The 237,673-nt window shown below is 39.7% G+C and overlaps 1 protein-coding gene and 1 long non-coding RNA gene across 11 annotated transcripts; one reads left to right on the forward strand and one right to left on the reverse strand.

The window, feature by feature from the left end:
* On the forward strand, nt 19,543-220,391 carry LYST (lysosomal trafficking regulator). Of its 9 annotated transcripts, none has more exons than XM_021073151.1 (54): nt 19,543-20,078; nt 61,815-61,904; nt 66,415-66,613; nt 79,219-79,309; nt 81,292-83,371; nt 85,392-86,412; nt 88,110-88,271; nt 89,816-89,972; nt 92,463-92,689; nt 93,168-93,234; nt 99,413-99,522; nt 101,170-101,596; nt 104,435-104,579; nt 105,531-105,704; nt 107,975-108,135; nt 109,149-109,339; nt 112,301-112,546; nt 114,831-115,004; nt 116,170-116,319; nt 120,725-120,862; nt 126,022-126,220; nt 128,766-128,897; nt 134,245-134,872; nt 135,851-136,028; nt 139,291-139,460; nt 140,950-141,180; nt 142,982-143,148; nt 143,994-144,143; nt 149,578-149,739; nt 150,381-150,572; nt 152,353-152,531; nt 155,910-156,116; nt 160,525-160,701; nt 161,453-161,529; nt 161,671-161,859; nt 164,408-164,553; nt 164,643-164,739; nt 165,952-166,013; nt 167,439-167,494; nt 170,176-170,328; nt 174,475-174,719; nt 179,463-179,529; nt 180,907-181,063; nt 183,428-183,568; nt 186,145-186,362; nt 193,452-193,682; nt 195,484-195,673; nt 199,390-199,526; nt 202,728-202,826; nt 209,372-209,511; nt 209,781-209,878; nt 215,797-215,953; nt 217,352-217,423; nt 218,337-220,184. In XM_021073151.1, exons 3-54 carry the CDS (start codon nt 66,422-66,424, stop codon nt 218,473-218,475), a joined length of 11,556 nt encoding a protein of 3,851 aa, XP_020928810.1. In that variant the 5' UTR covers nt 19,543-20,078; nt 61,815-61,904; nt 66,415-66,421; the 3' UTR covers nt 218,476-220,184. The 9 variants fall into 9 exon arrangements, 7 of the variants coding, with proteins under 7 accessions (XP_020928810.1, XP_020928811.1, XP_020928813.1 ...); XM_021073152.1 differs by lacking the exon at nt 19,543-20,078 and adding an exon at nt 36,833-37,030 and having other exon boundaries at nt 218,337-220,391; XM_021073154.1 differs by lacking the exon at nt 19,543-20,078 and adding an exon at nt 36,833-37,030 and having other exon boundaries at nt 134,248-134,872.
* Nucleotides 23,386-27,129, reverse strand: LOC110256723. Of its 2 annotated transcripts, XR_002338625.1 has the most exons (3): nt 27,006-27,129; nt 24,787-24,997; nt 23,386-23,650 (listed from the first exon to the last, which is right to left on the reverse strand). It is a non-coding gene; the product is annotated as an uncharacterized LOC110256723 (long non-coding RNA). The 2 variants fall into 2 exon arrangements; XR_002338624.1 differs by lacking the exon at nt 27,006-27,129 and having other exon boundaries at nt 24,787-26,048.

Raw genomic sequence — 237,673 nt, forward strand, 5'->3', positions numbered from 1 at the left:
AGGCCCTGCCTCTGGAGGAAGGAATTCTGGGAGTTCTGTGGCAGCATGACATCACCTCTTACTAGCTATTGACCTTTGGCCAATGGCATCATCATTGAATGAACACTTGCTATGTGGCAGGCACTGAGCTGAGTGCTTCAAGTATATAATCTCACTTACTCCCTATATAGATGTATGACGTATACATGATTAACCTTCCTCATTTAACTAAAATGGAATCTGAGTCTCAGGGTGATTAAGTCCTAGGAACTTTGATCGAGGTGAGCTCTGAAGCTAGTCTGTCTCCAGACGCCGCATTTAATTCTTAAACTCTGTGAGCCTCAGTTTCCTCTTCATAACATGGAACTAAAGACACCTCCCACACAGGAGTGTCCCACAGATTATGTGACATAATGCATAAAGTGGACAGTCAACAAAGTTAGCTATGATTAGTAGATTCAGGCTATTATCACCACACCGGAAGTGTTGACATTTTAATAAAGGACTATGCAGAAAGAATGTGTGTTTGTGTGAGTGTTTCTACGCTTGTGTGTGAGAAAGAAAACAATAATAATCATAAAGTCATAAATTAGGGTTGGTCGATTTTGAATGTTGGTAGGAGAGATTTGAGGGGGGCATGTTTTCCCTCAATGCCTCAAGTCATACAAATTCCTCAAGATGGTTTTAATTTTCAGGGCTGGGACTAGGTGAGGTGAATGAGGAGCTGGCCCTGGTGTAACTTTTAAAGGGACTCAAAAAAATTCAGTTATAAAGATACACTGGAGTTCCCTGGTGGCTCAGCAGGTTAAGGATCTGGCATTGTTACTGCTGTGGCGTGAGTTTGATCCCTGGCCCAGGAACTTCCAAATGTCATCGGTATAGCCGAAAAAACCCTCAAAGATACATTGTGTGTGTGTGTGTGTATAAATACACACATATTTTTTAACACCTCTCAAGGCGCTAGTTCTATGAAAGCATGTGCTTGTTTTTTGTCTTTTGTCTTTTTAGGGCCTCACCCACGGCATATGGAGGTTCCCAGGCTAGGGGTCAAATCGGAGCTTACAGCTGCCACCCTACACTACAGCTACAGCAATGCCAGATCCAAGCTCCATCTATGAACTACACCACAGCTCATGGCAACACCAGATCCGTAACCCACTGAGCAAGGCCAGAAACCGAACCCGCAACCTCATGGTTTCTAGTCAGATTCGTTTCTGCTGCACCACAGGAACTCCTTGTTCCACAACATTTTAAGATGGATTTTCAGTATTTTAGCTTTTAACCAATGGGCAAAATCAATGATTTCTCCTTTTTGCCTTAGTTTGTGACTCATTTGGAAACATCTAAATTCTGTAGGTCTTTACTTCTGCCCAAAGAGGAGTTTGAAATTCTTTGGGTTTTGTTTTCAAGATATACTTAACCTATAGCATTAATTAGTTTCAGGTATACCATATAGTGATTTGATATTTGTATATATTGTCAAAATGATCATCTCAATAGGTCTAATTAACATCCATCCCCACACATAGCTGCTATTTTCCTTCCTTCCTTCCTTCCTTCCTTCCTTCCTTCCTTCCTTCCTTCCTTCCTTCCTTTTCTTTCTTTCTTTCTTTCTTTCTTTCTTTCTTTCTTTCTTTCTTTCTTTCTTTCTTTCTTTCTTTCTTTCTTTCTTTCTTTCTTTCTTTCTTTGTCACACCTGTGGCTTATGGAAGTTCCCAGGCCAGGGATCAAATCTAAGCCGCAGCTACAACCTATACCACAGCTTCAGCAACACCAGATTCTTAACCCACTGCACCTGCCTGGAGATCAAACCCAAGCCATCAGAGAGACAACACTGATTTTTAACCTGCTGCACCACAGTGGGAACCCTGCAATTTAATTTTCCTGTGATGAGAATTTTTAAGATCTATTAGCAACTCTTAGGTTTATAATATTCTTAATTTAGTCACCATGCTGTGCTTCACATCCCCAGGACATTTTCTTTTTTTTTTTTTTTTTTGGTCTTTTTAGGGCCAGACCTGTGGCACATGGAAGTCCATAGACTAGCGGTCGAATTGGAGCTGCAGCTGCCAGCCTATGTCACAGCCACAGCAATGCCAGACCTAAGTCACTTCCGTGACCTACACCAAAGCTCACAGCAACACCAGACCTCAACCCACTGAGCAAGGCCAGGGATCAAATCCACATCCTCATGTCAGGTTTGCTGAGCCACAAGGGGAACTCCCTTGTTTTTTTTAAATATCTCCTTTGCTCACATTCTGTTAGGTTATTAAGGGCACAAGAAATTGAATTACACATCAGCCTCTCTCCCCGTCACTCTCAGCCTTTCTCCTTGTTATCCAGAATGGAGGGCCATCCCTTCTGAGAGGACTCTAGTTTTCTCAAGGACGTCCCACCTTCAATCATCTCCTTTTTCCACATCATCAGTTTCTTCCTCTGTCTAGCAGTCTTTTTTTTTTTTTTTTTTCCTCTTTTTACAGCCTTACCGGGGGCATATGGAGGTTCCCAGGTTAGGGGTCGAATTAGAGCTGCAGCTGCTGACTTGCATCACTGCCACAGCAATGCCAGATCTGAGCTGCATCTGTGACCTATGCCGAAACTCACGGCAACTCAAGATCCTCGATCTACTGAGTGAGGCCAGGGATCAAGCCCTTGTCCTCATGGATACTAGTCAGGTTCTTCATTACTGCTGAGACACAATGCGAACGCCTCCAGGACTTATTTCATAACTTGAGGTTTGTACTTTTTGACTTCCCTCACCCATTTTGCCTACCCCATCCGCTACTTCTGTATCAGTGACTTGTTTGTTTTTTTTTTTTTTTTTTCAGGTTCCTCATATGAGTGAGATCCTATGGTCTTTCTCTAACTTATTTCATTTAACATAATGCCCATGAAGTCTATCTATGCTGCCTCAAAATGGCAGAATTTCCTTCTTTTTTATGGCTCACATTCCACTGTGTGTGTGTGTGTGTGTGTAATATTTCCTTTATCCATTCATCCATCAATGGGCACCTAATTTACTTCCATGTCTTGGCTATTGAAAATAATGCTGTAATGAACATGGGGATACAGCTATCTTTTCAAGTTAGTACTTTTGTTTCCTTTGGGTAAATTCCCTGAAGTGGAATTGCTGGGTCATATGGCAATTCTATTTTTAATTTTTTGAGGAAACCCCACACTGTTTTCCATAGTGGCTGCACCAATTTACATTTCCACAAACAGTGCACAAGAGTTCCCTCTTCTCCACATTCTTGCCAAAACTTGTTATTTCTTGCTTTTTTTAAAATAATAACCATTTTAACAAGTATGCATTATCTCATTGTGGTTTTGATTTACATTTCCCTGATGTCAGCGATCTTGAGCACATTTTCATATACCTGTTGGCCATCTGTATGTCTTCTTAGGAAAAATACCAATTTGTTCCATTTTTATTGGATTTTTTTTTTTTTTTTGTCTTTTGTCTTTTGTCTTTTTAGGGCCGCACCCATGGCATATGGAGGTTCCCAGGCTAGGGGTCTAATTGGAGCTATTACTGCCAGCCTATACCACAGCCACAGCAACACAGGATCCAAGCCACATCTGCAACCTACACCACAGCTCACGGCAACACTGGATCCTTAACCCACTGCGTGAGGCTGGGATCGAACCTGCAACCTCATGTTTCCTAGTCGGATTTGTTTCCGTTTTGCCAAGACGGGAACTGCGACTTCCTGGCTTTTGCTATTAAGTCATATGAGTTCTTTATGTATTTTGGATATTAACCCTATATAGGATATCTGACTTGTAACTATTTTCTCCCATTCAGTAGGTTTCCTTTTTATTTTGTTGATAGTTTCCTTTGCTATGCAAAACTTTTGAGTTTGATGTCATCCCAATTGTTTATTTTTGCTTCTATTGCCTTTGCTTTTGGTGCCCAATCCAAAAAAATCATCGCCAAGACTGATATCAAGGAGCTCACCACCTATGTTTTCTTCCTGGAGTTTTATAGTTTTAGATCTAATGTTGAGGTCTTTAATTCATCTTTGAGTTGATTTTGGGGTATGGCTAAGTTAGTGATCCGGTTTCATTCTTTTGCATGTGGCTCTCTGGTTTTCCCAACACTGTTTATTGGAGAGACTATGCTTTCCCTGTTGCATATTCTCTAGAATATTGCCCTACCTTCACTTATCTATCAATAAAATGTTCAGGTTCCTAGCGTGGTATATTTTTTCTTTGAATGCTTTATAACAGCTCATCATTATCTAGTTTTGGATAGAAGGTCAAAAAATATCTGGAGTTCCCTTTGAGGCTCAATAGGCTAAGAACCCGACACAGTGTCTGTAAAGATGTGGTTTGATCCCTGGCCTTGCTCAGTGGGTTAAGGATCCTGTGTTGCTGCAAGCTGGGGTGTAGGTTGAAGGTGTGGCTCAGATCCCATCTTGCTGTGGCTGTGGTGTAGGCCGGCAGCTGTAGCTCTGATTCGACCCCTAGCCGGGGAACTTCCATATGCTGTTGGTGTGGCCGTAAAAAGAAAAGAAAAGAAAAGAAAATATAACATTACCGAAAATTTACAGAAAATCTCTCTGAGATGACTAGCTCATCAAGTAAGTCTTGGATCCATCCCCCAAACGACACAAGGATACTACATAATAAACTATATAATAAAGTTTTTTAGACACAAAGTGTTTTACGATATACTATTCAATCTTAGAAATCAGAAGGGAGTACAGGGGAGGCCCATTCAACCATGGAGTTGCTATAACATTGTGTGAGAGCTCTGTCCTTATTCACAGGATCTGTGTCTCTCCTCACTTACATACACATTCTTTTTTTTTTTTTTTTTTTTTTTTTTTCTAATGGTGCACCCATGGCATATGGAAGTTCCCAGACTAGGGGTCAAATTGCAGCTGCAGCTGCTGGCCTATGCCACAGCCACAGGATCTGAGCTGCATCTGTGACCTACACCACAGCCTGTGGCAATGTTGGATCCTTAAATTGAACCTGCAGCCTCAGGGATACTAGTTGGGTTCTTAAGCTGCTGAGCCATAACAGGAACTCCTGCATGTGCATTCTAAAACAAAGGATATTTATAGGAATTGTGTTTACATTGGAATGAGGGCACCCTGCCCTACTTGGTAACATTTCTTTTTTCAGTTTTGAACCCTAGTACTTAAGAGAAAAACCAAAATCAATTTATGATAAGGCTAATTGGAATCTAAAGTTCATTAAAATGTTCTTTCTTGGTTTAGTAATTCCTTTGGGCTCAGGAATGTTAACAAGCAACACTGCAAGCTGCCTTTTTTGTCTTCAAGAGAAAGACAGAGAAAATGAAAGAGCTTAGCATCTGCTTTCTGAAGGATGAGCAGCCCCCCTCCCCAAGAGGGAATTGCACCCACAGGCAGTGGCTTCCCTTACTTGCCAACAGCCTGACCTTGGATGAGTCGCTGTCACCATCCTCCCAAAATGGGAGAGCACCTCATGGGGCTTTTGTGCAGAGCAAAGTAATTCATGCAGAAGTTCCCACTGACACAGTGGGTTGAGAATCTGACTGTAGCAGCTCAGGTCACTGCAGAGGTGCGGGGTGATCCCCAGCACGGTGCAGTGGGTTAAAGAATCTGGCGCTGCTGCAGCTGTCCTGCAGGCTGGCAGCTGTGGCTCCAATTCAATCCCTGGCCCGCGGAACTTTCATATGCGTGGTAATTAGAAAAGAAAAGAAGGGGAGGGAGGGAGGAAGGGAAGAAGGAAGGAATCGATGCAGGTAAAGCACTTACAATACTCATAGCACATAGTAGGTGTTCAGTACATGAGAGCTATTATTATCTCTTAGAGACTGGTCACTCAAGTCTCAGGGTGCTCTGAAGGCAGTGGGAATAAGACTAATGAGCATGGGAGGATGGGTAACTAGAGGCGATGCTACTCCACCTACCTTTTCTCACTCCCACTGAGGATTAATGTTGGATTTCCTTGGGTGCCATCCTAGGCCCACTGCTCCTTGCCCTTCACGTGCTCTCTAGGGAGTGCTGATCCCCAGGCCCCGAGTTCCAGCCCTCATCTCTGGGTCTCTTTCTCCCAGGTTCCTAAAAGCCTCTCAGGTTCAACACATCCCAAACCTGATGGGTCATCTCACTTTCCCCAGCTCGCCAAACCTGCTTCCCTGGGTGCCCTTGCTTGATGCCATCTCCCTTCATCTCTGCATCACCCACATGCTGGACGCTCCTCTTTCAGCAACCTTCAGCCAGCCTGCCCCTGCCCACACTTCAACCAAGCCCAACCAGTTTTACTTCTTCAACCTTCTTTTAACTGGTTCTCTCCTTCCCTCTCTCTCTCTCTCTGTGTGTGTCTGTCTTGTCTCTTTCTTTCCCAATCTCTCTCTCTCTGATACCTCTACCCAGGTCAGAGCCTCACCAAATTCACCTAGCCTCCCTGCCTCCCTGTGTTTGTAATACCTTCCTTCCTTTTATCTGGCTCAGATCTGATGACACGTTGTCCAGGAAGCTTCCAGACTCGTCCTTCTTAGATTGGATTAAATTTCCTTCCTCCTTCTGCCCCCCCCCCACCTCCGCTGCCCCAAGGCTGGCTTTGTTTTCTAGGCAGCACATCATTGTACCTGCTACATAATATTCCAGTTGTGTGCTTCCCTCCCTAGACTGTGAGGTCCTTGAAGTTAGGAAATGCTATATCTTATGCATCTTTGGATCCTGAGTGCTTAATACAGTGCCACTTAATAAATAAGGCACTTAACAGTCAATATGGAAGGCATTTCTTTTTATGGAACCATTCCCGACTACCTCTGAGAAAGAGCGCCATTTGAAGGAACTAGTTTAGTGTTAACATATGGTTCCCAGAGTTTCTATTATGGCATGGTGGAAAGAAATCCCACTAGTATCCATGAAGATGCAGGTTCGATCCCTGGCCTTGATCACTGGCTTAAGGATCTGGAGTTGCGGTGAGCTGTTGTGTAGGTCATAGAGGCAGCTCAGATCCCATGTTCCTGTGACTGTGGTGTAGGCCGGCAGCTCTAGCTCTGATTCCACCCCTAGCCTGGGAACTTCAATAAGCTGCGGGTGTGGCCCTAAAAAGCAAATATTTATATATTTATATATAAGGCGGGAGGAGGTAGGAGGAGACACTTCAAACACTGAATAAACACTACAAAATAGCCGATATTTCACTTTAGAGCTGCAGAAGGTGAAATAGAAAACAGGAACTCAGGGATGGGGGGGGTATGCAGAAATATCCAGCAGGATGCTCAGATGGGACAGAGAGCTGCCCAGGCAGACAGGTCACAAAGATTTGACAGCTACCTTGCATATCCCGGTGCTATGGGTTCACAAACTGCCACATGGGAGGAAAAATGAAATGGCTCATTCACGCATTCAACCAGTGTTTACTGAGCATCTATCAAGGAGGAAGGCACTGAGGATACAGCACTGAAACAAACAGGCCTTGTCTCTGTTGTCATGAGTTTATCAGGTGGTGTTGAAGCAGAAAATACCAAAGTAAGTCAAAGAATACATAATTGCACGTAGTAATACGCACCGTGAAGGGACAAACCGGATGCTGTGAGAGAAAACACAGGTCGGGCAGGGAAGGTCTCTCGAAGGACATGGTTGTTAAGCTGAAGGAGGCAAGGACAGGAAGGAGCTGGAGGAGGAGTGGTCCAGGAAACAGGCCTGGAACTAAAAGAGGGCAAATCAGCCTCAAAGCGGCACCAGGGAAAGCGAGACTGGCCAACATTCAGCATCTGCCAGGGAGGCAGGCAAGGCAGAGCAGGTGGACTCAGATCTGACTGGTTAAGGGGTTTAGATTTTGTTCTGTGTGCAATGGCCGAGGAAGAGTTTTAAGAAAGAGAGTGATGGGATGTGAGTTCCATTCACAGGGGAGCATCCAGGAGGCTAGGTGGAGACCAGGGCGGAAAGGAGGTTCAGAATCAGAAGTGGTGGTGACTAGTGTTGAGCTATTTAACTCTTCTCTTTAGGAAATATTTTCATGTATCTCAGTTTTTTGTTTGTTTTTGCTGTGTGTGTGTGTGTGTGTGTGTGTGTGTGCTGCACCTGAAGCATATGGAAGTTCCCGGGCTAGGGGTCAAATCAAAGCTGCAGCTGCCTGCCTGCATTGCAGGTGCAGTAACACAGGATCCAAGCCACATCTGCGACCTACACCACAGCTCAAAGCAATCCTTAACCCACTGAGCGGGTCAGGGAATGAACTTTCATCTTCATGGATACTAGTCAGGTTCGTTACCAGCTGAGCCACAATGGGAACTCCATGAATCTCATTTTTTTTTTTTTTTTTTGGTCTTTTTAGGGCCACACCTGCAGCAAATGGAGGTTCCCAAGCTAGGGGTCAAATCAGAGCTACAGCTGCCAGCCTACACCACAGCCATAACAATGCCAGATCTGAGCCAAGTCTGCGACCTACACCACAGCTCACAGCAATGCCAGATCCTTAACCCACTGAGTGAGGCCAGGGATTGAACCCACAACCTCATGGTTCCTAGTTGGATTCGTTTCCACTGTGCCATGATGGCAACTCTGTGAATCTCATTTTATAGCTGAGGAAACTGAGGTTCTGAGCTAGAAGGTGGACCCAAGTCTGTTCTATCCCAGAGTTGGAACTTAAACCCTCCTTGCCTCTTCTGGGGCCCTTGTGCTCTGTTATATGAAACTTCCAGATTGGCAATGATGAAAAAGGACAATATCCATTTTATGGCAAAGCGACAGGCGGAAGGTGAATTTTCATCCACAGTAGATGGGAATGTAAATCAGTACAGTCTTTCTTTTTTTTTTGGTCTTTTTGCTATTTCTTGGTCTTGGGCCGCTCCTGCGGCATATGGAGATTCCCAGACTAGGGGTCCAATCGGAGCTGTAGCCACCGGCCTACACCAGAGCCACAGCAACGCGGGATCCAAGCCGTGTCTGCAACCTACACCACAGCTCACGGCAACGCCGGATTGTTAACCCATTGAGCAAGGGCAGGGATCGAACCCGAAACCTCATGGTTCCTAGTCGGATTTGTTAACCACTGAGCCATGACAGGAACTCCAGTACAGTCTTTCTAGAAGAAAACCCACTGCCTTAAAGATGTGTGTCCTCCTAGAGTCCCCAGGTCCCAGTTTTAGAACCTTAAAAAAATAAACCAAATACTGAGCAAAGATGTGTGTTGTGTGAGCAAGTCTCATTTATCAGTATTTGTAATATCAAAATAGGGCATTGATGCAATAGGCTCCAGTACCGCACAGTCAATAGCTGATCATTTATTGCCATGGACTCTACCATGTATTGCCTGGTAATAAAATTCGGTTACCAAAGGAGGTTGAGTGTGATTTCATTTTTGCAAAATATGTATTTATATAGAGAGAACATTCTGAAAGGATATACATGCAAAAATTAAGAGTGGCTATCGTTAGGGAGGGAATATTTTTCCTTCTATTCTTTTAGGTTCGTTCACAAGTCGATAGAAAGAACAGATACTTGGTAATTAGATGTTTACCCTGCCATATAGTAAGTCTCTCAGATATAATGTTACTTCTGATACTAGCTCTCTTTCTGGGTCAGGTGCCCCATCCAAATTATTTTAGCCAGTTAAGAGGTGGGTTAATGTTTTTCTTTTCTTTCTTTCTTTCTTTCTTTTTTTTTTTTTTTTTTTTTTTGGGTCGTACCTGCGGCATATGGAAGATCTCAGGCTAGGGGTCAAATAGGAGCAAAGCTGCTAAGCCACAGCAATGCCAGATCCGAGCCTCGTCTGCAACCTACACCACAGCTCACAGCAACACCAGATCCTTAACCCACTGAGTGGGGCCAGGGATTGAACCCACGTCCTCATGGGTACTAGTTGGGTTTGTTACCACTGAGCCACAATGGGAACTCCTGAGCATTATTGTTATACTCCCTTAATAGACAAGAGAGCTGGGTACAGAGGGCAACTTACCTTCCTCCAGGTCACACACAAAGGCAGGAGGGGGGAAAAGCTAGGACAGGCTCACACCTACATCCATGCTCCTTTCCCCCCGCCTCCTAGGATTAAGAGCAAAGGTAGCAGTGGAGTCAAGGAGGGGAATAGCTTGCTCAGCATCAGGCTCTTTAGACATTGAGACAAGTACCTTAAGTTGTTTAAACTCCCTTTCTGAACAGTCATTGAGAATAGACTACACAGACCCTTCTAATTCAGAAGGTGAAGGTCCCATTAATATGCTACCAACTTCAAAATACATCATCTCTGGAGAGAATTTCTGTGGCTGGTAACCTGTGAGAGCAACATATCTTGTTTAACGTTATTGATCCCTGGGACTTCATCATCATGTGGTTGTGTGTGTCATCTCTATGTGCTTGCCGTGTGGATTTTGTATGTGCCTACGTCTGCTTTCCAACCTTATGAACGAGGTTGATCACAGCCTCTTGGCGATCACACACAGGCATTTCACTTTTCATGTACAGTCACAGGTCTGCTTACAGCAGGGCTGGGGTAGAACCCAAGTCTTCTGGCTCACAGGCCTTTCCACCATGTATCAGTGAGAACATCCATTTCTATTTGGAAACATAAACCATGATGGCTCTGATTAAACAAAAATTTGAATGTGTTGGGGTTTTTTTAATACCTAGAACTGCACAACTTAGCTCTATATATCAGACTATCATATTTCACTTTTAAATCCATAATGATCCTTCTTTAAAATCTTATCCCTCTGGGGTCTGTATTGTGCAACAAATTTCACAATCCAGGACACTCTGTAGAACTTTCCAAAGAAACGAGGTGGATTAGTAGAGGAAAGAAAAACACATCACCTCAAATATTTACTTGATCTCCAACACAAGCATCCATATCTTGCAGGTTAGGGTTGTCAGCCCTTAAAAGCTGACGTGACGTAACAGAGAGGCTCAGTCTGAATGCCTTTCCTTCTTCCCCATTCCTACTTCCCCTCCTGGGGGTGGTTTCTTTTTGTGTGTGAATTTAAGAAAAGTCATAAACAAGTACTGTCACTGTCTCTCAATCTAGCATCTAAGGCACTGCGTGTGGGAGAATTTAGGAAACACCCCCCAACTCCTTCCTGGGGTAACTTTCAGGAATCTCCAAACTGGATGTCTGCTTTTTCCTAACAAAAGATCAATATCTGTAGTCCAAGGGTAACTGATAAGCCTATTTACTTTCACAGAGACTTTGGCCTGGCACTTTTCCCTTCTGAACTCTCCTGGGCAGCCTGGCACAGCCTGGACCAGTCCTCCTTGGCTGGTTGTAGGTCTCTTCTTCAAGGAGGATGAGTCTCTCTCCATCTTCACAGTTACTTTTATTTTTTATAAACAGACGTGAAGGGGAATCTTTTTTTTTTTTTTTTTTTTTTTTGCGGGGGAGGTAGCTAGGGGGAGGAGCACCTGCGGTATATGGAGGTTTCCAGGCTAGGGGTCGCAACCGAACTTCAGCCGCCAGCTTGCATACACCACAGTCCTAGCAACGCAGGATCAGAGCTGCATCTGCAATCTACACCACAATTCATGGCAACACGGGGTCCTTAACCTACTGAGTGGGGCCAGGGATCGAACCTGCATCGTCATGGATACTGGTTGGTTTCGTTTCTGCTGAGCCACAACGGGAATGCCAGGAATCTTTAAATAAACAGATAAATGAGGTCTCAGAGCTATCATCCTTCCAATGACCTTTAGAAATCAGGGAAATACTTTGGCCTCAGAAGCAAGGAAATGGGCCCTGGACTTTCCCCCACCCCCCATCCCAGAGCAGGGCCCAGTGGGGGGGGTGAGGGGGTGGGGGAGGTCCCGGGACACAGCTCACATGCTGAGGAAAGAGCCTCCCAGGTTTTCAGTAGGAGTTCAGTAGGACAGGCCATGCGCCATGACTGTTGTCTCTCCTGCAGAAGCTGCAGGACTCTGGTCTGCCAGCCTGGACTGGGAACTCTCAGAGCTCTTTCTGTGTCTTCAACTCAGAGGAATTTTATGCATGTGTCAGGAAAAGGTTGAGGGCAAGGGGCTGCAGAGCAGGCAGGTGGTGGCCTACAGGTGGCCTCCTTGAGGTCTGTGATGGGACCAAGCCTGTGGGCTGGGTAGCTGGGCAGGATGAATGTGGGGTGGGGGAGGAACTCATAGACCTGAGCTACCCCAGGGAAGGGCAGGGTTTCTAGGAAGAGCCTCCCTCCTGACTTCTCACTTAAGTCCAAAGGCCTTAAGAAAACTAACTTTCTTTCCTTCCTTCCTTCTTTCTTTGCTTTTTAGGGCCACACACACAACATATGGAGGTTCCCAGGCTAGGGGTCCAATAGGAGCTGCAGCTGCTGACCCACACCACAGCCACAGCAACACTGGATCTGAGTCACATCTGCAACCTACACCACAGCTCATGGAAATGCCAGCTTCTTAACTCACTGAGTGAGGCTAGGGATCGAACCCACATCCTCATGGATACTGCTCAGGTTCTTAACCCACTGAACTACAGCAGGAACTCCAGGATCGGACTTCTGAAGAGACACCATCCCAGAGTTCCCGTCGTGGCCCAGCAGAAACGAATCCAGCTAGGAACCATGAGGTTGCAGGTTTGCTCCCTGGCCTCACTCAGTGGGTTAAGGATCCAGTGTTGCTGTGAGCTATGGTACAGGTCACAGACATAACTGCATCTGGTGTTGCTGTGACTGTGGCTTAGGCCAGCAGCTGCACCTCTGATTGAACCCCTGGCCTGGGAACCTCCATATGCTGCAGCTGTGGCCCTAAAAAGCAAAAAAAGAAAAGAAAACAAGACACCATCCCCTCAAGGACCACCCCATCCTTTCTCACTGAGTAGGGGACACCAGCAGGGACCCATCAGGTGGTTGTGAAGCAGAGAAGGTCATCTCTTTTTTAAAAAAATTTTTATTAACATATGGATGACTTACAATGTTGTGCCAATTCCTGCTGTACAGCAAGGTAATTCAGTTATACATATGTATACATTCTTTTTTTTTAATATATCATCTTCCATCACGGTCTAACCCAGGAGAATGGAGAGAGCTCCTTGTGCAGTACAGTAGGACCCTTGTTGTTTATCCAGGTCATCTTCTGAGTGTTGATCTTGAACCACAAAGCTCTGCTTGGACTGTGGAGGGAGTGGACTGCTTGCCTGGAGGCGGCGGAGACCAGGGCTGCGCTGGCTCAGCTGTGGAGGCTTCCCCTCCCCGAGGCTCTAAGGGAGCACATGTCCTTTGAGAAGCCTGCCACAGGCCACAAGCCCCTCACCCTGACTGTGAAGGCCTAGGCTGGGAGTCACAATGGCCTCTTCTCTTTTTAAATGCCACTGAAGTACAGTCGATGTGTTAATTTCTGCTCCACAGCAAAGTGATTCAGTTACGCATCTCTATACATTCTCATTCACAACTGTTTATCACAGGATATTAAATACAGTTCCCTGTGCCCCACAAGGACGTTGGTGTTCATCTATTCTTTATATAAGAGTTGTTGGCATTGGCTAACCCCAAACTCCCACTCCGTCCACCCCCACCACCCCCCACCTTGGCAACCACAAGTTTGTTCCCTGTGTCTGTGAGTCTGTTTCTGTTTTGTAGATGTGTTCCTTTGTGTCATAATTTAGATGCCACATATAATACAATGGCCTCTTTTTCTTTTTTTTTCCATCTTAGGGCCCCGCCTGCAGCATATAGAAGTTCCTGGGCTAGGGGTCTAATTGGAGCTGTAGCTGCCGGCTGACACCAGAGCTACAGCAACACTGGATCCTACACTACAGTTCATAGCAATGCTGGATCCTCCACCCATCAAACGAGGCCAGGGATCGAACCCACATCCTCATGGATATCAGTCAGATTTGTTCACTGCTGAGCCACGGCGGGAGCTCCCTTTTTATATAAATTTTATTGGCGTATAGAGATGACTTACGAAGTTGTGTTAGTTTGAGTTGCACAGCAGAGTGAGTCAGCCATACATATACCTATATCTCCATTCTTTTCCAGATTCTTTCCCCACATGCGCTCTCGCAGAGAACTGCATCCATTTCCCCGAGCCCGGCAGTAGGTCCTCTTTTCAAATAACCTCTCAGCTGAGATGCTGCAGCATCGGTAAATCCAGACCCTGAATTTGGGAATGGTCAGTGTTTGAGCTGAGCGCCCAGGAGCAGCGGGACACAGAGGTGGTCCGAGGCTTGGGAAGTAGTCATGGGTTACGGGCAATGTTGGGAGCCACGGCTGAAGCCCCCAGGAGACACCAGCCCCCAGCAGAGTGGTCCTGGAGGTGCAAGTCCAGGCCAGCAGCCAGGGTCAGTCATTCAGACAGCCCATGTGCGTCTGACTGGTGAGTACGGGAATTTTGCAGAGCCCCGTTCTCATCGTGAACTGGTTTTGTTATAGGTCAGTCATCCTTGCCTGAGCCCTTTATCCAGACTCATCTGAAAGGGACCCGACACAAGAGCTGCAAAGCTCTGCAGCAATGGCCTTGGACCAGAACCCTTCTGACAGCATCTCCTCTGTTGTCCAGCTCGAATCCTCACCAGGGTGCTTCATCAAAAGTCGAGACACTGAGGCCCCCCAAGCCACCTGGGAGACAGTCAAGAGGTGACCCCTTCCCATCAAAAACACCCATCTGCCAGGAGTCAATAGGGACGGTCCCCACTGTAACCTGCAGCAATGACCCCGAGACACTGGATGAGATGCTGGCCCAGTGACTAGATGTCAGGTGGACTATTTTGGCCCCTTGCCATTGTCAGAGGGACACAGATACACATTAACCTATGTTCCTACTGCTATGGGTCTCACACAAGCCTTTGCTAGTAAAAAAGCAAATCAGGCAGCCACTCTTAGGGACTCGACTGAGTTGGAAAGTATGTAGGGACCACCACTTGCACAGGGCCATAGATGTCAGAGCGGCTTGCATGGCTGGACCGTACTGACTCCGTTGTGTCAGCTCCATCTTATATGCCCGCAGTCCCGCCCTCTCCCCTTTCTGAGTGACTGAGCTTTAATGTTACTCAAGCAATGTAACCAAGCCAGACAAGTTCCTACCAACCTTCCCCCTGGCCTTCATCTGATAAGAAAACTGGAAGAGTGCCTTTTGCTGATGCAGAGGAAGAGAAGAAAAACCCCCAGTTCTCATTGGTGTGGACGTGCTTTTCCCTTACTAATTAGATTCCATCTTGGTCTTTGGCTCTTTTACATTCCCATGAACCCCTTTCAGTGGCGTGGAGTGCAACTACAGACGCTGCCTGATCCTGCCTTTGCAGAAGTTACTCACAATAAACTTCACAGTTGCACATTACGGAGTTGCCTGCTTTGTTTCTCAGTCTCCAAGTCCCTTCTCAGTTTGCTGAGCACCACCCTCAGTGACATTAAGTACATTCGCAAAGTTGTACAACCATCACCACCATCCATCCTCCCCATCGTCTTCCCAAATAGAAACTCTGTATACATGAAACAGTAACACCCCCTTCATCCTCCCCATCCCCTGGAAACTACCCTTCTACTTCCTATCTCTATGCATGTGTCTATTCTAGTGCATCGTATGAGTGGCATCCTACAGCATCGGTCCCTTGGTGTCTGACTTATTTCACTTAGGATCATGTTTTCAGATTCAACAGAATTTCCTATCTCATTATGGTTGAATAATATTCCGTTGTATGGATATACCACATTTTGTGTATCCGTTCATTCATCAGTGGGCACTTGAGTTGCTTCCACCTTTTGGCTTTGGGGAATAAGGCTGCTATGAACATGGGTGTATAATTATCTTCTTGAGTCCTTGCTTTCATTTCTTTGGGGCATATGCACAGAAGCAGAATTGCTGGATCATGTGATAATTCCATGTTTAACTTTTGGAGGAGGAGCCAAAGAGTCCTGCTTTATTTACTTATTTTTTAAAAATATTCAAGAAAAGATTCTAGGAGGTGGGAAGGTGGAGAGGAGGGTTTGGTAGTTCCAAGAAGCAAGAGACAGGATTCCTTAGTGAGGAGGTTAATTGGGTTTTCAGGTCCTCTCCACAAGGCAGGGCACTGCATGCCACCCAGTAGGGTGGTAACCCTTATGTCTTTCCTAGCCACTGCTCAGCCAACCCTTCCACACTGAGTGAACAGGTACTGAAGGCGTGTGAAAGATAGTAGATTGAATTTTCTCTCCACTCCACTCCTCATCATAACTCGACATACTTTTAATGTGCCATTCTCTCATCTTGAATAATAATAGTAGACAACCTATATATAGGAGAAATAATTAATGACTTTTATATTTTCCTCTTGATGTGTTTTAAAGAGTACAGTAACTCTTTCAGGATAAATGGTTTAATTCCCCCCTTGAATTTAATGCCAACTAATTTAACACCAGTTTAGGGCCATTTATCTTTATCATATAAAAGATTAAAGTGATTAAAACTTTTTGTTTTTTTGCTCTGACCTATAATAACCTCTGGTCCCTATTTTACTTCCTCTTGTGCATGGGTTACCAGAAATATAGGCCAAATTCAGAGCAACTATAATAATCACCCCATCTCATGTAACTGGTTATATTCACCCATTTACAGAGTCCCTATTGTATCTGCAATCTTAAGTTACCCTATTTTTCTATTGTTTATGTTTGGACAACTATCTTGTGCCATGTCAGAACTAGGCAGGATATAAATTCTAAATAAATGAAAGTACTACTGCACCTTTACAAAGTTAACTCCTTCGAAACTGCCTGAGTCTCCTTCAAAGCCTTATTGTAATAGGATAGTAAGAACTCCACAGACTCTTCAAGTTGGAAATATCTTCGAGGAAATCAAGTTCACTGTTTGGTTTTCCCTAATTGACCGGTTAATCTGGCAAAACCAGGACCCCTAAGAACCGATAAGGAGGATCACTGCTACCGAAAATGTATATAAGGCGTTTTGGAATCTGCCCCCAAGGTTTAAGCCATTTTTGATATGAGTCTGTATCCCAGAAAAGTGTTTAACTAAATGATTGAAACCTGTCTTCCAAATGAATCATTGGCACCCTGTTCATGAACAAGGGCCTCCAAATTCCTAATAGGCACAAGATTGTTTTGCTTCCAGAAAGCTTTCAGGAAGAAAACACTAATCCAGCACACCAAGCTGTGATAGGTGCTCATACAGCAGTAGAAGTAAAGGAGGCAGGAAGCATCAGGATAAATGCAAGCAAACACTTCCTTTAGTCTTCACAGGTATTCAAAATACTTTAGGACTTTTTTTGTGTGCTACAAGGTGAAACAAAGCTAACAAACCTTTCAAGGTAAAGAGAATTTTTTTTCCCCTAGGGACATACATTGGTGGTGACTTTATTATCTCTTAGCATTCAGACAGTTTTTGAGTTGGAAAGATAAAGAACTTTCTCTCAGTGCCTTTGACCCTTACGTCTCTGTTGGGTGTGTGTCACTGAGCTAAACTAGAACTGACCCAAGGATGGTAAATAAAGTCAAACTACCCTCGTTGCACTGAGTGTAGCTGGAGGAGTCCCAGACACGGCCCAAGCAGCAACAGACATTGCAAGCAGGGGTTGCAATCACGACTCATTGAAAAGATACTTATCAAGAGCCGAACACATACATGGCACATAAAATATTAAACTACATTTGCAACTATCTGTTTAGGAACCAATTATGAAGACTGTGCCAGGTACTTTAGTGTTTAGCCAGGCATGGAAATTGAGAACCGTAAGTAATCCGATAATACCTATTATAAATATTCACTTTAACAGCCATTGTTCCAAACTCCACCGTGATGTTATAATATGAATTTGTTTAACTGTAATTGGTGTCTGGAATATAACCTAATTAATATCAATTTCTAAGTACAGTAATAGCACTGAAAGTTCTGAGCAAATACATGTAATACATAATAGTAATTCAACAAATACTTATCGCACATCTGTATAGTCTATATATGTATCATACACACATGTGTGCGCGCGCACACACACACACACACACAGAGTAGCCTAGTAGGTAGTTAAGAGCTTGCAACTGCAAGTTAAACTGACCAGTGTTATCATTTAAAAGCAATATGACAAACAAACTGATGGTTACCAAAGGAGAAAGGATTGAGGGAGGGACAAATTAGGAATTTGGGATTAGCAGATACAAACTACTATCTATAAAATAAACAAAGTCCTACTGCACAGTGCCTGGAACTATATGCAATAGCTTGTAATAACCTATAATGGAAAAGAATTTGAAAAATAATAGATATACATGTATATGTATAACTGAATCACATTGCTGTGCACTAGAAACTAACACAACTTTGTAAATCAACTCTACTTCAATAAAATAGATTTTTTTTTCTTTTTTGGCCACACCCATGGCATATGGAAGTTCCTGAGCCAGGGATTGATTCTGAGCCACAGCTGTCACCTATGCCATAGCTGTGGCTATGCTCAATTCTTAACCTGCTGCACCACAATGGGAACTCCTAAAATAAAACTAAAAAAAAAAAAAAAAAAAATACATATATATATATAAATATATATATATATATATACACACACACACAAATAATTGAGAGGAATAAAGCAACTACTTGAGAACTTAAAAACTAATTGAAAAAATAAATAAATTTTTAAAAAATCAAAAATAAATATATGAAAGAAGTGCAGGGAGTTTCTGTCATGCCTCAGCAGAAAAGAATCTGACTAGCATTCATGAGGATGTGGGTTCGATCCCTGGCCTCGCTCAGTGAATTAAGGATCTGGCATCGCTGGGAGTTGTGGTGTAGGTCAAAGATACGGCTTGAATCTGATGTTGCTGTGGCTGTGGCGTAGGCCAGCAGCTGCAACTCAGACTCAACCCCTACCCTGGGAACCTCCATATGCTGCAGGTGGGGCCCTAAAAAGTAAAAAAAAAAAAAAAGTGTGGCATTGAACAAGTCTCAGATTTCTTATCTATAAAATAAACAAATGTTTTTTATTATTAATAATAAAATATTAATCCAGAAATCCATAATAGGCATGGGATTGAAAATATGAGAGTATTTGTAATCAAATTTTTATAAAAAATAATAGGAGTTCCTATTGTGGCTCAGCGGTAACAAATCTAACTAGTAGCCATGAGGATATGAGTTCAATCTCTGACCTCGCTCAGTGGTTAAGGATCTGTCATTGCTATGAGCTGTGGTGTAGGTCACAGATGCAGCTCGGATCCCTCATTGCTGTGGCTATGGTGTAGGCTGGCAGCTGCAGCTCTGATTTGACCTCTAGCCTAGGAACTTCCATATGCTGTGAGTGAGGACCTAAAAAGCAAAGATAGATAGATAGATAAATAAATAAATACAAAAAGAATAACAGCAGAAGAAAAAAAAAAAAAGAGAGAGGGAGAGGCAGATGTCAGCACAAAAGAAGGGCAGAAATACTACACTACGAGTTTGGTGAAAGTGGCAGTGGCTTGGTGTTTAGTTTGTTTCTATGTCCTCCAAGTGGCTGCAGAATTCTCAAAACAAGAGTGATGATGCTCCTTGCAAACATAGGCCCTCCCCCTCTGCCAGAGAATCAGAGCACTCTGACTCACAGAAGCCACCACAAAATCACTAACTGGAAAGCCCTGCTGCAGCTCCACTGCAAAGAAATTGAACTTGATTTGCCAGATACGCCACGTGATCCAAGCAGGGCCTCCTGCCAAAGAGCCAGAGGGAGAGGGCCACTTGCCTTCCTGGGAGCACAGACCGCCTAGCCTCATCACCAAACGGAGAGGCAGCAGAGGGCTTTACAAGAAGTCATTTCCAATGATGATTTGGCTTTGAAAAGGGTGGCTGCAGTGCCAGCGTGTTTGGTGCATTGCCTCTTTGGGCTGAGGATCCATTCTTCCCACGGAGAAGTTGTGTCATGAGGTTCTTGTGGTGCATAAAGCTACCCTTCCCCATCTGCTCCTGCAGCTTCCTCTGGTGACATCGGAAAGGCTGCAGGGTTCGCCATTGCCATCTAATGGGGCTTCAGGCTGTTCAACTCAACTGTGCATGCTCTGATAATGCCAGGAGAATGATGCAACCCTAAGTCAGCTGAACAGAAGCCGGAAGTTAACTGCAAACAAGTGACCCAGCTTGCATAACAACATGGTCCTCCAGTTTCACTGCAGCAAGAGTAGATGGCTGCTAATTAGCCGGCAGTGAAGATGCCTACAGAGTGATGACAACAAGGAAGAGTTCCTGGCTCCCTGGAAAAAGGTAATCACCTTACAGATAGGATTCAAGTGTTTCTGAGACACCCACCCTCCAGTGGCAGCCAAGTGTGTGGACAGCTTTGGTGGGCAGGCTAGGTAAAGGCTGAGAGCTGTAGGACCACCAGGGAAGGGGATAAGCAGATGAACTCCTGGCCACCCAGGTGCTCTCAGGAGCTGCTTCCTGCAGACTGCTTGCTCTGAGAGGAAGGAGAAGGAAGATACCTGTCTGGAATGGGCTGAGCCAATGACCCTCAATGGAGAGATTCCAGCTGTCATTCTTGGATGTCAGTACAGTGAGGTTGTTCATCCTGAGCACAGCACAGGTGTAAGGACTCACACAGTAAGTGGGTGCTGATGGGCTCCCCTGGGGTGTTATTAGACAAGGTGCATCAACCCAATACAGTCAAGAGGTACTTCCTCTCTCACCCCTCACTGCCAGCCCTATCTAACCCTTCAGCCTCTATCATATTCCTGCTCTATGATAAGAAGAGCTCAAGTGCTACTATTTAGGAGGCTTTAGACTGGTCTAGGAGGAGAAGGGAGACAGCATAGAGCTAAGGATGGAAGTGGCGAATTATGAAGGGATAAATAAGAAATTCTGTGGCTGGAGTGGTGGGGGAAGGGAAAGACTGTGAATGAGATTAGAGGGAAAGCTCGGAGAAACCAGAATGCCTGCCAGATGGAGAGAGGTGCTGAGCCTAGGATGGAAGTCAGGGGTTTAGAGATTGGGATGGAAGAACAAGCCCAAGTAGGGTTGAGCAATTGTTCTGAGCCAGGAGACTGGAAGAGCTTGGGAGTGGGTCAGCCTGGCTGGGGAGGTGGATGAAGAAGATGAAAAGAGAGAAGTGGATGAAAAGACAACTCCATCTACTCAGAAGCCCAGTAGCCTTGTCTGATTCTGCTCCATGAAGCTTCTCACCCCCCACTTCTGGCTGGTTCCCACATTCTGCTCAACAGCCCTCTCTGTTCCCATGACTTCTCCATTTGGGTCCTCATCATCTTTCTGAGACAACTTCCAGAGTCTCCCCACCAGGCTCCCTGCCTCTAGTCTCTCTCCCCTCCAATCCATCCCTCACACAACTTCCGAACCTTATCTTTTCAAAATGCAAGCTTGGTCACATCCCCAAACTTAAAGGACTCCAGTGGCTTCCCACTGCCTGCAGAAAAAAAACCCCAAACATCTCGCCTGGCATGTAGGAGGCTTCCAGATCCCCCCTCACCCTGTCATTGGAGCTTCAACTCTTGTAACTTACCTGCAAGTACCCAGTCCCCCAGATAATCTGTGGTTCTTGAATATTACCTTGTAATCGCCTTCCTACTTCCCAAAGTTACTCCCTCAGCCCAGAATACCCTTTCCTTCTGTCCCGCCTACCAAACCTCTTCTCATTTTTCAAGACAAAACCACCTCCTCCGAGAAGTCTTCCTCATACTCCTCCCTCTGGATTACAGTGAATTGTTCTGTCTCCTAGTCCCTGTGTGTGTTAAAATATATAAAGTCTAACATTTGCCACTATAACCATATTAAGTGTATAGTTCTGTGGCATTAAGTATATTCACATTCATTGTGCAACCATCATCACCATCCATTGCCCGAACTTTTTCATCCCCTCTCAAACTAATACTCTGTCCCTGTTAAACAATGACTCATTATTCCCCCCTCCAGGCTCTGAAAACCATCATTCTACTTTCTACCTATGCACTTAATTACTCTGTCTCATATAAGTGGAATCACATATTTCACTTTGTGCCTGGCTTCTTTCATTTAGCATAACACCTTCAAGGTTCATTCATGTTGTAGCAGGTGTTAGAATTTCCTTCCTTTTTAAGGCTGAATAATATTCCACACTATGGATAGACCACATTTTGCTGATCTAGTCATTCATCAAGGATGCTTGGGTTGCTTCCATCTTTTGATTATCGTGAACGAGGCTACTATGAACCTCAGAGTTCCAAGTATTTGTTCGAGTCCCGGCTTTCAATTCTTTAGGGAGAGAACATAGAAGTGGAATTGCTGGGTCGCGTGGTAATTCGCATTCCTTTTCCCTCGAAGGTAATTGTGCCTAGGAAGTGTGTGTCTTCAATAACATAATGTAGCCATATATAAATTCCCTGGAATAATGTTCAATTATTAAAGCACAGCAAAACCCCAGAAAGAGTATTTGACCCTCCCCTGCAGTTAAAGTATGTTTTCCACACAGAGAAGTTGCCAACCAGTTGAAACGTGACAATGTTGTTAACGCTGAAACTCTAAAATTAGACTCTGGCAAAACACTTCTGAAAAAAATCCTTTCAAGAAATCCAGTTGGTAAGTTTGGTAGTTAGGAGTCTGTCACGACTTGCTTGGGAATTTGGAATCAAGAAACCCAAGTTCCAGCCCTGGCCTGCCTGTTACTAACAGTAAGTTACCTAATTCTCTAGGCTCTGGTTTGACCATCAGCAAAATAACAACTGCCCCTGTACATTCATGGGAAAGGAGCAATCCAAATGAATGCATTCTGGTAATCTCAAAAAAAAAAAAAAAAAAAAAAAAAAAAAGGAGTTCCCATCATGGCTCAGCGGTATTGAACCCAACTAATATTCCTGAGGATGCCGGTTCAGTTCCTGGCCTCACCTAGTGGGTTAAGGATTTGGAGTTGCCCTGAGCTGTGGTGTAGGTTGCAGATGTGGCTCAGATCCAGTGTTGCTGTGGCTATAGTGTAGACCAGCAGCTGCAGCTCCAATTCAGCCCCTAGCCTGGGAACTTTCATATGCCATGGGTGTGGCCCTAAAAAGCAAAAAGCCAAAAAAAAAAAAAAAAAAAAAAAGGATAATTTGAATTATCACTTGCACCCCGTGCAACACTGGGGCATATTTAGCTGACTGGAACAGTGCTATGTTGGACCTAAGTTCTTTCTCAAAGGAAGATAAATGGAATTCTTTAAAGGATAAAAGTGCAGCCATACTTGATCATTCTCATTTGGATGAGAAAAATCTTTGAGTGAGAAGTGGAATTCCAGGGACATTTGAAGAGTGACAGGAAGGCTGCTGGGATTTTCACACCAGGCAGTTAAGGAGGCAGTTCTCCACAAAGAAGAGATAGGCACAGAGAAAGAAAGCCCCAGGCCAAGATTACTTAAAAAAATACTCTTGGTAAAAATAGATGCTAAGTCCTATATATACAGTGTGCATGCCTTCCAGCCAGACAGTAGCAATGCGAATTTTTATGAAAACCTGTAGGCAGAAAAAATACACGAACCTACTCCACATGGTAAATTCTCATCTATAGTACAAATTAGGTGCGGCAAAGACATGTTGAGAGTCGCTGTTGAGAGGTTGGTGCCAAATTATGAAACCTTTACTGAGTAGTAAATCAACATAGATTTCTTGCCTGAGAAGAACTGACTACTAAACTTACTTTTAGATCTTACAGCCTATATTCTTTTCTTCTGTGTTTTCAGAATGTCTGTGCTATTGATTCTCCAGAAGGGAAGGCAGGCTAAGGCAAGACCTCTGATCTTTTTTTTTTTCTGCATGGACTGGCAAATTAATATTGAATGCGATGTATTCTTCTTCCTCCATTTCCTCCCTCTTCATTCCCTGAAATTGGAAGAAGTGGCCCATAAATATAATACATGTTAGGAACAATTACAGAATTAGGGTGATATAAGTGATCACTTGCATATATAAGACAGAAGGCACAGTGCTCTATATGTCATAGCAAGGAAATCAAGGGGGAAATGAGACAGCAGTGCTTCTTCTGAAGATTAAGCTTCTTCTGAAGATTAAGATCCATTTTCAGGGCTCTCAGTTTATAGATGTGTAGTTTTCTATCCTAAAGAGTTCAGAAACAGCCTGGGAAATAGGAAGAATATTAGTATGGAATAAAGATGACATTTTTTTTTTTTTCGTCTTTTCTAGAGCTGCTTCCCGTGGCATGTGGAGGTTCCCAGGCTAGGGGTCTAATCAGAGCTGTAGCCACTGGCCTATGCCAGAGCTACAGCAACGCGGGATCTGAGCCGCGTCTGTGACCTAAACCAGAGCTCACAGCAATGCCGGATCCTTAACCCACTGAGAAAGGCCAGGGATTGAACCCGAAACCTCGTGGTTCCTAGTCGGATTCGTTAACCACTGAGCCACGACGGGAACTCTGAGATGACATTTTTAATTAGAGGGGAAAGACAAGCATAATGCATGGTATTAAAGCAAGAGATTTGTTTTAGAGGAAAATTCCTTCCCTGTTCTCTTTTCCTGTTTTTTTGTTTTGTTTTGTTTTAATTATTACTTTTAAGTTCTTTTTAAATTTTTGGCTGTGCCCACAGCATGCAGATGGTCCCACCTAGGCCAGGGAAAAAACCTGAGCCACAGCAGTGACAATTCTAGATCTTTAATGACTAGGCCACCAGGGAACTCTTCTCTTTCCCTTGAAATGGTTTAAAATGGCTTTAAATTTCACACTAATTCTCAGACATCTGCTTAGGGAACCCAGGAACAGAGGTAGCACTTGGGGTGAATATTGTTGGCCCTCAACCACTTCCCATCCTATGCTCCGCCTTGGCTAAACCAGTTCCCAGGGGCCAAGGATTTATCTCATTTTCAAAGACATCTATTATGTATCTGACTTGAATTTGTGCTATTTTAGGAAATTCCCATACTCCTGCAAGTGCATTCACCGCAGGGGCGAACATTCTAATTCCATCTCTTTCTTAGGAATCAGAGGGGGTTAGGATGCTTACCTGAGAGCTGCTTTCAGCATGGCTGAGCTGGCCTCACTAGGTTGCCAGAGTTGGGTGTGATGGAGAGCCAGCACAGGGTTAAAAGCCAGGTTTCCAACAATCAGCCGAGGCACAGCTGCCAGCAAATGCAGTGCTGTCTGCATCCCGTCAGGAAATCCTTGCTCTCTATTAGACCTAATTATCAGTCAGCAGCTGAGTTCCAGAAATGGTGCTGTAGGTTGGGCAGGAAACAAGTTAGGGGAGGTTATCCTGAGGGGTGAGTGGCCCTGTGACAGTGCTTCATAGTGCATTTCCTGGCCATCTCTTCCTTTGATTCCATGACTTAAAACTCTTGGCTGATGCATTTCATGTCTGGAGGAGAAACTCAAGCGGTACAAGCAGCAAAGCAGAAGCAGGGCTAGAATCATTCTATTTCAGGTGGCAGGTATATGATTCTTAGGGATGTTGGGGGTGGGGGGCTGGAATAGGGGAGCATCTTCCAGAAATCACATAGAATTCAGGAGAATCTGAGCCTGGTGGCAGCTTGCACACCAGCCGCAAAGACCGCCCAGAGGCTGAGTCACTTGCCACAAAGCAGCTTCCCCCTTGCCCAGGGAGGCAGTGCCTTTAGGTGAGACTTTCTCCCTGCCGGGGATCCTTACCCAGCTAAAGGCTGAACTTACCTGTCCTGGAATGTTGCCTGGGGGCTTTGCTGACTAAACTCCTGTGCACAGTGATACATGTGAAGTGACATGAGTTTTTTTAAAAATATGGATGGAAATCCAGAAGATTATGTTATTAAATAGAACCAAAGTCTTTTTTTTTTTTAAATACCTTGCTTATTTAAGGCCTTTTATACAGTTCACAGAGGTGCTTTAAAATATGTATTTCTCAGATTTCTAATATCTAGAACATCCTGTCTTCTTTATATTTTAGTGATTGATTTGACAACATAATGCCTGCATTTCCCCCACCATTATTGTGTGTTTTGGACAACTTTTACAGGTTAGATATTGTGCTTCCAAACAGAGTCTGGGTTTTCTTTTCAATAAGATGCCACACCTGGGCTGCAGTGATACAACTGTCTCAGAATTTTACTTGTAGAATAGTTGCGTTTAAAAGACAAAACTTGGGGAATAGTCGCGTTTAATGACAAAACGCGGCTCAGTGGTATTGAACCCGACAAGTATCCACAAGGAAGTGGGTTCGATCCCCGGCCTTGATCAGTGGGTTAAGAATCCTGTGTTGCTGTAAGCTGTGGTGTAGGTCACAGATGTGGCTCAGATCCAGTGCTGCTGTGGCTGTGGTGTGGGTCAGTAGCTGAAGCTCCTATTGCACCTCTAACCTGGGAACTTCCATATGCTGTGGGGGTGGCCCTAAAAAAAAGAGAGAGAAATGAAATTTGGCCATAGGTCAACTGTTTACAAAGTGAATTCTGTGTTCCTGGGGGATTCCTTGCATTGCTTTAATGTCTGCATAAGCTGGGCAGGGAGAAGGGTTTTTGCTTCAAGCCAAGGTCCAGGCAAGCGTCTAAGGAAGTGAGTGACCTCCCTCTGCTCTGGCTGGCACACTGCAGGCCCCTCCACGTGGAACAGTGGCGCTGCTCTTTTCTCTGGTGTGAGTACTTGGTTGCATGGATCTTAAGGCAGTTCTGCCTGGAAGTCTTCAGATATTTTTATGAAAGCAGGCCTTTCAGTTTTTAATCTCAGATACCTTTGAAATATCTTTAAAATCTCAGGACTAAGAATTATCTCGTAGGCTGGTGGGGAGCAAATTTGAAAACCAGGCACCAAACTGTACATCCATCCATCTCTTCCCTTCTGCAACTCAAGTTCCTTATTAGATGAGCTTGTGTCCCAGGGAAACTTAGCATGAGAGCGTCCCCAGAGTACACTTCACTCCCTTGTGTACATCTATTCCTGGGGAACCCCACTGAGATCCTTAAAACTCCTCCTCTCTGAATTCCACAGGTACACACAGCTAAAGGTGAGAGCACATTCCATTAATATTCAGTTCTGACTCCAAATATATGACAGGTCTATGCTGCTCACATTAGTTTCCCTTGTGAAGTGGGAAAAGGAATACTTAATTTTTACCAATATGATATCTCATTGCATAAAACCTCACTTTGCCAACAGGATGCTGCATCAGAATGCACACAGATGTGAAATGGTCTGATAACTCAGGCCCAGACATCCACAATTTAAATAAAAATCTCCCAAAGTATAACAGACACATACCCTGTAATGGCTGTTGACCCTGTGACAACAGGTCTTAGAGAATTCTTTCAGCCACTTGTATTCTTCTTCTTCTTCTTCTTCTTTTTTTTTTTTTTGTCTCTTTACCTTTTCTAGGGCCACTTCCGTGGCATATGGAGTGGGTTAAGCATTTGGCCTTGCCGTGAGCTGTGGTGTAGGTTGAGGACGAGGCTGAGATCCTGTGTTGCTGTGGCTGTGGCGTAGGCCAGCAGCAGCAGCTCCGACTCGACCTGGGACCTTCCTTCCCGATGCTGAGGGTGCAGCCCTAAAAAGACAAAGAAAAAAAAAGTCATCAAAGCAGTTGGGTGAGAGAGAGGCTCCTTCCATTTTTGTGATGGAGCAGCATCCTGGCGTAGGGTAAACTTTTATCCTGTGTTGTCTGGTCCTTATTCAAACAGACTCTGCCAGCTACTCGGGAGAGTTAGCACATATAGTGCTTATATGTTATATGATTATAGTTATGATATACTTTATCAGCATCCCACTAATTGCCACACAATAGGCCCAAGATAAGATATTTATTCACCCTACCAGAGTTTAACCTATGTTTTGAGGCTCTTCAACAAGTGGTTAGACATTGTAAGTGATATTAGAACATGGCTTAGTTAAAAATGACCAGGATGAAATATGGCCCAGCTATCTATCAGGCTACAGTTGGAGCAGAGGGAAATATTAATCATCTACACCACCTCACCGCCTATCTTCCTGTCAGCCTCAACCTCCCTGAAACATGACCTTGACTCTTTCTTCTTTAGAATCTTCAGGAGTTCCTGTTGTGGCTCAGTTGGTTAAGAACCTAACTAGTATTGCTGAGGATGCAAGTCCCATCCCTGGCCTTGCTCAGTGGGTTAACCATCCAGTGTTGGGGCAAGCTGCGGTGTAGCTCGCAGATGTGGCTCTGATCTGTGGCTGTGACATAGGCTGTCATCTGCAGCTCTGGTTCAACCCCTAGCCCGGGAACTTACGTATGCTGCAGGAGTGGCCCTAAAAATATATAAAATAAAATAATTAAAAAGAATCTTCAAGCCACCAAAATCTCTTTCACCCGTTTTTTAAAATTGAAGTATAGTTTGAGTTACCATGTTAATTTCTGCTGTACAGCACAGTGATTCAGTTATACATATATATACATACTCTTTTCCGTTACAGTTTATCACAGGATACTGAATATAGTTCCCTGTGCTCTACAGTAGTAGAGCCCTGTCGTTTATCCACCCTGTATATACTCGTTTGCACCTGCTAACTCCGAACTCCCAATCCATTCCTCACCCATTCTCTTCCACCTTGGCAACTAAAAGTCTATTCTCTTTGCCTGCTCTCTCACCAGTTTTTACACATGATCTTCCCTCTCCTGGGAGAATGCTTAGACTTTAGTGTGCATAGAAATCACCTGAGGCTCTTGATGAAATGCCAGGTATGACGCAGTAAGTCTGGGGCGTGTTCTGAGATTCAGGATTTATCACATGCTGATGCTGCTAGTCTGGAGGAGCGTGGCCAAGAACACCCCGCCTGGCCTGGCCTGGTTTCTGGACCCATGGATTTTACAGACTGCTACAAAGAAGTAAAAGTAATCATCACATCAACACCAAAAAGAAAACAATAAATTCTTTTTTTTTTTTTTTTCTTTTTGCCTTTTCTTGAGCTGCTCCCGGGGCATATGAAGGTTCCCAGGCTAGGGGTCTAATTGGAGTTGTAGCCACCGGCCTACACCACAGCCACAGCCATGCCAGATCTGAGCTGTGTCTGTAACCTACACCACAGCTCATGGCAACGCCAGATCGTTAACCCACCGAGCAAGGCCAGGGATCGAACCTGCAACCTCATGGTTCCTAGTCGGATTCGTTAACCACTGCACCATGACGGGAACTTCCAAAACAATAAACTCTTTTAGGGACCGATCGGCCTGCCAACATTTTATTGCCAAATTCATTGGTCAAGAAAGGCCATTAAACACATGTATGGCTCTGATTGCCTTATCATAAAGATAGCTTATTTAAATTCCAAGAAAAGTAGGAAGGGCATCATTTCAGATTCATCTTTCAAATTGAATAAACTTAATTTTGTGGAAACTCACAACATTCATCTCACTTTCAAAATGTTAGCCAGGACTGGGGGCACTTAAAGTGTTTCGGAAAAACTGACCTGCCTGAAGCTGATGGAGTCTTTTCAGTCTCAAGCCTAGTGTCGGCTTTTCCAAGAAGTCTTTTGTAATCCCACAGGTGGAGTTGGAGGTCCTTCCACAGTGCCCCAGAGGTCCCTGTGCATGACACTGTGAAAACACTCAACACCTTCCACTGTCGTCTTTGTTTACCTGGTCTGGACTGCCTAGAATGTCTTTTTGGTTTTTGTTTTTTGTTTTTTTAATTGCAGTATAGTTGCTTTACAATATTGTGTTAGTTTCTGGTATACGACAAAGCGATTCAGCTGTAAATATATATTATTCTTGACATTCTTTTCCATTATGGCTTATTATAGGCTATTGAATATAGTTCCCAGTGCTATACAGTCGGACCTTGTTCTTTATCTGTTTTCTATACGGCAGTTTGTACCTACTAGTCCCATACTCCCAATTTACCCTTTCCCCACCCTCTTTCCCCTTTGGTAACCATAAGTTTGTTTTGTATGTCGGTGAGTCTGTTTCTGTTTCATAAATAAGTTTACTTGTGTCATATTTTAGATACCACATATTAAATGATATCACATGGTATTTGTCTTTCTCTTTTTTTTCTTTTTTGTCTTTTTAGGGCCTCACCCACAGCATATGGAGGTTCCCAGGCTAGGGGTCGAATCAGAACTGTAGCCACTGGCCTATGCCATAGCCACAGCAATGTCAGGTCGAAGCTTGTCTGCAACCTACGCCACAGCTCACGGCAACACTAGATCCTTAACCCACTGAGTGAGGCCAGGGATTGAACCCGTGTCCTCATGGATAGCAGTTGGGTTCCTTAACCGATGAGCCATGATGGGAACACCTGTCTTCCTTACCTCACTTAGTGTTGATAATCTCTAGTTGCATCCATGTTGCTGCAAATGGCTTTATTTCATTCCTTTTTTATGGCTGAGTAGTATTCCCATTGTATATATGTTCTATACTTCTTTGTCTGTTCATCTGTCAATGGACATCTAGGTTGCTTCCATGTCTTGGCTATTGTAAATAGTGCTGCTGTGAACATTGGGGTGCATGTATCTTTTTGAATTAGAGTTTTCTCTGGATATGTGCCCAGGAGTGGGATCACAGGATCGTATGGTACCTCTATTTTTAGTTTTCTAAGGACAACTCCATAGTAGAATGTCTTTTATCTACCTTTGTATCCCAAAGCCTTGAACATTGCAAGTAAAAAACTCAGTACTAGAATGAAGGCCTGAAATAATGCATGCAACTCATAGTCTTACTAGTGGATTTTGTTTGTGATGTTAAGTAGCATTAGAGACATTTTTTGAAGTGGTCCAAACTAGTAGTGTGCATGAAATTATAAAGCGTACATTAAGAATCTCTTTATGTAGCACAGGAGTGTTTTTTGTTTTTGTCTTTGGCTTTTGAGTAGGCCGTGAAACACATATATATATTTACCTGTTCCTTACTTTGAACCTAACTGGCCCTCTCCAACTCTTACTTTGAACTGGTCGATAATATTCTGTTCTGTGAATGTAGTGATACCTTGAATGATTCCTTTGTTTTTCTGGTCTTCTGACTGAGATACCATGAGCTTTAGAGGATTTTTGTGAAATTTTGTGGGGTTTTTTTTTGTCTTTTTAGGGCCACACCCATGACATATGGAGGTTCCCAGGCTAGGAGTCTTGTGAATTTTTAATCTGTTTTGATCCCCCAGGCTCTCGGCTTTATAAAAGGGAACAGATAGCAAACACACATTTATGATAACATTTCTTAATTTCCTTCCATTTCTATTGTGTAGGACAGAGTTAGTTTTCTCTCCCAAAATAAACAGTACATACACCTGACAGCTCAAAGTTAATCAGAAACTTATGACCACAGGAATATGTTGGGAAGTAAGGCAGATAAATATCAACTATTAAAATAAAAAACAGCAAGTAAATCCCTTGGCTAAGAACTACACTCAACAGTGGACAAATATATAAATACACACACACAGACACACACACACACACTGATACATCTGTGGGCATGTATATCACTAACTAGTGATTATTTCTGGGATGACATCACAGAAGATTTTAAATTTTTATTTTGTAAATTTGTCTTAACATTGGACTTTAGTACTATAGCATATATTTTCTGCTCTAAGCAGAAAAATAATTCAGAATTTAACATGGAAAAGGAAACTTTTATGAGGGTTAATGACACTGAAAACGTAAGTATAGCCTTTTCTACATGAGAAAGTAGGCCACTAAGACACATTCAGCATGAAATTTTTGCAGCAAAGAAGGGAATTTGGTGGTTGTTTTAATACTTTTAGCTGATCAAAAAGATCATCTCATAATTTTTTTTTAAAGGCCACACCCTCAGCATATGGAGGTGGGGGGTAGAACTGGAGCTGCAGCTGCCAGCCTACACTACAGTCACAGCCATGCCAGACCTGAGCTACATCTGTGACCTTCATCACAGCTCACGCAACACCGTATCCTTAACCCACTGAGCGAGACCAGGGATTAAACCTGCAACTTCTTGGATCCTAGTCGAGTTTGTTACCACTGAGCCATGACAGGAACTCCCATAAAATATTTTTTGATGTTTTCCAAACTTTTAATGCAATGACATAAGAGTTTTTGAAGTAAAGTATACATACTTTGGGGGTTTTAAAATGCTAACAGTGGAGCTCCTGTTGTGGCGCAATAGAATCGGCAGTGTCTTGGGAGCCACTGGGACATGGGTTTGATCCCCGGTCCAGCACAGTGGTTAGGGATCCAATGTTGCCACAGCTGAGGCTTAGTTAGGTTGAGACTGTGGCTCTGTTCCCAGGCTTGAGAGCTCCATACCCCATGGGGCAGCCAAAAATGACCATAAAATAAAATAAAATAAAATAAAATAAAATAAAATAAAATAAAATAAAATAAAATAAAATACTAACAGTGATTTAGCAGAGAAAAGTATATGAAAGAATCTTATTAAAACCTACTCTGATAACCCTTGCAAAAAAGACTAGATATTGCTAACGACTTAATGGAGACATTAATTATGAATTGATCTCTTCAATATAGTTTCCAGGTACTTATGAAAAAGCATATTTTTAGGAAGTTCCTGTTGTGGATCAGTGGAAACAAATTTGACTAGTATCCATGAGGATGCAGGTTTGATCCCCGGACTCACTCAGTGGGTTAGGGATCCAGCATTGCTGTGAGCTGTGGTGTAGGTCACAGATGCGGCTCGGATCCAGCATTGCTGTGGGTCCAGTTCAACACCTAGCCTGGAAACCTCCATATGCCAATGTGTGGCCCTAAAAAAAAAAAAAAAAAAAAAAAAAAAAAAAAGAGCGTATTTTCAAAAGCTCCATATGCATCCTAAGAAAGTAAAGCACTCCAAAACTGATGGATTATACACCTATAATTTTTTAATGTAGCAATTACTTGGTCTATAGTCAAAAGTGGACTATCTGTAGGATTTTGACCATGTTATCACTCCTAAAATGAGAGCCCTGCATCCCCACTACCTCTTCTTCACAAATCCATTTCTACTCCAGTGCAACATGGTGGGCGTCAGAGCTGTCAAATTTTATCTGAAAATACAGACAATGTACCATTTGGATGTTTATTCGAATCTGAACAAAATTTTCTTTTTCTTTTCTTTTCTTTCTTTTTTTTTTTTTTTGTCTTTTTGCTATTTCTTTGGGCCGCTCCCTTGGCATATGGAGGTTCCCAGGCTAGGGGTCGAATCAGAGCTGTAGCCACCGGCCTACGCGCCAGAGCCACAGCAACGCAGGATCCGAGCCGCGTCTGCAACCTACACCACAGCTCACGGCAACGCCGGATCATTAACCCACTGAGCATGGGCAGGGACCGAACCCACAACCTCATTGTTCCTAGTTGGGTTCGTTAACCACTGCGCCACGACGGGAACTCCTGAACAAAATTTTCTTAATTAAACCATTCATTCAAAAAATATTTACTAAGTGATGAGTATGTGCCACATACTGTTCTGGTGCCTGGGTTACATCATAAACAGAACAAGGACAGCTGCCTTCATGGAGCTTATAGTCTAAATGCAGGAGACAATAAAAATAATCCCGGTAAATGGGTAGATTCTATAGTATGTTTAAAGCTGATAGGTGCAGTGAGAAAGATGATGACACAGTGCCAACCAGATCCCAAATGGATAGAGAACCTCTGTGTTCTTTTTTTTTCTTTTTACCACTGCACCTGCGGCATATGGAAGTTCCCAGGCTAAGAGCTGAATTGGAGCTGCAGCTGAGACCTATGCCACAGCCAAGCAGCATGAGATCTAAGCTGCATCTGCGACCTACACCACAGCTCACAGCAACCCCGATCCTTAACCGAGAGAGGCCAGGGATCAAACCCACATCCTCATGGACACTAAAGTGGGGTTCTTAACCCACTGAACCCCAGTGGGAACTCCTGTGTGTTCCTCAATAAAATTCTTTTAGTATAATTGTTAGTATGCTAATGTTGCCAACAAAATACTATAGTCTAGGTGGCTTAAACCCCAGAAATGTATTTTCTCATAGGTCTGGTAGGTGAAAGCCCCAGATACGGTGCCAGCAGGGTTGGTTTCTGGTAAGACCTCTCCCTGATTTGTGGCCAGCTGCAGCCTCACTGTGTCCTCACGTGGCCCTTCCTCTGTGCATGTGCGGAGAGCGCTGGCGACTCTTCCCCTTCTTATAAGGACACTAGTCCTATTGGATGACAGCCCCACCCTTATAATCTTATGTAACCTTAATTACATCCTTAAAGGCTCTATATCCAAATAGAGTCACAGATGGGTTAGGGCCTCAGCATATGGATTTGGTGAGAGGAGGGGGAGTCAGTTCCACCCATAACAAATGACACTTGTGACATGAAGGACACTTAAGTATGGGGCCCAAGGCAGAATACACTTTTGTGCAGGTTTAAGGGCAATGCTGAGATAAACTTCATTGAGAAGATGAAATCTGAGCCATGATAGGAAGGAAGGAAGGGAGTTATCTGTGCGGCTATCTGGAGAAAAAGCATTTCAAGCGGAGGGAACAGCTAGTGCAGAGGCCTTAGGACAGGAATGTATCTGGAATGTTTGGTAAACATGAAAGAGGCCAGTACATCTGTAGGATAGCAGAGTAGGAAGAGGTGAGGTTATGGGGAGCCAGTTGGCACAGAGCCATTGTAAGGACTTTGGTTTTACGTGAGTGAAATGGGGAGCCACTGCAGGGTTTTGGGCAGAGGTGCCATAAGGCCTGATTTACATATCCATGTAGTCAAGAAGATGATTATTTTAACATATTTAAAATATGAATTCAATGTGAAATTATGCACATTACATTAACTGAATCTTCTAAACCCTTGACTTTATAATCTCCTTTTTTATTTTTCATTTAATTTTTTTAAGGCTGAACCTGCAGCATATGTAAGTTTCCAGGCTAGGGGTCAAATAGAAGCTGTGGCTGAGGCCTACACTACAGCCACAGCAACATCAGATCCAAACATCTACGACCTACACTGTGGCTTGTGGCAATGCCATATCCTTAACCCACTGAATGAGGCCAGGGATCGAACCTGCATCCTCACAGACAGTATGTCGGGTTCTTAACCCACTGAGCCACAATGGGAACTCCTATAATCTCCTTTCAGAATCTAATTTTAGAGTCTAATTACCTGGAGAATTTCCCACTTATAAAGTTTCCTAGGAGGTGATAAATACATAAGTGGGACTTCCATCTAGCTATCTATCACTTTTCTTTATTCTTTCATTCTATTGCATATATTTGATTACACATTGTTTTGTGCATTCATTTGAAATATTTTAAACTAAGTTTTATTTAATATGTATACTTAATATCTGTTTTAAGATACTCGTACAAAGTCAATACTGTGGTAGCCTGGTTAAAATACTTTATAACTCATATAAAAAGAACAGTCACAAAAGAGATTACTTTGAGCCTTTTACCAAAAAAAAAAAAAAAATTAATACTTTGAGGACTGGTTGTGTACCGTTGTCATACAAAGTTCGTTTCATTCTTTCTGACTTGAACGAAATCATGATCATCTGCTATTTTACATTCAAGAGAAACAGAAACTGGCTTGTTATTTAACATTTCTAAGACTTCTTTTGTCCATTAAAAAAAAAGGTGTTTTTGAGATTAGTGTTTGAAAGTTGATGTGTAAATAAGTAGGTTTGGTTATAGGTAAAGCTGTGAAACATTTCAAGTTTGGCTTCCTCTTCCTCTTCAACTTCAGGGAAATTCCCCAAAGTTTCTTCAGCACTCAGCACACAGTACCCAACACATAGTAGGTACTCACTATATATTTGTTAAGTGAGTGACATCTTTTTTTATTATTTTAATTTTTTCCATTATGGATTTACAGAGGTGAGTGGTATCTCTTTCACTAACTTGCTGGGGACTCCATGTGCTGCCCATCCCTGGTGTGGAGTCTTTTAAAAGATTGCCAGAGGAAGTGCATATCCTCCACACAAAGGTATTAATGGCTAATGGTTGAACTTCAGATGTCAGTGGGGAGATATTTTAATCCTGGAGAGCCCCTTCAAACCCCATCACTGAGCACCTATTTACCAGGTCAGATAGAAGTTGCACTTGGTATATAGCCTTAGATATATAATATCCTTAATTATTTCTATTTCTTGATTTCTATGCAAAAATCACTGGAGTTGTTCGTTCTAAAGCAGTTCCTGTCAATTTGTAAAGCATCGCTGATAGAGCTGACCCTCGAATAATAGGTTTGAACCATACCAGTCCACTTGCATGTAAAATTTTTTCACTAAATCTGTATTACAGTACTACACCACCTGACGCTGGTTGAATCCATAGATGGAGGGCTGATTATAAAGCTCTATGTAGGACTTTTGACTAGCAGGTCTGTGCTCCTATCAACTCCCGGTCTTGTTCAAGAGTCAGCTATGTTAGGTAGGACTTGAACCTCAGATTCTCAGACCTCAAAGCTCAGGCTCTTTCCCAACACCGTTGACATTCCACCAGTCACAAGGACGGTATGATAAGGAGAGGGTGTCCTCTAAAATACCAAACTGGCGGCATCAGAAGCCTGTAATATGCTGGTCCCGATAGTCAATGATGCAGCTGAAATACCCTTACATTTAGCCGGTAGCTCCCGCCCTCTGGAGGCACTATTTTAAGGCACACGTTGACAGTGTGCGCTGCCTGCAATTGTGTTTGAAGAGGCTTATGCTGAAACATACACCTTGCGCTGCATTAATTCTAGGGTAGCTTCGTAAACATCTTTATGTTTTGAAAGAAGCCTACAGTAACCTTTGTAAAATGTTTTTTTCCAGACGCCAGAGGAAGGAAGGGTATCTCGCAAATAACCCTTTCTCCCTCTCCCGACCCTTTCCCGTATTTCTTCTACCTCCATCTTTCAGACCCGCAAGGGGAGCGTAATGAGTCTAAAAGGGAAAAGACGGTGCGCATGTGCTTGATGCTTTTCAAAGTGAGCTGGCTCTCTCCGGGGTGTGACGCAGCGAGCCGCGCAGCGACCAGGGAGAGTGAGGACGCGAGCAAGGTCCCCCCGCGCGGTGGAGGAACTCCACGGCCCCGCCCTTGGGCTCAGCCCTCCCTCCTCCCTCTCCATTGGCTCGCCGACTCCTTGCGTCACGCCTGCGACGCTGGCGTTGCCCTACTGGCGAGGGGCGGGGCTCGGGACGCTTGAGGCCAGCAAGCGCGCAGGCGCGGGCGAGCGGGTCTGGGGCCGGACGGGGGAGGGAGGGGGTGGTGTTCCCGGTTTCCTGGGTTACCTGAGGGGGCGGGGGTGGGGAGTTCGGTGCGGCTGTGGTGGCTGCAGCGGCGACGGCAGCGGCAACTGCCCGGGAGTCTTCTGGTGAGGGGCAGCGTGCGGCGGCGGCCAGAGAGCAGGTAAAGGCGACTGCCGGGCCCCGGCGATGCCAATAGAGGGCTTGGGGTCCCGAACCTTGTCGGTGGCCTGGAGGGAAGCGGTTTGGGGGGGTGGCAGTCCGCCGCGGCTAGGGGTCGCGGCGGCCGGGCTGAGGACTCGGGGAACTCGGCCCGACGCGCCAGCTCGGAGGTTCTCTCCGGTTCTGGCGCTCCCGGACTCTCCCCACCGCGCTGGCGCCGCCTTTGACAGCAGCTGAGCCTCAGGCAGGAGCGCCGCTCGGCCCCTCAGGACTTTTGCGGCGGCCACTGGCCACTAACTTTATTTCCTGGCGCTCGGGGAGCGGAGGTGAAGCCGGCTGGCGGCGATTTGCCCCGATCTTGACTGTATTTAATATCCTGTGTCGCGGCACTCGCTGCACCCCGGCCGGGCCCAGACGGGCAGGTCGAGGGCTGGAGCTGACAGTTTCCGCGCCACCTTCTGCGGGCGGATCCTTACGATCTCACCCCGCCGTTGCTCGCCCACCTGTCATCTCTCAGGTGCGCCTTGGTCTGTGCTTTTCTCTTACCTGTGACACCATTTGCCCGGGCCAGAGATTCTCCAGAGGATCCTCCGAGACATCTGCCGTCTGTCCCGGGCATCACTGGAGCCTTGGTTGAGATACCCCTTCACCTCTGGTGGGATTAAACTCTATGGGAAATAACCCAGGAAAACCCTGGCACCATACTGTGGCGGCCAGCCGGTTGCTTATTGGCAGAAGGGGTAAGCTCAGAGGCTTTAAAAAAGGACTCCTAGTCCTGATTCTTAACAGGTTAAGCAAAGCAAAACATTCCCTATATGTTCAGCAAACCATACATACCCAGTGACAGTGCTTAGTAGTTGAGGTTGTTTTAAATAGATAGAACATTTTAGGGAATCTTGTGTTGAATACTTTGGTGTTGAATTCAGACCAGTTCAGTTGGCATTTTCCTCCGGGTTTGTTTGGCAGATTGATAGGACAAACTGAATTGGGCTTTTCTTCCTGATGATCCTTGGCTCTTCTCCTCTGTTCCTTTAAACTTACACACCCAGAAACCTTATGCTAATAAAGATGTTGACCCTGAGCTTTCATTACATAAACATAGTTAATTAATGTGGGGTATCTGTTTTAAAGAGCTTTGTAAGTAGCCAGCAGCTTTTTTTTTTTTCCACTGATAGCTCTTTGCTGTCATCAACATTGTTACTGCAAACATTGGAGAATTTGGAGAAGCGGCATGAGGAGCAGATGAGTTACTATATAGTTTAATGTATATGAAAGCAATTTGTAAACTGTAAAATTGTATATAAATTTAGCTGATATTTATTGAGCACCTACTGTGTGCCAGTTTTCTAAACAGATAAATACTCCCTCCTACATGGAGCTTACATTCTAGTAGGGATCTCAGGTAAGAAACAAATAAAATATGTGCTATGTCAGATGGTGTTAAGGACTGTAGAGAAAAAGCAGGGAAGAGGGAGAGACTCAGTTTTAACTAGAGGTCACCAGGGAAGACTTCCTGGAGATGACATTTGAGCTCCAGACCAGATGGAAGTGAGGGGTGATCTGTGCACCTCTCTGGGGAAAGAGTGTTCAAGCAGAAGCAAAGGCACTTGCAGAAAGCTTGGAGGCAAGAGTGTACCGGGCATATTGAGAACAGCAGAGAGGCTGATTTGGCTGTGGTGGAGGGGGCAAAGTAAGAGTTGTAGAAATGAAGGCGAGAGGTAAGTGGGAATGGGAACTCAGATTGTGTACAGTCTTGCAGTCCTTTGTAAGGCCTTGAGCCTCTACTCAGAAGAGGGTTAATCCTTTTGAATAGAGAAGAAATATAATCAGGCTTACCTTTTAAAAGGGTCACTCTGGTGGCTGGATGGGGAATAGACTGGAGTGGGGTGAGATGTTGGGCGGAAGCAGAAATATCAGTTCCAGGACTCTTGCCATAATCCAGGCCACAGATGATGTTCCACCAGACCAGGGTGCAATTGGTAGAGTGGTTGCTTTCTGGATAAATTGGGGGTAGGGTCAACGGGAGACTTAAAGGACACCAAAATTTTTGTCCTGAGCAAATAGAAAGATGTAGACATATATGAGATGAGGTTATGAGAGGAGCAGTTTGGTGGGGAGAAGGTTAGGAAATGGTTAGAAAACAATGACATTAGACTCCAAGTGGAGATTAGTAGCGGTAAGAGACACTAGGGACTTTGTATTGAAGATGTTTTTACCTTAGCATCATTGACTGTAACAGGGGCTTAATATTTTTCAACCATGAACTTCCAATTTTTTTTTTCATACTGATTTTCTCTTTAGCCCCCTGGACCAACCAAATCATCTTTTGTATCAAATGTAGTTTTGTTTTTATTTGCTTGCTCTTAGAGCATCAGTTTGTTAGTTTCAGTTGTAGAGAAAGCCATATAATCCAGAATTTCAGAGTGCTTTTTTTGTTTGTTGCGGCATCTTATTTGAACACCCTTCATTTGATTCATCCTTTTCTGAATTATGTTTAAATACCTGGCTTAAGTTCAAGAATTTTTTTTGAGCGATTAGACAGATCTGTACTGATAGTTGGAGATTTTAACAGATTCTTCTCATATATTCCTTTGTATGCAGAAAACAAGCATATGAAAAAAACTCAGTAACGATACAGAGGATCTTAACCACATAACTAACAAATATGACTTAATTGATACATACAGAAGACTGGACCTGATGGCAACAGTATACATTTTGTTTTCAAGTTGCATGAAATATTTACCAAAATTTCTAAGAAAATAATGAATACATAAAGGTGTAAAATATACAATGCAAGTCTTCATTTCAAGAAGCTATGAAAAGAAGAGCAAAAGAAACTCAAATTAGAAGGAAAGGAGTAATTAAAAATAGAAATGATGAAATGGATATCAAATAAGGAATTTTTTTTAAGCCTCAGAAATCTTGCTATCAAATGTGGTTTAACTTGGCCATTTGTGAAATTACAATGGAAATGATCTGTATTTTTAATACTTTACTAATAGTAATATGGAGGGATTATCCTGATTCTTCTCTTTCATTAAAACAAATGGGCCGTCACATGTTAAATGGAGATCTTTTTCATCAAATTATGCAGTATTTGAAGCAATAGAATTTGACCTGTAAAATTTGTGTGAAGAATATATTAGGTTCTTAGAATGTAAGGTCCGCTCCTTACATTTTAAGAACCCCGGGTAATAAGCTAATATTTTTTAATGGATTTTTAACCTAAATTTTCATGGAAGTATATAGCTATAAACTGATCTTAGAGTTCATAGGGACTTTATTTTCTCTTTTGCTATTGCTTCTCACCAGTGTTTGCCCTTGTGCCTCTTAATTCTCCTGGCTTTGTTTTACAGTAATTGAGACATTTGGAAATTTTGAATGCTCTCCAAGTCTACTTCTGGGAAGAGGAAAAAAAAAAACAAACCCAACAAAAAGCTAGGAACGCTCTTATCTAATAATACGAAAGAATAATGCTTAAAGTGTAATCATCTTAATTAGTCAAGAAAGGAATCAAACACCTTTCCAAAAGGCTAGTCCTTATCCCATTCAAATGTGATTCTTTGAGGCTGAAACTCAAGATAGACCAGGAAATAAGAGAACTAGCCACTTTAGATGAGTGGAAGAAATAGATGAATGATGTGCTAGAGTACTAACATATACACCTACTCCCACTTGTCTTTAGAAGTAAAGAGATTTTTGCCAGAAACCTAAAGAGTTGCATATATTAAATTTAAAAAAATGTGTAGGGAGGTGAAGCCCAGAAACTATGCATTGAACATCTTGACACTGATTCCTAGAAAAATTATAGACCAGATTGCCAAACAGATGCTTTGTGATTTGTGATTATAAAAGAAAGCACTGATTACTAAGCTGCAGAATTGGGTTTTTAAGAACAAGTCATATTAAGCTAACCTTGTGCTCACTTTGTCAGAGATATAGTAATATTAAAAATCTTTGTAAGCACCTCACATCTTAATAGAGTGTCATCTCATTTAACCATCACATCATCCCTGTGAAGGATTGTCAGGTGAGGAGGGTTTCAGCAGTGGGAGTCCTGGGGAGACGCAAGGAGACAGATGTAGGAGATTTTAGAAGGGAGTTGCTTAGATATGGGGGAAAGAGATGGAGGAACCAATGTGGGGTTTAAGGATTCTGGATTGTCTAGATGAATGATGATGCTGGTACTTGATCGAAATCCTAAAAATACAAGTGGAGGAGTAGATAGGGAAATGTGAAATTCCTCAATTCACATCAGTTTGGTAGAAATAGCTGTTTTGCTTTCTTTGTTGGAACCAAATCTGGAATGAGTCACACAAAATTAAAAATTTTCAGATACTGTAGGTCTGGAGCTCAGAAGAGAAGTCTAAACCAAATAAAAAAAAAGTCTTCATTCATTCAGTAAATATATTCTTTCAAATACTTTTGTTAAAGGAGGGAGGACAGTGAGTGGGTGGAAGTTTGAGCAGGGAGATGAGATCAGGGAAGTTTGTTTATCTTTAAAGATGGAAAAGATAAGGATGCTTTAGTGGACTGAAAGGGACTATAGAAGAGGGGAGAAAATTGAAGTGACAGGAGAAAGAAGATAATCAGGAGTTCCCGTCGTGGCGCAGTGGTTAACGAATCCGACTAGGAACCATGAGGTTGCGGGTTCGGTCCCTGCCCTTGCTCAGTGGGTTAATGATCCGGCGTTGCTGTGAGCTGTGGTGTAGGTCGCAGATGCGGCTCGGATCCTGCGTTGCTGTGGCTCTGGCGTAGGCCGGTGGCTACAGCTCCGATTAGACCCCTAGCCTGGGAACCTCCATATGCCGCAGGAGCGGCCCAAGAAAAAGCAAAAAGACAAAAAAGAAAAAAAAAAAAGAAAGAAGATAATCAGACATAATCTCAGAGGAAATGGAAGGGTTTGGAACAGGAGCACATGTGAACATGGTATTCAGAAGAAGAGTAGTGAAGAAAAGGAAGTGGTAGATACAGATAGAGATAAGTATCTAGGATAGCATTATTTGTCTCTATAAAGCAAGGTTATCTGCTGAGATTAAGAAGGAAAAACATGGATTGGGGTATTTTTGAGGGAAAAAGAAGTTACCATTGTGATTAGAAAATGGATATGTGACCTAATTGCTGAATAGCACCTCTGCAGTCACAGATGTAGAAAGAGGCTATTAGAATGCTTAAGCAGTTTCCTCCAGCAGCTCCCATGACAGAGCAGAAGGCAAATGGGTTGAATCTGGATGAGGATTGGAAGGGAAGAGAACTTGGGTAGCGGGTGGTGTGAAATCAAAGAATTGCAAGTAGTAATGAGGTTATTAATTGAAGGGCAGAACCAGGTGTCCTGCTTGCTTAAGGAAGAAAGTCTTGGAGTTTGTCGTGGCTCAGTGGTTAACGAATCCGACTAGGAACCATGAGGTTGCGGGTTGGATCCCTGGCCTTGCTCAGTGGGTTAAGGATCCAGCATTGTCATGAGCTGTGGTGGAGGTCGCAGATGTGGCTGGGATCCCGTGTTGCAGTGGCTCTGGTGTAGGGCCGGCGGCTACAGCTCTGATTAGACCCCTAGCCTGGGAACCTCCATATGCCTCAGGTTCGGCCCTAGAAAAGACAAAAAGAAAAAAAAAAAAAAAAGATTTTGGAGTTGGAACAATTGCAGATGATGACAAGGGCCAAAGTATGACCCATAATGGTGGGTCTCCAAGATTAATAGTACTAATTACAGTAGTAAGATTAATAAAAGCTACTGTTTATTGAGTACTGCATACTAGTCACTACACTGAATGCTTCCCATAGGTTATCATACTTATTTTTCACAGCTGTCCTGTGAGGCACAAATTAGGAGCTCCATTTTATAAATGAGGAAACTGGGGCTCAGTGAGTCCTGTTAGGAAGTACCTGAGTACTTCAGCTAGGAAAGCACACAGCTAGTAAGTACCTGAGTCTTTCTAACCCCAAAGCCTTTATGCCCAACTACTAAACCATGCTGGCTTTCTGCAAAATAGGAGTCATTGAAGAAGTCGAAGGGCTTTAAATCTTAGTGTGTTGGCATTAATTTTTCTTAGGGATAGTGAAGCCCCCAGAATAAGAGATCTTGTGTGGAGAGGAAGACAGGAGTTGTATGACAAGATTCTCAGTAAATGGAGATGAATGACTCAAAGGTCAATAGGTGAAAACTACAAACATCGTTATAGCACAGCCTTAAAAGTGGCTGGAACGGAATAATAATAATGTACAAATCAGCATGGGAAATCAGAATAGTACTGACTTCTCTTCCTGGCCTGGGATCTTGGTGTAAATAGAGATTAATTAAGAGGAGGAGATGAAGTGACTCTCGTGTATGAAGGTAGAGGATATAGGGAGGTTTCTTAGCAAGCAGCAGAATTAGGGTTCCTAATGGTAGGGAGTAAAGAGTTCAGGGAGGGGAGTTCCCATTGTGGCTCAGAGGTTAACGAACCTGACTAGGATCCATGAGGATGTGGGTTCGATCTCTGGCCTCGCTCAGTGGGCTAAGGATACGGCGTTGCCATGAGCTGTGGTGTAGGTTACAGACACAGCTTGGATCCCATGTGGCTGTGGCTGTGGCTGTGGCTGGCAGTTACAGCTCAGATTCGTCTCAGCCCGGGAACTTCCACATGCTGCAGGTGTGGCCCTAAAAAGCAAAAAAAAAAAAAAAAAAAAAAAAAAAAAAAAATTCAGGGAGGGAAGAGGGTTCATCTGTCTGTGCAAAAACAATCAGAAAGGATGGTGGCAGGTGGAGTGATAATATAATGTATTGACCAAACAGGTATTACCTTGAAAATGAAAAGAATGTCTTTAACAGTTACCCTGGGACAAGCAAACAAGCATAAAGAAGGAGTGTTCTGGGCAATTTGAGATGTTTAGTCATTTCAGTGATTGGTAACCAGAGGACCTCTCACCCTGGAAAGGGGTTGTGGCTGTAGAGAATGAATGAATTGTGCCTTCAATTAGAGGGGCATGAATGGAGCTTGCTAGCTTAAAATTATTCTCTTACCCCGTAGTACTGCCCTGAAATGTTCTGAGTATGTCTCGTTCTCTTAATGGTCTGGAGATTTGAAGGAAGTTCTGAATTCATCTCTAGGTATAAATTGGAAGCCATTAACATATAGGTGATACTTAAACCTTAGAAGTAGATGAGGTTGTCAAAGGTAGGGAAGTGAGGAGTGGGGGAGAATGCAAGGGCTCACCAGCATGAAGGAGCTGGCGAAGAAGCATCCATCCAAGGAGACACGAAGAGTGGTCAGTTGCAGGAGGAAAACCAAAAGAGAGTTGGCATCTTCCAACTCAAGAGAGACCAGAGATTTAAGAAATGAGTGGCTGATACAGTCTCATGTGCCTCATGTTTCTCAGGTCAAATGATGTGAGGACTGGGACATGTCCATTGGCAATTATAAGGCTGTTGTTGGTCCTGACCTAAATAGGTTCGGTGGAGCAGTGTGGGCAAAAGCCAGACTGCAGGTCACAGAGGTGGGGGGGAAGTGACAAGACTACTCCTGTGCAGATTACCCTTGAGTCATCTTGAAAGAGGAAGGTGTCAACAGAATTTTTTTTTCTTTTTAAATGTCAACAGGGAAGAAGCCAATGGAGATGAAGGGTTAAAAACTGAGAAAGGGATCAAAGTCCAAGCAAAACCTCCTAATAATGTCTATTTAGTAATTTCATAGTAATCAAAAGAGTGAAAGAGGAAGATACATTTTATTTATTTATCTATTTATTTATTTAATTATTGTCTTTTTAGGGCTGCATCCGGGGCATATGGAAGTTTCCAGGCTAGGGGGTGAATCAGAGTTGCAGCTGCCAGCCTACCACCACAGCCACACCAATGAAAGATCTGAGCCTCGTCTGTGACCTACCCCACAGCTCAGGGCAGCACAGGATCTTTAACCTACTGAGCAAGGCCAGGGATGGAACAAGCATCCTCATGGATACTAGTTGGGTTCGTTACTGCTGAGCCATAACGGAAACTCCAAGGAAGATACAGTTTAAATCAAGTAAGACAAACTTCATAATAACTATGATTTGTCAGAAGCTGGAATGGATGGGGAGCATTTATTGAAATGATGGAGTTCCTAATTTGAGTAAATATTGGAAAGTGACATGTAGGTTATGGATTAGCTCTAGGATTCTGTTTTTCCTCTACGTCTAAGCCTCTTTTTTGGGAATGGTTAAACAAGTTCCACCCCTAAGATTGTTATTGGGATGAGTTTACTATTTTCTAGGGATTTGTTCTTATATTTCTCTCTTTTTTAAAGTTAACTGTGTCTTTGTACATTGGAAATATTTTCTGGTTAAGTATATTTAAATTTTCCGTTGTAGCATTTGAATATTGGCTGAATTCATTGCTTTTAGTAATTCTGTTTAGCAAAAGCAAAATCAGATCTGTATGCTTGTTTTATGTTATGAACTTTTAAAGAGCAGTAATAATATATTAATTTTTCTGGTTTCTTCCCTCTAAAATTGCTCTGATCAAAATGTAGTTTGCTGCAATGAAAGCCTTATTCGTTTTATAGTTTACTTCTTGTCTTAGTTCCTTAGATGAGAGTAATAGTCATCATTGCATACATATTATTTCTTTTCTTTTTTGTCTTTTCAGGGCTGAACCTATGGCATATGGAAGTTCCTAGGCTAGGGGTCTAATCGGAGCTGTAGCCACTGGCCTATGCCAGAGCCACAGCAATGCTAGATCCGAGCCACATCTGTGACCTACACCACAGCTCACAGCAACGCCAGATTCTTAACCCACTGAGTGAGGCCAGGGATCGAACTCATAACCTCATGGTTCCTTGTCAGATTCGTTTCCACTGTGCCATGACGGGAACTCTGCATACATGTTATTTCTACAGCATTTTATTATTATACTAAGTTTGGATGAATATACCATTAAAACACTGGTGGGAATGATTTCCTCCTTTATTATAACAATGTGCTTTATTTGAAAGGGCAACAAAACGTATTTATCATTTCATAAAGTGCATTCATTGTTATTGCTTCTGGGTGTTCATTCACTGAAGTGCAAAATTAAGTGTATCCTGGCCAGTGGTAAAGGAGGTTTTACTGGTGTGACTTGTAGGACAACTGTTTATAAACTAAACAGCTTAAGCTACCTAAACTACCTTTTTTTTTTTTTTTTTTTTTTTTTTTTTACTTTTTAGGGCCGTACTTGCGGCATATGGAAGTGCCCAGGCTAGGGGTCAGATCAGAACCGCACACCTATACCACAGCCATGGCAATACCAGATCCTTAACCCACTGCTTGAGGCCAGGGATCGAACTGTGTCCTCATAGATCCTAGTTGGGGTCATTACCACTGAGCCACAATGGGAACTCCCTTAAACTACTTTTTGATACTTGCTCATCTGGACCTTTAATCACTATGACTTTATTTTTATTTTAGTCTATTAAAGATTAAAATCCTTTGCCAATTTCTGGATTTCCTCTTAATGATGCTTCCAAAGACAGTAATGCTAATATGTGTTCTTGTTTTTCTCTGTTAGTTTTATTTAAGATTTTGGAGAATATTTCTAAAATTACATGTTCCACACTACTGAAATATATTTATTTTCTCTGCATTAAAAAATAAAATCCCAGTAGTTTTGACAAGTCCTGATTATGTATACTTTAAGGAAATACTTAGAATGTGTGATTTTAGTCTCGATGTTTACTATTACTATAAAACTATTACTATATTGCTATTTTCTGGCTGTTGTACTGTCAACAAAAATCTACAGCCCTAAAAAAATATTTAGACATCATCTACTTTTGCTTTTGTTCTTGATTTTTAAAAATACACGTAGGAAGAATGGGGATCCGAAGGGTTAAGCACTTTGCCTGAGTGGTTTTATGGCAAAACAGAAAACCAAAAGTCTCTTGACTTTTAGATTAGTATTCTTTCTGCTGTACCACTGACTTCTTGAACATTTCAGTGCATTTTAAGAAAGTAATCTCATAGCCCAAAGACGCCTTGTTCACCATGGAAAATGGTAGTGTTTAGTTTCTAGTACATAAATTGTTTATAATTTTAATGCTTTTTCTTTGCGCTAGTCTACATTTGGATCATTGTAATGATACCAGTGTGGTGGGAAAAAATATGAAGTGTAGGTTGAAACTGAAATGCATTTGCTCAGAAAGTATATGATATATATTCCTTTTTTATGTCTGTTCTCTATCACTCCCAACCCCTGTGCCCTTCTCTCCTACTACTGTGCATCTTCATGAATGTTTGTAGAACAGTAGACGAAGCAGCCAACCACAGTTTCATCTCACTGTTATTTTTCTTGACATGAAATGTTCTGTAACAGTAAAAACATAATTGCCTTAACTAAATTTTTTCTTTAGAAGGAAAGCTAATTTTCACTGTCTGTAAGAACTACAAAGAAATCAGGAAACTAGTACTGCCTACATTTGCAGGGTGTCTTTAAAGCTTGTGAATGTGTTTGCTATTTCTAAAACTTATTTTGGAGAATCTTTTACCTTATGCAAAATATATATTAAAAATTCTTGATCATTATGATGTTGCTATATAAATTATTATTTATTATTTTCAGTTCACATTTAGGATAAGGCTGCAAGATTTTTTTTTTTTTTTTTTTTTTTAGTGTTTCTTCAGGAGATACAGAAAACCATCATGTCTACCATTATTGACTTTAAAGAACTTTGAAACTGTGTACTCTGAATTATAATCTTTAATGTGGGAAGAATAAACATCCAAAATTTTATTGCTGAAGTTTTTTGTTTTTAATATAAAAAAATTTTGGTAAGGTTTTTAGTGTTTCTGTAGCACTTTCCTTAATACCTTAAATTCTTAGAGATAGGCTTTTTGTAAGTGTGCCTATTTATTTCTCTGTCCTTTAGCTCTGGGAATGTTTCCTAAAGGAATCTGAATAACAAGATATTTCCTATCAAAGTTAGTAAATGAATTGTTTTTAATTTATTGAGCTCTTACCATTTGTGGCATTGTGTTAGGAACAAATGATTTTTTTTTAAACAAATAAGATCTAATTTCCCTTCTTAAGGAAAGTAAAATCTGGCTTTAAAAGAAACAATATAATCTATAATACAGCATCATAAGTCCTAAGGTAAAAGCATATAAAAGAGTAATTGGGAATTAAAAGGAATTTCTATAGCAGCAGCAGCAGTAGCAACTGCTGCTTGAAACAACAACAGTGAAATGGTGTTCAGAAAATGTGTGCCTTTGGGAGGATTCTGGGGTAGTACAGTTTGTTTTGAGATGTGTTGAGAGATTAAAAAAGGCTAGATGGCAGAGGGAATGCCATAGCATGATAATAAGAAGTTGGGAACTTATTCCCTAGGAATTGGAGTGTCGTTTATGATTTTAAGGAATGTGGGTGACATTTTTAGCATTTGTAGAATTTGAACTGAATGGAAAATAGACCAGGCAGAGTGACCAGTTAAGAGCTTGTTGGTATTACAAGTGAGAGAGATGAGGGCCTGAGAATGATGAGGCATAAGGTTAGAGGAGAAGGACCAGATCAAGGACGATCATAATGGCTAATAATTATCAACCTTCCAACAATCTGCCAGGCACTATACTATCTCATATAGTGTTTTTTTTTTTTTTAATTTATTTATTTTTTGACCACACCCGTGGTACATGGAAGTTCCCGGGCCAGGGATCAAACCTATGTCACAGTATCGAACTGTGACACACCAGGTCCTTAACCTGCTGTGCCACAAGGGAACTTCCTCTCATTTAGTTTTAATAGTCACAGCAACTTGAGGAGCTTTTAGGGACTCGGTTTTATAGATAAGAAACTGAGGCTAAGAGAGAGGAAGTCAAGTTCCCAGGGTCATAGAGTTAGCAAGTAACAGATGCAGAGGTGAACCAGCAAGCTGTCAAGAGGAAGAACTGACTAGGCCCCAGATGAAGAGCTATTCTGGTTTCTCTCCTGAGAAACTGGGTAGAGGCCATTAACTGAAATAGGAATGAGGAAGGAAGAGCTGTTTTGTCGGAGGGAGGAGTCAGTATTTGTTTTGGAGAATAGAAATTTGCATACAGGGACATTGACTGGGTCAGAATCCTGCCTCTGACACTTAGAGCTCTGTGACCTTGAGCAGTTACCTAACCACACTGTGCTTCAGTTTCCAACATGTGACATGTAGGAATATATTTGTACTTAGGAGACTGTTAGGAGAATTAAACCAATCGCTATAGTAGCATGCTCACAGAAGTGCCTGATGTGTAGTAATTAATCATTGTAGATATTAGCTGTATCACCATAATTATCGTTCTGTCAAAATCTAGAGATCGATTATGAAGACGGATGAGCTGTTCAGAATAAAACTTCTAGTACAGTTCCTTCCGGTAGGAATGTAACAGGAGTTGATTTACCTGGAAGGGCCTTCACAGTCCCTTTTAGCGCAGCCTCACTATAACCACAATGTCTCAGAATTTCCGTTCTTTTTTGGTGCACAGGATCAAACACAGGTTCCTCTGAGATATCTGATTGCCCGATTTGTTATCTTAGAGAAAATAAACTGCTTACTGAAAGGCTTAAGTTTGATACATTTTGGTGTGACTTCCTTGGGATTTTTTTTTAAAGTTCTCCCTTCCTGCACTGTGCCTGGGTTTCCTTAATTTCCTAGCCAGCTTTGTCACACAAGGAGCCAGGATGACCACTCCTCTCAGGGCCAATCCTAGGTTTTAAGGCAGCTGTGAAGGAGACTGCTAGTCAAGACTTCACTGGCTTGGGGAGCAGGAGGGAAGCAGGAGGTGGTATTTGTTGGCTCCTTATAATGTGAAAAAAAGTAATACATACACTTTTTTGGAGCCATTGCTTTCTTAGATCTCTACCTTCCCTCCACCCCCAAACCACTGTGCTTTTTCATTTTATTGAGTTTCCTTTATTTGAACAGCCTGTACAATTCTACATAAATTGAAAATATTCTGTTCAACACATTTTTTGTACTTAGCCTAAATACATAATACAGAATAAAAGTAGGAACACTACAGCCATTTTTACCATGCATTTACTAGCTAAGGATTATTATAGTCCTGTGTTTTTGATATGGAACACCTAGGTCAGAGCCAACTTTGACCCTTCTTGTGTTGTAGTCTCAGAGCTGAAGGTACTACTTCTGGTTAAAATGTAAAGACTTCTTTCTAGGAGAGCAGAATTTCTTTAGGTCACTTATTTTTTGATGTAAAGAGAGACAGGGAAACATATGGAAGATATGAAGTTTGGGGTGACAGGATATAGCGCCTGGAGGACAGACAGGCAGGATTACAGGCCAATTGCAGTTACACTTAGTACCAGACCTAATCACTACAATGCTGTGACAGATAGCATTTGGAAAGACATAGTTTGGCTGTGAAAAGTCTCCCAAATATTGATGCAGTACTAGGAAGAACATTGGATAGGAATCTGAACACCTAGCTATGAAGCCCTATGACTTTTGGGAAATCTCATAACCTCCATCTGCCTTAGGGTTCTTAGCTATAAAATTTTGAGGGAGGTACTGAGATCACTTATCTCTCTGTGTATTGATTTTATAATAGATTTTCATTCTCAAATAATTTGTAACATGTAAACTCCATGGCAGTTTTCCTTTACTGGCAGTCAGCTTGTTATTTACGCCCATGTTAGCTAAAAAAACCAAAAAACTTAAGTGTGGCTGTTAAATCACTTAAGTGATTATATTCCAAAGGTTCATTTCTAAGCTGGTTATTCAGAATGTAAACGGTTTGTCTGTAATATTATATGAGGTGTTTGCATCCAGAAGGCTCTTCTCCAGGCTATTTCAATTGCACAGAATACCTGAATGTGGTGTTGTGAGAGGACCCCGGGAAGAAGGTTTGGGGAAGTGCTGAGATTACCTCATCAGGCTCACTGGCCTACTGTTTGCCTCACTTGCTTGCTGCTTCCCTACTTTTGAAGCACTTTCCCCACATCATCAAAGCCACCCCAAATGACTTAAAGGTGTGGGAATCCCTTCTCCCCTTGCCTGACAGGGTGCTGGAGGAGGGTGAGGCCAGACAGGTTGCTAGAAATCCAAATTGGAACTGTTGGTTGTTTCCTATGGGACTTGGATAGTTATTCAGACTCCATAGGGTCTGGGGGTCCAATCCTTGTGACATTTTCTCATGATATTGCATTTGTCTCTGAGGAGCTAGAGACCACAATCCAAACTTCATGAGGATGTGTGACATCCTAACTTCCAATCAGGTATTCTTTAATGTGGAATTCAGGAAAAAATTAGGTTCAGTGTTTTTCAAGAAGGGCCTGAGCCCTAAACAACTGCTATAATCTAAAACAACTGTTATAATTTCCGTTGAAGTCAACCGATTGAATGGAAGTTGAACATCCTCCTGAAGTATGGTGAAGTATCAGAAATTGTGGGACGGCGATTATCTTATGAAAGTTTTCAGTTTGTGAAACCACTTATCTTATTGAGAAAGTATTTTGTGTGGATTCTCTGATGCAGCTCTTTAATTTAGCACTTTGTTAAAGTGTCACATCCTTTCCTAAGTCTCATTTTAATTCCAAGAATTTTATAGAAACAAACCCATTAAAATATATTTTAATTTTTCTTATTCAGTGGCTGTCAGATTTTACTTCAAATTTTTTCTTTCTTTTTTTTTTTGTCTTCCTTTCTTTCTTAGAGCCGTACCTGTGGTATATGGAAGTTCCCAGGCTAGGAGTCCAATTGGTGCTGTAGCCACCAGCCTATGCCAGGGCTATAGCAACCCGGGATCTGAGCCACGTCTGCGACCTACACCATGGCTCATGGCAATGCCAGATCCTTAACCCACTGAGCAAGGCCAGGGATTGAACCTGTGTCCTCATGGATGCCAGTCAGGTTCATTAACTGTTGAGCCACAATGGGAACTCCCTTTTCAAGAAAATATTTATCATCCACTGTGACATAGGTTGTAAAGATGCTTATATTAATTAAAAATATACATAATAAAATAGGAGTTCCCATTGTGGTTCAGCAAGTTAAGAACTTGACACAGTGAGGTTGCAAGTTCAATCACTGGGCTCGCTTAGTGGGTTAAGGATCCTGCATTGTTGCAAGCTGTGGCATAGGTCATAGATTCGGTGTGGATCTGGTGTTGCTGTGGCTGTGGTGTAGGCCTGCACCTGCAGCTCGGATTTGACCCTTAGCCCTGGAACTTCTATATGCCGCAAGTGCGGCCATAAAGAGAAAAAATACATGCATAATAAAATAGATAAGCAACATTAATATATTGTATGGCATAAGGAAATGTAGCCATTATTTTGTAATAACTTTAAATGGAGTATAATCTGTGAAAATATTAAATCACTATGCTGTACACCTGAACTAATATAATATAATCAACTGTGCTTCAATTAAGAAAAAAGGAAACAAGCTACTTGCAAGAAGAAAATTTTTGGTATGTAAATAATATCCTAATAAACTTTTTGTCTTAAGGCAGTAGTTGGGAATCATTGTGATGGTTTTTGCTAAACACAAATCTAGTATGACCAAAAATATACAGGGTAAAGCTTAGATTAACAGATACTTGCTTGCCTAAATGTTGTTTAATTTAATTCCGTCGATGTGCCTTTACTAGCTTATTCCTTAAAGAGAATTCTGATAATCTGAACAAGGTAAGTTCATTGTATCTTCTCCCCTATCCAACCCAAATTTCCTGTATTTCAACTTGTGTGTTTTAGTTACAAAAGTGTGTAGAGAGAGAATTTAAAGTCCTGTTTCCAGGCGTACAGATTGCAAACTAGTGGACTTGAGCAAAGTTTCCAGATAACGTTTAGAGATAGTATTTGGTGTTAAGGAAATGTCTTTGCCCATTGTCTAATTTTTTTTTTCTTTTTTGGCTGCACCTATGGTATATGGCAACTCCCTGGCCAGGGATTGAACCCAAGCTGTAGCTTTAACCTATGCCACAGATGCAGCAATGCTGGATCTTTAACCCTCTCTGCCACAGAAGGAACTCCACCCATTGTCTAATTTTTAATTGACCTGACAGAAGAAGAAAAACTATGTCTTCTAAATTTAGTTATTTAGTTCTAGTTAACTAGCTCCAAAAATATCGTATAACTCCCAAGACAACTGTTATGGGACCTTGAACTTGTGGCTTCAGTTTTATCATCTACAGAATGTGGAGTTAGAGAATATGATGTCTAAAACTTCTGCAGATGTACAGTTCTAACTTATTCATGTTTATTCCTTTATTCATGTCATTAATGAAATGGTATAAATAGTGTTATCATTTTTTTCCTCCTAAGTATTTTTTTTTTTTTTGTCTTTTTACAGCCACATACATGGCATATGGAAGTTACCAGGCCAGGGGTCAAATTGGAGCTGTAGCCGCTGGCCTACACCACAGCCACAGCAACACCAGATCCAAGCCATGTCTGCAATCTACACCACAGCTCACGGCACACCAGATCCTTAACCCATTGAGGGAGGCCAGGGGTTGAACCCGCATCCTCATGGACGCTAGTGAAATTTGTTTCTACTGAGACAAAATGGGAACTCCTCCTCCTCAGTTTTTTTGATGTTTAGTGATGTGTCTCAGAGAATATGTGAGATCTTTGAGGAAATAATTAGTCCATGATCAATATTGAACTCTAAAGAGAAGGGATTTAGCATAGTTAAGAGTCCACATGAACAAACGCTTATTTTCATGAAGGCTACTTCAAATTGTAGCAATTCTAATTCAAGAGAACTTACTGATTACTTATTGTTTTGAACATTGTTTTGTTTAATCTTCATGATAATCCTTTGATTTGTACTAATTGCCTTCATTTTAGTACATAAAACATTTCTGAAAAAATATTTTTTTCCAGTAGTCATTTCTCTGATACTATTGCAATGAATAGATTTAGGCAAGTACGTAGTATTATTTAAAAGACAGTTTACCAGGATTTTTGACATTTGGTGAAAGATTAGGAGTTGAGTCCTTCAAGTGGTACTGTTTGATGAGGAAAAAAGTATGCTTTGTAATCAGGCCATAAGAATAAAGTTCATAACCTTTTTTCTTGTCGTTATCCTTTTACTTCTTGTTTTCTATAAAAGTCACAAAGCAGGGAAAAGACAGAAAAATGCAGGTGCCCTTTGCTTTTATTGTCATTGTTTTTCTTGGAAACTACATCATCATAAAGCAGAACATTAACATTTCCAGCAAGCTGGACTGTGAGGAAAGGTTGTAGTGATCTTTTCTTCCTCCAGATGGCACTCTCTGTTGTAACATAGTTGACTAGTGCCAAACATTCAAAATAGAACCTCTTATACCACTGAGCAAGTATGTTTACTGAGACCATATAATCTCTGAAGATCCACATAGCAACTCTGTGGCATAGATAGTTTACGGGAGAGGAAGCCAAACTTCACACAGCTCTGTGTGACTGCCTAGTAATTGCTTGATTCTGAATCTGCTGCCTTTGTTTTCACCACTGTCACCATGCTGACAATTTGGCTATTCAGAACAGATTCAGAAACTAGCAAAAAGACAATGACTAGTCAGTAAATATTTATTGAGTAAGTAATAAATATTGATTGATTGAATGAATGAACAAATTAGTGAAAAACTGAGCTATAGCACAATGAACTGAATCCTTCTCACCACGGCCACTTGTTACTTGATACTTCTTTTTTTTTTTTTTTTTTTTTTGGGCCGCTCCCGCGGCGTGTGGAGATTCCTGTAGCCACTGGCCTACACCAGAGCCACAGCAACGCAGGATCCGAGCCGTGTCTGCAACCTACACCACAGCTCATGGCAACGCCGGATCGTTAACCCACTGAGCAAGGGCAGGGACCGAACCCGCAACCTCATGGTTCCTAGTCGGATTCATTAACCACTGCGCCACGACGGGAACTCCTTGATACTTCTTAAAGAGGAAACTTGGTGACCTGTGGAGTACTTCTTGCCATATTGTTGAGCTTGATATTTTATCTTCAGTGGTAAATGTATTATCACTGGTAGCACTGATTAAAACAGAAATGACAAAATATTTTAAATATGCCTTAAAAAGTGAAGAATATTATGTAGTAATGACTTAGTATAGGGGCCAAGTGTAGTAGTTCTCTATGTCAAGAAGATAAATGTTTGAAAATCCACAAGACTGATGGTAATAGCTTAATTCTGTGATCTTTTGGATAAGGGTTGTGGAAATTAATCACAGAACAAGATTAGATCTAAAATATCCAGGTTAGCTATCTGAATGTCTGTGGAAGTCTCACTCAATACAAGTGAAACTGATATTATTGACCATTTCATTTCCAGAAGGTAAAGGAAATAATTTTGGCCCATGGTGAGCGCTTAGCTAGACAAGTGAACATAATGGGAATCCTGAGAGAAAAGTCATGTTATTCATCCAACAAATTCTGCAAATGATTAAATGCCTTCTCTGTACCTTGTACTATTCTAAATGCTGTAGCTTCAGCAGTAAATGAAACAGACAAATTCCCTTTCACTGAGGAGCTTTCATTTTAGGAGATGACAATGATCCGTTCATTGTCCAAAAAACTAACTTCGTGGTTACTTAACTACAGTGACCTTAATTTTCACTTCACTTCAGACACCTCCTTGCAGGGTCACATTGTGGATGTTGTCACTATCTGGACCTGCTTGCTTCAAAAATCTAAAAATTCCAGTAACTTCCTTACTGCACTTTCTATTCTTCTGTCTCATGGGGATTGGTTACCTGTATATCCTCTTTATGTTTCAACATTTGCCTGGCCTCTTTTTTTTCCATAATCAGCCTGTACCCCATTTTGACCATATGGATTGTTCTTGCACCTGACCTCTGATTCCCTTCCACTTAGGCTTCTGCTGCCTCCACCCACTAAAACGCTCACTTCTGTGTTTTCTACCATTAGATCCAAGCAACTGAATCCTGCTGGGGAATCTCAAATAGCTGAGGAAATTGACACCATCAGAAATTCACAGTTTTCAGTACATCAGTAAATCCTCTCATTTATCCTTGGTCACTACTTTCTCCATCCTTGTTTTCCTGTTTCTCACTTCCTTTTTGATATCAAACTTAACTGTAATTCTTCCGGGGACCTGGCTGGAGCCTCTCTTTGTGTTTGTAATACCATTCTTCTCCACTTTCCTCCCTTTACCTGTTCAACTTTTACTTGAAGATTATCTCCTTCATGACGCTTCCCTGACCACTCAAGTTGGGGTCAGTGCTCCTTATCAGCATACATGGTACCCAGTGTGTTAATTTGCCTTTGCCACTGTTATGTGATCTCCCTGGGGGCAGAGACTGGGATTTCCCTCACATTTCTTATTCTTAGTACCTGGCACAAAGAAGGTGTTTAGTAAATGTGGCTAAATGAATAAATAATAAAGAGAAAGAATAGAAGCAAAACTGGAAGCAAAACTGGGATATGAAGAATTAGAAATACAGCATTCCTTAATTTCAAACAAAAGATAGGTTAGGTGCCATGGATACAATTTCTAGAAGGGAAAGTGGTTGTAAGATGGCCACAGTGTCTTTATTGAACAATTAGAAATAATATGTGAAGAAAAAGTAGAGGTAAGATGGCCACATGAGCTAGATTTTAAAATAACAATTGCATAAAAAGGAAAGAAGGATATGAAACAATAACACTAACAAAATTTATATATGTGTAAAAAAGAGGAACACAACCCTCTGAGAATAATGAGCTGAGGTTTAAAAAAGGCTAGGGCTGACATTTTATATTATTTATATAGAAGACGAAAACAGCACGTAAATAATAGATTCTTCTTTTAAACAAACTGAGCCCATAATCAAATACAGAGAACAAATGAAACTTCTCAACTTCTGTTTTCTTTCTGTCTTTTCTGACGTGAGGAATGATCTACACATAGGCTAATATGGGTGAAGTAAGAAGGATAATAGAAAATTTAAGCCCAAGGTTAAGGAGGAGATTGTACCAAAATCTTTGGCTGCCCTAAATGAATTCACATCTCAGGTTCAGATTCTGAGAAAACGTGTTAATGTCATTGCTGAACTGGTCATCTTTGAGTTGTTGTGGTGAATTTGAAAACTTTTAGAAGATTGTGGAAGGAAAAAGTTGCAAAATTGTAAAAAAGAGTGTAGGTTCCATAGATTTTAGTTTGAAGTTATCCCCACAAAAGATTATAGAGATCATTTTAAAAGATTTGCAGACATTTTCAGGAATAGATGGGCAGTAAAGGTTAAGTGGGTTCTCTAAAACCAACTCATCCAGGCAACCCAGTTTCTCCTTTTGACGGGGATGTGCACGCACAGGTTAGGAGAATGCCGCAGCTGTAATATATGTGGCATCCCATGAGGTGTTTGACATCACCTCTTCTATCAGCCTGTCCTTGGGGCATCCACCACGGTGGAGGTGGACTGTAGTACTGGTACAGTTGTTGAACAACTGAACTTGATCTTAGTTACTAGCAGCTGTGTTGGAAGTCTCTCATGGCTGCTGTTTTTGACCCTGTTCCACTCATCAGTTGAACACCTCCCACTTCTCACTCTCAGCTGGTAACCTTGTGGTTTCTTTCACTGAGAAACTGGAAGCCTCCAAATCGTAGTCCTCCCACTGCCAGATACACGCATCTTCCTGCATCTGTGCTCCTGTGCTCTGTCATGCTTCTTATTCCATTGTCACTGTTCCTTCCACATGCGTGTTGGATCCGCTTCATTTTGCCTGTTCTGTTCCTGGCATTCTCTATGCTCACTCTAGTTTTTCATCTATTTTCCTTTCTCTGTTGGAGAAAGGAAACATGCTCTGAAAACATGGTATCTTAGCTTAAAAACGTGCTATAGTATTTCTTTTTTTCTAAAACACAAACAAACAAACAAAAAAAACCCCAAAAAACCTCCAATGTCCCCTTGAAGCTACCACCCATTTCCTTGCCACTCTTTTTAGTAGAACTTCTCCAAGAGTTTTCTAAACTCCTTGCCTCCATTTCTTCACCACTCTTTGCAGCTCCACTGAGACCAGGATTGTCAGTAACTTCTGTATAGTAAATCCAGTGGTCATTTCCCAGTTTCCATGTTATTCAGTCTCTCAGCAATGTTTCACACAGTTGGTCACTCTTTCTTCTTTCAAATTTTCCTCACCTGGTTTCTGGGAAACACCACTCTGCTGATTTTTTATCTCCTCACATGCTCTTCCTTTCTTAGTCTCCTATGCTGGAACCTCCTCTCCCTAACTCAGTGTCGTTAACCTCGGGGCTCAGCCCTAGAACCTCTTCTCTGCTCATCAAGTCCCCACTGTTCAGTACTCATCATTGCCAGAAAGTTCTGTCAGATAGCACTGCTCTGGGTTGTTTTATCCGTCGAGCCTCATTAAGGTGCATCTATATGCTGATAACTCCCAGTTGATTCACCAGTTCCAGTCTCCCCACCTGAACTCCACTTTGGTGTGTCCACCTGCCTGCTTGATATCTTTTACTTGGTTTCTCAGAGACCTGTCAAACCTGACATAGCTAAAAGGGAACTTTATTTTCCCTCCCAGCCAGTCTTACCTGGCAGTGAACAGTGTTCTTCCTCACAGAACCTTCAAAAACCTTGTAGTCTTTGGCAGGGGGAAAGGGGGGAGCGGGGAAAGGGCAAGAAGGAGACTTCCATTCTTAGGGAGAAAGAGTTCCAGAGGACCCCTCTTCCCTCTTAATACATCTTACTTAGTCCACGCAAAGTAGGAGTGAGTGACTTGTCTCATTTTCATGATCATTTTTAACTTCTCTTTTTTTCTTGCACTCAGTATCCAGTGGATCAGATGTACTCAGGACTCTGGAATCCTCTTTCCCCTGATAATCACATGGCCTGTTTTCTTACTTTATTTAATTTTTTGCTCAGATATCACCTCTTCAGATGTTCCCTGCTGACCCTATCTAGAGTAGCATTCCTGTCACTCTGTATCCTTATTCTGTTTCACTTTATTTTCATAGTACTTAGTACTACTGTGTGATATTACAATAGGTTTATTTCTTCTGCCTCTACTCCACTAGAATCCATGAGAGTAGGGATATTATTTTTGCTTTATACCCAGTGCCAAACATAGAAGCTGGCATATAGTAAATGTTCAGTAAACATTTGTTAAATTAAGTGGCATATTATTGAAATTTCTGATGACATAAAACTAGGAGGTATAGCTGATACATTGTCAGTTTTTATTTTCTGTTTTGGCCATTTATATTTTACACTTTACTAGTCATTGAATTAGAGAAAGTGAAACCTATTTTTCTGAGGTTGTTTATGTGATTACAGGCATTTTGTTATTGTGCTTTTCATTTATGGTAAATTTTAAGAATATAAAAATTCTAGTAATATTGTTGAGGGTGAGTGTTATTTATTATGACATTATAGTAATAGTTGTATTAGAAGTTGAAAATTATAAAATTTTGCATTATAGCTATAAAGTGCAAAAAGTAATGACAGGGTCCCTGGCCTTAAGGAATTTGTGACCCAAGAGGTAAGACAGTCCCATAGATAAGTAAGTACAAGGTGTTCATGTAGTTTGGAAATGGGCAAAAGTATGTAATGTCCTAAAGCACATCTTCAATTTAAAAAAACCCCTCTAATTCCAGACTTTATGGACACCCAGCATAATATAAGGTGATAAAAATTAGAATATAGCTGTGTGTGAAGAGTAACGGCGGAGTAAAGGAGAACACAGCTGATTGTGCTGGCAGATAGGATTATGATCTTGGATAGAGTGAAACTCCATGGATATCCAAGCTGGGCTGTGTAAAGTACCTAGATAAAGAAGCCATGTCAGTTTAAGAGCATTAGAAAAATCCCTCAACTGGGCCTAGAAATGTCCCTCTATAAGAGAGAGAAACAGATGGATCCAGTTGTCTGTCAGCTTTTACTTCTGATGGCCATGCTGAGTTGGCTGGAATTGTTTTAGTGTCATGAGGTAAATGACTCTGCCTTGGAGTCATCCAAGCTAGAAGGTGCCAGTAGTGAGAACACGTGATATGGTACCATCTTATGCCCATGATCAGATTGATAAGTTCCTCCATCTGTAATGATGCAGTAGGAGCAGGTTTGGATGATGGTGTTCGGTTTGGATGAGCAGTTATGTGCTGGCCCCTGTGCTTGACCAGTGGAGTGGGCAAGAAGGACTGAAATCTAGCCTCTGCTTTGATGGCTGTATGCTATGGGCTGCGCCAGCCTAGGAAGAAGTATTTTCTCCCTAATTCACACTAAGTCCTGTTAGTCTAACAGCAGTGCTGTCCTATTTCCTGCTTATCTTATTCTCCAGTGCCTAGAATAGTGTGTGGTACTTCTTATGTTTGTCAAGCACAGTTTTTCTGTTTGGCAAGCTGAAAGGAATTCAAGACAATTCTCTAGGTTTGAGCTTTTTAAAGCAATTAAAGATGGTTTTGACTTTAAAACTTGTGGTTCAAAATAAACCTTTAAGTTTGCTTTATAACTGTAATAAAAATTTTTTGCATGCCTCTGCCTGGTAAGAATTATAGAGAGGGAGAAAACTGCAGAGAAGCATCTTGTTGCTATCCCAGAAGTAGGAATTTATTCTTTAGTATGCTAGAAATAGCCTTCACTGTGTCATACACAAAAGATTAATTCATTTTTAAAAATTCAACAATGGTAGAAAATTTGGTGGTGGTTTATTCATTGTTTAGCTTTAGTTTTTTGTTTTTTTGTTTTTTGTTTTTTGTCTTTTTGCCTTTTCTAGGGCTGCTCTTGCGGCATATGGAAGTTCCCAGGCTAGGGGTCTAATCGGAGCTGTAGACACTGGCCTATGCCAGAGCCACAGCAACGCGGGATCCGAGCCACGTCTGTGACCTACACCACAGCTTATGGCAACGCCAGATTCTTAACCCACTGAGCAAGGGTAGGGACCGAACCCGCAATCGCATGGTTCCTAGTCAGATTCATTAACCACTGCACCACGACAGGAACTCCAAGCTGTAGTATTTTCTGAGTTCTCAAGTATCCTCAAATATCTTTCACTCTTACAGGAAAGTAATAACTTGGCTGTCCCTAGTATATCGATTATATTCCACTGCTTCCTGGCTTTTGTTAAGAAGATTGACATGGTCTGAGTCTCCTTCCTTTATATGATTTACCTGGAGGCTGTAAGTTGAGAGTTGAAAGAGGAGGCAAAAGGAGCTACAATCAGGTTGGCTTGTTCAGATCAAGAATGTTTCAAGACTCCCTCTCTCAAGTCGCCATTCTTGAAGCAACAGGCATTTATTTTATTTTATTTTATTTTGGTCCTTTTGCTATTTCTTGGGCTGCTCCTGCGGCATATGGAGGTTCCCAGGCTAGGGGTCGAATTGGAGCTGTAGCCACCGGCCTACGCCAGAGCCACAGCAACGCAGGATCCGAGCCGCGTCTGCGACCTACACCACAGCTCACGGCAACGCCGGATCATTAACCCACTGAGCAAGGGCAAGGACCGAACCCGCAACCTCATGGTTCCTAGTCGGATTCGTTAACTACTGCGCCATGACGGGAACTCCCAACAGGCATTTTTTAGTGTTCTCTTGGGATTCAAAAGATTTGTTGGCTGTTTCATACATCAAATATGAAGACTAGCCAGTGGTTTTTATGTTAGAACTTGAGTTGTTAAAATTATTTGTGTTTGGGTTCCTGCTGTGGTGCAATTGGTTAAGAGTCCCTGCAGTGTCCCTGTGGAGGTATGGGTTTGATCCCTGGCCTGACACAGTGGCTTAAAGGATCCAGCGTGCATGGCTGTGGCATAGGTTACAGCTGTGATTTGAATTCAGTCCCTGGCCTGGGAACTTCCATATGCCATGGGTGTGGCCTTAAAAAAATATTAGTGTTACTACTGCTGTTAATATGTTTGTCTTTTTTTTTTTTTTTGCAGGTGAAGCTTTGTTCTAAGAATATTTGTTTCGTCTAGTTCATAAGCTCGAATTATAAAGACCCTAAATGTTACAGAAGTGTTGAAAGATTGGTAAGTATTTAATGTAATATATATTGGCAGTCAAAATAATGGTTATGTCTAAGACTTTGAAACTACATAGCTATGTGACATTCGTTAAACCCCAAAGTGTAAACAAAACTTTCCAGATATGTAAATTGTGATGTATTCAAGTGATGGCATATGGCACAGTGGTTTAAATGAATGAACCTAATGGTGAGAAGGATAGGCAACATTATAAAAGGATGCATATAGTACACCATTTAAATACATTTTTTAAATAACTAAAACAATACTAAATATTTTTATGGCTATATCATGTTGAAATTATAAAAATATGTATGGAGGAGTTCCTGTTGTGGCTCAGCGGAAATGGGTCTGATTAGCATCCATGAGATGCAGGTTTGATTCCTGGCCTCGGTCAGTGGGTTAAGGATTCAGTGTTGCCGTGAGCTGTGGTGTATGACACAGACACAGCTTGGGTCTGGCATTGCTGTGTGCTGTGGCATAGGCCAGCGACTACAGTTCCAATTGGACCCCTGGCTGGGAACCTCCATATGCCACGGGTGTGGCCCTAAAAAGACAAAAAGAAAAATAAAAAAATTTTTAAAAATATGTGTGGAATTGATAAATAGCAACTAGGGAGATAGAAGAAGTATGGCTGGAGGGTGGCTTTCCTGTACTATAAGGTTTGATTTCTTTACACACATACATGCACAAGAACTGAACTGAACATAGTATAAGGTTACTACTTGCTAGATCTGAGGTCTGAGTATTGGTTATAACCTCATGTTAGAGATTCTTTGTAATTTTCTGGGTATTTAAAATATTCCGAAAAAATCTTAAAAAAAATACCATACATTCATCTTTTCTGTTGGCATTCAGAATGGCTGAAAGGCATTCAGTTAAATTCAGCATTCTTATTAGATGTATACGGAAGGAATGAGTATTTCTGTTTTTTAATTTACAGAAATATTTAATGAAATGAACGAATATGGTATGCACACACACAACCTTAAAAATTCAGTGATGTTTCTTTATATAATTTTTTCGCTTTTATTTTTTAACTTTTTAAATTATAGTTGAGTTACAGTGTGCCAACTTCTGCTGTATGACAAAGTGACTCAGTTATACCTCTATATACATTCTTTTTTTATATTCGTTTCCATCATCCCAGGAGACTGGATATAGTTCCCTGTGCTATACAGTAGGACCTTACTGTTTATCCATTCTAAATGTAATAGTTTGCCTCTACTAACCCCAAACTCCCAGTCCATCCCACTTCGACCCTCCTCCTCCTTGGCAACCACAAGTCTGTTCTCCATTTCTCTGAGTCTGTTTCTGTTTTGTAGATAGATTCATTTGTGTCATATTTTAGATTCCACATATAAGTGATATCATATGGTATTTGTCTTTCTCTCTCTCCCTCTTTTTTTTTTCTTTTTTCTTTTGACTGCACCAGTAGCATGTGGAGGTTCCCAGGTCAGGGATTGAATCTGAGCCACAGCAATGACCCAGGCTGCTCCAATGACTGGATGATTAACCTACTGAGTCACAAGGGAACTCCTTGTCTTTCTCTTTCTGACTTAGTATGATAATCTCTAGTTGTGTCCATGTTGCTGTAAATGGCATTATTTCATTCTTTTTATGATTCAGTAGTAGTCTATTATATCTACATACCACATCTTCTTTATCCATTCCCCTGTTGATAGACATTTAGGTTGTTTCCAAGTCTTGGCTATTGTGAATAGTTCTGCTATGAACATAGGGGTCTTATCTTTTTGAATTGGGAATGAGTATTTCTTAATGTGCAAAGCAAAAGCGCTCCCCATCACCCCCGCCAATGTTCTGCTAGTGCTAACTAAGGCAGTTAGAAGGCTGGATAGTGTGTGAATATGGGATAGAAAAATTGAGAATTTTTGTTATTTGTAGATGATAGGGTTTTATATCTGGAAATTCCAAGGAAATCAGTAAGAGAGTTCAGTAAGAAGTTTGGATATATGAGTAAAGTTTGTATATCTCAAAATAAATCTACTTCCTATATGCCTCTATTTACCAGTTTTCTGTGCTAGTTAAAAGATATAATGGAAAAAAAAATCTCATTCAGAATAATGGAAAAAACTGTAAAATACCCAGGGATAAACCTGACAGAGATGTGTAAAGCCTATTATATGAAGTTAACAGCAGTTTCTGCTTTAAGGAAATAATAGGATAAATGTGCAAGTAGTGTGAATTTGTTCATTACAGGGAGTTCCTGCTGTGCACAGTGGGTTAATGATCCAGCTTGTCTCTCTAGAGGCATGGGTTTGATCCCTGGCCCAGTGAAGTGGGTTAAGGATCCAGAGTTGCTGCAGCTGTGGCGTGGGTCAGATTCAATCCCAGGTCTTGGAACTGCCTTTTTTGGTAGTGTTGCACTAAATAATTATTAACTCAAAATCAATGACAGATTAAGTGAAACAGTAAAGTTGGATAATTATATACTGATGATAAATTAGATTATTTGGTTTATTGAACAATTTTACTTTATGAAAGTTTATAAAGAAGTAATGTCTAATAGAGGTTATTACTGCTTTTGGGGATAATGAGCGATGTACATTTTTAAAATACTTTTATGTTTCCTAATGTTCAGTGTTTAAAATAATGATACTTGTTTTATTGAAGAGGGGCCTGGGAATCCAGGAATTAAACTATCAAGCCCTAGAATCAATGGGAACCAAAGAAGTATTAGGAATTCCTTGGTCTCTCTCATTTATCTGTTTCTCTTTGCATTCTCTTGGTTAATTTTCATCCTGTTGGCTCCTTCTGAGCCTCAGCTACCTCAGAGTGACCACCACAGGCCCATGTCTATGTGACTTTTCAGCACAATTCTGTCCCTTAATTCAAATTCCTGTGGGAGAGAAAGAATATTTATCGGCCAGTGCCTTTGCAGGCTGCACCATATGAGTTGCATCTTACAGGCAGCATATTTGTGGGCTGACCCTGAATCTGCTGTGTTTGGGCCCAGAGACTGGCAGACTTTCTGGCATAGACATGGTCACGTGGCTCACTGCCTTCTCAGCGGGGACGATGTCAGGGCTTTCCCCCAAAGTGACTGAAGAAAGACTGCAGTACACATCTTATTTAACCTCTCAGGTTAAAAAGCTGTCAGGGTTACTGGATGTCTCAAAATTACTTTTAACCCTAAGATGAAACTATTTTGAAACTCAGGGATTTTGTTGTTAATGCTTTTTCCTTTTTTGAAGATTTATGCATTTTTTCCTTTATATTTGTGTTTTTCCTCTCTTTTGTCTGCTTTACTGTACTGTTTTCCTTAATCCTATTATGTCACACTACCCCTTTATTTGATTTGTAGCAAGAAGTGATGTGGCAGGAAATTCTCTTGTGGCTCAGCCAGTTAAGGATTCAGTGTTGTCTCTGTAGTGGCTTAGGTCACTGCTGTGGCTCAGTTTCAGTCCCTGGCCCGGGAACTTCCACATGCCCTGGCATGGCCACACACACACACACACACACACACACACGCAAAGCTGCATTGAGATATTGAATAATGTCACCTGCAGGAATTCTTCTATTTTTATTCACCTGGTGGTAAGTGCATTGTTCACCCAACTTGCGTTTGAGGAGGTGAGTCAGTGATTTTGGGTTCTATCAGGTGAAAAAAGTTTATATAGTTTTTCTTACCCTTGGCATATGGAGGTTCCCGGGCCATGGGTTGAATTGGAGCTGCAGCTGCAGCCTATGCCACAGCAACACTGGGTCTGAGCCATATCTGTGGCCTGTGCCGCAGCTTACAGCAACGCTGTATCCTTAACCCACTGAACCAGCCCAGGAATTGAACCTGCCTCCTCACAGAGACAACTTTGGGTTCTTAACCTGCTGAGCCATAGTGGAACTCCTTGTTTATGTTTTTAAAGGATCCATTTATCTTTCAAAACATGTACAGGAAGAATACTTTATAGGTAATGGGTTTATTTGTATTCTATAGTGAGGCTGTAAGCAAGAAAGTTAGCATCTAGCTGAACTGCCACTACCTGTTGATTTCACTTACCTGTGCTTGGTTATGCTCAGGTATTTCAAACCTAGGACTAATTTCTGCAGTGAAGGAATATGTAAGGAGCACCTGTCGAGGTCAGAACTATGTCCAGAAGATTATAAGGTTAGGTACTAATGCCCAGTAATTTAAAAGTCAGTCTTTAGTTAAAAACAAACAGCAGCAGGAGTTCCTGTTGTGGCTCAGTGGGTTAAGAACCTGACATTATCTCTGTGAGGATGAAGGTTTGATCCCTGGCCTCACTCAGTGGATTAAGGATCTGGCATTGCCCCGAGCTGTCACAACGAGGCTCGGATCCTTTGCTACAGTGGCTGCGATGTAGGCCGGCAGCTGCATCTACAATTCGACCCAAGCCCAGGAACTTCCGTAAAAACAAACAGCAACAACAAACAAACAGCAACAACAAACAAACAGCAACAACAAACAAACAGCAACAAAACACGTAGTTTTAAACATAAATTTTTTCTAATCTTTTTTGTGATATTCATTTCATAGCTCGGTCATGAGCACTGACAGCAACTCTTTGGCACGTGAATTTCTGACTGATGTCAACCGGCTCTGCAATGCAGTGGTCCAGAGAGTGGAGGCCAGGGAGGAAGAAGAGGAGGAGACCCACATGGCAGCCCTGGGGCAGTACCTCGTCCATGGCCGAGGGTTTCTGTTACTCACCAGGCTGAACTCTATCATCGATCAGGTAACATTTTCATATCAATTCTTTCATCAACATATTTTAGTTAATTATAGGTTCATAAGTTCTAGGTTACATAGTTTCTAGGTCTCTTTGAGATAAAGTCCTGTCTCTCACATCATTCAAACAAGGAAAAGTAGCCACATTTATGAACATATTATTTGGATACTTTTCAAAATGTCTGAAATATCTTACAGTTATAAATGTCCTTTCTTCTAAAATGTTTTCATATATACTATGATTTTTATCCCAATATCAGAGTGAAATAAATGTGATTATTAGTAGAGATAAGATTACTATTCAGAAACATCATAAATTTGATTTTCAGTAAATATCAGATATGTTTTTGAAAAGTTTATTGTAAATTGTGTTAGGGAACTTCCCAATTCTGGGATGAAAGTAGAGAATCTTTTGTGTAAACTGGTAATTACTGAGTCCTTTATCTTGTATACGTCTAGTTTTTCACACACCGTTGTGTTCACTCAAACTATGGTAAGACCAAATGGTATTTTGCTGTTTCCTTATTATAGAATTAGCAGAATTTTAAAACTCATTGGGACTATAGAGATATTTTCATCTAATCTCCTTTTGTAGATGAAGACTGAGATCCAGAAACATTAAGTAACTCAAACAAGGTTAACTTGAAGCCCAAATGTGATTTATATCTTAATTTCATTTTAGTAGAAAATAGATATTTATTTTATGAAAGAAAAATTCCACCATCTGCTTTCCCCATCTACTAGTTAATGTAGTTAGATAATATTAGATAATATTCTAATTAGCTTGAATTGAAAAGATAATGAGGGCTCTGTAGCACCACCATGATGGACAGCTTTAAATACTTTAAGTATTGCTGGCTTTAGATCTAAATTTAACCATTATAAAATTCCTTTGCCATGAAAGCATTTTGCTAGTAAAGACATATATTGGGTAAATATAGATACTGAAATTAAACAGTATCTCTTTTTTTACCATAAACTAAGAAACCTAATAAATAAATCAGGAAGTATTTATTTGCTATGGAGTTAACCTGCCATGGAATTTTCCAGAATATTTGGAGGATTTATGTATTTTTAAATTTTATTTATTTTATTGAGGTAATATTGAGTTATAATTTTATATGTAGGTTTATTATTTTTATATAATGTCTAATACCTTTTTCTGAATGTGATTTATTAAATATGTAACTAAATATAATTTATTTTTTATATATTCATATGACTTTTATGTATATAAATTTTAAATTCCAAAAAATTATTAATGGACCATGTGTAGTGATTTTCTCTTTAAAAATTTTGATGATTTAATATGCATATTATGCTCTGTTCATCTTACCCCACATTAGGACAAGTCAATGCTTTCTGTCTTTTTTTTTTTTTTTTTTTTTTGTCTTTTTGCTATTTCTTGGGCCGCTCCTGCAGCATATGGAAGTTCCCAGGCTAGGGGTCCAATCGGAGCTGTAGCCACCAGCCTACACCAGAGCCACAGCAACTCGGGATTCGAGCTGCGTCTGCAACCTACACCACAGCTCACGGCAACGCTGGATCGTTAACCCACTGAGCAAGGGTAGGGACTGCAACCTCATGGTTCCTAGTCGGATTCGTTAACCACTGTGCCACGACGGGAACTCCTCTGTCTTTTTTTTTTTAAGATACTATATAAGTAGCATCAGAAATATCAGTGATCCAGGAATAAATCTGACAAATTATGTACAGATTTCTGTATAAAATTCTATAAAATATTGTTGAGAGAAACTAAAGAATATCTAAATAAAGGCAGAACTGCATCATTTTCAAGTACTAGGAAAAATCAATATTGTAAATTCCAATCAGAATCTCAATAGCTTTTTTTAAATGATAGCTTTATTAATATAATTCACATATATGGAATTCACCCATTTCATGTGTATAATTTGATGATTTTTAATGTAATCACATGTATGTGCAGCTGTCACTACAGTCAATTTTAGAACATTTTCCTCACCTCAAATAAAAACCTTATGCCTTTTAGCTACCACTGCCCTCTCCCTCCCATCCCCCTCGGCCCTAAGCAAGTACTAATCTACTTTGTCTTTCTCTTTTCAGTTGTGAAATATCTTTTAATGTGCTGTTAAATGACTAAAATCATTCAAGTTATAATTGCAGTATTTTTTCGTATGGTAATATTTTTTAATGCCTTCTTTCCTCCTCTTCACTCACTTTTTGGAATATCTGTAGCAGTGATAATAGGGACAGTAGAAATAGAGTGAAAATAAATAGCCATTTAAAAAAATAGGACTTATCAAGATTTAATTGTTTAAACCAGAAAATGGAGAATGATCATTTGGTTCTTTAAGGGGAATTGCATATGATTTAATCATTTAAAATGCAATTGAAATACTAGGTTCAAAGCAGTACATTTCAGGAGGGACTTTAGCTTTTTTATCTGTGCTTCCCATGAGTTGAAATACTCTGGGATACTCTGGAGAAGAGGCAGTTTAAGCCCTTGTCCTTCTACTGCAATACTTTTGCTTTATTAGTTGATGATTAATATAAATAATTAGACTTTTCATTGATACATAATTTACATACAGTAAATGCACAGACGTTAAGTGTATGGTTGGATGAGTTTGACAAATATATACATACCTGTGTAACCACCCCCAGTTAGAACATTTCCCCCACCCTAGAACATTTTGTCATACCCCTTTTCAGTCAGCCATTCCCCTTCCCCCACTGCAAGATAACCACTGTTCTGACTCTTAACATCTAAGTGCAGTGTTGCTTGTTCTAGAACTTCACATACATGTAGTCATGCAGTGTGAACTCTCTTATTGCAGAGATTCATCCATGTTGCATGAATCTCTAGTTCACTTTTTGTTTCTGGTAATTATTTTGTTGTAGGGATATGCCACAATTTCTTTAACCATTCACCTATTGTTTAACCATTTGGGTTGTTTCCATTTTGCTGTTTTGAATAAAGCTGCTATGAATATTCTTATGAAAGTCTTTGTGTGAACGTATTTTCATTACTCTTGGGTAAATATCTTGGCATATGATGGCTGGGCCAAAGGGTAGGTGTTTAACTTTCCAAGAAAGTGCCAAATGGTTTTCCTAACTGGTTGTACCACCTTTTTCATTCTCATCAGTGGTGTGTGGGAATGCCAGTTGTTCTATATCCTCTCTAGAATTTGGCACTGCCAGTCTCTTTAGCATTAGGTATTCTAAGTGAATATGAAGTAGTACCTCACTGTAGTTTTAATTTGCATTTCTCTGACAACTGATGGTCTTAAGTACTTTTTTATGTGCTTATTGGCCATTTGTATATCTTTTTCTGTTCAAGTTTTGTGCCCATTTTTAAAGTCAGGTTATTTGTTTATGATCCAGTTGTTGTAGTTCTTTATTCTGGATAAAAGTCTTTGTTGAATTGTGAATACTCTCTTTGTGGCTTGCCTTTTCATTTCTTAACAATGTCTTTAGAAAAGCAATTTTTTTTCCCTTTGTGAATAGTGCTTTTTGTACCTTACCTAAGAAATCTTTGTCTTTCAACTCCAAAGTTGTAAAGCTATTCTCCTATGTTTTGTTTTGTTTTTTTCCCTCTAGGGTTTTTTTTTTTTTTTCCCCACTGAACAGCAAGGGTTTTTTTTTTTTAATTATTATTTTTACTTCTAGATCTGTGATGCATTTTGAATTAATATTTGTTTATAGTGTGAGGTAGGAGTTAATGGTTCATTTCTGTGCCCCCCCCATTGAAAAACCTTGCCACCTTGGTTAAAAATCAGTTGACCATATATTTATGGGTTTATTTCTAGACTCTCTATTCTGCTGTGTTTATCTGTCTGTCATCCATTCTTTCACTAACACCATACTGTTTTGATTACTGTAGCTTTTATAGTAAGCCTAGAAATTAAATGGTGTTAAGTTCTCCAATTAATTTTTCTTTTTTAAGAATTTTGAAAAACATTCTAGATCTTTGGCATTTCTGTATATGTTTAAAGACTAGCTTATTATTTCTACAAACTGCCTGCTAAAATTTCAGCTATGATGTCATTGAATCCAGAAATCAATTTGGAGAGAATTGACATCTTACATCTTAACAGTCCTGAGTTTCTCAGTCTATGAGCATAGTATAAATCTCTGTTTATTTGAGTCCTCTCTAATTTCTCTATAGTATTTTATAGGTTTTAGTGTACAGGTCTTATATATTTAGGGGTAAATTTATTCTAAATAGTTTATTATTTTTTATGACTTTTATAAATGGCGTTAACAATTTGGGAGTTCTGTGGTGACCTAGCAGGTTAAGGATCTGGTGTTGTCACTGCCATGCACGGGTTTGCTCCCCAGCCTGGGAGCTTCTGCATGCCATGGGTGTGGTCAAAAAATTTTTTTTTAATCTTTCATTTTTCTCTCGTTTGCTACTCTTAGAAATACAGTTGATTTTTCTATGTTGACCTGTGTCCTGTGCTTTTGCTGAATTTGTTTATATTTATTTTGAAATTTTTTGTAGATTCTTTAGGATTTTCTGTGCAAATAATCATGTCATCTGTGAATAATGATAATTTTACTTCTTTTCACATTTTTATGCCTGCCTTTAATTTAATTTTCTTGACTCGTCCATCAGCTTCTGGTACAAAAATGGATGGAAGTGATGAGAGCAGACATCCTGCTTTATGTCTGACCTTAGAGAAAAGCGTTTGGTATTTCATCATTAAATCTGATGTTGGCTCTAGGTTTTTCCCAGCTGCTTTTTATCATGATGAGGAAGTTCTCTTATTCCCAGTTTGTTGAAAGTTTTTATCCAGAATGGATATTGGATTTTGTCAAATGCCTTTTCTGCATCTATTGAGACTATCATATTATTGAATTATGTCAATGGCTTCTAAACATTGAACCAATTTTGCCTTCCTGGGATAAACCCCATTTGGTCATAATGTATTATACACAGACATATTAACCTGTTTATTCTGAAGGAAAAAATACTCTACTTAAATAGCAAAATCATATTCTTTTTAATGGTTAAAGATAGTTTATACTGAAACCTTTACATGTTTTTTTGAAAGAAACCGCCCATCCTAAAAAGTAGCAGTTATCTTTGATCTTAATCTTGGCACCAGTATCAACTAGATGTGTGGCTTTAGTGACTTAATTGTTCCAGATCTAATTATCCTCATCAGTAACCTAAATATATCTAATTGGATGACTTAAAACATCTCTTCTGGAGTTGCTGCTGTAGTGCAGTGGGATCGGTGACATCTCTGGAGCACTGGGATGAAGATTCAATCCCCAGCTCCACAAAATGGGTTAAGGATCCAGTGTTGCCCTGGCTGCAGCATAGGTCACAACTGCAGCTCGGATCTGGTCCCTGGCCAGGGAACTCCATATGCTCTGGGTTTGGCCATAAAATTTAAAGAAAAAAAATATCTCTTTCAACATGATGTTTCCATGTTATATCTGATAATAATAGTTTCCAATTTCTTATATACCCTAATTATGAGTATATATAGCTTAATTCTAACGTAATGAGTAGAAAATTACGTGACTTAATACCAATACAATATACCAAAATTGAGCTAGTATACCCAACCTTGCGTTATAAACACTGCTTTTAAAATTTCCAGTATATATAACTTCCCATACCTATCCACATTCAATGAATGTTCTATAAGGTTGTTACTTATTTTGCTGAATAAAATATGAAGTTGGACTGTAAGAGGCTATGCATTTGTGAAAAAAGTATAACCTTAAAACATAATGGATTTCTAGGAATTCCTGCTGTAGCACAGCGGGTTAAGAGTCCAACTGCAGTGACTCTGGTCTCTGCAGAGGCATGGGTTCAATCCCCGACCTGGCACAGTGGATTAAAGGAGCCAGCACTGCTACAGCTGTGGCATAGGTCAGCAACTGCCGTTCAGATTCAATCTTTGGCCCAGCAACTTCCATATGCTGTGGGTGTGGCCATAAAATATATATATATATGTATATATATATATATAATGAATTTCTTTAATCTTTAGCTATTTTATGTGTAAGAAAGTACTTTATTCTTCCAACATTTTTGTAGTATCATCACTGTAATATATAGTATTATATATCATAACAATATATCAATATATATCAATATATCAATATATCAAATAAGTATAACTGGAAAATATCAGACTTGTAAAAGTGTGACTACACAGTTCATTAGCAGATTTATTCAGCAGACCATAAAGTACCTACTATGCACCAGCTGGGTAGTAGATACAAGATGCAGAAGGTCTTTACCAGGAACTTGTAGTTTTTTGTTTTTTGTTTTTTTCCCACTGTACAGCAAGGGGATCAAGTTATCCTTACATGTATACATTACAATTACATTTTTTCCCCCACCCTTTGTTCTGTTGCAACATGAGTATCTAGACAAAGTTCTCAATGCTATTCAGCAGGATCTCCTTGTAAATCTATTCTAAGTTGTGTCTGATAAGCCCAAGCTCTGGATCCCTCCCACTCCCTCCCTCTCCCATCAGGCAGCCACAAGTCTTTTCTCCAAGTCCATGATTTTCTTTTCTGAGGAGGTGTTCATTTGTGCTGGATATTAGATTCCAGTTGTAAGTGATATCATATGGTATTTGTCTTTGTCTTTCTGGCTCATTTCACTCAGTATGAGATTCTCTAGTTCCATCCATGTTGCTGCAAATGGCATTATGTCATTCTTTTTTATGGCTGAGTAGTATTCCATTGTGTATATATACCACATCTTCCGAATCCAATCATCTGTCGATGGACATTTGGGTTGTTTCCATGTCCTGGCTATTGTGAATAGTGCTGCAATGAACATGCAGGTGCATGTGTCTCTTTTAAGTGTAGAGTTTTGTCCAGATAGATGCCCAAGAGTGGGATTGCGGGGTCATATGGAAGTCAGGAACTTGTAGTTTTGAAGAGATGGACAGGTTTGGTTTTGTTAATGAGGACAAAACAGTGTAAAGTAATTGGAGAGTGTAAAGGAGTGAGTCCTCGGGAAATGCTTCTTAGAGAAATGGACGTGTCTAAATAGGGATTGGCCGTGTAAAGGGGGAGGAGGCGTTAAATCAAAGGAACTGCAAATGCAAACACACTAGAGGCTAGGAAAAAGATCGATCGACTTTGGTGTTAGAGCAAAGGCTGCATGCAGGGGTTTGGCCAGTGGGGAGACAGGAAGGCATAGGTTGTGTGATGGCAAGCCTTTTCTGCCATAGTAAAGAGTCTTAACTGTATTCTAAAAATATTGGGGAGGTTTTTAAGTAAGAGAATAGGCAATGGAAAGTATCCTTGAGATTTAACAAGTCAGGCATTGGTAATATTATTAGCAAGAATTGTTTCTGTAGGAGAAAAATGCACACTTTTATATTTAGTAAAGGTAATAATGATAAATGAGCTTTACTTCATCTAGCTTTACAGATTCTGTATGCATATTTGCCAGCGTGTGTCTAGGTATGATTGATCTGGCAGGATGAGAGGTGTAGGGAATGCTGGCCTTCCTAATTCTGGAGTAGTGGGAATATGATTGCAGTGGAGATGTCAGCCTCTGGACAGCAGTAGGTAATCCATTGAGTTCTCTCCCTTTATACCTGGGCAGAGAGGGGAGCAGTGAGTATACCAGCTGATTCCTGTATAACAAACCACATCCAGAAACTTAGTGGCATAAAACAACAAGGGGTAGTTGGGGGCCGTTGGCCAGGCTGCCTCAGTTTTCATCCATGTGTCCCCTCATCTTTCAGTAGGCTCCTCTCAGCTTCTTTCCACAGAGAGGGAAGCTGCAAGAAGTTACATAGTATCACCTCTGCTGCATTCTATTGGTCAGAGCAAGTCACAAGGCCAGCACAGATTTAAGAGATGAGGATATAGACTCCAGCACTTGATAGGAGGAAATAACTTGTGGACGTTTCTTATCTCCCATAGTCTCTTCTGTGGCCACGATTATTAGCACCCCAACCCCACTCCTCCCTCCCAGGACTTCCAGAGTAATGTTCCATCATGGTGGCAGGCTCGAAGTCCATGGTCTCATGATAGGCGTCAGTTCCGGATGCACATGCAGCTTCCAGATGCAGTACTTAGTTGCATTTCTTCTTGATTGAGAGACTTGTGGACTAAAAAGACAAGTTATCTACTTGCCACAACCTGTACACAGTGGTGACATAGGAACAAGTCAGTGTAATATTAATACTTGGATCCAGCAAGAAAAGTGACTGGGGCCACATAGCAGTCACTGATTCCCTGAAACCCAGCCAGGCATGCCTTCTCACACACCTTACTCCGGGGGCAGGGAACATGTTTTTCTTCTGTCAGGGTGGTTCCCAGTCTCTGGTTCTCCAGGACTCTTGGCTCCATCCTCTGAGGTATCTGCTCTTTTCTAGATGAAGAAGTGTTCACATATATGTGTATAAATAAACACATTTTAGAAATAATTATAAAATTCAGATAGAAGAAATAAAGGACTTAAACACATATACTTCTGCTATGTCTGGAACATCAAATTTAATTAGCATGTCCAAATTTAAAGTACTGGTTAAGACCAAGTTCCTTAACATGTCATCCTGAAATCCTTGAACCCCACTGATCTGGTACCTGCCTTTGCAGCTTCCTAAACATCACATCTAGTTTGGTATCTCAGCTCCCCCACCAACCCCCCTCCCTCATTCACTTACCCGTTCTCTTCCATCCTGCCACTGCTACTTCTGGATATCAATTTTGGCAAGTAATTTAAAATCCAGTCTAAACAGTAGAATTGTGAAAGGGGTAGTGCCTGGCACCTGGTAGGTACTTGCAGTATATTTCTTGAATTGAGCTAAAAAATTTTCATTGTTGGTTATTACTGTTATGGGGAGTTTAAAAATGTATGACGCAGTCATTTTCCCTGCAGAGGGGTAACGTAAAAGTATAAATAGTCAATGAAGAGTAATGTTACTTCTGTAGATTGGACAGTCTAGGAATAGCCAGGGAATGGATCTGTTTGTGGCATATATTGCCAAATTTGGCATTTCGAGAACTTCCCACTTGGATGGAGTAAGGTAGCACTCCACTCTTCTGGATACCATGGCCACCATGTATACTGAGGACCTTGGGAGGTAAACCTGAGCTTGGTTGGAAGCAGAGAGCTTCAAGTTCTACTTTGCCAGGGTGCCCACGATAAGAGGAAAGATTTTATGATTTGTAATAGGATAGCTTAGTGTTACTTATAGTATTACCTATGTGATTTCTTTGAGACTTCAAAGAATACTTAAATCTGGGAATATATGGTATCTAACAGAGTAATAGGTTCAAGGAAATTCCTGTTGTGGCTTAGCTGGTTAAGAACCCAGCTGATATCTATGAAGATATGGGTTTGACCCTTGGCCTCGCTCAGTGGGTTAAGGATCCAGGATTGCCACAAGGACACGGTTGTGGATGTGGCGCAGACCTGGCATTGCTATGTCTGTAGTATAGGCCAGCAGCTACAGCTCCAATGTGACCTCTAGCCTTGGAACTTCCATATGCTGCAGGTGTGGCCCTAAAAAGACCAAAAAAAAAAAAAAAAAAAAAAAAGTAATAGGTTCAGAGGATTAGAGAGAGCTGCACTATGATGAATTGTATTAGAAATGATTGTGAGTGAGTGGGAAGTAAAGAACTATAACCCCAGTGGACAGCTGAGACGTTAGGCGTGTCCTCCTCAGGACACAACAGGAACTCCCTGGTTTGCATTTTTTAAAAAAGACCATATTTTTTTGCTGGGTTCTTAAAATATGTTGTGTTACATACTCTGAATGTGGCAAAAAAAAAAAAAAAAAAAAAAAAAACCCAAACTTCTGTTTGCTTCGATCTTACTCTTTTGAAAGACTCATGGTTTCCAAGAACTAATTCACTTGGCAGAATTGGGGGGCAGGGAAGGGGCAACAGGCATGAAGTCCTGAGGGGGAGAACAGTAGTCTTGGGTTGATGTAGAAGAAAAGCCCCATGGAAGAGGTACTGCTGGGGCTGGGCCTTGTGGGCAGGGAGTGCATAGCTAAGAGGGAAGGAGCAAGGGCAGGTCCAAGATGCGTGTGCCTCAGAGGCCAGGGCAGGAATGCCTGCTCACACAGCTGTGGTGATTCACCAGTGTACTGTTGTGCAGCAGGGCCTAAATTATAAGGACAGCATGTTTGTAGCACTGCTTCACACACCCTTGAGGTTTCAGCAAGCTCCATTGGAATGTTACTTGTTCATCTGCTAAAAGATAAAGACTCAGACTCTGCAGGGATGACTATTCCAAAAGTGGTTTACTTTTTTTTTTTTTTTTTTTTTTTTTTGCTTTTCTTTTTTAGGGCCATACCTGTGGCATATGGAAGTTCCCAGGCTAGGAGTCGAGTCAGAGCTACAGCTCCCAGCCTACACCACAGCCACAGCAACTCAGGATCTGAGCTACATCTGCGACCTAAACCACAGCTCACAGCAACAGCGGATACTTAACCCAATGAGCAAAGTCAGGGATCGAATCTGTATCCTCATGGATACTAGTTGGGTTCGTAACCCACTGAGCCACAACAGGAACTCCCTGGTTTGCATTTTTTAAAAAAGACCATATTTTTTTGCTGGGTTCTTAAAAAATGTTGTGGTACATACTCTGAATGTGAGCTATACATGGAAATGTTATCTAAGACATCTTTTAATTTTGCCAATTTTGAAGGAAAGCACATGGAAATGGAACCTTTTGATAACAATTTTTACTTCACATCAGGGATTCACAGTCATTCATGTAGATAATGTTGATGAACGTCCATGTATGTACCGGGCATTGAGTGACAGAAAAGGGAGGTGATTGCTAAGCACAAGGGCCTGAGCCCTGGAGTTTGTGTGCTGAGAGGGGCCTGGGGAGCATGTGGGGAAAAGTTTCTCATCATATTTAGAAGTAGACCAAAACTCCTTCACGTGACCCACGAAGCTGCCTTGGATCTGGCACTGTCCACCTCGCCAGCCTCTGCCTTCCAGCCTCACCTCCCAGCGCAATCGCCTTGCTATGTTCCAGCCACTCTGGCCCTCTTACTCTTCTATGACAAAGTCCAATCCACTGCCAACCCTTTATAAACTTACAATGAGCCCTTTTCCCCAAGTCTCTGCATGGATTCTTCCTCATCAATTATCTGCTCAAGTGGCCCATCCTGACGAGGCTGTTTATATGTCTTCCTTTTCATCACTCTGTCATCCTTCTCCTGCTTAATTTTCTTCCTAGCACAGCATTCTGTCTGAAATTGTCTTATCTGTGCCCATTATTTTCTCTCTCACCTGCTGGAGTGTCAGCTTTGTAAGGGTGTGAATATTGTCTTCCTTGTTCCCCACTACATCCAAAGTGTCTGGCACATGGTAGGGGCTCAATACATACTTCTTAAATTAATGAAAGAGAAAAATGGGGGAGTTCCCTTTGAGACTCTGCGGTTTAAAAAAAATTTAGGAGTTCCTGTCGTGGCTCAGTGGTTAATAAATCTGACTAGCATCCATGAGGATGCAGGTTCGATCCCTGGGTGTGCTCTGTGGGTTAAGGATCCAGCATTGCCGTGAGCTGTGGTGTAGATCACATACACGGCTTGGATCCTGCATTGCTGTGGCTGTGGCATAGGCTGGCAGCTACAGCTCCAACTCAACCCGTAGCCTGAGAACCTCTATATGCCACAGGTGCAGCCCTAAAAAAGCAAAAAAAAAAAAAAAAAAAGAAGAGGAAGAAAATGGGCATTCAGGCATTAACAGTTCAGCAAAAAGACCTTGGGGGAATTAGAGAAGTCTCCCCATAGGGGAGCTGAGGCCTGAAGAATGTCCTCTATGTAATGGCCAGAGTGGTTTTTCCAACAAACAATCTGATTTTGTCACCCTGACCCTCTCCCCACTGATAGATGTGAGGAATTTAAACTTGATTTGTCATTCATTCCTTGACCACCCATGTCTCAAGTGTCCCAGGCCTGGCACTTTCATACCTCTAACTGGTAATGACTGCTTCTTTTTCTGAATGCCTAAACTGAATGCCTGTGCCACACCTGGATACTTACGTGTACTACACACCTTCTGTTCTTTAACTGTTTTGTGTGTATGTATTTTATGGACCAAATGAGGGGACCTTCTCCAGGGCTTGGACCTCCAGAAAGGCTAAGACAGTAAGTGCTGTGGACAGAGTGTGCAGTCAATAATAATTGGATGACCTTCACTAATAAGTCTTTTCTTTGTGTATATTATTTTATTAGTAATTTCAATTTCTCTCTTTAAAATCGTGTTCTCTTGAAGTTTTAAATTTAACTGCATGAAGACTTTGTTTTCCTGGTAACTTATGTTATGGGTTTGCTAATTAATAGGGCTTAACTTTTCATCTTCACCTTGCAAATTTGTTTTTTTCATAGGTGAGGAATTCTTACCCTGTGCATGGTGCTAATAACAGCTATTTTTGGAAAAATCAGCAAGAATGTGCTAAATACCGTCAAATACTCTTACATTTTTCTGTCGTTGGAAAAGTTTATAAGTTGCAGAGTATCACAGCTTTAATTGGATTTAAGATAGGTTAATCTGATTCTTCCTTCTCAAGAAAAAGGATTTTTTGGGTTCAAGACGAAGTATTAGGAATTAATACATTTCATTACCTTGGAACATTAAGGATTCAGGATTCTTTTATTTCTAATACAGGCATTGACATGTAGAGAAGAACTCCTTACTCTTCTTCTGTCACTCCTTCCACTAGTATGGAAGATCCCTGTTCAAGAAGAAAAGGCAACAGGTATGTTTCTTTTGTTTATTATATCACCTGTGTTATCAAAATTCCACTAGGGAAAAAAGTTCTCTTGAAAGGTTACTTCTGCCATAATGGATGATATAGTTCAAATTCAGAACAGTATATATTAGTGTGGTACTTAAAGTGGAGAATTCTTTAGGCAGCTGTCTTTTTATTTCTACCAATAAGCAAAAGTCATGGTCCTTCTTAGGGGATTACTTGATTACAATAATGATAGAAAATGGATGAGGAGGCAGAACACTTAGCAAAAGGGGTAAATCTGGATATGCTGTCTAACATTTGAGATATGCGGAGTGAAAAGTTGGAAGAAAGGAATTAAAAATGTTTTGCTTATGTTAAAGATTGCTTTCTGTTACCAGTACTCTGTCAATGACTTTGGCAGCTTAATTTTTCTAAGGTTGATTTTAGAGGATAAATTTGAAGCAATATTTGGTTTCAGAGTGGATAGAGTTATTACATTTAAAGTCAATACATATTTTTAACTTCTGATTCAGAAAAAATAAAAAAATGCATGTGTGTGTCTGTATATGTATCACATTAAGTATGTGGAACTTAGTTTAAATGTTTCAGTGGAGGGATTTACAGTTTTCCCCCTTGTCCATTTTTGGGATATGTGAATTGTGTGGTGCTTAAGGATCCCTTGGGTTAAAAAAAAAAAAGGAAAAATCTCCTGAATTGTATTTTAATACCTTATGTGCATTTTTAATGCATTTCTGATGTGGAGCTCTCTTTGGGGCCTTATCTAAGGTTTTGTAATATTGTTATCCTTTCTATATGTTGATCCACTGGCTCTTATTTTCTTCTGAATTTCTATAATTCAAACTGTTAATCACTTAAGAAATCTAATTAATGTTCTTTTGGGGAAGTTGTCTTCATTGCCTGCATCTTTTCTATACATGGAGTATGTCAGACTTTTTAATTCCCCCCTTTTAATTAAAGCACAAGTCTTTTATTTACAGATTTTTATTTACTCATTCTAAATTTCAGATAACATCCTGGTATAGATCTTATTATATATCATTGCAAAGGGGCAGACCAATTTCATTATCTTTTTACTTTTTTTTTTTTTTTTTTTTTTTTTTTTTTTTTTTTTTTTGCTTTTTAGGGTCACACCTAGGCATATGGAAGTTCCCAGGCTAGGGGTCGCATTGGAGCTACAGCTGCCAGCCTACACCACAGCCACAGCAACTCAGGACCTGAGCTGTGTCAGTGACCTACATCACAGGTCACGGCAATGCCAGATTCCTGACCCACCAAGCAAGGCCAGGGATTGAACCCTCATCCTCATGGATACTAGTTGGATTTGTTCCCTCTGAGCCACGAAGGGAACTCCTCATTATCTTTTTAATTAGTGTGGAAGACTTATTCATCTCCCCAAGAAATAGGTATTGCGTGGTGACCACTTGGCGAGTCCTAGGTTCTAGGCACTGAGGATGAAACAGTGATGCTCGTACCTGTGCCTAGTTCAGTGCACGGCACATGTAGTAAGTATTTTGAATGAATAGCTCTTTTACCTTGAGGAACATTTGGTTATCTATTCGACAATTGTGAAATAATTTTGGAAAATCTTAAAAGTTCCTACGTTATATCAGGGCTGTACACTAAATACCGTTTTTGAAATATACCCGATGTCTTAATTAATGACATTAGTGGAGGAGATTTGTAAAATGGTAGCAATAGTAGTGCTAAATACCAGCACTACTTTCCTAATTCATTTCTCCCCTGTTGTTTTCAAAATCAGTTTGTATTCTTTGAACCGAGGCCACCTGGTCCTTAACATGAGCAGGATAAGGAAGTGAAGTGAGAATGGGAGGAAGGGGAGCAGAGACATAACAAAAAGCTAAAGGAAATCAACCCCACAATAAAAATATACTCCTAAAGTGGATGATAAATAAGAGGGTAATCACTCATGCAGGTTAAGTTTTAAAACATATTAAGGTATTCTAAATTTTCTGTCTTCACTTTAGATTTTAATCTGCCATTCTCAGCTGATATAATCCTGACCAAAGAAAAAAACTCAACTTCTCAAAGATCTACTCAGGAAAAATTATATTTAGAAGGAAGTGCCCCAGCTGGTCAGGTTTCTGCAAAAGTAAATGTTTTTCGAAGAAGCAGACGACAGCGTAAAACTACCCATCGCTATTCCATAAGAGATGCAAGAAAGACACAGCTCTCCACCTCTGATTCAGAAGCCAATTCAGATGAGAAAAGTATAGCAGTGAACAAGCATCGGCGGTCCCATCTGCTGCAGCACTTTGTAACACAGCCTCCTAAAGGAGACCACCTTCCAGCTGAACTTGACCACTTATCAACCAAAGAGCAAGCCCCTCCTGACAGCATGGCTTTGGAAAATTCCAGAGAGATGATTCCAAGGCCAGAGTCAAACACTGACATTTTAAGTGAGCCAGCTGCCTTGTCTGTTATCAGTCACATGAACAATTCTCCATTTGACTTATGTCATGTTTTGTTATCTTTATTAGAGAAAGTTTGTAAGTTTGACATCACCTTGAATCATAACTCCGCTCTAGCAGCCAGTGTCGTGCCCACACTGACTGAATTCCTAGCGGGTTTTGGGGACTGCTGTAACCTCAGCGACAGTTTGGAGAGTCAGATGGTTTCTGCAGGTTGGACTGAAGAACCGGTGGCTTTGATTCAACGGATGCTTTTTCGAACAGTGTTACATCTTATGTCAGTAGATGTTAGTGCTGCAGAGATGATGCCAGAGAGTCTTAGAAAAAATTTAACTGAATTGCTTAGAGCAGCTTTAAAAATTAGAACTTGCCTCGAAAAGCAGCCCGATCCTTTTGCACCAAGACAGAAGAAAACACTACAGGAGGTTCAGGAAGATTTTGTGTTCTCCAAGTATCGCCACAGAGCCCTTCTTTTACCTGAGCTCCTGGAAGGAGTCCTGCAGATCCTGACCTGCTGTCTTCAAAGTGCAGCTTCAAATCCCTTCTTCTTCAGTCAAGCCATGGACCTGGTTCAAGAATTCATTCAGCATCATGGATTTCATTTATTTGAAACTGCAGTTCTTCAAATGGAATGGCTGGCTTTAAGAGATGGGGTTCCTCCTGAGGCCTCAGAACACTTGAAAGCCCTAATAAACAGTGTGATGAAAATAATGAGCACTGTCAAAAAAGTGAAATCAGAGCAACTTCATCATTCCGTGTGTACAAGGAAAAGGCATAGACGGTGTGAATATTCCCACTTCATGCATCACCACAGAGATCTCTCGGGTCTGCTGGTGTCAGCTTTTAAAAACCAGGTTTCCAAAAACCCATTTGAAGAGACCGCAGACGGGGACGTTTATTACCCTGAGCGGTGCTGTTGCATCGCTGTGTGTGCGCATCAGTGCTTTCGCTTACTGCAGCAGGCATCTCTGAGCAGCACGTGTGTCCAGATTCTCTCAGGGGTTCAAAACATTGGCATATGCTGTTGTATGGACCCCAAGTCCGTGATTGTCCCTCTGCTCCATGCTTTTAAGTTGCCAGCACTGAAAAACTTTCAGCAGCATATATTGAATATTCTTAACAAACTTATTTTGGATCAGTTAGGAGGAGCTGAGATATCACAACAAATTAAGAAAGCGGCTTGCAATATTTGTACCATTGACTCAGATCAGCTAGCCAAATTAGAAGAGACCCTGCAGGGAAACTCACATGATGCTGACCCTTCCTCCAGTTTGTCTAGTCCTTCTTACAGATCTCAAGGGATCCTGCCCAGCAATGGATCTGAAGACTTTTTGTGGAAATGGGATGCCTTAGAGGCTTATCAGAATTTTGTTTTTGAAGAAGACAGATTACATAGTGTCCAAATTGCAAATCACATTTGTGGTTTAATTCAGAAAGGCAATGTAGTTGTTCAGTGGAAATTGTATAACTACATATTTAATCCTGTGCTCCAAAGAGGAGTTCAGTTAGCACATCATTGTCAACAGCTTAGTGTTACTTCAGCTCAAACTCATGTCTGTAACCTTCATAACCAGTGTTTGCCCCAGGAAGTGCTTCAAATTTATTTAAAAACTCTGCCTACCCTGCTTAAATCAAGGTTTGTATGTGTGTGTGTGTATAGCTATTTTTTTTTCTCATTGTTTGCTTTTGAATGTCTTTGTATTTTCCTAGGATTTAATTTTAGTTTAACAACAACAAAAAATTCCCATCCCATGTCAGATTTTTTTAAAAAAACATTTGTTTGTTTCTACTGGAATGGTTGTAGAGAAGGGGATAGAGCCATTTCTTTTAATTTCTCTGAAGAAAGGTAAAGTTTTAAATATATTTCTGAGAAAAAAATGGACGTAACATAAATATTCAACAGCAGGGGCAAGATTAAATTAATTATTTTATATTTACTTTATGCAACATTATTACCATTAAAAATAATATTCACCCTGTGAAATCAGATAGTTATGATCATTATACAACTACAGATGTGATAAATTCATTTGAGTAATAAAAAAAGCAAATAAAATAAAAATAATGTTCACAAGGATCATGTTAGGACATGAGAAAATGCTTATAATATTTTATCAATAACGTACAAAATAAAAAATATCATCCACTTGTTTACAGCCGTGTAAAGTATGCACATACAAAAAGTGACAATTGGAGTTCCTGTCATGCCTCAGTAGTTAACGAACCTGACTAGTATCCATAAGGATGCCGGTTCCATCCCTGGCCTTGCTCAGTGGGTCAGAGATCCAGCGTTGCCGTGAGCTGTGGTGTAGATTGCAGATGCGGCTTGGATCCTGAGTTGCTGTGGCTATGGTGTAGACCGGCAGCTGCAGCTCTGATTCGACCCCTAGCCTGGGAACTTCCATATGCCGTGGATGCAGCCCTAAAAAGACAAAAGACAAAAAAAAAAAAAAAAAAAAAAAAAGTAATTATTTATTGAGGTAGTAAAATTAAGGGAATTATTTTTTTAAACACCATATTTACATTTATTACCTAAGTAATACATGTAGAAACAGTAGAAAATGCAGATAAGCAAAAAGAAGGAGATTAAAATTACTTAGAATCCCACCAATGAGTTTTGTAGATTTTGTGATTGTCAACTCTGATACTTAAAAAATAGGAGTTCCCATCATGGTGTAGCAGAAACAAGTCTGACTAGGAACCACGGGGTTGTGGGTTCGATCTCTGGCCTTGCTCAGAGGGTTAAGGATCCGGCATTGCCATGCGCTGTGGTGTAGGTCACATATGCGGCTTGGATCTGGTGAAGCTGTGGCTGTGGCGTAGGCCGGCAGCTACAGCTCTGATTGGACCCCTAGCCTGGGAACCTCCATATGCCACGAGTGGCCCTAAAAAGACAAAAGACAAAAAAAAATAATAATTTTATAAGTAAAGCTTGTTTCTGATAGGTAGTTTGGGCTGTCAAATCAATGCATGTACCATTTTTAAAATGTGTAGTAAGATACAATCTAACTATATGATCATTATTTTCGCAATCTTTTTTTTTTAATTCCTGACATTCTGACACTGTTTGAATAGAACTGACTTTGACTTGAAAGTTATATAACTCCTTGGCATATTTGTGGACAAACTGGATCTCTGTTGAGCTGACTTATATTTATTGCTTAGATTCTAAGACCCATGAGTCTTAGCCTAAGACAGCTGAAAAATTTCGTATCTCTAGTTTGGTTTTTCTCCTTATGAGGCAAAGATTTAAAAAAAACAAAAGTCTTGAATACCATCAGGCAGACAAACAAATGGACACACAAATGCCATCCTGCCTGCAAGCGTGGTAGTGGTTGTGGCATTGAGAATTTGTATAAAAAAGCTTGTCATTTGGAGAAAAATATTCTTTGCTGAATTGCTTCGTTTAACTTGAGGTGTATGTAATCTGTTCTTTTTCAAATGCTGCTAGAGTCATACATGCAGTATTTGAAGAAGGATGTGAAAGTAATTAGAAATCAATTTGAGATCCTGGTCATATCTAACTGGGAACTTCACCAGATAATTGATTAATTGAGTTAGTGTATGCAGCAGTGACATATTTCAATACTACATGTACCTGTTTGTAAATGATGTTTCTTTATGTAAAATCTCTTGTGTGTTTTTTTCTCTTACAGGGTAATAAGAGATTTGTTTTTAAGTTGTAATGGAGTAAATCAAATAATTGAATTAAATTACTTAGATGGTATTCGGAATCACTCCTTGAAAGCATTTGAAACGCTGATAGTCAGCCTAGGGGAACAACAAAAAGATTCAGTTCCAGGTATTGATGGGACAGACCTTGAACAGAAGGAGCTGTCATCTTTAACTGTAGGTACTTCGCATAACCAGCAAGCTTACTCAGATTCTCAGAGTCTTAGCAAATTTTATGCCCGCCTCAGAGACGCTTATCCAAGGAAACAGAAGTCTGTCACCCGGGATGTTCACATCAACACGATCAACCTGTTCCTCTGTGTGGCGTTCTTGTGTGTCAGTAAAGAAGCAGAATCTGACAGAGAATCAGCCAATGATTCCGAAGATACCTCCGGCTACGACAGCACGGCAAGCGAGCCTTTGCGGCTCATGCTGCCGTGTTTATCTCTGGAGAGCCTCGTCCTGCCCTCTCCTGAGCAGATGCACCAGGCAGCAGACATTTGGTTAATGTGTCGCTGGATCTACATGTTGAGCCCAGTTTTCCAGAAACAGTTTTATAGGCTCGGTGGTCTCCAAGTATGCCATAAATTAATATTTATGATAATACAGGAACTGTTCAGAGGTCCTGAAGAGGAGCAAGGGAGAAAGGAAGGTGACATAAATGTCTACGAAAGCCAGAATCTAAACAAAACTTCTCCATCTGCGATCACTGTGAAGGAAAACTTACTATCTTTGACTATAGAAAGTGACCCCACCCCATCAGAACTGGTTAGTCTAGAAAAGAGTGCTGACAGTGTAGGTAAGTTGGAATCACCATGTATTTCTTCTGTAAATGTGCAACAAACTCCAGCTGCTGAGGCTGCTCCTGAGGAAGCAAAGGTATTTATGCATCGAGAAAGTGAGGCCTCCCTTCAGAGTATACGACTTTTGGAAGCCCTTCTGGCCATTTGTCTTCATGGCACCAGAGCTAGTCAGCAAAAGATGGAATTGGAGTTACCACATCAGGTAAAAACTTGTCCTTTGTCCAACTATGGTGGAATATATATATTTTTGTTCTAACATAATTCTGTTGTCACTTCTGTTTTTCCAAAGATTCTAAGTTTTGTGCAGTTCCTGTATGCTTAGCACAGAACCAGGGACTGTGAAGTGCATAGCAATGTATGTGACCCACTTCTTGCCCTCAAGAAGCTGATGGTTTAGTTTGGGATACAGAACCCACCTGTGGCAAATTTACCAACCCAAAAGGCATTAGCTATGTGTTAAACGTCAGATGAGTCCTAATGGATATTGCCTTTGGAAGTTCAGTCTTGGTGTGATTCTGCTTGGGCCTTGCCGAGTTCCCCTCCCAAGTCCATCCACCCATCTGCTGTCCACTGCAGATGTTGGCTGCTGAGGACTCACATCTGCACCCACATCCCAAGGACACCCTGGGCTGACCTGGGAAGGGAGCCCACAGCCAGTGACTGTTGGGTGTGGCTCTCTGGGGGTGGGGGCATTCTCTGTGGTACAGTTCAGGCTCTAGCACCTCCCATGGAATTAGGCTGGTGCTAGACATCATTCTGAAACCACATCTTTGCCTGGATTCTTCCCCTCTCATATTCTCCTTCCCTCATACCTTTACAAATCTCTCCTGAGAGCACATCTCAGCTAAAAAGGAATCCTCGGTTTCAGACGCTGCTTCTGAGGAAATTTCGAACATGGAAGATCCCTTCTTTCCTTACTCACTCCTAATTGTCCTGTCAGCCAACAGGCTTGCCTGCTGCAGCCCCAGCCTCCACATTCGCCTCCTGTCTAAGATGTCTCGATGCTTCCACAGTGCTCACAATTCAAATAGATGTGCTTTAGTGTAGCCTACAGAGCCATTCACAGTCTTGCATGCGCCTCCTTGTTTAGCTTTCCTTCCTGCTACCCCTCACTGTGCTTCAGGCAGCCACGCTGAGCTGACAGCTTCTCTAGAAGCCATTCTTTGTCATAATTTCTCTGCCTTTGTACATGTTCTTTTGCTGGCATGTTCTCTCTCTCTGCTTCCATGCCTGCTGCCTCCAGCTTGTTCTTCATTGTCCAGGTGATGCAGCCCTTCCTTGGGGACACTCTGACAGGTCTCTCAGGCCAGTTCTCTCTCTCCTGCTCTTAGAGAACTTGGTCGCTCTAGTGTGGTCATCATTGTATCTGTATGTACCTGTGTCTCACTCTGGACGGGAGAATTTCTTAAGGAAAAAGTCAGCTTCCCATCATCTTTATGGCCTCATCCCCTAATAGAGGGACATAGGCAGGCAGCAAGAGTTTAAAAACAGAGGGAAGAAGAAAGAAGGGAGAAAGAGAAAAGGAGTAGACTCTAAGTGCTTCTTAGAGTCTTAAGGAATCTCAAGAAGGAATTTCTAAAATCTAGAGATGGGTGATCAAAACTCCAAAGTTTCAACTACGCATATTTGGCATGGTACAATTAATTCATGATACATTCAAATTCAAAACCAAATATGCTGAGTAAAGCATTTGATAAATTAAAATGTTATTATTCATTTTAACAGTAGGATATTTGTATTAGCATTAGATATTTGTACAGTCATTTTAATTTTACATCAACAGCAAATACAAGGACTAGCTTTTACTAGTGAAGTTAATATTATCATTTATAGTATCACTGTTTCGTTTTTTCTTAAAGCATGTTATTAATACTCTTAGTCTCTTTCATTTTACCTTAGAACTTATCTGTGGAAAATATATTGCTTGAAGTGAGGGATCAGCTTTCCAAGTCAAAGGTGATTGAAACAGAGTTAGCAAAGCCTTTATTTGATGCCCTGCTTCGAGTTGCATTGGGGAATCATTCAGCAGATTTTGACCACAGCGATGCTATGACTGAGAAGGTATGAACAACATAGAGTTGTGTGGTTTGGGTGCGACTAGCAGAGGCAGAAGTGTGTGGGAGGGGAGTAAGATACCAATGAACGTGGTGAGAACATGTGGGCCAGGATTTTGGTCAGGTGAGTTGATGGGTCCCATCTCCATCCTCTGGGATGGGTTGTATTCACTTGGTGCCCAGGCTCATTAAAAAGCATAAGACATGCTTTTCTTCAACCTGGAAATTTACTGGGAATTACTTCTAATAAAATGGAAATGTGTTATCTGATAAGTCTTGCATATAACAGATAGTTTATTAAGTGATAATTCAGGGATGGTGATGACTCAGCTGTCTTATTTGATCCTATATTGGTACAGCTCATACCAGAACATTCTCCTCACCTTAATTTTAAATCACTCAGCATAAAAATAACTAGTTACTTGCATAGAAAATGGCAATCATAATTTTTTAATTGTTCATATTAACATTTCTTCTCAAAATTATTTTACCTTTTTTTTCTAAAACTGTGATATATATTTAATTTCCCTCCTTTCAGGTTTTATTTTTACCTTTAGTTATTTAGCTGTCACTTGTCTCTTAACTTTATATAACTTCTCTTTTAGTTCCTTCCTCTAGACATATATAGATATTTTATCATCTTCTGCAATAATATTTTGTGTTACTGTTTGTCATAATATAAAAACTTACTGAAATAACTACTTACACCTTCACTTCAGTTACCAAATCAATTGGTTAACTAGGAAATGTTAAATTTCCTTCCTAAAATGTTAAAATGCCTAGGTAGATTAAAATAGCTACCTATTGAAAAAAAAAAGTATTATTCTACCTTTTTTTAATTGCAATGATAATGTTAATTGTTGCAATGATAAAGTACTCTGAGCTTCTTTGAGTGTGTTTTCTAAAGTGAAGATATTAGTAGCACTTTTGTAAGAAAAGGAAAACTTCATGTCATAAGATATCACACAGGGAATTAATGCTGGAACTCTTGATTTCTGAGATGCTTGCATGTAGACAGTTGCAGTGTCAAATATTAAAATTAATCTGAAAAATTTTGATGTCTTCTTTGATTATCTAATTTATGAAACATTTTAGTTATAAAAATCCTATGAAAAAAATCTTTTTTCATGAACAAATATGTAAAAAAAATTTTTATTAAGTCGTAAGTATAATTCTACCCCATTCTAGTTTTTAGTTATTTCCTATTATATAACTAGAATTAAATTTCTTAGGCTTATTTTCCAATAAGACTGAAATGATCTATACCTGATTCTGTTAGGACACCTATTTTTTGAGCTGCTAATCAAGTTGTCTGAGAGATTCTGGGAAATTATGCTGTGTGAATTTCATAACGTATAGTGGTTAATATTGATTCCTAAGAATTTTTCCTAAAGAAAATATTGAGGCTGTCCTTAAAATGACTTTTGAGTAATAAATACTTTGAGTAATAAAATATTTATTAGAAATATTTTATATTTCTAGCAAAATAAACATTTTACTAGAAATGAGCAAACATTATAGCTTTTGCTTTTTGGTTACATGATCTTATAGAGTTATCAACCTGAAGAAGAATTGTCATCCCAACCTGGTGATTTTTCAGAAGAAGCTGAAGATTCTCAGTGTTGTAGTTTTAAACTTCTGGTTGAAGAAGAAGGTTATGAAGCAGACAGTGAAAGCAATCCAGAGGACAGTGAAACCCGGGATGATGGTAAAATATCACTGAAAGGATACATGTGATTGGATTTCCAAGTCAGTGTTTTTTTGGTGGTTTTGTTTTGGGTTTTGTTTTGTCTTTTTTTTTTTTTTTTGCTTTTTAGGCCGTCCGGCAGCATATGGAGGTTCCCAGCTTAGGGGTCAAATCAGAGCTACCGCTCCTGCCTATACCATAGTCACAGCAACATGGGATCCCAGCTGCGTCTGTGATATACAGCACACAGCAGTGACAGATCCTTAACCCAGCGAGTGAGGCCAGAGATCAAACCCACATCTTCATGGATACTAGTCAGGTTCATTACTGCTGAGCCACAGTGGGAACTCTGCAAGTCAGATTGTTATTTAACAAAATGGTTCATAATCATAACACTAGGATTTTGTATTGCCATACATGTAGAAATGTATTATGTCATCATTTCATTTGATCTTGACAACAAATTCTGACATTCTGGTAAGCAATTCAAAACAATAAGGTATATTTTGTTATTGCAAACATTGATCAAGTGCCTCAGAATATGGGGTAGAGGAAGTCCCTGCTTTCATATATATTCTAGTGGAAAAGATAAAACAATAGTATCAGAAATAAGCAGAATGAAGAAATAAAACAGGGTGATGTGATAGTGATTGAGTGGTCAGAGAAGCCCTCCCTGAAGTTATGTTTACACTGAGGCCTAAATAAAAAAGGTCTACCCAGCAGACATTGACAGGAAGACCACTGCCGGCAGTTTGTTACAAAGATTAAATAACACAAGGAACACAGACATCTTTTTGTGGCATCCAGAGAGGCTGTGGCATAGATTTCTTCTTAGTTCACCACAGCCCAGTGGGTCCTCAGATGGAACCACACTGCATACAAGCCTTTGTTTCCAGGCCTGCAACTTGGTAAAATGGAGAATATGGGTTGATCAGAGCCAAGGGGTTTATGGGCAGCCTCCATCTTTTATATGATGGTCTTATGACTGTGCCAGGGCTATAGTCTTCTCAAAGTTTACACTGCTTTATCTTCTGCCAAGTCTGTTTTCTCTTCCCCATTGAGTGAATGGGAATAATCACTGATGTCCTATTTAAAGAGCTTGATGGACCCATAGCAGGTGGTTTTTGTTTGGTTTTTGTTTTTTACCATAAAGAGAGTGAAAAGAACAAAGGAACAACCACAGATTTGAAAGCCACACACATGTATATTCATATAGCTTACTTGATTTATTAAACAATTTTTGTTTGCTTTTTTCCAGTTTCAAAAAATAACCGACATTAATCACTGTATAAGCATGTGTCTAGCATGATGGTTTGACTTACGTATATTGTGAAATGATTACCACAGTAGGTTTAGTTAACATTCATCATCTTGTATAGATATAGTAAAAAGAAAAGAAAACAACACTTCTCATTGTGATGAGAACTCTTAGGATCTGCTCTCTTAACGTTCCTGTATATCATACAGTGGTGGTAACTATGGTTATCATGTTGTACATTACATCCCAGGACTTAGATATCTTCTAACTGGAAGTTTGTACTTTTGGACCACCTTCCTTCATTTCCCCCTCCCCCAACCTCCTGAGCAGGTGCTTTTGAGAAAATATTCATTTAATGGTGTTAGTTTTATCACAGTATGGGCCTGATTTTATAATGGCAAATTCCTTCCCTTTTGTAAGTTTGCTTACTAGATCTTAAAGAATTTTGGTCTAGGTAGAAATTTATATATTTCTTACCTATACAAACTTTTTAAAGAGTATAGCAGTTAAATTTTCCAAAATATAATATTCAGTGAGACAATGTTTGTTACTCACTTATGAAGAAGACAGAGTATAAAATTCATCCATCCAATAGCCAAACAGTCTGTTTTCACAGAGATATGGGCAGGCAAATGAACTGCTCTTTGATTTGGGTATTTTGGGGTCCAAAAGTTTGGGATAGGGAGTTCCTGTCGTGGCGCAGTAGAAACGAATCTGACCAGGAACCATGAGGTTGTAGGTTTGATACCTGGCCTCGCTCAGTGGGTTGAGGATCCAGCATTGGTGTGAGCTGTGGTGTAGGTCACAGACATGACTTGGATCTGGCATTGTTGCGGCTGTGGCGTAGGCCAGCAGCAACAGCTCCAATTAGACTCCTAGCCTGGGAACCTCCATATGCCATGGGTGCAGCCCTAAAAAGACAAAAGACAAAAAATAAAGTTTGCGATAGTATTTTTTTCCCAATTATGTCAAATAAGTATGTTAAATCTGTATATATAAAAATTACTGTTGATAATTTTTGTAGTTCCAGTGAAGATCAAAATTACTTTTAAGGCTATTCATTTATCTTCAAAATATCCATAGATTTGATTATTCAGGATACTTATTATAATCAAAAGTCAAGTAATAAAAGGTTTTGTGAGCATCTTATTATAAATAGCATTTTTGCCATTTATCTCCTAAATGAGAACAAGATTTGAAATATGTATTCAGTGTTTAGGGAATAAAAATAATCTTTTCTTTTCCCCTTTTAGGGGTAGACTTAAAGCCTAAAGCAGAAAGTTTCAGTGCATCAAGCAGTCCACATGACTTACTTGAAAACCTCACTCAAGGGGAAATAATTTATCCTGAGATTTGCATGCTGGAATTAAGTTTGCTTTCTACCGGTAAAGCTAAACTTGATGTGCTTGCCCATGTATTTGAGAGTTTTTTGAAAATCATCAAGCAGAAAGAAAAGAATATTTTTCTACTCATGCAACAGGTAAAAGATGTATTTAGTTAAATATAATGAATATTTATCACACTCATGCCCCAATTACTCATCTCCTTACTTAATCCAACTAGTCTGAAAACTGAGATGATTATTTACCTTTTATAACACCTTAAGGTATGCTTTTAGTACAAGTGGTATGCTTTTAGTACTATTTCCCTAGTTCTCCAAAATAACATAAAAAATTAATGTTGTCATTGGCTAACTAATAAGAATCCTAATATATTTCTGAGAATGGATTTTTTTAATTGCATTTAATTTTAATATATGGTCATTGTTTTGAAAACAGAATGAAAATCAAAATGAAAATTATGTGTAATCCTACACATAGCATTCTTTTCACTTATTTAAAAATACCTAGATATGTATATACAATAGACTATCAAGTAATTTATTATGATATTACAGTTGCTTCATGCTTTCATGAAGTAAAGCTTAATTTCTTATGTTTTTGTTTTTTAATCTTCAGGGAACTGTGAAAAATCTTTTAGGAGGGTTCTTGAGTATTTTAACACAGGCTGATTCTGATTTTCAAGGTGCGTTGAAAACATTAGTTTTAAACAATTGCTTTGAAATAATTTTGTTATGTGAAATGAAGAGCTAACAGTAATGGCTTCCATCGGCATAGGGCTCTATGGTTTCACCTCTTTCGTTCCTCACAACCACCCAATGCTGTAGACATAGTGTAAGTATCTTGAATTTACAGAGAGGAAGATCTTGATTCCAAGGACTAGATGAGTTGTTTGGTCATATACATCGGAAGTGGCATTGCGAGGACTCCAACCCAGTCTAAATACTCTGTTGCTGCTTTATTCCACTCTGTACTTTCACAGATGTTTGAGAAGTTCATATAGAATATGATTATATTATATATACTAGATAGAAACCTAGTCTTTGGTTGGAGAAACCTAAATTTTGTTTGGAGAATTAAGGCTAATACTCACAAAATGTAAATTTGGGTTTGTTGGGTATTTTCTCGTGATTAAATTCAAGTTATGTGAGTTATGGCAGGCATGCCTTAGAATTGATGTGATGATACCAATACTGGTAATGTTGACTTCAGTCACCTGGTTAAGGTGCTGTTTTGCTAGGTGTTTCCATTGTAAAGTTAGTAGTTTCTCTTTATTATTCACAATTATCTTGTGGGGAGATAACTTGAGACTATGGAAATACCCCTTTTTTTAATCGTACGTTAACCCACTAATTTTAGCATCCACTGATGATTTTTGACTGAAACGGTTAATATTGTGGTGTTTGCCAAATAGTAATTTTCTATTTCCATCGTTCCTTCTTCATTTATTAATTGGAATTGTACTGAAAGGAAAAGCTTTCCTTTCTCCCCCATTTACTTATTTAATGTGTGGGTATATTTTTATTTATTGTGTTAGGCACTTTAGTGGACCCTTTGATCTGAAGATTTATATCCAACCTAGTCCTGAGAAATTCTTTTCCATTACCTTTTAATAACAGTTTATTGAGATATAATTCATATGCTTGAAATATATTTGCAGTATAGTTGAGATATAATTAATATACTATGCAATTCACCCATTTGAAGTATTCAATTCAGTGTTTTTTTAGTAGATTCAGAGTTATCAATTTTAGAACATTTTTACTGCCCCCCAAAAAACCCCATACCCTTTACCAGTCACTCCCTATTCACATTAGCCTTTCCACACACATTCCCAGTCCCCTGGCGATCACAAACTATTTCCTGTCTTATAGATTTACCTATTCTCAATATTTCACGTAAATGGAATATGTGGGGGGTTTTTTATGACTGGGTTCTTTCACTTAGCATAATATTTTCACCCACGCTGTAGCATGTCTCAGTACTTAAGGTTTAAAAAAAATTGTTTGTTTCATTTTATTTCATTTCATTTTTGATAGTTGCAACATTTATTTCAGGTTCTCTCTTGGGTTTGCTTTTTTTGTGTGTTTTTTTTTTTTCTTTTTTTGCCACACAGCCAGAATGTGGGAATTCCTGGCCAGGGATTGAACCAACACTGCACAGCAGCAGCAACCAGAGCCACAGTGGTGAGAACATAGAAGCCTCAACCCACTAGGCTATCAGAGAACTCCCTATTTTATTTTGATTTAGTGTGGATTGCTTTTTAATTTTTAATTTTATTCATTTATTTTGTCTTTTTAGGGCCACACCTGTGGCATATGGAAGTTTCCGGGCTAGGGATCGAATCAGAGCTGTAGCTGCCAGCCTACACCACAGCCACAGTAACGCCAGCTCCGAGCATGTCTACAACCTACACCACAGCTCATAGCAACGCCAGATCCTTAACCCACTGAGCAAGGTCAGGGATCGAACCTGTTTCCTTACAGATACTAGTTGGGTTCATTATCCCTGAACCACAATGGGAACTCCTAATTTTTTATTAATAGGCTCTATTTTTTAGAACAGCTTTAGCTTTACAGAGAGATTGAGCAACTATTACAGAGTTCCCAGGTTAACATTAGTATAATATATTTCTTGTAATTAATAACATATATTGATACATTAACTGAAGTCCATAGTTTATTCAGATCGCCTTAATGTTTACGTAATTTTTTTTTGTTTGTTTAAAGATCTTATCCAGGATACACATTACATTTGGTTGTCAGATCTCCTAGGTTCCTCTTGTCTGTGACAGTTTCTTAGATTTTCCTCGATTGATGACCTTAAGAATTTTGAGAACTGCTCATACTGCAGAATGGACAGTGATACTGGAATTTGATGTTTTTCTCATTATTGTGGCATCTTGCTGTGGTTTTGATTTGCATTTCTATAATGATTAGTGATGTTAATTGTGTTTTCATGTACTTGTTAGCCATTTGTATATATTCTTTGGAGAAATGTCTGTTCAAATCCTTTACCTCCCCCCCCTTTTTTTTGCTTTTTAGGGCTGCACCTATGGCATATTGAAGTTCCCAGTCTAAGGGTCAAATCAGAGCTTCAGCTGCTGGCCCATTTTATGCCATAGCCACAGAAACGCTGGATCTGAGCTGCATCTTCAACCTATACCATAGCTTGTTGGCAATGCCGAATCCTTTAACCCATTGAGCAGGGCCAGGGATTGAAAACCTGTCCTCATAGATACTAGTCGGATTCATTACCACTGAGCCACAATGGAAACTCCAGTTTACCCTCGTTTTAAGTCAGGATATTTTTTTGTTACTGAGTTTTAGAAGTTATCCATATATTTTTCTTATTAATTCCTCATCAGCTTGTGAGTTGAAAATATTTTCTCTCACTCTTTGGATTGCCTTTTTACTCTGTTGATAGTATTCTTTGATGCACAAAAGTTTTAAATTTTTATGAAGTCCAGTTTGTCTATTTTTTTCTTTTGTTGCCTGTGCCTTTAGTGTTATATCCAAGAAATTGTTCCTAAATCCTATGTCACGAACTTTTCTCCTACATTTTCTTCAAAGAGTTTTGTAATTTTAGTGCTTAAGTTTAGGTCTTTGATCCATTTTGAGTTCATTTTTGTATGGTGCTAGGTAAGGGTTCAACTTCATTCCTTTGTTTGTGGATTTCCAATATTCCCAGAAACATTTGTTGAAAAGTCTCCCCTCCCATTGAGTGGTCCTGGCACCTCTGTAAGAAATCATGATTACACTGGGATCTGGGGATATGGCTTTTTGGAGGAAAAGCATAGAGGTAAAGTGCCGTTTTCATTATATCAAGGGTACATACTTCCAAGATGATTTATGACTGTTGATATTAACCTTGATCACCTGGTTTAAACACTGTTTGTCAGATTTCTTTCCCATAAAGTTACTTTCATCCTCCCTTGCTTCATTTCTTCCTTCCTTCCTTTTCTTTCTTTTTGGCTGAATAATATTCTGTTGTATTTTATCTATCCATTCATTAGTTGATGGATATTTGGACATTTGCATTGATTTACTTTTTTTTTCCACTATGACTAATGGTGCCATGAACATTCACGTACAAGTTTTTACATGGACATATGTTTTTATTTCTTTTGGGTCTTACGGTAACTCTGTGTTTAGCCATTTGAGGAACTGCCAGACTGGTTTCCAAAGTGGCTGCACCACTCCATCCCAACAATATATGAGGGTTCTGATCTCTTCACATCCTTGCCAATACATATTTGTCTTTTTGAATTGTATCCATCCTAGTGAGTGTGAAGTGATATCTCATCATGACTTTGATTTTTTTTCCTCCTGATCGCTAATGATAAGCATACTTTCATGTGGAGTTGGCCATTTCTGTATTTTCTTTGGATTTCTTTGGGGAAATTTCTATCCAATCCTTTAACCATCTTTAAACTGGGTGATTTATGTTTTTAATTATTGAGTTGTAAGAGATTTTTATGTGTTCTAAATAAAAGCCCCATGTCAAATATGTGATCTGCAAATATTTTCCCCCATTGTTTGGCTTATCCTCTCACTTTCTAATGGTATACTTTGAAGTACAAATTTTATTTTGATGAAGTCTGGTTCATCTATTTCAGCTTTCATTGTCATGCCTTAGGTATATCTAGGAAGGTCTAACCCATGTTCACAATGATTTATTATTTTTAAAAATAATTTTCTCCTTTGCATGTTCTCTGCTTTCTTTTTTTCTAAATTCTAATTGTAATCTCATGCCTTCTTGGATTGATTTTGCATATGTCTTATCTCTTTTATTATCTACTCTCTTTTTGTACTGTATTCTGGGAGATTTCTTCGATCATAGTCCAACCTTTTATTCAATTTTTAATTTTGCCAATTACCTTTTAATTTTTAAGAGCACCTTTTTGTTTGATTGTTTTGTAGCTATTCCATTTTCATACAAGGATGTAATATTTTCTTTCACACACACATATATAGTAATTACATATATAGTAATTAACCTTTTTTAAAGATTTTTCCCTCCCCCTAATTATCCTAGTTTCTTCTGTGTTCAGCTTATCAGGTTTTTTTTATATCTTGGTTTTTCTCTTCTATGTTGCTGTTTCTTGAGTATTTTGTGAACCTTTGTTGCCCACTTCTACTGAAGAAAGCTGTTGGTGATTTCCTCTAATGTTTCGAAAGTAAATTTGTTTTGCTTTTTGGCATACACCCCGAATGGACATTCTGTTGAAGAGCTCAGAATGTGGGTGTGGATGTGCCAGTAGATGATAGGGGCTCCCAAAGTACAATAATAATGCTTTACTTTGTGAGTGGAGGGGTGGCTGTAGGGCCACTGTTACCCCATGTGGCATGTTGTGTACATTAGAAAAACGTAGAGCTTGGTAAGCAAATAGTGTCTTCATGCTAAAAAGAAGGCATACCTTCATCCAGCAGCATGGCCCAATGCCAGGGTGCATGGCCTGGTGAGTGGCATTCAGGCTTACTTCAGTTCCTGTTTTTCGCCTTGGTTAGGCAACTTGGTCTGCCTGCAGACTTGCATTTGTACTTGGTAGCTCTGATGCTCCTATCCCACCATACATCTCAGTTTTACTCTGACAGTTCATTCAGGTCTTTAGAGAAAAGTTAACAGGTCGGTGGCATAAGGGTAAAAGGTGAGTTATCTGTGCTCTACACTCAGAAACCAGGAGAGAGGTGGATGTTCACAGACAGGCCTGTTATGAACCCCTGTGTTTGCAGCCCTGTTCTTACTTCCTGTCCAGATTTTGGACTGATTGGCCCTCCATTCCTCTGAGCCTAGAGATCCTAGGCTGCAGCTTTCTCTTTTATCTATTTTTCCATCTTCAAGAAATATTTTTAAATCTCTCACTTGATGTGTTCCCACTGCCCACTGCCTCCCCTCCTTTTTTTTTTTTTTTTTTCCTGTTACAGGTTTCTTCCTTTTTGTAATTCTGTACCTTTAGTTCAGCAGCTTTTCAATAGTGAACAAAGACAAGTATATATGTATTTGTATGTATATCTCTATTCCCCTGTTTTTGAATTGGAACCTTCCCTTTGGCACATCCACTTTACTTTGATTGTACTGCTTTGTTACTCTAAAACCTTTAACGTATTTATATTACTTACAGGATAAAGTCTATGCTGTTTTATAGTTTTGTTGCAAGTTTCTTTCTAGATACATCTACTCTTAGACTACTGTATCAGTTCACTGCTTCTACAAAATGTTGCTGAATCATGGCTTCCATTCTCAAGTTTCACATCAGGATTATTTTTGTCATGTCCAAAATGGAGATAATCTTTAATGTGTAGGAATTTTTTTTGTTAGCATCAGCTGAGATAATGCATGTAAATATACTTTGATCATTGTAATGTGTGCTACAAATAATAGTTACTATTTTACTGTAAAAGGTTCTATGAATTGTACACTACCAATTATATTTCCTGCTAAACCCCATGATAAAGAAAATGTTCAAACTAATCATTATGATATTTCAGTGTTTTCATAATCTTTACTATTTCATCTAATTTTCTATTTAAGAAGTTATAGTTACAAATTAAACATTACCTGACAGTGTCAGTTTATTTAAGAAATATATTAATTTATTCATCTCTTAAAAAATAATACCTGTATTTTACTTGAATCTAACCAGCCTTTAAGAAAAAATGGTTTTATTATTTTTTTGTCAGTTGGTTACTTGGTTTAAATTGAATAATATTGCTGTTTCTTCAGCAGATTTTTGTATTATTAGATTATTTATAATACATTTAAGATATGACTATAATATTTGATCTCTGTCAATGAAATTGCTTATTCAGTTCCTTTAATTGTGTATTGGCTTTAATTTTTCTCCTCTCTCTTTAATTTAGCATGCCAGAGAGTACTGGTGGATCTTTTGGTATCTTTGATGAGTTCAAGAACATGTTCAGAAGAGCTAACCCTTCTTTTGAGAATATTTCTGGAGAAATCTCCTTGTACAGTAAATATATAATTTAACACTTTTCATTGATACCTAGTAGAATTTTTTTTATTATTTAGAAATTTCTAAGGTCCCTCTTTTGATGTAGTGATTATTATATAGTCAGCTCCATGTTATTGTGTGAGAAATTCTCAATTATTTTATTATTTGCACAGTTTTAACCATTTCACCTCTTTTAGCTAACCAGACTTATCACTGGGATCATAGTCTCTTTACCCCATGCCACCCCAATCTTTGTGCTTAAGAAATGCTAAATAATTTTCATTACTAAAGATAATTATAAGCAGTTCTAACCTTTTTGAGGGTTACCCTTTTTTAAAGAAAATTATCATCCACTCTTTAGTTACCTTCTATTGCTTGTTCACTGGTGCAGTGTAGTGACCTTTAGACTGTTCCTTGCTGAGAAACCACTTTTATAATGAAATTTTGAATAGAAGCATAAGCAAATAAAACAGAAAACCAGAAGTCCCTTTGTGGCTCAGCGGTTAATGAACCCCACTAGCATCCATGAGAATGTGGGTGCAATCCCTGGCCTCATTCAGTGGGTTAAGGATCCAGCATTGCCATGAACTGTGGTGTAGGTCGAAGACACGGCTCAAATCTGGGGTTGCTGTGGCTGTGGTGTAGGCCGGCAGCTACAGCTCTGATTTGACCCCTAGCCTGGGAACTTCCATATGCTGTGGGTGTGGCCCCAAAAAGAAAACAAACAAACAAACAAAAACAAACCAGAAAACTTGGAGCCACTTCCTTTGAGGCAGGAGGATTGGATGTTCCTGAGCCCTGCCTGTGTCACCACCACACTTAGACCTTGGAAACTCCGAGGGAGCTCTGTGGAACACGACACCAAGACCACCAGGGTAGACAGTTTAGAACTAACTGTATATTCATGGAGCATTTCTATTTTGTTTTTCTGAGTTCATTTTTCATTGTGATAATCAACATTATATGTTATTTTAGGCCTGAGTAGCACATTGTACTAGGTTAGTCTTCTATTTTTTTATTTGTCTCCTTAGTCATTGCTTTTCCCTTTAATTAAATGCTCATTTCCTCTCATCTCTCCCATACATTCTGCTTTTCAGTTTAACCAAAAACCTGTAATTATAAATAGAACCTGAAAACCTATTTGTTTACCAAATAGGGATGAACAAAAATTTATTTGATTAGGGAAAAGCCTTTTAAAATAAGGTAGAAAGTAGTTAAGCACTCAATTTTATATAGTCAGTCATGCTGTAAATACCATTTAGAAATCTGTAGTATTTGTAGAGTCCGTAGTTATAGCCTTCATTTAAAAATAATTGAAAAAAAATGAAAAAACAAATAATTGAGAGAAGCAACTATAGTGTGCTTAGAAATAAACTTTCTTTAGTAGAAATGATCCTTGATATAATTATTGTATTTATAATACTTAAAACCAATTTATAACCTTACAGGTTTGTATCTTAAAAGCATCTAAATCTAAAACAGATTAGGCACAAGAGATTACATATTTTAAGACTAAAATCTCTATTTCATATTTTATCTTAACTACAGACACACAATAAAGGAAATTTAATGGTATGGTAGATAGAGAGGTATTTTAACAGGAATTGATTATTATGTACCTTGTAACATGATTGTAAAGTTTTGTTTGATTTTCTTTTTTTCCAGGAAATTCTTCTTCTAGGTATTCTCAGAATTGTTGAAAGTGACATTGCTATGAGTCCTTCACAATATCTAACCTTTCCTTTCCTGCATACTCCCAATTTAAGCAATGGTGTTTCATCACAAAAGGGTCCTGGGATTCTCAACAGCAAGGCCATGGGATTACTGAGGAGAGCACGAGTTTCTCGGAGCAGGAAAGAGGCTGACAGTGACAGTTTCCCCCAGCAGCTGCTCTCCTCCTGGCACATAGCCCCCGTGCACCTGCCGCTACTGGGACAGAACTGTTGGCCACACCTGTCAGATGGTTTCAGTGTCTCGCTGTGGTTTAATGTGGAGTGTATCCATGAAGCTGAGAGCACCACAGAAAAAGGAAAGAAGATAAAGAAAAGAAACAAATCATTAATCTTGCGGGATAGTAGCTTTGATGAAACAGGTATGATGGCAGTTTACAGACAGCAGCTCTAGCTGAGCGTGGGGAATGCAGCACTGCTCTGACTTATTCCCAGCCTGTTCTTCACATGGGCTGCCTTAGTAACAGCAGCCAGGCTCCCACTCTCCAAAGCCTGTGGGGTCACCATCCCACTTCCTGCTTCTTTCTTGACCCTATTACTGAAAAGAAAAAGATAAAACACTTCTGCCACTTTTCCGTCCTTGTGCTGTTTCCCAGCTCCTGTTCATCCAGAGTCCACCTCCAGTTCGTCTCACCTCTCTTGTAGTTCACGCTCTTCTTCTTATGCTATATCTTACAACAGCATCTCTCTCCTAGTTCCCATCACAGACTGTCTAAATGCATCAGCCAACCTCCAGAGTGAGAGTAAATTTCATTCTAGTTCTTTCTATAACTGATCGAATTGCTGTTACGCTACTGTGAAACTGCTAGGTAGGAAGAACCCACTTGTTACAAAGTAGGGTGATAGGAATTAGGGTCCATGGAATGGATGAAATGACTAAATAAGAGAGATGTTTAAGGGGGTTATGATTAGATGGAGGTGCTGGCCTCCAAAACTCTTCATTCCACAAAGCTTACCACCGCACTGGAGCCTCTGTTTCAGGACACTAGGCCTCTTCCTAGTGCCTAGTTTCCAAAGATGGTGGGGGTGGAGTGTGTGTGGGGGTCTTCTACCATTGACCTACAGATGGAAAGGAAAACCTCAGTGACACTGTGAAGACTGAAGGCTGGGAAGTGTCACCTGATTCCCAGTGGGAGCTCTGAATCTATTGTTCCACTGACATATAGCCAAGTTATTATAGCATATTTATGTACTTCTATAGGTTAGCCCAGGACCCTGAACTTTTGAGAAATCTTAGCAGATGAGTTGACGTTTCAGGTAATTATAGTGTTTTCTCTTGTGAATTGAATTTTGCCACCTATGAGTTGATAGCTCTGAGCAGTATACATGTGATAGTACTGGTGACGATGCTAATGTAGACACAAGAGCTTCCTGGTGCATCACTTTGCTCTTTTCATATGTATATTTAATCTTCACAGTGGTTCAGTAAGGCGAGTGCTCATACTGTCCAAATTTGCAGATGACATTAAGCAGCATGACCAGTATATGTCGCTGGTAAGTGATAGGAAGGGATTTAAATCTGACACACAGAAGTTCCCAGGCTAGGAAACTTCCTGAATCAGAGCTGCGGCTGCCAGATCCATATTGAATCTGTGACCTGTGCCACAGCTTGTGGCAACGCTGGATCCTTAACCCACTGAGTGAGACCAGGGATCGAACCTGCATCCTCATGGATACTAGTCGGGTGTTTAAGCCTCTGAGCTACAAAGGGAACTCTTCTCTCTCACCTTTTCAAGTGGGAGTAATCACAATGTAAACAGTCTCTTATAAAGTGGATATTTATATCTTATAAATGTCAGCATAAATATAAATATACATCTCATAAAATGTGTATATTTATAAACAATGACCTAAGAAAAGTAAGTGTTGGGAACATTTTAAAAATTTCTTATTGTAAAGATGTATTAGAAAATGTGTTTTTGAAAGATAATTTGCATAAACATTTTAAAAGAACATTTAAAAATAGTATATACACAAAAAATTTGAAGAGAGATGAGGACAACATTACAGTGATAACACATCCTTTGCCACTAAACCAGCTGTGTGCCACTGAGGAAGTTATTTGACCTCTTAGCATCTCAGCTCCGTCACCCTCAAAATGGGGATGGTAATACTTACCTCACAAGATTTTCATGAGCACCGACTGAAGAAATATTTATAGTATTACTGCTCTGAGTTCCTGGGCAGACACTAGTTTTTGTTCTGGTCTTTTATTTATACAAATTCAGATTTGGTATGGAAATTTTTTTAAATATTACATCAGATATGATTTCTGTACATCTTATATATCTCGGGCAGTAGTCCTCAAAATAATCAATAAATTTAAATCTTTTTTTAAGACTGTTATCATTGCTAAAGGGGTTATTCTTAAAAGTTATTAGTGGCTGTACCCACAGAAAATTGGCAGCAGTCTAATATATGCAGTCTAATAACTGGCAGTGTTTATCTTCTCTAAAAGTCTGAGCCTTTGGACATGCATTTTGTATTTTGGTGCATCTTAAGTAACATAGCTTTACATAAGATCATGAGTCATAGTGATAGATGGCATGGACCAGGATAGTGCTAGGGTTTAAGTAGTGAGAGAGAGAGAAGTCAGAATCCATAACCAGATGGCCCAAAGCTTAGAGCATTTACCTCTGCTTGCCTTAGAAACACATGGCAGAGTTTCAGATCATGTAGCACTTGCATTCGGAGATCATGCATCATGGAATCTAAACAATGAGTATGTTCAAACTCCACAATTTTTCTAAAGGGAATTTCAATGTCAATTTTTTAAAGGGCATGCTATTGTAATAATTGTAGGGATTTTTGGTAGTGCACAACATGTGGCAGTGGGGTGTGGGGCCCTGACGTCACAGTGACCCAGTCCACCCATAAAAGAATCAAGGCACAGACAGTAATAGGTCACCACAGTGACATCACAGCAGTCTGTTCATTTCCACAATTAGCCCTCGTTATCGTATATTTTAAAATGTTCAATAACTCTTATTGCACTCAATTGCTGTTTTAACTCCTTGTGCTTATTTTGGTGTTAGAATCTAAATTTTGGAAATGTTGTCTGGAATGGGTCAGGTTCAGACATTCCAGGTAGATAATTTACTGCAGTTGAACAACCATGCTTTGCATTCTTTTCAGATTCATTTTTCCACTCAGTTTTTATCAACTGCCTAACTGATCATTCTAACATCTTTTTCTCTTAGAGAACAGCAGACCAGAAGGTGCAGAGTACATAAATCCTGGTGAAAGACTCATTGAAGAAGGCTGTATTCATATGATTTCATTGGGATCCAAAGCGTTGATGATCCAAGTGTGGGCTGATCCCCACAGCGGCACTTTTATCTTTCGGTAATAATTATCCTCAGCCCCCCACGGACAGGTCATGTATTTAAATAATTTATGTAATTTAATGTGAAATCTAATAAAGATCATTACAGCAAAATAAAATTCTTGTTAAAAGATGATACATTTTCAGCAGTTATTAATCTGTGTAGCAATATATTATTCTTTCTAGAAATCTGTAATTAAACTTACCTAGCTTATGGTAATTCTTAGTTGTATCTTAGACCAAATACTTACTGAAGTCTTATCCATGAAAGTATTCTATCAGATTGCAGTGGTCTTATGATGTTATTATCAGGCAGCTGTTTTTCATGCAAAATATATATTTAATAGCCATTATCTATTAAGCTTAGGTTCTCCTTGCAATCTTGTCCTTTTTTCCTACCTCCTTTGTTAACTAATATAAATACAAGTTTTTTATTTGTATTGAGTGAGTGTAAATGGTATTAACTATTTTTATAAAACTTTAAATATGGTTCTGAGGGATCTCTGCTCTGTAAATGTCATGAAGGTTACTATTTATATAAATTATATCTTAATGCTCTTAGCAATCTCCCAAAGTAGGTTAAACCAACAATACATCTGGCATTTAGACATTTACATGTGAAATATATTAATTTTTGTATGAACCAAATATTATACTGCAATGTCTAAAAAGCAGTGACTATACAGGCAGTAGTAATTTTTTCTGAAAATCAGATTCTGAAAATTATTGCCCAAATTGTTAACCCCAGCAATTGAGACAAATTTTAGTTCATGAATTGAGGTAATAGTATAATACAGTAACTCAACAGATTATGTTGTAAAACAAAGACCTACTGACTTTTCAAGTTAGTTTAATAATAGAACTGATTTTTAATTTCACATAAATATCTAGAATTATAGTTGTTATACATGTTAAATACTGAGACCAGAGATTTCATGTTTTCAGCCTATACCTTTTCTCTTTTTGTGTAGTGTGTGCATGGATTCAAATGATGACATGAAAGCTGTTTTACTAGCACAGGTTGAATCACAGGAGAATATTTTCCTCCCAAGCAAGTGGCAACATTTAGTACTCACCTACTTACAGCAGCCCCAAGGGAAAAAGAATATCCATGGGAAAATCTCCATATGGGTCTCTGGACAGAGGTATGAAACATTTCTAGTAAATAGTATTAGCCTTAGTTACAATTGCAAGTTTTTTGTTGTTGTTGTTGTTTTTGTTGTTTTTTATCTTTTTGCCATTTCTTGGGCCTCTCTCGTGGCATATGGAGGTTCCCAGGCTAGGGGTCTAATCGGAGCCATAGCCACCAGCCTACGCCAGAGCCACAGCAACGCGGGATCCGAGCCGCGTCTGCGACCTACACCACAGTTCACGGCAACGCCGGATCTTTAACCCACTGCGCGAGGGCAGGGATAGAACCCGCAACCTCATGGTTCCTAGTCGGATTCGTTAACCACTGCGCCACCACGGGAACTCCACAATTGCAAGTTTAATTATTCTGCTACAGCTTCTGAAACAGATTACCGAAAACTGTAAAATTTACTGTATATTGATTTAGGAATCTGTCAAAGTTAGATTTTTTTCCTATTTATCTCTTTCATGTGGAATTAATTTCCCATGGAAGTAATTGTTGAAAATTAATATTTGGGTTTGGGGGAGTATGCAGAAATCTGAACGTTTAGATATTTATATGAAATGTAAATTATAACAAGGAACCAAACCTATAATTTAGTCCTTCAAGGCCACATATTATAAAATGAATCCACAAAGAATTATTTATATTAAGTGGCTAATAAAACTGATACCTAAATTAATCAAAAGAAAGTAGTGACTAGAGTAAAATATAAGCCAGTGAGTGTAAAGTGATAGATTAAGATAAGGTCCTAGAAATACACCAGGTGGTAGTTTTGGCTGTAGTACTATATGACTTTTACAAACCAGAATCGTGAGATAATAAGAAACATTTTATGGAATATCTTATAAAATTTAGCCCCAAGAGAGCTATAAGTTACCTTGGTTTTGTAAGAGTGGGAAGCATTTTATTGAATGAAATAGCATGAAAGGGAATATAGAATTGGAAACATGGGGAAGGACCAAACCTGGCCAGAAGGAATAGTCTAAGTTGAATAAGGAGAAAGAAAAATGAATGGGCATGAACCTGCAGTAGGTTTTGTCTATCCTTAAAAACTGTATGAAGTCATAATGCCACTAGGTGGCAGTACTGTTTCAGCACAGCCATTGAGTTGGTTCAAGAAAGATGCCTGTACAGTAATAGAAGTTATCTCACTGTAATGTTGTATGTCAGTTATACCTTAATAAAAAAAAAAAAGTTGGTTCCCATCTTTCCTTTATTATAAAAATTCCTAGGGGTTCCTATTGTGGCTTAGCGGTAACAAACTTGACTAGTGTCCATGAGGTTGTGGATTAGATCCCTGGACTTGCTCGGTGAGCTAAGGATCTGGCATCGCTACGGCTGTGGCGTAGGCCAGCAGCTGCAGCTCCCATTCAGCCCCTAGCCTGGGAACTTCCTAATGCCACAAGTGTGGCCATAAAAAGCAAAAAAAAAAAAAAAAAAAAAAAAGTTAAATTTGTGTTAGATATGAAACAGAAAGCTTTAGGGGAAGCTTTTAAATAAATATACATACAACATATTAGAATTTTTCATTATTAGCTTATTCTAAATCCTTTGTCTTATTCACAAATGTTGTCTTTATAAATTACCTTCATTATCTTAATATGGAGTTTAAACCATTTCAAAAATGGGGATAGAGCTCTGTGGTTTCAGCTGGCTGATGAAGTTCTCCCATCACGTGTGTCTCTCCAGGAGAAAGCATTACTTTACCTTATCCTACTCTGCCTTTTGTAACAACTCCTGTAATCTTTATCCATGAAGAAAAGGAAAAGACCAATCAAAAGCTTTGTGATAACTTAGCATTGAAAAAAAAAACAAACACAAAAGATGCACAAAAGCACTGGCATTTCAGTGCCTAGTCAGGGCAAAACCTGAAGAAGTGATCATTCTTTTTCTGCTTAGTTTTTGAAGCCTTCAGAGAGGACCTCAGATTTGAGATGGGGGCTTCGCGGTAAAACCAGGGGAGGTGGTAGATCGTATCTGTAAACCAGGAAGGTGAATATGCAGAAGCTAAGTGGCAAAGAGAACTTGCAGTGAATGTCCCAGGTCCTGATGTAGGATCAGCAGCCTTCTCTGTCCTGCTCCCCTCTGTCAGGGGCTTGTGGACAACCAGCATCCTAGACCAACCGACAACGGAATCAGTCCTCCTCTCTCTCCCCATCACCAGCTATCTTATTCTGACCCAAGAAATTTGTTCAAGAATTTCCCATCATTGAACATTTAGACCTTTAAAAATGCCTAGTCATCACTGAAATAATTGATTTCACTTTGTTTTTAACATAGGAAACCTGATGTTACTTTGGATTTTATGCTTCCAAGAAAAACAAGTTTGTCGTCTGATAGCAATAAAACATTTTGCATGATTGGCCATTGTTTATCATCCCAAGAAGAGTTTTTACAATTGGCTGGAAGATGGGAACTGGGAAATTTACTCCTCTTCAATGGTATATTTTTTTCTCCCTTGAAGCCTTTCCAGATTTTTCTTTTAGTTAACAAGTATTAAACTAAGTTAATTATCCTGGATAAAATACTAATCCCTATTCCTTCACTTATGCTTAATAAGTACTGTATTTTCTAGATTCAAAGGTGTACTTTTAAAATAACATTTTTGTAATCTAGGTGTTTTTTATAATCGATACATACATTTAATGTAGAGGTGCACATCCTACCCCACCCCCTCCCAAAAAGAGAAGCTTATGTTAAATCAATTCTATAATCCTGGAAAATGCATTATTGACAGGTAAACAGACTGGTTGTCTCTTCTATTTATAATTTTAGTATATTATGTAAAAATACCAAATTTCAGGGAAAGAAGAAATATATGCTTTATCACTAAATCTGGCACATAGTAACATTCAGACAGTGCTTATTGAATAGATGGATGGATGGAAGGAATAAAGGCACCAATCCATATGGCATTTTAAAAAGGATTTGCTGAGATATAGCTTCCATTTACAAAATGGGGGGCATTTTAAAAAGGATTTGCTGAGATATAGCTTCCAAAACAAATCAAAAAACCTTCTTTTAAGGAGTTCCCTGGTGGTCTAGTGGTTAGGATTTTGCCCTTCCACTGCTGTGGCCCAGATTCAATGCCTGGTCTAGAAACTGAAGTCCTACATCAAGCTGCTTCATGCAGTGGCCTAATAAATAAATACCATAAATAAATACCATATTTTAAGTGTAAGGAGCAAATAGAAATTTCATGACTTTATCAAGAGCTTTACACTTAAGCTTTATATATGTATCCACATTAATTCATCTTACATCTGTAGTTGCTATGGGTTATTTACTCATTACACCAATTTGGAAATTGAGGCTTTATCAATTTGTAAGATATAGTGAACAAATAAAAGAAAACACAACAACAACAAAAAAACCCTCTTGGTTTCTTGTTTTTTTTTATGAGAAATTTTGGTTGAAGTGTTTTAAATAAGTAACTTTGTTTTTTGCTATCCAGGAGCTAAAATTGGTTCACAAGAGGCATTTTATTTATATGCTTGTGGACCCAACTATACATCCATAATGCCGTGTAAATATGGCAAGCCTATGAGTGACTATTCCAGATACATTAATAAAGAAATTTTGCAATGTGAACAAATCAGAGAACTTTTTATGACCAAAAAAGATGTGGACATTGGTCTTTTAATTGTAAGTTTTCATTTTATAAGTTTTAACTTTATACTAACTTTTAGATATGTTTATTGAATGTGTTACTAGCTGTATGTTAGATTTCTAAAGTTTCTCTTTGTTGTTTCTCAACATTTTCTTTACTTAGAAATTGTGTTTTTAATTGAAATACTTTGGCCTCAGAATTTGTCTTCAGGTTTCAAATTTTCATTTGCTTTTCCTTGGAACTTTATTTCTATATTATCAGTTTAGGTTACTAATCATTCAAGAAAAATGTTTGATATAATGAAAATGTAATGTGCATTAGCCTACAAAATTACTCATTATGTTTCCTTTCCATATTTATAAATAAATAGTAATTTTTTATTATATTAATTTAATTGCACATGTTAAGATTTTAGAATAGTCTTGGAGTTCCTGTCATGGCACGGTGGAAACGAATCCAACTAGGAACCATGAGGTTGTGGGTTTGATCCCTGGCCTCACTCAGTGGGTTAAGGATCCGGCGTTGCCGTGAGCTGTGGTGTAGGTCGTAGATGCGGCTTGGGTCTGGCATTGCTGTGGCTGTGGCATAGGCCAGCAGCTACAGCTCTGATTAGACCCTAGCCTGGGAACCTCCATTTGCTGCGGGTGCGGCCTTAAAAAGACCAAAAAAAATAATATTTAGTTTTTAATTTCAGAAACTAGGAATTTTGCTTTCAAATTATTGCTAACTCTGCTTATATGGGACTCTAGGATTGTATTTTGTTATCGTAATATACAGTTTAAGAGCTTGTGATGGATATTTTTCATTATAGCAATTAGGAAATTGACCCTTTATAGTCTTAGAAGATCTACTAGAAGCTGGTAGATCTAGCCATGAAACTGTTCCTCCTTCTCTTGCTTTCTTATGAGAGGTAAAATTATAGATCAGAGATGCTTTTTACTTGAAGGAGACCACTACTTAAGGATATATTTTGTTGTTTTTGTTGTTAATGAGGTGCATATTTCCCAATGAAAATAAATTATATTTTAAAGCTGTAACATTTGTCTAAAGTAAAGGAGAAGTTCTAGTTCAGATACTTTGTAAGTCTTAAGTGATGTTGAATATATATGTGGGATAAAATTGATAGAGAGTAGATATCTGTGGAATTTAACGATCTGATAACTCGGCACACAGTCTTTTTCTCCCTGAGGAGTATTTTAAAATGAAGGGTTGGTGGTATTTGGGCCATCTACTAGTATTGAGTGGGGCCAGGGGTTCTAAATGTTCTATAGTGCATGGGTGGTGTTATAGAACAAAGAGTTATTCCACCCCAGATGTCCCACCATTGACAGAACATGCTTTAGCGAAATGATTCTCAAACCTTTGTGTGCATCAGAATCACCCAGAGGATGTTTTAAAAACATCAGTTGTTGGGCCAGAATTTCAGATTCAGTAGACCTGCCTGAAGTGTGGCTCAAGAGTATGCATTTTTTAACAAATTCCTAGGTGGTGCCGATGCTTCTGGTTGGGGACCACACATTGAGTATCTCTGCTTTAGGAAGACTGAGGAGCTCATGCAACAAGTGTTCAAATAATAATCTTAACTCTCAAGTTTTTGGTTAATCCATTTCTTTTCACAAGAAAATATGTATTCTTAATCCTTTTGTTTTGCCTGAAAAGGATATAGGGTAGAAGTTATGAAATTCAACAGAAATTATCACAGATGAAGATTATACAGGTTTTATTGAAAACTCTTTTTAGAAAGCAGATTTTTTCCTGACCTCATAATTTGGGGATTATTAGGCGTAAGTAAACAGGCAGAGATGGTGAGGCCTTGGTGTCAGGAAGGACTTGTTTCAGATAATCGGGCATTTTAGCAAGTTTCTAATGAAAACCACTACAGGTTTACAATTTTCTTTTACCTAGGATAATCATATACAATAGACTGTGTAGTCAGTTTAGTCGGCAGGCATATATGCTAGCTGATGCCTGATGAAACTATGCTTAAATCACCATGGGTTGAAAATGACCTAAGCCTATGCCCCCATTGGCTTCTGTGAGAAGACTCTGAATGTACAATACATGGTTTCCCTAAGCATGAGCCCTGCAGCTGCCTCAACTGAGAGCACCTCAAAGTGCATTTTGCATTTAAAATTTACTATATATATATATATATATATTTTTTTTTTTTTTTTGGTCTGTCTTTTTGACTTTTCTAGGGCCACTCTGGTGGCGGCATATGGAGGTTCCCAGGCTAGGGGTCTAATCGGAGCTGTAGCCACTGGCCTACACCAGAGCCATAGCAATGCAGGATCTGAGCCACGTCTGCCACCTACACCACAGCTCACGACAACACCAGATCCTTAACCCACTGAGCAAGGGTAGGGACCGAACCCGCAACCTCATGGTTCCTAGTCGGATTTGTTAACCACTGAGCCATGATGGGAACTCCAAATTTACCATAATTTTTAAAGTAGTTAATAGGCTATTTGACAGAGAGCCAGAATCTGATCAAAACTATCCTATGCATGGGAGAAATATTGAAAGTTCCATTCACTTTTAATTAGGTATGCTCATGGATTGGAATTTTATTCTAGTAGAAAGAACAATCTAGTTAGAGTCGTGTTTGAATGAGTAGCCAGACTGTGAGCGAATTCAAGACCAAAATATATTTGAATACATTGACCCAGAGTTCCCATCTCATAGGGTTGTAAAGACTGGTTAATATTTAGAAATGCATAGAACAGTACCTTGGTGTACAATGAATGTGGTATGATTAGTTTTTATTAGTAATAGTTGGTATAATTTCATGTTTATATTAAAAAGGTCAAAGCTGGAATTTTTCTCAGCCTTTATGTGGTTTACACAAATTGATCACTGCTAAATGAAGCTGATCTTTTTCTCCGTGGGGAGCCATCTTGCTTCTCATGTCTTTTCATTTTGAAATCTTCATTTGCTAGTTGACAACTTACTTTTAAACTTTGTTTAGTTACTGAAGGAAAATATTTGTGTTTCAGGAAAGTCTTTCGGTTGTGTATACAACTTACTGTCCTGCTCAGTATACCATCTATGAGCCAGTCATTAGACTTAAAGGTCAGATGAAAACCCAGCTCTCTCAAAGACCCTTCAGCTCAAAAGAAGCTCACAGCATCTTATTAGAACCCCAACATCTGAAAGCTCTCCGGCCCACTGAATGTAAAACCATCCAAGGCATTCTGCACGAGATTGGTGGAACTGGTATATTTGTTTTTCTCTTTGCTAGGGTAAGAATCACTAATTATAGTTCTACCTAAAGAAAAACTCCTTCTTTATTATTGATAAATTTCAGAGTTTCTTTTTGATTACAAATAAAGCTGTATATCACCTATATTAAACTTTAAAGATTAAAAAAGCCCATATTGGGAGTTCCCATCATGGCTCAGTGGTAACAGACCTGACTAGTGTGTATGAGGATGCAGGTTTGATCCCGGGCCTCACTCAGTGGGTTAAGGATCCGGCGTTGCCCTGAGCTGTGGTATAGGTCTCAGACGCGGCTTATATGCTGTGTAGCTGTGGTATAGGTCAGCAGCTGCAGCTCCAATTCGAGTGCTAGCCTGGGAACTTCCATATGCTGTAGGTGCAGCCCTAAAAAGACAAAAATTTAAAAAAAAATTTTTTTAACCTGTCTAGTTTAGAATATCATCAAGCTTTCTACAACAGATAATTTTTAATTGAAATTTCTTTTTAATTTATGAAGATTTTAGAAGTTTTCTATTATCCAAAAATGTGATTAGAACAATTAAATGTTAAATGTGCAAGATTTAAAATTGGCAATGAGAAAAAAAATGTATACCATAGTAAAAATATAGAAGAAATGTATTTGATAAAATAACATTTGTGAAACTTGTTTTTCCCTTGAGACTTCTGGATGCATGGGGGTAAAAAAGATCAACAAATAAGTACAAAAATAATTTATTTGGGTTTGAATTTTTTTTTTTTTTTAAGAAAAGGAGCAATACAAAAAATTTGACTCGTGCCATGGGTACTCTTTTTAGGGAAACGTGTTTAATTATCTGTTCTATTTAGTCATCTGAGGGTAGGGACAGTGCCTTTGCTGATGTAGACTAGGCAGTCAGTAGTATATGCTGACTGGTTCAGAAATTGCAAAATCCAAATGGAGTACAAATGGTCTCACTTCTGTACAAATCATCTCTACTTCCTTATGGTCCATATCCTTGTTTAATTAAAGCAGCCCTGGTCTTCTTTCATCCTCAAGATTTTATCCATAAGTGTTGCTTCTACAACATTATTATACTGTTCCCCCAACCAGCTTTCTTTCTTTAATGGGGCCACCTTTGATTAATTTCACAATGAGACGTACCAGTATTTGTTGTTATTGTTAGTACTGTTCTTATAAATATTTGGTTGGCATTTGACCCACCATACTCTAAGCTGTCTTTCTTTTCCTCCTCTTCTTTTTTTTCAAACTTTTTTTTTGTATCTCATGTCTCGTTGACTAGATTTTACCCTAGTGTTTTAAAATTAAAAGCTTTTCATTTAACTTTTGATCAGCATTTTGTGATCTATTTTCATAGCCTTGTATAATTTCAAAATGTATAGCCATAGTTTTTTTTATTTCATCAAGTTATTGAATATAATTTTGTTATGATTCATGTTAACACAATGATTAGATCCTAGGGAAACTGGTTAATATTTTTATCTTGCATACATCTAGGATCTTGCCAATAAGACTTTTAAAAGTGTATTTTTACACTTAAAACTTAGAAACTTTCTTCTGTATCCTTCCTCTCCTGCAAAAATAAAATTCATTCTCCTTAAAATCCTTCCACATATAGACTGCCTTTTGGGCTGAGTCTCCACCATCCAGCCAGATAGGTGACCTGCAACCTCCCAGATGCTCCATGAACTTGCACCTCTCTCCTGATTGTGTCCCACCCCCAGCTTCCTTAGGGTTGTGCTCTCTCCAGGCCATCTTCTCCACGAAGGCTCCCCTGCCCCAAGCAGAGTGGAGTGTGCTCTCTTGCATTCATATTGCGTCACTCTTTGCCTTTTATCGTGATGGTAAGGTGTATGTTTCTTACATGTAGTGGTTGCCAGAAGGCATAGGGGGATCAAGTACAAGGCATAGTCTATAGTTTTTGTACATAGATTCTTATCTTTTGACCAGACAACAGGCCCCACAGGAGGAAAGTAGCGTTCCTGTTACTTCCCTTACTAACACATCACACAGCACAGAGCCCATCTTTTGACTGACTAATCATTGAAAATTGGAGGAATTTTGCTGATATGGCTGATCACTAATGCTACTGATTTCTAAGGTTATCAGGATTATTTTAGTCAGTTTATAGAATAAGAGACAAAAGAACATGAAATTTTGTTTTTTTAAAGTTTTATTTCCAGTTCTTAAATAATTACAGCCAGTGTCAACAATAAAAAAAAAAAACTTTCAAATGAAACTGATGGCTTGATATTATTTAATGGTATATTATCACAGGTTAAATTATTAATCTCAACAAATTACAAAAAATGTATCTACTCTTTTTTTAGGTTGTGGAACTCAGTAGCTGTGAAGAAACTCAAGCATTAGCACTGAGAGTTATACTCTCATTAATTAAATACAACCAACAGAGAATACATGAATTAGAAAATTGTAATGGACTTTCCATGATTCATCAGGTGTTGATCAAACAAAAATGTATTGTTGGCTTTCACATTTTGAAGGTATGTTCTCATAAAATTTATTCTCCAAGTTTCATATGCAGTAATACTTGTCTCTTCACTAACGTCTTCCAATAATAATTTTGTGTTTCAGTTATTCCTAAAGAAAGTGAAGGAAACTCAGTAGTATATATTTAACCAAATACAGCTGATTTAGTTCTGTGGTTTTTTTTTCATTGTTTAAATAATTACATTTTAATTTCCTTTAAATCATTTTAGGAAGGTAAAAGAAAAAACTAAACTTTTTTTTTGTCTTTTTAGGGCTGCACCTTCGACATATGGAAGCTCCCAGGGTGGGGATCAAATTGGAGCTGGAGCTGCTGGCCTACACCACAGCCACAGCCATGTGGGATCCAAGCTGCATCTGTGACCTACACCACAGCTCAAGTCAACACCAGATCCTTAACCCACTGAGCAGAGCCAGGGATCAAACCTGTGTCCTCATGGATACTAGTCGGGTTCATTACTGCTGAGCCACAGCAGGAACTCCCTAAACTTACAGATTTTTAGATCTTGATCCAGCATCACGTCTGGCCCCTCATTCTGTAGATTGATGGAATTGAGCCCCACTCTGTTGCTGGCTTCAGTTCCCACAGTTATGCAAGATAACTCAGTTCTCTAGACGCCTAGTGCAGTGCCATTCCCATTAGGCAATACTGTTATGGAGTTTGTTTCTTAGAGCCCCTATTAACATTTATTATGATCCAGCTGTTGTATATTTCAGTACCTTTCTAATGAAAAGCATTTATTCACATTGTGAAAGTATTTCTCTCTGAGGGAGCTGGCACTAAGGCAAAAAACATGCCTCTTCCCATGCCCCTGGACCCCAACTCTAAAACTATGCCAAACATTTGTGGCATGAATACTTTTTGGAAAAGGTTTTAAAATCCAACAGATTCATTAAATTTAAAAAATAAAAATATCATGTAGTTTGTTTTGCTCCATATTTGAAACTGAATAATCATATATGAATATTTGAAATTTGAGGGTCTTCTAACTACTTGAATTATTTTGCAAAACAAAGATACTTTGTGAAATGTTGAGTTGTTCACTAGTTTTCCTTTGAATTTAATGTCCTAACTTGAAAGCTTGATATTGCTGTTGAATTTTTGGATTAATTGATTATTGATGCTGCTTTAATTCTTGTATTAATGCTGTTTTTCCATAGACCCTTCTTGAAGGTTGCTGTGGTGAAGATATTATTCATATCAATGAAAATGGAGAATTTAAGTTGGATGTGGAGTCTAATGCTATAATCCAGGATGTTAAACTGCTGGAAGAGCTATTGCTGGACTGGAAGATATGGAATAAAGCAGAGGCATGTACTTTTTTTTTTATGGTAAACACTTGTCGTGAATTTACCCTCCTAATGATTTTTGAGTGTACAGTATACACTTTGTTGTACAGCAGATCTCTAGAACTTTTTCATCTTTCTTGACTGAAACTCTACCTGTTGAACAACTCCCCATTTCTCCTACCCCCAGCAACCAACATTCTACTTTCCTTTTCTATGACTTTGATTACATTAGCTACTTAATACAAATGGAATCATTCAGTGTTTGTCTTTTTGTGATTGGCTTATTTGACTTAGCATTATATCTTCAAGGTTCATCCCCCTTGTAGCATGCAACAGGATTTCTTTCTTTTTTAAGACAGAATAATACCCCACTGTATACGTATTCTATATTTTCTTTATCTGTTAATCTGCTGATGCATTTACTTAGGTTGCTTCCACATCTTGGCTATTGTGAATTATGCTGCAATGAACATGTGTAGAGGTCTCTTTGAGATCCTATTTTCACTCATTTTAGATATATACCCAGAAATGGTATTTCTGAATCATATAGTAGTTCTACTTAAAATTTTTCTATGGAGTTCCTGTCATGACGCAGCAGAAACGAATCTGACTAGGAACCATGAGGTTGTAGGTTTGTTCCCTGGCCTCACTCAGTGGGTTAAGGATCTGGCATTGCTGTGAGCTGTGGTGTAGGTTACAGATGTGGCTCAGATCTGGCATTGCTGTGGCTCTGGTGTGGGACGGCAGCAACAGCTCCGATTAGACCCCTAGTCTGGGAACTTCCATATGCTGCGGGTGCGGCCCTCAAAAGACAAAAGACAAAAAAAAGTAATAATAATAATAAAATAAAATAAAATAAATTTTTCTAGGAATCCCCATACTATTTTCCATAAGATTAGCGCCATTTTACAGTCACACCAACAAAGTGGCAGGAGTTCTAGTTCCTTTACATTCTTGCCAACAAGTGTCATTTTTTAACCGTTGCTATCCTATAGGATATGAGGTAATAGCTTGTTGTGGTTTTGCTTTGCATTTCCCTGATAATTAGTGGTGATGAGCATCTTTTCATATACTTATTGGCCCTTTATATAACTTCATTGGAGAGATAGCTATTCAAGTTCTTTGACTGTTTTTTAATTAGGTTATTTGATTTTTTGTTAATGAGTTATAGGCATTCTTTATATATTCTGCATCCCTTTATTAACCTCTTATCTGATATATGGTTTGCAAATATTTTCTCCAGCTCTGTAAGTTGCATTTTCACTCTGTTGATTATTTCCTTTGCTGCACAGAAAGGCATATACTATTTCTATTTATTTATTTATTTATTTTGCTTTTTTAGGGCTGCATCCACAGCATATGGAAGTTCCCGTGCTAGGGGCTGAATGGAACCTATACCTGCTGGCCTATGCCACAGCCACAGCAATATGGAATCCAAGCCACGTCTGTGACCTACACCACAGCTCATGGCAACATGAGATCCTTAACCCATTGAGCGAGGCCAGGGATCAAACCCATGTCCTCATGGATACTAGTTGGGTTTGTTACCTCTGAGCCACAAGGGAAACTCCAAGAGGCATATACTTTTAAGTATCCATCTAATCATTCTTTGGAGAACAGAACAACTTTAATACTTCAATGTAATGTTAATTGTAAGTGGAAATCTGGAGATTAATATCTCTGTAGCATTTTGAATAGCTATGGATAATGCTGATCTGGAGGATCAGAATCAGACCTTGGGCTGCTAGTAACAGAGCAGTACTCAGGCTCGAGAACATGGGGCTTGTTTGAATCAACTGGTGACTTGCATTTACCATAAATTCTGAAAGGGGATCCTGATAGGAGTGTAGAGAGTCAAGTTGGAGAGAGAAAGAGACACCCTTCAGAGAAGGCGAGACTGTTGCCCAGAGCTCACAGAGCTGTATCGCTCTGCAGGGCAGGGCTACAAGGTTTTGGCTTCATCATTGGCATAAGCTGAGGAGCATGGTGCGATCTTAGGTCTAGTCAGGGCATCTCAACAGCTGGATGGATGGGGTGGTCTTCACAGGGACCCAGCCAGGGCACGGATAGAGGGCTGTTTCCTTTCCGCCGTAGTTTTAAACATACTCTTCATGGTTTGGCTCATAGAGCCTCCTTAGTAGTAGAGTAGACTGCAGATTGTCTAGAGTTATTTAGAGTATAACAATATTATGATCAAACATAATTAAAGACAAATTCAAAGTTTATACCTTTAGAATTTAAAAAAAATTTTTATTTCCAAATTTGGCAATAGTCCCACCCCACATTTACTCATTATCAATAATGAGTAGTGAGGTTGAAGGAAACTTTTCTATCATAAATAAAAATAAATTTTGACAAAATGTGCTAGAGGAAAGACAATTATTTTTCCATTTTTCCTACATAAAATTATATTACAAAATTATTATTATCCAAAGAAGCAGTCGAAGAATATGCTACCCCAAAACACAGGGGAAAAGTATTATATAAAGCTGTGTCAGGCAGTTAACTGTTAATTTTTCCGGATTTTACAGTATTTGTCAGTTTTCAAAACTTTCTATTTTGTTGTGATTTCTTTTCTCATTCTGAATAAATATTCATTTTCAGAATTAAAAAAATATCCATATATGGAGTTCCCATTATGGCTTAGTGGGTTAAGAACCCGATGTATTCTCTGTGAAGAGGTGGGTTCAATCTCTGGCCTCCCTCAGTGAGTTAAATATCCAGTGTTGCCACAAGCTGTGGCTCGGATCTGGTGTTGCTGTGGCTGCAACATAGCCTTCAGCTGCAGCTCCAATTCAACTCCTAGCCCAGGAACTTCCATATGCTGCAGGGGCAGCCATAAGAACAAAAATCCATGTATATGTATGTATAAAAATATGCATAATGTTGCAGGGAAAAAAAAGCAAATGAATGTAGTGATAGTAAATGTAAACAAATTGGATCAAAGGCAGTATAAATATAAACATGTAATTTATAAAGAGTTCAATTGTGGGTTGGAAGATCAAGTCTTTACTGAAAGTTGGACAACTATATTTAAAAGAAAATGCTAATTTGAGGTTGTTTGGATTTTGCTGAATTCAAAAGTGATATATGCATATACTTTTGTGGAATTGAAATAAGGCTTTCTTTCCTATTTTTTTTTAACTGAGTTGTTTCATTTGTTTTGTTTTTCGTTGTTTGTTTGCTTTGGCACTATTCTATTATGGTGCTAATTTTTCAGGCCCAAACCAAGTTTTTATACTTGGGCTGCTTTCTCTTCCAATTTTCATACACCTTTTTCTTTTAGAGCATCTTGGCCTTGTCTTCTGAGGAGAGAGGCCTTGATTAGAATAGTATGATTGGGAGTTCCCATCGTGGCTCAGTGGTTAACAAATCCAACTAGGAACCATGAGGTTGCGGGTTCAATCCCTGGCCTTGCCCAGTGGGTTGAGGGATCTGGTGTTGCCATGAGCTGTGGTGTAGGTCGCAGACGCGGCTCCGATCTGGCGTTGCTGTGGCCTTGGCGTAGGCTGGCAGCTGTAGCTCCGGTTTGACCCCTAGCCTGGGAGCCTCCATATGGTGCGGGAGCAGACCTAGAAAAGGCAAAAAGACAAAAAAAAAGAATGGTATGATTAAGTCCGTCAGTTCCTTGGCCTTTTCATTATTCATTTCCATCAGATAATGGCAGGAAAAATGCAAGACTTGCAAACCAAGCCAGTTAATCTTGGTTTTTGTTAACAGCTTCATGGGAAGGTTATTTGGGATAATAAAATGAGGTGAAGACTATCTTTCAGTGGTAGTTAAGATTCCTTTTTCTCTATCACTGTGAATAATTTAAGATTGATTCAATATGGGAGAAGCATTTTAAAGCACCTTAAAAGGATTCTACCTGCTGTTTGAAAGTGCACATTTAGTAATTGTGCAGAGAACTCTTATTGTTTGGACTTAAAAGTAAATTAATCCACAAGCGCAGAATTTCTATGTTGTCAGTAACTTTTTTCAGTTTATACAGTTTGTTCTAAAATTACTTGATTAAATGCTGCATATACAAATTAGCATTGAAGTCTATTCATTTTAAATAATGTTCTTTGGAAATAAATTATTTGTAAACAATTAATATTGATGATATGTTTCTCTATAGTAAATAAATCCCCCAAGATAATTCCGCTTTTGAAAATACCATATATCATTTAATGCCCCCAAAAAGTTAATGCACTTAATGAGGTATTGCATTCAACGTAAGTATTTAGAAATGACCTATTTTCAAAAGAGAAAAAAAAAATTGGGTCTGAGAATAAATTTTAAGATTTACTTTTTCAGACAAATTTCATCCTTGGCCCCCAGAATATCTACACAGTGTTAAACTGGTATATTGCATGTCTTCTGAAAATCATGCAGCATGTTTTTTGGTCGCTCTGTGCTAATTGGTGTGTGTTTATTTTCTCAGCAAGGTGTTTGGGAAAGCCTGCTGGAAGCCCTGGAGGTCCTCATCAGAGCAGATCACCAGCAGCAGGTGTTTAATATTAAGCAGTTACTGAAAGCACGAGTGGTTCATCACTTCCTACTGACTTGTCAAGTTTTGCAGGTACTTTTCCTGTAACTTTACTGTTGGAGTTATTTTCTGCAATTATTTCTGTTTCATCACTCAATACTAAGGACTCAAATTTTTGTGAGACTTTCAATGAAATTATGCTGTATCTTCCCATACTCTCCGGATCCCTTCTTTCCACTAGTATTGTCAGAGTTTTTCAACCCCTGCCTCGTATGGCTTGATCTTTGCATTTTCATCATTCCTAACTCAGTTACAAAACAACAACTCCTAAATTTCTGAGATATTTCTTCATGTTGGGATAAAATGAACATTTTGTAGTCCCTTGAACATCAACAGTAGTGATATTTTAACTTGCTCCATATTCCTTAAATAACAAGTACCAGTATGTGTTGTTCTAAGAAGTATGTATTCTGTAATTAGCATATTGAAAATACATCAAAAATATAGTATCAAGAAGTGGCATAACTTCACCAGTTGCATTATAGTGTCTGTGCTGTGGCCTGACTTCTAGCTAAATTTTTTTTTTTCTGCCTTCACGGATGTCTGGTTATAGCTTGGTTGGTGTATTGGACTATTTTTCAAGTTGCTTTGTGTTCTCAGAGTCTGAGGCATGTATTAGAACTTTAACAAGTCAGATAAGTACAGATATTTCATAGGATCAATAACATTTTAATTGTTTTTAATGCCTTTGTTTCACTTGCACTAGTGACTTCTCCTTATACTTGGGATAAAATCCAAAATCTATGACAGCTTCTATGAAGAGACTTATATGATCTGGATACCACTGCAGCCCCCAGCCTTGTTCCCTTTCTTAAACAAGTGAGCCTGTTTCCAAACTTCAGGCACATCCTGTTCTTTCTGACTGAAAAGTTGATTGATCCCATTCTTTTCATCTGATCAACTCCTATTTATCCTTTATGCCCCAACTTAAAATTGCCTTTCTGAGAGAAGCCTTCCCCATCTAAATTAACCCTTTCTCCTTTCTGCACTTACTCTCACTCTGTGCATTTATGTCATTTATGACATTATGGTTTATTTCCCCCTGCAGACTTCCTGAGGGCAGGCATAAGGTTGTGTGTTGATCACACTGTAATCCCAGTACCTGACATACATAGGCATGCAATAAATTGTTGAATGAATTATGAAAAAATAAAACAAAAGCATTTAGTGCCTTTCTTGGAGTCTGTGGTAAATTAGACTGTTGCCTTCAGGAATACAGTGCAGTGATCTCTCAGCCCCTTGCTTACTGGATGTTTTTATGTATCATTCTGGGTCAGTGTGATACTGACCAGTTTTTCTACTCATTTTGAAACTTTTTGGCCAGTTTTAGTGAATTCATATGACAGGGTAAAGTTGTTATTTATCTTTCCATGTCAGAAAAACAAACTTATCAACCTGGAGATTTCAGTATATTCCTGCTTCTATTTTACTTATAAAAATGCTAGAAAAATCTAGGTACCAGTTCCTTTTCTTGAAAGTATATTTCTTCACCCTTCTTTATTCAGAGAGCCTGTTTGTCAAACTAACAGTTATTTAAGATAGATTATGTTAGGTATTGTGAGAAGTATCTAAAGAAAGGAACTTAGTCATTGCCTTTAAAGTATCTCAGTATTTAAGGAAGATTAAAAAAGTGATAGTACAGTGGGCATGAGGCAGTTTCATTAGTCCATGAGTACAGTGTAAAGAACCTGAGCAGAGGTGATTAAAAATGGGAGTGTAGGAGTTCCCGTCGTGGCGCAGTGGTTAACGAATCCTACCAGGAACCATTAGTTGCGGGTTTGGCCCCTGCCCTTGCTCAGTGGGTTAAGGATCTGGTGTTGCTGTGAACTGTGGTATAGGTCACAGACACAGCTCAGATCCCGCGTTGCTGTGGCTCTGGCGTACGCCGGGGGCTACAGCTCTGATTCGACCCCTAGCCTGGGAACCTCCATATGCCGCAGGAGCAGCCCAAAGAAATAGCAAAAACACCAAAAAAAAAAAAAAAAAAAAAAAGGAGGGGGGGAGTGTAAGAAGGAAGGAGCAAATATGGAAGAGATAGGAAAGGCAGAATTAACAGGGCTTGGTTCTGTTTAAATAGAAGCTGCAAAAGAAGTCAAATATGTAGTGTAAAATTTCAAGCTGGGAGACTAGAAAAATAATCACATCATCAAAGAAAGGAGGATTGAACATGAACTGAACAAGAGTTGATTATTCTGCATGTGAGATTGGGGTGGTACGGTGCCTGGCACTGACCTCTGAGCACTTAGAGGTGTAAGACTGGACCTGGGGAGGGGCTGAGAGAGATAAGAAAGTGTTTGCTCTACTGTGATGGTGGAGCCTCGGGGATAGATAAGCACCCCGAGAGCCACAAACGGAGTGAAAGGATCACAGAGAGCTGAGGTTTGTGTCTCAGGAAATAGCCATTTTTCAGGGCGTGGAATAGGAAAAAGGAGCTGTTGAGAGAGAGACATAGAAAGAATAGTCCAAAAAGGTAGAGCAGTTGAAGAAGTAAAGAAGAACCAGGAGGCCCAGCAAGTGAAAGCCAAGGATAAGCAGTGGGGAGAGGGCTGCCCAGGCAGAGAAAGTCTCTAGAGCCAAATAATGCAGAGAGTTCTAAGAAAATGTGGGCAGCTAAAAGGCCGTCAACTTAAAAATTCTTTTTTTTTAATTAAAAAAAATTTATTTTTATTTTTATTTTTTTTAGAAATTTTTATCTTGGGAGTTCCCGTCGTGGCTCAGTGGTTAACGAATCCGACTAGGAACCATGAGGTTGCGGGTTCTATCCCTGCCCTTGCTCAGTGGGTTAAGGATCTGGCACTGCTATGAGCTGTGGTGTAGGTCACAGATGTGGCTCAGATCCCACATTGCTGTGACTCTGGTGTAGGCCGGCAGCTACAGCTCCAATTAGACCCCTAGCCTGGGAACCTCCATATGCCTCGGGAGTGGCCCTAGAAAAGGCAAAAAGACAAAAAAAAAAAAAAAATTATCTTAATAGCTTACAGGATTTCAGTAGAGTGAGGAAGGCAAGAGCCAGATTTCTGGGGACTTTAGGCAGCATGTGTGGTTGGATCACTGGAGGCAGTGATAATAAATGATTATAAAAAGTCCAGCACCAGAGTTCCCATTGTGGCTCAGCAGTTTAAGAACCCAACGTAGTCTCCATGAGGATACAGGTTCAATCCCTGACCTCCCTCAGTGGGTTAAGTTTCCGGCTTTGCCATAAAGCTGCAGCATAGGCTGCAGATGCAGCTCAGATCTGGCATGGCTGTGGCTGTGGCTCTAGTGTAGGCCTGCAACTGTAGTTCTGCTTCGACCCCTACCCTGGGAACTTCTATACATTGCAGGTACACCTGTAAAAAGAAAAGAAAAAAATAGTCCAGCAGCAAAACAAAAGAAAAACAGAATGTTAACAAAAGCTTCCTAGCAGGTCAAGTTAAGGTTTTTTTTTTGTTGTTGTTTTTGTTTTTTTTCCATGAAATAGGCTGCCATTGACTTTGTAAGGAGTTAGTGGAGAGGGCAGGGTCGAAGAAGCAGAAGCGTGGGCTGGATGAGTTTAGGAATGAATAACTAAGGTGGAAACCAGTATCGTTGGGGTTACAAGGGGTAGAATTTAGAAAAAAGGCAGATGGTTATAGCAGAAATAACACTGTGTTCTTGGCTTGGCCACTCAGCCATTGTGAGAGCTTGACAAAGGGGTTTGCTTATTTTTGTAGGCTCAGTATTCTTTCTTTTCTTTTTTTTTTTTTTGGTCTTTTTGCTATTTCTTGGGCCGCTCCCGCGGCATATGGAGATTCCCAGGCTAGGGGTCCAATCGGAGCTGTAGCCACCGGCCTACACCAGAGTCACAGCAACGCGGGATCCGAGCCGCGTCTGCAACCTACACCACAGCTCACGGCAACGCCGGATCGTTAACCCACTGAGCAAGGGCAGGGATAGAACCCGCAACCTCATGGTTCCTAGTCGGATTCGTTTCCACTGCGCCACGACGGGAACTCCTCAGTATTCTTTCTTAAGTCAGAGGTGGTCAGACTAAACTGTTTCAAAGTTAACATCTAGATTTTAAGTTTCTTTCTTTTTGTTTCTTTCTTTTTCAGCCACACCCACAACATATGGAAATTCCTGGGCAGGGGATCAAATCTGAGCCATAGCTGTGAGCTGCACCACAGCTGCAGCAATCCTTAACCCTCTGTGCCACAGTGGGAACTCCTCCTATATTTTACGTTTTCTGATTAAGCAATACTTAGAGTAAATGAATAAGAGTAAATGTAGAGATATGTTATATATTTGGACAGAGAGAAAAGATGAAGTTTATTTTTCTGTAGCCTTGATCTAGAGGGCAGCAGCTAACCACTGCGGAGGTGGAATTGGAGAATATAAATAATTTATTTGCACCCATCTTTATTTTTAGTAATTACCCCGTGTTCTACTAGGTGCCATTATTCTAGGCAGTAGATAATGCAACAGAAAGATTTCAGAGGTCTGAGTTTGAGTTAATGGCAGCACTACAGACATGTTTCTGTGTGGTGTAAGTTAGTCGTATAACCACTTCGGGTCTTCGTATTCTAGAAATGAGGGATAAAACCTCTCAGTGCCATTGTGAGAAAGAGCTTTGTAAACTGGAACATACTGTATTAAAATAATCCGTTTTGTTTATCAAAAATTTTTCCCTCTGAGCCCATAGTAGTGGTAGCAGAAGTAGTAGGAGTGATGGTAGTACGAATAGTAGCTAACATTTGCATGGGGCCATTGGTTTTCATGAATTTTAGTAGCAGAATTGCTTGAATGGAGAAATAGCAACTCAATTTTATGGTAAATATGGTCAGTCTAGAGTAGTAACCAACACAGTTCGATCTTAAAAGAAGTTACCTTGCTTATTTAAATGAAAAATGTTAGTTGACAGTTCTCTTTAATTTTTTATTTTTATTTATTTATTTATTTATTTTTTGTCTTTTTCTGGGGCTGCACCCACAGCTTATGGAGGTTCCCAGGCTAGAGGTCTAATCAGAGCTGTAGCCACCGGCCTACACCAGAGCCACAGCAACGTGGGATCCGAGCTACGTCTGCGACCTACACTACAGCTCACGGCAACGCCAGATCCTTAACCCTCATGGATACTGATTGGGTTCATAACCTGCTGAGCCACAATGGAAACTTCCAACAGTTCTCTTTAAATCTAAAGAGAGTTTTTTGTTTTGTTTTGTTTTGTTTTTCAGGAACACAAAGAGGGGCAGCTTACATCCATGCCCCGAGAGGTTTGTAGATCGTTTGTGAAAATTATAGCAGAAGTCCTGGGATCGCCTCCGGATTTGGAATTATTGACAATTATCTTCAATTTCCTTTTAGCAGTTCACCCTCCTACTAATACTTATGTTTGTCACAACCCCTCAAACTTCTACTTTTCTTTGCACATAGGTAGGTAAAATCATTTTTGTTAAATGTTGGCTATTTCCACTTTGTTTTTCTTCCCACGTGATCCATATTTGTTTGATATTTATTGAATGGCCTCTGTGCCAGAAGCTGCCCTAATTACACACTGGAATTGGAACGGGGCACAGGGCTGTACCATGAACTGGACATGGGCTCTGCCTTCAGAGGGCTTAAATGCCAAGAGGGAGATATATACTCAAATAATTATAATAAGAAACATTATCTGTTAAGTACTTAATAGATACAAAAGCAGAACTAAGTAGATTTCAGAGAAGTCAGGGTTTCATCAGACAGGTGTGGAGGGAGAAGATTTAATAGACTGTGTATCTGACATGCGCATTGAAGAATTTAGGTAAAATTTGATAGGTAGATTGGATAATTAGCATTCTGAGGGAAGGAAAGGACTTAAAGTTAGGAAAAATAGAGAATATAAAAAATAATGAATTTTACCTTCTCTAGGGGCTTTTTAAAGGAATTGAAAATAATATCATAAATATAGTTTGGGACCATCATTTATTCCCCCACCGTCACCACCAAAGTCGTATTAAATGAGTCCTTGAATGTAAGGTCAGAGAATTTGAATTTGTAGTCTAGTTAGGGGTAATTGAAGGATTTTGTTTTTTGTGTTTGTTTTGAGCCAAAGAATATGATGTTAAGTAAATTATTATAATAAAATTCAGTATACAGAAATGACCTGTATAGAGTGAGTCGAAGCTTGGGAATGGATGAGACCACTGAGGAAAAGTGCAGAGAGAAATAGGAAAAAAGGAAGCTAAGGATAGAACTTCTGGTAATAACGCTATTTAGAGGATGTAACAAGAAAGTCATCTCATTTTAAAAAGAAATATGGCATAATTAGAGTTTTAAAAGAACTAGGAGTTCCCGTTGTGGCTCAGCGGGTTAAGAACCCAACATAGTTTCAGTGAGGATGCAGGTTCAATCCCTGGCCTCACTCAGTGAGTGGGTTAAGGACCCAGCATTGCCTCAAGCCCAATTCACCCCCCAGCCCAGGAACTTCCTTATGCCACACGTGGCCATAATAAAAATATAATTAATTAAAAAATAAAAATAAAAGAACTGGAAAATGAGAACTCCCTTGAGGCACAGTGGGTTAAATATCCAGCATTGTCAGTGCAGTGGCTCAGGTTGCTACTGTGACACAGGTTCAATCCCCAGCCTGGGAATATCCACATACCAGGGCGCAGCCAAAAGAAATTTTTTTTGTTGTTGTTGTCCTTTTTTTGCCTTTTCTAGGGCCACTCCCACGGCATATGGAGGTTCCCAGGCTAGGGGTCTAGGAGTTCCCGTTGCAGTCATCAGCCTATACCAGAGCCACAGCAACGTGGGATCCGAACCGCATCTGCGACCTACACCACAGCTCACGGCAATGCCGGATCCTTAACCCACTGAGCAAGGCCAGGGATTGAAGCCGCAACCTCATGGTTCCTAGTCGGATTCGGTAACCACTGAGCCACGACAGGAACTCCAAGAATTTTTTTTAATTAAAAAATAATGAAACAAAATAAGAAATGTGATATGATAAGAAAGCAAACAAGAGTATACCTGTGAGAAAGCTAGTTAGTAAATTTGGAGAAAGAAACTGGTTGTAAAACAACCATTTTAAGGCTAGAAAAGCAGTGTGGTGACAGATGATGGAGGTTCTTGTAGACAAGAAGCTTAGGCTTTATCCAGAATGACAAGGAGACAGCAGAAAACCACTGGAAAGTTTTAAGCAGGGGGTTGACATTTGATAAAATTCTAGTAGCTTTGAGGATTTGAGGGTGACCAGATGTTCCATCACGATACCACGTAGAAGTTTGTGATAATAATTCAGGTGAGAGGTGGTGATAAAAGCCTGCATGATAGCTCTAGCTAAGGATGAGAAGAGTTCAAGAAACAGAAATAAAGTCATTAGAACCTGGACACTGACTTGACTTGGATAAAGGGAAGATCGTGATCAAGGGTGGTTCCCCGTTCCTGGGTGCTTCTACCAAAGGAACCAGAGAAGAAAACAGGAGTGAATTTAGGGCAGAGTGATGGCTCACATTTAGATTTGTTGCACTGATGGTGTAGATCAAGCAGTTGAATTTATAAGTATGAAGCTCAAAAAGGAAGATTCAGCTGGAGGTATCAACTTTGGAGTCATCTTAGACATTGACTGGGCTACACATAAAGATTAGAAATAACAGCCCTTTCCTCAAGGAGTGAAGATATAAAAAATCTTCTTGGAGAGATCATAGTAACATATACAAGAGAACAGTTAGCTGTTAAACTATAGAAATAACAATAAGTACAGTTGAAATTCAAAAAAAACTAAAAGTTAATGTGGCTAGTAATAGTCATCAAAAGAATCTAGAGTAAGAAATTGTAGTGTACTCAGTATTAAATGTGCCTTGGTATAAGGTATGCCTTTTTTTTTTTGCTTTGAACATCTTTTTGTAAACATTCGTATTTAATGATTTGCTTTTAAAGTTGTATTTTTCTTTTACCCTTTTTTTAAATATTGTCTCAAAAAATTGTTTTCTTCTAGATGGCAAGATCTTTCAAGAGAAAGTACAGTCAATCATGTACCTGAGAGACTCTAGCAGTGGGGGAAAGTTTGTTGCTAGCCCTGGATTTATGGTAATAAGCCCGTCTGGTTTTACTGCCTCCCTACCTGAAGGTAAACAAACAAGCAAACAAAAACAATGAAAGCATAACCCTTCCCTATTCGGTTCTGAATATTAATACATAAGTAAATTGTACTTGTTTCGACAGCATAATACAACCTGATATTCAGGACAAACACTTATAAGTGGAAGGCTAAACTTAAAAATTATAAGATATATTTAAAGAATCCATTTCACTACTTCCTGATCTCAGTCAGTATCTCACACTCAGTACAACAGGTGATTCTCAGGAGAACTCAGGAGATAGGTGAGGCTCATGCTGTCTTGCTGGGGAAATTCTCTCTCCCTTTTGTCATAGTCTTTCATGAAGCTTCTGATTTAGTTTCCCATTTTCTTCAAAAGCTATGTTTGGCTTACTGAATCATTTCTACCTAAACTCATTCTGGACCACTTGCCATGTGAACAACCATCTGGACTGCAGCCTCAGGGCCTCAACCGAGGATCCCTCCCTCTACTTAATCTACCCACACGCTGGTGTCTGTCTTGGACATCATCAAAGAAGACATCCAACCTCTGAGACTCCAGTGTCCCACCCTCTCATGACAACTTTCTGTCTTTCTTTCTTTTTTTATATAATGATTTTTTTCCATTATAGATGGTTTACAGTGTTCTGTCAATTTTCTACTGTACAGCAGTGACCCAGTCACACATACATATATACATTCTTTTTCCCACATTATCATGCTCCATCATAAGTGACTAGATATAGTTCCCAGTGCTATACAGCAGGATTTCATTGCTTATCCATTCCAAAGGCATTAGTTTGCATCTATTAACCCCAGACTCCCAGTCCATCCCACTCCCTCCCCCTCCCCCTTGGCAACCACAAGTCTGTTCTCCAAGTCTATGAGTTTCTTTTCTGTGGAAATGTTCATTTGTGCTGTATATTAGATTCCAGATATAAGTGATATCATATGGTATCTGTCTTTCTCTTTCTTAGTTCACTTAGTATGAGAGTCTCTAGTTCCATCCATGTTGCTGCAGATGGCATTATTTTGTCCTTGTTTATGGCTGAGTATTATTCCACTGTGTATATATACCACATCTTCTTAATCCATTCGTCTGTCGATGGACATTTAGATTGTTTCCGTGTCTTGGCTATTGTGAATAGGGCTGCAGTGAACATGTGGGTGTATGTGCCTTTTTCAAGGAAAGTTTTGTCTGGATATATGCCCAAGAGTGGGATTGCTGGGTCATATGATAGTTCTATATTTAGTTTTCTAAGGTACATTCATACTGTTTTCCATAGTGGTTGTATCAATTTACATTCCCACTAACAATGTAGGAGGGTTCCCTTTTCTCCACACCCTCTCCAGCATTTGTTTTTGGTGAACTTATTAATGATGGCAATTCTGACTGGTATGAAGTGGTATCTCATAGCAGTTTAGATTTGCATTTCTCTACTAATAAGTGATGTTGAGCATTTTTTCATGTGTTTGTTGTCCATCTGTATATCTTCTTTAGAGAAATGTCTATTCAGGTCTTTTGCCCATTTTTTTTCTGTTGGGTGTTGGGTTTTTTGCTGTTGAGTTGTGTAAGTTGTTTGTATATTTTAGAGATTAAGCCCTTGTCAGTTGCATCATTTGAAATTATTTTCTCCCATTCTGTAAGTTGTCTTTTTGTTTTTTTATGGTTTCCTTTGCTGTGCAAAGCTTGGTAGTTTGACTAGGTCCCATTGGTTTATTTTTGCTTTTATTTCTGTTGCCTTGGGAGACTGACTGAGAAAACATTTGTAAGGCTGATGTCAGAATGTTTTGCCTACATTCTCTTCTAGGAGTTTGATGGTGTCTTGTCTTATGTTTAAGTCGTTAAGCCATTTTGAGTTTATTTTTGTGCATAGTGTGAGGGCGTGTTCCAGTTTCATTGATTTACATGCACCTGTCCAGTTTTCCCCAACACCACTTGCTGAAAAGACTGTCTTTTCCCCATTTTATATTCTTGCCTCCTTTGTCAAAGATTAGTTGACCGTAGGTGTCTGAGTTTATTTCTGGGTTTTCTGTTCTGTTCCATTGGTCTGTATTTTGTTTTGGTACCAGTACCACACTGTCTTGATTATTGTGGCTTTGAAATATTGCCTGAAGTCTGGGAGAGTTATGATTCCTGCTTGGTTTTTGTTCCTCAGAATTGCTGTGGCAATTCTGGGAATTTTGTGGTTCCATTTAAATTTTTGAACTGTTTGTTCTAGATCTGTGAAAAATGTCTTGGGCACACTCCCAAAGACATTCTATGATGCCACCATAATCCTAATACCAAAACCAGACAAAGATACTACCAGAAAAGAAAATTATAGGCCAATATCTTTGATGAATATAGACACAAAAATTCTCAACACAATTCTAGCCAATCAAATTCAACAACATATAAAAAGGATCATACACCGCAACCAAGTAGGATTCACCCCAGGTTCACAAGGGTAGTTCAACATATGCAAATCAATCAACATCATGCACCACCTTCACAAAAGACAAGTCAAAAACCACATGATCATCTCAATAGATGCAGAAAAAGCATTTGACAAAAATCCAACATCCATTCATGATAAAAACTCTTACCAAAGTGGGTATAGAGGGAACATACCTTAACATAATAAAAGCCATTTGTGACAGACCCACAGCAAATATAATACTCAATGGAGAAAAGCTCAAAGCTTTCCTTCTAAAATCTGTAACAAGACAAGGATGCCCACTCTCACCACTTTATTCAACATAGTATTGGAAGTCCTAGCCACAGCAATCAGACAAACAAAAATAAAAGGTATCCAAATTGAAAGAGAAGCAGTAAAATTGTCACTGGATGTAGATGACATGATACTATATATAGAAAACCCTAAGGACTCAACCCCAAAACTACTCTAACTGATCAACAAATTTCAGCAAAGTAGCAGGATACAAGATTAACATTCAGAAATCTGTTGCATTTCTGTATACTAACAATGAAATGTTAGGAAAGGAATATAAAAATACAATACCTTTTAAAATTGCACCCAAAAAAATTAAATACCTGGGAATACACCTGACCAAGGAGGTGAAAGATTTATATGCTGAGAACTATAAAACATTAATCAAGGAAATTAAAGAGGATTCAAAGAAATGGATATTCCATGCTCCTGGGTTGGAAAAATTAACATTGTAAAAATGGCCATGCTACCCAAAGCAATATACAGATTCAATGAAGTCCCTCTCAAATTACCCATAACTTCCTGTCTTTCCACCTCTGAGACTCAAGTGTCCTACGCTCTCATGACTTTCTCTTTCTGGTTCCTTTTTCATCATCCCAAGTTCCTTCTGTCTGTTTCCCCTTCTAGCCAAGATCCCATTCGCTAATAGTTTTATTTCATCTTCCTTGTGCCCTTGGCCTTTCACCACTCTTAATATGGCAAACCCTAACCTTTCCTCAGTCCAACCATCCTGACACTGCTGAGCATGCTACTGTCAAAAGGGTCTGCATCTGTAGTTGGCCTTTTAATGCTGCCCTGCAATTTTTCTCTATATTCAGAACCATTTACCTCCTCTATTTCGAGTCTTCAAACTCAGAGTACTTGCTATCTTCCTAATTCGTTCTTTAAAAACTGCGTCCTCTTTATTTTTATAGAGAAAAAACAGATACACGTCTCTTGATTGTGAACTGGCTGTCTTGACTTTTCCTTCTCTTTTCCTTTCCCATCCTCCTCCTTACTGACATTCCTTATTGTCAGTCCCACCGAGTCTTGTCTCCAGCTCCAATACAAATGATCAAATGGGCAGGTAAGATAGAGACAGGGATAGATAGCATGAGATAGCTGGGTAATAGTCTCCAGTTTTCTCTCTCCCAGAGTGTTTTAGTTATTCTAGCATGTTTTATGGCCTATTACCGTAATATTTTAAGGCTATGTTTCAATTAGTTTTATTTGTAATTTTATAGGAAGTATCATTTTTAAAATCATTGTGCATCACTCTGAAACATTAGTACAGTCAGACCCCCATTTTTTTCCAGGTCATTTGAATAGACTCATTTAGCAGCCTTATTCCTCTAACACAATCCAGAAATAACTAGGATAAACTTCTGAGCTGCAGAGCTATTTTATTGCTGCAAAGCCTGAACTCTGGGCAGTTCATTCAGTGCTTATTTACTTTATGTCAGTGCTTCTTTTATGAAAAATCACCTGGAAAGCTTGTTAAAACACAGATCCCTGGGTCCATGCCTCATCTATTCTGACTCAGTAGATCTGGGGTGGAGCCTGAGAATGTACATTTCTAACAGTCACACACTGGTACTTTTGCCCATGCTCCTGGCCCACAGACCACACCTTAAGTAGCGTTCATTTTTATCCCAGGCACTAGGGTGAGAGTGATTTTTCTAATCCCCTCCTGCTTAGAACATAAGAAGCAGAAAATTAGAGAGCTACAGCAGATGGAGAAAAAAACTATTTCTTCTCACTAATAGCAAAAAGTGATTTCAGAAATGGAGGAGTAAGAACAGTCTGGAGTCAGTGAGTCTAGTAATAACACCAAGTACATTTATTGAGCACCTGTTATAGAGCAGGCATTGTGCTAGGTGCATCACAAATATGATCTCACTTAATCCTGAAAGCAGCCTTGCAAAGTAGACATTCTGAACCCTCATTTTACATTTGCAGAAACAAAAACGCATATAATTAAATGACTTACCTAAGGCCACCTAACTGAGTGAGCTATCACTTGAATCCAGTTATATCTCCTTGCAAAGCCCACACTCTTTCCACTGTACCGAACTGCCTACTAGTGACTACTAGCCTGAGGTACATTGTCCCACTTAATCCACTTCATTTCACAGCAGTAGAACCATTAATCCTAATAACTTCACACAGTCAATATTGTATTCTGTTAAGGAGATAGGAAAAGATATGTTTTGGGGGAAGATTTTAATTAAAAAGTAGTTAAAAGATGGAGTTCCCATCGTGGCACAGTGGTTAACAAATCTGACTAGGAACCATGAGGTTGCAGGTTCGATCCCTGGCCTTGCTCAGTGGGTTAAGGATCCGGCATTGCCGTGAGCTGTGGTGGAGGTTGCAGACGCGGCTCAGATCCCATGTTGCTGTGGCTGTGGTGTAGGCTGGCGTCTACAGCTCCCATTCAACCCCTAGCCTGGGAACCTTCATATGCCGTGGGAGCAGCCCTAGAAAATGCAAAAAGACAAAAAAAAAAAAGAAAGAAAGAAAAAGAAAATAGCTTTAACACTTAAGAATTTTAAGCATTCTGTGCTCTGATCATTATCCTGTATGGATTCCTTAACCTCACTGGATAAGTGCGGTTGTAACTGATGTAGAAAAGAAGTGGTCCCACTAAATAGATTTTTAAATACTGTTTTTCCATTTACTCTTAGCAGGAAACACTTCCTCCAGCTCTGTTCCCCAGCAGATGACCAGCATGCTGCGTTCTAGAAGCCTACCAACGTTTCCCACTTCTTCACCTCAAAAACAACCACGAAAACTGACTGGAAGTTTGGGTTGTAGTATTGATGAGTTACAAAATATCGTAGATAATTATGTTGCTTCCCAACCAGAGAAACAGAGTCCTCCGGGGAGCTCGGAGACACTGAAGAAAAGCAGAGAAGATGCTTTCGTCAGTAGCTGTGAGTCTGCCCAAACTGTCTGTGAAATGGAACCTGTCCTTTTAGCCCAGCCCGCTGCCAATGGTGTCCCAAGAGCAGCAGCAGAGCTTTCAGTGGTCAGAGTTGACCACAAGGACTTGGGAGCAGAGCCCAGGTCAGACGATGACAGCCCTGGGGACGAGTCCTTCCCACGCCGACCTGACCACCTAAAGGGACTGGCCTCTTTCCAGCGAAGCCACAGCACCATTGCCAGCCTCGGGCTGGCTTTTCCTTCCCAGAACGGATCCGCAGCTGTTGGCCGGTGGCCAAGTCTTGTTGACAGGAATACAGAGGACTGGGAAAACTTTGCCTTTTCTCTCCGTTATGAGCCGAAGGACGGCCGAACTAAGAGTGCTCATAGGTACTTTTGCATGTTTTTATACCAGCCCCCCACTTTTTACTATTCTTTGAAGACTCTCTGTACTTGTAGAAATGTCTTTGCTATGTCACCTTTTATAACATATATTAACAGCAAAGGTACCTTTCTCCTTAATACAAGGTGATAATGAATCCCATTTTTTTTTTTTTTTTTGGTCTTTTTCGGGCCACACCTGTGGCATATAGAAGTTCCCCAGCTAGAGGTCAAATCGGAGCTATAGCCGCTGGCCTACATCACAGCCACAGCAACGCCAGATCCAAGCCGAGTCAGTGACCAACACTATAGCTCATGGCAACACCAGATCCTTAACTCTGAGCAAGGCCAGGGATCAAACTCACATCCTCATGAATACTAGTAGCATTCATTTCCACTGAGCCACTGTAGGACCTCCATGAATCCCATATTTAACCAACAGCTAAATCATACTTCTTCAAGAAAAAAATATCTTGTGGTTTATTTAACTCCATATGGTTAATAGAGGAAAAAACTCTATGGTTCAGGGAAAGTATACAATTTATTATTGTTTCTAAAAGCATCTCAGCCAGCACTGTCAGTGAAATTTTCTGTGATAATGGACATGTTCAGCTGTGCCAGCCAATGCAGTAGATATTGTAGCAGGCCGAGCACTTGAAATGTGGCCAGTACAGCTGAGCAACGGCATTTTTTACTTAATTTTAAATAGTTTAAGTAGCACAAGTGGCTGTTGGAAATCATATATGTAGAATAGACTAGCGTTTAGCAGACTATATACTTTAAAAATAGCACTGATAAAAAGTGATGGCCAATTTCTTAATCACAAAACAACATGTTTCTTAGATCAAGAAACATTTTTTAAACATTATGAGCTCTCATTTCAAAATGTGGAAATTATTATCCTTATCACCATTCTTAAGGTAATCGTGATGTACTACTTTGCTGCTTGATACTGTGTTAGTAAGACTTCTTGGGTCTTTGTTTTAGTGTAACTGAAGACTGCCTGGTACCTATATGCTGTGGGTTATATGAGCTCTTAAGTGGAGTTCTTCTCATCCTGCCTGACATCATGCTAGAAGAGGTGCTGGACAAGCTGATTCACGCAGATACGCTTTTAGTCCTCGTTAACCACCCATCGCCTGCTATACAGCAAGGAGTTATTAAAGTAAGGACTGATACTAAATATGTTGTTTAATTTTGGAAAAATAAGTATACGTGTCATTTAAACTTTGAATATAATGTTAAAGTAGACCTAGAGCTTTCTTTTATTCTTAGGCATAATGAACTGATAGGAGTTTAATTCTTACTCCTATTTTTATAGGTATTATCATCCAATTTTAAGCTCTCCTTCATATATGAATTCATATCAGTATGTTTTTTAGGTTACTGATTATAGGGAACACATAGTCCATTGGAAGTCTTCTTGCAGTCATCAAATCTTAGACATTTACTTTATGTTTCAGCTCATATGTCACCTTCTCAAAGAAACCTTCCCTGATCATCTTTCACAGTTGCTTCCTTCTAGCCCTACTCCTTATTTGTTCTATGATAGCATCTTTGTTATGTCTTAAATTATTTATTTGTTTACTTTTTTAAAGTATAGTTGATTTACAATGTTCCTTCAGTTTCTGCTATACAGCAAAGTACCCAATCAAACATAAATATACATTCTTTTTTTTATACTATCTTCCTTCATGTTCTAACCCAAGATATTGGCATAGCTCCCTGTGCTGTACAGTAGAACCCCATTGCCCATGCATTCCAAATGTAATAGTTTGATTTACTAACCCCAAAGTCCTCATCCATTCCACTCCCTCCTCTTTCCTCCCAGCAACCACAAGTCTGTTCTCTATGTCACTGATCTGCTTCTGTTTTGTAGATAGGGTCATCTGTGCCATATTTTAGATTCCAGATATAAGTGATATCATATGGTATTTGTCTTTATCTTTCTGACTTACTTTACTCAGTATGAGAATCTCTAGTTGTATCCATGTTGCTGCAAATGGCATTATTTTGTCCTTGTTTATGGCTGAGTAGTATTCCATTGTATATATGTACCACATCTTCTTAATATACAAACAACTCATACAACTCAACAACCAAAAAAACCAAAACAACCCTAATCGAAAAATGGGCAAAAGACTTTACTAGACATTTCTCCAAAGAAGACAAATGTTTAGCCTGTAGGCACATGAAAAGATGCTAAATATTGCTAATTATTAGAGAAATGCAAATCAGAACTGCAATGAGGTACCATCTCACACTGGTCAGAATGGCCATCATTAATAAGTCATTAATGGCCATAATTAATAACAAATGCTAGAGAGGGTGTGAAGAAGAGGGAACCCTCTGTCACTGTTGGTGGGAATGTAAATTGGTACAACCAGTGTGGAAAACAGTACTGAGGTTCCTCAGAAAACTAAATATAGATCTACTGCATGATCCAGCAATCCCACTCCTGGGCATATATCCAGACAAAACATTCATTCAAAAAGATACATGCATCCCTGTGTTCATTGCAGCACTATTCACAATAGCTAAGACATGGAAACAACCTAAAGGTCCATCAACAGATGAGTGTACCTTTTTTTTTTAATCTTCCATGTTGGACTATAAGCTCCATGAGGGTACACATCTTGTGTCTAATATATAAAAGATCCTTGGTATATTGTTCAATGAATAAATATTTGATATGAGTGGTTTCCATTAGAAAACAAACCCAATATTGAAATGATCTCTTAAAAAGTCTCATTTTCTCAGTGTGTCTTGATGTAGGATATTGTTTAATCAGTTGCAGTTCAATCCAGTATTTACTTAGCTTTCATTTCATGTGTAAAACTCTGGGCTTGTTGCCAAGTGATGTGTAAAGGGGAATAATATAAGCCCCTGCATTCAAGCAGTTACAGTCCACTGGGGGAGAGAAACATATTCCCAGAAGTAAAATGTCTCTGATGAATGCTTCAACAATAGTGTTAACAAAGAAGAATGGAGCATAGGAAAGCAGTTAATTCTGATGGAGCCAGGGAAGGGTTTCTGCAAAACGTTTATTTTGTATTATGTTGTAAACTTAGAAAGTGTTTTAAGTAGGGCAGTGAAGAGGTGTGTGTTTTGAGAAGAATAGTCTATCACCCCAGTGGGGGAGTGATTGCCAAGGAGAGAGAGGTGGAAGGATTCTGTTCGCAGGCTAGCACAGTGGTCCAGGGGAGAGGTGATGAGTTCCTGAGATGGAGAGGTGTGAAGTCACAGGACAGACAGGTTTGAGAGACATTCGCTGACATGGAGGAGAGAGGCCTTCATGTGGGGATCAAGACAAGGTGAAGCCAAAAGTGAGAGGAGGACGGTGCTCCTCCTATATCAGAGCCATGGAAGAAGGGAATGTGGGAGGGATATAATTACTTTGTACACATGTTGCATATAAGATGCTGGGAAGGAATGGAAATTTAGGCCAAGCTCAGGATAAATAATGTCTCAAGAAGTCTAGACACATGCACCCACATGTTCATTGCAGCACTATTCACAATAGCCAGGACATGGAAACAACCCAAATGTCCATCAACAGATGATTGGATTAGGAAGATGTGGTATATATACACAATGGAATACTACTCAGCCATAAAAAATGACATAATGCCATTTGCAGCAACATGGATGGAACTAGAGAATCTCATACTGAGTGAAATGAGCCAGAAAGACAAAGACAAATACCATATGATATCACTTATAACTGGAATCTAATATCCAGCACAAATGAACATCTCCAGAAAAGAAAATCATGGACTTGGAAAATAGACTTGTGGCTGCCTGATGGGAAAGGGAGGGAGTGGGAGGGATCAGGAGCTTGGGTTATCAGATACAACTTAGAATAAACTTACAAGGAGATCCTGCTGAGTAGCATTGAGAACTATGTCTAGATACTCATATTGCAACAGAACAAAGGGTGGGGAAAAATGTATACATGTAAGGATAACTTGATCCACTTGCTGTACAGTGGGAAAAAATAAGTAAATAAAAAGCTTAAAAAAAAAAAAGTCTAGAAAAAATAGAGGCCTAGGATATATATGTGTGTTTTCGAAACAGCATAGTACAATGTTGACTGATTTTTCTTCCTTCAGAATTAGAATTAGGCACAAATATTCTACTTATAATCAACTAAGACTGCCAGTCTCCTATGTGTCCACGCTCAGCTGAAGAGCTAGTTTCCCATCACAAAAGTATTAAGATCACCAAGACAGAGTCATCGTTAGCATTCCATGCTAGTCAGAGACAGGGTTTATTTTCTTTTGCTATGGAGGTGGCACTTTATTTAGCTTTCTATGTTCTGTATATATATAATTAAACAAATTTGCCACTATAATACACACACTGACTTGGATACATTATATAAAATTTTAATGCATTATCTAAATGTCTTAATTTTTTTTCTTTAGCTGTTAGATGCATTTTTTCATAGAGCATCAAAGGAACAAAAAGATAAATTTCTGAAGAATCGTGGCTTTTCCTTGCTAGCAAACCAGTTGTACCTTCATCGAGGAACTCAGGAATTGTTAGAATGCTTCATTGAAATGTTCTTTGGCCGGCGTATTGGCCTTGATGAAGAGTAAGTGGGTTCTTCCCTATATCAGAATTGAGGATCTTTTGTCTTAAATGTAAAATTTAGTAAACTGACTCTTGACAAAATTATTTGGTCACACTTAGAAAAAAATCTGCTAAAAGTCATTTTCCATATGAATCCATTTATTATTTTACATATGATAGTCTTTCTAATGTAACTTCTTCCTTTGTATTTCATTCACTAGCTAGAACTAGCAAGAAGTATATGCTGCATTAAATGAAAGAAAGTGATAGTTAAGACTTGGCCTCTATTGGAAGTTCTCATTGTGGCTCAGTGGCTTAGGAACCCTACTAGCATCCATGAAGACATGGGTTCAATCCTTGGGCCTCACTCAGTGGGTTAAGGGTCCACCGTTGCCATGAGCTGTGGTGTAGGTCACATAGGCGGCTCAGATCCCACGTTGCTGTGGCTTTGGCGTCGGCTGGCGGCTACAGTTCCGACTGAACCCCTGGCCTGGGAACCTCCATGTGCCACGGGTGTGGCCCTAAAAAGACAGAAAGAAAAAAAAAAAAAAAAAGATTTGGCCTATAGTATTAACCTGAGAAGGTTAACTGAGAAGAAGGTGCTCCCGTGGTCTCAGCAGCAGGTTACCAAGTGATCCATAGAGAAGTTCCTCTCCCCCTCAAGAGATCCAGGTCACCCAGGAGAAGAGCCGGTCCCTCACCTGGAATCCAGTGCACTGATTGCCTGACCTGGATGTAATGCTGAAGGATTAGCACATAAGTCCAAACATTAAAGAATATTCTTCTCCCAAGCCAAGTTTGGCAGAAAAATGAAGCTGTAATTTCTGTGTGATAAAGTAGAGGGGAATATATGCCTTTTTATTATCACTGTCTCCTACTTATTTGTAAGGAGATCAATTCAGACCTTGTGGAATTTACTTATAATCGCAGTAACAGCAGTAGTACTTTTCATTTGCATACAGCTTTTGGCTTTTTCAAAGCAATTCTGCATTATCTCATTTGATTCTCATGACAACCTTGAGAAAAAGGTAGAATACCGCTGCACGTATTTGACAGATAAGGAAAGCGAGGTATAAAGCACATAATTTCCCTCCACCACAGAGGCATATAATGTTGGAACAAGAACTCGAGATCCATTCCTTTTACTAGACCTCTTTTTCCTAGCCCTGTCTTGCAGTTACTGTGTATAATATTTTTTTTTCTGTGCGCTTGCTATGTAGAACAGGGGTTCATGGACGAATTAAAGTGAGTCAGTTAAAACCATGAAATTGTATACATGTTCCACTTGAATATTTGTGCATTTACCTAGAGACAGACGTCTAGCCACACCTTTCATCTTATTATGGGAGAGGTCTATGATCTAAAAAAAGGTTAAGAATCCTTGCCACCCTAATGTATGTTTTTCGCTTCAAAATCAGGTCAACAAAATGACCCATATTACAATCATTTTTCCTTATTTCATGCTTCTACTTGCTTCTAACATGCTCTTAACTGTGTATGATATATTGTAGATTTGACCTGGAAGATGTGAAAAACATGGGACTCTTTCAAAAGTGGTCTCTCATCCCTGTTCTGGGACTCATAGAGACCTCCTTATATGACCACATGCTCTTGCACAGCGCTCTCTTCCTTCTTCTCCAAATATTAAATTCGTGTTCCAAGGTCGCAGATATGTTGTTGGATAATGGTCTGCTCTACGTGTTATGTAATACAGTAGCAGCCCTGAATGGATTGGAAAAGAAGTAAGTTTTAAATCATTGTTTAAAATGACATCTGATAAAAACTGTGGAAAGGGAAAAACTTTAGTGACAAGTTACATTAAAACATCTGATATTTCATAATACTCTCAAAGAATTTCATTGCTCCAGAAGTGATTACATCAAATTTGGGGGGCATATTTTCCATCATTTTCAATAAATTTTGGTGAAAAAGAAGGTGTTTATATGATCTACTTTTAGGTATTTAGAACCTGAAAACAAGTTGAATAAATTTAACTGTCCTCAGACGTACTTACCAAGCTTCCACAGTAGTCTTATAAAAATTGTTATCCCCATCAGGACTAGGAAATTGAAGATTAGAAAGATATAGTAACTTCTTGAAGGTCACACAGCTAGTAAATAGAGAACTTGAGGCTGGATCTGTCTCACTTCAGAAGCCTGAGCTTTGAGGTCGCCATGCTCTCCACTTTCAGCATATGACATTAGCTGTCTGCCACCATAATGGAGTTTCTAATAGCCCAAGTACATTGGCAAATAACTGCTCACCAGATTGATTAACAACTCTAAAAAATATGGGAGGAGATGATATATTTATTTGGATATTGTACCTTTGGTATCTGCATTTATGATACACAGTGTAACATTTTTATAGTATAACATTTTATAGTATTAAAAGGCACATCTCCAGAAGCACCATCTTACTGCACTGAAGCATTAAATATTAAATAAATTTTGCAGAGAAGACAGAGCATACCATTGGTGATTCTCTAGGCCAAGGAGGCTCTCGGGGTACAAGAGAGGACTCCTTGTACTCAGCTCAGTTCAGTTTTTGGGGGGCACCTGTTTTATTTAGGTGTGTCTAAATGCCTGTGTGCTACACAGATGAGAAATACAAAGAGGTGCAAAGGATTGTATTTCCTTAAATCATTTAGTCTTGCTTACAGCACAGTGCATGAAATTAGAACTACTTGGAAAGAGTAGTGGCAGGTTCCTTCTACAAACAGTTTTTGAGTTCTCTGATGGCTCAGCCAGTTAAGGACTCAGTGTTATCACTGCCGTGGCACAGGTTCAACCCCTGGCTCAGGAATTTCTGCATACCGAGGGTTTGGCAAAAAAAAAAAAAAAAAAAAAATTACATTAAAAAAATAAAAGCAGCTTGTTGCTGTTGTTGTTCTAAATAAATTGTATTTCACTGAGTGTCCCCTATGCTACTCTATTTATTAGCCCAAACAATTACCATTTCTAACTCCTGCTTGATTTTGAAAAAGTTAATGGAAAGACTTACTGTCTTAAACTGAGAAAGATTATAGAGATTAAAAATTTAGGAACAGAAGTAACTAGTTCATATTTGCTAGGCACTTATCAGTGATTAATATAGGTTCAAATCTATTATCTCTTTTAATCCTTAAAACAACTATAATTTGTATAAGTGAGATTCAGAGAGGTTAGGTTATTTATTCAATTTCACCATCTCTGTGAAGCCTTCTCAGAATATTCCTGTTCAGACCCACAGAATCCTCCCCTTTACTGTGGCTGGGAAGCTGCCTGTGCATCCCCACAGTGCCTGGGGTTAATCCCTCTTGTTACCCTTACCACCATTTACTGTTTATAGTTATCTGTTCACTAGTCTGGTGCTCTGCAAGCCAAATGTTGACAGGGGTCAAAGCATGTCTTCATATTTCTATTCCCAGCACGTAGTTCACAGGACCTGCCACAGAGTAAGTGGGGGATTGATACTGAATGAATGCATGCAGGAATGAATGCTGGCAGAACAGGAATTTCAACCATTTCTTTTTGCCTTAAATTCTCTGTTCTTTTCCTTTAGCATTCCTTTGAATGAATACAAATTGCTTGCTTGTGATATACAGCAACTGTTCATAGCAGTTACAATTCATGCTTGCAGTTCCTCAGGCTCACAATATTTTAGAGTTATTGAAGACCTTATTGTACTGCTGGGATATCTTCAAAATAGCAAAAACAAGAGGACACAAAGTAAGATTTAATTTTTATAGGTTTTTTTTTTGGGGGGGGGAAGTTGTATAATAACCCAAAATGTTATTCAAACCTAATCCCTTTCTCTGGCTACTATAGAGAGAGTGGATTAGAGGAGAGAAACTGTTTCGCTAAAGGTTCATCCTTTGTTTACCAGGTTTAAAAAGAAAACTTTTTAAGTAGCAAGAATAAAAAAATGATGCCTTGATGTAATTAGCAGCTGGCAACATATCCTTAAAAGAAGCTGCTGATTTTTCTTACCAAGTAGAATTAAAAGGCTTATGTTAAATAATAATGCCCTTTAGTTTTCTTTAATGGCAAATCTTCAGAAAAATGGGAGAATTTCTGGTTAAAGTTCTGCCTTACATATTACAAAGCCTCTTCTGGCATTCCTGTTGTGGCTTAGTGAGTTAAGGACCCAATGCAGATTGGATCCCTGGCCTCACTCAGTGGGTTAAGGATTTGGTGTTGCTGTGACTGTGGTATAGGCAGGCAGCTGCAGCTCTGATTCAACCCCTGGCCTGGGCACTTCCACATGCTGCAGATATAGCCATAAAAAGAAAAAAGCGTGTCCTTTAAAACAATTACATAAAATGAAATAAATTTGTGAGCTAGTATTTTTCCATTGATTTTTTTTTTTTAATGGTGATCATTGGGATATTTGCTTTTAAAATGCTTTTAGAGACAGTTAAATGTTTATTACCATCAGGCACCCATGTTGGTCAAAAATTTTTAGTTTATGTCTAATAAAACATTATTGGCAGTTTTGATATTACCTGAAGATAATTCAATTAAAAATTAACAACCACATAACTTGAAAACATTCTGGTATGTTCTTTTTTTAGATATGGCTATTGCACTGCAGTTGAGAGTTCTCCAGGCTGCTATGGAATTTATAAGGACTACTGCAAATCATGACTCTGAAAACCTTATGAGTTCATTCCAGTCACCTGCTTCCCACCATGCAATGTTTCAGAAGCGAAAGAGCATTGCTGGTGAGTATTGAAATAATATTTAAATGAGTATAAACTGAAGGTTTCTTGACTCTCCTGTATTCTGATATCATTCACATTTTTAAAAGATTTATTTGTTTAAAAAGTTAAACTATAAACTTGAGAAGGTTTTCCTCCCAGAGAAAATTATTCTGCTGCTTTCTTTGTAGTGCTTTTCTCATCCAGTTATCTCTTGAGCACCTACCCTGTGCCAAGCACTGTGTTAAATGTTGAAGATACAATATTTGTTGATGGAAAAAAAAAAGGCACAGATTCTACCCTTCTACTATGAAATAGTAGGGAAAGGTAGATACCAAAATAGGCAACCTGATTTACACCCAGAGTCAGGGAGGTCTCTGAGGGAAGTGAGATTTCAGTGTGAGGGATGAGAAGGGAGTTAGTGAGGTTCAGAGGTGGAGTGTTACAGACATAATGAACAGCTCCTGTGCAGGTCCTGAGGCAGGAAAAAGCCCAGATCATTCAGAGAACTGAAAGAACACCATTTAGCTCACCTGTAGTTCCTGGTAAGACATTGAAACCAGATGAGGCTGTACAGGGCAGCATGAACCAGCTCATGAGTAATCATACCGGCCATGCTAAGGAGTTTAGATTTCATGCTAAGAGGAAGCTATCAGAGGTCTTTAAGTAGGTGGCATGACATAACTAGATTTTTATTTTGTAAAGACCGCTTTGGCTTCTGTATAGAGAGTGGTTTAGAGGAAATAAGAAAGGTGGTGGGAGGTCCAGGGAGGAGGCTGTTGCAGGAGTCAAGGCAGGAGATGATGTTGTCTCAGGTATCCTTAAGTTATGCGTGTTTCCTTAGGGCCTGCTCTAAATGAGGACATATCATCAAATAATAATTATTAATTTTGTTAGACTTATTTTTCCACAAAAATCCACTCTGACCTAAATACACATAATTCAGAAAGACAGCATATTCAGCATAATTCAGAAAGACATGCACATTGGCTCTGTATGTGCACACCCATATACATATACGTCTGTATGTCGTGGATGTATATGTACATGCTTACACTCATGTATCTCCAGAGTACTTAGTAAGCTGTTTGAAGGTTAATCACCTTACACTCGTAAGGGCTTTTCAATCCAAATCTTTCTTTTTTCTTTTCTTTTCTTTTCTTTTTTTTTTTTTTTTTTCGGTCTTTTCTAGGGCCACACCTGCGGCATATAGAGGTTCCCAGGCTAGGGGCCTAATCAGAGCTATAGCCTCCAGCCACAGCCACAGTAATGCCAGATCCAAGCTGCATCTGCCACCTACACCACAGCTCACGGAAACACTGGATCCTTAACCCACTGAGCAAGGCCAGGGATCAAACCCTCAACCTCATGGTTCCTAGTCAGTTTCTTGAACCACTGAGCCACGAGGGGAACTCCTCAAATCTTTCTTCTACCCATCTACCTATGTTAAACTACTTCATTGTGTTCTGTACTAAACCAGATTTTAAAACCACATGAATGCCATTTGCAGCAACATGGATGAACCTAGAAACTATCATACCAAGTGAAGTTAGTGAAAGACCAACATTATATGATATCACCTATATGTGGAACTTAAAAAAAAGGATATAAATGAACTTATTTGCAGACAAGAAACAGATTCATAGACTTTGAAAAACTTAAGGTTACCAGAGGGGACAGGTGGTAGGGGGATGGGAGGGATGGACTGGGGATTTGGGATTGGCATCTGCACACTGAAGTATACAGAACGATTGACCAATGGGGACCTGCTCTACAGCACAGAGAACTCTACCCAGTATTCTGTGATTACCTATGTGGGAAAAGAATTTAAGAGAGAATGGATATGTGTATAAGTATGACTGGGTCACTTTGTTGTACAGCAGAAATTATCACAGCCTTGTAAATTAACTATACTTTGATGAAACTAAAAAAAAAAAAAACCACTTGAAACACTCATCTGTAGAGGAAAGCTATTAAGTATATATTGATTGCTTCACAGGACTGTGTTTACATTATGCTGAATGAAAGCTTATGTAAATAAAACTTCTAAAACATCCACATAACTAAACATATCATCCTGGGCATCCTTCCTTAAATTAATATCTGAATATAGTCTCTCCTCTTGAGCTTTGCTCCCAGTTGACCCTCTTTTGACCTGGGTAGAATTCTGTCCTTTACCCCGCCCAGCAGTAATGCTCAGCTGCCTGCATGCCTTGGGCCACCTTTCCTTTGCAGGATTTCTTAGATAGTCTGAGACCTCTTGGATGGATTTCCCCCTCCATTCACAGAGAAAAGTATACCTGTCCTACTGTCACAAATCTCTGCTGTTTCCTTCCTTAACATTTCTCATTCTCATAGCCATTTCTTCTTTGCTTTTATACTGAGATTCCTGCTTTAGTTTATGATTTGCTTGTGCCTGGACTAACACAATAACCTTTTGCTATTTTCTGTTTGTGATTTCTCTAACAGTCTGTCATCTCTCTCTTGAAATACTAGCATTTTTATCACCTTGAACCTGAGAGCAAGCCCTGCAGAGCTCCAAGTTTGTTATTGTTTATTTTTTGTTCTTTTGAAGCATTTTTAAGTGGTTAAGAGACTTTTAGTCCTTTTTGTAAACCATTCTCCATTTTTCTCCCTGACTCCTCTAGCCTCTTCTTTTGTGGCTTGTATTTTTCATACTATCTCAGTCAATGCTGTAGGCCATGTGAGGCTTATAGAATCCTTCAAATTTTGAATTTGATAGAGCACCTTGAAAGCCATCCAGTCCAGCTTCCTCGTGTCACTGGTCCTCTGAAGCCTAGAGATGGAGACCGCAGGAGTGAGGCCTGACACGCATCTTTGTGCCCTTCCCCATGCCCACTCCTTCCAGCTCTGTCAGATCTTTACATCTCTCTCAGGCCTCTCCCAAGAATTCGTCCTGTTTCAGATACTACTTTATTTAAATTCTTTGCAAACCCATTTACCAAATACCACTTTTTATGTGTTAAATTGTTGCTTTGTATTTCCTTCCATGTTGTTTTATGCATGTATTTGGGAAAGTCTGTGTTTTGTTTGTTTAATATTAGTCAAAGGTTATTGTCAAAAGTATATTGGCTTTACACACTATCAATACAAAAGATACACAGGTTCCTCTGCTTCCGAGCAGTGTGGTTATAGAAGCTCACTTAAGTCCATTCGTTCATGAGACTCAAGCGAGGGATTTATATTTCCATCATTTAGGTGACGAACTGTTCATTCAAAGATTTCAAACTAGCTGTTCTCATTAGTGATAGATGTTTGTAAGGGGGAGGTTTTTTCCCCTAAATAGACACACAGCATTTATTGAAACCTTCTGAGACAAGTGACATCTCCGAGCCCACAGCCACCCTGCTTCTTCAGCAGGAGTGTGGGGGCAGCTTCTGTTACAGCCATGCACATTCCTAGATTGTAGACAGATTTCCTCCAAGTGTGAACCCCAGGATGTCCGTGGCCTGGGACCAGTGTTTCTTCAGCAGCCCTGTCCTCTTAACCCAGATTTCCTGTCCTCATACTCTTGGAGGCATTAGCTACTACTTTATGGCCAGATTGATCATCTTACAGACTGACTCGTGTGCTATTCTGCTCTACAGCTCCTACGGTTCCCTACTACCCAGTGAGCACAGCACCAGTTCCCTAGTGCCTGTGTCTTTTTTCCTTGCTCTAGACATGGATGAGAGGGAGAGAGAGAATTTTGCCTAAACCTAGTATCATACTCACCCTCTGTGTTTGTAAACTGATTTTGATTTCTAATCAATATATTATAGATACTTTTTCTATATAGTATACTTAATATATTAATATATTTTAATATCTTTAATAATTGTAATAACCTGTTATGTTGGTTTGTCATGATCTCCTTCCGTGTTATCAATAAATGGGTTTGTTTTTAACTTATTTGCTTTTACTATTACAAAAAGATAGCAATGTACATTTTTATATATGTATTTTTTTCACTTTTCTGCTTATCAATGTGAAAACCTTTACTCATCATCTTAATACACAAAGGGAGAAGTAAACATTAGAGTGTTATTTAAAGAACTTCACATACTTTTTTTTCCCCTAGGGCTGCCACCTGCAGCATATGGAAGTTCCCAGGCTAGGGGTGAATCGGAGCTGCAGCTGCCGGCCTACACCACAACCAAAGCAATGCCAGATCCAAACCACATCTGCAACCTACACCATGGCTCATGGCAATGCTGGATCCTTAACCCAATGAGTAAGGCCAGGGATCGAACCCATATCCTCATGGATACTAGTCAGATTTGTTTCTGCTGTGCCACAACAGGAACTCCCACATACTTTTAAACTGTAATAAATAATTATTGCGTGTGTGTATGTGTGTATAAATGTGTTATTGACATAATTCATATACAAATGAGTTTCCTTTATATCTTTTCCTTTATTTTTTGCCTTTTTACGGCCACTCCTGCGGCAAATGGAAGTTTCCAGGCTAGTGGTCAAATTGTAGCTGCTGGCCTCCACTACAGCCACAGCCACACCAGATCTGAGTCATGTCTGTGACCTACACCACAGCTCATGGCAATGCCATATCCTTAAACCACTGAGCAAGGCCAGGGATCAAACCCACATCCTCATGGATACTAGTCAGGTTCGTTACCACTGAGCTACAATGGGAACTCCAGTTTCCTTTATATTTCAACCATTAATAACAATACCAACTATTAACTTTTTTTATGAGGCAGGCATTGTGTTTCACACCCACTATTTTACTTAATCCACAGAACAACCCTCTTTATCCATTCATTTAGCCATCAAATATCTACTAAGCATCAGCCATGTACCAGTTGTTACCTTATCTGCCCCCATGGAACTTATAGTTTACTGGATAAAATGGTCAATAAGCCTGTAAACAAATATGTTTCATATAACATCAGATAGTGACAAATGCCTACCTGTGAGGTAGGCTCTATTCCACTTTCCGACCCACATCTTGCATATAAGGAAACTGGGCTTGAAAGCCCTGCATGTGAGGCCACACTAGCTCAGCACAGCTTCATGACATGGAATACCTCCCACTTTTTCAAGTACATAGACCTGGAGAAGACTTAACATTCCCTTATGCTCTGTCTTTCAATGGTGGTTATCACTTACACGGCATGAAAGCTGTCATGTAGACATTAGAAAGAATCGGCTTAAACTAAGGACATAATCTGATGATATTAATCTTGAATATATCCTGGTTATGAATTTTTTCTTTTTATTTGCTTTGTTTTGTCTTAAAGGTGACTCAATTCACAAAGATGTACTAAATACAAAAATACACATTACCTAAAATACTGGACAATCTAAAATGCTATTAAAAGATTTAAATGTCTTGCAGGATGAGTCATTAAGACCTATTTTAATTTAGTCATGTGTAAGTAATGTTTCTAGAAGCTATTTGTAGAGATTGATACATGCTTTCATAATTTAAAAAAAGGTTCAATTCCAATGAAGGGTTCCATTATTCCTCACCTACCAAGACGTCATTTTGGCTCCTATGGTCAACTTCCGATGTCCTTCTCCTTCAGTCCGTTAAACCACGACCCAGGCCCCTCATTTTCTCCTGGATCCATGACCTATGTGGTGCCTCTCGGAACAGGTGCAGTAATGGTGCAAGAACCCACTCCTGCCCCTTCAACCCGATGAAACATTTTTCAGGAGATGCTTTGGAGGATTGAATTCCGCATGCTGCATATGTTCCAAATCATTTTAATAGTAAATTACTGGGATTAAACTCTCTGATGTCTTCACTTTATTTGACTGATTTCCACTACATCACTATATATGCTTTTCAAAACTACTTTATAAAATTCAGCAATGTTAATTACCCAGGAATAATAATGTTCTTACTAAAACAAACTGAGCTTTAAAAATCTATTGATTATTTTTGGTTACAAGGAAGTGAAACAGTATTTGAAAATATTTTGTCAGAACATTCTGAACTATATCTATACACCCTTCTAATTCTTTGAGTTTTTCAGAAGATTAAAAATTTCCCAAACGATATCCATCCTGCTAAGCTATGTCACAAGCTTTTAGGACTTTGAAATTAGAAGTACTGTTACACTTCTTCAAAGAGGGAAAAACATCGCTTTCTCTTAATCACTCTCTTTGTATAAATTATCTTTGTATTAAATAAGATTCTTTTCATGGTCTGATAATCAAAAAGTTACAGCAGAAATGTTTTCTTCGATCCTTGTTAACGCTGGCATTTGACATTTTGATTTATATACTTGAAAGGTCCTCGAAAATTTCCTCTTGCTCAGACTGACTCTCTTCTGATGAAAATGCGTTCAGTAGCAAGTGACGAACTTCCCGTGATGATGCAGAGGCGAATGAGCCAGGAGAGCCCTGTCCAGGCAACGGAGACAGAGCTTGCGCAAAGACTGCAGAGGCTCATCGTTTTAGCAGTTAACAGGATTATCTATCAAGGTAGGACTAGAGAGTAAACATGTCCTTGCACAGACATTGAATTAAAAGGAAAATAATTTGAGAGAGAACTGACTGGGTTTCAAATTTTTCGACAGCATTATATTTTCATTCTTAATATCCACACTAGTAAAAGGATTTCTTATTTGGAACAAATAGCCTTGAATAAAATTCTGCTTTTTCATGTGTCAAATGCTGGCCTAGATTGACCATTGAAGTTTAAAATGATACAGCACCTCCAGTATATTTTTTAAGCTTTTCCTTGAGATAATCATAGATTCACTTGCAGTTGTTAGGAAATATTACAGGGAGATCCCAGATATCCTTTACCCAGTTTTGCCCAATAGAACTTGCCAAACCATAGTCCAATATCACCATCAGATATTGACATGGATTCAGTCAAGGAAAAGAACATTTCCATGACAACAAGGATCATCTGTATGTTGCCTTTTAGAGCCCCACCCACTTTCCTCCTGTCTGCATCCCTTCCTCAATCCCTGGGCAACCATTAACCTGTCCTCCATTTGTGAGGGACATCATGTCATCACGTTAAATAAACAGAATCATGTAGTATGTAGCCTTGTAGGACTGATTTTTTTTAATTAGCGTAATTCTCTGGAAAGTTGTTCTAATCATTGCATGTATCAATAGTTTGTTCCTTTTTTGGTTTTGGTGAGTAATATTCCATAGCATGGATGTGCCATAGTGTAGTCACTTTCTGTTGAAGGTCAATCTGGGTGTTTTCCAGTTTGGGGCTATTACAAATAAATCTAGCTCCTATAAACATTTATGTGAAAGTTTATGTGAATGTAGATCTTTGCTTTTCTGGGATAAATGTCCAGGAATGCCATTTCTGGTTGTATGCTAGTTGTATGTCTTGCTCTTGTTAAGAAACTGCCAAACTTTTCTAAGGCAGTTTTTATAATCCTACCAGCGATGTATGAGTGATCCAGTTTTCTTCACGTCTTTACCAGTATTAGGAGTTCCACTATTTTAAACTTAAGCCATTCTGATAGATAGTGTCACCTTGTGGTTTCAATGTGTGTTTCTGTGGTGGCTGATATTCAATATGTTTATGTATAAAATTTAATGCCTTTAGCAACCCCTAAAAGACAATGCAAAGAAATATATTCAAAAGCGCTATAGATAAGTCCGAATCCTAAAAAATGTTCAGGTGACCCCAAGAAGGCAGGAAAAAAGAAAAAACTATGTGAAAGTTTATGACTAGAGTCTCCTGGGATAGACCATGATGGAAGATAATGTAAGAAAGGGAATGAATATAAATGTATGACTGACTGGGTCACTTTGCTGTACAGCAGAAATTGGCAAAATATTGTTAAATCAACTATAATAAATTTTTTTAAAAGTTAATCACTAGAAAAATGTAATACACCCAAAGTTTTTTTTTTTTAACTTTCCTAATTTATCTTTAGGTCTGCACATCCATCTAATGAAAATATCATGTGGTCTTTATGTTTTGTGTAATAACCTCTTGACTTTAATAATGTTGCAGTTTTCATCCTCATTAGTAAAATAAATCTTTAATTTAGAATTGCATGACTTATGTATGTTTACATTTCTGCGTTGTTTTAGGTGAATTCACTTCCTTTAGGATATTGTATTTTCTACTTCTAATGCACTTACTACACATTTATATTGTGACAACCGAATCAGTAATTACATAGAATATTTTTACCAGCATCATTATCATTTGTGATGGCTGGGTATTCATGATTCGATTTGACTAATTTTTTATTCTTTTTAAAATGTTTTTAATTCATAGAGTTTAATCCAGACATTATTGACATTTTGAGTACTCCAGAAAATGCAGCTCAAAGCAAGACCTCAGTTTCCCCAACTGAATTTTCTGGAGAAAATATTCGTCATGAACAGCCTTCCACTTGCAATCCATTTCAGAAAGAAGTGTTCACATATCTGGTAGAAGGATTCAAAGTATCAACTGTAAGTAAATTAATTATGTGGGAAATGTTCATTCACACAAAAGGAGTAGAGGTTTATGTGTCTGTGTTTTATGCTTTCAAAACATAGTCCTACTATTTCAGAGTTTTCTGAAACTCAGACAACTTGAATTTTAATTATGGAATAAAATGTATTGCTAATTTACCCTTTCCAAAAGGACTCACTTCATCAGCATTAGTTTTTAAGTCTGTAACTTGAAAGTTATTCTCTAATATTGTAATTTAGTTAATAAAATCAGCAACAGAAAAGAGTAGGAAGATGACAACTGCTGAGAGTTTAAACTGATAAGCTGTTTTTAAAGGACTTTATAGCTACTTATTCTAGAATTATTATTATTATTCTGAACAATTATGAAGTATAGGTCTTGGCTTAATCAAATCCAACACCTTCAAAATTATATAGAGAATACTGACAAGTGTCAGACTCCATTTACCATTGACTCACTTGGGTTTCTGTGGATCCCTCGCAGTTGGCCATAGAAAGCAAATTGGTCAGTACACTCCATGGATACCAAAGGCAGATCTAATTCTAGCAGAACTCATAAATCATGACTCTGCCAATCTCTAAATCTAAGCTAGATATTGGTGTCTGCAAGTTCTACTTAAAATCAAGTCATTTACACAGGACCCCTAGGATTAGGAGAGATGGGAGAGCCATTTCTAAAACTCAGAATAAACTCTAAAATTTACTGATTTCAGTTTTTAAACCAGATATAGGATATTTGGTCAGGATTGGGTTAGCCTTAGTGGGACCACAATCAAAAGAGCTTACTTGGTTATTCGTTAGTGGATATTGGTGGTCAGTTTATGTGCAGGGTTTTTTTGTTTTTTTTTTCCTCAACATATGGAGGTTCCCAGGCTAGGGGTTGAATCGGAGCTGCAACTGTTGGCCTGCACCACAGCCACAGCAACACAGGATCTAAGCCACATCTGCAACCTACATCACAGCTTACTGCAACGCCGGGTCCTTAACCTACTGAGCAAGGCCAGGGATCAAACCTGCATCCTCATGGATCCTAGTTGAGTTCATTAATGCTAAGCCACAACGGGACTCCAATATGCAGTTCTTATAATATGGACATTTATACTAAATATTTCAGTACTAATTCAGGTCTTTATTAGAAAACCTTTCTCTTTTATGCTGCAAAAATCAGTCTTGGCTTATCTACGATTGTTCTTTGATGGCTCGCTTTTTTTTTTTTTTTTTTTTTTTTAAGTTTAAAATTTCCAAGCCCTGGAGTTCCTATCGTGGCTCAGCAGTAACAAACCTGACTAATATCCATGAGGATATGCGTTCGATCCCTGGCCTTGCTCAGTGGGTTAAGGATCCAGCATTGCCATAAGCTGTGGTGTAGGTCACAGACACAGCTCAGATTCTGCATTTCTGTGCCTGTGGTGTAGGCCAGCAGCTATAGCTCCAATTTGACCCCTAGCCTGGGAACTTCCATGTGTCCCTCATACTGCCCTAAAAAGTCCAAAAAAAAAAAAAATTTCAAGCCCTAGGTAGTTTTTTGTCTTTTTTTGTTGTTGTTGTTTTCATTTTTGTTTTTGTCTTTTTAGGGCCACAATCACAGCATATGGAGGTTCCCAGGCTAGGGGTCGAATTGGAGCTGTAGCTGCCGGCCTACACCACAGCCACAGCAATGTTGGATCCAAGCCATGTCTGTGACCTACACCACAGCTCACGGCAACACTGGATCCTTAACCTACTTAGCAAGGCCAGGGATCGAACCCCGTGTCCTCATGGATACTAGTCGAGTTCGTTAACCACTGAGCCACAACAGGAACTCCTAAGCCCTAGGTAATTTTTTTAAAGTGATTTAGGACTTTAGCTTCTTTATCGCTACAGTAGAAAATTGACAGAACACTGTAAACCATCTATAATGGAAAAAATAAAAATCATTATAATAAAAAATAAATAAAATTGTGATAAAATATACATAACATAAAATTTATGATTTTAACAACTTTTAAGTTGTACAAATCAGTCCATTGACATTGTTGTGCAACCACCACCACTACCCATCTTTCAGAACTTTTTCCATTATCCCAAACAAACTCTGTCCCCATTAAACAATAGCTCCCCATCAGTCTCTCCCCTAGCCCCTGATAAACCATCATTCTACTTTCTATGAATTTGACATTCTAGATACCTCATATGAGTTATCATATAACATATAATATTTGCCTTTTTTTGCTTATGACATTTCATTATTCATTTCAGTGTAATGTTTTCAAGTTCATTCGTATTGAGGCATGTATCAGAACTTCATTCCTGGAGTTCCTGTTGTGGCTCAGTGGTTAACGAATCCGACTAGGAACCATGAGGTTGCAGGTTCGGTCCCTGGCCTTGCTCAGTGGGTTAACGATCCGGCGTTGCCGTGAGCTGTGGTGTAGGTTGCAGACGCGGCTCAGATCCCGCGTTGCTGTGGCTCTGGCGTAGGCCAGTGGCTATAGCTCCGATTCAACCCCTAGCCCGGGAACCTCCATATGCCGCGGGAGCGGCCCAAGAAGTAGCAACAACAGCAACAACAAAAGACAAAAAAAAAAAAAAAAAGACAAAAAAAAAAAAAAAACAACTTCATTCCTGGAAGTTCCCTGGTGACCTAGTGGTTAGGACCACTGCAGTCCAGGTTCAATCCCTGGTCTGAGAACTGAGATCCTATATCAAGCCATTGCTGTGGTGAAAGAAAGAACTTCATTCTTTTTTAAGGCTGAGCAATATTCTATTCTGTATATACAGTACACTTTGTTTATTCATTCATCTATCCATGGATATTTGTATTGTTTCTGCCTTTGGCTATTTTGAACAGTGCTGCTATAAAATTCGTCTCTTTTAAACATCCATTTGTATGGATGTATGCCTTTCCAATTTCAGCTTTTAAAAAAATTATACAATAAAACATGTTCCATGTTTTTTAGGGGTGTGTTGAGGTTAGTATATTATTGCTTAAGAAATCTGATTCTAGGAGTTCCCATCGTGGCACAGTGGTTAGTGAATCCGACTAGGAACCATGAGGGTGTGGGTTCAATCCCTGACCTTGCTCAGTGGGTTAAGGATCCAGTGTTGTCGTGAGCTGTGGTGCAGGTCACACATGTGGTTTGAATCCCGTGTTGCTGTGGCTCTGGCGCAGGCCAGCAGCAACAGCTCCGATTAGACCCCTAGCCTGGGAACCTCCATTTGCCTCGGGAGCGGCCCTAGAAAAGGCAAAAAGATAAAAATGAAAGAAAGAAAGAAAGAAAGAAAGAAAGAAAGAAAGAAAGAAAGAAAGGAAGGAAGGAAGGAAGGAAGGAAGAAAGAAAAGAAAAGAAAGAAAGAAAGAAGAAATCTGGTTCTAATTCATTCCTGTTTTGATTTAAGGGTTCAGGTAAAATCAGTGGTTCCAGACAGCAATGGGCTAAAATCTTATGGTCATGTAAAGAAACCTTCCGAATGCAGTTTGGGAGACTGCTAGTGCATATTTTGTCACCAGCCCACCCTTCACAAGAGAGAAAGCAAATTTTCGAAATAGTTCGTGAACCAAATCATCAGGAAATACTTCGAGACTGTCTCAGCCCATCCCTGCAGGTAAGTATCCCAGTACTTCATAAGTAAAAACTATAGTCAGATATAAAACTGAACAGAATAAGAACTGACATTAAACTATATTTTCATGCCAAACACCATAAATACAGTTTTCTTACCAAATATTTGCTGAGGTCCTTCTTCAGATGCTCCTTACCAGACTCACTTTGACCTTGCTATTTATTTCTCATTTCTTTTTCCAGTGTTTAAGAAGTTCTCTCTCTGAGTTCTTATAAGATCCTTTGCAATTTGTTACTAAATCTTAAAGAGTGGAGACTTTTTTTTTAAGCATTATATTATCCATGAAACATCTATATGGAATAGGTCAAACAACAGTACTTGTAACATATTTTGAAAATATTTACAGTAAGTTAAACAGAAAACTATTTGTTGATCATTTTGAATAATAAAATGCTTAAAGAATTTCAGAATCAATCACTTAATAAGAAAAAGATGGAGAACTTTAAATGGTACAACCATTTTAGACAGCTCTTAGGCAGTTTATTACAAATTTGAACAGACCCTTAACCTGTGACCCTAAAATTCCATTTTTAAGTACTTACCTAAGAGAAATTAAAACACATGTCCATAAAAAGACTAGTAGGAGAACATCCATGACAGCGCTTTTACTAATAGCCAGAAGCTGGAAATAACCCAAATGTCTGTCAGTAAGATAGTGTATAACTAAGTTGTGATGTTTATACAATAGATTATTACAGACTGCTAATATGCCTGCCAGTATGGATGAAGCACAAAGTCATTGTGTTGACAAAAGGCACAGTCAGACACCAAAGAATAGACATTCTGTGGTTCCATTCATGGGAAGCCCAAGAGCAGGCACAGTTACGATATGGTCATAGAGTTCAGGACAGTAGTCGTCTCTGTGAGGAGGGGTCACTGCAAGGGGTGGAAGGAAACTCCCTTTGGTAATAAAAATGTACTGTGTCTTACTTTGGGTACTGGTTATGTGGGTGTATACAGTTGTCAAAACTCATAGAAATGAACACTTAACATCTATATGCTTCACTGAATGTAAATTATACCCCCATCATAAAGTATTAAATGATATTTAAGAAAGGACAGGTATCCCTTTTATATCCCTGGCAAACTCAGATATAGCGTATTAGGAACCAAAAGGTTATAGTTTTGAAGTGATACTTTTAGGTCCTCTTTCCAGAATTAAGACTCTCTCAAGTACATTCAGGGCCTTATCTTCCCTTTCCCAAGGCAGAAACACGAATAGCCCCCTAGTTTCCTTCTGTGGAGAATTCAGAATTGGTGCCGACCTTCTAAATCCAACCCTGAAGTTCCCAGTCTTTTCCTACCAGCTTTCCTTCTCTGCTCTCCATTTCTGCTAATGGTTATCCTTACTGATTTTGTTTGGCTTGAAACACTGCAACTGTGGTTGGCTTTCTCCTCTCATGAATCCATTTTATGACCAGGACTAGTCATTTAGCCCTGTCTTTCTCTGTAGTCTGCCCACCCATCCTAGTGCAGACTTTCACCCATTATGCTTGGATAACCTCAAAAAAAGAACGCCATATCACCATTACCAGGCTTTCATTTTTCTTTGTAGTATTTTCAAACAAACGTCCAGTATCAAATCAGTTACCTGTAAATACTTCAGTATGTATCTCTGACTGATAGAACTTTTTTTAAACTTATCACTCTTCATCATGGTAAAAATCCATCCTTATTATCATCTAATACCCCGTGTTTAAATTTTCCCAAATTTCTTATAATTTTTTAAATAACTTTCATGATTCTGGATCCAAACAAGGCCCACACACCACATTTATTTGATATATGCTGCATCTCTTTTTTTAATTGAAGTATAGATGATTTACAATGTTGTATTATTTTTTCCTGTACAACAAAGTGATTCAGTTTGATATATATATTTTTTTCCATTATGATTTATCCAGGACATTGGATATAGTTCCCTGTGTTGTATATAGTAGGAACTTATTCATTCCTTCCATATGTAGTAGTCAACACCTACTCACCCTAAACTGGATCCATGACCCACTGAGCAAGGCAAAGGATCTAACCCGAGTCCTCATGGATTCTAGTCATAGTCATACGACTGAGCCACAACAGGAACTCCTGTGTTTTTATTTATTTATTTATTTATTTATTTATTGGATGCACCTACGATGTATAGAGAAGTTCTTGGACCAGGGATTGAACCTGTGCCACAGCAGCAACCTGAGCCTTAGCAGTGACAATGCCAGATCATTAACCCCCTGAGCCACCAGGAAATTCCTACATTTGCTTTTAATTATATAAAATGTCTACCTGATTCCAAAGTCAAAATTGTGAAACAGCGTATTTGAAGGGGTTCTAGCTTTTATCTCTATATCCTTCACTCATTCTTTCCTTTTCTCTGTAAGTAACCATCTTTATTTGGTTTTTATTTCTTTTGGAGATATAAGCAAATCTGTACACAAACACACATACATATGCAGGTGTATACATTATCTCCCTCACTTCTTAATTCAAAGAAAGATATTGAATGATACACATCCTTTTCACTTTACTTTCTTCAAGTAACAGTGTATCATAGCAATCGTTCCACAGCATCACAGAGAGATCGTCTAAGGCCTTTTTACAGCTGCCTGCAGGCTGTATTCCATTTGTAATCGGCCTGATTTTTAAAGTCCCAGGCTTCTCTTCTGCTGTTATAACTTGAGTCTGATTAACTCTCCAGTCTTTACCTCCTCCTCTTCTCAAGATAGCCCCATCTTTGTCTCTCGTAACCTCTTCACATCCCTACCGACATGCTGCTTTGTTCATGTTGTCCAGCGCCGCTCTCTTCTCCTTTGTCTCTCGGCACATTCTGTCTGTTTAGCCACGCACCCAGATCACACTGGGCCACCTTCAGAGTCTTCCTTCCTTTCTTAGTCCGCTCAGACTCTTCCTTCTTAGAAACTTCATTGAAGATTTTAGTTTTACACATTTTAGCATTTTACTATTTTCTAAGGATTTGTGTTTCATAGATTTATTTCCTCAAATCAGCCTTTGAGAGCTGAAAACAAGACTCTGTGTGTGTGTCTCCAATAATACCTTTTCTAGTTCTAGGAACTATGGCCACTAAATGATTGATCAAAGGATATTAAAATGAGATATTAGAAATAACTTCAGTGTCTAGGAAAATCATGTGTTTCTTCAAATATTCAGAATGAATTAAAAACAGCTCTGATAGTTTTTCAAGATGATTTTTAAATGTCACTGAGTACTAAACTGAAATATTTTTAGAGTTATATCAAGAACATTACCTCTCAGTTACACACATGAAAATATTCTAGTCTTTTACCCTCTCTCTCTATTTGCCAACTCTTCAGGCCTTTCACTTGCAGAGCATCTGTTCATTTTTCTCTTTTGGTCAGGTAGCAGCTGTCTCTTGACTAATTTAAAATGTTGCATTAAAATGAGCTTTGCTATTTTCATCATTGCATATGTTTATCTTAGGCTTTTGGGAAATGACATGATGTGATACAGCATGTTAATTTAAATATCACCCAAAATGTTAGAGTTTCCAAATCCATTTGTTGACTATTCACAGTTTAAAATATCATAAACCCAAATGTGGTGATAACTGTATCAGTCAAAGTTTTTAAAAAGTAAAATTTTGCATGTTTAACTTGATAACAAAGTTAATGTATACATAATACATAGAGCACACATAACAATCAGGTATAGTATCTATAGCATGAAAGGGCCACTTAAAAAATCATGAATCAGGAGTTCCAGCTGTGGTATGGTGGGTTAATGTCTCTGTGGAGGTTCAATCCCTGGCCTGGGGCGGTGGGTTAGGCATCCACTATTGTTGCAGCTGTAGTTTAGGTTTACAAAACCTTGTGTATTTGCTTTTTGCTTTTTCCTTCTTTTCTTTCCTTCCGCCCTCCTCCCCGCCCTCTGTCTCTTTCCATCTTTCTTTCCTTTCTTCCTTTCTCTCTTTCTTCCTTTTTTTACCTTTTACAGTGAAATTTTTCAAATGTACTAAGAAAAATAGAAAGTGAGTACTGTATGAATACCGTATGACCATCACGTAGGTCTAACAGTTGTTAATATTTTTAATCATATTAGCATCGTTTCTTTTTTCTGAAGTATTTTAAAGTGGCTTATAGAAATTATGATATTTTTCAAAGGACATTTTCTTATGTAACCATAACAGTATTATACCTAACAACATTAGCATACACTCTAAATGTCATCATATACTCAGTGTATAATCATTTGACAATTTCTTCAGTTGTCTCCAGAATGTCATTTTCAGCTGATTTATTTAAGCCAATCCAATTAAATAAATCCAGCAGTATAAATTAATTTACTGTTAAATAATTTAAATGTAAGAAATAAAAATTCATATGACACAAAAAATTTGTTACCTTTTTTTTTTTTTTTAAAGCATGGAGCCAAGTTAGTTTTATATTTGTCAGAGTTAATACATAATCACCACAGTGAATTGACTGAAGATGAACTAGACACAGCAGAACTGCTCATGAATGCTTTAAAATTATGTGGTCATAAGTGCAGCCCTCCCAGTGCATTGACAAAATCAGACCTTATTAAAGTGATCAAAGAGGTGAGTCGGCAAAACCATAAGAAACAGTTTTCTTAAGAGATCTCACTGAATATCATTAAATCATGATTGGAAGATTTTTTTTTATTGCAGAACACCATTGATGATGAATTTGAAATGATAATTTTTTTTTTTACTGTATATACTTTTTTTTTTTTTTACTGCAAGAGAACATATAGGCCTATTTTAAGTAGCATTTTATTCTCTGTGGTCGTCCTTATCCATTATCACTGACTTTCAGGGAAGGAAAGAATTTAATAGAGACAAGCAAGTTGAATCATCACCCTTAAGTTCTGAGTTTGTTAGTGAAAAAGCAAAATAAGCAAGCAAGCAACTGTGCAAACCCATCAGGTTTGGCAACCCTGGTTAACTGTTTCACCCTAATTTCTGTGACCCAAATTGTGTGGAAACAAAGGGGGAAATATTATTCAAGTGGTTAATGTATTTTAATGTTCTGGTCTCCTGGGGACAATATTTTCTCCTCTATTAACTTGGTTTTAAAGTTAGTTTGTTATAGAGTTCTCTTGTGGCACAATGGGTCAAGAATTAAGTGTTGTCACTGTAGCGGTTCAGGTTGCTGCTGTGGCACAGGTTCAGTTCTTGCCATGGGTGTGGCCAAAGAATTTTTTTTAATTTTTTTAACTTAAAAAAACAAATTTTAAAGTAAATAAATAAAATTAGTTTGTTGGGCTCTGGGCCAGTGTTAAATGATAAATGGTATTTTATGTAGCATATTATTATCTAAATCTTTTAGGAACAAAAGAAATATGAAACTGAAGAAAGTGTGAATAAAGCCAACTGGCAGAAAACAGTTAATAATAATCAGCAAAGGTAGGATTTTACGTGTTCTAAAGGCTTTGTCTTTTAGGAACCCATTAGATTTCACATATACTTTTAGTTTAAAAGCCCCATGTTTTGATATACATTTAATGTTCCACATATGCTTACCTGATGGACATCTTGTTTGTTTAGTCTCTTTCAGCGTCTTGATTCAAAATCAAAGGATATATCTAAAATAGCTGCAGATATCACCCAGGCAGTGTCTCTCTCTCAAGGAACTGAGAGAAAAAAGGTGATCCAGCACATCAGAGGAATGTATAAAGTGGATCTGAGTGCCAGCAGGCACTGGCAGGAGCTTATCCAGCAACTGACGCATGATAGGTAAGCAATGTGGGAGGATGTTTTGGGGTTGTCTCACATGCATGGTTTATGTATTGATGTTGTTTTCATCCTAGAATAAAGACTGATAACATTATCTCATTAGATTGCATATTTTTTGTTCTATCATTTGTGATTTATTTCACCTTGAAGAATAATCCCATGAGGACTTTTTTTTTTTTAATTTGGGGGAGGAGAAAAAGAATGAGAAGGAGAGGCATTAGTTCTTCCAGAGAGTAAAATATTGGCTTTAATTTAAAGTATGATCTTTGCAAAAGGATGGAGGAATCACTGAAACAGGATAGTTGGGGAATAGATCTTTTTCTAGTTAAGGCTTTACTAATACAGTTAAAAAGATCACAAATAATAAAAAGAGGGAAATTAAAATATTATACTCTGAATGATGATAACTGATTAGTATGATTTGGGGGTCCTAAAATACACTAAACATTATACACTAAAGAAAATTCCAGGTTGAACAAATGAATTAAACTCAAAAAGTTTATAAATTAGAAGAAAATAGAGTATTTATCAGCTCTGATGGACAGATAACTCTCTAAGATCAAACATAGTAGAAGAAACTATAAAAAAGAAATGCATGGCTTTAAAATGTAATTTTTCCCAGTGTATTTAATAAGCATAGCAATAACAAAAAGTGAAAATTCATTTTCAGCAAATATATCAGAGTTGACATTTTTATTGTTCTAAAAAGCCATAAAGATTTGAAAGTAAGATATTAAGATCCCAAAAGTTTGAATGAGCAAACGACATAAGTATACTCTTCACATAAAACAAGTGGAATTAATAGACATGAAAAAATATTGAATATTTCTAGAGGCTAATTTAGTTTTTTTAAACTTTTAGATTCTATACTTTACCTTTTATGTTACAAAAAAATTTTTTTTCTTTTTTTTTAATTTTTTTTTTATTTTCCCACTGTACAGCAAGGGGGTCAGGTTATCCTTACATGTATACATTACAATTACATTTTTTCCCCACCCTTTCTTCTGTTGCAACATGAGTATCTAGACAAAGTTCTCAATGCTATTCAGCAGGATCTCCTTGTAAATCTATTCTAGGTTGTGTCTGATAAGCCCAAGCTCCCGATCCCTCCCACTCCCTCCCCCTCCCATCAGGCAGCCACAAGTCTCTTCTCCAAGTCCATGATTTTCTTTTCTGAGGAAAATATTTCAAAATATGGAAAAGCAATAAACATAACAGTTTTCATCTCTGCATTATTTTGCTAGTGAATGAATTGGAAACAACTTAGATAGTAATAGTAATAGAGTTAAATTCATTATGATGCATCCACTCAGTATAATATTAGCCATTTAAAGTGGTGATAATAGGAGTTCCTGTCGTGGCTCAGTGGTTAACAAATCCGACTAGGAACCATGAGGTTGTGGGTTCAATTCCTGGCCTCATGCAGTGGGTTAAGGATCCAGCGTTGCCGTGAGCTGTGGTGTAGGTCGCAGACACGGCTTGGATCCCACATTGCTGTGGCTGTGGTATAGGCCATCAGCTACAGCTCCAATTGGACCTCTAGCCTAGGAACCTCCATATGCTGCAGGTGCGGCCCTAGAAAAGGCAAAAGACAAAAAAATAAAAAATGAAGTGGTGATAATAAAGATTATAATGTGTTCAGTGAAAAAGGCAGGATATGAAAATGTATATACATAATAATTGCAATTTTTAAAAATGAAAGAAAACAGTCACTACTAGTATTTTGGTATGTTTAGGGTAGTAGGATTAAGATAATTTTTTCTCTTTTCTATTTCTTTTTTTTTTCAAGAGCACACTTTGCCTTTGTTATTAAATATTTGAATATTCTTCATATTCAACAAAACACTACAGTTTGAAGAAGTATGTGTTTAACAACTTCAGGGTCTCTTTTCTATTTCTAAAAATGTATTTAATGCGATTCTACTGCTTCCTTTCTTTTAAAATACTAATTTATGGAGTTCTCGCTGTGGCACAGTGGGTTAAGGATCTGGCATAGGTCATATCTACTGCTCAAATTCAGTCCCTGGCCCAGGAACTTCCATATGCCATGGGTGTAGCCAAGAAAACAAAAAGAAAAAAAAAAGTCAAAGAAAGTACTAATTTATTTTAAAACATTTTAAGAAGTGTGATTATTATAAAAATGAACTAACTTTATTTGCTATATTAGATAGTAGGAAAATGGGAAATGAAAAAAAATGAGTTTGGAAAACTGATTTTTTTCCTTTAGTTAATCATACTAAGTCCAATATATTGCTAAAGCATGCATAGTAATAATGTTATATCTTTTTAAAAATTGAGAGATACAAGAAACTGGTAGTCGCACTTGCCTCTCGACTAGGAGACTGGGATTCCAGAGCACAAGGATACTTACTCTTTAATGTTATTCTTGGGTACTGTGTATATGCATTCTCTCATCTAATCATGTAAATAATTAGGGTTTCTCAATTGAATAGATCAATTTTGATTTATTTATTCAGTTTCTATAATGATTTTTTAAAAGCTAGAAGTACTTCAGATTGCCCCTGAAACCTTTTCTCTTCCCTTGCAGAGCTGTCTGGTATGACCCCATCTACTACCCAACTTCATGGCAGTTGGATCCAACGGAAGGGCCAAATCGAGAGAGGAGGCGTTTACAGAGATGTTACTTAACTATTCCCAATAAGTATCTCCTTAGAGATAGACAAAAATCAGAAGGTAATAGTGGCGTCTTGACTCAACACATAAATATAGCGGATAACTATGGTCATTACACAAAGATAATAATGTACTTTTTTCCTCAACAGATGTTGTCAAACCACCGCTCTCTTACCTATTTGAAGACAAAACTCATTCTTCTTTCTCTTCTACTGTAAAAGACAAAGCTGCAAGTGAATCAATAAGGTAAATTTGAATCCATAAAATGTTTTCTCTCTTTTTGAAGATGTTAACGACTTTAATAGTCTATTTTAGTGCTTACGGTATGTTTATTTTAGATAATGCTGTGGTTTTAGGAAAGATCCTAAACATGGTTCAGGAGAAGACAAAGTTGAATGGCTAAAATCCAGAAAGAACAGACATTGTTGCTCAGAAGGATTCACTGGACTTCAGTCATCATGCTCTGGGCCTTGTTTGCATACATATATTTCTATCCTTGATTTTTCTAACAGCGCTGTGAAATAAATAGATAGCACTACTGCTGGCATCCATAAGAGGCAATGTGATTAAAGTTTCAAATTCTAGTTCCATAAGTTTGTCTTCAAAGTCTATGAGTCTGTTTCTGTTCTGCAAATAAGTTCATTTATGGTTACCAAAGGGGACAGGTTCGGGGCAGGGGTTGAGGGGTGGGGATGGACTGGGGTTTTGGGATTGGCGCTTATGCACACTGAGGTATATGGAACGATTGGCCAATGGGGACCTGCTATACAGCACAGGGAATTCTACCCCATATTCTGTGATAATCTATATGGGAAAAGAAACTGAAAAAGAATGGGGAAAAAATAATTTTAGTTCCTCCTCTTACTAGCTATCTGATCTTAGCCTCTCCATCTGTTTCCTTATCTGTTACATGAGGAAGGTAAATAATACCCAAGGTGTCATAGCACCATTGAGTATTAAATGGGTCACTGTGTGGTAACTATTGATGGCATTATCCTTATTGTTGTGGTGGAGGTTGTTTTCATGCCCATTTTATAGATAAAAAACTGAGACTCAGAAAACAAGTGACTCAAGTGGAGCAGCTTTTCTGACTCTAAATCCCCCTTTTTCCCTAGAATGCTAGGCTTCTTTCCTGTGTTTGAAGTATTGGAGGCATGTACCAATGTTTGCTTATTAACTGGAAAATGCAAAATATTGCTATCTCTTTTAAATACCTGAGTCCCTGTATTCTGCATAAGGGTATAGGGATTATTCACCATTTTTTCTAAAAGTTTCCGTTATTTTCTTCTCTGTTATAATGTCAAAAAGTGAGATAATATTTTCATGTGTATTTCAACAAAACATTTTAGGCTTTTAAAACTCTAGTCTGCTTTGCAGCAGTCTTCTTCTAGATAAGCTTTAGCTTTGACTCTCTGATCAAAACACTTAATCATAGCAGTATTAAATATGTTTTGACAGGGTGAATCGAAGATGTATCAGCGTTGCACCATCTAGAGAGACAGCTGGTGAACTGTTATTAGGTACGTCACATTTTGAAGATTTTTTTTACATGTATTCACCCTGCCTATTTTATTCTTAGGTACTTTGTAGCATCGTTTTGACACACTGCTATTTAAATGAGATAAACTTTCTTTAACATCATATAGGTTATTTTGCCTTAATATTGTCTGTAATGTATATGTGACTCATGAACGTGAAGAAATGACAGTCTTATTTTCTGAAAAGCACATCATTTTAATTTTTGCAAAGTTGACTTTCTTCATGAGTATACATTTTTATATTTAATCATTCCTTTGATTATATATCCATTCTTATTTTTAAAGTAAAGAATTATTAGTATACTTACAAGCCTACTCTTTTAACAGATGTCCTAAGCATAAGAAATATATCCACGTTGAGATTGTTCATAATTTTATATTCTTTATTGCACTTCTGAGACAAAGGCTAAGACTGTCGATCCATGGTTAGTTACATTTGGTGAGAAATTTTTTCCTAAGATACACAGAAATAGTTATACCACTTGGTCTCTATTCCCTTAAAGAACCAATTTGTATGCTCTGAGCCAGTTGTTCTCAAAGTGCAGTCCCCAAATCAGGAGTGTCAGCATCACAAGGGAACTTCTAAGAAATGCACATTCTCAAGCCCCACCCCAGACCTATTGACTCTGAAGATCTTTGAGTGGGCGGAGCAGTCTGTGTTTTTATGAACCCTGCAGCGATTCTGATGCACTATCACACTTGAGAGTCACTGCAGCAGACTAAAGCTGTGTAGCCTCGAAGGCCTGCTATGCGGAGCTTCCAACTTGCCAGAGTTGAGCCCATGGTCACAGGGATGGAGATAGTGCCCTTTTCGGAGCCAGCTGTGCCAGTGCCGAGGGTGAACCACACACAGTGCAGAGCCCCAGGGAGGTTCCTACCATTCGGATACGTGATGTAGGGACATGCATTGACAAACTAAAGCCTATCAAGCAGGAGAAATTGGGGGACTACCTTTTAAGGCCTATTCTGTCCTGTTGAGTGTTTAAGGTAGAAAATTTGATTTATAACTTGACTTCAGTTAATGCATGACAAAATAAAGGAAAATAATATGCTAGTAATATAAGAAGAGTGTTGGTGATAATAAATAGCTAAATTTTTTTAGCACTAACTGTCAGTCACTGTGAATGAACATTTTACATGTATTCTAATTTAATTCCCACAGTAACCCTATGAAATAGAGTCCTCTCCTTACCCCCTTCTTTTTTATAAGGAAACTAAAACACGGGGAGGTTAAGCAACTTGCCCAAGATCTCAGGAATGCTATTAAAAATTATTTATTGTGTCTTAGGCACTGTTTCTGGGCTCTGGGATTCAAATTCCGTCCAACTGACTCCAGAGGCATGCTATAACCATATAAGGTCATAGTGCACATGCATTTTTAAATTCATAGCCAATTATTTTCTGCAGGTAAATGTGGAATGTATTTTGTGGAAGACAACGCTTCTGATACAGTTGAAAGTTCCGTGAGTAGAGTCTTAAGTTTGCACTTACATAAATCTAGGCAAGTTCCAAAAATGTATAAATTTAATACAACCAGAGAGCAGTTAGAACTATTAGAGTTCATTTTTTGCCACACTATGTGTAAATTTGTCTGAATTCCAGTTTTTTTTAAAGATCATTCTAAAAAGAAGACTATGCCGTGCCCTCTGGCTCCTGATCTGCATCTCACAGCAGTTGGTGTTATGAGTCAAAATCTGAAGTGCTCCTGGTGTTTCAGTTTATGTCCACTCTTCCTCATTACTGTCCTCAGTAGCAACAAACCACCTGCCACTCCCAGTTTACCATCAAGTACCTTTGCCCTCCAAAAGGAAAATGTCGTATAATTGTTAGAGTAATTTAAGTAATCCTCATATTCATGTAGCTTAGTAATCATACTTGTTCTTCTAGAAATACTGATAACAGTCAGAAAATAAGAAAAAAGACTTTCTTTAACTTTTTAAAAATTAAATTATAGTTGCTTTACAGTGTTGTGCTCATTTCTGCTCTACAGCAAAGTGACTTAGTTATACATGTATATGCATTCTTATTTTTACGTATATATTCCTTTCCATTATGGTCTATCCCAGGAGACTGGATGTAGCAACCAAGGAATTTAATAGTTGATACATGAAGCAGCTTTTTTTCTGAGTCCAACAGATGACATTTTCCACCTTTGAAACTAAGAATGCCCTTGTTTGTTAGTAGATTGAAGAATCTTTCCTTTCTCTGTACTTTCGTACCATTTGTTCTTACTTGTTGTATGAAATTTCCTGTCTTGCATTTTAAAAGTGTGCAGGTGCTTCATGCCTCCTTTCTACCATAGGTAGATTTGGTTCATGCAGAGCACCTTGCTTGTAGATGCCTAATTAATGTGTGTTATACTGAATGTATGTTGAATGTTGAAGCTAAACAGGGAGGAATCTAGTTTTAAGAATGAGAATATAGAGTTCCCATCATGACGCAGCAGAAACAAATCTGACTAGGAACCATGAGGTTGCTGGTTCGATCCCTGGCCTTGCTCAGTAGGTTAAGGATCTGGCGTTACTGTGAGCTGCGGTGTAGGTTGCAGACATGGCTCAGATCTGATCACCTGCCACGCTCAGTAGGTTAAGGATCTGGTGTTGCTGTGGCTGTGGTGTAGGCCGACAGCTGTAGCTCCAATTCGACCCCTAGCCTGGGAACCTCCATATGCCATGAATGCGGCCCTAAAAAGCAAAAAGCAAAAAAAAAAAGAATGAGAGTACTCTATTTTCATCAAAATTATTTTCTTTGTAATAGATATCCTGCCTTATAAAATTAGTTGGGACCCAGCATAATAGTGAAACATATGTGGAGCAGGCCAAAATGCCACTTCCACTGCTGTTTTTCAAATTTCTTTTTAACTCCTGGAGATTTCATTTCCATTACTTTCTTGAAAGCTCAGCTATACATTTAAAAGAATATTTGCTTAGGGAAAGAAATCAGCTTGGAACGTCTATATACAGTATGCTTCCAACTAAATGACATTCTGGAAAAGGGAAGACAATGAGGCATTAAAAAGATCAGTGGCTGCCAAATGGAGCACAAGGGAGTTTTAGAGCAGTGAACTATTCTGTATGATACTGTAATGGTGGATACATGTCTTAAACATGTGTCACAACCCATTGAACTGTACAACACCAAGATTAACTGTGGGCTTTAGTTAGGAGTACTGGATTCAGTATTTTATCTTCAATTGTAAGAAATGCACCACGTGAGTAGAAGATGTTCACAGTAGGGAAGCTGAGTGGGGAGAGACTACACATGGGAACTCTGAACTATCGGCTCAGTTTTATAAATGGCAACTGCCCTGAGAAATACAGTCTATTAAAAACCTTTAGACAAAAAAAAAAATAAAAACCTTTAGGAGTTCCCGTCGTGGCGCAGTGGTTAACGAATCCAACTAGGAACCATGAGGTTGCGGGTTCGGTCCCTGCCCTTGCTCAGTGGGTTAACGATCCGGCGTTGCCGTGAGCTGTGGTGTAGGTTGCAGACGCGGCTCGGATCCCGCGTTGCTGTGGCTCTGGCGTAGGCCGGTGGCTACAGCTCCGATTCGACCCCTAGCCTGGGAACCTCCATATGCCGCAAGAGCGGCCTAAGAAATGGCAAAAAAAAAGACAAAAAAATAAAAATAAAAACCTTTAGGAGTTCCCGTCGTGGCTCAGTGGTTAACAAATCCAACTAGGAACCATGAGGTTTTGGGTTCGATCCCTGGCCTTGCTCAGTGGGTTAAGGATCCGGCATTGCCGTGAGCTGTGGTGTAGGTCGCAGACGTGGCTCGGATCTGGTGTTGCTGTGGCTCTGGCGTAGGCCAGTGGCTACAGCTCCGATTCAACCCCTAGCCTGGGAACCTCCATATGCCGCAGGAGCGGCCCAAAGAAATAGCAAAAGACAAAAAAAAAAAAAAAAAAAAAAAAAAAAAAAAAAAACCCTTTAAATTAAGTCTATTGATTTAATTTTCTTTCTTAGGTTTTATCCAGCATTTTGAAGTGTTTAGTAGGAGGAGGATTTTCAGAGAGTCTTATCTGCCATTTTACCACAAAAGGAAGACTTTTGCATTTTGAAATTTTTTTTAAATCTGAAATTAAAATGATTATTTATATTTTTATGTAAAGCAAGTACTTTCATGTATCTCTTTTGTCTTTAGAGCCTTCAGGGAGAATTGGAACCAGCATCATTTTCCTGGACATATGAAGAAATTAAGGAAGTTCACAAACGTTGGTGGCAGTTGAGAGATAATGCTGTAGAAATTTTTTTAACAAATGGCAGAACACTGCTGTTAGCATTTGACAACACCAAGGTAAATTTACCTTTATTAATAGATATACTTGTTCAAAGTGATCATGGGATCAGTGTAACTACACTCAACTGATGAAATGAAGTTTTAGCTTGCTTAAACTTTAACTGTCTCTGAACTCAAGTAAATATTGCCGTATTTCTTAGACCTAAATAAAATAAACCCTTGGTTATATTAGGATTATTTATTTATTTGCTTGTTTGGCTTTTTAGGACCCCACTCAACGGCATATGGAAGTTCCCAGGCTAGGGATCTAATCAGAGCTACAGCTGCCAGCCTACACCACAGTCACAGCAACGCCAGATCCAAGCTGTGTCTGTGACCTACACCACAGCTCATGGCAACGCTGGATCTCTGACCCACTGAGCGAGGCCGGGGATCAAACCCGCATCCTCATGGATACTAGTCAGATTCATTTCCACTGAACCACAACAGGAACTCCCATATTAGGATTATTTTTGTATTCCAAAACTGTTCAATTCTGATTCCCCAAGAATGACCATATATGATAAAAGTAAATGAATAAATAACCAACCTGAAAGTAGTTTAACCTTGACAGTAGATGCCATTGCTGACCCATCTTTTTTGACTGCCACATCCCATCAGATGCTCTTTGCTGGCCCCTGTAGAAAACCTCTTGGGAGAAATTGTGTGTGCTTGTGTCCTGTAGGACCCCCCTCCATTTCTCTTTTGAAATGCTCCAGTCAGTTTTCCCGCCATGGCTCAGTGGTTAAGGAGCCAGACTAGCATTCATGAGGACACGGGTTCCATCCCTGGCCTTGCTCAGTGGGTTAAGGATCCCGAGTTGCTGTGGCTGTGGTGTAGGCTGGCAGCTGAGGCTCCAATTGGACCCCTAGCCTGGGAACCTCCATATGCCACAGGTGCAGCCCTAAAAAAAATCTGAAATGCTCCAGTCAGATTTCCTTCTCACTACTCCACCTGTACCTTCCCTGTTAACACCACTAGTGAGCTCCATGTTGCCAAACCCTGTAGTCATATGTCTTAGTCTTCCTCTCACTTGACTCACCAGTAGCATTTGACACAAATGATTATTCACTTTCTTTCTTTAAGAAGGTGGCCGGGGCGGGGGGAGCCCCTTCCTCACCAGCCTCTGAGCTATCACCTTCTTAGTTCTTTTACCTCACCAGCCACTCCTTCCCAGTCTTGTTTGCAAATGCTTCCTCTGGGGGTCTCAAGGCTCATTCTTCAGACCTCTCTCCTCTCATCCTGAATACTATCTGAATTACAACAACTTACAAAGTTACCCTACTACCCAAACCTCTCTTCCAGATGTCACACTCAGATATTTAAGTTTCTACTTGACCTCTCCACTTGAAAGTCTGATTGGCATTTCAAATTTAATATTTTACAAAACCGGACTTCTCATCTTCCCTCTAAAATGTCTTTGCAGTTTTCCCCATCTCAATAAATGACAACTCTGATCTTTCTGATTGCCCAGGCTGAAAGCCTTGAGATTATCCTTGGCCTCTTATTCTTTCATCCCTCACATCTACTGTCAGTAAGTTGTCTCTCTCTCTCTCTCTCTCTTTTTTTTTTTTTCTTACAGCTATACCCACAACATATGGAAGTTCCCAGGCTAGAGCTGCTGCTGCCAGCCTACACCACAGCCACTGCAAAGTGGGATCCGAGCCATATCTGCAACCTACACCAAAGCACAACACCAGATCTTTAACCCACTAAGTGGGCCAGGGACAAACCCGTGGATACTATTTGGGTTCATTACTGCTGAGCCACAGTGGGAACTCCTGTCAGTAAGTTCTGGTGACTCTCTTTTCAGGATGCATCCAATATCTGTCCACTTCCACTGCTATCATCGTGGTCTAAGCCACTGTCATCTCTTGCTTAAGTCATTACAGTTGCCTCCTAACTGGCCTCCCTGCTTCTGTCTCCCTCTTTCCCCCTAGCTTTTTTTGGGGGGTAGGGAAGGCTGCCCTGTGTCATATGGAGTTCCTAGGCCAGGGGGCAGGGATCAGACCCTATACTGCAGCTGAGGCAATGCCAGATCCTATAACCCACTGTGCCGGGCTGGGGATCCTGCATCCTGGCACTGCAGAGGTGGATGCCTCTGGTCTCGTTGCACCACAGCAGGAACTCCCATACTCCCTCTTCTTTCAGGCTATTCTCAACACGGTAGCCAAAGTATGTCTGATCATGCCATTCCTCTGCTCAAAGTCTCCGATCACTTTCTGTGTCACTTCATTAAAACACAGGACCTGACAGTGTTGAATAACTGGGTACTTCCTTATCTCTCTGACCTTATCTTCTACCATTCTGTCCTTCACACACTCTATCTGCGGAGACCTCCTTTTCCTAATATACAGGCACAGTGCTGCCTCAGGTCCTTTGCACTTACTGCTGCCTGGAATGCTTTTCCTCTTAGAAACCTATGTGATTCATTCTCTTTCTTCAGATTCCCTGATCAGATATCTTCTTTGCAGAGAGAATTCCCTGACTACTCTGAATAAATAGCAACCCCTCTCTCCCTTCTTCTCCAGTATCACTTATCTCCTTTACCTTGCTCTGTTTTTCATTAGCACCTAGTGTCATCCAACAGTGTCTCCCCAATAGAATGTAAGAACTTTGCTAAATGCTACACTTTTAGCACCGGGAACATGTACAGGTGTTCAATAAATATTTGTTGAATGAATAAATGTTTCCTTTTTCTTGCAGAGTTTAGAATGCAAACTGACAGAAATTCTCTTCCACCAATCTTAGCTTCAGCAGTTGTCAGTCTTCAGGTTTAGACTACAGGTTTAGGTTTTTTTTGTTTTTATTTTTGTTTTCCCTTTGAACTGATTATTTTTTTAATTGTGGTTAAAAAAAAATACATAACTGTTGCTGTCTTAACCATTTCCAAGCACACACACGTTCTTGTGACACAGACCTCCAGTTTAGGTTCCTTAAATACCTATCATCTTGCCTGTTTTATAGCTAAGCTCATTCTTCTCATTCACTTTCTCTGATTGTCCACATCTGTGGCTCTTCTTCCTATGCTTGAAGCATATATACATTTAAGAGGGGTACTTCAAATTTGTTCTTAGCAAAGGCTTGGCTCATCTGTTTTTTTCCACTTATTACCAATTATCATTTACTTAGTTTATAAGAAATCAGAGTATCCTTATTCTGTGACAGAACTTTCATGAATCTCTTTTTAAAAAAGGGTTTATATATTAGTTTTCAATCCATAGTGAAAATCAAGTATCCCGTTTTATATAGGATTTTTTTCATTCTCATGAAATAAGCATTATTACCCCCATATTATAAATATGATAATTACAGCACAAAAGGTGTAAGCAAGAAAAAAGACCAGATCTAATTCAGAAAACCCTGCTCTTCTGCTACATCATGTTGCATTTATTTAAAGATTTTCTTTTTCCTTTTATTGATTTTCTTCCTTAGGTTCTGTATATAAGTGGCTTTTCTATATAAATTTCTTCTTAATTTCTCATTAGCTGATTTCTCTAGCAGCAGAACATAGTGGTTAAGAGCCACAAGCAAATGAACATAACAAAAGAAAAACAAACTCATAGCAATAGAGAACAAACTAGTGGTTACCAGTGGGGAGAAGGAGCAGGAAGGGGCACAGTAAGACTAGGGGATTAGGAAGTACCAGCTACTATGTATAAAATAAAAAAGTGACAAGGATATATTGTACAGCACAGAAATATAGCTAATATTTTATAACAACTTTAAATTGAGTACAATTTATAAAAATAGTGAATCACTATATTATACACCTAAAACTAATATAATATTGCAAATCAGCTCTGTTTCAGTGAGTAAATACAGATAGCCCAACTTTTGGAGGAAAACCTGGATTTGAATCTCCGTTCTCCACAAGTTAATGTTATTTGGCAAAAAGTATTGGGGGCGGGGGGTAGGGGCCTGCACCTGTGGCATATGGAAGTTCCCAGGCCAGGGATCCCATCCAGCTGCAGCTGTGACCTACCTCATAGCTGGGGCAATGCCAGATCCTTAACCCACTGCACCACAGCAGAGACTCCCCCAAAAAGTATTTTCTTGGAGGACTTGAGATTAGTAACATACCTGTAATATCATGGATTCTTTGGAGGAAAGTGTTGAGCCTAAAAATAAAATCTGGGCTTTTTTTTCCTCCTTCCTTTGTAGGTTCGTGATGATGTGTACCACAGTATACTAACAAACAACCTCCCTAACCTGCTGGAATATGGCAATATCACTGCTCTGACAAATTTATGGTATACTGGACAAATTACTAATTTTGAATATTTGACTCACTTAAACAAACATGCTGGCCGATCCTTCAATGATCTCATGCAGTATCCAGTGTTCCCGTTTATACTCGCTGACTATGTTAGTGAGACCCTTGACCTCAGTGATCCATCAGTCTACAGGTAACTAAAGACATCATCTCCTTTGGGTTTGCAGTGTGATTTCATTAAAGTTCTTATCATGAGAATTTTCAAACATGCATAAAAATAGAAAGAATGTATAATGAATGGCCGACTCAATTAATATGAAGATGTTTGCTGAACTTGCATCATCGTTTTTCTTTTTAAGACAAATCACACACATCTTTTATGTCACTCATATGTCCCTTAGTACACATCTCTCAAGAAAAAGAACATTTTCTTATATAACATCAGTGTCATTATCATATCTAAGAAAATAAACAATAATTTCATGGTATCATCTAATATCCAGTCCATTTTCAAATGTCCCTGATTACATCAGAGATGTCTTTCTATAGTTGATGTGCTTCAGTCCTATCACCTTTGGTTGCTTTGTCTCTAAAGACATACATCTAGAACAGCTCTTATTTTTGTGTATGTTTCTCTTTCTTTCTTCCTACCATTAACTTATTAAAAAAAAACAAAAAACAGATCATTTATCTTATAGGATGTCCCCCATTCCACATTAGCATTCAGCTTTTTCCTCGAGCCTCTGTATTTCCTGGAGATTGGAAATTAGCTCTAAAGGCTTGCTTAGATTCAGATTCAACTTTTTTTGTTCAGGATCCTCTAGAGGTGGTGGCATGAGCAGTAGGGGTGGGAGGAGGGGCAGGTGACATCCCATTCTAATGATGCACAGGCTGATCCTTAGGTTCACTGGCTTCAGCCTCTCATTGAACTCGTTTCTTCCATTGATGGTTATTACTTGAGTCTATTATTTCACTAGGAGTCACAGGATAGTGATTGCCTATTCTCTCATTTCTTCTACATGTATTGGAAGAAAACAGATGATTGTGTCAGAGAGCAAGGAAATTAATATAGTCTTATCAAAAGGACTCAGGAGCCATGTTTGCTCACCCATGTTCATTGCAGTATTATTCTCAGTAACCAGGAGGTGGAGGCAGCCCAGGTGTCTGCCCATGGATGAATGCATGAGGAAATGTGGTACACACATACAGTGGAATATTACTCAGCCTTAGGAGGAAGCAATATCCTGTCACATGCATGAACCTTGGGGACATTCCACTAAATGGACTAAGCCAGCCACAAGGAGACAAACTCTGTGTGATCCCACTTCCATGAGTTCTCTAGGGTGGTCAGCCTCATAGAGACACAAAGCAGAATGATGGTTGGGTGGAGGGGATATGGGGAGTGGTTGCTCAGTAGGTGAGAGTTTCAGTTTTACAAAATGAAAAAGTTTTAAAGATTTATTGTGTGACAATGTTCTGAACTAAGTACTTGAGGAAGGTTAGGATAGTAAGTTTTGTCATGTGTGTTTTTTACCACATTTACAAAAAATGAAGGACTTAGGAGCCAACTTGAAGTGGCTCTCACTGCCACGGATAGTATAGTCTGAGCATCAAAAAGAATAATGCCTACAATTAATTAAAACACATTTAATTAAAATAAGTTAGTAATATATTTTAAAGGCCCCCAAAACAGAGCAAAACCAAATTCATTGGTTTTTTTCATTCATTGTTGGATAGAGCAAGAATTCCTTACTTTTGAAATTTGGTAACTAAGAAAAAGAGTTAAAGTTTTATCCTTCCTTTTCCTGAATGAGTTGCATTTAAAATAGCCCTGGTTGACAAGAGAAGATTCTGTTTATTTTCAAATAACATTTTCTGATTCTTATCAAATAGACAAGAGCCGAAGTGTTGGCAAGGATAAGGAGAAAAGGGATCCTATGCACTGTTGGTGAGATGTAAATTGGTGCAGTCACTATGGAAAATAATATAGAGGTCCCTCAGAAACTAAAAATAGAACTATCATATGATCTGTCCTTCTACTTCTGGATATTTAACCAAAGAAAATGAAAACCCTAACCAGAAAAGATATCTACTGCAGCATTATTTATAGTAGCCAAGATATGGAAACAACCTAAGTGTCTCTCTGTGGATGAGTAGATAAAGAAGATGCGCCAGTCCCCGCCCCACACACACAGGAATACTATTTAGCCATAAAAAAGAATGAACTCTTGTGACAATGTGGATGGACCTTAAGGGCACTATGCTGAGTGAAACATGTCAGACAAAGACAAATACTATACAAATAAGTATGATCTCATGTGGAATCTAAAAATAAAAACGAACAAAAAACAAGCTCATTGATACAGAGAACAGATTGGTGGTTGCCAGAAGCATAGGGTTGGGGAGAGGTGGCAAAATAGGTAAGAGAGAGCCAAAATATACAAACTTCCAGTTATAAAATAAATAAGTCATGGGAATGTAATGTACATCATGGTGACTGTGGATAATAATACTGTAGTACATATTTGAAAGTTGCTAAGAGAATAAAAAATTTTTTCTTGTCTTTTTTTTGGGGGGGGTGTCTTTTTGCCTTTTCTGGGGCTGCTCCCGCGGCATGTAGAGATTCCCAGGCTAGGGGTCTAATCGGAGCTGTAGCCACTGGCCTATGCCTGAGCCATAGCAACGAGGGATCCGAGCCACATCTGCAATCTATACCACAGCTCATGGCAACGCCAGATCCTTAACCCACTGAGCAAGGTCAGGGATGGAACCCGCAACCTCATGGTTCCTAGTCAGATTTGTTAACCACTGCACCATGACAGGAACTCCAGTAAATTTTAAAAGTTCTCATCACAACAAAAAAAAATTGTAAATATGTGTGGTGATGGATGTTAACTAGACTTACTGTGGTAATCATTTTGCAATATCAGTTATATAAATATCAAGTCATTATGTTGGACACTTGAAACTGATATAATGTTATATGTCAGCTACACGTCAATTTAAAAAATTCCCTATTTAGGTTAAAGAAAAAGTGACTGCAAATATACTACTTAGTATGTTAGAATATTTTAATTATAAATGCTGACTAGTAGGCCCAGTTCAGACGGTTTTCAAGAAATCAGGTTCAGTTTAATGTATTTGTCAATTTTAAAAGGAGCAAATGGCATATTACTTTTAGATGTGTTTATACACTGCTAATATACTTTTAAATTTATACGCTACTGCTACAAAGAGATACATTGGACAGTATATAAGCAAAGAACTCTTCAAAACATGCATATTCTGTTTTAGCAGTCTAACTTCTAGGACTTTTTTCTTAGGAAATATTTAAGTATATATGCTCTATCATAAAGGTTACCCTGGAAGTGAGCTTGGGGTGGGGGTGGGGGGTCGGTTCATCACAGATGGCAGTACCTGGCACAATAAGCAAAGATTTAGCCATAAGGATAGTCCTCACATCACTTATTAAAGTAGCTAAATTTTAGAAACAATCTAAATGCCCAATACTAAGTTTGAGTAAATTGTACTGTGTTGCAGCCATTAAAAATGATACTGTAGGTATATTATGGGGTCAGGAGGAGATGTATTGTTAACAGCCTTGTGGTTGACTTTTGGTTTACTCTTTGTGCTCATCAGTAACTTCTGATTTTCCAGCCACAATAATATTACTTGTGTTCAAAAACCCTGTTTACACTGTCTAGAAGAAATGCATGTCACGATCTGAAACATGATTTCTCCTACATTGAGATGTGAATTTTAACTATTTTCTGAAACTTTTTACTGTTTAACAAAGTGTTTAAGATTATAAAAGTGTTAAAGACAAAATTAATGTGTTTACTTCACTAATTTTAATATCCCTGGGAAAATAATTTTCCCCCAAAATAGATACATCAGCATCTGGCTATTCAGACCTGGTTTGACTTAATGAAATTTGAGTAAATTTTGATGTTGACCTAGTTATGATGCCAGAAGTTGAAACTCCAGGTGGCCCATCCTGGCGCTGGTGAATCTTCCCTCCGTCACTGGACTTTGTTCTCTTGCTCGCTCATGTGCTTACAGAGATGCTGCTTGACTCCGTAGCTTGTGAAAGTGGAGATTCATCCTTGAGTTGCCCTGCCTCCCAGATGCAGTATGAACCCCAGCACAGACCGTGCACACATTTTCTACACCAGGCACCTGCTGTCCCTCTATCCACACATCAGATACCAAAATGTGTATTTCAGAACTTGCTCTCCAAATCTCAGCGTGGTCATTTTTTGTACTGTTTAGGGCCATACCTGCGGCATATGGAAGTTCCCAGGCTAGGGGTTGAATCCCTAGCCTGGAAACTTCCGGATCCTTAATCCACTGAGCAAGGCCAGGGATCAAACCCACATCCTTATAGATACTAGTTGGGTTTTTAACCTGCTGAGCCACAATGGGAACTCCTCAGCATGGTCATTTTAAGCAGGTATTGTTTCTTCAGTTTTCTCTAACTAACTTAATAATTACATAATGCCTACTCGTGATCTTATTTCCTCTCCAAACTGCCCTTCATTCTTCATTGCCTAACTGAGTGTAGACTCTGGAAATGGAGACAGGAAATGCCAGGCCTTGGTAGGAGGCCACTGCCATGGGCAGCATCGGTTATGATTTGGAGGAAGGAGAGGAAGGAGAGGGGAGGGAGGAGAGCAGCAGTTCTTCTTGTGTAGGTTACTCCTAAGTCACAAGTTCTTAGTACCAGTGTGCATCTTTTTAGAAAAATTCTATCTTTATAGTTGATGAAACCGTAATTGTGAATGGCGACTTTTGGTTGCAAAGCAACATGTAAAAGCACTGAACCAAAGGCCGAGTGCTTTGTTGATCACTTATTTACTTGCAGACATCTAGGCTGCTTTAATCCTGACAGTATCAACATACTTCCTAATGTTTTCCATCATCTCTTCCTCTGTAGAAATCTCTCTAAGCCCATAGCTGTGCAGTATAAAGAAAAAGAAGATCGTTATGTGGACACATACAAGGTAGGTTTAGTTTTTCCTCATGTATTTTGACAAGTGAAAACTGGATTTTTGTTTTATAGGCTTGTGTTTTACCTGATTTTAAATTTATAGTATTTTTCTGTTTCCAACTTCCTTGTACTTTAATAGACAACTGGAAATCATTATATGATTTTAAATATTATTCTGTCTTGATTCTCTGAAAACAGAAAAGGAAATACACTTATTGTGTAAGTTAGAATCTCATAATCCATTGTTATATGCATGTGTGTGTGTGTATGTATGTGTGTGTGTGTATATATATATAGTGTATATATATATATATATAATAGTCCTTATAAAAATCACAAAGTTTTCCAAAGACCTGCTATTTATATCCCCTGGTGTTATATATAACAATATCAATAAATTTATAATGTACCATAGTCTCTTATTATTCATATTTGGCAAAGTATGCCTTGGTTTATTAACCAAAAATACCAGATTTTAAAGTTTAAAAATAGAAATTAATGACCCCATTCTGTGAAATTAATATTAATGGAATCCTTTTGGAAGTTCAAAAAAAATCCTTCATTATATGTTGCATTCTCCACAACAGTATCAAGACAGGAACAGCTGAAGCAGTTTTCTCATATTCACCACATCCTTATGTCAGAGTTCCAGAAAGATCTCTCTAAACATCTCATAACTGTCACTGCTTGATTCTTCTCAGTTGCAAATGGAAGAGTGCTATGGGGATCAAGTGACTCCAGAAGATTCATTGCCACTGGGTTTTGTTATTAGAGACAGACAGAAGCTGTAGGGGATGAGAATAGTGACAGACATTAAAAGTTTGGTTGAGCTCCCTACTCTATAATGGGAAGAGAGGAATAGCTGAAAAATCACCAAATTATCTTTTATTTCTTTATAACTCCACTGCAAAACAGCTATAAAATGTTATGTTGAAGAATCCCAATAATGTAATGCAGGTTTTACCTCTCTATTGCATTCCCACTGCTATAAAAGCATTTCTCTAAAGAACACAGCCTTGCATCCTGAAACCCTCTTCGAATGCAGACATCTCTAGTGAGTGGCAGCTCTTATTTATCGAGCATCTGATCAGTTTAGACATTATGAGCTCTTCGCTGGGAGCCAGAGGGCTGGAACACAGGGTGCAGAACAGGTGGGCCTTCTCTGAGGAAATGAGAGGATAAACAGGCTGCCTGTGAGATGCTTCTTGATTTTTCTGGCCCCAGTGTGGCACCAAGGAGGCGACTGAGGTCCAGACACAAGTGGGAGGGAGGAAAGCTGTGGAGGATGGCCTCCAAGGGGAGGTAGAGAAGAATGGAAAAGACAATGGGCAGGCCTTCCCCAGCCTTGCCTGGAGCTCACTGTGGCACATTTGGTCCCCATGCCCTCCAGTACCTGGAAGAGGAATACCGCAAAGGAGCCAGGGAGGATGACCCCATGCCTCCAGTGCAGCCCTACCACTACGGCTCCCACTACTCCAACAGCGGCACCGTGCTGCACTTCCTGGTCAGGATGCCTCCCTTCACGAAGATGTTCTTAGCCTATCAAGGTAAGGACTGCTGGGTAACAGTCATGGGGCAGAGCCTCTCAAAACTAATCAGACCACAGGAAAAAGAATTCTCCTTATTCCCTCAGCAGATTTCTCTTCAAGAAACCCACAGGAAGCCAGGTCACCTCACTAACGTCTCTGATTTTAGCTTCAAACTGAACAGGTCTAGGTTTTAAAAAAGCAGTTCACTTTCTTGAAAAGTAAGATGTAATGTCCATAGCATAAAGTGTACCCTTTTTACCCTTTTAAAACACATGCAATTTTTTTGTCAGTGTTCAACTTAATAATTATTTCAGATCACTTAAGTTCCCTTTGGGCCCTAAAGGAGAATATGTTGTGGTTAAATTATAAGTTGGTGGTTGTAGAAGAGCCACGCTGCCACCTTCACCAGAGAACTTTCTCATTAGTAGTAATCTCCCGCAGCGTGTTCAGTGGCAGCCTGCAGGCCTGAGGGGGACCTAGACAGAGGGGAACATACTGCTTTGTATGCAGGTAGGGACGCCCTCAACCTCACCCTCACCTGTTCTCACCTGTTCCAGTGAGAACCCTGCTATTAGGCCTCCAGTTGTTCCTCCCGGCGCCCAGAATCCTTTGTGGAATCACTATCCATTCATTCATTCAACCCTTCTTGAACTTCTTTATATAGTTGTACTCAAATGCAGCCTCCTGGAGGAATGAATTTTGTATTCTCTCGACTACTTGGTCTCGACATGGCTTTCTTAGATTTGTCCCCCTGAAAGCACACAAAACAAACATTCCAGATGACAGCTGTTCAAATATTTCAAGATGACTGCCCTGCCCCCTTCTCTTCTTACTCTTGTTTATCCCCAAGCTAATTATCCTTAGTTAATTTGGCACCTGTGTGCAAGACCTTATCCCAGCTGCTGCAAGGAATACAAAAATAACTAAGACAACTTAGTAAAGAATTTGAAAGCTAATATTTCAGCCTTGTTTGCTCTGGTTTCCAAACCTGTCAGTGTTCTCATCTTTCTGGACATGTTCTGATGTTTTAATGCCCTTATTAAAAAAGTGGCAGTCAAAATGAGGAAAAATATTTCAGATGTGGTGTGAGACAACACAGTGTATAACAGAACTGTTCCTGCCCTCCATTTCTTTTAATATAGCTCAAGAATCTATTAATATTTAACTCCTAATCAACCATTATTCTAGACCTTCTTCATTGTGTATTTAAGAATGATAACAAAACAAAGTAAGGACTACATCAGTCCCCATTCAGTTTCACCTGGTTAATTTGAAAACAATCTGTGTTGGCTTTTTTAATTTATTTCTAGATTTCTGGTTGAGTCCAGGGTTTCTCACCTTGGCACTCTTGTCACTCTGAGCTACATAATTTTTTTGTCACTGGGACTGTCCTGTGCTTTGCAGGATGTTTTGCAGCATCCCTGGCCTCTACCCTCTAGATGCCAGTGGCAGCCCCCTACCCAGCTGCCAAATGTCCCCTGGGGGACAGAAGTGCTAGGTTAACAACTCCTAGTTGAGTACATACATGGTCCAGATAATAGGAGTTTGTAGTGTTACTTTTTTTCGAAGAAACTATAGCAAATTTCAAAGTCTAATTAGAGACCTCGGTGTGCTCCTCTTGCTCCCTGGTTCTGTGGACTCTGCTCCAGATGCTGTGGCTCCATCATGGCCTTACACAATTGCCTTGAACTTTCCTGGATTCCACTTAGGTTAATAGCTTTTTCTCCTGATCGAGTTAATAAATATTTCTTTAAGTAGCCCTCCCTACTTTCTGAGAAAAAAAAAGAAATATTTATAAACCTCATTTCTTCTCAGATTTTATTTAGTGGCCAGCCAGTGCTAACTCAGAAAAATAGATGAGAATGCAATAGAAGGTAATAGAAAATATTGCTCAGCAGAACAGGTCAGGCTTGGGGAAGATTTAGTGTATCTTTTAAAAATCATGCCTTGCTCGATGCTAAAATTGGTCTTTGACAGTCTCCAGATGAAAAGACATGTTCAAATGTCAGCAAGTCCAGAGGAGTTTTAGATGGTACAGTGTGGTTCCTATGTGGCATCTATACTGCTGACATCCCAGGTCTCTGCTTTTATGAAACCTTCCTTCTACTTGGTCTGACAGATAGTTAAACAAATAAGTGACATAAATGTATCTAGTTATATGTACTATGAAAGCATAATACAGATTCAAATAATATAATGATTCTCAAATTGCTTAGAGAAATATTTATTTGCAAGAACATGAATAACCTCTTTTATACTATGGACAAACAAAATGAACATCATTGTAGTCTTTCTGAAGTAATAAAAGTGGGTTAATTATAACAAGTTTCTAATGGAATCAAGTCTTTGTGTCTTAAGTATGTTATTTGTATTTCTTTTTAGATCAAAGTTTTGACATTCCAGACAGAACTTTTCATTCTACAAATACAACTTGGCGCCTCTCATCTTTTGAGTCCATGACTGATGTGAAAGAACTTATCCCAGAGTTTTTTTATCTTCCAGAATTCTTAGTTAACCGTGAAGGTATAACAGTAAATCATTTCTACTTTAAATTTGTGAAAGTTTGTACTTATTTTTTAATTTTACAAAAATAAAAATAGCTTTTGTAAGTTCTAAAATTTTAGTTCCCAAATAAGAGAAATACCTTTACTTAAATATATAATTTTATTTCCAAGTGAGCTTGAGGATTTTAAATATTTTCAAGGATGAGGTATATTTAGACAACTGTAAATTTTATCTCTTAAAAATATTTGTAAACATATATTTTAATTTTATTATAGAAATCACTTTATTTTCTCTGGTTGCAAGTTATGATATGCTGATTATAAAAAAAAATGAGTCATGAATTTTTTAAAGCGCAATGGAGAAATTAACCAAAATCTCAGTGATTTGGTGAGAAATGACCAAGTTAGAAATAAAGCCTTCTAGCTAGAATCATCTAATAATGAAAAGAGATGCTAGAAACATAAAACCAGGTTTTCTATGTTGCCACTGACCAACAGTCTTGGTGAATCTTACCTGTTCTTTAATGTAAGATTAGCCCTTAAAAACTATCTTTGGGTCATTTTCCTACATTACTTAATTTCATGTTTTTTGTGACCTTTAGAAATATATGAAATTGAGAATTGTATCTTTAGAGAAGTTAATGTTGGACAAATTACTTTAGAATTTTTTCCTATACTAACTGGCCTCTCTGGAATTATTTAGAAAATCCTTAATAAATCTGTGCTGCTAATTCCCCAGAGCATACTTCATAATGTTGCCAAGTGAGAAATGCTTCAGTGAAATACCAGCACCTGCAGTGGCTTTCAGTTTGGGACTCATTTGAATCTACTTTTGTTTCTCTGTCCATGGCTTCTCATATGTATGTTCCAATTATCTATGGCTGCATAACAAATAACCCAATACTTAGTGACTCAAATAACATTAAATGTATTATCCATCAGGGTTTTGCGCATCAGAAATTCAGTAACAGTTTTTGTGGTTCGGGGTCGGGGTCTCTCGTGCAGTGACACTGAGATGGGCTGGGGAACAGAGCAGCTGTGGGCCAGCAGCCACCTCTCTTCACGTAGTGTCAGTGGTTTTCCACATGGTTCCTCCATGTGGACTAGTGTGGACTTCCTCACACATGGTAGCCTGGCACATCCTCCTGGGCAATTCAGGGTTCCAAAGGCAAGTGTCCCAAGAGAGATGAGCAAGAGCTACATGGCCTTTTCCAACCTAACCTTGGAGGGCACGTGGCAACACTTCCACTGCATCTGTTGGGAAGTAGTCACAAGTGCCTGCCCACATTCACAAGCAAGGAGCATAGACTTTGCCACTTCATGCGGGTGCGGGGCAGGGAGGATTCTAGAAAAGCATGCAAGACAGCACGTGTTGTAGAGGCCATTTTTGGAAAATATAACTTGCCATCTCCTCTGAGCATTCCTGTAGGCCTCTCAGTGTACTCAGTCATCCACTCTGGTGGGGAGTGTCCACGTCTGTGATGTGTACCTGGAGCTCCTGAAAGTTGGGACTGATTTGAGTTCATAGAGACTCCCTGCTGCCCAGCCCCTCCCCAGCCCAGCCCGTAGATGCCTCATCACTGCTATTCCATCAGTACATCTCTGCTGCTGCCCAGAAGCTCCCCACAGAGAGTCCATCCATCCTAACAGTCAGGCTCCCTGCTCTGTCTGATGACTACTGGGCTTTTTGAGGTGCCCCTACCCCAAGCCTGTGTTAGTTTTGTATGAGCCCTTGGTTTATCCTTCTGTTTTCACAAGATCAAGAAGTAGACAGCAACTTAATTTTATATGGAGCATAATCATCTTTTAAGAGATCCTTTTAAATTTGTATTCTCTTATGGTGTTCGGATATTCCATCCATAAAAGTTAGCACACACACACACACCAAATAACCTTTCCATTCAAAGGTAACATTTCCTTTAGGACAGTTTTTTTTAAAGAAATACTTCTGAGATTTTTGTTTACACTAGCAGGCTAATGAGACAATTAGATAACACCTTATTTGCATCACAGAAGAACCCTCTTATTCAATATGTTAGTATAATTTCGTTGTCCACAGGAATGCTTAATGGAAGTGAAATCAGAACAGACTTATGAATTTGCCATAAAATTAATAGACTAAGTTCATTCTAGGAATGCATATACTTTGTATTCATTGAGTTTTTTTAAACTACAGAATGCTAATATATACTACATATAAATAGCCTTACATTTATTATAATGTTAACACCAGTAAGTCTAAAATGCTTATACAAAAGCCTTCACTTTATTTTAATCAAGTTCACAATTGAATAGATATTTTCACACCTAAGGCATTTGAAGATTTGATAACTGGAAAATCAGAATTAGCAGGCATTGATTTTCTACTTTTTTCCAATATGATATAAAGTGGTAAAAGAGTCGAGTTCAGTTTGGACAGCATCAATCCATGTAGCTCTGTGAGTAGGTACGTCAGCAGGTGAGCAGTGGTGACACTGTGCTCCTTGCTGCCCCTTTTCCTGGTGTAGCACACAGTGAACTCTTAGGATCTGCCCCGTGGGCCAAAGGAAGCATGCTCTGGGGGAGATAATCACTGACACTAATCTTCTCTTTTAGGCTTCGATTTTGGCGTGCGGCAGAATGGTGAACGGGTCAATCACGTCAACCTCCCACCGTGGGCACGAAACGATCCTCGTCTTTTTATCCTCATCCATCGACAGGCTCTAGAGTCTGACTATGTGTCCCAGAACATCTGTCAGTGGATTGACTTGGTGTTTGGGTATAAGCAAAAAGGGAAGGCTTCTGTTCAAGCCATCAACGTTTTTCATCCTGCTGTAAGTACTCCTTGTGCAAGTCTGCATTTATATAAGGTGGGACCTGAACGTTTAAAGCTTAGACTGCTTTACAATACCCAAGTTATCAAAGAGAATTGGCAGTGACACTAGACTTGCCCAAGATTTTTCAGCTTTTGTATTTCACTTCTTTAAAAAGTACTAAGGTAGTGTCTGTTGGGGGGTTCCCCAAGACCACCCCCAGGTTGGAGGAGGACTTAAGAATTCAGTGTATAGTTTTATTTACAGCTAAGGTTTATTACAGTGAAGGACACAAAGCAAAATCAACAAAAAGAAAAGATACATGGGGCAAAGCTGGAGGCAGCCAGGCACAAGCCTCCAAGAGACTTCTCCCAGTGACTCACAAAGCCCTCACTCACCTCTGCCAGCAGCAAACTGTGACAACATGTGTGACACTGTTCACCAGGGATGCTCCTTAGGGGCTCAGTGCTGGGTTATTATTGAGCACCGGTTGTGTAGGCACCTTCTCTCGTTCATGTCCAGGCTCCCAGAGGAGAGCAGGTGTTCAGTATAAACCACGTTGTTTGCACAGACAGTCTGGGCACAGTGAGTTCCTCTTAACAGGTAGAGAAGGTGGGAACTCTCCTAGAGAACACCTGAGACCTGCCCTGTTAACTCTTCTGCACACTAATATACATCCTCTCTTTGTAAATGGAGTCATTTTTCTCTATTGCACAAACAGTATTTGTGCCTAAGATACAGACTGCAGAAGGAAGAAATTTCAAAATCAACTTTGATATCATCATCCAGGGATGAATATCAAAACCACCTTCTAGACTTTTTTATACATGTATTTCACCCCATTTATTGAATAATATTAATACTACTTATTATTCCAAAGTATGGCTATCCAGTCACTTATTTTAACCAGTCTGCTACTGTTGGATATTTAGTTAGTATTTGCTTTCTATTAAAAGTAATATTTCTGAGGGTCTTTAGGTACATCTTTACTTCTTTGAGATGAATTCCTAGAAGTAAAATTGTTACACTTTAGTGTGTATTTTTTAATGTAGTGGTTTACCTTTTTAAAATATATAAATATTTTAAATATAAAATATATAAATAACCAGGAAGCAAATGAAAAGGTGCTGCATTTTCAGTCATCAGGGAGCTGCAGACTGAAACCACAGTAAACTATACTTTGTGTCCTAGAGAATGACTCAGAGTATGTCCTAGAGAATGACTCAGAGTAAAAAGACTAACAATTCCAGGTATTAGGTAGATGGAATATGACTCAACAATAAAAAGGAATGGATTACAAATACATGTAGCAACATGGATGAATCTCCAGAGCATTTTATGCTGAATTAAGCCTTATGCAAGAGTACACTCTATGAATCCCCTCCATTTCTGTGAAATACAAGAACAAGGAAAATTAATCTCTTAGTGATATGTCAGAATGATGGTTGCCTGTGGAGAGGAGGGTTCTGACTGAAGAAGGGTACCAGGGAGCTTTCCTGGGTGATGGAAATGCCCTGTACCTTCATTTGCATCATGCTTGCATTGGTGGTACTTTAAAAATCTGTAGTGTTTTACTGTATGTAAAATATACCTCTGTAAAAATATATATAAGTTTTTTGGAGTTCCCGTCGTGCGCAGTGGTTAATGAATCCGACTAGGAACCAGGAACTTGCGGGTTCGGTCCCTGCGCTTGCTCAGTGGGTTAACGATCCGGCGTTGCCGTGAGCTGTGGTGTAGGTTGCAGACGCAGCTCGGATCCTGCGTTGCTGTGGCTCTGGCGTAGGCCGGTGGCTACAGCTCCGATTCAACCCCTAGCCTGGGAACCTCCATATGCTGCGGGAGCGGCCCAAGAAATAGCAACAACAACAACAACAAAAGACAAAAGACAAAAAAAAAAAGTATCTGGAACCTAATCAAAACTAAAATGATTGTACGACCTCACATTGGTCAGAATGGCCATCATTAATAAGTCTACAAATAACAAATACTGGAAAGTGTGTGGAGAAAAGTGAACCCTCCTATACTGTTAGTGGGAATGTAAATTGGTACAACCACTATGGAAGATATTATGGAGGTACCTCAGAAAACTAAATATAGAACTACCATAGGGACCCATCAATCGTACTCCTGGCCATATATCCAGACAAAACTATAATTCAAAGGGATACATGCACTCTTATATTCATAGCAGCACTCTTCACAATAGCCAAGACATGGAAACAACTTAAATGTCCATCAATAGATCAATGGATTAAGAAAATGTGGTACATATACACAGTGGAATATTATTCAGCCATAAAAAGAACAAAGTAATATCATTTGTAGCAGCATGGATGCAACTGATTCTTGTACTAAGTGAAGTCAGAAAGAGAGAGACAAATACCATATATCATTTATATGTGGAATCTGAAATGTGGCACAAATGAACCTATCTACAGAACAGAAACAGACTCACAGGCATATAGAACAGACTTGTGGTTACCAAGGAGGAGGGGGAGGGAGTGGGGTGGACTGGGAGTTTGGGGTTAGGAGATATAAATGATTACATTTAGAATAGATAAGCAACAAACTCCTACTCCATAGCATAGAGAACTATATACAGTCTCCTGGGATAGACCATGATGGAAAAGAATATAAAAAAAGAGTGTATGTATATATATATGTATATATATGTGTGTGTGTGTGTGTGTATGTATGTATGTATATGTGTATATGTACATGTGTATATATATATACACACTCTTTATATATATATGGAAAAGAATATAAAAAAAGAGTGTGTGTGTATATATATATATGGAAAAGAATATATATATAGGAAAAGAATATAAAAAAAGAATATATATATGGAAAAGAATATATATATGGAAAAGAATATATATATGGAAATGAATATTAAAAAGAATATATATATGGAAAAGAATATTAAAAAGAATATATATATGGAAAAGAATATACATATATGGAAAAGAATATTAAAAAAGTGTGTGTATATATATATATACACACTCTTTATATATATATATAACTGAGTCACTGCTGTACAGCACAAATTGGCACAACATTGTAAACCAACTATAATTTAAAAATTATTTTTTTAAAAAAGTGACTGCATCCTGAAATATACCACATAATTCTCATCTTATTGCGTTTTTTCCCCATCAATTCTTTGAGACTTTAGACCTTTCAGAAGAATAGAGTTTATACCACTGTTCTAGAAATTTAATAAAACTCAATTCATGGGGGAAAGCAAAATGTAAGTGATAAAGCACACAATCCCTGAATCCAGAATTGAGCTCAAATTCTCACTCTGTGATTCTACCACTTGCTGTGTGACCTGCAGTGTGATCTTAACTTCTCTATACCTTAATGTACAAATTTATAAAATATGAACAGTAATAACAACCTCATAAGTAAGGAAGAAACTCATACAGGGTAATCTCTACCACCCAATTAAATACAAATAAATGTTACCTTTTTATAAAGGAATGTAAACATGCCTTTTTTTGTTGTTGTTGTTGTTGTTGTTGTTGCTATTTCTTGGGCCGCTCCCGCGGCATATGGAGGTTCCCACGCTAGGGGTTGAATCGGAGCTGTAGCCACCGGCCTACGCCAGAGCCACAGCAACGCGGGATCCGAGCCGCGTCTGCAACCTACACCACAGCTCACGGCAACGCCGGATCGTTAACCCACTGAGCAAGGGCAGGGATCGAACCCGCGACCTCATGGTTCCTAGTCGGATTCGTTAACCACTGCGCCACGACGGGAACTCCTAAACATGCCTTTTGATCTTAATTCATCATTCACCAATATATGGGGTTCACTAGAAACTGATACTACAGAATGTAAAAAAAACTGTTTTTATTTTTTTTTTTCTTTCTTTGGCTGGACTGGTGGCATGCGGAAGTTCCTAGGCCAGGGATCAAACCCACACCACAGGCAGCAACCAGAACCACTACAGTGACAATGCCGGATCCTTAACCTTCTGATCCACAAGAGAACTCCTTAAAAGAGTCCCATCTATAGGATTATGCCAATCTTCATTTGAATGTCTGAGTATATTAAATAAAGCAGCCATTAAGACTGACCCTGCATGGAGTTAGTTCCCTAGTGGCCTTAGTGGTTAAGGATTCAGTGCTCAGGTCCTGGCCCACAAACTTCTGCATGAGTAGGCACAGCCAAATAAATAAATAAATGAATAAATGACCATGCTTAGGTAAGCATTCATAACTGGTATTTGAGCCCTTGTGGTAGTGGTGAGGGGAGTAGGTGTTGAAGATTATTTAACTTCTGAAGAATCTTTGAAACTTTGGCATTTATAGAATGTTCTATATAGATATGTAAATGAAATTTACTGTGACTGATTAAATGCTAAAAGCTAAATTGTATAATCAGGATGCACAAAACATGACAGATTGGTACCAGCTACTGACTGCTAGCTTTAAAAATAAAAAAGTAAGTGCACATCACTCTCCATCTGACTCTAAGGGGTGACAACACTAAGAAGAAAAGTGTAATAACACCCTTTACATTAAAGAGCTTGGAATTTTTATTGCTGCTCTTTCAGATTCACTTAAATTTTCCATTAGAACCTAAATAATACTCTGTTACACTACCTAGCAATATCGTATCTTAATTTCATTTTTGCCTTTTCCTGTGTATCACTTTGGACAAAAGACTTTTTCAGTAATTTAGTATTATACATGAAGTCTATTTTTTTTTTTAATCCTTGGTGGTAAATAAAGCATGGATGTGTTGCTTTTGAGCTTACAGGATGGAAATCAGAAAGACTTTGCTTGGATTTCGGTGATACTAGTGTTTAGACTCCGATTCTTCAGCTCAGAAAAGAGAAGAGGTATAGATCTTCAAAAATCTAGGTTCCTTACCAGTGTCTATGTATATAAGGAGGTACATCTCAACAGTTGGTATTTATGGACATCTTCGGGATGGTGTATGTGAGTTAGCAACAGAAAGTCATCCAGAGAAATCAGCCATTGTGTCTTGAGAGGAATTGGACTCTTCCTTTGAGCATATTCACATCAAAGAGCAAAAGGACATTTGGCCATCACATAATTTCTGGCAGATAGAAATGGTTTTGAATATCTCTTTTTTATGAATTGAGAAGATTGAGGTGGTGCAGGGACCTCTTCTTTTCTTCAGACCCTATATTGCCATACAGCTACTAAATGCAGTTGTCTCTCTTGATTTTACTGACCACCTGAAATGATTTTGATTACTTTCTTGACTCTAGCTTTCTGACCAAAGCCTGTCAGGCAGCTATTGAAAAGCAAAGCCACCTGCTAATCTGCTCATGGAAGCAATTTTGGATCAACTTAATTGAAAATCTTGGTTATTTTTCATCAATTCTCACTGAAAGAGAAGACCAAAGAAAAACCTCATTTAGTTTTTCTTTTTTCAGTTTGAGGCCTAATTGACCTACACTTTACAGCTTTCCTGGATATAACATAATGATTTTATCATTTGTGAAATGATCACCACATTAAATCTAGTTAACATCCACCCCATACATAGTTACAAAAAATGTTTTTCTTGTGATGAAGACTTTTAAGATTAACTCTCTTAGCAACTTTCAGATAGGCAATACAACGTTATAAACTGTAGTCTCCATGCTGTACATTACATCTCCATAACTTGTTTTGTAAATGGAAATTTATACGTTTTGGTCCCTTTAACCCATTTTTCCCAACCCCCACCTTTAGCAACTACAAATCTGTTCTCTGTTATCTATGAGCTTGGTTTTTTGTTTGTTTAGATTTCACATATAAATAAGATCTCACTTATTTGTATAGTATTTGTTTTTCTGCGTTTGACTTATTTTACTTAGTATAATGTTTTCAAAGTCCATCCATGATGTCACAAGATTTCATTCTTTTTATGGCTGAATAGTTTTCCATTATACATATGCCACATCTTCTTTATCCATTCCATCATTGCAAGTTTAGGTTGCTTCCATATTATAAGTAATCCTGTAATGAAAATAGGAATGCATATATCATTTCAAATTAGTGTTTTTGAATAAATACTCAGAAATGGAATTGCTAGATCATATGGTAGTTCTAGTTTTAATTTTTTGAAGAACCGCCACACTGTTTTCCATAGTGGCTGCACCAATTTACATTCCCATCAACAGTGCACAAGGGCTTTTTTTTCACCCTATCTTCACCAATACTTGTAATCTCTTGTCCTTTCGATGCTAGCTAGAATAGCTATTCTAACCAGTATGAGGTGACATTTCATTATACTTTTGATGCATTTTCCTAATGATTAGTGATGCTGAGCATCTTTTCATGTGCCTATTGACCATCTGTGTGTCTGTTTTAGAAAATGTCTTTTCGGATTCTCTGCCCACTTTTTAATCAAACTGCTTATTTTTTTGCTATTGGGATATGTGAATTCTTCATATATTTTGGATATTAACCCTTTATCAGATATGCAATTTGCAAATAATTTCTCTCTTTCAGTAGGTCTTTTCATTTTGCTGGTGGCTTCCTTTGCTGTGCAGACAAATGAGGTCTTACCTGACTATTCTTTTATTTTTTTACTTTTTTTTTCTCCTTTTCAGGGCTGCATCTGCAGCATATGAAAGTTCCCAGACTAGGGGTCAAATCAGAACTATAGCTGCTGGCCTACACCACAGCCACAACAATGCAGGATCCAAGCCACTCCTGTGACCTACACCATAGCTCACAGCAGCACTGGATTCCCAACCCACTGAGCAAGGCCAGGGATCTAACCCATATCCTCATGGATATTAGTCAGATTCATTTCTGCTGTGCCACAATGGGAACTCCATTATATGAATTCTTTTAAATTAAAAATCAATTTTATAAACTTACCTAATTATCACCGGTCAATCAAGATACATTATTTTCATTCATCCACTCAAAAACATTGATTATTCATATTCTGATCTCATTGAGACTATTAGTGATTATTAACCTGACCAAAAACATTTTAAAATCCTTTCCACTTGAAAAAGAGCAAACCATTGCCTAGAAAATCAAACAAGTTTTTGTTTTTCCCTTGGTGTTCTTGTCAAGTCTTACTTCTCACCTGTCTCTTGTTTTCTTTTGCTCTTTTACTTCTCAGACATATTTTGGAATGGATGTCTCTGCAGTTGAAGATCCAGTTCAGAGACGAGCACTAGAAACCATGATAAAAACCTACGGCCAAACCCCTCGTCAGCTGTTCCAGTCAGCCCACGCGAGCCGACCTGGATCCAAACTCAACATTGAAGGAGAGCTTCCTGCTGCTGTGGGGTTGTTAGTGCAGTTTGCTTTCAGGGAAACCAGAGAACCCGTCAAAGAAATTCCCTATCCGGTATGTCATTTGAATTTCAGTAGAATTAGCAAAAACTGGCTCTACTCCTGAGTCCTCAGGCCTCTCTTAGGCTCTAGGAGCGAGGGAATGAGTATCCTGGTCCCAGCCTGAAGGTGTGTGCCAGCACACGCACACACACATGTGCATTACCAGCAGTGTTCTGTGTGTGGTCAATGCTGTGTTAGTGACAGGAGGAGAGGGTTATTACTAGGGAAAGGTCACAAGGCAGTGATATAACAGGTGTTGCAAAGAGAGGAAAGTAACCACCCAGGACTCAAGAACAGTCTGAGCATACGTGTGCCAGTGCACACATGGCCAGTGCACACATGGTCCCATTATCATCTTTCACCAAAAGTACTGACCAGAGGTGTAAATGTTTTGGTTTACAATTAAAGGGGAAACCTTATATATATATTTTTTGTGCCTCCAGATCGTAATGATAAAAAGTATTGCCTCTTGGAGTCCCCTTGTGGTTCAGTGGGTTAAAGATCCAGCATTGTCACTGCTGTGGTGTGGGTTTGATTCCCGGCCCAGGAATTTTTGCATGCTATGGGCTCAGCCAAAAAAAAAAAAAAAAGTATTGCCTCTTAAAATAGGAATTACTTTGAATTAGAAAAAATGAAGCAAGCAAACCTTAAGAGTAAAATGTATTCTAACCCTCAACTCAGTTCTTTATTATAAAAGCAGCATAAGATGGGAGACTGAATTTTAAAGTGTTATGAAGGTTTGCAGAAGGTCATCACAGAAAATTAAAAAGCAGGGAAAGAGGTTACAAAGGACGTTGGAGCTCAAGTACAGCACAGATCTCAGCCTACAGTCATCTGTGATCTATGTTGAGAGAAATGGCTTTCACAGACCTTGTCTCATAATAATGCTGTTTAAATACACTAAATGTAGAACACAAATAGATCACTAAATGTAAATTCTTTATGCTCATAGCTCACATATATTAAATTTGTATGTTAAATACAAACAAAATTTATACGACCAGTAAAACTGAAATTTAAAACAGTATGATGGACAGTGTTGTTTGACTGAACCTGGATCACCAATGTTGTGTTTCATAGTTGAAACCTTATTTTTTGTTTTGTGTTTACTTGTCAATTTAACTCCTATGATTTTGAAGCCTTTTCATCATTATTATTACCGGGATCATTATTTTTAACTAGAATCTCTTATTTTAACATGTCAAAATAACAGTACATCCCTGAAAAGTCACAAATACCATTTAGTTGAGTTACTGCTCATTAATTCCTTCTGGTTGGTGGGTCTGAAGGATCTGAGCAGTGTGTCTGTTTGCAGGGGGATGTGTACGACCCACCTCATTCCCACCTCAGCACCTCGCACTGGCTGTTCCCTGCACCTGGTGGCCCTACCCCAGATGGGCCCCAGCGTCTTCTCTCGTTCCACTTGGTATCTGCTCAGACGCCATCTCCTCAGTCTTCCCCACCCTCGTATGTCAACTCTCATTCTTCTTCCTCTCCTTTGATTTTCTTCACAGCACTTTCACCACCTTTCACTTTCTTCAGTCTGTGTCTGTGCATTTACTGTCTGCCCAGCTAGCATGCAGCTCCACAGTGCAGGGACATTATCTGTCTTGTCCATTACTGGGTCCAGCAGCCAGGAACACATATTTCCATAAGCTAAGCCTGGGGAAGTGAAAAATTTTGAAATGATCCTTGCCCACAAAGGGCTTATAATCAGGCTGTTTTTTCTTACTTTGTTTAGAATTTAAATTAGAAGTAATTCTTTATTTACTACCTTTTTTTTAAATTGTACTTTCCACCTTCCTCAATTTTAGAGTCCTTTGTCATGGATTAAAGGCTTGAAATGGGGGGAGTATGTAGGCTCCCCAAGTGCTCCAGTGCCTGTGGTCTGCTTCAGCCAGCCCCATGGAGAAAGATTCGGCTCTCTCCAGGCTTTGCCCACTAGAGCAATCTGTGGCTTGTCCCGAAACTTCTGTCTTCTGATGACGTACAGCAAAGAACAAGGTAAAGGAAACATAATGAACATCAAGTCATCCTAAGTTATCTTTCCTTAGAGTTGAATGTTTCCCCTCATCTGTGCTGCTGTTTTCTAATTTTTTCTGCATCCTTGGTGAAGAAGTAAACTCAAATTTGTGTTTATTTAATGCAAAATCAGAATTAAAACGTACTACATAAAGGACTTGTGGCTCACAGCATAACTGCATGGCATTGCTTCTACAGTGGCCATGGCTCGATTCCCTGGCTCAGAAACTTCCATATGCTGCAGGTGCTGCTGCCACTTGGTTAAAAAATATATATATACTACATGAAAAAAAAATGGGAATTAAATGCAGTGTCATCTGAAATGAGAGAAGGAGTTGAAGGAGACAAGAATAAATAATGTCTCAAGATAAAAACATTGTCAAAATTCTATACAATATATCCTTTGAGGCTCTTGAAGCTAAGAAGAGACAGACTAATTTGACCAGCAAATTGAGTACCTAAGCAGATACAGTCATGAGATTAAAACAAATGAAACAAAGCCAGGGAAGTCATGATAGCTTTGAAAATAGGTTTTAAAAATACGAATGTCTGGAAAGCAACCCTTTTCTCACCTCCCTGTGCACTGAGTCACCTAAAAGCAGCACATGGAAAAGTACCATACAGTAGAGGCCCTCTTGTTTCTAAATGTCACCTACACACTGGAAAACTAGCACATTTTCCACTCAAGTAATCCCTCCATCCTTCCAAACATCCTTCTTTTATGTTTTACTAAATGTAAAAGAACTCTCCCTGCTGACTAGGCACGGGCTCTGTGCACTGAAATGAGTGACTGGGGCACCTGCCTGGTCCTGACAAGAGTGTACAGACCTGGAGTTCCCGTCGTGGCGCAGTGGTTAACGAATCTGACTAGGAACCATGAGGTTGCGGGTTTGGTCCCTGCCCTTGCTCAGTGGGTTAACGATCCGGCGTTGCCGTGAGCTGTGGTGTAGGTTGCAGACGCGGCTCGGATCCTGCATTGCTGTGGCTCTGACATAGGCTGACAGCTACAGCTCCGATTAGACCCCTAGCCTGGGAACCTCCATAGGCCATGGCAGTGGCCCAAGAAATAGCAAAAAAGACAAAAAAAAAAAGAGTGTACAGATCTCCCTGGAAGCTGGCGTGTGGGCTGGACGCCCCAGAGCCTTCCACACTGTTAGTGTTGAGCTTCATGTTCTGGGTACTGGGCTTCCCAGGCCCACATGGCCTTCTTCCACTGTAGAGCACTGCCGTGCACAGATGCCAGGCCCCTGCCAAGCATCAGTCACTTAAAGGAATTAATTGTGCTGGCTGGGCAACAGTTCTTTTAGGCTCACTCCTAATTCTGTAATGAAATGAAAGATTGCCTTTATAGATGCTGGAAATAAGAGGCCGCAAAGCATTTTATCTACGTTTAGTGAATTAGTAGGATAAGGTAAATTCCTGTAATCATAAATGTATTATCAGTGGTTTAGTCTCACTAGTGTGATGCAATTTAGCTATGAAGATGTGTCATGAATAATTTACTACTAATCATATTTAAAGTACCAAAATGTGTGAATAATTTACCTTTGAAAAATTAAGGTAGAGTGGATTGAAGTTTATATCTCCTGAGCAGAGAGAAAGGGCTGGTATTATCACTTAGCACAATAGGACTTCAATAAGCCCAATGTAATTGTCAACTCATCTTATTTGTGTTACTACAGTCACCAGCCTTTAGTGGCCCTTAATAGCTGTGTTCATTCAAGTTACACTTTATTTCCTCATAGAAAATATTTAGGATTTGTCAGAATCCAGGTGTGTCCAGGGAAGTGGCATAATCCATGTTATGGCAGTGGCCTCGGGAGCACAGGGCCTGAGTTTGCATCCCAACTCTGCAGAAAATTACTTATGCTTTTCAAATACTGGCTTTTAATCTATAAAATATGAATAATGAAAGGACTTACCTACAGGGTAATTCACTGTAAGGATTAAATGAGATAATATAAGGAATGATTAACACAGCATCTGTCTCATCCTAAGGGCTTAATAAATAAATATCCATTGGACTGTAAGCACCTTGGGGCCAGGGACTGTGAGCGTCACTGCTGTACCCAGCACATAGCTGTCCACTGCCGGCATTTCATAGAGGCCTTGAGTGAGTGGGTGTGCAGCTGGCAGATGAAAGGTCACATGTCGGCAGCTTCAAAGTGTCCAGCACCAGTTACATCAAATAGCTGTGTCCTTTTGCTTAGTTATACATGCATGATACAACGTAACAACTAAATTGCTATGGTTTTAATGATCTTAAGCTCAGAATAGGCCAGTTACTCAAGAACTGACTATTCCTCAAAATTTCCTGAGGTGCTTTTTTTCCAAAATATACTCGGTTGGATCCCATTGGAGACACAGCATCAGAATCTCTATAGCTTGGGTCTAAGCCTACACATGCTGAAAAAGCAGTTTTCTAGAAAACTCCTGTTTAAGATCCACTGTTCTAATCAAAAAAAAGAAGTTTATTTTTCTTTTTTAAGAAAAGAAGGTGCATCTTGTATGGCTGTAATGAGAAACTGGGAACACTTATTGAGCACCTACCCTAGTCCAGGGCATCATGTCAGGGTTGGAGAGGTCCTGAGGCTTGTGAAATGCAGTCTTTTTCATAGGACCTTAGTTTATATCCAGGAAGGGTATCCCAGTTTCTTTGTTGCAAAACTAATGTCAGCATTTGGCATCATACTCAACAACACAAAAAGAAACCTACAAGTTACATTTTCAGTGTGCTGTTGATTCATTCAACAAATATTTACTTGTTTTATTTCTCTATATGCTGGGTATTATGCTAGGAACTTAGATTTTCTCACCTTAAGGCACTGAAAGCTTTGAAGTTTCAAGGACATTATTTATGCTGCATTAGCTGTATTCAACATGCCAACAAGGCATAAAGTATAAGTAACACTGAAAAGGGGTGTCAAGATGTTCAAATCTTTACCCCAAAAGAACATAATACTATGTTGAGGGCAGGAGAAAAGAACAGAACCTTAATAAATGAAGGTCTACCATGCAAAATCTTTGCGGTTATACGTCTAAATTATCCCTCCTCAGGGTTGCACCCTACTCTTAGAATGTTCCCTTTCTTATATTAATAGTTGTCCATGTTGATTTTTCAAGGGAGTAGCTAGAAAATTATTACCTACTTCATATTTATTATTAAAAGTTAAAAGTAAAGGTGTCACAGAACACGAATAGAGGAAGCTTGATTATCAGTATCTTTTATTAAAATGTCTTAAGAGAATTTTTTTTTTTTTTGTCTTTTTTGTTGTTGTTGTTGTTGTTGCTATTTCTTGGGCCGCTCCCGCGGCATATGGAGGTTCCCAGGCTAGGGGTTGAATCGGAGCTGTAGCCACTGGCCTACGCCAGAGCCACAGCAACACGGGATCCGAGCCGCATCTGCAACCTACACCACAGCTCACGGCAACGCCGGATCGTTAACCCACTGAGCAAGGGCAGGGACCGAACCCGCAACCTCATGGTTCCTAGTCGGATTCGTTAACCACTGCGCCACGACGGGAACTCCTTAAGAGAAATTTAATACAAATCGTTCCACCTTATGGATGTGAAGATGATTTTGCACTGGAATGACCATGCTCTGCTAAGTCAGCCTCAGCCTTCAACCTGCCATTTTGGGGGGCTGTCCAAACATAACTGAGCAGTGGCAACTGATTCTTTTATTTCTCCTTCTTGAGGTGTGAGAAGCATGAACAACACTGACATTCAGTGGTCAGCCATCCTGAGCTGGGGATATGCTGATAACATTTTAAGGTTGAAGAGTAAACAAAGCGAGCCTCCAATAAACTTTATACAAAGTTCACAGCAGTATCAGGTAAACGTTTTTATGAAGTTATAATAATTCAATGTAATGCTTAAAAAAGGAGTCAGCCTGATGGCAGCTAGTCTTAATATCCTGCAATTAGTGCAGTGAGGAAACTGATGATGCTGGACATCTGCCTTGTTTATGGTGCTTACAGACTCCCTAACTACCTCAGTTTTGACTGTGCCCCAGAATTTCTCCTCTACCCAGTACCTTGTTGAGATAGTATTTTAATCTCCTACTCAGCATCAGCTCGTGGCATAGTGTGGAAACAAAATGAGCCTTTCTTTCTTCTCACCATTCACTTGCCTTTTGTCACTGTGTCATTTTCAGTAACCAGGGTGCCATCTTCTTAACCTTTTTTTTTCTAAATGGACCAGGTATTTGGGCATCACGATGTGGTGGAAAGAGCACTGGGCCTAACTAAAACCCTGTGACCTGTGTTAGTGTCCAGCTCCATTATTTACCACGTAGCCTTTGGCAAGTAACTTAGCCTTTGCAGACTCAAGCATCTTTCCTCCTCTTTAAGACTGGGATAGCCATACTCCCAGTACTGTCTCATAAAGTTTGACCATTTTAAAAATGTCTCCAATGTTAGTGCAAGTACTTTGTAAGCTATAAAACACCACACACACACACGTGCATGTCACACACACACACACATACACATACAGTACTGCCACAGCTTTTTCTGGTACTAAATTGTGTGTTAAACCTGCTTTCTTTGGCTGTCTTTCCATAGGAAGTTCTTTTACTGTTTTCTGACTTCGATTGCATACATAACACCTGATGCCTATTCTTGTGTCCTGACACTTATCACCATTCCCTGAGCATTTTAGAAGTGGAATAGGCTACTTTGGGGGTATTTCTGGCAGTGAAAGAAAGGAAAGCAATGACTTGTTTGCTCAGCCTTCAATACAAGCAGAAAAAAAGGTCATCGCCTTTTGTCATCTGGCTCACCAGTAAACTAACAAAAGTAAGAGTAAAGGACAATGAAAAACAACCTTATTAGAAATTTTAATAAGCAGTTTAAGCACTGCAGAATTATTTCTGCCATGTAAAATTGAGAAACATCATTGAAAATGAAAAAAATACTCTCACAAGTTGTTTTAGCAAAGCAGGATGATCCTGGAGCTCCCGTTGTGGCTCAGAGGTAGGAAATCCGACTAGTATCCATGAGGATGTAGGTTCGATCCCTGGCCTTGCTCAGTGTGTTAAGGATCCAGCGTTGCTGTGAGCTGTGGTGTAGGTCACAGATGCACCTCGGATCCCACATTGCTGTGGTTGTAGGCCAACAGCTGTAGCTCTGATGTGACTCCTGGCCTAGGAACTTCCATATGCTACAGGTGCAGCCCCAAAATGCAAACAACACCAACACCAACAGCAAAAAACCAGGATGATCCAGACTTTTAGCAAACATGGTATGATCAAGTACTTCTGGTCAAATGACTAGATAAGGATACCAGTTTCATTGCTCATTCCTTAATTCTCAGGTTGATAACTCTTGTCTAGGATATTATCCTATGAAGAGTCACACTCTGAGATATCACTTTCAATTTCATCATCCTCATTACAGATCAGAGTCCTGCTGTCTCTTTGCCTTCATCTTCTGATTGATCTCATAATTGTGAAACATACTCCTCTCAGTTTTCTTCTTTTTTCTATTATCACTACAAGATGAAAAAGTCTGAATTCCCAACTGTGTTCAATGACAGCTGAAAGCATACTACAGAAATGCCTCTGGTCTTTTCTCAAAAGAGATGGCATTCTTTCACCAATGCATAAGAAAAACAAAAGATGACAATTTATTTCACATTTTACAGTATCTTTCTGGGAGATCCCTCATTCTTCCATTTTCTTATTTTGTTTGTTTTGTTTTAGCATGGTTGGGAATAATTGAATAATAGCAATGAAATAATTCCTAAGATGATGAAATTACAAAATGTTTCAAGATAGAGAACAAATGAAATTATTGAAATCCTATAATGTAACTTAGGTTTATAAAAGAATTCAGTAGACCCATATGGTAAGTGCAAGACAGAATGAGCTTTATTCTATATATAAAAAGTAAGTACATTTTCTTTTTTCTTTGAAAGACCTCTAAAAAAGATAGAAATTATGAAATATCAGTCTTTATAAATAGGACTATTCAAGAAAGAAACTCAAAAAACAAAATTGGATCCAATAGGCTCTAATGATATATTTTGAGTTAGGAAGAATCAAAAGGATCAAAGAAAGTCATTTTTTAAAGTCGCAGACACTTAAACACATTTGTAGGGCTGGGGGAAAATCCCACAAATAGCAGTTTGAAATTTTAAAAACAGAGGGGCTTCTCTAAATCAGTAGACAGACGACATTTTGTAGCACAAAGGGGGAAGGGGCTGAGGGCTGTGGCTGATGACCACCGTATTCTTAGTGAAGTGATGTCTGTGGGTCCTGCCACCCAACTGACCGGGAGATGTAGGGCTAGAGCAAAGCAGCTGGGGGTCGGCTAGTGCTCGGGGGAAGACTGTCAAGCCAAGCAGAGAGTTAAGTTGACCTTGAGTAGTGTCTCAGTGGCTGGGACTCAGGGGTTTATAATCCGAGTGGAATAATACCAGACTTTTTCCTCCATGTTTTCTTTCCTTCTATTTCACAACCTTCAGAACTGTTAGGAGCAATACCTCTATTTACATGTACTATTTACAAGTTTCCCCATCAAACACAGGGAAAAAGAAAGAAAGAAAAGTAAAAATCAGGTAAATGCATCACACACACACACTCACTAAACCTTGAATCTAGTCAATTCTGGGTCATTTAGTTTAAATTTCTGAGGAACAAATGGTTGTGTGTGTGTGTGTACAGAAAAATGTAAAGTTATATACAACATAATACATTTTAATTTGGAAACAGCTTTTAGACATCTTAAAGTTACAGAATACTCTATTATTGTATCTTGAATCATGCTGATCATTTCAAGCAAAATGTTTACCTTAAGTATTGTGATCACGTATTTGAAAAATAATTGTCAGAAAAGTGGAAGCAGGAGTTCCTGCTGTGGCACACTGGGTTAAGGATCTGGTGTTGCCACAGCTGTGGCTACAGTTTGATCCCTGGCCTAGGAATTTCCATATGCCGTGCATGTGGCCATTAAAAAAAAAAAAAGTAGAAACATTTCTCATGGTCTTAACTTTTTTGTGGTAGTTGATAATCTTTGATTTGTCCTTTTTCAAGGTGACTAGTTGTGCCTGGGTACCTGACAGTTGCCAACTGTTTACTGGGAGCAAATGCGGTGTCATCACAGCCTACACGAACAGATTTACGAGTGGCACGGTAGGTCCTGGGCTTGCTTTGGACGATGTCATGTCAGTGAGGGGAAGAGACCCTTTAAGAAGTATAATTTATTTAGTGTAAAATTAACTTAAATTTTTTGTACTTTAATCTCTTCTTTACAAAAGCTCTTAAAATATCTAACTCTAGTTTTAGGTTAATTAGAATCTTGAAAATTTTTTAAAATAACTGTAAAGGTCAGAGAGAGAGAGTATTTTGAGTTATAATATGTTTTGTGTTTAAGCCTTTTCATGGCATTTTGATGCTTGCTCACCAGTATTCTGGGTATCAACTTGGATACTTACAAGAACCCCACAAGTGTTTGTAAGGTTTGGAAGCACAAAACTCGTAACGTTCAACATCCCTATCCTCTCTGGGTGAATTAAATGACAGCAAAGTGCAAGGAGCCAGTCTTGAGTTCTGCCACTTACTGGGAGAAGTTTTTTCAGCCGTTTACTGAATCTTTAAGATTTGAAAGTTGAAGTATTAAAACAGTCTAGTAAAGAACACGTTATGCAATACGCCTTTTGATTCACTGTCATTCCTTACTCGAATCAATGGTCTGTGGTGCCGTCAAAGATTCAGTGGTTGGAGTTCCCGTCGTGGCGCAGTGGTTAACGAATCCGACTAGGAACCATGAGGTTGCGGGTTCGGTCCCTGCCCTTGCTCAGTGGGTTAACGATCCGGCGTTGCCGTGAGCTGTGGTGTAGGTTGCAGACGCGGCTCGGATCCTGCATTGCTGTGGCTCTGGCATAGGCCAGCGGCTACAGCTCCGATTCGACCCCTAGCCTGGGAACCTCCATATGCCGAGGGAGCGGCCCAAGAAATGGCAAAAAGACAAAAAAAAAAAGATTCAGTGGTTATCATTCTAGTCTGGAACTTTCCTGTGCTTTTTTTTTTTTTCCATTGCAATTTTCTCCATTGTTTTATACATGTTTAACTGAGTGAAACCTGTATCCCTAGCATAGGGTGACACTAGGTTCCTTACTTCTCTGTCCAAGTTTATTCCTTTTTAAACTCCTGTTAAGGGTCTTTGCCATAATCCTTGAGGTGCAAATGTGACCATGATATCGTTTCTGTATCTTAGTGTAAGGCACCTTTGAAATGTTTAATGGTTTATTAATTGATCATTAATATGATCCAGTCAGGTTTTAAGGCAGTCACTATGGAGCCCCACAAGGAGAACTGCTTAGAAGGGAGATGAGATGGGGGAAGGAGGGAACTGGTCAGGAGGCACTGCAGGGATGCAGGCTGGCCTGGGGAGGCTCCTTAGCAGGAGGTGGGCAGTACAGGCCAGTGCAGGACAGTGAGGTTGTACCCTGAGAAAGATCCACGCACAGGTCAGAAGAGCCAGAAGAGAGACCACCAGGTGTCAGAAGCCTGAAAAGTTACACCTGAGCTGGATCTTTCAGGCTCCTTTTACTAAGTGGAGAAATGAGGGAAAAGTATTCGGCAAAGTAAACCAAGAACATAACATGGACTCGAAGGCCTGGTGTCTGGGGGATGGCAGATAGTGTCACATGCAGCTTAGGGTGTAAGATGCTGGGAGGAGAGAGGCAAGAGCAGGTGAGAAACAGTGAGGGGAAGTTCTTACACACCAGCCACAATAGAAAGACCACGAGGGAATCTAAGCAGAGAAGTGCCTTCACGTTCAGAATGTCTCCTGTTTTCTCCTTTTTACTCCCAAAGGCCTAAAGTGGATGTTAATTTTATAACATCTCTAATATTTCCTGCTGCCATTGCCTTTCACCTTCTGAGATCACCCTTCTGTTTCCTTTTCCTACAAATATACTCTAACCTCTGCTGCTAGAGCAGTTGTCTGCTAGTATACTCAGATCATTTGTACCATGTCACAGACACTTATTTAAAAACTAGCTGCTTCTTTCATTTTTTATTTCCCCTTGCTTTTCCCCAAACTTTGAACAGCCTTGTTCTTAGTTTTCCTTACTTCCCTTTTCCCTATAATTACTAATAAAAAAAAAAAAACAATTTTTTGCTGCACCCACAACATATGGAAGTTCCTAGGCAAGGATCAAACCTGTGCCATGGCAGCAACCCCAGCCACAGCAGTGACAATGCCAGATCCTTAACCCAGTAGGCCACCAGGGAACTCCTAAATTTTTAATTGTACACAAACACCATATACAGTTTTGGTTAAAAAAAAGATTAGGTTGTCGGTACAGGAGTAACTGTGGACAGCATAGTTTTAAAATAGCAGATCAAAGGTGTAGCTCTTATCGTGTGGATATAGCAAGACGTCTGCTTCTTTTAGTTTGAAGTTATCATAGGCTTGTAAAGTCTTATGTTATCTACCTTCCCCATTTCTTTATTTGCCTGAAAGTGGTTTTTTTTTCCAACTCATGTATAAGGGGTTTTTTCTCCTAAGTATTAATAGTAATAGGTAATCAAGTCATGAGATTAACAGTTATTGTTTAAACCATGTCCAAAAATATGGTTAGCTATGTGATTTTATCACTGTTTATCTGAAGGAAGATTACTTGGGTTTTTGTAGATATTGTTGCTTTTTCTTGGGAACCATTGTTTTGGGGTCCCCGAAGCTGCAGGAAGCTAACCTCATGTTCACTAGTTTCCATTCTCCCAACCCATGGAATGCCATGGTTCTAAAAGTACTCATGCTCTCATTTGTCTTGGCTTTAACAGAGACAAAAGACAGGCTCCCAAGTGCCATGTAGGATATGATTAAGTAATGATGAATAAATTGATTAGTTATAAGGAACTATTATCTATAAGCCATTTACATATTAGAGAAGAATATCTTCTAAAAGTGATAACTGATTTTAAAACAGTTCATCTTGAGTCATTTTTTCACTAGTTCAATAATGTGGCCATATCATCTTTGTATTAATGAACACCTATATTTCTGTTCTCTAAATTGATGGTGGTAGGAGAATATATATGCAGTTTATCCAAGGTAGTAATACATCATTCAGGAACATTTTAAGAAGTAGGCAGCACAAGATTACAGTTCTACCCATGGAAATTATTTTCTGATCTGTCAGGGAATCATCTAGTAACACTAACTCTTACAATCTTTTTTTTGTTGTTATCTTTTTTTTTAGGGCCACACCCACAGCATATGGAAGTTCCCAGGCTAGGGGTTGAATCAGAGCTGTAGCTGCCAACCTTCACCACAGCCACAGCAACACCAGATCCGAGCCACATCTGCAATCTACACCACAGCTTGTGGCAACTCAAACCCACATCCTCATGGATACTGGTTGGGTTCTTAACCAGTTAAGCCATAATAGGAACTCCATACTTGCAATCATTTTAAAATGCAAAGTCTATAAAATTTCAACAGCCACTATAGAGTACCTATCTTGTATTTATCCCATAAATATTATTCATAGTCATGAAGTAAAAAAAAAATGCATACACATGCATATATATATGTGTTTTAGCCTTGTGGCCATTTGTCAAGTCTTTCAATATGTGTTTACAATAGAATATTGACATTGTCCTTGGACAGCCTTTTGTGAGAGGAATGGAAGATAACAAAGAAGTTCCTGTTGTGGCTTGGAGGGTTAAGAACCTGACCAGTACCATGAGAATGTGGGTTCAATCCTTGGCTTCACTCAGTGGGTTGAGAATCCGGCATTGCTGCAAACTGTGGCATAAGTCACAGATGTATCTTGGATCTGGTGTTGCTGTGACTGTGGCATAGACTGGCAGCTGCAGCTCCAGTTTGACCCCTAGCCTGGGAACTTCCATATGCCTCAGGTGCAACTATAAATTTTTTTTTTCATCTTTTGTCTTTTTAGGGCTGCACCCACGGCATATGGAGAGTCCCAGCTAGGGGTCTAATCAGAGCTGTAGCTGCCAGCCTACGCCCCAGCCACAGCAACTTGGGATCTGAGCCACATCTGTGACCTACACCACAGCTCATGGCAACGCTGGATCCTTAACCCACTGAGCAAGGTCAGGGATCGAACCCGCAACCTCATGGTTCCTAGTCGGATTCATTTCTACTGCACTACAACATGAACTCCTAAAAATTTTTTTAATAAAACAAAACAAAACAACAAGGGACAGAACAAGCTGGGGAGTCCCAAGGAGGCCCTTCTCCACAAGTCTGGTCTCTGAGAGTGAGGATGATTCAGATGGGACCCACCCTTGCCTGAAATTACAGCCCAGTTGGGAATCTCCTGGGTTGTCCAGGATCCTCAAGACTGGACTTCAGGTCAGGCATCCCTAGACTAGCATGGCGATCCAGTTCACCAGCAGAAACAAGGAAGATACTTGCATTCTATTCCACAGATAGAGGAGTTTCTACAAATTGGTAGTAACAAATGAAAAAACAAGCACGCAGATTTACAGATAAAAAAATGAATATGTGAAAAAGTTAAACTTTTATAAGAGAAATGCAATTTAAATTACCTTGATTGTCATTTAAAACTTGACAGATTCAGAATTAGAGTTGAGTCACAAACTCAATGCTACAGAGTTCAAGTAGAGAAGGACCAGGCTCAGGCCTTTCTGGACAGGGAATTCCTTGGTCCCAGGGACAGAGAAGCATGACCTGAAAGGGTTCTGGCACATCCCCATGGCCCTGTGGGGAGGGTCACAGAGGAGAACCAGAAGGGGCCCAGACCAGGATTCTTGCCCTTGTTCAAAGCCATCGGGTTGCTGTGATTGTGTTCAGTTGAAGGTCACATGTCCTTGCTAAATAGAAGCCACTGCTGCACAGCTTGAGCCAGTTGTTCCAAGGAAGAATGTAAAACTGGTATCGCCTGGTCATTTGAGTCTTTCAATATGTGTTTACATGTGAATAAAACACTGGACCATAAAGCACTTAAAAATAGATGAGCTGCAGCTATCAACTCAGATATGTTTCAAAAAACAATGATGATCCAAAAAGGCAAGATGCAACGGATATACAAAGAATAACACCGTATATGTAAAGTTTATCAACATGGAAAATAATGTAGTGTGTTGTTTATTATTATAGTAATATGCAGTAGAACCTAAGTTCTACATACATGGGAAACAAATACAGAAATCAAGTTAATAGTAACTTCTGATAAAGGAGAGGAAATAAGATATGAAACAGTACACAAACTATGTAGTGTTTAGTGTTTTCTTAATCTTAAAAATAAGCTGATTACACAAAACGTTAAATTAGGCACTGAGTAGTCAGTATGCAGCTTTTTATTATACTTCTTTTTACTTTTCCATATTTTTGAAGTATTGAAATACCTTATGACAATAAACAGCTAACCTAGTGAAAATAAAGATTAGACCCTGTGGACGTCTGTGAGCCAATGTGGACCTTGGAACCTTTGATTTAGAAAACCAGTTCACAACTATTGATGACCAGTACATCGCTGTTGGAGGCATTATGAATCGGTGAAAAGCCTTTGCAAAATACACTGTCAAGAACTATAACATTATTAATATTCACTGATCTACTAGTAGGATTCTCAAAATTTATTCTAAAGAAGTGACTTAGAGAAGGAACAAAACATGTGTACATGAAGAATTTAATTATGGCATCTATAATTTTGAGAAAATTTGAAACAATTTAAAATGCCTGTCCATAAAAGATATTGAAGCGGAGTTCCTATCATGGTTCAGCAGAAATGAATCTGACTAGTATCCATGAGGACACAGGTTCAGTCCCTGGCCTCGCTCAGTGGGTTAGGGATCCAGTGTTGTGTTGCCGTGAGCTGTGGTGCAAGTCACAGATGCAGTTCGGTTCTGGCCTTGCTATAGATGTGGTGTAGGCCAGTGGCTATAGCTCCTATTCGACCCCAAACCTGGGAACTTCCATATGCTGTGGGTGCAGCCCTAAAAAGCAAAAAAAAAAAAAAAAGATACTGAAGTAAATTCTGGTGTAGAAACTGTACAGAATATTAAAACACTTTAAAGTAATCTTGAAGATACTGTCAAAAATGGAAAATGCTTCTGGTAGGATGCATAAAATACAAAATAGAGAATTATTTGTATGACAGTAACCACAGCTATAAAAACATATGTGTATTTGGCCAAAGACTGGAAAAGAATATACAAAAATGAAAAGCTTATTAGTTGATGAAGTTATGGTCAATTAAAAAGTGTTTTTTGGGGAGTTCCCGTCGTGGCGCAGTGGTTAACGAATCCGACTAGGAACCATGAGGTTGCGGGTTTGGTCCCTGCCCTTGCTCAGTGGGTTAACGATCCGGTGTTGCCGTGAGCTGTGGTGTAGATTGCAGACGCGGCTCGGATCCCGCGTTGCTGTGGCTCTGGCGTAGGCCGGTGGCTACAGCTCCGATTCAACCCCTAGCCTAGGAACCTCCATATGCCGCGGGAGCGGCCCAAGAAATAGCAACAACAACAACAACAAAAGACCAAAAAAAAAAAAAAAAAAAGTGTTTTTCATGTTTAATTAGTTTTACTCTTTAGAAAAAGTTGAACTTAGGTTAAAAAATGATATGTTTGAGAAGAATGTTTGAGTCACTCGGGTTGCTTTTATTTTTGAGATATAATGCTAGATTACCTTATATCGTGGTTTTTATCTTATCCTTTACTTATTTTTTTTTTAATTCTAGCCCTCAGAGATAGAAATGGAGTCTCAGATACATCTCTATGGGCACACCGAAGAGATAACCAGCTTATTTGTTTGCAAACCATACAGTATAATGATAAGTGTGAGCAGAGATGGAACCTGCATCATATGGGACTTAAACAGGTACAGAAAAGCTCCAACTTTAACACAGCCAATAGCCCTTACTGTGAGAAATAGATGCACTAAAATGTTATCTTTCCATTAAAAATTTTTAAGCATGAAATACAGGCTTTGCCTTTGTAATATTACTGAATTAAAAGATCAATTAGGAATATAGTTAGGAATGCCTTAAAAATAATAGGTACATACATACTGAGGAAAAGCATTATAGAAATAAGGAAGTATAATTATATTTAATAACTACATATAAATTCATGTTTTTGGTCTTTCAGGTTGTGCTACGTACAAAGTCTGGCGGGACACAAAAGCCCTGTCACAGCTGTCTCTGCCAGTGAGACTACAGGTGACATTGCCACCGTGTGTGACTCAGGTGAGCTAGCCCAAAACCAAAGCACAGGTGATCACACTAACAGTGCATTCAGCTCACTGATTACATCATAATAAAACTGTTGTATTACATCTGTCAGGTCCCTGCCAGATCTAAATACTTAGGTACTAGCATGCATATCAAAATACAGTAAGGTCAAAGATTAGTCCATCAATTTAAACATCTACCTATGCAATTATTGTCATAATTTAACTCTTTCTGTTATATATTAAAGATTGCATTTGAGTTAGTTTTTGTTGTTTTTTTGTTTTGTTTTGTTTTGTTTTTGTCTGTTTGCCTTTTCTAGGGCCACCTCCTGCGGCATATGGAGGTTCCCAGGGTAGGGGTCTAATCGGAGCTGTAGCTGCCGGCCTACACCGGAGCCACAGCAGCATGGGATTTGAGCTGCATCTGCAACCTACATCACAGCTCACAGCAACGCCAGATCCTTAACCCACTGAGCAAGGCCAGGGATCAAACCCGCAACCTAATGGTTCCTAGTCAGATTCGTTAACCACTGAGCCATGATGGGAACTCCTCGAGTTAGTTTTTGTTTTTGTTTTTCTATATGCTTTTGCTCCCACCATTTTTTGTTTGTTTGTTTTCCTTTTTTCTTGGGAGGGGGTGCACGCCTGCAGCATGTGGAAGTTTTCGGGCCTGGGGGCCCAAGCCAGAGCAACAACAATGCTGGATTCTTAACCCACTGAGCCACCAAGGAACTCCTTTTGCTTCTGCTTTTAACTGCTAACTTTGCTACCTTTCTCCTGACTAAAGGAAAAGCATCAGTAGATGATCAGCTCTGAATATGTCTTCTATTTCCTGCAGGAGAGTAGTATAGAATAGGAAATGGAGGTATAATTTGCCCAAAATTTACCAGACAGGGATATACCTCCTAATCAAAGGGCTTGCTTTGAGTTTTTGTTTTTTCTCGTATGCATATTTAAAAACTTAATGCATCCAGTAGGAAAGAACAGTTGAAAAGCTCATTAACTTTCCATTTATATTATATTTCCATTAATTGAAAGGATCCTTTGAAAAACTGTTTCTTTTTGTCCTCTCAGTACAGTTATCTTTGACACATCTACAGTCAGCGGTCTTTTATCCTTTGCTTGCAATTTTCATATCATTTGTTTTATTCCTGACACCAAACAGTTCTCTAGTTCTGTAAACACCAATTGGGTGTCCAACAATGCAATTCAGTAGTGACACTAACTAGTTGAAGGTAGCACATGTGGGAGTCCCAAGACCCCTCCTGTAGGTTCCACTCACAAAACTCAGTAAAACACTATAGTTCATTACAAAGGATAGACATGAAGAGCCAGAAGAAAAGGTACAGAAAGGTCCAGTGAGTCTGTCTCTGTGGAGTCAGAGTGCACCACCCTCCTGGCACATAAATGTGCTCATCAGCTTTCCTCAGCCTGATGTTCAGGGTTTTTCTGAGGTGTCATTAAGTAGACAGGAAGATTGAATCCTAGTCCATTAGGAACTGAGCTCAAGCTCCAGGCCCTCTCCCCTCCCCGGAAGTGGGAGGTGCTGTACGTTCTAACTCAGCGGTCAATCAGGTAGGTTTTTCTGGTGACCAGCCCTCACCCTAAAGCTGTCTAGGGCCTCCCCCAAGGAAGCATCTCATCAGCGTACAAAAGACAGTAAGTTAACAAGGGTTTTAGGAGCTCTATTCCAGGGACCTGGAACAAAGTCTGAATATTGTTCCCTATACCTAAGATACCTCTCAGAGTATTGTTTTTACAAAACATTCATTCATTCTTGTATTCAAGAAAAGTAATGTTTTCAGTCGTGATTAAAGATTTCAGATGTGAGGTATTTGCCAATCTTAGCCTCCACTTATAAATTAATGTCACAAAAACATGTTTCTTTCCTAGTCATCATCACTAAGGGGAAAGATCTTAAATAGTTGACTTAGGTAAATATAAGTGTGGGCAATTAATTGATGACTCTGCTAATTGTTCTTCCTTGATTTGTACTTTATCAGCTTTTAGTATGTCACATCAGGAGGGACTCTTGGAGAATAATGCAATGGTTATTTATATAGAGTTCTCTACTATTTGTGTTTTGGTAACACTTGGGAGTTAGGACTGAACCTGAGGGAGCTGTGAAATTAATTACCTTCCTGCTGCCAGTAGTGATTTTTGTCTGTGACATTATATCAGCTAGTCATATGGGAACAAGAAACCAAGGGACTTTTGCTCACAGTTACCAACTCATTAGTAGGATGTTGAGGTCTCCCCAGGTAGTATGCACTGTGTGATAGAGTAACAGCTAGAACTTTCTTTCTGATTTGAACAAAAAGGGCTTCTCAACTTGTTTGAGGCCTCTTGATGCATATATAAGAAGAGTCTTAAAGAGCATTTGGTATCTAGAAAGCATAATAAGAATTTTTTTTAAAAAAGAGGACAAATTTATGTTTAGTGACCCAAACTAGATTTCATTCTCCTATTCTCATAGTCCAAGAAGTGAAGAAAGTTATTAGATTTAGCCTACCAAAAATCTTGAGAACCATCCAAGTAACTTTAAAATCAAAATTTAAGGTAAATATATATATGTGTGCATCTCTATTTGCATATATGCATACACATATATAATCTCAAAAATTTCTGTATTGGGGCTGAAGATATGCTGGCAAGCTCATTCCTCCTGATCCTAATTTCCTAGGACTTATCATGGGATGTGGCTTTTATAGTGATAATGGGAAGTTTATCAAACTGTGTAAATATTGTAGCAGATGGTTTCTGTATATTTTTAAATTGTTCACCACTCTGTCAAAATATATACATTGCAACTAGGGTTCATAGCCTGATCCTGTGTTGCTAGTGGCACTATAAAGGTAATATAATATTCAGAGCAAGGGGTGGTTCTCCAATTTACTTTAATTTTGATGAAAATGTATAGGAAGAATAAAGATTTTTTTCTAGAATGCCCAACTTTCTGACTTTTAGTTAATATATTAAATTATACATGAAAGCAATGTGGTATCGGCTAATAAGGGCCTCAATTTTTTTGTATATATACTTACAGTCTTTGGCAGATGAGTAGTTGGTTTTGTGGTAGACCAAGTTTTGGGGTGATCTTCTAGGGTGATTTTTTTTAGCTTTATAATGATTTTTATTTTCCCTTATAGCCAGTTTACAGTGTTCTGTCAATTTTCTACTGTACAGCAGTGACCCAGTCACACATACATATATACATTCTTTTTCCCACATTATCATGCTCCATCATAAGTGACTAGATATAGTTCCCAGTGCTGTACAGCAGGATCTCATTGATTATCCATTCCAAAGGCATTAGTTTGCATCTATTAACCCACATTCCTAGTCCCTCCCACTCCCTCCCCCTCTGCCTTTCTAGGGTAATTCTTTACCTATCAGGTTTTACATCATACTTCCAGAGGTGCAGGACCACATTTAAATGTTCTTTTTTTGAAGGACTACACCATGCAGTAGCTATGTCTTACAGTTACCAACGCCTACATCAGTATCTTTTATGGATATATAGCCAATGACTTAAAAAAAAAATGGGTACCTTACTATCCCATCTGTTACTTTATTAAATATTAAATGTTAAATTAAAAGAGCCTACTTATGTAAAAGATGAGTTTATCATCTAAATTATATTTCTTTAGCATATTGAGTTTCCTATATCTTAATTCTTTATTTGGATAATCTCTCCTAATCAATATTCTACAAGGGAAAGTAGACCATTGGTCATTTTTTTAGACTCTCTGTGTGTGTGTGTGTGTGTGTGTGTGTGTGTGTGTGTGTGTGTGGTGTGTGTGTGTGTGTTAAAATATATTTAACATAAAGGTTGCCATTTAAATCATTTTAAAGAATACAGTTCAGTGGCATGATTAAGTTCACAATGTTGTGCAACCATCACCACTATTTTAAAAACTTTTTCATAACCCCAAACAGAAACTCTATAACCGTCACTCTCTATTCCTCCCACCCCGACAGATCCTGGTAACTTCTATTCTACTTTGTATCTCTATGAATTTGCCTATTCTAAATATTTTATATAAATGGAATCATATAGTATTTGCCCTTTTGTGTCTGGCTTATTTCACTGTGCATAACATTTTGTTTGTTTGTTTGCTTTTTTTTAGGGCTGCACCTGTAGCATATGGAAGTTCCCAGGCTGGGGGTAGAATCAGAGCTGCAGGTGCCAGCCTGCACCATAGCCACAGCAGTGCAGGATCCGAACCGCATCTGCTACCTACACCACAGCTAATAGCAACGCCAAATCCTTAACCTACTGAGCAAGGCCAGGGACCAAACCCACATCCTCATGGATGCTAGTTGGGTTGGTTACTGCTGAGCCACAATAGGAATTCCTGAGCATAATATATCAAGGTTAATCCATGTTGTTGCATATGTCAGAACTTCATACTTTTGTGGCTGAATAGTATTCCATTGTATAGATATACCATATTTTGTTTATCCGTTCATTTCTTGATGAACATTTGTGTTGTTCCTACCTTTTGGCTATTGTGAATAATACTGCAACACACTAGGCATTTTGATTTGTGATATTTGAAGGTCTTTAGCATATATTTAGATAAAGAAGTATTTCCAATATTTATTGCTTTGCTATAAAATATGAAATGTTTTTATTGCCTAAATAAATTCTCTATGTTTATTTTAGTTCTAATAGAGAAAATTAAGTGTAGTAACACACTGTGTCATCCAAACTTTTATTATGCCTCTTAATCTCTCTCTCTTTATCAGTATGAGAATATTTCTCTCCAAAGAAGCCTGGACAAATCACCATGAATTTATAGAGAATGGCAAGCAAGGGTTGCCTCCTCCACCCCTTGGAAAACTAAAAAAGTTTGGTTACTCATGGTCTTTGAAAAGATTCATTTAATAAGAGACTGATTTATAAGATTTAATTTTAGATATTCTAAAGAATAAGCATTTTGTTTTTAAGAATTAGTTTTGTTTTGTTTTTTTTTTTTTTTTTGGTCTTTTTTGCTATTTCTTTGGGCCGCTTCCGCGGCATATGGAGGTTCCCAGGCTAGGGGTCTAATCGGAGCTGTAGCCACCGGCCTACGCCAGAGCCACAGCAACGCAGGATCCGAGCCGCGTCTGCAACCTACACCACAGCTCACGGCAACGCCAGATCGTTAACCCACTGAGCAAGCGCAGGGACCGAACACGCAACCTCATGGTTCCTAGTCGGATTCGTTAACCACTGCGCCACGACGGGAACTCCAGAATTAGTTTTTAATTCAACTTTTCCTGTAACTTTTTTTTCTTCAGAAGTCCCATAAGGCACTTCTTATAGTGTCACAGAGTATTTTCTTCTCTTTTTGGAGATTGTTTAGCTTTCTTGGTACCTTCAAAGTCAGAGTTGGCAGTTTGTATGCTGAAATGTTATGACTACGAAAATATCCATGAGGGAGTTCCCATTGTGGCTCAGCAGGTTACGAACCTGACTAGTATCCATGAGGATACAGGTTCAACCCCTATCTTCCGCTCAGTGGGTTGAGGATCTGGCCTTGCCATGAGCTGTGGTGTAGGTCACAAGCGAGGCTCAGATCCATTGTTGCTGTGGCTGTGGTGTCGGCCAGCAGCTGCAGCTCCAATTCAACCCCTAACCTGGGAATTTCCATATGACTCGGATGCAGCCCTAAAAGGGGGGGGGGGGAAGATCCATGAGAAATTTACCTCGTTGCTCTACATTGTAGATAATTTTCTTTTCACTAGCCATTGTCTCTAGATAAATATGCAAACTCTGTGTGACATAAAATCTAGTAATTTCACTTCAGTCTTCAGTCATGAGTCGCCTCTAAACTTCATCAGTAAAACAAAGATGCTTGTATGTCAGGGCTGCCCCTCTGGGGCCCAGCATGGAGGTTCTGTGATACCTACACTCTAGTGACCTGCCGGCTGATTGTGCCATTTCAGCTGGTGGGGGCAGTGACCTCAGGCTCTGGACAGTGAACGGGGACCTCGTTGGACATGTCCACTGCAGAGAGATCATCTGTTCTGTTGCTTTCTCTAACCAGCCTGAGGGAGTATCTATCAATGTGATTGCTGGCGGATTAGAAAATGGAATTGTCAGGTAGGAGGAGTTTTGATTTCTTTGTGGGCTTTGTTCATCAGGACACAGCAGTTTCCAAAATCAATGTTTGCTATCTAAACAGATTAATGTTTAATATTTAGAGATTTAAAATCACCTTCAGATAGCAGTTCTTCAGTTATTTCTGTTTTTTTTTAATTTTTTTAATTAGAATATAGTTGATTTACAATGCTGTGTCAATTTCTGCTGTACAGCAAAGGGACCCAGTCATATATATATACACATACATCATGTTCTGTCCAAAGAGACTGGATATGGTTGCCTGTGCTATATAGTAGGACCCGGTTGCTTATCCATTCTAAATGTAATAGTTTGTATCTTCTAACCCCAAACTCCTTGTCCATCCCACGCCGCCTCCCCCATGACAACCACAACCGCCTCCCCCATGACAACCACAAGTCTGTTCTCTATGTCTGTGAGTCTGTTTCTGTTCTGTAGTTAGGTTCATTTGTGTCACTTTTTTTTTTCTTTTTTGGTCTGCACCTACGGCATATGGAAGTTCCCAGGCTAGGGGTTAAATCAGAGCTGCAACTGCTGGCCTACGCCACAGCTACAGCAACGCAAGATCCGAGCTGCATCTGCAACCTATGCTGAAGTTTGTGGCAACACCAGATCCTTAACCCACCAGTGAGGTCAGGGATCAAACCCACATCCTCATGGACACTTGGGGTTCTTAACCCACTGAGCCACTGTAAGAACTCTGTGTGCCACATTTTAGATTCCACATATAAGTGATATCATATGGTATTTGTCTTTCTCTTTCTGACCTCTTTCACTTAGTATGAGAATCTCTAGTTGCATCCATGTTGCTGCAAAGGGCATTATTTTGTTCTTTTTTTATGGCTGAGTAGCAGTTATTTCTGTTTTATTTGTAAATAATAAAGATAGCTTCCATACATTTTTGAAATTTTATATTGTTTGTTGACTATAGGAGATTAACAATATGAAAACATACAAAGATAAATTTTCTTTCTCCCCACTCACCCTGGCCAAACTGCCCAGAAGTTAATAGTTCCTGTTAATCATTTATTGTATTTCCTTCTGTATGATTCCCCCCCCCCACGGCATATGGAGGTTCCCAGGCTAGGGATCTAATTGGAGCTGTTGCTACCGGCCTACAGCAGAGCCACAGCAATGCCAGATCAGAGCCACGTCTGTGACCAACACCACAGCTCACAGCAATGCCAGATCCCTAACCCAATAAGTGAGGCCAGGAATCAAACCCACAACCTCATGGTTCCTAGTTGGATTTGTTTCCACTGCATCACGACGGGAACTCACCTTCTGGATGATTTTTAACATATAAACACATAGGTTAAATTTTTAGTGAAGGAAACTTTAATTTGCATGATTAGATGATGACTTTTTTTCTTCCTCTAGGTTATGGAGTACTTGGGACCTAAAGCCTGTGCGGGAAATTACATTTCCTAAATCAAATAAGCCTATTGTAAGGTAAAGTCTCCCCCCCGCCCACCCCCATCTGTTTGTCATAATATGCTCTGTGATTATATTTTTATCAGAGAGATAGTAAAGAAGTATGTTATGGGTTCATTAGGAATCGCTGATCATTTCTCAAACACCAGGACATCGTCCAGGGCCCTGTGGCAGGAGAAAGTGAAGTGCTTATCTTCCTAGAGCTTAAAACCTGAGTCAGGAGCTCAGAGTGTCACGGGAAAACATGCCAGATAGCACCCAGGGAAGGCCTCCTGAAACATAGAAACTATGTATTTTTTCCTTTCCTTATTGAAAATACCGTAATGGTGATTGATAGCTGCAAGGGTGTGCTTGACAAGATTGATAAACAACCGGTCCCCCATGGCGTCGGTAACAGATTTAACTTTAGAGACTCAATTGGAAGTGAATGATTTAATTTCTGCTTTGTTAAAATAAACTTCTTTTTAGTCCACTAAATGTAAAGTTTAATGAACCTAAATTAATTATTTATTAATGTTACGTTTCTACCCTTTCTACTTTTAGGGAAATTCAAATAGCTCCATAAAATAATCATCATTTATTTCTGTAGAGAGAGAATGTAGTACTGTTACATCTTTTTAAAGTTTCCTATATCCAAGTCTTTGTTAAGTAATAAATAAGAAAAAAGGAAAAGAAAATACGCAAAGAAGGAACCGAATGTACCTGGTTTTAGTCTGTATCACCTGGTTAGAATGAGCGTCACAAACAAACTTGCCAGCAGAAACTACATTAAAATTACAGTCAAAACCAATGAGTTGTAGACAGTCATTGTGTCTGTCTCTCTGCTCCCGTAAAGGTATCTTAACCTCCTTTCATCATTTCTGTATGATCGCCATGTGCCAGTACAGTCTTAAGAGACACAATGTACAAATGGGATTTTTTTTTTTTACAGCCTTACATTTTCCTGCGATGGCCACCATTTGTACACAGCCAACAGCGATGGGACCGTGATTGCTTGGTGTCGGAAGGACCAGCAACGCTTGAAACAGCCGATGTTCTATTCCTTCCTTAGCAGCTATGCCGCTGGGTGAATGAGGGGAGCTTCGCACTTCCAGAGCTCTGTACCTCCAAGCTGAACTTGCAGACTTCGCCTTTTCCAGGAGGGCGACCCTGAAGACACGGATGACCAAACAAACCACCCAAGCAACGATAAAGACTGTTCATCTGCACAAAATTCTTCAGCCGTACAAGGTCCCGAGAGGAAAGTTCTGCTCTGATTTACTGATAATCTGGAGGGTCGTATCAGTATGCGCTAACCAGCAAGATTCAGGTCTGCCACGGTAAATTAAAGTCAGATTCTTAAAGGTTTCTTCCACAAGGAATTCTAAAGAAAGGATTTGTAGCATCTCTCCTTTTTCTACTTTCTGTTATTTCCTATCTTCTATTATTCCAAAAAGGCCAGTAGAATTTAAATTGGTCAGCTGTTTATATAAAGTACTCTGAAAGATTGTATCTACAGAGTTTTCTGCCAAGATAACACACCCACACCCACTCCCCAAAAAAGGAAAGATAAAGATGAAGAATTCAGAATTTGATCATTGCTTTCTTCAAGAAGTATATAACTCAGTAGGTGCCTCTGCACCAAGCGTTTTTTGGAATATCTGAATATTTGAAACTCATTGTTGGGCAGTTTTTGCCTGTTGCCTTCTTAGCTCAGAGTAGAAGGAGAATTTTTTGACTGCCACAAACAAGAACACAGGTATCTTTGATTTTCAGACATATTCTGTTTCTTCCTTAAAATCCTCCTTAAAACCTGTAACACTAGATATTGAATATCCTTACTTGAGTCACTAAGATTTAAACAAATGATAATTCTTTTACTATCTACAGAGCATTGAATACTTAACAATTTGCAGTAGAAAGCCTCCACTGCAGAAAGAGTTTGCACAGATATTGCTAATGCAGTCCAGACAAGGCAGTTAATCTAATGTGCAGGAAGAGTTTTCTTGCCCAAAACAGAATTACAAACGAAGAGGAGATGTCTCACAGTCTTTACAGGAGGCAGAACTGTTCTTTCAGGAAGCAATTTCCTCCATTTCTACTAACCTGTACCCCTTGAGAATGCTAGGAACAATAGAAAAATCTAAGTGCACTCTACAGCAAACTCACATGCGATAAAGACAGAATTCCTAAAAACCCTGGGGTAGTCTATCTCTGTCGTGATATTATGGCTCTATTTTGACTTGGGGTGCTGCTTTATTGGCTTTGAAAACACTGTAAAATAAGCTCAGTAATGTTACCGTGAGATAAAACATGTACTCCTGCCTAAGAATACCTTGCGTGTTTGTTAATGGAAATTTAATTCTTATGGTGTTTACAGAACTACTTTTGTAACTTCCAGACTTTCTGAAACATTCTGCTTAAAAACTGTATAAAATACAATTCCAAAGTCTCTGCCATCAAGATAAATACAAGAGGAAGCAAGTGGCCATGTAAGCTTGTAACCTTCAGTTGCATCGTATGTAAGACCACCTCATGGGCTGCATTTAGATCATGGTTTGCACAGATTGGGTGTTAATTCTAAGGTCCAAAGAGGTGCAGAGATGAGATTATTCCTATTCACGTTGAAGTGATTTGCTTTGTAAAAAAAAAAAAAGAAAGAAAAAAAATTGCAGCTATTGTCTAGCTTTCATTTTTCTACTGAGAACTTTAGTCTCTTATTAGAATAAGGTTGCTACTCAGTCTTTTTTTTTAATGGCTGAATTTCATCATTTAACTAAAGAGAAAATATGCAAAATAACTGGTCTTGTTAAGAGTGCAATATTATATTTTTATGTAAAAAAAATTAAATGGGGGATTATTTATTCAGCATGAAACTTAATATGAATATGTTTGAAACACTTCATAATGTGCATGTTGTAGCAAATATTTCTGTAAAGTGTCACAAGCTGTGTTATCTTTGTATACACTGCCACTTCAAATTGGGAATAAATTTCATAAAAATAGATTAAAGGACCTGTTCTTAATACAGTTTAAATATTATGACCACATTTCAAATTGGTGGCTTTTTTTTGGTGATCCAAATAGTTTCTCTCTTTAGCTCACATATATATTTATGGCACTAGAAAAGAATGACTTTCATTATCTTTCAATGTCTTTGTGAGACATTGTATATTTCAGTCTTTACAACTTTTATTTATTTATTTTTGTCTTTTTAGGGCCACACCCATGGCACATGGAGGTTCCCAGGCTAGGGGTCCAGCCTAAGCCACAGCTGCCAGGCCTACACCACGGCCACAGCAACAGCAACACCAGATCCAAGCCTCATCTGTGACCTACACCACAGCTCACGGCAACGCCGGATCCTCAGCCCACTGAGCAAGGCCAGGGATCTAACCTGAAACTGCATGGTTCCCAGTCAGATTTGCTTCCCCTGCACCACGATGGAAACTCCACAACGTTTACAATTTTTAAATGGAGTTTAGACAGAAGTCCTAAGGCCGAACCACTTTTTTTTTTTTTTTTGTCTTTTTGTCTTTTCCAGGACTGCACCCACAGCGTATGGAGGTTCCCAGGCTAGGGGTCCAATCGGAGCTATAGCTGCCAGCCTACACCACAGCCACAGCAACACCAGATCCAAGCCTCGTCTTTGACCCACACCACAGCCCACAGCAACACCGCATCCTCAACTCACTGAGCAAGGCCAGGGATCAAACCCTCAACCTCATGGTTCCTAGTCAGATTTGTTAACCACTGAGCCGTGACGGGAGCTCCTGAATCATTCTTTTTTAAAAAAGGACATCTATCCCTTTGCCCCACCCATCCCCCAAGAGCAAATCTGTATTGGGCACCTACTGTGTGCCAGATGCCACACTGATTTCCAGGGGTAAGGTTTTTCCCTGCCCTTCCAGAGAAACCTGCTGTTTGTAACACACAGTGTGCTTAGGAAATGTGGTGTAAGGGAGTAGTATAGGGTCGTCTGAAAACAGAAGAATTCAATTTAGATCAAGGGGATCTAAGGATCAAGGTCAAAGTTTTGCCTAATGGATGAATAGAAATTTGACAGGCGAAGATGAGAACAGATGTCCATGTCTGCAAAGGACTGAGGCAGGAACACAGTGAACAGAGGCCCAGTGAAGATAAAACCCCGCTCCTCTACTGGGCCTTGCAAAGTGCTCGGTGAATGCAAGCAGCACCTCTCCAGGGGCTCAGCATTACTCATCTTTTCTGCCTTTCGAGGATTCTCAAGACTAGAGCATCCTTGCTTCTGGGTATCTGTTTCCCCAGGAACTCAGGAGCAGCATCCATCAGCGTAAGCCTGCCAACCCAGATGTGCCCTCTTTACCTGCAAATCTCAGTTGACCCCTCCTTTCACCAACATTCCCAGATTGCAGGCAAGCTCAACACTGGGTGATGGGGGAAGGGGAGGGAGGGGAAGGGGAGAGTTGGAAGGGTCTTTCCTGCCCCTAGAGCTCACTCCTGATCTGTTAATCATGATTTTGGATGACCTGCTGTGTGGTCACTCAAGATGGCTCTTCCCTCGCTCTCTGTACATCATCTGCCAGACCAGCTCCTGCTTCACCCACACCTACGTCCATGACCTTCCTGCATGCTCACCCTAAGCCCCAGCTGGTGGTGTTCTGATCCAAGGGGCAGTGAGAGGCCTCCCCTCTGTTGGTTTCCCAGGTAACTAATGAGCCCCCCCACATCAATTCCCCCTAAGTTGGCAGTCTCCCCTCCCCCAGCGAAGCCTGCTGCCACATCCTGCCCACCTTCCACCCAACACAGCAGGGTGTCATCCAGCACCTTGCTTTAGATCTGTGAGATCCCACATCCATAAACCATCGAGGTCGCTGTCACTGGCTTGGGGCTCTTTCTTCAAGCTTGAAGCCCTGCAAGGTGAAACCCACACCTATGAATGTTTTGAATCAAAAGACAAAAGAGCTGCTGGTGTTCTGGTTCAAGATGGTGGAGTAGGAGGTCTTGAATCACCCCCACTTCAGGGACACCCTGAATCTGGACTTGCATACACATCCTGCTGAAGGAAATCCAAACACCAAACTAAGCAGCTCCTAGAATCTGGTGACCCTAAAGCCACATCACAACAGGTAGGAGAAGCTGAGACACCATCTCCCAGTAAACTCCCTCCCCCTACAGCAGCCCCCAGTCAGGGGAGGGGGCGCTCACAACTCCCAGCTGCTCCCTGAGAGGTGAAGGGTTTGATTCCCATGTCACCCCAACTTTTAAAACCTGCACCTGAGAGACAAACCCCAAAAACATGTAGCTTTTTGGGTTTTTGGGCTGCAGCACATGGCAGTTCCCAGGCCAGGAATCAAACCCACACCACAGCAGTGACCTGAGCCACTGCAGTGACAATGCCAGGTCCTCAACCTGCTGCACCGCCACTTTTTGAAAGTCAGTAGGGCTGTATCCACGAGGCGCATGAGACTGTGGCAAATTGAGAGACAAATCATCAAGAGCTCTCTGGACTCACCATGCTAAGGCCCCAGGGCCCAGCACAGAGGCCACTGACCCAACTGTGTCTGGCCTTTCTGTGTGAGAGGATGTCACCCATCTTAAAAGCTTCAGCCTGCAGGGCAGGCATTTAACACACTTGCCGAGAGGCAGCCACAAAACCCCAGGGCCCCAGATGTGTGGACAGCTTCCTTCCTGGAGGCTGTCCTGGCAGCCCCGGGAAAGGAGAGGGCGAGCACAGAGATGGTGCCTGCCCGCAGTGCCCCTGATCAGCTGGCTCTGGTGGCCAACAGGCTTATCTTCGGTCCCATAGGACTGTAACAAATGGAGAGACAGTCCTTAGCCAGCTACCACCCAGGGCACAGCACAAAAGGAGTACATTCCTGGCCCATGAATGAGGCCTATTAGCTCATCTTCATAGCGGGGGGCAGGGGGGTTGGTACTTAAAAACACATTCTAAGACCACTTGCAGTCCCCTCCCTCCAGAAATGGGGAAGCTCGTGCTGGTGGGTGTCACATTCCTGCTGTCCCTCTGCCCCAGCCAGGTCTCCAGTGTCTCAGAGAAAGGAGCCTATGACCATCTATCCCTAGCATTGCACCCAGAGGATAGAGCCCTTAAAAGTCTGGCTCTGGCGGCCAGTGGGGCTTGTGTTCGCAGGTTCTGTCAGACCAAAGAAGCACTTCTTAACTAATACCCTGGGGCTCAGGGCAAAGGGAACAGAGAGAAACACCTCCCTCCCAGTCTCCCCCTGAAAGAGGTCCATTTGTGGACTTTAAAAGCTGCTGCCTGGAGTTCCCATTGTGGCTCAGTGGAAATGAACCCCAGTAGTATTCATGAGAATGTGGGTTCAATCCCTGGCCTGGCTCAGTGGGTTGACGATCTAGCATTGCTGTGGCTGTGGTGTAGGCTGGCAGCTGTAGCTCCAATTCAACCCCTAGCCTGGGAACCTCCATATGCTGCATCTGGGGCTCTAAGGGGCAAAAAAGAAAAAATAAAAATAAAAAAATTAACCCCTGCTTCCCATGAGACCAGCTTCCCATGGGCCTGAGTCTAGATGATGCCTGAGACGCTCCCCTTTGAGATACTGACGGGCACACCCTCAACTACCAGGGGACACTACGAATAAAGTACGCTGCTTGGGGAGTTCCCTGGTGGTACAGCAGATTAAGGATCTGGTGTGGTCACTGCAGTGGCTCAGGTCACTGCAGTGACTTGGGTTCAATCTCTGGCCAGGGAATCCCACATGTCGTGGATACAGACAAAAAAATAGTCTGCTTAGATGATCACAAAGATTTCAGAGACAGTCAATAAAACCCAGTGCCCCTAATATCAAATTTCTCTGTTAGGATTAATCTCTCTAAGAAAACTTCGTTCCCTTTCTTGTCCTGCTCCTGTTCCCCTAAGGACTGAGGAGAAGAAAAGAGAATGGGGCATTGAAACCAAGGAGGACACTGTGCAAGGCCCTCCTGGGTACATAAGCTCCTCTGTGTTCCCCATTTTTGGTTGGGTTTTTTTTTGGGGGGGGGGCACGCCCATGGCATGTGGAAGTTCCCGGACCAGGGACTGAATCCATACTGCAGCAGTGACACCAGATTCTTTACCAGAGGCCATTAGGGAACTCCACGTGTTCCCCATTTCCTGTTTGTAGAAAAAAGCCTTTAGTCTCCCAGGCCTTCCCTGACTCCCACAGAGCAGATTCAAGCAGGTAGTGCTAGAACAACCGTCACAAGCCTCCCAGGTGTTCCTGAAAGAATATAGTTAACTATTTGATGCATAACTTTGAGTTGTTCTACAGAAAGTAACGCCCCTGCTGGTAGAGGGTGGTATCTACACACTGACCACAAGCACATAGACTCCAGACTAGTAGGAACAGAAAGGTTGAGATTCTCAAAACCTCACCACGTTACTTCACCACCAGCCAATCAGAAGTCTCCACGAGTTGGTCACACATCCTACGACCCTCTCCCCTAACCCTGTCTTTAAAAACCCTTACCTGAAAGCCATGGGAAGAGTGACCCCGTCTCCTTACTTGTCCGCGCAGGAAACATTTCTCTGCTCCAAACGCAGACATTTTGATTAACAAGCCAGCCAGGAGCCCGTGCCTGTGGCAGGTCGACTTTGACTGGAGGTAGCTTCGTCCCTGGGTCCCCAGAGGCTGCCAGGGCCCGTTTGCCCTCCGGGACCCCTGAGAAGAAGCCTCCTGACTTACGGTCGGCCTTCTTGCATTGGGGTAAGTCGCTCGGGTTTGCACAGACTGGGAAGTACCTGTCGGGAAGGGAGCCATTCTGGGCCCGTTCTCTTTGAGGAATGGGACCAATCTGGTCTTGAGGCCTCTGTCTGGGGGAGTGGGGGGACGGAATTGCTGGACTATACCTGTTGGATTTTTGTGCTACTGGGTTTGTTGTTTGTATTTGTGTGTGTGTGTCAGTACTTTTGCATTTTTGACAAAATGGGAAATACTAGCTTCACCTCTCCGGAGGCCTAGAGGCTGATAGGGACACCTGATCATCAAAGGCCTCACTGAGATAATGTGCCTCCCTCTTCCTGATTCTGACCCTCCTTAGGGGACCCGGTTTTGACTTTTGTTAGAGGTCCTGGTAACATAAATTGTTTGCAGAGGGGTGCCAGTTTGGTATACCTGAGCATACAGAGTAGGCACTTTCTTTTTTTTTTTTTTGCTTTTTAGGATACCTGAAGCATATGGAGGTTGCCAGGCTAGGAGTCAAATCAGAGCTGCAGCTGCCAGCCTATGCCACAGCCGCAGCAATGCAGGATCCAAGCTGCATCTTCCACCTACACCTCAGCTCACAGCAACACCGGATCCTTAACCCATTGAGTGAGGCCAGGGATCGAACCCATGTCCTCATGTATAATAGATTCCTAACTTGCTGAGCCACAATGGGGACTCCCAGAGTATGCACTTTTAAGTGATCTGTTGGAAGAACTTATTTACCCACTCTCTAGAGAAGGACATTTTCAGTGGGCTAAGAACAGCTATATCTGTGTTACCACCAACCCTTATCCTAAACTTCTGAGACCAGTTCAGCAGGTTAGGGCTGAAGAACGGGTGCTATGAAACTTAAGGAAAAAGTTAACATAAAACAAGACACAGAGACATTGATCTTAATTAAAGATGGGAACCAAGGGACTTAAGAGCACCACCTCAAGAAACCACACTGCTTTTATTGTGCTCTTTAGGATTAGTCAAGTGAGAAGGGGGCTATAGGTGCAGGATATAGGTTTTTTTTATTATTTTATAAGAAGTTCTTTTATTATTTTAAAAGTCACATAGCTGGTAGATGGCTAAGCTTTTACTCTGGCCTTTAGGAATTTAACAATAACTTATGCCTCTAGGTCTTTGTTCTTAAGCTTAAGTCATTTACCAGCACTGCGACTGTTTTTCAAGCAGGAAGATGGGGCAAAGTAAGGCAGGACAAGATGGAGTTTTCAGTATAGAGGCTAAGAAAATATTGTAGAAACATGTGTTGTGGCAATAGACCTCCCCGTAGTTAACGACAAATCCTCAGCCGTATCCCAGGATTGGGGGAACGGCACATCAGTCCTCTGAGACAGCCCCTGAAGGTGCATTCTGAGTCTCTGGAAACTACGGCCCTACCCTAATGATGAAAAACAACTTATTTTCTTTTGTAATGCTGGCGAGCAGCAATACCAGCTAGGTAACCAGGAGAAATGGCCAGAGAAGGGCTCATTAAATTATAACACCGTGCTCCAACTAGACTTATTCTGGGAGAGGAGAGAAAAGAGGTCAGATTCCGCATGTATGATGCTTTATGGCCCTTTACAGAGCAGGCCCTTTACAGACTCCAGAGGAAATGCAGACTGGACCCTGCTCAGCTCCCTCACCCGGGGAGGAAGACCATGTTCTCCGTTTTCAAAGGACGCCCTGAAGACTCCTTAGATGTCCCTTTGCCCTTAATGCTCTAAATTCTCATCAAAAACCTCAAAAGGGGAGTCCCCACCATGGCTCATCTGGTTAAAAGCCCAACTAGCATCCATGAGGACACGGTTTGATCCCTGCCCTCCCTCAGTGGGTTAAGGATCCTTCCTTGCCACAAAACACGGCTCGGATCCTACATTGCTGTGGCTATGGCATAGGCTGGCAGCTGCAGCTCCAATTTGACCCCTAGCCTGGGAACGAATGTATGGGTTTCAATAACCAAGATGTGGCAGGAGAAAAAAACAGATGAAAAAGCAAGCTTCCCTACTTGCACCAGTGCCACAAAGTAACCCAGGAGGAGAACACAAGAAAATATCATGGGTGAGCAGCCCCTGCCCCCAGGGTGGGACGTGCAGGCCACCAGCAAAGCTGCGACCTGGTCAAAGCATTTACTGCAAGAAAGGGGGAATGTCCTGGCCAGCCCCGGAGTGGGAAGGCCCAAGCTAAATCCCCTTCCTCTCAGCTCAAGCTCACGTAGATGCAGCCTGAGGGCTCCCCCACTGGCTCCTCAAAACACCATCCCAGTCTCCCCCAGGAGTCCCAGGCACCTCACAAGTCAGGCAAGGGCCAATGGGCTTTTCATTAGGTACCAGACCACATTCTCAGGGTTGACAACCCAAAGGGGTCCCCCCCTTTCAAGACCTCAAGAGGGGGTCAGGAAAGGCAGATACAGGAAATCTTGCCTTGAAAATTCCCCCAACGTGGCTCACATGACAACCTGAAATTCGTTTTGCACACAGGCGTCCGAAGAGCACCAGGAGCTAGGGCAGGGCTGGGCAAGGCTCATCTCCCACATGAGGCCACTTCATGAGGTCCCCATTTCACCTGATGCTTAGAAACAAATACTGAGAGTACAGGAAATTGGAGAAACAGGAATATGTTTCAAACAAACAAACAAAAACCAAGATGAAACCTCCGAAAAGTTCCTCAATGAAACAAAGATAAGTGACTTAACTGAAAAGAGTTGTAAAGATACTCACCGAAGCCAGGAGAATAATGCATTGATGAAATAAAAATTGACAGTCTAAGGCAAGACAAGAAAAATCTAAACACAAAACTGTTTCTCTGGGGAGTTCCCATCATGGCTAAGCAGAAACAAATCTGACTAGCATCCAGGAGGACACAGGTTCGATCCCTGGCGTTGCTCAGTGGGTTAAGGATCCGGTGTTGCCATGAGCTGTGGTGTAGGTTGTAGATGCGGCACGGATCTGGCATTGCTGTGGCTGTGGCGTAGGCCAGCGGCTACAGCTCCAGTTCAACCCCTAGCCTGGGAACCTCCATGTGCCACAGGTTCAGCCCTAAAAAAGACGAAAGACCAAAAAAACAAAACACAATAAAAACAAAAACTGTTTATCTGCCCGTTTGAGCCTCCTCCCTCTGCTCAAGTGTGCACTGTGTATCTGCATTATATGTTAATGTGACCTCCACGATGGCCTTCTTCTGGCACCAACTGTGGAACTCCTAAGAAGGTAACATGCCTATCTCAGTCCTATAAGGGATCATGATGACCCACCATTCACCTTTTTGGTGCAGATATCTTTGGTGAACTTTATGTACAATATACTATTTCCCTTAAGGACAGCGCATTTGGCACAGAGCCATGGGTCAGATGACCTGGGGAGGTACTGGGCTGCACTTAATGGAAGTTCTTAGCTTATTATATTTACATATTAATGTCATTAGCTATATAGTTCTTGTATTCTCCCTATTTTTACAAGATTATTGTTTCTTGCATTACCAAATGTGTGACTGAGCCTCAGAAAAAAATTAATGACAATTCGGTGACTCGAAATGATTGACCAGATATATAGTTCAATAATCATAATAGTATAACTCTACAGACATGGAGAACAGACTTATGGTTGCTCAAGCTCACGCGGAAGCAGCCTGGGGGCTGAGGGGAAGCGGGGAGGGAGTGGGATGGACTGGGAGTTTGGGGTTTGTAGATGAAAACTATTACATTTAGAATGGATGGGCAATGAGGTCTTGCTGTGCAGCACAGGGAATTGTGTCCAGTCTCTTGGGATGGGACATGATGGGAGATGATGTGAGAAAAAGAATATATATATATATATTGGGTCACTTTGCTGTACAGCAGAAATTGGCACAACATTGCAAATCAACTATAATTTAAAAACATACACACACAAAAGCTCTAGATATGGAAAGAAGCAACAAGAGGGAACTGTTTCTTGGCCCATAACAGACTAGTAAGACAGGCAGTCCAGAGGCTTTTGGTTACGTTAACAGGGCCTAGTCCAGTAACAGCACCAGTAAGCAGCCTATCAGCGAAATCCTTGCCTGACCTAGGAATGAGCATTCCAAGCACCATGGGACACATTGGTCATGGAATGCCCTCCTCAAACACTGGTCAAAATTCAGACCAAAAGGGAAGTGATTGTAAAATAATGTTGCTTCCCAGCCAGTTCTGCAAGAATCTAGCCATTGGCCACTGCAATTGCTGACCTACAGCACACCCTGACAGGAATCCAGGGTGAAGATCAGGATGAGACATTCTGTGCTCTGGGAAGACTGAAAGAACTAGCCCTCAGATACGTAGATGTTTTCAGGAGAAATTTTTTTATCAACCTGGATTCTGGCCTCTGCCCATACTTAGAAAAGCACTAGGAGTTCCCGTCATGGCACAGCAGAAACGAATCTGACTAGGAACCATGAGGTTGAAGGTTAAATCCCTGGCTTCACTCAGTGGGTTAAGAATCTGGCATTACTTTGAGCTGTGGTGTAGGCTACAGACACAGCTCAGATCCTGTGTTGCTGTGGTTGTGGTGTAGGCCAGCAGCTACAGCTCCAATTAGACTTGTAGCCTGGGAACCCCTGTATGCCATAGGTGCAGCTCTAAAAAGCAAAAAAGGAAGGAAGGAAGGAAGAGAAAGAAAGAAAGAAGGAAGACAGAAAGAGAAAAGAAAAGCACTAAACCATTAAGTGAGATATCTGTTCCTCATGGCTAGCAGCAGCCTTCTTCTGAGATATGTGCTTGATTTCATGTACCCTTCAGCAAAATCCGATAAAAACCGACTTCTCCCACCCCAACCTCTTTGAAACAGTTCTCAGAGCTCTCTGAAAGACTGTCTTGCTCATTATAATTCTCAGTTTGTCTAGAATAAAATTTCCGATTTCTTTCTTAGATCAACTATTAATCTTTTGTTGACATATACAAGGACAGTGCATGAACAAAGTGAGAATTTCAACAAAGAGAAAGAAAATACAAGTATCAAGCTGAAATTAGAGAGCTAAAGAACATAATAACAGAAAAATACAATAAAGGGTTTCAGCCACAGACTGGATGAAGCACAAGAAAGAATCAATGAACTCAGAGATGAGAGGGCAGCAGAACTCACCTAATCAGAGCTGCTAAAGAAAAAAGAATAAAAGAGAGTGAAGAGAGTTTAAGGGACTTGTTGGAAAACACCAAGCAGACCAACATTTGCCTTATAGGGATCCTAGAAAGTAGAAGACAGAGAGAAAGGGGTAGAAGACTTATGGAAGAACAATGGCTGAAAACTTCCATACCCTGGGGAAGATCCAGAAAGCCCAGAAAGTTCTAAATAAACGGAACCCAAAGGAATCCACACCAATATGCATGATAATTAAACTGTCAAATGTTAAAGAAGGGCTACAAGGCAATATTTAGAAAAATGAGTCAGGAAGAAACTCAATAGCTTACCATTCTGGGACTGAAACTATTGGAGACTTTGGATTAGCCATGTTACCCTTCCCTGACTGATTACCCTTCAACTCTTTCCAGTTTGTCCCAAACTGGGGCAAAATATTCCGGCTTGTTTCTCATCACTCCAATTCTTGGACAGCTCTATTATTTTTCAATATGCTCGTCAAGATAACACTCCATAGACTCTGAAGCCAAAGCATTTCAAAATATAATAGCTTAAAACCTCTAAACCAGGAAGTCCCACTGAAAAGGAAAGCATGAGCAGTTGGGGTGGGGAGGGTAGATGGGGGATAAAACAAAACAAGAACTGCCATTTGAAATAATAGTTCGACATTGAGAACTATGTCTAGATACTCATGTCGCAACAGAAGAAAGGGTGGGGGAAAAAACTGTAACTGCAATGTATACATCTAAGGATAACCTGACCCCCTTGCTGTACAGTGGGAAAATAAAAAATAAAAAAAAAATTAAAAAAAAATGAAATAATAGTTCGAGACTGGGGTCAAGGGGAAGGCAAAGAGGTTTTAGGTTCAGCGCAAACTGCCATTTTGGAAGATCACACGAAGGGCCTCCACACACATGGTATTTATCTGCTATTTCCCCAAGGTTATATACAATTTTAAACTCCACAATTTAAAAAGCAGCTACAGGAGTTCCCGTCATGGCTCAGCGGTTAATGAATCCAACTAGGAACCACGACATTGCGGGTTCCATCCCTGGCCTTGCTCGGTGGGTTAAGGATCCGGCGTTGCTGTGGTGAAGGTTGCAGATGCGACTCGGATCTGGTGTTGCCGTGAGCTGTGGTGTAGGTCGCACACGTGGCTCAGATCCTGCATTGCTGTGGCTGTGGCGTAGGCGGGCAGCTACAGCTCCAATTCGACCCCTAGCCTGGGAACCTCCATATGCCGTGGGTGCGGCCCTAAAAAACAAACAAACAAACAAAAGCAGCTACATTTGTCAGTACAGAACATACGCACTTGAATGTACATTGAGTTGGGAAGGAGGAGCCACTAATTTTACTGTGTTATATGACTTGAACAGAAAAATACATCGTGCCACTTTTGGATGCAGAATTGCAACTCAGCTATTTGAGAGAAATTAAATAATGCAATGTGTACTTTGAGGCCAAAATGACTAGCAGATCATTTGGGACTCAGCTACAATATTCTTGCTCAAGTGCTGAGCTTGTTTTTTTCTCTCATGAACTTTGAGAGATGAATCTAGGAAAGAGTGTTTTGTGGCAAAGTTTGGCTCATTTGCAAAATAAATTAAACTGGTCTTACCAAACTTTCTGAAGGCTGATTGCAATAAGTAATTCTTTCATTCTCAAATTTTAATTTTGTTTAAATGAGCTTTAAAAATGATTAGCATCTCATTTAGGAGGGAAAAAAGACTGTCTTTTCTGAGATTTTGGGAAAAACGGAAGTATATTTTCATGTTTGTTGATATGACCTAAATGCAAATGGTTTTTAGCTAATTTCATCATGTACTTCCTATAGATAATATTGTGGATAGTGGTGTTTTATTACAACCAAGTAAAAACTATTCATGTGTACTTCCAGTTAGATAAAATAGACATCTCTTCTTTAAAAAATTTTATTGGAATATAGTTGAGTTACAGCATTGTGTTAGTTTTGGAGTTCTCGTTGTGGTGATGTGGGTTAAGGATCTGGCAGTGTCTCTGTGGTGGCATGGATCTGATCCCTGGCCCAGTGCAATGGGTAAAGGATACAGTGTTGCCACAGCTGAGGCACAGGTCGCAGCTGTGGCTCAGAATTGATCACTGGACCAGTAATTTCCATATGCCATGGGTGGTGCCAAAAAAAATGTTGCATTAGTTTCAGGTGTACAGCAAAGTGATTCAGTTATACATGTATGTATAACTTATATAGATAAGTTTCAGATTCTTTTCTCATATAGGCTACTGCAGAGTATTGAGTACATTTTCTGTGCTATACTTATTGATTTTGTATATGGTAGTATTTATATGTCAATCCCAATCTTTTTTTTTTTTTTTTTTTTGCCTTTTCTAGGGCCTCTCCCATGGCATATGGAGGTTCCCAGGCTAGGGGTCCAATCAGAGCTGTAGCCACTGGCCTACACCAGAGCCACAGAAACATGGGATCCAAGCCGAGTCTGCGACCTACACCACAGCTCACAGCAACACCGGATCCTTAACCCACTGAACAAGGCCAGGGACCGAACCTGCAACCTATGGTTCCTAGTCAGATTCGTTAACCACTGAGCCAAGACGGGAACTCCAATCCCAATCTCTTAATTACCCTTCCCCCCAACATTTCCCCTTTGGTAACCGTAAGTTGGTTTTGAAATCTTTTGAGTCTGTTTCTGCTTTGTGAATAAGTTCTTTCATATCATTTTTATTAGATTCCACATATTAGTGATCTCATAAGATGTTTGTCTTTCTCCGTTGGACTTAGCATAATAATCTCTAGGGCCATCTATGTTGCTGCAAATAGCATTATTTTGTTCTGTTTATGGCCAAGCAATATTCCATTGTACATATGTACCACATCCTCTTTATCCATTCATCTGTCAGTGGACATTTAGGTTGCTTCCATGTCTTGGCTATTGTAAATAGTCCTGCAGTGAACACTGGGGTGGATGTATTTTTTCAAAATTATGGTTTTCTCTGAATATAAGCTCAGGAGTGGGATTGCTAGATCATATAGTTTTTTAGTTTAGTAAGTTTAGTTTTTTTGAGGAAACTCCTTACTGTTCTCCACAATGGTTGCACCAACTGACATTCCCACCAACACTGTAGGAGGGTTCCCTTTTCTCCACACCCTCTCCAGCATTTATTGTTCATAGACTTTTTGATGATAACCATTTTGACTGGTGTAGGGTGACCCCTCATTGTAGTTTTGATTTGCTTTTCTCTACTGAATAGTGATATGGAGCATCTTTTCATGGGTTTTTTTAGGTTTGTTTGTGGGGGGTTTTTTGGCCATCTATACGACATCTGTTTTATATTCAAAGATGGTCTGGAGAACACCACTGTGAGATCTTATGCCTCCCAGCCTCCAGTTGAGATTGAAAGAATGGGTGTCTTCCACACCTTTCTAGCCTGTGCGTCTTTAGATATGAGCATCGTTCCTTGGTCGTCAGTGCAGCATCACTTGCAGAGCTGGCTTCAGTTCTGCCATTCAGATACATGTGCCTTATACTGGTGCTCACTTCGTAAGGCATCCTCTTCCCCATTGCTTTGTGTTAAACTGATAGTCTCTTTCCTATGGCATTTTCCTGAATCCTAAATTTCTTTCAGGACTTCCCTCATGTGTAGTGGGTTACAGATCTAGAGTTGTCACTGCAGTGGCTCAGGTTGCTGCTGTGGCATGGGTTCTATCCCTGGTCTGGGAACTTCTATGCATGAGGGCGGCCAAAAAAATAATTACAATTGATTGTTTTTAATATACTCAATGTTGGGAAATCTGAGTTTTGAAAACAACCAGAAGTCATTCAGAGTTGAATCTTATAAAGAAAATATTTGATAACTGTTTCAGTCAAAAAGTACAATTACAAAGTGGTAAAAAAAAAAAATTGGGTCCATTTGAAGGTAACTCCAAAAGAGGATTTTTTAAATGTTTTGAGCAATTTACAGTATAATTAGAAAGGGTAGATTAGGTATACACTGGGAAAGAAGGATGGATGGATGGATGGATGAATAGATGAGTGGATGGATGGGTGAGTGGACAGATCTATAGTATGTATGAATCATATGTTTGTTTCTTTGCTTTTTAAAAAAATTTTTTTCCTTATCTTTGGATAATGTCTTTCACAGAACCTGAAGCCCAATCTTGGATTATCTTAATTTACACGCTTTCCTCATGTTTCTTTTTTGCTGAGAAACTCCATACCTTGGAGTGAATTTATTTGGCTTCCTCCAAAGAGGACACTCTTTCTTGTCCTCTGTTTCAATAGGCCACAGTTCTTCCATGTTTATCTCAAGATCTGGTGTTGCCATGAGCTGGGATGTAGGTCACAGACATGGCACGGATCCCATGTTGCTGTGGCTGTGGCATAGGCCAGGAGCTGCAGCTCCAATTTGAACCCTTGCCTGGGAACTTCCATATGCTGCAGGTGCAATCCCTAAAAAAAAAAAAAAAAAAAAAAAAAAAAGCGGAAATAAAAAATAAATACATAAAAATAAGAATGATAGTGTTGTGTACACATATCCATTCAGGGATCACAATAGCTTTTTATAGATCCACCAAAAAAGGCTCATTTAGACCCCTGTTTAAGTCCAAAAATCTGGTTACCACTCAGAGATGAACTGTTCCAGAAGCAACAGTCTCTTTCAGTTGGTAATTCTTGTATTTTCTTTGAGCATTAAATCACTCCATTTCACACAATATTTTGCGGTTTTTAACTATCACTCTATCAACTGATCCTTGAAAACTTTTTATCCAGGAAAAATGTTCAAAAGCCAAGCCTTTTGGTCATTTACCTCCTAAGGGGGGCCAGTCATAACACCAAATCACCTTTGCCAAATCCTTACAGATATTTAAAAGTAAGCAGATCAATAAGCACATGGTTTTTCTTGATGTCCCCTGAAACATGGAGTCCCACTTAACATTTTTAAAGCCTCTACAACATACTGAACCCAAATATTTATAAGGTAGGCTCCTAAAGAACTCATGGAATGATGCAGCGAGACATGCCTTTTAAAAAAGTTATGATACAAAAAAAAAAAAAAAGGAGTTCCCATTGTGGCGCAGTGGAAATGAATCCCACTAGGAACCACGAGGCTTCAGGTTCCATCCCTGGCCTCACTCAGTGGGTTAAGGATCCAGCATTGCTGTGAGCTGTGGTATGGGTCTCAGACGTGGCTCGGATCTGGCACTGCTGTGGCTTTGGCATAGGCCGGCGACAACAGCTCCAATTAGACCGCTAGCCTGGGAACCTCCTTATGCCACGGGTGCGGCCTTAAACGAGCGAAAGACAAAAAAAAAAAAAATATATGATACAATGAACATATTTTATAATAGAGGTTTTGTAGATCAGACTGACTAAAGTGGAAAGTGGGGGAGCAAACAGGTCAGGTTTCCCAGGGATGCTAGTGATTTCACCAAATCTTGAAGAAAATAGAAATTTACTAGGTTTGGGCCAAGGTGGAAGGAAACCAATGTGGCCAAGTCTCAAAGGTTAAGAAAGCAGGACATGGAAGCGGTGTGTCATAGACATAAGGTCAAAGTAAGGGATGAGGGGAAATTAAAGTGAAAAGATAGTCCAAGAACTTCTGCTCCATCCACTCTGGGAAACTGGGATCAGGCTTACCTGCTATCCTAAACAACTGGAAACTAGGATACTATGGAACAAGGATTTTCAGTGTTGCTCCCTGAGAAAGAGGCTAATGAAGACCTTATTGCCTCAGCCTTCTGCCTGGGGACACTTACAAGCCCCAGTGCAGAAGGGGATCTTACCAATACAGAAATCTTGTGATGAAGGCTAGAGATTAGAGTCTGGGGAGGCTGAGAAATGGGAATTTGTGGCACAGAGATCCATAAGAAGGTTTCTACTCAAAGAGATCTAGGTTTCTGGCATTGCCGTGAGCTTTGGTGTAGGTCACAGACGCAGCTCGGATCCCCAGTTGCTGTGGCTGTGGCTGTGGCAAAGGCCAGCAGCTGCAGCTTGGAATCGACCCCTAGCCTGGGAACTTCCATATGCCACAGGTGCATTCCTTAAAAAAAAAAAAAAAAAAAAAATCGAATCCAGCTCTACAAGAAGAGAATCCCATTTTAAGAATAAAGATACAGATTAATGTAATTACATAGTTAAACATGAAAGGATGAAAAAAGATACATCATGCAAACACCAACCTGAGAAATCTACAGTGGCTATATCCATATCAGACAGAGATGCAGGGACAAAGGAAGAAAAATGAATGGCCGGGATCTGGAGCCAGGTGGCAGGCGATTGCAGGTGATGAAATAAAATTTACACTTTAAGGCAGGATGAGAAAATTTAACCACAAAATTTTCTCTCTGTCCGTTTGGGCCTCTCCCCTCTCCCCCTAATGTGCATTGTGTATTTGCATTACACATTAACCAGAACTTCTCAAAGATGGGAGTGCCTGTGGGACCATAAAGAGCGTTGAATTCCCCCTTTCTTCTGACTCCATCACTGTAACTTCTGAAAAGAATAGCGTGCTTTCCCAACTCTGTAGGGGGACATGGTAACTTGGTGCTTGGTGTGGGCTTACCTGGACTGTACATCCTCAGTGGACCTTGTGTAAAATATCAGTATGTCATTTTGATACATGGTCTACTGTCTTGAAAACGTACATGATTGTGCCTTTGACTTCTAACAGGTAGAACAGTTCTCAGAGCTTTCTGAGAGTCTGTCTCCTGGGTTATAATCTTTAGTTGGGTTCAAATAAAATTCCCTTTTTTTTTTTCCCTTAGCGTGATTGTTAATTGAATTCTCATCAACGCAGCAGTCTTGGGTGATGGCCAGTGATAGAATTAGAATCACTTGGGAGTTCCCTTCGTGGCGCAGTGGTTAATGAATCCAACTAGAAACCATGACACTGCAGGTTCAATCCCTGCCCTTGCTCAGTGGGTTAAGGATCCGGCGTTGCTGTGAGCCGTGGTGTAGGTCACAGACAAGGCTCAGATCCCATGTTGCTGTGGCTGTGACGTAGGCCAGCAGCTGCAGCTCCAGTTGGAACCCTTGCCTGGAAACTTCCATATGCCACAGTTGTGGCCCTAAAAAGCAAAAGAAACAAACAAAAAAAAAAGAATCACCTGGAGAGCTGAGTTCCATGCTCAGAGGTTCTGATTCAGTAGAGCTGGGGTATGTCCTAAGAATTTGCATTTCTACCAAGTACTCACGGATGTTGATGCTGCTGGTCTTGGGATTCAGGCTGGAACCACTGGCTTAGACTGACCCTCTTCTTTCTCTTTAAAATGGACACAATCCTACCTCAAGGGATGTTGTGATAAATTATAAAAAGACAGAAGTGAGAAACCTGGAAGGGTCGATATTGATTTCTACAATCGACTAATTGGGATTGATTGAGATGGAAGTTGGGATAATACCGAAACTGAGGAGTCTGCCTTAGACAACCAAGTGGGGAGTGGTGCCTGTTGAGTCAGGAAATAGAGGAGAAATAGATTTGGGGGTAGAAATAACGAGCCCGGTTTTGGA

The sequence above is a fragment of the Sus scrofa genome, chromosome 14 (genome assembly GCF_000003025.6).
Source record: "Sus scrofa isolate TJ Tabasco breed Duroc chromosome 14, Sscrofa11.1, whole genome shotgun sequence".
Taxonomy (NCBI): Eukaryota; Metazoa; Chordata; class Mammalia; order Artiodactyla; family Suidae; genus Sus; species Sus scrofa.

What these genes read in the sequence shown, in the direction of transcription:
- LYST (XM_021073151.1), top strand. Translation starts at nt 66,422, where the DNA reads ATGAGCACTGACAGCAACTCTTTGGCACGTGAATTTCTGACTGATGTC. An exon ending in CAGCAACTGACGCATGATAG is followed by an intron (nt 161,860 to 164,407) that starts GTAAGCAATGTG and finishes CTTCCCTTGCAG; the next exon opens with AGCTGTCTGGTATGACCCCA. An exon ending in TCAAAGAAATTCCCTATCCG is followed by an intron (nt 193,683 to 195,483) that starts GTATGTCATTTG and finishes CCTCAATTTTAG; the next exon opens with AGTCCTTTGTCATGGATTAA.